The sequence below is a fragment of the Lichenostomus cassidix genome, chromosome 8 (genome assembly GCF_008360975.1).
Source record: "Lichenostomus cassidix isolate B80296 chromosome 8, HeHo_3.0, whole genome shotgun sequence".
NCBI lineage: Eukaryota > Metazoa > Chordata > Aves > Passeriformes > Meliphagidae > Lichenostomus > Lichenostomus cassidix.
This window is the reverse complement of record NC_139489.1, coordinates 2,185,228-2,473,585: the sequence shown is the minus strand read 5'-3', so window position 1 is coordinate 2,473,585 and position 288,358 is coordinate 2,185,228. Positions and strand designations below refer to the sequence as shown.

General features: G+C 43.4%; 4 protein-coding genes across 7 annotated transcripts in view; 2 read left to right on the top strand and 2 right to left on the bottom strand.

Annotated features, from left to right (window-relative positions):
* NFIA (nuclear factor I A) overlaps positions 1-107,729 on the top strand; it is a 149,469-nt gene extending 41,740 nt beyond the window's left edge. Inside the window, exons 4-13 of the mRNA XM_085067314.1 lie at positions 18,384-18,458; positions 26,985-27,102; positions 29,552-29,679; positions 45,415-45,501; positions 46,573-46,611; positions 54,956-55,084; positions 67,286-67,464; positions 70,043-70,208; positions 77,918-78,009; positions 100,553-107,729. Coding sequence (XP_084923440.1) covers positions 18,384-18,458; positions 26,985-27,102; positions 29,552-29,679; positions 45,415-45,501; positions 46,573-46,611; positions 54,956-55,084; positions 67,286-67,464; positions 70,043-70,208; positions 77,918-78,009; positions 100,553-100,570 — 1,031 coding nt within the window. The 3' untranslated portion in view covers positions 100,571-107,729. The remainder of the gene's footprint in view (positions 1-18,383; positions 18,459-26,984; positions 27,103-29,551; positions 29,680-45,414; positions 45,502-46,572; positions 46,612-54,955; positions 55,085-67,285; positions 67,465-70,042; positions 70,209-77,917; positions 78,010-100,552) is intronic.
* Positions 107,730-128,805: 21,076 nt separating this feature from the next.
* TM2D1 (TM2 domain containing 1) lies at positions 128,806-142,225 on the bottom strand. The gene is made up of 6 exons (XM_085067454.1): positions 141,895-142,225; positions 140,362-140,435; positions 138,647-138,755; positions 134,245-134,336; positions 131,727-131,800; positions 128,806-130,525 (listed from the first exon to the last, which is right to left on the bottom strand). Exons 1-6 carry the CDS (start codon positions 142,011-142,013, stop codon positions 130,415-130,417), a joined length of 579 nt encoding a protein of 192 aa, XP_084923580.1. The 5' UTR covers positions 142,014-142,225; the 3' UTR covers positions 128,806-130,414.
* Positions 142,226-143,080: 855 nt separating this feature from the next.
* LOC146433631 (uncharacterized) lies at positions 143,081-146,174 on the bottom strand. The gene is made up of 3 exons (XM_085067312.1): positions 146,084-146,174; positions 144,554-145,002; positions 143,081-144,425 (listed from the first exon to the last, which is right to left on the bottom strand). The coding sequence occupies exons 1-3, from the start codon at positions 146,172-146,174 to the stop codon at positions 144,402-144,404; spliced, it is 564 nt and encodes a 187-aa protein (XP_084923438.1). The 3' UTR covers positions 143,081-144,401.
* PATJ (PATJ crumbs cell polarity complex component) lies at positions 144,722-279,116 on the top strand. 4 transcript variants are annotated; one of them, XM_085067451.1, is made up of 45 exons: positions 144,722-144,850; positions 146,331-146,414; positions 150,697-150,756; positions 150,839-151,005; positions 152,570-152,749; positions 154,068-154,207; positions 155,996-156,188; positions 157,872-158,000; positions 159,629-159,841; positions 162,508-162,610; positions 163,493-163,581; positions 164,782-164,920; positions 168,996-169,072; positions 171,439-171,495; positions 172,872-173,006; positions 176,494-176,658; positions 177,427-177,555; positions 191,983-192,192; positions 193,062-193,181; positions 195,969-196,337; positions 197,444-197,564; positions 198,273-198,429; positions 199,316-199,387; positions 200,241-200,418; positions 201,262-201,372; positions 202,115-202,192; positions 205,269-205,386; positions 226,709-226,905; positions 233,126-233,217; positions 240,911-240,983; positions 242,989-243,081; positions 246,173-246,244; positions 246,637-246,754; positions 247,499-247,632; positions 259,036-259,119; positions 261,116-261,309; positions 262,999-263,146; positions 264,205-264,291; positions 266,959-267,076; positions 268,591-268,631; positions 268,900-269,022; positions 270,096-270,200; positions 273,158-273,261; positions 274,801-274,924; positions 276,483-279,116. In XM_085067451.1, the coding sequence occupies exons 3-45, from the start codon at positions 150,735-150,737 to the stop codon at positions 276,627-276,629; spliced, it is 5,526 nt and encodes a 1,841-aa protein (XP_084923577.1). In that variant the 5' UTR covers positions 144,722-144,850; positions 146,331-146,414; positions 150,697-150,734; the 3' UTR covers positions 276,630-279,116. The 4 variants fall into 4 exon arrangements, with proteins under 4 accessions (XP_084923577.1, XP_084923578.1, XP_084923576.1 ...); XM_085067452.1 differs by lacking the exon at positions 146,331-146,414 and having other exon boundaries at positions 268,594-268,631; XM_085067450.1 differs by lacking the exon at positions 146,331-146,414.
* Positions 279,117-288,358: the final 9,242 nt, after the last annotated feature.

The window sequence follows — 288,358 nt, the reverse complement described above, 5'->3', positions numbered from 1 at the left end:
AGCTTTAAAAAAAAAGCCCTTAGCATTTCCAATAAGGAATCTCATCGCTGGCGCTGAAGTCAGAGCTCCTGGTGATGTCAGCTTGTTTGCACCTTTGTAACTTGCCAGGACCAAATTCTGAACAGATTTGCACCCTTATGGATCACGTTGTCTGCTGACTGGGAACAGCAGTGGGGAAATTTGTCCAGGCTTGGAAGCTGTGGTCGAGCTGGGGACTACTGGTGGGGTTGGTCTCTCCTGGCTTCCCTGGGACTGGCAGGATGGGCTGTTGACTCTAACAGGACCCATCAGCCAAGAAAGGTCTGATGAGGTCCAACCTGTGTTTCATCACCCCCTGAGAGTGCCTGTAGGCAGCTCTGAGAGCCAGCGTTTCCCAAGGAAACAAAAGCAGATATGTCTGGTTGTAAATTTAGCTTATGTGTGATGTAGTCTTGCATTTCTCTCATCTTATTCCATTACATTACGTTCCCAAAAAGAACTAGAAATGCAGTATTTTGATCATAATAATCTGGAACTGAAACTTTGCAACATCCAGGTGTATTTCCCCTTCAGATTCATGACTGTCACAAAGAACCATCTGAATAATTAGGAAAAAACCCACCAATTTCCCCTACATTACCATATTCTCTTTTGTGGTGCAGTCTGTGAGGCACAGTTACACCATTTCCAGGATTTAGAGGGTCCTCTGGATTTAGCCTGCTTATCAGTGGCTGGCACTCTCTTGGGGGAATCCAGTGATGGGTAATGGCACTGACTGTCAGTCGAGCAAGAAACAGGAACGTCAGTGGGGTGTCAGAAACCCCAATGTCAGTGGGGTTAGCTGTGCAGCCTCTGCTGGGCATGGCTGGAGTCTCTTCTCATCAGTGACCTCCAGTGCTTGGGGCTTGGGATTGACAGAGGACTTCAGTTTTCACTGCTGCTAACCATTAACCTTCACGAGCAAAGCATTCCCACAAAAATCCATCCAAGGCGAGGATGACAGGAAATATTCAAAGCATGAAATGAATGCTTATAGCATGACAAAGCAGTGCTTGAAAGACATGAAACGTTCATTACGCTTGGAGTGGCTGAACACTGCAAAGGAGAGGAGAAATAGAAATGTGGCTCGAGTATATATTTTTATTTCTCCTTGTGTGTGTACAGAAAAAAGGCAATGAACCTTTCCAATGGATAAGGTGCACAAATACAGCTGCGCTTATTCTAAGTCATTTCAACAATATATATTTTATTCTGTTGCTCCATCCTGTTCCTTTCCGTGGATCTTTATCCACGAGATAACATCAAGGGCCATCTAGAGGGCAGCTTGGAAATGGGATTGCCAGGAACTGCCTCCTAGGAAACTCCTGATCTTCCCTCTGCAGGGCCAAGGATTTTCTTTGTCCTGAGGGGACCTCAGTGCCAGGTCACTGTCCCCACCTCTGTGGGATGAGCAGGCAGCCACGGCACCCCCTTCTACCCATGTCCTATTTTCCAGGATGCTGGACACAGCAGCTGGAGCTGTGAGCAGCCTCCAGCTTTCACTACAACTGTTTTTAATGTCTATCTCCTTGAGAGATTTGCTGTTTAATTAACAGCTGAGAGCTGGGTTGCCTCAGAGTAATTGCGGCCACCGGAGTGGACCACAGGCTGAAGGATGCTTTGGAACACCACCCTGCCCACCCCGAATCTGGGCACTTAGGGAAAGGAGTTTATTTGTGGTGTGGGCATCGTTTAATTTCTGTTGAGTGGAGAGGGGAGTTTATTAGTGGAAAGAGGATGTGATGCCAAGGCCTGACTTGCAAAACAAAACCCCAAACCTTTCTATTTGTCTTTCTATGTAAAAATTCCCTAATGCTCGGTAATGTAAGACAAAGGGAAAATTTTACTTGCCGGAGAATTGCCTTCCACAATAACCAAGAAAAAAAAACACAAAACGCCCACACCAGAGCAGCATGATCCAAAATGTGAACTTTTTACGCCTCCCCAACCTTCTAGGTTAGGCTTCCAACCAAGTGATCTTTTATTATCAACATGATATACCCTTGACATAATTTGGCGCAGTAAAGCTTCTTCTGCTGAACTCGTGATTTCATTTACTAGATCTGATGAAAGTTCTGTGAACCACGGTAAAATGTGATAATTAGTAGCTTAATTCTTTTAGGGTGTGCGTATTAATTGAAAAGGCTTGAACTATAAATACAGGGCCTGTGGATAAAAGCCCCCTCTGAAATCAGTCGCTTAGCCAAAGTATTCATTACTCCACATCCATTTAGGTGGTGTCTCTTTGTGGCAGAGAGTGGGAACCCTCCACTCAGAGATCACAGCAGCGAAACCCAGGCTGGCTCACCGCTGCTCTCCTGCCATCGGAAGAGCTCCCTGGCCAAAATTTTGCCCTCTGTGGTCAAACCACTGGAAGTTAAAAATGCTGAGAGCTGTGCTATGTGGATGAGCTGGGGAGCTGCTGGCTCTGTCCCTGCAGGATCAGAAGGGGATGAAGGCTTGAGCTGGAGGCAGTGGCAGTGGAGGGTGGGTGTGTGTTAGGCTGCCCAGCATCCACAGGGGAGCATCTTTCTGTTGCCCATCCAAGACCATCAGAGCTTCCTCGTGACTCCAGTCCCAGCTAGTCTGGCAGTTCTTAGCAAATAGTATTTTTCCTCCTACTTTCACACTTACCCTTCACTGCACCTAAACTTCTGTGGCTTCAGCCAGAGGTTGCTTCATCTGGACAGGAATGTCCAGCTGTAGATAAGGGACTGCATTTTTCCACTCACATCTTTTGCTCTGACTTCCTGACCAGCACAGGAGGTGTTCTGTTGACTCCAAACCTTTCCAAATCTATCTGCACACTATGAAAATGTGTGCCCTTTTTTCACACCTTCTTCTGGTTTCTGCCTGTGCTGTAGTGCCTGGATGAATCATGTGTGGTTTTACAGGTACAAGGTGGTTTTCATTCAAATGGATCTGAACCTTCATAGTCATACTTGGTTTGCACACTCAGAAAAATCCTGTATGTCTGCGCAAATTGCAGATTCATGGGTTAATCAGGTGCTTTCCAAGTGGCCTTAATTTTGTAATCCTGGAGTTGTGCACCCCAGCAAGGAGGTGCATGTGAAGGGCAATGCACAGCTCCTGAAAGCAGCGTGCTGGACTGCTGCTGTTGTCAGGGAGGGCACTTCAGTGAGAGCAGGCTCCCAGAAAAGGCCTCATCACCTCTGCAGATAATTACATACTATTTTTTAATTGCAGGTGCTGCTTTTTAATTGCAGAAGTTGCTAGCTAGGAACTTGAAAGAAAGTTTAGGGCAACTCTCACAGAGCTGTGAGAATAAAATCCCCGCTGAAGCCTGGCCCTGGTGCGACTGAAATGGAAAAGTACCAGATCCGTTTCTTGGAAAGTGAGAAGGAGACTTTTATTTGCAATGGTCCGCAAATATTTTCCCAGGAGCGAGGTAGTGAGCATGGCAAAAGGGGCAGGAGGAAGGTGAGGCAAGTGAGCCACACTTGTAAACACACTCCTGTAACTCTGCTGTTGTTATCTGGCACAAAAAAAGGGCGCTGCAAGTTGTTTACAGCAGTTTGTGGTGTTCGTTTCTGCTCCTTTTTCAGTGCCCTATCTTCACTTGTACAATTTTTTTTCTGGGTTGTGATAGTGTCCAGATAGATTTTGGCGGTGGGGTGGTAGGAAGGTGCCAGTTGATTAAATGTGCTGCTTACTATGTGCATTTCATGTCTGCTGTCTTAACATTTTTTTGTTAACCACTGTTGCAACTGAAGAAAACGCTGAATTTTGACAGTTGGGAGTTACTGCTGAGTATGTGCTGCAAACTATATCATCCCTCTGCCTTCTCCCTTTCTCCCCCTCCTGCTGGAACCAAATGATTTATAAAATGCCTTCACATTCTTGAGTGAGTTCACACTATCACCTCCAGGCACTGCATTGAGGAGTCTTAGTAGTGGATGGGAAACACAGGTCTGATAGCTGGTATTTTTCTCTGAAAGGGAGGGAAAAAAAGGGGCTGATTAAGTTTAAAGGAGAAGTTTCCTGCTGTGCCCCAGAGTAAATCTGTAGTCAGTGAAGCACTTCCTAGTAAACAAGACATGTGCGTGGTTACATTGGGGTTTTATTATTACCCACTGCCATTGTTTTCCATTTTCATAAGATTCAATTAATGCAATCATTTTAGAGTGTCTCTAATCATTACCTCCCTCCCTCACTTGCACTTGAAGCAAGCCATGCTCTGGGATGAGGAGCACCTCGCTCCAATCCCTGGCAAGGGGAGGCATGAGGAAATGACAGGGCTGTTCCAGGGGACCTGAATATTTGTCTCCTCTCTGCCTGGCCTTTGCAGGACACATGGCCATCACCCTGACCCTGGTGTGGTGTGCCTTCCCGTGGGGTCACCCAGCAGTGCCCTGCCCTAGCCAGGCACAGGGATGTCCCCACTCCTGTAGCTCTCATATCACAGTGGGCCAAACCTTTCACTGATATTTCTTCTCCCAGGATCAAAAGGGAGAAATACTGCTTATGTAGCTGTACCACTTGCTCACAGAGAATCCAGACCTCTGTCCCTGTTATTTTTCTACTTTAATTCCTTGCTCTTAAAATTTTATCTGTAACAGAAGGCTCTTTGACAGCTGCATCTCCATCTGAAAACCTGCTGGTGTTTGGGGGGTGTCCCCACCTGACCAGCTTTGAGCTGCAGACCTCCTGCAATTTTCCCACATGTTAGACCTCCAAGTCCCGATTTTCATAGTCAGGGAATTCGCTTTCAGGAAGTTTCCAGCAGCAGAATGCAGAGAGCTGGCCGTGTCCCCCATGCCAGCCAGAGGGGAGCCAATTTGATTGTACAGCCGAGCATGCCAGAGCTGGAGCTGCAGCAGGAAGGGAAGAGGTGAGGAGCAGGAGAGGATGGACAGCAGCGTGGCACACTGAGATGGCTGTGGTTTTGAGGCAGGAAGGGATCCCCACAGATTTTTGTCAGGGAAGGCTTAGGAAGTGGCCCACGGCTATTTTTAAATCAATACAAAGTGGGCTGGAAAGGATATGACAACCCGAGCAAACAGCTGAGGAATGAGGCAGCCCAGAATGAGTGAATCCAGATTTCTGTCTGCCATGGCCACGAAGGATGGATTTGCAGTAGGACTGGGAGCCGTCCACTGTTAGAAGGAGAGGGAAGTAAAGATCATCCCGTGTACAATATAAATGTAAGTTGTTATTACTACTATTGCCATGTCAGCCGTAAACTGTTCCCACGAGAACAGAGATGCAGCATCATTGAAAAAGAATGTCTTACTGTGAAATGGGCAGCAGAAACACTGTGGCATTATCTGCCGGGCAGTGAATTTACCTTGGTGACAGATCATTATTCCCTCCTGCAAACGAACCGGATGAAGGGCAGGAACACAAGGATAACTCGGCAGCACTTGTATTTTACAGGCTTCCGAATTGGAAAAAACAAACTAACAAAAAGTAGCCAGATAAAACTGTAAGGATGGAGAATGTCAAGAGAGATTGCCTGGGGCAAGAAGTGGGGAGGAAAGTAAATTTCTTCCAGTTCTATGTTGCTTTGATACGTGGACTAAAACTTGGGTTTCATCCCATCAAACATTAGGCATTAAAATGAGACACCAGCAATGAACCTAAAATCCTCACTGTCCCTCTGTAATCAGTGGAGACACCAGAGCTTTTGAGAGTTAATCTCTCTCTGTTGAACCTCAGGGAGATTTAAAACCAAGATGTTTCAGTCTAACACTGTAATTGCTCTGGACCTGAGATTCTGCTGCTGGAGGAAGTCACTCAGCTCTCTCCTGCTCATCCTGACAAGCCAGAGTAGACAGAGTTGAGACAGAGCAGCTCAAGAGCAAAGGTGGATCTAGCAGGGCACGTGGACTTGGCTGAAGGATTTCTTCATCATTAGATGTAGGGAGTAGAAGAGTGGACACTGTATCTACTGCCCACGTGGACTTTTTCCCTTTCTGTTTTTCTTTTGAATTCTACAGACTGGGAGTTTCTTAGATAAATTATCATTTTTGATAAGCTCTGTGGAAGATTTTGTCTAGAGATGGGCACAGTTGCAGTGAGAATTTCCTCCTCAGCTCTTCCAGTGAAGTTTTGTTCTAAACTGCCCAAATGAAGCCATTATTCAAAAGTAAAAATGTTCTGTTCCAGTGCTTGTTTTCATTCTTTCATGTGTCTAGGGACTAAACTTCTGTGAAAAAGAGCCCATTCTCACAGGATGTCTTGCCTAATTTTGCAGACAAGAGAGGTTCAGCTATTCCACTTACGATGAGATAAGAATCTGAAATGTTTGGGATCTCATCCATCCTGAGTTGAACTCTAACTTTTCCAAAATCCATCCATCATTATTTTCCCCTTTATTTCTGCATTTCAGCAATGCAAGCAAAGGAGAAACAGAGATTAAATGAATGTTTATGCATCATAAACTGTAATAGATGGGTTTTCTTTTTACCTGAGTTACTTTAGTTTATAATGTAGAGCTCTTTGCGAGTGGAATTCCTTTTCATTCTTTCTGCCAGCCTGAAAGTCAGTCCCAGTACAAACTGTCACAGGCCAGACTGCTAAGCATGGCCCAAAATACAAAGTCCTGGCCCATGTGGTATCTTCAGATTGTCTTAAATACATGAAGATAGAGCAGTCCACCCCAGTGCCATGTTTCTGCATCCCTGGGTGTTGCACTGTGCCACACACACTGACTTTTGGGATGGGTTAGAGGGTCTGGAGAGCCAAATCTTCTCCCACAGGAAGGGTAGGCTTAGCACAGGCTTAGCTCCCAGCCCAGCTTCAAGCAACTGATTCATCTCAGCAGTACCCCAGAGCATGTCTGAGTTGCTGCATCCCTCCTGGGATGAGACATCCCACCAACGTCATCCCAATTCCCTGAGCACCCATCCTGGAACCACCCAGTGTGCCACACGTGGGATGAGCACTTGGAATTTGTTAAGGATGAGCAAGGTCCCTCTCTGCCTCTTCTGTTTGCTGTGCTAATGTTGAATCCCTCACAGTGCACTCACAATGAGTGAACTCCGAGGCGCTCTTTGGGCTGCAGCTTGAGCAGATCACATGGAGAAAATAAACTTGGTCTGTGTTCTGGCCTGACCTTGGCCTGAACCTGAGAAAGTGAATGCTCCTATCACACCAACATGTGTCTGTAGAAGTACAGTAAACACAAACGGGGGTCACTGGCCCTCTCTGTCCTGCAGTCCCAGGCCAGGAGTCTGGAGTTTTGGGCTGTCCGCCCAAGTACTTGTTAATAAATGTCCATTCTTAGTCCGTAAAGGAATGTAGACAGGGCATCCTGCCCTACAAAACACAAACTTAGAACGAAACGGAAAGAGAGTCTCAGTCATCGTGCAGAGCTCTGCTGCTGGTTTCCACATCCAGCAGTCTCTTCCCACTGGATTTATGTTGCTAGTGTGGGACTTGGCCGGGGGAATTGCCCACTAATGCACTGGGTGTTCTCCACCGCTGTCTGAAAGCGTCACTGCCTGAGTGTGTCAGGGCTTGGGAAGTCAGTCAGGCAGTCTGTGGGGCTTCCTCCTCAGGGTTTGGGGGAGGCAGAGACCTGGCAGAGTCTGGGATATGAGCCTGGAGAGCCTGGGTCACCCGGGGACAGGGTTGTGCTGTTTCCAGGGGTGTGCAGGACTTTGCCTATGCACCTTCACTCTCCCAGAGGAGTCAGTGAGAGGCAGATCAGTGTATGGCCTGACATGGCCAGTGACAAATCTCTTCCCTCCCCAGCTACAAGGATAACTAACGTGTAAAGTTAGTTAAAATAACTGATGTATAACCAATGGAAGTCAGCCTGCTTGAGACTAAAAGCTATCAGAGTTAGTTCTGTGCAAAGAATAGAGGAGTAAGAGCCTCCTGGAGAGAAAACTGCAAGGATTCAATGGAAAGGACAGTAGGTAAATACACAAAATCCATGGAGTTCACTGTGAATTACAGTTTGTTCACCAGTGGTGGCAGCTGAGAAAGTGTAAGCAGTAGCTCTGAAGGGAGAGGAAAGCCTGGGGAAAGGTGGAGCTGGCTGATCCTTGGGACTTAGCTTTCATGCCCAGCTTTCTCTCCCTTTACATTTGTACAATCTAATCTCGAGCAGATATTTCTGTGGCTTCCATTATCATGGTGTCCTGCCACAGTTTTTTAGAAGGGCTGTGGTGTGAGGAGAGGGGAGTGTCAGGGAGGATGAGAGGAGCCAGCTGATGAAGTGGCCAGGGTTTGTGTCCATGTCACCCAGAAAAGGGAAGCTACCCTTACCTCACCCTGTCCCCACCATGGATGCTGGGCTTTCCTAACAAATCCTGCAATGTTATCTGCAGGTGTGGATTATTCCTATAACTATAAATTAACGTGCACATTAAAAAAAACCCTGATAACTCTTTTTATAGCCTCCTAATTCCATGTCCACAGGACTTCAGATCCCTCAGTCCAGCTCCGAGCATGTCTGAAGGGTAACCTTGGAGGTGCACTTGTCTACCACCAGCTGAGTAGTGTTTTATAGGGTTTTATAGATCCTAAAATAATTACAGCGTTGCTGAGTGCAGTTGTATAATTTCTTGGCAATATACTAATTAAAACGAGATATTTACACACAATGCTTGTTTAAACTTAAGACTTGTTTTAAAAGAACCTGCATACTTCCAGTTACTGTGCATCACAGCTTTATTGAGGGTCATGTTTTTCATGCAGATTGAGTTCTGGAGCTCTGTTATCAACGTAAATGAGCCCATGGTTTTATGTTCAGGCCTGAATACTTCCAGTGCATCTGAATCATCCTGATATTTCATTTCACCATCTAAAATCACTTTTGAAATGGTATATTTTTTTTGACTTGCTGTGTTGTGGCAATTAGAAATCTCTCAGTGTTTACTAGGAACAGAAAGTCCAGCAGAGCAGAGTGTTTAATGTGATGAATAGTGTTAGGAGCTCAAAGAAAAGTCAGATGCGTGTCGACACGTATCAAAGCTGTTCTGCTGCTCAGAATGACTGTTCGTGATACTTGTTTCATGATAAACTTCCTCAGAACATGATGTTACTGGAAAAAAAATGATCCACTCTGAGAAACACGCAGGTGACACAGTTGAGTCAGCAGCTTGCAGCAGCGACACAGGCTTACGTTTATAAAAATCCCCTCTGAACTTTTGTCTCCTGCATGAGCACATCAGAGCCTTAAAATCTGCCCTGCTTCTCGTGTTCGCTCGGTAGCTGTTAAAACTAGAGAAAATCTTCCCACCAGCCTGATGAAGAGGTAGATTCCCAGCCTTGAAAGTCTCAGTAGTCACAAAAGTTTCCTCTTTCGTAAGTAATTCGCCGTATAAATGTTAGTATCTCCAGAGACCACTGATATCACCGGGGAAATGGTAAACATGGAAAAATAACAGAGCGCTGTGGAAACCAGAAAATCCTACCTCCCGTCCGAGAGGGTTTAATTATTGGAGTTGCAAGCATTTCCCCCTGCACAAGCATCTCGGCATTCATAGGTGGAAAGTACCTCATGCTGTGTTTGAAATATCAACTGGATTTAAAAGAAGGCTTTGTGCTTCAGCATGGACCTTTCTTAGCCTCCTGCAGATGGTTCCTATTGCTGAAAAGAGACATGACTTGTGAGATGGGGAGACCTCCGTGCCGATTTTCCGTGCTGCTCTAATCCTGCTTTACACCCATAAAGGACTTCAGTCCTTAAGCCTTTACCCTCTTTCTCCTAAATATTAAAATTATTTTCCTGAGTGTCATACCGTATTAAAGCAGAATGAAAATGGTTTTAACAATTGCTGGCATGGGGCTTCTGTACAGCATGTGTGTCACAAATCATGTCACTTTTCAGCAATAGGGCTGCTGCCAGCGGGAGGCTCAGAAATGCTCATGTTAATCAAAAATTTTAATTTCAAATCAAATTGACAGTTTACACATGGTGAGAAATGCTTCTCACCATGTGATATTTCAGTATGCTACACTGGGCAAAATGGGTGCACTTTCCTGTTAAGAATTTTGACTACAGTATCTGCAAATTTATGGGTTTCAGTGTATTGGGTATGGTAGTGGTTGATCTGAGGGAGCCCCTTGGAGAATAGGAGACAGAAGGGTTTTCATGCAGCCTGGCACTGGTGAGCTGCTGTTGGCACATGCTGCTGGAGAAATGACAGGTATTCAATAAACATCACTATGGTTAAGAGGAAGATTTAAAGGAGGGAGGGGCTGCAGTGCTATAAACAGGATTTGAAACAAATGTGCTTATTTCAGCCCGTGATTAGTCTGAATACCTAAGTATTCCACACCAGTTTTTAAATATCCTTACATTTATTTCCACACTGATGTTCTTCACACAGCATGAACAATAATATTTATGGCATTAATACTGTAGCTAAATTCTGATTTGGAGCAGTGTAAACCCAAGTAGACTCTCCATGTTCCAAGGCATGCAGACCAGAACATGGCTACTTGTTTTGCCTGTGGCACATGGCTCTGCCACCAGCTCCTGCAACGTCCTGCCTCCTGCCAGCAGCTCCCTGGACACCAGGGGACAAAATTCAGGGAGCAAAATTTGATGAGGGGTGAGAGGAGCAAGGACAGGTGATGGAGAGAGGAGTAAGGGTAGAGTGGAGAGTGCACGATTGGCCACACAAACCCATGTTTTTGGGCTCTGCCAGAAATAAGGTGCTGACATCGAAAAATGTCCAGTGGATAGAAATTAACTTTACATTATTCTCTTCAGGAGGTTTCCCAGCTCTCTGGGGAGTCCTGAGGTTAGTGCAATGCCGAGTTCGTGACGTTGGGGTGTTAATTTTGCAGAGAGGTCTTGGAGGGGGAGATGGGCAGGGATGGCAGTGTTCCCTCCCTGGGTCAGGGATGGCAGTGTCCCCTCCCTGGGTCAGGGATGGCAGTGTCCCCTCCCTGGGTCAGGGATGGCAGTGTCCCCTCCCTGGGTCCTTCCCTCCAGGGCCCATATTTGCCTGTCTATGGGTGCCCAGGGAGCACCCTGCAGCAGCACATGCTGCCAGCTTTCCCTGGAAGCTCCATTTGGACACTGAGTCACTGGCAATATCACCACAGACCTTGGAGATCGCAGCTGTCATTGCTCTTGTAACCAGGGTTGATATGAAAATATGAAGATAAATAACTCCTTCATATTATTATTTTCAGGGAGGCAGGCTTTTCTTTTTATTACTCTTTTTATTGTTGGATGCTATAAATATTCCAGAATTATTATCCCAAGGTAGATTTCATCTCATTTACTTTGAAACGCTTTTGAGGAGGCACATTATTTTATAAGCTGCCAAATGAGTATGACCATTTATAATGATTTTTTTTTCTTCTTTTCTTTAATATTTGATTTTTGGATGGAGAACCTGAAACAGAAATATGCTAATTTAAGACATCTGTTGTTTTTCAAGCTATAGGCCCCTATCGGTATTAATGCAGTTTTTTTCATCAAATTGGGTTTATGGTAGACAGGAAGATTCTAAATTTTTATCGTTATATCAAAAAACTGTATTTAACTGATTTCTCACACACACGAGTACTGAAAATGATGCTGGGAGTCATCAGAAATGAAAAACCACACCAGACATCTTAGATCTTGGAATGGTTTCCGTTACACAAGGTCTTTAATGTGAATTGAAATGCTTTCAATGTTTCAAGAAGACCTTTGTCTTCAGCAGAAAGGAGCTATCCGTGTGCCACCACTTGGACAAAACCCGACATGATTGATTGCAATCTGCAATCGGTTCATTAACGGTAATAAGTTTCCATTAATTCCACTATCTCTGCACTTAAATATAAAATGAGTTGAATCTCCTAAGAGCCGAGGCTGCAGTGGATCCGTGCAGGATCAAGCTGTTGGTGACACACCTGATGCCACATTTATTAATTTGCAGCCCAGACTCTAAAGCTCAATATGACAAATATCGAAAGAATAACCAGGCGTTGTTCTCATGAGAGAGTCTAAAATTCCGTGAGAAGGAAAGGTAACACACAGGGAGATGTTACACATGTTTTTGTGTTCTGATTCACCTCTGGAGGACCCCTGGTCAGGTGGATTCCTTAGGCAAGGGTGAGACATTGAATCCCAATAGCCACAAACCATACAGAAAAGGAGCCGAACTGGAGCTCTGGGCACCCCCAAAAACGAGCAGTTTTAGACAGACAGTTTCACTGTCTGCTGGATACACACTTTTTAGCTAAAACCCAAAAAGGCAAATCATTTACCAGCGGTTTTGCATATTGTGAAGGGTTAACAAAACTTTCATTATCACAGTCTATTAAGCCAGGACCAGGAAACAATTTCTAATCAACACTCAGATCTGGGCAGGGATTGTGCAGTCTTTTGTAGGAGGCCTCAGATCTGTGTTCTCTATTCTCACATGCTCACTTCCAGCTGTTGTCATTGAAATCCCACATAATCTCCCCGGGTCAAAGGGCAGTCATCCATGACTGCCGCTGTTAGGAGGTTATGCTGATTTCTGTTGTCAAATATTGGCCCTTTTCTCTTTCAATCACTCCCATTCTACTTTTTTTAACAAGAAAGATCCAGCCTAGAATTGTATTACATGACTTTAAAGTCTTAAAAGTGTTCCTCTATTGTACTGACACGACATGCCCTGGACGGTCTAATCCATCCTGCTATGGGCCACAAAGAAAGTTCTGGTGCTTCTTAAAACCTCAGCCAAAGGCAGGTAGCAAGTCAGGGAAAATAACAGTGTTTGTGACAGTTATTTCATAAGAAAATGTGCAATTTGTCCAAGGTGAGCTATTGCTGTGGCATTAAAATTAAATTGGAAATAACAACCCGAAATAGGAGTGGGAGCATTTGTCAGGGAATGAGAGAGGTTTCTGTATCACCTTTAATGTATAATGTCTTGCTTAACTCTTCTATAAAATGGACATGAATTAAAAATGTGGTCTAATTTACCATTAAAGGTTTATCATTTACAAATTTGAGGGATGCATTTTGTACAAGGCAATTAAAACAAGGCCACAGTAGCAGCTCTGGTGATCAGTATTTGGGGGCTGCTGGTAAATGCTGCTGTATGCAGTGTCCCAGCCTGGTGCTGTCTGCCATCAGAATGGCACAGACATTCCCTTGGACACAGTATTGTGCCTGGCATAGATGGTCTCTTCCATCTCCATTTTTTTTTAGATACAGAGTTAGTTTTTTTAGATAGGCTCAGCCCCGTGGATCTTGCTTTGTATGTCCAGCGTGGGATAGAGCTGAGCTATTTCTCAGCAGTGGCAAGGCCGCCTTGGCTGGGTCAGCCCAGCCTTGATAAACTCACCTTCCAATTAAGCAGAGTGTAAATGTTATGAAGGTCTTGGCTGAAGCACGCATGTTCAGTCCTTCCCTTTTTGCTGGAGAATGCAGATTAGGAGTCACTCCCTCACCCCCATCCTGCTCAGCCGTGGAACAGCTAATCTTTTGGGAGTCCTGGGGGTGAGCCGGGTTCCCTCTGATAACATCCCCTCTCTCCAGGCCTGCGTGTGCTGTGTGATACAGACATTAATTTTCTCATCACCATTATTGCTCCGCATTGTTTGCGAAACATGGGATTATCTAGATAGAGGATAAAACCAAAAGGAATCAAGTTGCACTTCGAGCAGAGAGGGCTTTTCTTTTAATCAGGCATTTGGTGAAGATAATAGGCTTGAGACCCTAATTGATTATTACTATTTTAAGGTTTTAAGATGGCTATGTATAGTGAGATGCTGAACATGAAAAAAGCTTTAGAAATGGGTTCAGTGCTAGTTTGGGGGACTTTTGTAATTTCAAAACACTGAAAAGGAATCAAAGTCTCCCAAAAAGCTGTTCTCTGAAGCTTAATACATTGTCACTCAGATTGTAGTGGAAGAAAAATAACTGGATTTGGACTTCTTCATCTTCAAAGGAGTAACTCTCTCCCGGTTTTATTTAAGCTCGGTTTTCAGGAAACCAGCTGTATCTCTGTTTAGAAAATACCTTGTATATTTGTGGTGCAATCTAACTGTTTTCTAGCAAAAATAATGCTGTTGGATTACACAAGGAAGCCTGCTAATTAAATAACAATAATACCTTGAGCACCTTGAAAACATCTTCAGATATTCAATTAAGGAACAATAACCCGATGAACTTTAACCTATAGACTATATTCAGACTTTCTACATAAAAGTAATTGCATCAGTCATGATTTTCTCAAGCTACAACACAAGCTCTTGATTGGTAGCTCAACGTCTGAGACTCCTTTTTACAGCATTAATTGGGAAAGCAGACAATACTCTCCCTGTAAACTCAATTTTAGGACGAAGGTTAGTTGCCTTTGTACACGTTTACTCATTGAAATAGGAATGTTTGCTTAATAATTCAAAACAAATAGCACTAGACAACAAGTCCTAATCCTGATTTCTCCTCTGCCAGTGTAAATTAGGAGAAAATGAGGTGAAACTCTGTTTGATCAGTGGAGAAAGATTTATTTAAAACTTCTTTGAGAGAGATCAGAATTAGGCTCCAGCAGTTAAAGCCTTTTCTTCTGGCTTCTTTGCTGGGATCCAAAAGAAGAATATGTAAATGGCATTGTGAATTCTCTCCCATGTTAAAGCAGCCATCAAGTTATAGAAAGATGTTTTCCATGTGCTAGCTGGTACAATAGCATTGTACTGCTGTACACAATGATTTATTAGTTGCTATCCTGATCTGCTTTACTCAAATTGGTCTCATTAGCCTGGGGTTTTCCCCCCCTTAGGGGAAAGGTGCTCATCCTCATGGGCCAAAGTGAGATCTTGGGTAATGAGTGAAGCACTACCTACCCTAGATTTGCACTGAACCAACGATCCAACCATATATTTTAATTCCTCCTGGATGTTGTCAGCCCATCTTTGTTTGGCAGGGCAGTGAGCACGTGCTTTGGTCAGGCATGGGATGGAAATGGAGCTTTGCTGAGTCAGGTCTGCCTTGGCCAGCCACATGTCTTCATTTGTACCCAGAATTTCACTGGATGAACTCTGCAAGGTCCATTTGGAGCTCCTGTTTTACTACCAAACTGTGACTGCTGCACAGAGCTGCAGACAGAACCTGTCAGACACAGCAGTTTCCATGTCCTGTCTTTTGGATATCGAGCAAAACTATCGCAGCACAAGTATTTCAGTAAATCTTGGGAGATTTCAGGGTGTTTAGTCATCTTTTCAGTACAGGAGCTCATTGATGCTAACATCTGCATATGTAATTTCTTGATTTTTTCTATTTTTCTTCTCATTCCAAATTAAGTGGATCAGCCAAATTGATACATTTTTGCATTTTGACCCCAGTTAATGATGTTTGCTTCGCATATTTTGTCAATGCTGCTGTTTCCCAGTAACTCTAGTTTTACACATTTAGGTTCTTTGTACTATTTCCCTCATTTTCTTCTCTCACTCTTATCCTATCTCAGCAAAAGCAAGGGTCTTAGGCCTGGATTTTGCAGCCTGAGCCATCCAGGCACACCTTTAAAATTCCGTGGGAACTGCAAATTCACAGACCAACCATACCTCAAAATACATTCATGATACATCTCTAAGCCAAGGGCATGGCTTTTGTGGGTTATCAAGATATTATTAATGATTGGCAAGACAAGCCCCCCGATTTCCTAATGTTTACAAGTAAATATCAAATTGGAGAATTGTGAAATTCACCTTTCATTTGTGAAATGTTTATTTTCGGTTTTGGAGGATGAAAATCTAACCACGCTCGTTGCATGATGTTGTTTAATGATTACAATTACATGTCCCCCCATAAGGAATGTTCCTACAGGAGTAAGTGGACATTTCAAGTGTTCCCAAGATAGGAAAAATGAAGTCAGCATGTCTAAGATAACTTACTCTTCTTCTCTCATGCCCTGAGAGTTAGAATGTATTTAAATGGCACTTTCATCTCTGGTTTTACCTGCGTGTGACAGGTTAAAATAACGTGGTTTGCCACACGACAATCACATTTTCACTGGATAATTACAAAAGGCTCTAAACTTTCCCTTTAAAAAATCAGCCACATATCCTACCGTGGCTGTGATTTTTCTTTTTTTTTTCCCTTCCACATTTGAATTTCACCTTCACTCCTCGTGCAGCGGGAACCTGCCTGAGAAGCGCAGGTGGGAGTGGACACCAGAGCAGAGCCAGGGCGGAAAAAAACAACACGTGGCAGATGTTCGTGGCATTGCTGGATGCACTTCTGGAAGTTGCTCAGATAGTGCCGTGATGAGCACAGTGTGAGAAGTTACATAGCATAGACTGGCTTCCCTCGGAAGGGCTCTGCGGAGTAGTAAGCCTCCTGGCCCCGATCCAGCAAGGCACTTAAGCATATGCTTAATTTTAGGCACATGAGTGGTTTCAGTGAAGACCTAAGAGAATTATTTTTAATTCACAGATCATTTAATTCAATAGGCAGGTCTGCTGCAGCATATGAAAAGTAGATCTTCATATTAAAAAGACTTTGGAAATCGGCGATGAACAAACGTTGCGTGTGGCCAGCAACCATTTCTAAAAGGCAGAATGAGGTAGTCATCACCTTTATTATGGGAAAATACAAAGCAGATCAGGCAAAAGTCCTTACAGCTATCAGGGAGCTATTTCTAAAGTTGAAAATAAGGAAAAATAAAAGCTCGTAAGAACATTTTTTTCATTTGAAGTAGAGAAAAATTTATTCTCTTGATGTAAATAAAAACCTTGTTTGCAGATTGAGGAATTTGTTTGTGTTGAATTTCAGCATCAATTTCAATATTTTATAGTACATTTATCTACAGCTGGAGCATGACAGATTTGTGTATATTTATATGTTTGTGTACATAATACATATGTATACACACATACACAAGGATGCCCAAAGATATACATATACACAGTTTGAGAACTCATCATTATTGCTGGAGTATAAAAACATGCCTGATGCAGAAACTTGTCTCGAGTCTGTTAGCTTAGAGACTGCGTTCATCTGGCACCGTGGGCTCCTCACAGAAACAGGGAACTTCTTCTGTGTAGGAGCAGAATTCCATGAGATCTTGGCTGGAGAACAGCTCACCTCCCTCCAGATCTCTCCCAAACCTTTCCCAGACACATTTCACCCTCAGCTGTCCTGCACACGAGATGGATTCCTTTCACATCCCATTCCACAGGTAGAAATGGCAGTGGGATATGTTGGTTTGGCTTTTTTTTAACAACCCCAAAAGAAAGCCTGGAGTACAAATGTGCAGCTGGCATTAGTCCTATTGCTCTGGTCATCAGAGAAAGGTGCACAGGTATTCCCAGGATGAGCATGGGGTGCAGGAGAATATATGGAAGGCAGGGAACTCGTACTGAGCCTGACAAACAATTAACGCTGGAGCAGATGGTGCCCCTGCAAAACATTCAATAATAAATGTGTGCGTGCGCCGGAATCAGTGACTCTAAGTAGGACAACCTAAAAAGGTATGCCACTTATCCTGTGGGCAAGCAGGACTTTACAGTTCTTTTAATAATCCCTTTATCCTGCGATTTCTCCTGTGACCCTGATTTCCAAAGGGGGAGGTCAGCCTGGCCGGCTGAGCTCAGCCCTCCCTCTAATTGTCCGGCCGGAGCTCTCGGCCGCACGGGGCTGCAGCCTGGCCAGTCCTTTGTCACTGAGCATACCCGTGAAAATTAAATGAACGTTTGGTGGTGGGCATGTTTGCAGAGAAGAAGGAAAATACTGTTATGTAAAGTGCCGTCACATTTTGATAGCGAGTGTAGAGGCATTCCTTGCACGAGGGATGTGTCCACCCTGCTTCCTACAGATAGTCCAGAGCTCAAAGTTATTACTTTTTCTTATGCAGATTTATTTTTATTTTCCTAAAAAACCTAAAACCTAGTTACAAATGTTAGAAATTTTTTATTTTTGGTTGGAAAGGCCTTAATTTAATTTTTTTTAACCATCTGCTCTTTTAAGATCCCCCTAGTGTAACCTTAGAAAAATGAAGAATACGTCTTTAAATCTTGTTTTGTTTGAATGAATGGAGTAGATAATCCTGATCAGATGTTTCTTTAGAGAATAATGTTTAAAACGATTATGGAACTTAGCTGTCCTGTCTGTTTCCTAGGTACAGTATTTTCATTTCAGTTGTGAAGTCATTAGGGGTCATCCAAGGTAACCGTTTATTAAAATAGTCCTCTTTTGTTTCAGATTTCCTGTTGAGATGCTTTAACATGTAAAAATCTCCCTGCTGATGTGTCATGGTAGCTTTCCTAACCTCTAGATAGAAACCACAAAGCAGCCTACATAGCTGTATGACTGGTTACCCACCTACATAAACAATAATTACTGCTAAGTGGGAAATTAGATGTCACATTTTAAGTCTAAATGAAAGTAAAGTATTTGAGAATACTGTCATTAAATGCTTAAAGCTAATCGCAGTTCTCTCACTCTGTTTGTTTTGTAGGACATTTGGGCTTCCAGGACAGTTTTGTCACATCAGGTGTTTTCAGTGTGACTGAGCTAGTAAGAGTCTCACAAAGTAAGTATCATTTTGTGGCCGGTTTATGTGGTTTCTGCAATCCAAATTTTTTTCTTTGATGCTTATTGTTCCCTTTCCCAGTTCAGAAACAGCATCTTGAAAATTAGGACTCTCTTCTCCCCTCTTCTTGCCAGTGGATAGTGTTTATGTGCCACATCTTTAAATGGGCGAAAATAAAATACCAGAATTTTAAAGTAAGCTGATAAAAAATTCGATTCTGCAAACTTGCCTGTGCAAGTTGATAAGCTCGCCTGGCACCCAGCTGAAAATGGGCAGAGTGCAGATAAATGCATTCAGAAATGAACTTCCCATGGATTCCTTGGAGGATCCAAGGGTTGTATTTTAACCAGACCTCTAGAAATTACCTGATCTCTGCACATGAGCCTGGAAATTTTCTGATGCTGTTTTTTCACTGTGTTAATCCATGCCATGTGTACATGTCTGTGCATGTGATTCTTGGGGCTGTCCAGTGCAGGGCCAGCAGCTGGATTTTGATGATCCGTGTGTCTCCCTTCCAGCTCAGGATATCCTCTGATTCTATGGTTTTTACACCTGCAAGTTGCTGAAGTCATAAATAGGGCCAACAACTGTTCCAACTTCAGCCCTGATCATCTCACACATCCTGACGTGTCCAGGCCCATGTTTTCCATTAACTGTATGGAATTCTGTCTTCTAGAAGGATTTGGGTTTTGACCTTTAAACAATGCTAATGCCCCCAGCATGAGTGACACACTGCAGCATGATCATTGCAGGCTTGTCAATACTCACTAACAACAGTGAATTAAGAGTACCTGTCACCATCCTGTTCATTGATCAGAGGTGCATTGATTGTATTTTGCTATGGCATAATACAGATGGTCCAAGGAAGGAGTATGGACAGAGCCTTGCAGAGACACTACTGCTAAGCCAGGGCTGTAGGAACAAGTCCTTTAGAGATCTAAAAAGTTCTTCCCTGTGAGGGTGGGGGGGCTCTGGCACAGAGAAGCTGTGGCTGCCTCATTCCTGGAAGTGTCCAAGGCCAGGTTGGAGCAAGCTGGTATAGTTGAAGGTGTCCCTGGCCATGGCAGGGGTGGAACTAGATGATCTTTAAGGTGCCTTCCAACCCAAACCATTCTGTGATCTTCACTCCAGCTAGAGTGGAGCTCTGGGATAGCATCACATTGTCACCAATCACCACTGCTCCAGGTGAAACCCTCAGCTCGGTGCTCCTTTAAAACCTTAGGCTGTGCAGCCAACCTCTTGAAATGATAAAAATGGTTCTTCTCTTTGATAACAGAAATATTTATTTGTGTACTGGCTCTGAGCACATAATTTAAGTCATTCTGGGGCTGGAATCTAACTGGCACAAACCTAGCAGAGAATCTGTGGGTTTGAGTCAGAACACAGAGTTCCTCAGAGGATTTTCCTGGTTTATTTCCTCTTTTGGAAAGATGCTAGCTAGTAAATTGGCTTTACATTCAAAAATAGGGTCGTACAAGGAAAGCATGGCAAGTGGGAGAAACATTAATTATATGCCCTGGAAGAGAGACAGAGAAAAAAAGGTGGACAAAAGCATTTCTCCTGACTTTCCTCCCCTGACAGCCAGTGGGAATTTTGAGAGAAGAGCAAAGTTAAGAGGACTCACAAGTCAAGAGGTGCTGCTGAGTGTGCTCAGCACATTTACAAATCGGTTCACTTGCTGAAGTGCTTAAGCAGAGACTCAGGCATCCAACTGGCTGCACAGAGAGCACAGCCTGGCTGGTACCTGGGCACACCCAGGCTGTCACCAGGCTTTGAACATCTCCATGTTATGTCACTTTATTTCAGCGTGACAGCGCGAGGCTTTTGAAGCCCGAAGGATTCACCCTCCCCCTCTGCAAGGCATCCCACTTCCCCACAATCTTATCTGGGCTGTGGGAGCCCTGCACTGCAGAGCTGCTCTGGACTCTGTCAGCCGTGCTCCATGTGTGCACTTTTCCTAGGAAAGTGCCCCACTCCTGGCTGGAGCCTTCCCAGCCTCCCCCAGAGCTTGGCACTGACCTCGTGAGCGTCATGTTTCAAGCTTATTAATTTTCCCTGATATTTTATTGTAACTAAACTGAAACACTGGGTATCAGAAATCCTAGCACTCAGCATGTTTTGCAAATTATGAGCTGTGTCTGAGATGTTCCCTCTGCTTGCAGTTGAAGTTCACCACCTTCAAGGATGGGGCACCTGCAGGCAGGAAAAGAGTGGACTTCATTAGAAATAAGAAAGAAGGTGTTGGTGGGAAAAATATGAAGTTTCAGCTTTTATCTGTTCCAGACACGGGGGTTTGCACTGTTTTTCATGGGCTCTTTAATAATCCTGGGAGGTCAAGACCTCCGTTTTATATCCTGTCTACAAGCCAGCACCTCTACCAAAAATAGTGTCCCCAAAGCATATCGGGATATCACTTCAAAACTGACTCAGAGGGAAGAGTGCCAGCAACTGATTTAGCTACACTGCTTTTGATAGCACCCTGGATTTTCCTTGGAGATGCCCCAGACATGTACTGACCAGCCTTAACCTTGTTTACTTTATGAGGTCTGAGAAGCCCACAGCCTGACATGCCCTGGCTACCCAGTAGGATATGTTTAGTGTCAAGTCTAGCGGCAAATTCCCAGAAAACGCAGTATTAATTCACATGCTCATATTCAAAGAATTATTTAACATAACAGAGCAACAAGGTAATTGCTGCATATTTGCCTGATTTGGTAGGCAAGGTCTTGTAAAGTTAATATTACTCTCTCTGGGTTGTCTGCATGTCCTGATTTGAGACAAGTCCTCTTTCCAAAGAGGTCATCTTTGTGTATGCCCACTGTCATTTTTCTTTCCATGCTTGCTTTTGGTAAGATAATGATAGAAATAAATGATTTCCCCCAATTTTTACTGGCCAGTGGCAGCTGTTACCTAAAATTAATCTTACAAAATATTGTGGGTAGCAATAATGTGCCAGGTTTATTTAGTAAAGTTCCCAGCGGTCCACATGACAAGGAGTCTCAAGTAAGAGGCAGTTGTCTCCATCATGCAAATTTGGGGAATGAATTAATCAAGTGAAAGGTCAGCTGTTAGTGTTATCTATCTTGCCTATCAGTGCTGATCATCACACTTTCTGTGAGCTATTGAACAAGTCTAGACTGTGCTGGTAACAGAAACTTGCTTTCTTCAGTCCTATAGATGCAGATTTTCTTTCGAAATGCTGCCCAGCTGCTGAGTCTTGCAGAGCCTAGTAAAACAGAGAAAAGAGATCATAGATGTGCGTCTGAAAAACAAAGCCTCCTCTCCAGCCCATCTGATGTGGGTGTTGCAGCTCATGCTGTCAGTTCTCCTCCATTATTAGCAGGCAGAGGGTGTGAGCTCCTCTCTGAGTGTTGTCTGTCACCCCAGATACTGGGGAGACCCTTCCAGATAACAGAGGCTTCATTCTTCCCTCTCTGGAGAGCTCTGTGCTGACAACAAAAGGCTCAGAGGCAGAAGCGTCAGAGATGGGTTTGGGAACTGACAGCCAGCTGTTGGCCCAGTGAAACCTCCTCCTTTTCTCCCCTTGTTAGGAAAATATCCCCCTGGCTGTGGGCAGCTGGAGAAGACCCTCTGCAGAAGGTGCTGGCAGAGGGGTGGCCCTGGTGACAAGTGTCCCCTTCCCCTGGCAAGGGCTGCGAGGTCGTGGCAGGCTGGAGCAGGGAGAAAAGCATGGGGAATGCACTCCCCTCTTGGCTCTGAGTCTGCACCATGTGCTCCTGTGCAGAGAGAGCTGCTGGGAAGATCTCCTCCCGCGGAGGTCCTTCAAGCAGCCAGATGAACTGCACTGCCCAGGATGTGAAGAAAGATTTAGGATTTATGAACGTCGGCTAGAGCCAAATCAAACATATTTGTTTGGTGGTGTGGTATTTGTCAAAATGACATCATTCTTCGTGCTGATAAACAAGGGAATTCTGACTGCACCCTGGCCTGGAAATGCCACGCATTGGGGTTCAATGTGCTGGTTGAGTGCAGTGAGGAGCTGCCAGGGACAACGAGGGCTTTTAATCCTCCTGATGAGCCTGTGGCACCACAAACACACCGTGCTCACTCTGTGCACACAGAAATGGTCCAGATGATTTTCCCTGAAGCACTTAGACTAATTCCTCAGGTCGGCGGTGCTGCTGGGGGTGGGATGTTTTGGGAAGCTCAAGATCCTGGCACACCAGGCTTGGGGATGGAGCTTTGGGGATGGAGGCAGGGGCTGAAATGTCCTTGCCATGAGGCCAGGGGCTGGGATGGAGAGGGATTGCCAGCACTCCAGGCACAGACTGAGGAAACACAGCCTCCTCGTGCCTCTCATCCAGCCCAGAGACCCACGGAAAGTCCTGTGAATCTCAGCACATCCTGGATACCCATGGCAAGGTGTGGAATGGCTGGGCTGGGCAGTGGATGCCTTCCTGTAGCCCAGGAGAGGAGGAGAGGCTGCTCTCCTCCTCCCAGAGCACGTGTGTGAGAGCCAGGGTGTGATAAACCTGCTCTCTCCGAGCAGCAGCCTCTGTTTTCTGCTATACTAAGCACTACAGCAGTGAAGGCAGTTAAAGTCAGCAGCATGAAAATTAACATTTAAAAAGATACTCTATATTCCTTAGCAAAGCACTGCTATCCGAAACTCACTGTGTGGGCTTGGGTATGAGAGGGAGAAAAAAAGATTATAATAAAAAATAGACTGCAGGCATAGAGTGAACAGTTGCCGTGACCTTGCCTTTTGTATGCCATTACACAATTCAATGGCAGTCCACTCAAACCTTGCTCTCGATCAATATCCTATTAAAGCAGCACAAAAAGTCTCTATAAACTTAGTGGTTAGCTATGTTTATAAATGGAACTCAGCATAATTAGATGGTCAATAGCAGGCTGTACTTGTAATTTTAAAATGAACATCACACATTTCATATCTGTTGTATTCGGCGAAAGCTCTTTGAATCTAATGATACAGTGTGGAGGAAACAAAGGCCTTGCAAAAAAAAAAAATCCACCCAGCTCCCCTTTCCTCCCAGCAGCAGCAGCAGCACAGTGTGTTTCCCTTTGTTTATGGAGTCACAACACAGGAAAAAGTTTATTAGTCAAATGTCATGTTTCTCCCATTTAACCTTAAACACATTATCACTTCACTGCAGTGCTACACGTGTAATGATCTTAGTCACATCCCAGCCCCTCTGTAAAAACAAATACATAAAAATAGGGGAAAAAAAGAGAGGCTAAATATTCATGTGGCTTAAAGAAAGCACCATATTCCAAGAGAGATCAATGCCAGCCTGGCTGGTTTTATTTAGTGGGTTTCCTGTTCTGTAATTCAGTAATTTTTTTGAAAATAAATATTGCAATTGGGTTAGTTAGAGGGCTTTTTCTTAATTTCTCTATTATTTTTCTTGACATTTTGGATGAGGAGCTCATCTGGAGGGAGCAGGCTGGGATCAGGGTGATGCTGCCCTGCATCCCAGGAGTAGCACAGTGTGCAGGCAGAGGCAACCCACCTTCCTCCTCCTCTTTTTGGGCAAACCACCTCCTCCTGGCTCTCCCAGTGTGTCCCAGCTGCACAGGGAATTTTTGTGATGCCAGCAGCTGAAATGGGGGCTCCAGGCTGTGTGCTGGGGGTAGAGGTATCCTTCCCTCTCACCTCCTTCCAGCTCAGAGCCCTGGCTCAGGTAGCATCTTGACACCGGCACCAAGGTGGAGATTTTTGCTTTGACTCACAGTTTCTGACATCCTTCCCTGTCTGGGGGACATTCCTGAGCTGTCAGGAGGTCACTTTGCTGCAGAGCATTTCTTACAGGGGGAATGGGGTGTTTTAAATGTCTTTGCCTGGAGTTGGTGAGGCTGCAGCTCCCAGTATGCTGCTCCATGTGGGGCTGGAATGTGTTCTTGGGGTGTAGGAACACAGGTGGGGAAGTTGTGTGGTGGATTGTCATGTGCTGCAGTGAAGAGGTTTGGTTTAGACAGAGTTTTGCCACACTTTGCACCACTTTGATCCCTTTGCTTACTCTACAGAGCTGCTCCCTTTGGTGGGAATCATACAATCAAAGAATGGATTAGGCTGGAAGTGACCTTAAAGCTCATCTCATTCCAGAAGGGACACCTTCCAGTATCCCAGCTTGCTCCAATCCCTGTCCAACCTGGCCTTGGACACTTCCAGGGATGAGGCATCCACAACTCCTCTGGGCAACCTGCCCTACTCAGGCAGCAATCCCTGTGGGATCAGCCCTTTCTGCTTTGCACTGAGTTTACACAGCATTAGCAATACTTTTTTCTACCCTACACCTGCTCTGGACACACATTCCATTTTCCTATAGGGCTATCTCAAGAAACATCCAGGATATGGGGGAAGGGCAATAAACATGGCAGGGCAAAGAAAGAAGAGAAGCATTACCCACATTCAAGTTTTTCTTCCTTATCTCCTTGGAATAAATCTGTTTCGTACATCTGGCAATGTCCAGGAAATCCATCGTGCCTCAAAAAGAAACAGTGCTTTAATTTAGTGCTCGATATTTTATGTTCCTGTTTGGAAAACTGTGTGCTTAACCTGTAAGCTGGGCTTTGGGAGGCAGAGGGTGCAGAGGAATTGCTCAGGAAAGGGTTTGCAGAGCACAAATCTGTTTGGCAAGGAAGTTGCTGAAAACTGTGGAGTAGATGCTGCAGAGAGTACCTTTATGATTGATTTCCATTCAAGTCAGACTGACTGCAGTGTGGTCATTTTTCTAACCCATAACTGCACACACTGCAGCAGTCTGCTATCTGCAGGGTGTCTGAATTATAGCAGTCCATGTCCCTGTTACCTTTTACACAAATTACTTACACCGGTTTCTTTTTCCATGCAGATTCATCAGTTTTACAGCCTCTTGTAGCTGCTGTCAGGAAACTGTTGCAGAAAGCACAAATTGATAAAACGAGTTAATTTTACTGTGCTTAATTTTTCTTTCCCTCTGTTCACACACCCTCTCATATACCCAGTGTGCAGGAAGCGTATGATAGTTAAGAGAAGATAACAAAGGATTTGAGTGTTCTTGTCATAAATTACTTCCCAACTTAATTCCTTTTAATGATCGTTCCAGATTTTCTCAAGTTTTAATGGCGTTGTGTATTTTCCGTCCCCAGCTTTTAAAAGTCCGTGGCTATCCAGGCTGTTCCCTTTCTGTCTCAATGACGTTCTTAAAAGATCCTTGCCAAACAACTAATTGTCTTGTGGGGATGATGAGGCAGCTGCAAAGCTACATTATTCCTCTGTCAAATCTGACATTGTGAGCTCCTTAAGACTTGGGGTGAAATACTGGCCCCGTTACAGTCAGTGGCAGCACTCCCAGCCCAGACATGTTAGCTGGGTGATAGGAGCTATCCTGTCTTCATTTCCTCACTCCTTCCCCGTTGGACTGAAAGATTTTTTCATGTTTGAAAATGGGCCAGATTCTCAGACCAAAGATTAAACTTGGCTCAGCATCCCTGTGTGGCACTGAGACTGCTTCGCCTTTGTGGCTGTGAAATCAGGGCTCTCAGACAATACAGCCCAGGCCAAGCTGGTGCATTTTATTGTGCAGGACGTCCTTTTTCAGATGGCTCTGAAATGCGAGAGAAAATCATGATCTGTAATTGTCAGCTCCCAAAGTTGTATTGTCCTGTAAATTGCACTGGAACAGCCACAGTGGACATGGTACCGTTTGCTGTATTAGTGGCATTTCGGCACGAAATCCATTCTCTGCTGACTTCAACGTTAAGCTGCTCTGCTCCTTGTCCATTCCCAGAAGAATAGAACACATGGAGTTCATGGCTTGTGCCTGCAGATTTCAGGGTGTGTAGGAAATCGAGTTGTTTAATGCAAAACCAAAGCTCTAGGACAGGGAAATCACAGGGATTCACATCCTTTGCAATAAAAATTTCAGTGCTGGATAACATGGTGAAGCACAGAGTGGAGGCTCACTGCTGGATAAGAATTTTGGGGAGTCATATGTCTCTAGCTCTGATTTAGCTGGAGGAGAGGTTAGAGGAAAGCTCAGATGCTCTTAGGCAGAAGAGAACTCATGTTTCTCATCTGCTTTTTTAACCTCTGAGCTTGTGGCTGTACATCACGTGTACCCCAAAGGTCCTGAGGTGTGTATTTCCCTGCCTGTGCTGCTTATAGATCCTGCCAAGCACTCTACAGGGATGATGCAGCCTATCTGTAACCATGCCAAGGTCCTAAAAGCAACAAGTTTCATTAAATGTTAGAATGATATTAATAGAAAAGCAGCGCTTAGAGAAAGTCATGCCATAATTGTTTAATATTAAAAAATAATAATAGTAATATCTTTAGAGGAATGTAAAAAAGAGTGTATGTCATGGAACATTGTATTCTTGACAAAATTTCTATCTTCTTGATTGCAATGCCAGGTACCATTAGCATTTCCTAATTTCCACATCCCACCTGTTCCCATCGTGAAGCTAAACACACTCATGAGGAAGAAGAAAGTGATTTTGAAGTGCAATTCTTGCCATATTCACATGACTTACTGACTGCAATCTCTTTTGTTTCCCCAGCACCGATAGCTGCAGGAACAGGCCCTAATTTCTCCCTCTCAGATTTGGAAAGTTCTTCATACTACAGCATGAGCCCAGGAGCAATGAGGAGGTCTTTACCTAGCACATCCTCTACCAGGTAATTTAATCTCTGCCTATACCAGGTTCCTTGGAAACCCAGGCCAGCATCATTACTCATCTCGGAAAGTAACCATTAAATTCTCTGACAAGCTGTTTGGGGGCCTCACGATGTGGAGCTGTTTCAGGTTCACAGAGCTGAATGTTCAACTGGATTGCAGTAAAGTTCTTTTCTTGTGTACAACCCTCAGAGAAAAACTGCTGCGTGGACTTGTGTAACTCCTGGTTGTGCCTGGGTATATCAGAAGTTCCACTGGAGTTGCTAAGTTTCAGCTTGTGGCAGAGGAGAATTTGGAGCATAATAAGATGTGAGGAAAGACAGACTTACATGTATTCTTTATTGTAGATAGTGTTACCTGTGAGACTAACACTGTTTTAGGGCTTTGGTCTATAAAGCATTTCGTTTTCATAGAGCATTTAGAAGTTTGTGACTCAGCCTTTGGAAAACTGATTTGCTAATGCAGATGACTGCCCCGTCTGATTTTGATTTCGGCTTAGATGCCAACTATCAAACAAGGATATTTTTTATTTTTTACCTTTCACTTTAATCATCCATGAGATTAGATTTATAAACAAGCTCAGTCATTCGAGTAGTCTTGAACACTATTAAGGAACCAGATTGATTTTTTTTCCCCCACAGCGAAAATAGATCACTTATTTCAAAGACATGACAAGAAAGTCTAACTCCAGCACAGCTCTCTTTTTACATTTTTATCTCAGCCTGCAGTGCCACCAGCTTTGGAGCGAGCAAGTGCACATGTGAAAAATCTCTATAGTTTGAATATGGCTGTTGTTTTTATTTAAAATATAATAATCTTTAACAAGAGGCTCTTAGCAGTAACTTCTGACAGTTTGCAGTGATTGGAAGAACATTCTGTGTCTTGCTCTTAGTGTGCACATTATGGAGCTCGGTGGCTACAATTCCCATTACACATCAATTAAAAACTTTGTGCTGTTTCTTTCTTGCCTGTAAACTGTGTAGCCTACAGCACTCATCATTAGCACCGTTCTCAGGTAGAATTTACTGGTGAGTCCAAAAGCAAAAGTGAGGTTATTAATGTTACTTAAGAGCTCAGTTGTTGCTCTTCTATTCTTCTGCAAATAGCTACCACTGATAAGGAGCTAATTATAAACAGCATGGGTAGTTAATAACTTGGTAATATGTTTGTTTTCCTCTCATTAGGCTGTTCCCAGTCAGGAAAAAAAAAAAAATCTTTAAATACACAGACTCAGCAGAATTATCAGGCGGTAATTATATTGTATGCACACAATTTCCCCTATTGACACATAACAATTCTCTAAATTAAGGAATGGCCAAACCTGCATTCCACACATACCGTAAGACTTATTCTTCCTGTTTCTCACCAACTGGTTTTGCACACCCGCCAGCTCCTACCTGTGCAGAGCTTCGGGTGGGGAGGCTGCAAGCTCTAAACCAATAGCAGTTCCAGTGCAAGATTTTATGTCTGCTAAATGTGTTCCCCCTGCACAGAGGAGCCTGTTCTTGAATGCCTTAAGCCTTAATAGGATACAGATTTGGGGGGAAAAAAGTGAGCTGGCCCAGCCTTGGAAAAGTACTTAGAAGAGAAATTCTCAGTAAGGTCCCCACGCAGTCTGTGCAACTCATTATGGAAAACAGAGCCAAGCTGAGTGTCTTTGGCTCTGGGATCCTCTCCCTGCAGAACTGCTGGAGCCAGAGGCCACCAGAGACCTCTGAAAGGGCTCTTCTGTGCTCTGAGCCTCTGGTGAGGGAGGTGGGATCTATCACGGGGGGATTCTTTAATGCTGACACTGGCCAGAGATACCCATTGGGGGCTTTCAATGCTTGCTGGCACAGCTGCAGAGTCAAATGGTTCTTCTTGTGGGATAACGAGAACATTTGAACCAAGAATGGATTCTTCCATCATTCAGTTGTCTATGTTTCTTCTTATGGGACTGAAATCTGGGTTAATTGAAAGGATTGAAAATAAAAGTTCGAACCGATAAACAATTTGCTTTCAGAATTAGCCGTGAAAAAATCTGGCAGTGAAAATGAGTCTCATGTGTCATCATTGTATTCATTCAAACTGTAAGAATCACGCAATGCAAGTCAAATTCTTGCCTTTTTATTGACCTCTGCGTGTTCTGAAAAACGTCCTACTTTTGGATCTGTGAAAGCCTGAATGTTAGACTAACCTCTGGTCAAACCTAGTGTGTGTTTAGGGGTTTGGCCTAACCTGTGAAAGGTTGTTTTGTATCTCACCAAATCTTAGTCATTGGCAAAGAGGCAAATCAGAAACAAAAAGTGGATGCTGAGAGGTTGGGTGGGCAAGTTGGCTGGGCAAGATTCACACCTTCTCAGGGCTCTAAATCTGTTCCACCTCCCATAACCAAGTTAGACTCAATCATATCCCACCAGCAGTGCCTTGGTTCCTTTTCCATGCCTTCATTTTGCTCTTTGGCATTCCCAGCTCTACAAAACGTCTCAAGTCTGTGGAGGATGAGATGGACAGCCCTGGTGAGGAGCCGTTCTACACGAGCCAAGGGCGCTCTCCGGGCAGTGGCAGCCAGTCCAGTGGATGGCATGAAGTGGAGCCAGGTAAGCCCAGGCTCCCAGAGCCCCAAAACATCATCTCCACTTGCTGTTTTGTTATCAGAATTGCTGTGCTAGAGAGGTGACCCGTTCTAGACGTCTCGTCACTTCCGAGGAACGGGCTCATGAAAATATGGCAGTGGTTTTATTGCTCCTGCAGCTGTGAATGTTTCTCTAGTGTGTCACTTCTGTGTTTTGGCCAAATATCTGAAGTATTTAAATAATGCAGCAGGAGATAGGCCGTCTTTTTCTGTCAAACTGTCCGGATTCAGTTCTGGGATAGCTTTTTCTAGCAAAAAGCAGTACCTGTCTGGGCTGTGCTCCATCAGTTTTGCTGCTTAAATAAATATCCCTAAACTTATATAAGGTAGAAGGACTTTTCAAGCATTATACAACACTTGAGATCACTTAGTAATGACTTTTAAGAGACTTACAGAAGGAGTTGTTTTATTAATCTGTAATGCTGTGAAGTGTGATTGGAGGCTTCATATCAAAATAGATATCACTGGGTGTTACACTTCAGAATGTTGAGGAAGCAGCTCTTTGGCCTCTTCTCAGTTAATTTTTGTGTGTGATCTTTCCTGTTGATCATTTCTTTGGGTTATGTTATGTTACATACTTAACTGTCCATTGATCACTTATCCTGAGATCATCTGGGTACTTAATACTATTGGAAATATTTTTCTGGGTCAGTGCTATGTGCATAGGTGAAGTTAATGCCTCAGCGTTGCTTACAGCTAAATAATCAAGTATTTATTTATTGCCAATAAAAATAACAGAAGTCTTATTTGTTAGAGGAAGGCAAGCAGTGCCTCCCAGGGTTTGAGAAGTCCTCTAAAAGTGCAGAGGATCTTTTGCTATACGTACCTTTTTGTCTTTCTTGTTTGTCTGGATTTAAAATAGTATGGTTTTGGTTTGTTTGGAAAAAACACATGCTTGTCCAGGGCACTGTGTATAATGAACTATACAGCACAGAAAAGTAAATTCGACCTGAACAGCATTAAAATCAGTTCTGTGGGCACTTGGCCAGCCACCTATATCCTTCATCATGTAGGAAACATACCCACAGCTTTCTCTGGAGACCCTGTCAAACAGCTGTCCTTTACAGCATGCCCAGAAAGTCACCAAATTTGGGCTATTCCAGACTGGGAGGAGACTGATTCCTGTGCCTGGGAGCCCTTGGAGGATCCCCTGCCAGCTGCCCTCTCTCCTCTAATGAGGAGGAGCCAGCTTGTGGGCCCTTATTGACTGCAGATGTGGCACTTTGGCAGGAGGAGAGGGTGGACCTGCAGGCAGACAAGTGCCAGGCTCCCCGTGACTGCCGTGCCACCGCCGTCCCCAGGGCTCTGGTGTTTGCTCCACGGGCACCAGGGGCTGTTCTTTCCATCAGCTCCAGGCTGCAGATGATGTAAGGCAGAGCTTCACCTTGTGCTAAACCTCTGCTCGCGGAGCGGCAAAAACGCGGACAAAAGCTCAGCGCCCGCGGAAAGGGAGAGATCACAACCTGCTCTGCAGACACAGATGGCTGAAAGCTGATGGGGTCACTGCTTCTGCATCACTGTCAGGCTGGGGGACAGCTCCCCCCAAAGTTTGGGGTGCTCGTTGTTAATGACAAATGCTCTCCATTTGTGCAGCAGCCAGAGGTTGGCTGTTAATTCTGCTGTCGCTGCTGGTGGTTTTCCCCACGTGTGGTCATTACCTCTGGCTCATCCAAGTCCTGGCTTGATGGTGGCACTGAGCTGCTGGGCTGGGCAAGAGGAGAACCCAGAGCCTTACACCTGCAAAGCACCTCTGCTGCTCTTGGCACCACTGGGTGCCCATTGTGAGGAAGCACAGCTACAGCTGCCTTTGTCAAACTTCCTGAGGTGCTCAGAAAGGAACAAGTCAGACAAGAGGAGGTTCTTCCTTCCTAATGACCTTCCTCACTTATTACAGAAAAATCCCAGATTCTGCTTAGTCTTGCCTGCAAAATGGCAGAAAATCACCTTGCAGCATCAGGGACTGTAGCCAGGTACCAACTAGATATAGCTCAGATTCACCAAGCCATCTATCACTGTCACAGCTGTGAAGAAAAAGAGCTTTATCCTTCCCACGTGGGATGCACTTCCAAGCCATCCTTGTGCTGTATCCACGCAGCCCCACCCCAGTGCTTCTGCCGAGGCTTTCCAGCAGCCTGTCCTCTGAATTCATTGCCTCAGCTTCTCTGTGAAGCAGGGTCACTGCAAGAGCACAGCTGACAGAGGGATTACCTGAAGAGCCACAGCTCATCAGTGGCGAAGGACAAAACAGTCCTGAATGTCCTTCCCTGGCAGGGCAGCAGTGGTGTGTCACTGGCACAGGGTGCTCCCCAAGGGACACATCCTGCTGTGTTCTGTGCACAGACATCACACCTGGGGCTCACACTAACACAGGGCCCTTGCTGTTTGACACAGGGGTTTCAGCTCCAGAAGTGTGAAATGTTTTATGAGTCTTCAGTGGGGCATCTTCAGTTGGCCATCTGAAGATGTACAAGTGACGTTAACATCCCGTTTTAGCCAGGGGCTTTCCATGCTGTTCCTCTCAGAGAGGGAGCTTTGGGACCTGGGCCAGTTTCAGATCCATCCTTTCTCATGTCTTTATTCCCAGAAAAAGGCCTTGCCATTTATTTAATCTACAACCAAAACGATGGCACTGTTTTTAGCATACAATAATCTCCGAGCTTCAATGTTTTGTTTTCTTCTCGGTGAAATTCGCAGTAGAAGTTTAAAGACTAAACCCATCTTTTTGTTTGACTTGGCATTTCTTCCCTGCAGTTCATTTTGTGCTGTGTGGGATAACGCAGGTATCAGCAGTGCAGAATGATGCTGTTTCAGAAGACAGGCTGAAGTTTTATCCTGTGCTGGCAGGGTAGTGTAAGCCAGGTTTCCAAACTCCATAATTAAACCCTGTCCTATGGGTTACTGGCCAAACAACAGGAGGAGGAAATCAGACCAAGGAAAGGAAGCTTAGGCTTGTCTGTGGGATGGCTGCTCTGGCTGGGAAGGAAAGTTCAGAGAGGAGCCAGCAGCCAACCTCCCAGCCCAGTAGGATCCACACCAAAGATAATAATACATCCTTTGCCTTTATTGCCTTTGAGTAGATTGCTTCCTCACAGGAGATTTAGATTTATGCAGAGATAGCTTCTTGGCCTATGTGCCTTGACAGGTTTATGGGAGTGAGAGGATGAATATTCCGTCTCTGTGTGTTGCATCTGCTTAATTTTGAGGTGTGCACATGAGAAAGAGGAGAGACTCAAGCGCTGGAGCAGGTGTGAAGCACACGTGTGCTCGTGGCACAGGCACTGCTGGTGAAAGGTGTGGCCTGGGAGTGCAGGGAAATTAGGTCTGCCTGAGAGGGAGATGGGAGAAATGCACTTGAAAGAGAGCAAAACGTAGAGGAGAAAGCGAAAATGAGAAGACAGCTTTAGACCATACAGAAGGGAAAAAAGAACAAATGGCAGGGAAACAAAGATTTGACTTCCTAGAAAGGAAATATGAGATGGAATATGTGAACTCCTCTTAGAGAAAGAGAGCACTCCAGGCAGAGGGTTATTTACCGCCAGCCGTGACTAGTCGCTCTACATCTGTCTCCATTTTTTTCTCTTGAACAAATTCCCTTTTTGGATACTTTCTTCCTGCTTTGCTTCCCTGTGATTGCCCCTGTAAGTGGTCTTTGGAGGGCAGGCTGTATGCTCAGAACATATGTGCAAACTGGCAGGAGAACAGAAGAGGACAAAACCACTCTGTGTGCTATTTAGATTAGGCGGTGGATGCTTCCCCCGTGCCTACTCCTGGGGTCCCTGCTGTGTGCAGCATCCAGGCTGCACCTATTGTCCATCCACAGCCCTTCCTTGGAGCTTTTCCCTGCTCTGCTGAGCACCCTGTGGTGGAAAAGTGGAAACTTTGCTGGGTGTGGATCCTCTGTGCTTCACCCACCTGGGGGTAGATCCTCAGTGCTTCACCCACCGCTTCCCATTCGTGGCATCTCAGACTTTTAGAGATGAGCAAAGGGCTCAGCCTTGTGTTTTTCACACCAGATCCTTCCTGTGACCGAGGGTGCAGCATTCTCCTTGCACATCAGATGTGACAGCCAAAGCAGAGCCCAGCATTAATCCCATGTTCCTTGTGCTGTCCTCCTTCAGTCTCACATCCATTTACCTGCACTCGAAAGCTCCTGGGGAGCTCTCCGACCTAAAAAGGCTGGAGTCTGCCAGAAAAGATGAATTCCCTTTCACAACAGGAAGGCTTAGGAAGTAAAACAAAGCAGACATGTAGTAAATTACTTCTGCTTTTCAAATACCTTTTGCGGTATCCTCCTTACCATTACTTTATCTCAGCACTTTCAGTACATAACTCTTGTTAACTGAGAAGAAGGGCAAGAGAGGATAAAGATGATGTTAGTAAGAAAATAAGGCAACATCACACTGGCTTTGAACTCCTGCACAAAGCTGGCCCATGTTCAGTTCTGTGGCAGCTCTGCTTGTAATGGGGGTAAGCCATAATTACAGGTATTCGTTTTTTAATTCCATAATAAGCACAGATTGAGTTAATGTATATCTGTATTCCACTTATGCATTTTTTTAATGCGTTCTCTTGATCCAGTCCAGGAGTAATGTTCACATTGTGCTCCGTCAGTCATTTTGTGAAGCATATGGATGGTGTTTGCCAAGTCTGCTTCCATTGTGTTTCTACAGCGTGGCATGCAAAGAAACGTTTAAGATGCAAATTCAGAGTATCCTACTGGTTTCTTTACTTAGATCTTCTACTTGTATTCTTAGATCTTCTACTTGTATTTCCACAAGGCAGTTTAGTCTCCAGAGGACAGTAATCCCAGGAAAGGTTCATGTTTGTACTCCTTGCACTTCTTGAGGTATCTGAAGGCACAGACAGCTCTGCTTTGGTTGTGGTCTTGACCAACTTGGTTTGCAGAATGGTTGGAGCTCTGTGGTCCTGCTTCCACTGGAAGACTGGCAGGGCTGCTCACATCTTGGTCTTCCCCTTGCCCCAGCTCCACGCTGGATGTTCCAATCCCATCCCAGCTGTGCTTGGGCCTTTGTGTGTCTTCCTTGAAAACTCCGGGAACCAAATGAGATTTTCAGTGCAGAAACCTTCAGGAATTAGTAATACCACTTGCACTGTATGGCTGACAGACACATCCACAATCCCAGGGGCTTATGAGGTTGGTAATTTTATATGAACCTGCAGGAAGCTCGAGAGCTCCCTGTGAGGCTGCTGGACACATCTCTGGTGATAACAATGCTGTTAAAATCAGCCTCATGATTGCTCCTTAAACCACCCAGGCTACTGCTGCTTGTTCCCATGCCACCATCTATGGGACTGTCTGAAAACAGTTTCTGAGGAATTTCTGTGCAACGGAGGAGCTGAGATCTTATTTTGGAATATTTCCCTTGCAGTGGCAGTGACCTCTAACTTAATGGTGCCATGCCTCTCCCCATGGCTGGTTGTGGAACAACCACGTGCAGGCAGCCGGTTCAAACTCTTGTTTCAATAATGCTTTTCTTAAATCTGGCATGGGCTTTCTTCTCAGCACGCAAGAAAACTTCTCCATATTTACTGAGAAGCTTTTATTTATGCCGTATGCATCAGAAAAGCTCGTTCAGGCATAGTTCAGATGACCACAAGAGTTTGTTTTCAGAGTCTGTTTGGAATTATATCCTGGAAGTTCGAGAGAAAGTGGTGTGAGGGAGATCCTAGATCGTGTTCTTTATGCCCTAAGCACAGTTGTTGCCTGGCAGTGCCTGAAAGATGAAATAAGTGTGGTGTGTTTCAGCATCAGCCATGCAGAGTGTGTCTGATCTGTCCTCAGGCAAAAGGTCTGTGGGCTCATCAAAGAACTTGATGCTGTGCACTAACTCAGAGCCCAGAGAAGTTTTCAATGATTGTGCTGCATTACTGCCAATGATTCAAGGGACTGGCTGCAGAAAATACAATGAAAAATATGAGCACCATGTATTATACAAAATAAGGAATAGAAAAATAATTCCTTTTCACTGGGAAAACATTCAGCTTCAGACCTGGAGTACTCGATGTCAAATAATTCTCTGGCAGTACTTTTCAGTGACTTGCTGCAGTGGGCAGTTTTTCACTGGATCTGAACTAGACACAGGAATTTCATGATCTTTATTAATTTCCTTGAGCTGAAATATTTGGATTCTCATAGGCCTAGAAAGAAATACAAAGCCTAGGTAAGATACCTTTTCCTTAGACCAGAGGAGGTCTATATCCAGCATGCCTGCCAGTTGTATTTACTCAGTGTTTCCCAGCTGTGCCATTGAGTTGCCCTGCAGTTCTCAGTGTGTGAGGTCAGGCAGTCCCAGAGCTGTTCTGCCTCTACCTGCCTCATGCAGCAGCTTCATTACACACCTCAGCACATCTCCCAGCAGGCAACAGTGCCATTTTTTCCTCCATTGAACTTAATACCTTAAGACAGTGGGAACATTTCACACAGGATGGTTCAGGCTGGAAGGGACCACGGTGGGGTCATCTGGTCCAACCTCCCTGCTCAGGCAGAGCCATCCCAGAGCACATGGCACGGTTTTGAATATCTCCAGTGAGGGAGACACCACATCCTCTCTGGGCAACCTGTTCCACTGCTCAGGAAAGTTCTTCCTCATGTTCAGGAGGAACTTCTTTCCTTAACATGGAATTAAACAAGGCCCCACGTGCTTGCAGCCACCCAAAAAGCTGACTCCCAAGTGAACAGGTAGATGCTTGAAGTGAAATGTATTATGGGAACACACTTCAAGGAACTCCAGCAGCTGTAGGATACAGAGCTTTTCTTAAATGTCTTTTTTTTCATAGAGTCCATGTGTTGCCATATCCCTGCTCTCTGCATTACAGTATCCCATCAAAACACAAGCTGCCCAGTGGTTTTCAAGAACATAAGATTTTCCTTTTCTTCTAAGAGCAATAACACTTATCAACTTTTACTGAAATACCATATCAGCTCCTTGTCACTGGCAGTCTACAGTTCCTGCCGCTAAAAGTTTAATGCATTTACAGGAGCACTTAGGCATCAAGACTTTGATATCACAATCTGTTAGTCACAGGTGCTACATGATAGGTTTGTGTTAGCACATTATAGATCTTTTATCAGATACTGCACAAAATGTGTGTGTTTCTCTGCCAGGCAATCAGAATCAGGCTGCTGCATTGCTGATGAGTTACTCACCAATATAAGTTGTTGTTTATTTTAAACAGAACTTTCCCAGAACTGCACCTTAATGGGTAAGTTAAACTCTAATTGGTCAAGGCCAGTGAAGACCAGGAACTTAATGGAGCCAGGAAAAATGCAGCAGGTCCACAGTGGTGCTGTGAGCATTGTCAGTCTTTTGCAGTGGCATTCGTCAAGTCAAATGATTAACATTGCTCATTTGCCATCTCAGGCAGAGTCATTTTGACAGCAAATTACCACTGGATCAATAGCTCAGCTTGTCTTTGGCAATTCACGTAGTTGCATGAGACCTGTGACAACATGCCATGCTGCTGGCAGTGCTGCCTCAAAACCATGGAAGGGAGCTGGAGGTGGGGGAAGAACTGCTCGCTGAAAAGTCAGTTCAGATTGAAAAGTTCTAGATGTTTTTACATCCCTCCGAGGCTCCTTTTATTTTTCTTTCCAGACACTGGACAACACAACAGACTTGGCCTTGGGATTCAGCCTAAACTGTGCTTTCCATTTTTAATAAAATTAGTAATCCCATGCAAGTGTTGAAGCACATGCCTCAGCTTTGCTGTAATCCCCTGAGGAAAACATCCCTTCAGCTCAGTCCCAGAGAAGTCAGGCAGTCGGTCAGTGTTGTGGCTTTGTTTCTTGCATCTAGTTCCAGATGTCAGGAAATACATCAGTTAAAAATGGAGATGGAGCTGTAGGAGCTCTGAGTTGAAAATGCAGGGAGAATTTCCCTGTAGTTATCAAATTAGAGCTGTTTTTGACTGGCCTGGTGCTAACATCACCCCTCCATGCTGCTTTCACTGACCTCAGTGACCGAGTGAAAAGCAGATTTTCTGTGCTCTGTCACAAATGTAAGGTCACCTGAGGTGTTTCTGTCCCCACACACAATTCACATCACCTGCATAATTTTTCAGACATACAGGAAAGATTTCATAAATGGAAAACTATTCCCTGACAAAGGCTGGAGCGATGCTTCCCAATGAGAACAGGATTCCTGGGATGCAACAATTTGAACCCAGAGAACCACAGAATCACGTTTTGGCCTGGAAAGGATCCTAAAGCCCATCCAGTGCCACCCCCTGCCACAGACAGGGACACCTTCCCCTATCCCAGGTTCTCAGAGCCACATCCAGCCTGGCCTGGGACACTCCCAGGGATGGGAAGTCCTCACCCTCTGCCCACAGCAGCCCACAACAAGGAAATTAGAGCAAAGACAGTGATGTGCATTGGGCTTCACTTCTGACCCCAAGTGAAAACTGTCACCTTCCTTGGCACTAACACAAAAGCAGACACTTTCTCTCCAGAGGTGAGCTCTGAAAGACAGGAGCTCCTCTGGTTGACTACAGCTGTGCATTTCTTGCTGATCTGGGCTCTGTCAAACCTAAATCTCTGTGAGCTCCTTTGTGGTCTCCTCTGACCCAGATATCCTTGAAGATCATCTGATAGTGCAGCATGGGACTGTTCAGTTGCAAAATGGCATTAAACACATTAAAAGTACTGTACCTGCCTTCCAAAAATTGAACTAGTCTTCTTGTTTGCTTCTGGGACCAATTCAGGATGTTGCCTTGGATCTATACACTCTCCTATAGATTAGATCTTGGTTGGGAAATGGACTACATTCCTTTCATGTGCTGTCTTAGCAGTTGAGATCAGCAGACTTGCTTTTTCTAATGTGTTTGGGAAGCAGAAGCAATATTTTATCTCCCGTGGTATGCTGCTGGTATAGAAATGTTCAGGCTTATTAATTCTTCAGGACACAGGAAAGTCTTCATCACCTGTGCAGGCAGTCATGGGAAAGGACCCACTGCAAAGACTCCACTGAACTCTTTTTTTTTTTTTGGAGGCAGCTGGAAAATATTAGTAATCTTCAGAGCCCGTATACAGTACATATTGAGAGCCAGTAAATGATGCATATTATTGCAAATTCCTGTGCACTTCTGCATTTTATAAAACAGAGAACTAAAACACTCACCTAGCCAGATCAGTTCCCCCAGGGATGCACATCTCCAAGCAGAGGACAAACCAAAAACACAGAACAGAACACAAATTAGCCAAATAGAATGGCTAAGTGTTTGAAACAAATGGTTTTAAGATCACTGAGTAAGGAGCGTGACCTCCTTTTGCATCAAGTCAAGGCAACTGTGAAACTTTGTGAAAGAAGCTCACCACAAAACAGATGCTGGGCTATCTTAGGTAAATAAATTACCAAAAAATAATAATAAACCCCCCCTACACTTTTTACAAAGCACAGCTGTGTAAATATTGCATGAGACAGGGGAGAGGGGGAGAGATGTAACATACACCCTTTTTTTATGCAGAAGTTCTGCTCTGGGCACTGTTTATTAACATTCCCAGTACAACCATCACTCCAGTGCACAGCACACAGTGCAGCTACTGTACTCTCTGCACATGTTTGATCTTGGCTTTAGAGGAGAAAACAGGCTTTATTTTAAAGGAAACATTTTCACCCAGAGATAAAAGGTGCAAGGAAAGGTGTTAGGAGACAGGGAGGATTAGAGAATCAGGGAATGGTTTGGGTTGGAAGGGACCTTTGAGCTCATCCTGTTCCACCCCCTGCCATGTGCAGGGACACCTTCCACTCTCCCAAAAGCCCCATCCAGCCTAGCCTTGGGCACTTCCAGAAGATGGTGCAGGACCAGGGGCAGGAAGAAGACCATATCTTTTTTCCATTCTCTTTCCCACACCTCCTGCCACACTCATTTTAGATGTGCCCCTGCTTCTGCACCAGGTGAGGAGCAATTCTCCTTAATTTCATTGTGCTGGATGCCTACTGCAATTTCCCTGCTTCTCAACTGCCAGGTACAGCACATTCCAGCCTACAAAAACTGGCATCTCCCCATGGAGAGGAGCAAATGACTCTTCTCAGCTAGACCAAAGGCTCACCTGGACAAGCAGTTCACTGTCCCTGACAAGAGCTGATGGTGGACACTTAAGGAAAGATAACAACAGCAGGAGAGGCATCCGGTGATGCTTTTCAGAGTACAACCTCATGGATTTTGGCAGCAAACTGCTTGGTTTCACGAGCCAGAGGTTCTGCTCACGTCTTTGTGTCTGACTGCCTTCAATGAATTTTCCTTTCAGAGATGTGCTTTTAACCCATTCTTTATTTTGGCCTCCACAACACCCCATGGCAGAAAGTTCCAGTTTTACTCAGTGCTGCATAGGGAAGAACCACTTCTTTTGTCTGTTGCCTGATCATTTTTCTGGATGCTTCTTAGTGGTTTTCTTTTTCACTGCCAGAAGTAGTGAATAAATCATTCCCCAGTTACTCTCCTTACTTCCCTTCAAGTTAAGTGCTGCCCCAACTCTTTGACCGCATCAGTCAGCGAGCAGAGGGAAGCACAGAAATCCATCTAGCAGCCTGTTAGCTCAGGTAACAGTTTGGCTGAGTGGCTGCAGAGCCATCTTAGACCTGCAGGAATGTCTGTGTGCTCTCCACCCACACTGGGGATTCTGTGACTTCCACCCAGAGCTCACACTGTGAATGCAGGGACACCCCAGAGAGCCTAAAGAGGTGATTTTTGAGTTCTTTCAGCAGTGTCTTCATCTAGCATGGCTGCACAGTTCTGTTCTGGTTCCATCTTGCTCAGGGAAGAGCAGGAGATCCACAGCATCCTCCAGCTCTGTTTGTCCACACCACTCCAGCACAGCCCTACTGAGATCATCCTTTCTGCTCTTCCCTCACATCAATGCTCACTGCTATTTTTAGTGTGATACACACCAAAAAGCATAGCATAAGAGATCCTCTTGCTAAAATTAGCTGGAAGATTATAGGCTGTTTTACTGTTCTGTGCATGTCTTCATTTGCCTCAATAGGATTTGTGTGCAGATCTTTGAACCCCCAAAAGCCAGGCAAGTGAGGTGGTACCTGCACTCCTCAGCCCCAAGAGCAGCACTCTGGAAAAAATGGGATTGTATTGTATCAGCAAGGGCTGGAGGCAAAGTCTTAGGTTCCACCTATAGGACAGAAATACTTCTATTAAAAAAAAAAAAAAAAATTTACAATCAACAAGATTTGAAAAATATGAATTTATAGATTATCTTTCTTCGCATTTAGTGTTTTATTGCAGCAGCCCACGTTTGTCTCCAGGAGTATTATCCATGATGCAGCACACTAATGCACTACCTTGCTCTGAACAGGAGAAAGCACTTTGGATGGAGTCCAGATTTAACCCTGTCTTAGGGCTTGCCTTTACTTTTAACCAAAATAACAGCAAATGGGAGTAAAGCATCATCCTGACTCTTCCTCAGAGTGTGGCCAATCCTGTGTGAGGTGCAGCTTTGAGGCAAAGGGTGATGCTCATTCCCACTTGGCTCATGGCTCCTTTCAGTCCCAAAAACCCAGCTCTGTTCTCCACCCTGGAGTGAAAACCTCTCAGCCACAAGTCACCTCGATGTGCTCTGCAAGGAGCTGCTGCTGCCTGTCAAAAGGAAGGGTCAACATCCAACATGAAACATCCCTGAAAAGACCCATCATCCAGGCAGAATTGCAAATTCTGGCCTCTTGGAGGTTTTAAAATTTAAAAGATTCCCCCCAACAGCTGTATTTCTTATGCAAATCCCCCACCAAATGGTACCTTGTAAGTATCAAAGAGATTGTTTGTCCTCTGTTAAAAAATGAGCATCTAGAAACCCAATAATTTGGGGGGAAAAGGTTTTAAGAGGACAAAGCAGGCTTACTAACTACATTTCTCCCATGCCCTGTGAACTGTTGTGCTGTTGTGATTTTACAGTGCTATTTCTCCACTTTTGCTGGATTTTTCTCTTTAATGTTATGTGGAAAACCCTGAACAAAAACTGACACTTAATTCTGAGTAAACAGTGGCAGTGACTGAATAGAAACTTGATGTCAAATATACAGCCGCCCTGGGAAAGTCCAAATCCATTGCTTTCTCATCTCTTCCAGTTGTGTCCTCCTTAAGTGTATTATCCATAAAATTAGCGATTTCAAAAGGCATCGAAACATTATTTTTCATATTCATAGCGTCACTTTAAAAAAAAATGGTTAAAAATCGATTTGCTGGCCTCTTGGGGAAATGCTGTAATGTTTTTGGCTGTCTCCTACTTTCTGCTGCCAGCTAAAAGTACCATCTGGCTTGTTTAGGGCCCTTTTCCATATCAGGTGCTTCCAAAATTCTCCCCAACCAGAGGATTGTTTCGTTGGGTTGCTCTGCCTGCTGAGGCATGTGTCCTGGGCTGGGAATCCTACTGCTTCTGTTCCCTGCCATCTTGCTGACAGTGGTGTGTGTATGTTTGGGCACGGATCTTGCTGCCTCTCTCCCGAGGACATTTGCATCATTGTCAGCTGCACATATTAAATTGATATGCAGGGCTCAGAAACACGTATCCCATCTTTTGTCCCCTTTGTTTGTGCAATTGTTGTGGTTTTAATTCTTCTTTGACACCTGGAATATCACAAAGCTGCTGATAATCTGTTGGCTACTAAGGGAAATGACATTGATAGAAGGATAATGTGTGTCAGACTTATATCTCGATAATTGCAGACACACCCCGAACCCTCGCAGCTCAGGGAATGAATATCCTAAATCCATTATTAATCTGGAGAGTCGCATGTGGCAGTTGGCTGTGGTGTCATCCTCCCGCTGCAAGAGTCACTTGCAAGGGATTTTAAGGCAGTTTTGGTTAATTCTGCAGCGCTGTGTCGATCTCTGCCTGGCGCCAGTCGTTTTTGGTTCATCCTTGCTGCCATTTCGCGGCAGAGTGAGGAGCTGGAACAAAATGGGGTTGATGTCCTAACTCCTCACTGAAGGAAGGAAGGAAGGCAGCTCCCCATTGCCTCTCCTGCCCAGGAATTCGATCCCAAGGAGCTGAGAACTGATGCTCTGTGCGCAGCACCAGTTGACGGCGACACGTCCTCCTCAGGATCCTTTGTTTTCCAAATTTGCTGGTTATTTGGAAATAAAAACCCACCCCACAAAGGATTTATGAGCAGAATTGAAGCACTGCAGTTGCAAAGTATAGTTTTGATGCGATTGTGTGGGAACAGGAAGGGTGTTTTGGAGCAGCTACTGCCATAAGCTGTCTTGTCCTATTTCAGAAATGATCTGTGCCATACACTGCTGACTTTTCCTGTCCATCCATTAAAAAGTGAATTATGAAGAGTGCTGAGACAAACAGATAGGAGTTTAACCTTGTTAGTAAATATCAGGTAGCTGATATATACTGCTAGAATGTTACATCACAGCCTTGCTCTTCAATATAAGTCTATGAAATTATCCTGTTACTATATAAACTGCCTTGGCTGGGTACATTCTTCCAGAGGGTTATTGTTTGCTGGATGTTGGCACAGTAGCATGACTCCGAAGAGTCCGTTCACTATGTGGTGAATTTTAAAGACTTGGGAGATGGCCATATCTATTTTTCAGCAAAGGAATGAGAGCTTTTTTTTTTCCCCCCTAAGGTATTAAAAGTTTCAAAAGATGTGCTGAAATGAAAAGGAAATAATAACTAAAGCCTGGATGGGAAGTAGTGCCTTAGAGTACTGACTTTGTTTATTTGCTTGTTTCCCCAAAAATCTTAATATTTTAAATACAAGTTAATATATTAAATCAAACAAACCTGTTGTGTGAACTAGTAAGTTACTTGAACCATTATCACACGTTATTCATTTATTTCTGTGTGAGTGCAATAAAAATTTTACAAGCTGTAATCTTGTTCTTTTAATAGAGAGAAAACTATGCAGAATATGTTGCTTAGAGTATTAGATAAGCTGCAGTATGTTAATCAAATATTTTCATGATATGAGGGCAGTTGAGAAAACAGTACAATTTTTGCTAATGGCACTGGTAAGTAAACGGATCTATCATTACATTGTCATGAAAAGTGACATTGAGCAGAAACACCCTGCCAATCCCTAGAAGATAAGTATTTAATGTAATTAGACAGACACTGTCTCCTTTGTTGAACGTAGCATTAATCACCCAGAGAAGTCCAACTTTATATGAAATGGCTTTTTCTGATATGTCTTTGTATTAGAAGGCTTCTCACACGGTTTTGCCACGATGATATATTTGAAGAAATGACTGCAACAGCTACAAGGGTTTCCTCATGACATATTTCTTGCTGTTCTGTGTTCCATAATATTGAATTCTTTTTATTTAGCAGAGTTGCATTATACAGCTGTGACTCGTTCCTAAGTCTAGAAACCTATGTGCAATTGGAGCTCTTTGAAGCAGTTTAATGCATTCAACTTATGAAATATAAAAGCAACACAAATAGCTTCCATTATGCTCTTCAGCCCTTCCTCCGTGGTGTTAGCACAGGTTCATTGTTATGGCATAAGCAAAATGTTTCTTGCCTCAAATGCTGGTCCATAATATCACACACAAAAAAGGAGAAAAAGTAAAAAAAGAAAAACAACTTATTTTTATGAAAATCTCATTGTTAAATGGATGAAAAATGTTGCCCCCTTCCAGAATTCATTGGCACTACATTTTTTTTCCTTTTTTTTTTTTTTTTCCCTCCCTCTCCTCTGTTGCTTGTAATTTGTACTGTGAAACGCTGTCTGGTTATGAACTGGTATCAATTTGAGTCAGTGCACAGCTGTGTCTTCCCACCTTCTCAGTGGTGCCGAGGGCTTTGAAGGGAAAGAAAAGGGTTTAGTCAGAGATGACAGCAAACTTCACCGGGTAACAGGTGGAGGTCAAGTCGGTTTATTTGTTGGGCTGAACAGAGCGCAGAGATGAAAAATCTTTGCCATAATAAGGTTTAGGAAGAAAATGCTGACTAGTCTAAGCTTTGATTCCAGCTGACAGATCCTTTTCTAGTGTTCATTACTTGATTTCACAGTTCAGGCAATTTTAAGAGGCTTAAAATTATGTTTCTGCTCTCCTCTATAAAACTTTTCGATCACTTTCTAATTTTTGCTTTAAGTAAAGTTATAGGGACTCCCTGATATATCACTCCTGCCTGTAGACTCTTACAAAGTCAATATGCCATCAAAAATGTAAGGATAAGCTTTTTTAGACCCCTGCTTTTACTGATTCTTCTAATAAATGAAGTAAAAAATTCATATGTAGGCACCAATTCGATTAGAATATTAAAACTTTCTAAAAACTCCCCTGAAAAGCAGAGGATGCTTAAGAAGGCAGCGTTCCTGTCTGGGAATATGGGATTTCTGTGTCAGTGGTGGCAGCATTAGCGAAGCCCAGAGTGCAGAGTTTCAGTCCTGTGCTCCATCCTGAAAGGAGTCACAGCCAGAGCCCAGGAATCAGAGCAGAACGTGCTGGCACTGTGGCAGGGCTGGCACTGGGGTCACCTGTGGGCATCGCTGCACACACAAAGGGGTTCCACTCGGGGTCTGTCCCACTGCCCTTCCCCGTGCCACCCGCTGGGAGGGACACTGAGGTGTTTCTCCTCTCCCACCCTTTTTCTTCCACCACCACCACTTGCTTCCTACCTGCTGGAGTGGGCAGAATAGGATTATCTTTAGCCATTTGCTAAAATCCTCCCCCTCAGACTTTCTATTACTTCTGCATTCATTCTTTGCAGGAAGAGGAAACTCACTGGTCAAACCCTTGGACACCAGAATAGTTGCATGCAGTTTCCCAGGGAGCCAGATAGCTCTAAAGCTTCCCAGTGAGTGACAGTTTCTCTCTTCTATTCTTCTGAAACATGTGTTTTACACATATACTGAAAAATGTTAATATCAATTTACAGCCAGATTCTTGCCTTTTTTTTTTTAATTTTTAAACAAGGAAAAAAAAGATAAAAATCAAATCTCCCAAAGTATTTACACTTAGAGCACCTCAGCACACATGTCACTTTTTTTATGTAGGAAAAAGTGTTGGATGCTCTTATACACATAACATCATTGGGCTTGAAAGCTGTTAGCTCATTCTGAGTTAGTGGCAAGAAAGCTGGACTTGCCAGCACCAAACTGTGAAACCTTTTCTGTGTGACTGGTAGAAATCTCATGGGGGTAGAAATAAAAAAAAAAAAAAAAAGGGAGGAGGGGAGGGGGGTGTAAATCTGTGCATTTGGATTCGAGCACCTTCGATACCATGATATCAACTTTGTCCTAAAAGTCCTTGAATCACAAATGATTGGGAGAGTGTTTTGGAGAATTATCACTGTATGCTTTCCCTGGTCTTGTACTCTTTCCTAGGCGTCCATTAGTTCCCACTGTCAGGGAGAGGATTCTGGACTAGGTGGATCCCTGTAATCTGATTTGGCATGGCTATTTCTCTGTGTTCCTAAACTTATGAGATCGAGTTATGTAGGATTATTTCATAATGCCAGAGCAGCAGTTTCTGAGGTTGGACAAAGCTATCTAGCAAAAGTGTCTGATAAAAGAAAAATCCTGTCCCATACTGTAGCTTTCTTGGTCCAGTGAAGCAGCATCCTCACGCACACCAATCTTGTAAAGTTGCATCTGATAGCTCCCTGTGTCCCTGGGTTTTTGTAAGCTAAAGTGCCATTTTCCTTTTTACAGCTTAATTGAACCTAAATGCACCCATTTTCTGCAATGTGGTATTTTGGTAATTTTGCTATTTGCTCGTAAGTTTTCCCTTAAGCAAACTGAAAGCTTCCCCTTTATCACTTCACTGGGCCAAGATTTCACACAGTATCCTGCTTGCTACGAAATATGATAGTGTTCTCTCTCACCTTGTTTCTTTTTTCTTCTTTTACTTTCTTTTATAAAATCAGGATATCTAAGAAACCCCGAACACCGCGGAGCACTTCATGGTGGGTGTGCTTATTCAAACAATGCCAATGCTCTTGTTCTCGGTGCACAGATTTTTGTGTTGGTTGGGGGGGATGTCCCAGGTGTCCCTCTGGTGTGGATTCTCCGGTGTCTAGTGAGGACAGAGCTCGTGCCAAGCACTTTGCCAGAGTGCCAGCGCTGGAGGGAGCACTCCCATGTCACCTGTGCCCTTTGCCATGCCTGTTTTTGTGGAACTGGCAGGGGGATTTTCCCTGGGAGCCCTCTGCCTCTCTGTCAGGTGTGGCTTCACTCGCTCAGCGGGTGACAGAGGGGTTGGGCAGCTCCCAGGAGCAGACCTGCTGGCAGCAGGGCCATCCAGGCTGCCCTGGAAATGATTCCAAAGCCAAAGTGCCTGCTCTGCCTTCCCTCAGGGAATCCTAAAGCTGCTGGGAATGCAGAGGAGGGAGGCTGATCTCACCTGTCTGGTATCCCTGGTGGGGAAATGCTTCAAGGAACTGCAGGTCCCCAGTGCCATTGCAGAGTGCCACTGGAAATGGACATTGCCAGGAAAGAGCACAGCAGCTGTAGGTCAGCTGTGGATTATTTCTGGTGTTATGGAGTGTTCAGTCCTGGGACTGCCAAACCCAGGCAGTCAGAGGGTAAAAACACCAGGAACCACTGGATAGCAAAACATAACAGTTCCATGAGTACACTCCTCACCTGACAAACTATAAATCTGTTGGTACAATGCACACAAATTCGGTTTGCAACTCTTTCTTCCTTTGGAATAACCTATGAACTTTTCACCTCAAATTGTGCAGAAATCAGGTGGCTTTACAGTGGTAAATCACCTGGGCTGTTTTCAATCCTGACCACAGCTCTTTCATTAATTAAAACACCTGTTCAATGGCAGTGCACACCGATTAAATCTTCAAAACCAATATTAGCACCAAACTTAGTCTTGTCATCATAAATGTCATTTGAAAACATTACCATGCAGTAACTGAGGTCACAAGTCGAAAAAATCTGCATATTTACCCATCTCCATCTCATGCCTGGGGCATTCAGCAGCCATCATTGTTATATATAGCCTGGCTAGCCAATGATGGCTTGATGACATGCAAATAAAGAGCAAATGATTTTTGAGAAAATTAAATAAATAAATAAATAACTCCCAAAAAAATTTGATCCCATCCTCTTCAGTTACTAAAATTCCCTTTAGTATCACTTGCAATTTAGGATCCATATGCATCCCAGGAAGATATAGTTGAAACATAAATCTATTCTGGGTCTTTTACTTGCAAAAATATCATACCTCAGCTATAATCATATGCAAAGACTTTTTAGAGGGCTTTGTAAATGCCATCCAAATTTATGATGGCATTTTTTGCCTTGCAGCTATAGATGTTCCATCCCCAAAGCACCCACATAAAGGTATATTCTCCTATGGATGGCTGCAGTTTGTCCCTGCTGCTATATCTAATCTGCCAAGTGTGCTGAAAAACTCTCAAGTAGCATTTGAAATGAAACAAATGTAGTCATGAATTTTAGACGAGATGTCTAAAGACGTCATTAGAAATTTTTTTTTAATTCTTCTTGCAATATATATTTATACAATGGAAAATGATGCCGAAGCTGACATTAACTCAAAGGGAAAATCGAACTGTTATCTTGCTGGTTATTGCTCTTCTCATTAAAGTTTTTAAATACATAAGTCATGAAATTATGTTTTGAAGAAATTGGTAAGATGTTGAGTACTGTTTATTAGTTATTGAAAGAACTGCTTGGGTGGCAGAGCAGGAATGCAGCGTAACTTAAGCGATCTAAAACAATCCAGATGATGCTGTAAACACAGATACAAACAGACAAGGTAATACACTCTATGAGAACGTTGTACCAAACAATTCAGACAGACTTTCATGGGGTAGGATTTTAAAGTAATTGTGAATATTGTAATGCTCGGCTTTACAATTCTGTAGGCAAGGTTGTCCCTCACTATAAACTGATATTTCTCCTTCGTAAATGGATCAGTGCTCATTTGCAAAGGAGAAATTTCAAACTTCTTTTTCCCTAAGTGACATCAGAATTTAGATTCTAACTTGAATTATCATTTTTGGCTAAAAATTGCTGAGGAGTCCAAAAGCATTTAAAACCTAAAGCCATTGAATCCATTTAATGCGCCTTTGGCACCTCTCTCTCTCTCTCTCAGTCCTTTTTGAACATTCTGGTCCTCATTTTAATCAATCTCTTTTTATTAAGTTCTTTGGCTCATTTACTTGTACGTGCATTTGCTTTATTTTATTTGGAACATTTCTTTTGTAGTGTCTTGAAAAAGAGTTGTGACATTTCTTTTGGATGGCTTCTTAAGTATCTGGCAGTCACCTATGATACGATGTTGATGGGTATGGATAGATTAGCTCTGTTTTCCCGATGATCTGTCAGATGTCGAGTTCTGAGGAAACTGGATGTGTGTGTTGGTGATGCATATGCAGGAGTTTGATAAGTGGATAGAGGGGGAGCTTTCATTTTTCTTGTGTAAAACCACTGTTTATTAAGCTGGATTTAGCCTTGTGAAGCGAGGTGCTCCGCTGGCAGGTAGTTAATCAGCGATCATGGTAACTCCGGCTGCAGCCAGGGGAGCCACAGCACCCATTCAGAACGTAGAAACTAAAGAGCACTTCATTAGGATGAGTGAATTTCCATCTGTGTTGTATTTTGTGTATACTGGAGCAATTAATACAGTAAACTGATGGATGGCAGTCAGTGTGATCGTATCTCGGCTGATGACAAAGTTTGCTCAGCACTAAATAGAACAGACTTACTATGACTGGCAGGAGCGTAGCCGTCAACATTTCAAGAAGCTTGAAATTAAGAATTCCCCAGGAAGGGAGAAAAAAAAAAATAGCAGCTGATCAGCATTTCTGTTGGTACTGATTTCAGTGGAATTGCTGGAATAATTCACACAGAAGGATGAAAATTCCTTGAAAAATGCTTCCCATATATCAGTTTTTTCTTCAACAGCTGACTTGTTTTTTCTGCATCATCTATTTGTTCTGCATGTTGTTGAGTTCATGGTCCACCTGGTAATACCTGAGCTGCCGTGATTCCTTTTCCTAGTGTGCCTTGGGAAGGAGGATCCAGACCATGTTTCGCTCATAGCTTTTGTTATGAAATCTCCATCAAAAGTCTAGTGGCAGAGAGCTAATGGGAATATTGCGTTAATTACCCAAAGGTCGTCTTTGGAGATGAATATGAGCTGGTCTACCAACGTAGCTAACGAGAGATGGAGTTTGTGTGTGAGATGTGTGCAGGTAGAATAATGTCAGTAATTAATCAAGTGAAATTGGATTGATATACAGGTGTAGATTTGGAGAGAAGGAGGATTGCTCTCCTCTTGCTGTGACTCCGTTCACTCCACCAAAGTTAATCCTGGTTTTTTAGCAAGGCACGTTGTAGGTACATGGCAAAGTGGTTTGCAGATACTTGTTTGTTCTGGGAAGGATTTGTGCATCCAATTCTCACGCATCATTTTCTGGTCCATTTAAATATATATCAGCCTCACACATGAACATTTGAAGACCTTTAGCTGTACTCAAGGAAGACTCTTACGCGGTGCGTTTCTAGTACTGGCAAACATAAGGAGGTAGAGGAATTAAACCCATCACAGTGCTCCAGTGCCCCTTAGAAGATGAGGAACACGAAGTTTTCCTGTGCACTCACTGATTAAACTTGGGCTGGAGGTTTGCGAAGTGCAGAGTTTTGGAAAGTCTTTCTGCCGGGACTTCAACATCCAATGGCTCCAGTAACCAGAGTTTCCCAAGGACAAGGATCCCATTTGCGCTTGCATTATGCATTGAGCAGAAGGGTGTGATGCATGATGTGGAATGAACAAAATAACTCGTGTGTTTAGGGAAATGCCAAATTAATGAAAATTCAGAAAGCTCTAATGTTGAAAAGGCACACGGATTCCTTGATAGAAATATAATGCTGCTAACAGTTTCAAGATTATTGTTGTCTGAATTTTCTGCTTATTGTGTACTGCAATTAAAATTCTTCTCAACTGAAAAACCAATGTCAAATTAATATTTCCTTTCGGAAAAAAATACGAAAGTACACATTTTGTTCCATTTAGCACCATCATGGTCTTTGATCAGGTTCCCTCTGTCCAGTGAAAAAAGCAGATTTGTGTTAATGGGAGCAGGCTCAGACCATATATGTTTGGCACACTTATAGAATCACAGGAGCACAAGTACAGTAAGTTAAACACACGCACTCAGCCTTCCATCTGCGTTTTATGCCACAGATCCCTTTATTTTCCTTTTTTATTTAGTAATTAACTTCCCCATTTATTCTGTAGTTAAAAGCTGCCATAAGATGAAAATAGACAAAGTCTGATTTTCTTCTCTCGCACTCTAAATAACACTCAGAGGAGACTCAGACCTGGATTCTGAAAGCTGCGTTTCCTAAAAGTGCCAGGTGTGACTGTGATTTGGACAAGAGTCCTATCCACAGAATAGTAAGGAACACTTTTAACCCCCACCTGGGTTACCCAGCCGTTGTGTTCTGGCTGTTCTTGTTTATTCCTTGCTCGGAGCAGATGGATAGAAAGAGGCAGGGAACGGGGAGGATCCTTGGCTCCATTCCCCATCCACCGGCCAGCGCAGCTGAGACAGGCTGGGGGATATTGTAATTTGTTGCTGCCCTGCACCAGAGAGCAGAGAGAGGAGAGCAGGGACTCAGAGGTGTCCTCAGAGCTGGCACTGCCCCTTCCTTGGGGTCCTGTGAAGTGCTGAGATCTGGTTTTCAGTGCAGTGGTCCCCACTAATGGCTGAGGAACGCCGTGCAAGGCAGCAGCATCCTCCTGGGATGCATCCCCAGCTCTGCCCAAGCTACCTTCAGCCTTAACTTTTTAATTTCCTGCATCCCTGAGCAGCACAGGAGGGGCCCTGCGGACTAGGGGCTGCTAAATGTGTTAAAACTCATTAGGTACGGAGCAGAAGACCCTTAAAAGGAGCCAAGAGTCTCAAACGTGGGTGCCAAAAATTAAACACCTAATTCCACATTTAGTCACCTACCTTCAGTTCCTTCCTCGTGGTTAATACACACTGTGCCACCTCATAGGTGGCCTGATTTTCATAGGCACCAGGCACCTACAACTAACTCAAGTGTTGAGACTGCTCACCTAAGTGAGACTTGTAGAAAGAATTCAAAGTTTTTCTGGGTGGCTAAACCAGAGTTCCTTCACTCTCAGCTCCCGAAAGGAGCTTCAATACAATGACCAGCATTGTAACATATGGCTTAGCAAGGGGAAGAAAAAAAAAAAGGAGAAAATGAGTATTAGAAATGGATGGACTAAAGAATACGCAGGATATATCAGGCACATTAACCAAACATATGGTGCTAAATGAGATATTTTTTTTAAATTGCAAAAAAATTGACATTCCTGGCAGTCTCAAGGATAATGTGACATGGCTGTGATAAATTTAGAAGAATGGGACATATTTTGGCTTGTTCTTGGAAACCTTTTTCTTGCATGCCGACTGTATTTCTTCTTTTATTAACCCATTCAAAGAATGTTTGAATTTTGCTGCTAGAGCACCATGCTAGCGCAACATAAAATGTGAATGATGCTAATTGCTTTGCACTGCCTAACTTTCTGTCATACCCTCCCCTCTTAAAGGACAAAACATGCTTTGGAAATGAGCTGGCAAGCTCATCTTCTTCTTTCTCTTGGTCAATATTAAGTGATGTAATTAAGCTCCTGTTTGCATATTCTTCTGAACTAGGAAGCAGCCATTTTTTTCTTGAGATCTGATGGATGTGATCACTCAAAATAAAATGTGTCATTACAAACCCCAAACAAAACAAAAACATGGTATAGTTGGACTGTTCCAAACCAATACATTTCAAAATACCCTGGGAAAAAAAATAAATAAATGAACCAAACTTGTGATAATAATGGCAACCAGAACGATAACAAACAAATAGAGCAAAAGTAGCAACCAACTATCAGCGCTTCAGTTTGTTTTTCTATTCAACTTCCCTGCATAGGGTTCCATTAAAATCTCTATTTTCACATGAAAGCCACTGCCTCGACCTTATAAAACCCATCCCCATGTGAACATGACACTGCTCAGCACTGCCACACTCAAGGTCATCCATCAGCTCCTTTGTAGCTCCTCAAGTTCCAGTGTTTGGACACAATCACACCAACTTGCTGCAGCTTTAAACCACATTCCACTGCCTCTGCCCCTTCTCCCTGCCGAGGTTTAGAGATGAGTCCTGCAGGGGTTTTTATTAACACAGGGGCAGCAGAAAAGCTGTTTCATTTTTTCAGCTTTATTATGTTTCCCATAACCCTGAAAAGGGTTTGTAGCCAGGGAAAGCAGGGAGTTGCTGAACCACAGAGTTGAGATGTCCCTTCTTCCCTGGCCTCTGTCACCTGCCCAGGGCACAGGTGACTCATGTCCCACCTGGATCCTTGCTCTTGGAGCAGCTCCCATGCTGGCAAATTTCACTCTGACCTTCCCTGTGCATGGAATCCACTTGGACTGTCCATGATGTTTTGCTCTTCGGGCTGGGGTGACACTCCTTTGGTGTTTCCACCCCCAGTTCTTCCATCACAGGGAAATCTGGGTCAACAGCACTGTTAATTCCTTGGAGTGTCCTTGTCCTGCATGTGGACATTCCATAATTAAGTTACATCCCATTCTAGCAGAAATTCAGCAGGCTGCATTGGAATATTTCCTTGAAACACCCTGATTGAATCTCCTTTTTTCTCTTCTCCCCAAACTGAACCAATCTTTGCTTTTGTTCCTACTCCAAAGTCCATAAGAACAATATTAAAAAAAACCCAAAAAATCAACTCAATATTTTTCTTGCACCATAGTCAGTTCTAAACATTGATTTTTAAAAGGTTAAGTCTGTAACCTTTCCTGCTATGGGGAAAAAGCCACCACAACAGCAAACCCTGTAGCAAACAAGTTTCGAGGCAGAAAGCTGCAAGTACAACACTGGAACTCAAACCATTCCCTTACTTTATTTAACTTACAGAAATATAAACTGCAAAGCCTCACTGAAACCATTAAGACCCAGCAGTGCAGAGCATAAAGTACAAGAAGGCTTCTGCATATTGCAATCAACATCCCAGGGACTATAAAACTAGTCTTATTAAATATAAAGTTAATAATATAGCCCAGAGGTAATCTTGTCCAGGCCTCTCTCTCTACTTTTTAACAATTAAATACTATAAAATACAGAGTTGGAAATAAAATTGAATGACTTTGCTAGTGGAAGTTCAACTTGCACATTACCTGATACTTTGCTTTTCCACCTGAAATATCAACCTTTGTTTGCTATATCCCTATGGATATGCAGAATGCCTGACGGGCTGTATATATTGGAAATTTTGAGTTTTCAGGATGCCTTCTGATAATCAGGACATCCAGATGCATCTAGAACTGCAAAAATATAAGCTAGTACAAACATGCATACTTTTAATTTACATCCTATAAAATTCTTTCCTCCAAGCATCTACCATACAAAGAAAAGGCTCGGATTTTAAAAGCCTATTGCAATGTATTAATGCCATTAATTTTTTTGATGCCACAGCTTTGATATTGGCATCAGCAGGAATTATTCTGACCCTGTATACCAAACCAGTCAGATTAACACCCCATTTCTGCATGTCCACGGCAGAGGTTTCACCCAGTGAGAACTTAACTCTGATTTTCACTGGAAGCCTTTGATATGGTTCAAGGGCATTATAACTCTGAAATAATTCTGAAACTCTGAAATAATTCCAGTGCAGCTTCTAATATCAAGACACAAATACCATTCACCCTTTAAAAAAAAAATTGAGAGCAAAAAGGAACCACATAAACATATAACTTCCAAATACCTTTGAAGTCAAGAGAGTAAGGGGAGGCAGAGCTTGAACTCAGAGAACTCCCTTCTCTAGTTGTGCCTTGAGTCGTGCGGCACATTTAAAAGATCCATTTGCAATAATCTACTAAACCAAGGAGTGAAAGACAGAACTCATAAAAAACCTGTAAAAATCCAAATGCTCCAGCTATTACAGACTTCTAAAAATAAAGCAGAGTAGGTTTCAGTAGCAATAATAAGCTGCATCTTATCCACATTTCAGACTTATAAGAAAAATATGGCTGCCTTTTAGTACTCATGGCTCAGAGCAAACCATGGCTGCTTCTGCCTTGAAAAAAAACCAAACCCACAAATAAAAGTGAGCTTTCAGCTTGCTGTTGTGTTGCGTTTCATTTGTCCTTTAAGTGTGTCTAGCTGCTTCTGCACCCCCTTTCACAATGCATAGGCTGTCGTTCCATGACCTAGCATTATTAAATTGCACTTATCAATCATTCTTGCCAGGAATGCCATCGCCAACTACATTAAAGAAGTCAGAGAAGTCTGGTTTCAGCAGTCCCTCGCCTTCGCAGACCTCCTCCCTTGGAACGGCTTTCACACAGCACCATCGACCTGTCATTACAGGACCCAGAGGTGAGGCCTTTCCCAAGAGCCCCCAGGCATTGAGGGGTGGCCACGGCTCCCAGAGTCCGTGCCAGCGCCGCTCCTCGGAAAGCCATCGCCACCTGTGACCGCCCAGCGAGGGGCTGTGCTCAGAGCCTTCACACCACCCAGGCTTTAGGTGTCTAGAGGCTGGTTCTGTCAGGCTGGGCTGCTTGGGAAAGCTCCTGGTGACCACTCGAGGTGGAAACGCTGGTTTCTGGGGTTCTGTTGGAAGAGGGTGGGCAGAGGGACAGGATGTGTTGCGGAGAAGTGTCTTCTGCTTGTGGCCATTCATCACGTTGACTCAGTCCAACTGCTCGAGACAGGGACCCATCCATCACTTCTGACCCACGCCTGTCTTCCAGCTCTGTGGATTTCCTTCTGCCAGTCATTTATTCTCGTGCTGTTGGTGTCAGTGTGCCTTGTTAGGGGACTCCTTTGAAGTCGGTTCCTGCAATACTTTGGCTGGTTTTCTTCCCAGTACTCTTCTGACTGACTTTCCAAGTAAAAGAGATGTCCTCTGGGTCTGGATGTGCTTATACATTTTTGTTAGGAAGCTGCATTTGCATTTAGCCTAGAAAACTAAATGCAGTACTGAGTTCACATTTGAAAAGGAGCTCACTTGGGCATAGTAAGAGACACAAATGAATGAATCCTCTTACAAACCTCTTTGGAAGATATAAAAATAGGAATGAATGGTTGTGACATGTTTCTTTCTGCTATGAAATTTTGTCTCATTTAGGGAAGATTATTAAGGAATTGGTCGAATGGTGAAGCATAAAAAGGCATATTAGCGATTCATCCTAGAAATTATTCAGAAAAGTCTGTTTGGCATCAGTGTGGTTTTACTGAGGGCAGCATAAACCAGGAGGAGCCTCTTTGTCTGCACAGTCCAGGTGATGTGGTGAGGAATGGTGGAGTTGCACAAAGTTGAAGCAAGGTCAGACTTGCACTTTGTGGGGTTTTGTGCTTTGTTAAATCTACTTGTTGTAGTTTGATTTGTTGTGGTTAATCCATAAAAATTATTCATTACCCTTAGACATACACCTAGATCCTCAGAAGATATTTAGGCATCTAAGCTCTATAGAGAATTCCCTTGAAATTTGGATCTGAGCTGTCTGGCAAACATATCCTCTTTTAAAAGCCTTGATAATTGGTGATACAAGTATGAATAATATGAAGCTTCCATTAACATTCTATTCAGTGCACATCAGCTGACTCTGAATTCCTGTCTTTTAGAAGTTCAGCCTTTTAGATTTCAGTTGTTGATTGATTAGTTAATAGGCCTTTCTTTATTTAGCTGTGTTTTACCTCACACTAATTTTTTAAGATCATTGACTGCCTTTGTCTGCCCCTGTTTAGACCCTCTGTGCTTTGGATTCTTGTGTGGTTCAGAGAGGAAATGTCTCACTGGTGAGGCCTTGTTTAAATCTCATCTACAGTCTGTTTTCACAAGACTTTTTCTGTGCACTGAGGGATTTCCATTGGCTACGTGAGAAGAACATTCAGCGGGAGCCAGACGAGCAAATAAAATTCTTCCAGTCCCAAATTTTGTTTGTTTGGAAGGAGATGTTCTTTACTAACTCCACAAAGAAGCAACACAGTTTTTAATCATCATGGTTCCTAACAAGTTAACCAAAACTGCTCTTCTGCATCATTTAGAAGCATCTTCTGTTTTATGCTTGTTCACAAACAAAGTCTCACAGACTTTAAGGAAAAAAAATACCCCTGAATCCATCCATGTTTTTTTTAAGTGCCATCATCCTGAAAAAAATCTTGTCCCAGACTTCATTCTTTGTTCTTTTTGGACATTCCTCCTCAGTATTCTTCTTCCACAGCACACTGGCTGTGTTTATTTCCCTGCTACAACAATCATTCTGTTAGTAAAGGGTAATATACTGAGATGGATTATTTTCTGCAAATCCAGCTTTGTTCTTTATCCCATCGCCTCCAGCGTACTTTAGGGACAGTAAGCAGAAGAGAGAAGCTTTTCAGGTATCAGAAGTGGCAACATAAAGAGCATAATGCTGTCGTATAAGAGGATATAATTGAGAGATTCACATCCACCAGTAGTTACTGGAAGTTGTGCCTCTGCAGAAACGATGGTACAACAGACACAGGTTAAATAAATTCCCCCTGGACAAAGGTGCATTATGTAAATGGTCAGTGGCAGGTCATTCCGAGGGGTCTTTGGGAAACAGAGAGCAGGATTTAATCTCCAGCCTGCAGAGAGATTTCAGAGAGAGGGGAGTTGTGAGTAAGTAGGTCACCATCAGAGTAAGCTCCTCAGCCAACACAACGAGCACAAGGAGGTTCCATCTCCTTCTCATGCTCGTATGTGCAAGTTTATCACTTGGATGTGTGTATGAGATGCATTTGTAAAGCTTGATCAAAATAGACAGCAGAGAAGAAGCTGCAGACTATTCATGGCAGGTGTTGTCATTGACAACCAGCGATTTATAACTTCTCGGGAATATTCCCGAATCTTTCACACGCTTCCAAACATCCCTTGGAATACACTGCCTGTCTGATGCCAGGGGATCCCAGGATACTGAATGCCCTTCCCTGTGATCCCCACAATGAGCCATTTTGGAAACAAAACTTCCTTGGAGGAGGAGTAAGATCCTTGAGAGGATTCCTCAGCTCCAAGGCGCTCCACCCGATGAACCCCTTGGAAAACCTCATCTCTCACAGAATTGCCTGGATGTGCTGTGCTCTGGAAGGCTGAGCACTCTCTCCTCTCTGCACTGGTGCTGCTGGCAGTGCCCAGCTGGGCAGTAGCCAGGAGAGAGGATCCGAGCTGGCTGACCAGCAGACCAGATGTGCAGTGAGTGCTGGCGCAGGGATGCCAATGCTTCAGTGACTCCTCAGTACTTCCAACAGATGGTGGCAAGATCCAAGTTTCTTTGGTGATAAGCTAGCAAAGTGATTCATGGAGCCTCACTTGATGATGGCAGTTTTTTGGGCATGACTCTATGAATGCACCATATGTCTTCTCTGGACCAGCGTGGTTAGGATTCAGTGTCTGGCAGATGGTAAATTGATCACCTATAGGGTGGCTTTAGCATCACTATCAGTTTTAGAATTTATTTCAAAGCCTTGAAAATTCGAGCAGCCAGATCTCTCTCCTACTCAGCATACTTTTGTTACCTGCAAATGAGATTATTTGGTGGCCAGCATAGCTCACCACAGCACTCCAGCATTGCAAAGCCATCGTGGATTGCTGGCACCTCACAAAGCTTCCCAGACCGCTTGAACTCTTCACCAGACAGTGAAGGATTTAAATACTATGGGTGACAGCAGTATTTACATAAGTGGTTTTAGGCTTCCATGTATTGCTACTTACACTCTGGTGACTTTATAACTCGAGCTGGCTGAAACGTTAAATTGACCACGATCTTGTAAAGCCAGGATGTACAGCAGCCTGTGCTGCAGAGCATTCAAGCATTCCCACAGAATATGACAGTGTGGATCCCACGAGCCAAAAAAGCAAGGAAGAAAGGACAAGGAAAGAAAAAAATAAAATAACAATGAGATGGTATGTTAGGAAGATAAATGAAGGAGAAACACAATTACAAGAAGCGAGAAATGCAACATGAAGGCAAGAACCCAAGGAAGTGGGTGTGTGAGAAGAAGGGATGAAAGTCAACTAGTGGACTGGTTTCCATTATATTAATTTCCTCCATAATTACCATTGCCATTTAGACTTTTATCAGGACGAAGCCTGCCAGGGAAATGCTGCAGCACAGTACTTTCTGTTCATGCCAAAGTGGCAAAACCTCTGTGTCTCATATCTGGAAAGATATTGTGTCCTTCTCTATCAAAATCCCCCTCTGGGTCACCAAAGTCCTGGTGCCTGTTCACTGTCCTGTCAGCCAGGAATCAAAGTGATGCTTCCTGGTGTACATTGTGAAAAGACATTTTGTGATGTCCTGTTCTGCTCCATGGCTGCTCCTCGATGCTGTCAGCTGGCACAGTCGTGTAACCTTCTAGTTCCCTGTGAATTTTGACAAAAACAAAGTGGTGCAACTTGACACAAACACCTCTGAGCAAGGGGTGGTGATGTCAGAGAGCCAAAAGGAGACAGTCACCCCACAAGGGCGAGGGAGCTGAGCTGAGGCCAGAAGCAGCACAATGCTGACCATCAGATGGGTTTACATGATCCACTTTACAATGTCAGGACAGCTGACTGTGCAGGGGAAGATTTTGATTTTCTGCACTCACTTGGGAGAAGCTGGTGCCGAAGGAAAAGCAGTTTCCCAACAGATGGCCTCAAGGTCAGCCTTTAGCCATGACACCATCCCCAAACTGCCTCACCCCACGCAGGGAGGGCAGAGAGGGAGGCCTGCAAAGGGTTAAAGCTCCAGCTAAACAAAAGTCAGGAACCGTGTAATTAAAACTCTACCTTTGTTGTATTGTCAAGAGTTAGCCTGTGACATAGGAAATATTTAAAGGAGCAGGCTGTTCAGCTAATTTGTGTGTGAGTGAACTGCTTAGACAGTCCTATCCTAAATTAACTGTAAGACCACCCACCGAGCTCGCCTCATAAAGGGCCATGATTGCTCAGCTTCGTTTTGTATAACCGTTCAATAATTACTAGATAAATGCATAACTAAAAGCTCTATTACACTAATAATTTGTACTGAGATAGATGTGTGGGACACCATGCTGGGTTAATTTGTCATCCCTGCAGCAAACTTCTAAAGAGGGCTCTTTTGCAGTGGAGTTGTGTTAATATGTTGCTCCAGTGAGGACATGTTAGAGCAACAAGATGACTTGGTCGCTTAATCTCCTAAAGAGGCAAAATGCCTGGAGGGGAAGTGCCAGAAAGAAGAAAGGGGGGTGATTAACACAGTGGACCCAGATTTAAACTCATCCTGACAAAAGGAGCTGATCTAACTGAGCAAAAGAATGAAAAAAAAAAAAAAAGGGGAGTGTTAAAAATACTAATAGGATTTCATGCATCCCTAAAAAATAATATAAAAATAAAGTGCTGCAGGAACAAAGTATTTTGCCCATGCTTTTCCTGACGCTGCGTTTGGTTCCTCTGCTCTCTTTGATGTATCCGTGGAGTTGAACTATGTGCTTTAAACAGTGCAGTGAACTATAATATTTTTATCTCTGCTTTATGCTAAATTCTTCTAGCTTCAGACACACACAAAAAGCACATTATTGCTTTAAATATGGAACCCATGTTTAAGCATCAGAGCTCTGGATTTTCAACCTCCTCTATTGACAGAACCATAAATCATGTTAAAGTTAAGTGAATTACTGTAGCGTGGAACTATAGCTTTAACAATGTTTATGTAGTATCAGCTTACCATCTACAGAATGAAAGGGAGGAAAAACACTGATATTAGAAATGGGAATGTGGAGTCCTATTAACTTAACAGCAATATATCACTCCAAAGTCACAGATTCCATTACCATGCCCTTTTTAGTATCAAAGCAGAATTATATCATCACGCACATAAAGGTTGTAGTTTTAAAGAGAATTTACATTTCTATTGTAAACTTATCAACTGCATTTCATTATGAGAAAGACATGATATATTCTCCTAGCAGAAGTTTTTATCTTACGATGAGAATATATGAGAATGCATCATGTGTATTAAAAGTAATAATAATATGCAGAAGTTTACAGCATTTGATGTGATGCAGGAATTCTTCAAATATGTTAAATTAGGGTCTTTTTGACCTCTAGCTGTAGTCTTGGAAGGCAGGAATGCATTCTGTAGGTATGATTTTTATTTCTGTCCCGGTGTAATCAGTTCTATAGTATTCTGATCTCCCAAAGGCAGCAGAATTCTGACATGTTTTAAAACATTCTGCTCGAAATAGCTAACTTAACTGGCCCCCTGCCCATGCCAGAATCTGGAACCAGTGCTCAGTTCAGCTCCACAGGTTTTCCAAAGCAGCCTGTACTACTCAGCAGCCCAGAGTACACCAATAAACCCTGAGCTCAAACACAGCCTTAAGCATATTTTCCCTTTGCTAGGAACTCCGTGGGCCTTGGCAAAATGTCCTCCTGCCTCCCACTTGCTACTGCAGAATTCCTTACAGAAAGAGTGTTCCTGAACAAAGGGTCCAGGTGCCTTTTAGCACTCAGGGCAGCAGCAGAGGGCTGAGAGGCAGCCCTGATCTGCAGATACTGTGGCTCTGTTCTTCTCAGCAGTGTTCAGCTGACCAGCTGCACTTGACTTGTGGAGCTGAGAGATGGATAGTCTGCAGTTCAGCTCAGCTTTTTGATGTTCGTGGGCAGGAGCAGATCCTCCATCCATCCATCCTAGCTGGGGTGTTTCACTATCTCTTGCACTGCTCAGCTGTTTATATTGTATTTTGGATCTTTCATCAGTGTTTGTGTACATAATGTGAGAGACAGTGTCCGTGATACCTGAATTTTACCCATGCTAAGAGGGTAAAGCCTATTTGTACTTCTCCAGCTCCATGATTTCCCAGCCTTGCCAGTGCAAATGGGAATGGGAGATGGGATCAGTTTGAATTTAGCTCATCCTTGGACCTGACCTAAACAACCCCTTTGCACCATTATGGGATTTAACAAATACCTGAGTTTTCCAGGGATGTGAATTCCCTTCCAAGGGCTCATCCTAGGACTGGTCAGTCCTACCCTCAGCAGCTCAATATTTGAGGCAGGTTCTCACTAACCTGAGTAAGCAATTCCTCTACATTTATCACCCTAAAGTCTGTTCCTAATGGGCAGTAAGAAAAATGGGGACTTTCAGAAACCTTTCAGAAAGTGTTACAGGGAAGCAGCTCCCATTGAAATTCAAAAGCAGTTAATGAATTCTCTCAGGACCTCTGCAAATCCCAGCCCAAGTTTCTTAATTATTTTTTTTTTCTTGTTTGGGTAACTGCTTTCATCACCAAAATCTGTGGGCTTAAAGCTATTGTTTTAGGCTTCCATTCTTTACCTCTTGTATTGTATTATACACAGAAGTGTAAGTTCCTTTCAACAAATTTGGATTATCGCCAGATCTCCTTATTAAAAAGTCACTCTTCATATTTCCGATAAACACAGCTGTTTCATGGTGTTTGAAAGCATTTCACATCAGCCAGCATGGTGGCTTAGCCAATTAGTCCTCTAATATGGTCAATTTTCAGAATAAGTACCTTTGGGGTACAAAGGGTGGGATCCATCTCGCATAATTTGAACTGGCATCGCTGGAATGGCAGGAGAAAGCTTGCAGCACGCAGGGAGTTAAAGCAACTTAGAAGCCTGACGTGGAAGTCTCTAGCAGAACAAACTGTTCTCTAACATTTCCAGGGAAATGACTTTTCAAAAAATACTTTCTTAATTGTAATGAAGCCAATTATAATGGCCTCAAAAACAAGCGGATAAAAAAGCGATCCCGTTTTCATTACGATTCTAATGTTACTATTTCTAGGAAGGCTGATCAATGTTTAATGAAGTATTAGTAAACTTAATTATCACTTTGTGGAGGAGGCATCTGAGCACTGTGCCCTGATCCAGCTGATGGACCACAGCCCTTGTGCCTGGGCAGGAACAGTGATTTTGATTCCCAACACTACCCCTGGAACAGGCAGGGAGTACAGGGCAATAACCTTTTCCTGAGCAACACCAAATGACCCTTTCCAAGACTTCAAACGACTTCAGGAAGAAAGGAATCTCATCCAGTCATGTGGACTTGAAGGGGTTGGCAGGGCTTTTTTTTGGAAGAGGAGATGGAAGGTGGAAGGATCAATATGTGCCCCCATATGTTGGGCTGTGCTGGTGGAAATCCTGTCTGAGCACTGTAGGTGTCCCTTCACCACGTCAGTGAGTTCTCCCCGAGAGACAGGATCCCAGGCCTCTTTATTAGGAACTGCTCCTTTGTTCCAGGATCCTGAATATCTGAAGAAAACCATAACCTGCTTCAAATTAACTGATTCTTTATTATCTGTTCTTGCTTGCACAGAATTCTCAATTTTGGCTCTTCTTCAGAGCCTCGGCCATGTGCAGTGCTCACCTAATCAATGGGCTCAGCTGACTTTATTGCTTACTTACTTTGTTATTGGCTACCACAAATCAAGAAGAGAAAAGGCAACACAGACCTGCATAACCAGAGGTTTGAATTCAGCATTCTGAAAAATCCTCTGACTTCTGTGCTGCACAGCACCACGAGCTCATAAAACACTGAGGAATCCAGTGCAGCACACAACAGCTGTACTGCATAATTACTTGGCCCAACAGCAGTAGTTTTAAAATACTGGTATATCTGTTGCAGGCCACCATACATTATCATCTCATTTTCAATAAAAAGTCTGGGATGTTTCAGACGAGCTTCAATGGAATTAGAATCATGTGTGCTTTGAAATATTTATGCTTGCCTTGAGATGGAAGGATAACTCCTGCCTCCAACCCCCACACAAAATAGCAGATCTCATAACACCAGGGAGTCCAACTCCTCCATACCTACAGCAGGTAGAAATGAAGTTCTGATCTTGAGTACACATCTTTTCATAGGTTGGAGAAGTCATATTTTATGTCATTTACTGAGGTCAGTAATAAAATATAAATGTCACAGGCTGAAAGACGCCAGGAGAAATATGGTTTGGCAGGATGGAGCTGCTTAGGGATACATAAATAATAAGTCAATAAGTAAATAAATAATAGACAAAGACCTATTTTATCTCCCATTTGAAGATCTCAAAGAATTTACAATCACTGATTGAGACTTGTAATATCCCATCAGAAGTAATAAGAGCCTGTTCCCTTACATGGGGTAATTTCCATCACTGTAGGTGTGGGTTTGGGAGTTAAAGACTTCATCATTTTTATTAAGTCTGAAAATCATGACTGAAAGGGCCCTTGGCCTTTTTAGAGGCAAACAGGGAAAATAACAACCTGCTTCATTACCTCTCGTGCTTCAACTGATTAAAAATGCTTGTGAGGGTCCCTATATTTGGAAACACGGTTGTGTTCTGCTCTCAGAACTTGTTGGAGTGGCCAGTTTTGCACTCACCAGAGTTGCTGACCACAACACAGCTATCAGAGTAATGGTCTGTGTCTGGGCCAGCAGATTTTAGACTTTAACATTTAATTCCCTCTCTCTAGTATCAGGCAGGCACATTTGTAACGTTGATCAGTTTAATAGTAGGGGTTTTTTCCTCTTATCAAAGAGCCCTTTCTTTTGGCACTTGAGAAATTTGCTATTTCCTAGTCAGGGACTGCAAAAACAAACCCTTGGAGATCCTTATTGCACTCATTACTTCTTATGCTCAGAAGAAAATGACCTCTCCACATCAGTGTATGGCCCAGACTGAGGATGGATGCCAATTTGGTCCTGTTTGCCTCCCCCAGTCCTCCCCAGATCAGCAGGAAACCCTTGGAGATGAGCTGAGCAGTTGGCCAGGACTCCGAAGAGGAACCACTTTCTCCTTGCAGCACTTTGCCTTGCTGAATTATTGTTGATCATTTCTGCATTCATTTTCCTTCTCCCTCTCTTTGGGAAGATCACTGACACATGCTTTCCACTTTGTTTTCTACCCTGACATGCTGAGGAGGTCAAGGCAGCAGAGAAAGGCTCACTCCTTACATGCCAATGAATGTTTCTTTCATCTTTCATAGAGCAAATCAAATTATTAAACGAAGAGCCATACTTTGGAAAAGCTAAATACAGTGTTGTCTCAGGCCTAGCTTTGAATTCCCACATGTTCCCTGGATACAATTCTCTATTCCTTCTTGTTTGAAATGCATTTCAATCTCCTTTTCACCCAGCAGAAGAATAGAAATGAGTTTGTTCCCAGATGTGTACAAAGGACAGAGCAGTTCCATAACAATTTCAAATAGTATTAAAAGGATATTTTTTAGTATTTTGGAAACTCCAATTTATTTCTTACTTAATTAGATGTTTGCCACCTAAATGTCCATGTCTCACTTTTATCCTCATCCTTCATATTCCATCTGGCACACAAGGAAAGGGGGAACCACAAAAGGAGATCTGAAGAAAGGGAGGAAGACAGAAATATTGTCTGCTAGTAAAAAATACATTGTAGTCATCAAACTGCTGGCTAGGTGGGATTCACCTGACTGAAGGTGTGTCTGTAGAATGGAGGGGTCGACCTCAGAGCAGCACCAGTCAAAGGCAGGGGAATATTTTGGAATGGGGTGAGTGGCTCCTTGGACACTGCTTAGTCCATTCCAATAATTGGCTCCATGGTGATCACCTGCAGTTACAGAAGGGAATCCCCCATTATCTCCACCTTTGATACCTAACTTCAAAGTCAGAGCCTCTCCCAGGGGTGTGGGGACAGAAAAACAGCCTTCATTTTTTCCTTTGAAGATTTGGGTTCTTTATCTGAGGAGTTTTCAGATGCGCTGCGATTTAAGATGCAAACTCACAACAAAACTATTCATCTTAAAAGTGAATAAGAAATAATTTACAAGGTTTGTAAAACCTCCTTATCTCCATGCTTTCTTCCCATGGTGTTTTTCCCTTTAGTACCTCACATTTGTTTTTCTACTGGGAATATTTTCAAGAGTATTAAGGGGGAGCAGAATAGTGGGGTTAACATGGATAGAGGGGAGCTTTTCATGGCAAGGACAGGGATTTCACATCCATCCCATACCAGCACCCCAGGCACGACTGCAGCTCTTTTTGGTGTGGTGTCAGAGCAGTAATTCCTATATTGTGGTGGAAAAGGATGAGGATAGAAGAGCTGCCCAGCCAACCCTTAATGAATGTTTACAGGAAAATACAGTAGTTTCCTTGCTGCTGTTTCTGAGTTCACGTTTTATCCACATCTTCAGGCTCTTGAGTTTGCTAATGGTTTAATAATGCTTAAGAAAAAAAAATTATTAATAAAGTGTCATTATTAAACTGGCAATGAACAAGAGTAAGAGGCAGGTTTTAGCTTTTATTTAACTGAAGGTTTTTCGTAACATTCATCATGAAATGAATGTTTGCTCATTTGTGTTTGATTTTAGTCAACTTCCCTGCATCTCTCCAATTTTTCCAAAAGTGCCAAAGGCTTTCTTTTTTCCCTCTTGTATATTTAAGTTATTTCAAAGCCAACACCTGAGCTTCTGTAGGATATTCCCTCCCTTGTAAAGCCTTTATCTCACTGGTCATACGCAGTGCATGAGCACAATCCATGCACATGGACACCCCTGAAAGATTCCTAGGGTAACATTCCAAGGGAGCAACCATGTTTGGTGAGGAATAAACAAAGATTTACAGATGAGCTTGTGTGCAACCAGATTAATTGGTCATTCTGAAGGAAGAGTGAATCCTCGTTTTCGAGGGGAGAATTCATGGCACTGTAAGTGGCAGCAGTTGCTACCTCGTGGTGACAACTCACAACACAAAGAACTGTTGGGTAACAAGGGTCCAACCCAAAATATTTTGAAGGCCAAGGAATTGGGCAAAGGTGTCACATAATGTAGGAGAGCAAAAGGCTCTGGAGCTGCAGTTGTAGTTCTGCTGAAATCAGCTGAGGGTAAAATCGGTCATTGCCAATGGGCTTGTGTACATCACACCTCTGCACCTTCTCTGGAGGACATTTTCCAGCTGGCTTGTTGGCCCATAAATTCCCCAAATTAAACTTCATCCCTGAGCCCAAGCTGGGGACTTGCTGAAGATTGGAGCCCAGTGTTATTCAGGAGAAATGTAAATGTAATTTTCCAAACGATCTCGCCACTTTGTGCATGTTCATTAAACGAAAACACGTTACTTAAAATAAATGTTCCTAAAGTGAGATGGAAAAAAATCCCTGACAACAAGAAGTGTTAGACCATTTTAAAATTATCGACCGTTTATACTACAATATAAAATGGATTCGTATGTGCAAATCCAAGTTACATGAAATGTCAATTAAATCAACCCTAATCTCCCAAATACATTTTTTTATTGCCTGATTGATGAGGGCTGCTCTTAAGGTGATGAATAGTTTTCACTCTCACAAAGGACTGCTGATTCCTTTATACGTGTCCACTAAAAACACAGAAAATCCTTCAAAATGTCTGGCTCTGTTTGCTTCCAGGATCTAGATGAAGAGAGTGTAGGATACAATGTGGTCTAATATATTAATTGGTGTATAAACAATACTGTACATTTAAAAAAGAAAAAAACAACAACAACAAAAAAAAAAACTTAAAACGACAACAGATTTAAACTGTTTTATTTTCCAGAGGCAAAACTCTATATAACGTCTTTGTTTTCTTTCCTATAGCAAGTCCACATGCAACACCATCGACTCTTCATTTTCCAACATCACCCATTATTCAACAGCCTGGGCCATACTTCTCACACCCAGCAATCCGCTATCATCCTCAGGAGACTCTGAAAGAGTTTGTCCAACTTGTCTGCCCCGACGCTGGTCAGCAGGCTGGACAGGTGGGGTTCCTAAATGTAAGGAAGCCGTTTTTCTTTCTTCAGAAGTGTTTTTGTCCTATGTAAAAATTAACCACGGGGTTATGGATGGGGTTGTTTTAACAGCATGTCACCTGCAGGAGAACACCTTGAATAGTTGCTGGAAGGGAGAGGGAAAAAGAAATATATATATATATAATAATGCTGTGCTGAGAAAGTATTTTAAAAAACAACAAGAGACCTCCCCCAAAAAACCGCTCGACCACATTGTGGTGAAAGGAGCTTAAACTGTCAGAGGAGTTGGTGCTGCAGTGACCTGCTGGGTTTCTCCACAAACGACTTTGCTGCATGTGTTGTAACCCTTGTGGAACCAAGGTTAACAAAATACGAAGGCAGAATAATTTTTATTAATTATTTTTGAAGTTCAGGGGATAATGGGGGGGAAGGAGCAGGAAAAGGGAGGGTGAGAAACAGATGTTTCAGATCAGCTAAGTTCATTAAAAAAAAAAAAAATACTGCCTTATAGCACTTTAGATCAAGTTGACCAGTACTTGAACTCAAGATGTTAAAAGTACAGTTTATTATGGTTTGTTATTTCTGTAAGCAGTTATCTTTTCCCCTTATCTCTATGAAAAATTAAGCAGAGTTCCAAAGCTTCAAATAACCATTTTCATTTTTTTTTAATCAAATAAAGTGAATCATCTTGCTATTATTGAAATAGCATTTTGGTCAAAGAGAGAATTTATAAATTTTATGTAAATCAAATCTAAAATAATGCTCTGAATATTTCATGAAATGTAATGCATGTAACTTTTTCCAGCCAATGAAGTAATAACTGGCAAAATTACTGCTACTCTCCTGACATACACACGGCTGAAAGTGTTAATGAGAATTAGTTTAATTATTAGCATCTAATTTATTACACTTATTTAATAAGCTGTATTGTTCTCAGTGTTTTCCTTTCCCCAGCAGAAAAACTGACTCTACTTATTCCAGCCAGTCCTGGCTTTGAATAATGTCTGCAATATGTTAGCAGATACATTTATGTCTAGACAACAAATCAATACAGTGCTTTTCTTTTTCCTTGAGTATTCATTTGCTTAATTTATCCCAAACCATTCAGCATTATGAACTGTTAGCACACTCACAATGAACAGGCAGCAGGGGTCTGCTTGGCAGGAAAGGGACCTAATTGGGAGACAAGATAGTGTTTGAGAGATGTCACTAATATATTAGTTTATTAAAGGTGCTGGATGTTGGAAAAATAAATATCCCTGAAGGATTGCTTCTTGCTGCAAACACTGGTAACTGCAGTCTTTGAAGTCTGTGGGAGTGCTGTTAAGTTAAATGCAGATGAACTTGAGTCTTATTTATGCCCTGAACCGTTTTTGCTCTGGCACAAGTGTGATTTGCACCTCCACGACTTTAAGGCCTTTTGTCAGTGCCAGAGCAGGTGAAATGAAAATAAAGTCCCAAGTGTTTTGCCAGGATGAGGATTTTGTCCCCAGCAATCCAGGCTAATGGAAACCCTAACAGGAATTAAAATATTATTTTCTTTAGCAGTACTTAGAATATGGATCTGTGTTTAAAGCTGAGCTTTTATCATCAATGGAAAAGCCAATGTTCAGTGCCAGGAGAACTGCATTGAGATCAATTTGTAGAGTGCTGTCGAAAATGATCTCATCATTTTTGTCACTAAAATGGAACACCTGATTCACAGCCTGTCCTACTTTCTCTTTATAATGGTATTTGGCATCTATCTGTATGGTTTTCAAGTGTCCAGGCTGGGTTACATTTAAAATGTAAACTTAATAAGCTGGGGGGAGGCTTGGCATGTTTTTCTAAGCCTGATTCCTGGTTTTTTGTGATACTTGAAAACACTTTTGCTCATGGACACATTTTTCTGGTGATTAATTGAAAGACCACACTCGTATAGCTGATCCCCTTCAGCCTGGGACTGACCACATCCCAGACTGAAGGCAGGGTGGTTTTTTCTTCACCCAGTGTGTAAAATGAAGCTGTTCTAACTTCAGTCCTTTCTCCATACGATCCTAATGGCAGCTAAACCAAGAGCTACACCATTGCTAACTCGAAAGGGATGTGGGAGAGCAGTTATTTTAATACACCCTCATTCATTTTCCTGTAATAAGATATCAGCATGATTTTTAAGACCACCAGAAATGCTTGTTTTTTCTCTTAATGAGCAGTATCTTTAAGAAATTTACACTCAAGTCCTAGGCACTGATATCCTGAGGGTGTAGCAGAGGCACATAACTGGAGGCTTTTAGGGGTCAAAAATACTGCTTCACCTCTCACTGAGCATGGGTTAGTGCTGCAGGAAATGTAAAGAGGGGTAGAATTTAATCCAGGACAGTTCAGACAAGCTGCTAACAGGACAAGTGTTCAAAAGCCAGTATTTCCATAGTTTCACAAGGTTCACAGAGTTTGAGACAAAGCTCCTTGAAGTCCATGGAGAATTTGAGCCAGCACTTTCCTAGCCACCTCTCAAGTAATTGTAAATGTATTGCACATAGTTTTCAACTCGATTGTTATTGCTGGAGGTTCCTAATAGCTGATTTTTAGTATAATTTCTGTCTGTTTGCTTGTTTTTCGGCAGCCCAATGGTAGCAGCCAAGGCAAGGTGCACAATCCATTCCTTCCTACCCCAATGTTGCCACCACCACCTCCGCCACCAATGGCTAGGCCTGTGCCTCTGCCAGTGCCAGACACAAAACCTCCAACCACATCAACAGAAGGAGGGGCCACCTCTCCCACTTCTCCAAGTAAGTATAGACGCAGCGGGAGCCAAGGGCTGTGCAGGGATGAGGATTGGACTCATCCTGGGAAGAGGGAGAGCTCTCTGCTCTCCGCGATGGACAAAATTCTGAGCTGCTTCTGTGTTAGCAGGGAAAGCCTTAGCTTAAGGTTGCAGTTTTATTTTTGACTCGGTTGGCATTTCACAGAACCACGTGTGAGGGAAGCCGAGGCTGGTGGCTCAGCTGTGACACAGAGCTCGGAACTTTGGGGATCTTGTTTGCTGCCATGAGGACTGAAGTTGAAATCCCATCCCTGGAAGTGCTCAGGGCCAGGCTGGATGGGGCTCTGAGCAACCTGATCCAGTGGAAGGTGTCCCTGCCCATGGCAGGGGGATTGGAACTGGGTGATCTTTAAGGTCCCTTCCAACCCCAGCCATTCCATTGTTCTGGGATGAGTTGGTATCTCCAGTCAGGCTTTAGAGGATGGATCCCACATGGAAGTCAGGCAATCTCCTTGAAAACATCGCTGCTTATGCACACTAACAACCCTTTCCAGTTTCCTTCAGTTATCGTTCTTCTGGGAATAAATCTTCCTAGATTAACCCAGACATCTTTCCCTTATGCCTCGCATTTTAGGCAAGAAGTTCTGGTATTTCTTAGGGCAAGGGAGAAAGCTCTAATCCTCTCCCACCACCCTCACAGCTCCCATACGCATTTTGTGTAGCCACAAGTCAAATATACGAATTCCTGGATACACACTTGGGGATACCACTTTGGAGTCACTCTTCTGGGAAACAAATGCAATTCAGCTGTGTCTGATGCTTTAAAAAAAAAAAAGTCTGGATGTTCAGGGAGTTAATTGTGAAATGATTTAATGAAGCTATGCTCAAACTGACATTTAAAAACAAAAGGGAAGCTTTCAGTGCTTTAATGGCAACTGTAGGGGACTTGTTCCACAGTGAAGGGAGTCCAAATAACATCCACAAACAAAAATCAATCTAATCGAAAGAGCAAATCCCTTTGTGTGCTTTTCAAGCTTATTATTTAAATGCTATATGCAACCACTGCTTGATGCGCAAAGAGGTACTCACTCTTCAGACCAAGTGAAGCCTACATTTTTAAAGCTTTATATACTGTTCAGGAGACTTGCACAGGTTCCAGGGGGCATTTTTAAAATCTGGTAGTTCTCAGAGGTTTTCATTGCCTTCTGCTACACGATAGTGCTTCAAATGCAAACTCAGCAAGATGCTCTGGCTCGCTTGGAAATTGAAATGGGTTTTAGTATGAGACAGTCTGGTAAGATTGTGAACACGATCTTCTAGAATCAGGACTTCTCGAATTGATCAGCAGATTTTTGTTGAGCGAAGAAGTTGATTCATTCCCTCCCCTCTGCTCCTCTTCCTGACCTTAGACCAACACTTGGTGGTATCAGGAAGTTCTGACACTTTCTGAGGGGAGATACCGACTTTCGAGTCCTATCAATAAGATTCAGTGGTGGGATCTAAAAGGTTAATGTTTAGTCATAATTATCACTGAACACAGTCAGCAATGCCTTACTATTTCCTTGTCTTCAGAACCGGGAAAAACAAAACTAGGTCAGCGTGTTCTTGTCATTACGGTTGTGACTCAGTTTACTGGCAGTGTCTGGTGTTGAAAAAAAATCCCAACAACATTCTAGCAGTAATCTTAATACTTAATTTTTATGATATTGTGGTTGTGTGAACAAGCTCAGAGTGTGTTCAGCTGGATGCTCAGCTGGCAGAAAAATGGGCATTTCTCTTCTGAAGGGAGCAGGACACCCATCAGTGTCAGCTTGGTCACTGGGCACTGTGCTTAGCAGACAGCTGCCACACTAGTTGGGAATGGAGGTTTTCTCAAGAGCAGCCAGTTAATGGTATTTAAACAAAAGATTAGGAAAATAATTACTGTTTGTTAATTAGCCACGCTGATGTCTAAACATATAGTTCTGTACATATTCAGGCACGCATCTTCCTTGTGGTGAGGGGTTTGAATAGCAGTGACTCGAGTTGTAAAGAAGCATATAATTTAATTTAGGGACAAATTTTACAGAAAAGTAGATTATAGGAAATGTTTTCTAAGAAAAAATATGACATATAAACCAAAGCCAGTGGAAGCACTGGCCACATAGAGCAAAGCAAACTGAAGTTTCAGGCGTCGCAGCGAGGGTTTGCCAGGAGGACCCACTGGGCTCCATTCAGTGTGTCAATCAGGACCAACCCTCCATTTCCCTCCGTGTTTATTTTTTCCTTAACTAAATATTAGCCTTCAAACAGCAAGCGCAGATTCACCAGAGTTCCATAAAAGCCTCACAAAAAGGTGTTTTCCATGGTTACGAGCTGCTGGAGCGCACCGGTTCTGGGAGTGTCGCCGGGCTATGGCTGACTGCCCTGCAGAGCTTGAGGATATTGGAAAGTCACTTCTGCAACAAAGGCAGGAGAGATGTGAAATTTTGGCCAGACTCTCTCCTTAGCCGTGTGGAAGAGAATGAACCCCCCCTCTCCCAAGGAAATGGAGTGAAAGGGGTTGGCATTTGCTCCATTCTCCTTCCCTTTTTTGGTCTAGCAGAAAGCCCTCAGCAGAAACAAAATGCAGTCACGGCCCAACCAAAAATTGGAATATGGCCCTCCTGAGGGGTGCAGGAGCCAGGAGCAGCTGTTCAATACAGCATGGCCTCCTGGGAACCAGAGCTAAAAATCACAACAAGGTGGTTAATGATTCTCAGAGCAATAGTGAAACTCTCCAGCTGTGACATTAACCAAAACATGAACATTAGTGCTGTCCAAGGAAGGAAGAGCCCCTGGAGATGCACACTGGGGATCTGTCGCTACTGGGTGGCCAGGCATGCTCTGGGAGCTGACAATTTCAGCTGTGAATCCTATCCCTTTGGAAAACCAGCATTTTCCTCAGTCAGATGACACAATGGAGATGGGATTCATGAGGTTTGGGGAGGTTCATTTTTCCTCCACAAAAAGCTTTTTCAGTAGAACTCATCTTTGATATCAGAAGCAGTCCCAACATTATCTTATCTCAGATCTCTTCTCGATTTTCTTTGGTTGGTAACCCATAACAAGCACAGCACAATATTTTCTTGAACTTGGCACTTTTGGGGTTTAATATCCCACTGCCCAAAGCAAACACCACCTCCACTACATTTCAGTTGGGCTTTATCACTATCATAATTGAATCATTCCAAAGCAGAGTCTAAGATACTGTCATCCTGTCTACACTGACTTTTAAACATCTTTTATAAGTAAAATGTTATTTTATGGGATTCACAACTCTTGACTTTAATGAACTCGTTACTGGTTAATGTCCCTTTGAACAAAGGAGTTTTCTTTTTTAATGGCATTTGTGTCAGAATGAGAATGATCTCGTGGCTGTAGTAAGGATTCATAAAGTGAAGTGCCCAGTCCTGCCCTTAGGTCACAACAGCTCCCTGCAGTGCTCCAGGCTTGGGACAGAGTGGCTGGAAAGCTGGTAAAGGACTTGAGAGTGCTGGTTAGCAGCAGCTGGACGTGGTGTGCCCAGGTGGCCAAGAAGGCAAATGGCACCTGGCTTGGATCAGCACTAGGGTGGCCAAAGGACCAAGGCAGTGACTGTCCCCTGTCACCTCAAATCCAGTGGAAAGACACTGAAGTGCTGGGGAGTATCCAGGGAAGGGAACTGAGCTGGGAAGGGTCTGGAGCACGAGGAGAGGCTGAGGGAGCTGGGAAGGGAGCTCAGCCTGGAGAAAAGGAGGCTCAGGGGCACCTTGTGGCTCTGCACAGCTCCTGACAGGAGGGGACAGCTGAGGGGTCAGGCTGTGCTCCCAGGGAACAGGGACAGGAGGAAAAGGCCTCAAATTGCACAGGGGAGGTTTAGGTTGGATATTGGGAAAAATTTCTTCATAGAAAGAGTGGTCAAGCATTGAGACAGGTGTAGTGCTGGAGTCCCCATCTCTGGAGGGATTTCAAAGCCATGTGGATGTGGTGCTTGGGGATGTGAGTCAGTGGTGGCATTGGCAGTGCTGGGGTAGGGGCTGGACTCAATGATCTTAAAGGTCTTTTCCAACCTAAAACAATTCCATAATCCTGCAATCAGATTGGCTTTCTCTCCCTTCCTCTGCTATGCATTGACTGAGCACCTTCTGGGCGAGTTTGAGCTTTCTGTATGCTCCTTTCCCCATCCATAAAAAAAGAGGGTTGACTGTATCATTTAATTTGCAAAATTTTGCAGTTCCCTCTCAGATACACAGCTGCAGAATGCACTGCAGTAGGAATTGTTCTACTGCACCACATTCCTCCAGTTAATCCTTTTGCTACAGCTTGAGAAACAGGACAACTCTTCATATCAAACACATGTACCTGTCATGTTGGTCTGTAAAAGTGAGACCTAGTGGTACATTAGGTCATCACTCACCCAAATCATCTTTACCAATCAGAAGTTTATCCTTTTAATCCAGAACCATGATAAATTACACACTCCTGCTCTTAACAGAAATTATTTCAGGAAAGTATATTTAAAAGTAACATTTCCCTACTGCAGGCAACTTTAAAACACACAACATCCCCAAAACTGTTTGTTTGTCTTGTCTTTCATACAATTTCTTGCCATTTTGGCTAAATATCAAAGCTGTCTGTGTGAGCAAATGTTCTTTCTCTGCCAGCTCCTGTTTTGCTTGTTCCTGAAGTGAAGCATCATAGCAAATTTGTGGCATCACATTCATTTCCTTGGCTGTGGGCTATGATGTTGCAGACAATCCTTAGTGAATTCCAGTAGCAGAAAGAGCAGGCTGGGCAGGAAGCTGTTTCTATTCATGCCCAATGGGACAACTATCAGCTGATGTAAACTAGTGTAGGTCTGTGCAATTCCCATGGAGCTAAGCTGATAAGATCTGGAGAAGATCTGCCTAAGAGACCTGGCTTGTGTTGCTTGTCCCTTTCCATGCTTTGGCTTTTCCCAAACTGGAGTTTGAAGTCCCCAGAATGGGCTTAGCTTATAGTTGTGGTATAATATAATGTGACCCAACTTCAACCAGTAAGACGGTTTGCCCAATCGTAATTTTGGAGCAAAGTCTAAGCAACATTCAGTACTTTTCTCTTTCCTGAAACAAATTTCCCCCTAACAGGGGAATGTGTATTCCATGTCAGCTTAATATTCCGAGCCCAAATGGCCCCTTACAATCCACAAACATCCTGGGACATTTTACAGCAAAGAGGGAACAGCACCTTGGGAGAGTCCAGTGTAAATCCTCTGCATATTTGTAGTTTTGGTGCTCTTCCCCACTTGGCTCCAGCAGTGCAGTTATATGACTTGAAGGAAATACCGAGCTGACATCCAAGTATTTTGAGAAAGCAAGTTAAACATCGTTTGGAACGGAAGGAAGGTGTACATAGCAACTCACCCAGCGAGCTTTGAGGGGGCTTTTGTGCATATTGCACACTTTTCAAATGCTTTCGGATTTTTGTTTGAACAGAGAAGCCATTTAAGTCAGCATTCTGCTGGCTCCCCTTTGATTTTTTACCAAATATCACAGCAAAAGTATCTGCCAACGGGGAACTGTAAACAAGATCTTGAGTTCCTTCCCTTCTGGGTGGAACTTACCTGCTTCCAAGGGATTAAATGGCCTCTCCACTCAATCTGCTTCCTTAAAAGTAGACCAGGAGAACCAAACAACAGATGTTTGATTTTTGAGCTCTAAGTTAATTTTCCCCATTGCAGAAGGAATTCTTAGTCTTGCACAACATTAGTTCATTAGTTAGTTAAAAAAAAATACCTCCACAAAGAACAGCACAGAAGAAGATTAATACATGGTACTAGCAACAGGGAAATACCCTTTGCAAATGTGTGGCTTCTTTGAATTATTAACCAAATTAACATGGTAAAAAAGGAGAGGAAAACATCTCACCAGATCTACTCAGTTAATTTCTTCCCTGATTTGCAGGAAGGAAGAACACCCAGTGTACCTGTTCATAATATTCAAGCTGCACCACAATTTGCAAAACTATCTCAGGAAGATGAATTAGTGAATGTAAAAATTCGTTTAAGACTTTGTGAAGGAGAAGTGTTCCTTGCATGATTTTTGCAAGTGTTAGCTTCTTGGAGAGAAAAGCTCACCTCACCAGAAACAAGAGGGAAAAATTCCTTCTTAGAATCCAGGAGTGCCTTATATATTTTACACTTTCCTCATATAGTAGGAAATGAAGTTATGCAGTTCCTGGGTGATTTCAGGGAATCTTCAGAAAGGGAAGTTTTTCTGATGAAACTGGAAGAACTAAGAGGAATCACAAGACATCTGTGAGATTTGGGCAGAGAGGGAAGGGAAGGATGTGGTTCTGCATGCTCCTAGATGTGGGAACCTCTCACCCAAAGGCTTCATGGGATGCAGAACATCCACATGAGTCCAAGTGCAGATTGAGCATTCATCAGTGAGAAATCCCTCCTTAAATACAGGAAGTCCCTGAGCTGGAAATAATCAGGGGTGGGAAAGAATGGGAGAAAGTAAATGTGTGACCTGTTTTGGTTGCATCTTCTGGCTTCTAAGAGAGGTGATGTGGCTAAGGTGGAGCATTGGTCTGATTCAGCATGGTTTTAAACCAAAGGCTCCTCCATGTTCTTCACCAAACATTTGCCTTCAGAAAGACATCACAGGTTTTCCTCCTTGCAGCCAACTCAGTGTCTTCTCCGACTCATAACTTGCTTTATTTTTCTGTAACATTGAGGCCTCAACGTTATATTTAGCCTGACTGGAACTTGGCAACTAACTTTCCTTTTACCATTGTTTTTTGTCTCTTCATTGGATAGTTAGGTTGTCTGGGGATTTTATTCAGCAGAATGCATTCCCATAAATATATTCAAAATAGACAGGAGCCCTCTTTGTATTAAGGCATCTATTTAGGTTATTTGAATTTAGATGTAAACATGCAAAAAAGTGAGGAAGGGAGAAGATTGTGTGAGGATTTTCAAATGAGAGGAAGACTAAAAATGCATTGAAAGCTTTTGGATGTGGAAGTACGTGGCATTGTGGACAGTTGCAGTGGAGAATATAATGCAACAATAAAATCATTAAAGTACTTCAAGTTTGGAAGTAATCTGGGTTCTTGGCTTGCATTGCATTTAATAGCTTTACATTTATGGGAGCCACTCCAGTTTTTAAAGGCAGCTTCAGCCTTCAGACTGATTGCACTTACCACCCCAGTGAAACTGCAACCCATTAATTTTTTACCGAAAGGATCTTCCTAGTTTGTCAAACACATCAAGTGAACATTTTAGAGAGTGCAGACCACAGCAGTATGAAAACCAAAACTTTATATCCAGAGAGAATGCTGGATTAGCATGAAATAAAGGGTCTGATTCTGTTAATGAGCACTTTGGTAATTTCATTGCTATACAAAAACTGTTAAAAATAGAGATACCAGACATTCAAATGAAAACAGTCAGGACCTGCAGAAATCTCCTGCGCCAGCCCATCATGGAAAAGGTTCTCCTTGAGGCTGGAGAGCTGAGCCCACTTTGTGGCTGTCCCTTCTCCCAGCAGCCCAGTCCCCTATGTGTTGACACCCCCACCATTAAGCCCAAACCTTTCCAGCGTCTCAAACCAAACTCTCGCTCTCTAAAACGTTCGCGCATTTCTATGTTAAACATCTGCTTAGGTGGCTCTGAGACAGTGTGTTTTGGTGTTGTTCGTGTGCAATCTAGTGCCGCTTCCTCAACGCATGTGTCCCTTCCCTTCACAGCCTACTCGACACCCAGCACCTCCCCCGCAAACCGATTCGTCAGTGTTGGACCACGGGATCCAAGCTTTGTAAATATCCCTCAACAGACTCAGGTGGGCCGCTTTCGACTTCTCTGTTTGCCTGCACAGCCTCTTCTTCTCCTCCTCCAGTGTCCTCTAACGTGTTCCCCGCGGAGCAGCTGCACTGCCGCTGTCACTTCACCCACATGGTCTCAGTAACTACAGTGAAATGTCACTTGCAGTTTGTTTGTCTGTTGTGTTTTTTTCTTTTTTTCTTTTTTTTTTCTTTTTTTCTTTTTTTTTTGGGCTTGTGTGGTAATAACGCTGCTTTTGTGACTGGAAGGATCTCTCTCGCTTTCTAAGGTGATGGCTCTTGGCGTGCATTTGTTTGCTCTAGGATTGGGGTTTCAAAGGCTTTGGCTCCAACCTGCTCCCCAGGCACTGCATTTAATTGTGTGTAGTTTAGATGGTAGGGAGAAATCCTTCCATGTGAGGCTGGTGAGGCCCTGGCACAGGGTGCCCAGAGAAGCTGTGGCTGCTTCTGGATCCCTGGGAGTGTCCAAGGCCAGGCTGGATGGGGCTTGGAGCAACCTGGGGTAGTGCAAGGTATCCCTGCCCATGGAACAAGATGATATTTAAGGTCTCTTCCAACTCAAACCAGTCTGTGATATGCAAAAGGAGCTCAGAGAGACCCATCAGGTAACAGCACCCTGTAGTTCCCCACCAGACACAATGGGAGACTGACTGCTCCAGTGACTTCCACGTTAAAAAATGCTCAAATTCCTAGTTGGCCATTTGCATGGTGGGCTTTGAGCGAGCAGGAGATTTTGTAATTGCGAGCACATCTGTTTCCTTACACAAAGAGAAAAAAGTCCAGTTGAGGCAGGACTATAAAGCTGGGTTAGCTGAATTCATGGTCCTGCTATGGTCAAATCAGAAGCTCAAGTAAACATTTGTGTTTCTTTAGGAGAAGGACGAGATTTAAATGTGCTTTTTCCAAGCTGTATCGAATTCCCAGGGTCGATTAAGAAAATAGTTGTTGGCAGTTTTGTTAGCAGCTAATTTGAGCCAGATGTTGAAAAAATTAAGTCTGGGCTTAATATCACGTTATCATGGGGGGGAAGGTATAAAAAAGTGACTGGAGTTAGTGCTTTAGGACAACTGTAGTTTATGGTTGGAAGTGATTGCTTGACTACGTTGCAATTCTTTTAAAGGTCAACTGCACGAAATATTTGTGATTTTGTTTTGAGCTGGTTGCAATGGCTAAAAAGTAATAATTCAAATAACTAGCAAACTGGGCATTACTACCCTTAGCTCTTGTTAGTTCTTTCAAATGGTTTATAGGCTTCTGAATAATTAGTGTAACGATTAATGGCTGTCACATGCCACAGTAGGTGCATGAAGACAGACTCCTCGGGGTGATGGCTTCAGCACCTCCACTGTCACTGAAACACAGGTCACTCATTCCCAAAGATTTTCAGTTTACAGGGCTGCAGCCAGCTGACTGTGAGCACAGCGTGGTTTTTTGCTGTCTACTCTTTTTGTACAATTTGTTAGGGGCTTTAGTTTATAGCTCTGTGCACAGCACAGGTTAAACTATATCGAATCTCAAACCTTCTCTGCATTAAATAGGGTCACAGAAAGTACAGCAGCAATGCAGAGAGGGGTTTAACCCATTAGATTCTGGGGTTTTTTTCATGCCTTAACAAAACTCAGCCTGCACCCCACTTTTCCAGCCTTGTGCTTTATGGGGTTCATGTGTGTGACAAGTTTTCATGAACCTTCACATTTAAATCATCTTTCTCCAGTTGTTTAGGAAACAACTGGAATACACAGAAATGCGTTGAAATCGGCAAACAGGAATGTTAAGGTGTACTGCTAAAGTCCTTAAGCATTTAGTCTTTTCCTTCATAGCTCAGGAAACCTGAAACCCTTTGGAGAATGCCACTTACCTTTTCCAGAAGACTTGAAAAACTCCTAGTTGGTAAATTGATTATGTAGTAAGACACAACAGTATTAAGTCTCCAGAAATATTTAAAACTTACTTGCATCCTGCAGCCTAAGTTTCCCAGATAAGTTTGTTGACTGTAAACTTTTATCCTCCTTATTTATGACTTAAATCATTTTAAAGTGCTCTAGCGTTACTTTAAGTGCTCCTCTGTAATGCAGTGTAGTGAATAACAATGCTGTACAGTGAAAAACAATACTCAAGCACAGCTTTCAATTAAAGTCTAACATGCTGCAGTGGGCAAGGAGACTGACTTCCAGTCTCTGACTCCAGCTGCATCTCCCTGCTTCTATACATCATTACACCACCACAGCCCACTTGATACTAAATATATAATTTATCAGCAAACTCACTACTTATTCATGAAAGAACTCTGAAGTTGACTGTGCTTGGAGTCAGAGAAGTGAGGTAAAAGTGCTAACTGCAATGATTTGGGATTTACATAGCATTCCTCTAAACAAAGACAGGCTTTTGTGCTCGTTTTGCAGGGCATTAGTGTATAGAACGACCACTTAGGACATTTTCAAAATGAAAATGTAAGAACACATAGGACTGTGTTATTAAAAGCAGCTGGGGTGGCTCCTTTCCATCAGGATCTTTATAATACATTCAGAGATAAGATACAGGTCCTGAGGACCACTAACTGGCAGGAACACAAGAGACAAGAGGAAGCAGGGAACACTCTGAGCTTCTGGAAGTCAAGCTTAAATACAAGGTTAAGCAACTCTTTACTGCTGGAATAATAAAATAAAAATGAAGGCTATATCTGAACATCTGCTTTTTAAAAATTATGGTCCAGCTACAACCCATAGGAAAATATTTTGGTCAGCTTTTTGGTGGCTCTGATGTTCTCTTGCAACTGGTGGAACAGTGGACTACAGGCACTAGTTACACATCATCATCATCATCATTAGTCTCTAAATGCTGCAGAAGCGAGTTTGTGCACAGAGATGTGGCAGTTCCACAGCAGAAGTCACAGTTCCCATAGATGGTCATTCACAGAACACTGGAATAAAATATCAGGCAAACGTACAACATCATGGCTGGGATGGAGCAAGGATCATTCTGTCCTGAGCTGTTTCTAAACAACCAAACACAGTGCATGCCTTTCTTAATCAGTATTAGAAAAATTATCAGCAGACATTTCCATTAGCAGTGCATTCTGATTCATGTCACGTTGTGTCAAGTATAATCTCTTGAAGGACTTTTATAGCATTTATATAGTATTTATAAAAAAGCCATCTTCCTGTGTCAACAAAGGTTGTAACAGGACAACCACTCCATGACAGAAGAGATCAGGAAATACACTGCTTTAAGTCAGTAGTTCTGATTAGGTAACAAAAGCCCCCAAAGTGCTGTTGTCTTTGTCTGGTTTTAGCAGTTCCCAAACTTTTCTGTTGGTTTGGTTTTCCATCCGCTGCTTACACCATCCATCACTCTGCCACTCCACTCACTACACAATTGTCCTGTCTGGGGGGTTATTCGAATCTAAATTTCTGTTTGAGCTATTAGAAGCAACACTTGACTTGGCATCCCCTGTATATGTTGACAAAAAGGCACAGGTGTTGTAACCTTTGCTTGATAAATCATTTACTTTTGCTACTTGACTCGCAAGCAATATGGGGGCATCAGCTTTTTAACTGCCTTTTCCATATGCAAATCAGAAATACAGGATGCCTGGGGTACAGGGGCTCTGGTTTCAAAAGCAAGTTGGTCTGGATACCTCATGACTAAGTAATAGATACGTCTCTCATATTGCCAAGGACTTGTAATAAGGAGAGTGGTGGAAGGATGGGAAAGCACCTTAGCATTAATTAACCTCTCGGTAGCAACAAGGTGAATAAAGGGGTCTGAATTTGGGGGTGTTTTATTCCTGAAATTAATAGTGAAACACAGGCTGTGGGCTGGGAGTGCATAAGCTGGGAATGCTAAACCAGCAGCCCGTGACCAGGGCTTGCCACTCACCACCCCAAAGCTGTTTGCTGCTCTCCAGTGCCCTGGCTTTGGTCTAGGGTTTGAAATTCCTTTAGGGATCAGCGTGCTGTACCCAGCGTGCTGCAGCTCCACTTCACACTAAACATTGTTTACTAGGCTGAGTCCTGTTTGCCACCTACTTAGCCTGCATCTTCCTGGAAATTGTACTTGGGGTGCTAAAAACAGCTCCTGAGAAACACATGCCTGCTCCATCTAATCACTCCTACCTGCCAGTGGCCCATGTGCCCTGCACAGGGAGGTTATGAGGATGCAGAGAACAGGAATTGCCTCCCACTGCAGGCACCCAGGCAGAGGATCAACCACTTTAGCCTGTAAGAAAGTGAATTCTGTACCCCTGACCAGCTGTTTCAGGAAAAATCTCTCTCTAATGTAAACATGCCCTATATCAGATCCATCCCAGGTAGTTTTTAAAACTTAGTTAAGCACAAACCTAAATATTTATTCCCATGGTTTTCTGTAGGAAAAGATAAAAGCTTATTGTCAGAAGAGCAGTAGTAGAAACTTTTCGTGGTTCTGCCTTTCTATGATCTCAAATCACTGTGAGAAATGGTCTTGTGTTTTCACACTTTCCCTCGTGGGGCCCTAGAGCCACCCAGCTACAAGAGAGCTCATCCTTTATAAAACAAAACAACTGAAACAAAAGGCCAGTAACCTGCCTAGAACACTAAAGTAAAGTTTAAGGAAAACCCCAAAAGTCAAACAAGCTTATCTAGGCAGCAAAATGACAGGTATGAAAACCAGCAAGCTCAGCAGAACAGCTTTATAAAGACCAGGTACAGAAATGCACCCTGTGAAATACATCTTTAAAAGAGCAATAGTAACTTAGGGGGGAAATAACTGAAGTTTAGCAAAATGTTTATAGTACAAGGAAATTGCTAACTCCTTTAGATCTGCTCCTGCTCTCTGCCTTTCCCAAATTAGACAGTGGTATCTTTGTAGCTTTCTCCTTTGGGCTTTTATTTATCTCTAAAAAAACCACCGTATGCCTCAGGTGCATACACAAACCTAATTGTACAATTACTTTCTTTCCCAGAGACAAGGCAAAGCCTGTTTTGCTTCCCCACAAGGCTTTCAGAGAGCAAACTGCAACCTGCCGTTTTTCCCTGGCAGCACTTTAAAACAAAGGGCACAAGAAAAAAAATGAGCTGGATGCTGTGTCCTGTAGGATAGCAGATGGGAGCTCGGTCAGACCAGGGGGGGAGGCAAATTCCAGAGTAGAGTGTCCTTCTGTGAGAACAGCCAGGCACTGCTGCCCAGAGCCTGGAATCTGAGGAGTGTGGTGCAGGTGATGGCCCTCTCCAGGCTGGAGGCAGGGAGGCACGGTGGCAGACCCCAAAAGTGTATAGGATCCATAGATCATAGTCAGCACCTTGCCTGGGAAGCTGATGCAGCTCCTCCAGCGCGTCGCTCCCGCAGCTGAAACCGCCGAGCTGCTCTGTGCCCAGGTTCCATTGCCACCCTATGGAGGAAAGAAACCAGTGCACACATTTTCCTTTGGACAAATCAAACATGTGCCTGGCTTCACGGGGATTTTCCAGCCCTGCCTCTCACTGCCACCGTGCCGTGCCCTCTGCCCTCTCCGAAGGGGACACTGAGCTCGTGGCCATGTGCTTCATTAATGAGCACCACGGGCTGCCTGGCCTTTCTGCCTCCACACCCTGCTGCCTTCCTCCTGTTTCCCAGAGCCCAGGAATTATGCTGGTCAGACAGGCAGGACCTGCTGGCCCTGGGGAGCCAGGGGAAGGGCAGGGTTTTGTGGCACTGTGCTGACAGCTGAGCCACCACCTCGCTCCACACTCAGGGCAGGGCAGGGAAACTTCTGAGGGGTGTGTGGGGGACATGGCAGAAAACATGAGAGGCTGTAGGAAAGACACCAGGCCTTTTATTTTAGGGGTTCTGAGCTATTTATAAGCCAGGTCAGAGCCACTTGTTGCTCAGACGACTGTCCCTCCTCAGGATCAGAATACTCATCCTCGAGGCTGGATGCACTGCTTGTGTCTGAGTGTGAATGGAGATGAAGAACACTAATTTGGAAGCATTTGTTTGAATCAGCCCCCTAAGAATTCCATATTCCATACAGTGACCTCCCTAAGCCAGTACATGAGTCCAATTTCAGCTTTTAAGCACTTTTAAGCAGAGACTTGACTGCTGCTTTTCTTTCTCTTGGTCTGTCCAGCAAATGCAGTGGGAAGTTCAGAACACCATTTCCATGAAGGAACATCTCCAGTGTGTAAAGAAGAGAAATTTGCATAGAGCAGATATAAAACCACAGTTTTGGGGTGTGGGACTGCTACTTTCTAGAGCTGCTAAAGTTAGAGGGATCACTCTGCTCCCAAACCCAGCAGGGATCTGTGGATTTTCCCATATTGGCAAAGGGAAGCCAGGGCTGCTCTCCTCCAATACCTGGAGGCCTGACCCCTCCTATGATCACTCAGAAGTTTTGATCTCTGTCCAAAACGTGTTTTGCTGTTGAACCAAAGGCATCAGGCTACTGCCACATGATCTGAATGTTGGTGCTGTGTTTCCTCTTCCACCCAGGACATAGCAATACTGTCCTGAACTTCGGGGTGGCCTGGAGATGGCCTGGAAAATGTGGAGTCTAGAGAGACTGTGGATAGGAAATGCAGTGCCAGACTGTGTCAAGCAAAGGTCGCAAAGGTCACAAAGGTGACAAGAAATGAGGGTCACTCCCCTTCCCTTCCCCCCTGTTCATCTCGGGGCACAGAGCCCATTTAACTGAGCTCTTGCGCAGAACAGGACTATGGAATTCCACTCTCAGGTCAGTTCTTAAAGAGAGCTGAGAGCAGCACACCTCAGAAAGAAAGCACATATTGCACTAAAAAGGTAAAGATTCTCAGAAAATTTCCCAGTATCATCATATGGCTGCATCTTCAGAGTGGGCTGGAGCCAAATCAGTCCCAAAATGCCTGGGTTAGTCCTCAGCAGGGGAGATCCTTGTTCCTGGGTTTTTTCTTCCTCCTCCTCCTCCTCGTAGGCTCTGGTGAACAGTTCAGACTCTTTTTTGAAAAGTAGCACTCAGCATCCTATTTCCAGTAGATTTAGCGTAGAATTATTTACAATGGACATAGACGAATTTCCCAAACTAAGCAATTAAACTTACTGAGTCTTCCCCCTCCTCACAATAACCAGGAAGCCTGTGCTTTCTGTGGGTTTTATGGCCATTACTTACTCCACAGTGGGGGAGAAGAGAGGGAAGAAGTAAGTGTGGGCCTGGTGGGAAGAGTTGGCAAATCCAGAAATATGATGAATGAGCTGGAGAGATTTAATTTCTTACTAAATTCTCTACAAGCTGTGTAACCTTTCTTTAGCTAAACAATTACTCCAAAAGGCAATGATTTTCTGTGTTTTCATTGAAAAGTCTTCATAATAACAATGGCCTATGTTCTCCTTCTTGAAGAACTTCTGCCAAAAAACAGTTTTCTTTTTTCCATTCAGCAGGAAACTTTCTTTTATTTTTATTTTTTCAATCTCATATTCCCCACTAACATGGATTTACAAGGCCTACCACTTACTGCATGGGGCTGGGAAGAAGCTTCCCCTCAGGCCAAATCATTTTGGTCCATCTCCTTTTGTAGAGATTCTTGCAGCTTCCTCCCAGGAGGACTGCAACCACTGTCAGAGACATAATGCCAGACCCAAGTGGCCATTTAAGCTGACAAAATGTGACATTCCCTGTGTTCACAGGTCAGGGGACATGGGAGGGGACTCCCAGATTTGTTTTTCAGCAGACAGGCAGCAGTTCTTGCTGTGTTGTGCTGGGTGCAGTTGAGGGGAGAATGACTTTGGTGTGGTGGGGGAGAAAACCATCAGGTATTCATAAATTCATGTCCAGGAGAGTGGAGCTGATCCTCCCTGAGCCACAGGGTCAGTTTAAGGGTTGATCCCTGCTGAACCACAGGGTGCTGCAGCCAACTGGAGTCTTGGAAGGGCTTTGAGGGTGCAGCACAGGCAGAGCACAGCTCCCATCCCTACATTCACACACACAAATCAGACCAGTCCAGGGCAAGGTTATAGTTCTGTGCCTCTTGCTGCTGTTGGCTGGCTTGGCCGATTTCCTGGCCACTGCCCACCCCAGCCTCCATGGCAGATAATGCTGTATTGGATTAGTCTGCTCACTGCTGCATCAGGTCCACGATCAATTTATTGACTCTGTCAGAGTGGCTAGTACAGTAATTGTTACAAGAGCAGAATAGAAAGCAAGAATGTGTCCACATAAAATATAAAAATGACGTTTTGTTCGTTCTTTCCTCTTCGGCCCTATAGATCTTTATGTGTTTACACAGTGGAGAGCACTTTACTTAAGTTAATCAGCTCCTTCTACATTATTAATTGCGACAGTTAGGGCGCTACGTGGCGGCAAACGTATTATTGAGAGCATTGATCTCACGCTGACGGTGTGGACCTGGGTAGGTTTTGTATTCCTTCCCTTCTTCTGCAACTGCTTGAGGGCACTATCAAATCCCATTTCTCTGATTGACAATAGGCCATCGATGCCATCGATCCCAGAGAGGGGCAGGAGGCTGCACACCAGAAAGAAAGGAGTGTGCAGAGAGCCAGGCTTGGGAAGGGGCTGTTGGAAGTCAGTAATCACAATAATTACATGCCTGGCCTGATTTCTCTATTTCGTAAAGAGTAATAATTTAAGAGCTGAAGTTTCCCAAGTGCTGAAGATTTGCAGAGGTGGCACGATGAGACCTTTTAAAATGTGTGCAGAATGTATACCCTTAAGAAAAAAAAAAAAGCCATACTGACTTTTTACAAGGGTTTTGGAAGTGCCTTCGAAAGACATTTCATGAAAGTTCAGCCTTCGCAGCTGATACCTATATGAGCTCCATAAATTCCACCCAGCCTGACAAACTCCAGTAGGTGTCACATGTGACCTGGATGGAAAAGGTCAGCAGCTGGATTTATGGCTTTTGCATTTACTGGAACATTAAGATTTTTTGCCAACTCCCATATATACTTTTTAACAATTCTGCAATCAAAGGATTAGGACCACAATCTACAATGAAGGTCAAAAATTAAAGGCCACAAACCCTACATCCTTCCCAATGGATAGGCATTAAGCTACCTCAGTTCTAAGAATCACCTTCACTTAATGGCATTAACACAGAGGTCAAGGAATGAATACAGACTGTCCTGCTCTGAAATTAATACTGAATTCCACAAGAAGGGACCAAAAGAAGCCTTTTCCTAACAGAGAAGGACACTCCAGTTTGCAGCAGATTCCATGTTCCCAAGAGACTGAGCATCACCTCCCCAGTGCTGGACTGTCCTAGAGAAATGTAAATAACATAGAGGGGAAGGACTGGGGTTTCAAAAGGAATACAGCATAATTACCTCAATTTTGGTAAAACCTGTTTATATTTTAAATTTGACAAAAGTGTCTGTTGTCAGTAAGGATTACTAACAGCATGAGAAGCTGCAGCTTTCAAATTTTACCTGGTTTTAGTTTAGAACAGCAAAACACATTGTCTTGTTTTAGGCTTTTGTTTTGATAGCATTTTCTGCTTGAACAGAGGTAGAACTGGAAAAGTTTAATTTAAAACCAGGGTTTAAAAAAAATCTAATAAAAACCAAGAGGCTAAACTTAAAAATATCTTCTAGGTTTCCCTTTAGTTGCTTCAGTTATTAATATTCCATTTTGAAAACAGTACTGACACTATAATCATAATATTCTCAGGCATATTCACTTGTGTGACCCAACTGTTACATCATCTATGCAAACACTGGTTATTACACATGAAGAGATGCAGCTGAATACACTGCAGAAAGCAATGAAATGTAATTTTAATTATGAGATATGAGTAGCCAAAGTCACAACCAACACAATGCAGCCACCTCTGAGGCTGAACACAATAATTTAGGAAGAAATTGTTCCCTGTGAGGCTGGTGAGGCCCTGGCACAGGCTGCCCAGAGAAGCTGTGGCTGCCCCTGGATACCTGGAAGTGTCCAAGGCCAGGTTGGATGGGGCTTGGAGCAACCTGGGGTAGTAGAAGGTGTCCCTGCCCTTTAGGATATGAAAAAAATAAGCTTTAAGGTTCTTCCACCCAACTTGAGGTGTCCCTTTCGTGCTTTTGCTATAACTACATCTTTTTAAAATATGACAACAGAAAAGGTATCTCTTTTTAAAGGGAAGAAAGGGATAAACTGAGATATGATATTTGCATGTGGGATTGGGTTTTTTCATCTCTGCATGTGCTAAACAATGAGATTTGAGATTTTGGAAAAACACTTTGACACATTATATTCCTTGTTTGGCTGTTCTCTGGTTTGCTGGGGTCTTTTTAAGGACTTTCTTGTAGTCCTTTGGGTTAAAGATCATGTCTGAGAATCTGTGGTATGGGACCCAGCTATACATACATTGAAGTCGATGAGAGGAGGAGATGGAAGATTTGTTATTGGCAGGAGTTTGTTTTAGAAATACAATAACATTTTTGTTCAATTACGCTAGCCTGTTGCTTATAACTATGCACAGTAGAGTAAATCTAGTCTTTCTCAGATAAGATGAAGGTTAAAATTCACATTTTCTTTATGGGGAGGGTCTTGCAGTGCAGTCTTCACATATCTGTGGAGTTTTGATTTTGTGGCTACAGGTATTAACTCTCTTTAGAGTCTTTAGTGACTCTAAAGCCATCTTCCTTGACATAGAGATGGGTTTGGGTTTGGGGTTTTCTCAAATTACTGGTCTTGAAGGCTAGATCTGAAAGCTGAGGCCAGGTTGGATGGAGCTTGGAGCTACCTGGGATGGTGGAAGGTGTCCCTGCCCATGGCAAGGGGTATGGAAAATCATCTGATCTTTAGGGTCCTTTCCAACCCAGACCATTCTGTGATTCCATGATTTCCCAGCAAGGGAGGTTCCACAGGCACTTTAAAAAATCTCTTCCTACAAGCACACAGGGCAGAATTTGTCCCAGTAGTGGTAACTGCTTTATCAGTGCTGTTGATGTTGAGTGAGTCTGAACAGAGCTCAAATTCTTCTCCTGGAAGCTCTCTGGGAACACGAGGAGTAAAAGTAGTAACATTTAGGGGGAAAAAAAAGAGGGGAAAGAGAGCTGGAGGAGAGCTGTAGTTCTCCATACAATGAAGCAGCTTACTTAGGGAGTACAAAGAGCCACTTCTACACAGGCTATTTTCAGAAAAAAGCCTCACATTCAGTGACTCACAAAAGCGAAGAGGCACCTTTTGATTTTAAGTTCAAGGTTTACATTAGTAATTTTGTCTGTTTTCTCTGTTAGTATTAATTAAATTGAGATAGTTTAATTAGTATTACTAAATTTGATCATTAGTAGTAATTCATTCTGCCTGCCATACTGCACAAATATGATGAAGCAGAAATAACTAAATTGTTTAATTTCATCTCGTTTAATGACTTTACACTCCACCAGGACTTTCACTGGCATCTCACAGTATGTGTGAAAATTGCTCCAAGCTAGGCCAAGACCAACTCCCTTTAGCCAACCATGTCTAATACATCCCTCCTCATCCAAAGGCGGATCATGTGCAGCAAAGCCTTTTCCCATTTCTCCAACGAAGAGCTGGCAACCTCTGGAGCCTGGGGTGGTCTTTCCCTACCCCAGGCATGCAGCTCCTGTAGCATCCTGACCCCAATGGATCTTTGTAGGACTCATCCCTGGATGGGTTTCCCCAGAGTGTGACAGAAGTCCTGTAATGGATCCCCACAGCTGGGTCCCTGAGCACAAGCACCTTTCAGTTTTCTTAGAGCAGTTTAGCAAGGTACAAGCACCAGGGAAAATGCAGATGTCAAAAGTTCCCACGTTCAGGAGAGGTTTTTTTGTTCAGCTCAATGCCCTCTTGGCTTTATTTTTTTAAGAGTTTTGGGAAGGGGTGTTTCCTGATGAATCGAGTAATTTTTCCTGCAGCTCACTGTCTTCTCAATTTTAAGGTCAAAAGTGCCAGAGTTGCCTCCTTGCTCCTATTTCTGTCTGTGTTAATTTGGAGACCGGTTTTGATCTCCTTGCCCAGTAACACCTAGGCCTTGCCAAAACCCCAGTTCCTCTTCCTTCTTTGCAGTCTCCAAACCCAAACTTGCTCTGCCCACCTCTCAAAACATGCTGTTGTCTTGGATGCCTCATCCTGGGGTCCCAAGCTGTCCCTCTGCCTGGAGTGTGCCCTGCCAGCCCCACTGTTCCCCCTGCCCACACCCCAATTCCCCACCTGCACCTCCCAGTCCCCCACCAACCTATCCTCCCTGGTATTTGTCCACTTCACCCACAGACACAGTTAGGCAGGGACCTAACTTTTGAGGGGGATTTTGGAGGGAACACTTTCTCTCCTTGCCAGTCTGAGTTATTCTCTCCCCTCCATGGGCTTTGAAGTACTCTCAGGGCAGTCAAAAAATGCAGTTGAAGTACCTTTGGTAGTTGTAGATCAAATACCTTTTGATTCATGATGGGTCTTCTCCCATTACACCACGAGGCACCACTGGACAGGGATGTGGTGGCACAAGGGTCCCCTACAGCTCCACTGGGGCTGTCAGAGTCAGGATGATACAGGAGCTGGATGACCAGGGCAGGGAAAGGCCACCTCAGCCTTCAACCTCTGAAGGCTGTAGTGACCTTTCCCTCCTCCCTGCTCTCCAGTGAAGAAATGGGGGGGAAAAAGGGATGAAAACCACCTTTTGTCCCCCAAACTGCAGAGCAAAGAGCCAAAGCCTCTGCAGCAGCTTGCTGGCAGAGCCATCCATCCCACTGGGACCCCTGGGCCCCTCAGAGCTCCTGTGGCTCTGGGACAGGACGGGACAGGGCAGGAGAGTGCCGGGCAAACCCCTGGGTGTGTGTACGTGTGTGTCTGTGCTGTGTGCTCGGGCTGTCTCGCTGCGAGCCCAGCCTGGGAGGCCCAGGCTGGGGGTTGATTTTCTTTGGATGACTTTCCCCGATTGTCTAAAGCAATAAAAGTAAAGAAGCTTTGGGGGGAGAGAAATGGTGGTTGAGGGGAGATTATTTTTGCAGTCCCGGTGCAGGCAGAACTCCTGAGGCTTCGGGGGGGGGTTTGCTTGCCTGAGGACTGCAGGAACTGGCTTAAATTGAATAAAACTGTAAGTACAGTATCGGGGACGGCGTAACAAGGAGTTCTGCAAAAGCAACACCACCGGAAAGCACAATGAAGAATAGAGCGGGTTACGCCGCGGTGAAAGTATGTACTGGTTGTTATAACACCGTGCCTCCAGAATAAATTATGTCCCTTTAAAAAGTAATACTTTAACTGTGGAGCTATATAGAGACAATTAAGACGATATTGTTCTCCTCATTTCCCTCCCCCCCTCCCTCCCTCCCTCTCTCTGCAGTAGCTCTGTGGAAACTTTTAATGCTGCAGCTTGAAACTTGGGCCTCTGGGTCTGAAATGCCTGAGAAAGCACTGCGGGCTCTAACTGTAAAACATTCCTTCGGCGGGCCCTGGAAACAGGGCGCACTGGCGCAGGCGAAGTTCAGAGGGATCACATGGAAATGAGGGCTGGCTGCAGGCTCCCGAGGAGTGGTTTATTTCCCTTAAACCTGAACTTGAACTTGGGGAGGCGCAGCCGGGGCCTGGGACGGGCGGTGAGGGGCTGGGAGCTGGGCCGCCACAGGCCCCGGGCAGCCACCCTCATGGCCGGGGGGTCTCCAGGCACCCACCGCTTTTGTGCCTTGTCCAGGGGGGAACTGTGCTTTGGGGAGCCAAAGGGTTTTGCTTTCATCCCAGCAAAATGCTGGAAAGTCCCGTCGCAGCGGTGTGTCTGCCGTCCCAGTTTCCACGGGACTTCCCGGCATGAGGTTACCAGCGGCTCCAAGTCGCCGGTGCACGTGTTGTTTCATAAAAGGAAAGAAATGAGTGAGATCTGCTGTAAGAAATATGGGATTGTTGCACTCTCAAGCAAATTTAGCTGTGCTTCCAGCAGAGGAAAATACGGGGCTGTCTGAAAACGAGGCGTAAAGTGCAGAACTCAACCCCCCTCGCAGCACATTTGCTTTTACCTCGCAATAGTAGATGTAAACCGTGAGGCGGGTTTTAAAGTTGGTTTTGCCTCTTTGATTCCGTGCATCCCGCTGTTTCCTTCTTCTCTTGCAGAAGTGTGTACAGAGGGGGGGAAGCGAGGTGCCGATGCCGGCGGGTGTCACCAGGTGTGGTGGCAGAGGTGGCTGCTGTCCCAACCGCAGGAGTAGGGCAGCTTCCTCCCTCTCTCCCCACAGCTGGCCTTGGCTGGGGGGTCATATTTTGGTCATTTCTGATTACTCCCGAACAATTTTGGCTATGTTTATAGCAAAACTTTGAAAGGATGAATGGGCGAAAAAAATCCCGCTTGGCAGTAACTCAGGAAATATCTACAAAGATGTTCTTTCTGAAACGAGATCTTATTTCAGGGTTTGTGTTAGGATCATTTTTATTCTGTGACAGCACATAAAGAGAGCAGGACAGAGCAATGAGGTCTGGCATAGCTAAAATCCCTTCTGTGTGTGTGAGGTTATATAGTTTATCAATGCAGAAACCACCACGGGCTTGGAAAAGTAAACAGCTGGCTTGGGTCTGTGCACTGCACTTCGGAGTTGTCTGCAGGATTTAAATGGCTCGCCTGCGATTTTCAGAGCGGGGCAAATATATATAGTTTTCCTTTCAAACATGTCAAAGGGTTTTTTTGCAGCCATTTGTTTTCTCAGTTCCTTTTTTATTTGTTGCAATTTTCCCTTCTGATTCATTCTGGTTTATTTTGCTTTTACAAACGGCTTCGCTGCCACCAGCAATTCTACAAATAAATAATAAAAAAAAAGTTTCTAGCCCACTCAGAAAACCTTATGGCAGCGACAAATATCAGAGAAAGCCATCGTCTCTCTCAAAGATTTCATCTCACCCTCCACTTAATCCGCTTGCTGTACCTCAGATCTCAAGTAACTTTCATACTGTGGGCTCACTTTAATGGATAGAATCTATTTTTCATGAAAAAAGCAGGAAATAAGCTGTCTTTCGTACAAAGATTTACAAAATGTAATCATTGTTGAAATATTCTCTTTGAACTGCCTTGTCCGCAGGGGTGTCTGGCTCCCAATACCCCCGTTTCTTTAGAACACCCTTACAAGTTCTTCTGGTAGATCAGGTACACTGGTGGTTCTGGTCTTTGATGTCTTGAATGAATGAAAGAAAAGCATAATAAAAGAGAGCTGTTGATCAAGCATAAAATACTCTTTAAGCTGACAGAATGGCAGAGTTAACACATTCTAAGCTGCTTTTAGGTTTTTCCTTTTTTCCTCACATTTTCCTGTGCTTTGTGTACAGTGGGGGTTTTTATTTTTTGAAAAGTCTCTGATCTATGTAGTATGCCGTCCTCTAACAAAAACCAAAATGGGATTGTTTCTCTCTCTTTCTCCCTTTCTTTTTCCTCTCTCTCTTTCACTCCACTATCTTTTTTTTTTTTAAACAGCAAGGGTTGCAGTTTAGCGTAGCTGCAGTCAGCTTTCAGCCGACCACGCAAAAGTTTAGAAGTTATTTTGCAGATTTCAAAGTCAATTTACTAACAAATAAATGAACTTTGTTGCTTGGCTGTTTAGAAAACTGGAGGAAAACTGTAACTGGCAAAATGTTCCCCAAGTAAAGGAAGACCCTCTGCCTAAAAGCAATTTTGTAAACCAAAAGACGGGCAGGAAAATGACCTCATTGTGAGAGAACTTTTCTTTTAGAGGCAGAGAAAAGGGAAAGTTTTCTTCCTGTAGATCTAATTTAGATCTTAAGTTCCCATACATTATTTATACATCATACTCAGAGTGCCAGCCTACTCTGCTGGCTGGGTTACATTTCAAACATTTGCCATTGATAAGTCTTTGCTGTATTATATTCAGGCTAAATGCGAATATGTCATAGCGCAGTCAATCTTTAATCCGCAGAGCTCCAGGTCGGGGCAGCAGGGGGTCCAGCACTCAGAGCATTGCTTTATACTTCAGAAACATCTGGGGCCAGCTGGGACACTTTACTGGAACATTCAGATGTCTGGAACAACAGCAGGAGTTACTGTATGAGTGTGTTTTCATAGGTTTGGGAGGGTTTGGGGTGACTTATTTAAAAACACTAGCTGTTCCCAACTTGAGGTTTGAACCCAAGCAGAAATCTTGCCTGAAGTGAGTTTGTTGGTCCCAGGAGAGAAGTGGTTTGGACTACTATACATTTTTAATAGTCAGCAGGCAAAAGTGCATATTACAAAATTATTGCACGTAATTTAATGCAGTTTGCCACAACTTGCATTCCCGCAAAAACTATTGGATGCAGAGCTACTGTATGCATTGCCTGGAGACCAGTGTCCCTCCTGGGACAGGTTTTATCTGCCTCCAGACAATATAAATGTGCTCAGAGTGGGGCGTGTGACTCCCCTGGGTGCAGATGTTGGACAACCAGAAGATTCTCTCACTGTTTTATGTCCCTTTGGGGATGACCAACATGCTACTTACGTCCCCGTTGGTATTTCAGTCTGGAAAATATAATTACTAAATAATTAATCCCAGCTCTAACAAAATAACTTTCATAGGCACAAAGGTGACCTTGTCTTTTATATTCACCTTTCGGTCCTATGCAGTAGGATCAGATTTTGGGGCCTGGAGAAACTCTGAAGGAAGCACTAGAAGAGTGGGATGAATTCAGCTGTGGGCTAAACCAAAGGCAGCTCCTGCTGTATCTGCAGGAGCCCTCCAGCCAGTCACACCAGAAGCTGAGCTGCCACTGCCTCCCCTCACCCTGGCAACCCTTTTGAAATGGCATCAAAGCCCCAGTTTTGTCCCCTCGCTTTCACACGATGCACCGTGGGGAAGAGCCTTCCCGGCACCTCTCACAAGGTGATGCCAAAAGGCCCAGTTTGCTTCCTAACTGTTCACATTCTCACTTTATCTTTGCAACCAGAAGGACTCGTTACCCCAGTTCACCTCCCCAGGGTTAATGTTTGCGAGAGCCTCAAAGTTCTTGAGGTGACAGAAATGTCATCCCCAAACAAACAACGCTCCACCATGAGCCCTCACAGGTGCCAGCAGTCATGGCTCAGGTTGGGCTGGGCTGCCCAAACAGCCACTTTGCCGGCAAGCTCTAAAGCTGTAGGGTTTGGGGTTTTTTTTATTTAGGCTCTTATCACAGGTGGGTTTTCCCACCCAGGCCTGTGCAGCGATCGCTTCCTGCACGCGCCCGGGGCAGCAACGGCCGCAGAGCCTTGGTGGCCGCGTTTGAAGTCCGATGGCACCGACCCGTCCTGCCGCCAGGCACGCAAACTGGGCTGGAACCTAAAGAAAATGGCTATCACTGAGCAGGTCTGAGCCCTGAGTGGGTATGGGGAAGCCAAAGCTCCTGTGCATGGAGCTTGTCAGAGTTTCAAACGTGTGAATGTCCTTAAATAACCTACATCGCCCGGAGAAATAAGCCAACTGTCACACCCAGTTCTGGATTCCACATTAACAACCTCCTTCCGCAGCGTTAAACTTTGCCCTTGAGGACTTTTGTTTAACTTCTTAATTCAAAAAACAGATAGGGAGGGTGCACAGCCCCGGCTTTCTGCGCGAGCTGAAAGGTCCCATTGTTGGGGCAGGAGATGTGCAGGTAGAAGCAAATGGAACAAGTTTGGGTTTGATTGTCGTTCTGGTTGGAAACACGTGCGCGGTGCTCGCGGGGAGGCCGGGGGTGAGGAACGGCGTGCAGGAAGGCTGGTTGGTTTAAGAAGGTTTTCATAAACAATAGGCCTGTTCCTGGGCTCCTGGCTCGGGCAGAAACTGCTACAGGAATCCATGAGGCACTCTGAGCTTTTTGCCTGTTAAATATCCAGAATCACGGAATGTTTCCTTGCTGTTCTTCCCGTACAAAAGAGCCGATTGTCAGGAGTGGCTGGGGGATTTTTGTGTGTCTCTGCTATCTCCAGAACTGCATAAGAAACAAATAGACTTGCATTATCAGAGAACCATAATTGCCATCTCAGACTTCCTGTTTAGGATTCAGTCAAGTAGATATTGTTTATGGATCATAAAACCTTACTACTGTGAGGATTCTCAAATACGAGTTTCAACTTTCATGGTGTTGTAAATTAGGGGGGGAAAAAAAAGTGTGATAATACTCCTCAGAGAACAGTAAAATAGAGCTCTGCAATGGTTAAATGGAATTTTATAAGCACATTCAGTGTGGAACTGTTTTGCATTACATGAGTTGAATACCTTAGAGATGACACACATCTGCAGGCACTTTATTAAATCCTTAGTCAGCACTTTTCAACCTGATGAGATTACTTCTTCATTTGACTGGAGAAAGGGAAGCAAAGATCTCGTACCGGACTGCAGAATTCTTTCTGATGTTTCACCTTGAGCTCTGGAGAAGGACAGCAAGATGCTCGGCAGGACAATACAGATTCGTAGTGGCACCGACAACTGTGTAGCAGCAATTTTACTGAGCAGGACCTTTAGCTCCAGTGGATTCATTTAGCTCTAAACTCGCTGGGAGAACAGTACTGCAAAGTAAATAGAAGGGAAACAAAACACCGGCTCTTTTATGAAAACGCACAGAGATAATATCATCTTGACCGTACTGTGATAGGGCTCATTATTTAAATGGAGATTTTAAATTAAGAAAGGCAACACCGCCTTCTCCTAGTGGGTGCAGTCGGATAGGTTACAGAACTGAAGGGATGAAATGGGCGAGGTGCTTAGACATTGAGCAGCACTCTAAAGCAAGGCATAAAATACTTCAGCCATCTAAATGTAAGGATGCAGGCTTCTTTTTTCCATTTTAAGCTCCCTAATCATGCAAAAAAACCCTTGCCAGGTCCCAACTATCAGGTCTCCAAGTGCCTAATACGCTTCCTAGACGTTTTCATTTGAGGCTGGAGGTCTCCTCTCCCTCACAGAGAAGTTTCACAGGTGCTTCAGAGGAACAATGGTGCTCTTCAGCCCTAATCCTGGAAGACTTAGACGTGTATAGGAGGCTTGAGAGGGATATGAGATCTTAATATTAAAATGATTAGCAGAAAAAGGAGGATCATTCTGTGTGTGCGCTTCAGCTGTAAGATGCTCTAAATTAAACCGGTGTCCCGAGAGCAGTGCTGGTGGGATCTGCTGGGTAAATGCGCTCTCTGTCTCGCAGTTCTGCTGCCTCAGCCCATAAAACATCTCATCCAAGTGGGGCTGCAGGAGCAGGCGGAGCAGGACGCAGCTGTTGGCGAAGCGCTCGGAGTTTGGGTCCCGTAAAAGCAGCTTTTCAGCCAAGGCCGTGCAGAGCCCCGGCTAGGAAGTTTTGAAACGAGCGTGAGGTTTGGTTTGGGTCGCTCCTGTAAGGGTTAATTAAGTTTTTCATTGGTATTAAGGCCGAGCAGTGTCTGCAGGAGTCATATTGACACCCTAGTGCATGGTAACTCTACTCCTTTATTGACATGTTGCTAGTCAGGAGCACAATAGCGCTCTGTGTCTGCAAATCATTGCTAAAATCATCTCAAGAAAAAAAAAGTTTGAAAGCCCAACGCGAGACAAAGGCCCCAGAGCTGCACTGCGCCGCTCAAAACTCCCGAGTCAGCAACTTCTATTGATTAAAAACTAACCTTTAAAGTAACTCGCAGAGTGTGTGGTTAGCATTTAAATTTAAACATGTCATGAGTTGATTTGTGTTACTGAATACCAACTCCGAAGGAGTTACATTCACATCAGATTTTTTTTTTCTAATTCCCTTAAGCAGCTAAAGTATTTCATGAAATGTCAATAGGGCAGGGGGGAAAAAAAAGGTGTTTTGGAGGGAGGGGACTTGCGCCCAGCCTCGCCGTTTCTTTTCCCATGCAAATAGTCACCCCAAAAAGAAAAGTGTGGGGAGCGACACACAATAATTAGACCTTTGTCTAACTTTCCCAAGTGCCAGAGAAAGACAGATTAATTAAATATACAACAGTGTTGGTTTTTGGAGTGGGGGTCTCTCTTGCTGTGGAGGTCATAAATTAGGCAGAATAAATAGTTCAGTGTGTTGGGAGCGGGGCTCGACGTCAGCGCGGCTGGCGGCGGTGGGAGGGCGCAGCGCCGCGCTTGCGGATGGCGGTCACGTCTGGGGCTGTCTGGTTGCCCTTAGCAACGAGACATGATGTAACACCGGGATGAACTTGAACTTGGGGGACTTGAAAAGGGAACAATAGACCAGAGCAATCAATAAAGCCTATTTCAGTGAAGGATTACAGAGCCGCTCTGGGGTAACCTTGTCTGCGAGGCGCGGGGTGAATAGCGAGATGCGTGAAGGAGCGCGGGGCGGCGGGGGACGGACGGACGGAGCGGCCGGGGCGGCCGGACACACGGACCGAGGGGCGGGGGGGCGGCGGAGCCCGGGCGGGCCGGGGGACCCCAGCGCTGCCAGCCCCGGCCCCACCTCCGCAACCCCTGCGCTGCTTTTTTTCTTCTTCTTCTTTTTTTTTTTTTTTTTTTTTTTATTTCCTGCCTCTTTTTTTTTTTTCCTTAAATCGGTTTTTGAAACGAGGGAGGAGGAGTGTCGAGGGCAGCGGCTCCCGCCGCCGGCGGGCCATGTGCCGGGCCAGCGGCCATGGAGCAGCCGGACATCGGGCACTGGAGTTGGGAATCATCGCCTGGAACTGCTCAACCCCTCCACTCCACGGCCTCGCAGCCTTTAACCCTTCCACTCCATCGCCTCGCAGTTTTAACCCCTCCACTCCATCGCCTCTCAATCTTTAACCTCTCCACTCCATCACCTCGCAGTTTCAACCTCTCTACTCCATCGCCTCACAGTGTTCAGTCCTTCTACTCAGTCACTTCGCAGTGTTCAATCCCTCTGCTCCATCACCTCACAATCTTAACTCCCCTAACTCCATCACCTCTCAAACTGTAACCCCTCAACTCCATCACCTCAGTCTGTAACCCCTCTACTCCATCCCCTTGCAGTTCTAACCCCTCTACTCCATCCCCTCTCAGACTTTACCCCCTCTCATCCCTGCTGGGCACTACCACAGTTCCCAGTCCGGCCAAAAACTGTTACACTCAAACAACAAGTGTGAGGGACGACCCTGAAAAGTTTGGAGAAGTTGGCAGCTGGCAGTGGCCGGAGGTGCTGGCAGTGGTTGGAGATGCCTCCAGCACAGCACAGCCCACACTCCACGTCCCTGCACCCACCTAAAAATCAGTAGGGCCCCGCAGTCAGGGAGGGGAACGGGACTTGGCTCCGCTTCGCGAACCCTGCCAGAACTTTCCTCTGTTTATAAACTTTACATATGAGAACTATTTCGTTTAATTGCAGCCTGAGTACGTCTAAATATAAAATCTGTAGGCAATAGATGGAGCCGATATGGGACCGGTGTGTTTGTATTCAGAAGGGCGAGCGGAGGAAGAGTTAGTTAATGAGGTGTATTGGAAGCAGGACAACTTCTCCAACCCTGCTATTTATTTTACCGGTTCCTACCTCCATGGCAAGACCACATAATCTCTAAGTCCCACATGAAACTTGCCTCAGAGTCTTCTGTAAATGTTCATAAATCCTCCCCGAGCTGATTGTGCTATCAATCACGTCAGACGCCGAAAAGGAGCGGAGGAAAAACTTGGTAAAACTTGTCATCGGTCTGTGCGCGCGCACCGACGCACCTCATATATTACAGGAGCCCCAGCAAAAAACGGGGGGTATCAGCAACGGCTCTTTAATACCTGAGTCTTTCTTGTTGTATTACTTTACTCCAGGCTAAATAGTTGCCGCTTGTTGGTGTATTCCCACAGCAATATGTCATTGCCAAGGAGCATCCCCCCGCGCTCACAGTCCCAGGGCCTAACACTGCTCTCATTCATGCCGGGTTCAGGTTGGGCTGACCCTGCCGGGCTCTCCCCGGTGTGGTGGCACTGCCCCGACTCCAGCAGAGCCCACTCCAGCTTCCCAACTGTGTTTATTTTCCTATGGAGGAGCGAAATTGCTTTCTGTGCTCCGGGCATCTGCGCCGTTGGGTTAAGGACGGTATTGTTGCGGGGCTGAATTCCCAGGGAATTCCCTCCCTTTGGGAAAAAGAAGGGGGGAAAAAATATATTTTCCCAAAGAAAAGCTATTAGTTGAGGCCCACGTTTTGTTTTGAAACACAAGTATGGGCAGAGGTATGGGACATTTTCACTGATCCACTTTCCCCCAGATTTGCTTTATCCTGGCTTTTCTCTAGCGATCCACATTTCTCCTAAGAAAACAGCCCTGTTGTTGAATTTCTGTGCATCTGTTCCAGCGAGACAGTTGAAGCAGGGCAGTATAAAGCAACAGATGCTTATGCTGGCACATGCCTAAATACCCAAGAAAACCCCGACTGCAGGGTGATAAATGGCACAGAGAGGCGAATGTGTATCGCCTTTTCAGGGGATTAGACAAAAGTGAACTGGAGGGATCTTCAAGCCATCATCTATTAAAAAGATTGATAACTTGTAACGTGACATGACCCCCGCGTTCATCTGTAGCTATGTCCAGTGACTGTCGGCGAGGGAAAAAAAAATATTGATTTGTACAGTATTTTTAATTAAGCTTTGTAATTAGGTCAATTCGTCACGGTCTCAATTAGCCCCCCTCTTGGTGGAGGAGGCTGGCGGCGATGCCCGGAGCCCTTGGGGAAGCAGCGAGAGCGGGCAGCCGGGGCTGACGCTTGTCCTTTCTCTTTTTTGCAGTCCTGGTACCTGGGATAAAAGTCTCCGCTTCCCACCACGCACCGGACAGACCACCAGACCCCTTCCCACCTCTGTAACACGGAAGCAGCAGCAACGCAGCGCAGCGACTTCACATCGGCGGAAGGGGAGGCGAGCAGACACCGACAGCAAACTCGTACATGGAAATGGCAAACGTTATGGTTGAATGGCAAAGGCCGTAACTTTCTCTCGAGATTTGATTTTAATTTTTTTTTTAATTTTTTTTTTTTTTTTTTTTAGACAACTTTAGGACTGTTGTAATTTCTCATATGGTGCTGGAAATGGTTGGGCTTCATAACTTTTGAAGTGTTTCGTTGGTAGTGTAAGCGTTAGGTGACACTGAGTAGAACTAGCCTCTGCTGCTGCTTACCAACTCGCTGTTGTAACACACTTTCCATATGGAGCCTAACTGTTTTACAGTATCCTCATCGGATTTTCCCATACAGGTGTGAGACTTCTTGAGAAATCATGAAACACACTTAAACTATAACTTTTGTAGTAGCTGAATTCTGCAATATATAACTTACCGGACAGACATAGAGCATGTTTTTTTTCTGTAACATATCGGGGGGAAAAAAAAAATGCAGGTTTCTTTTTTTTTTGTTGTTGTTGTTGTTGTTGTTGGGGTTTTTTTTTCTTTTTTTTTTTTTTTTACAGTCGGCACTTAGAGACGTAACATGAACCATAAGAGCATTGTCAACAATTTTTTTCCACTCGATTGCAGAGCGATTTAAAACATCAAACTACTACTATTCACTAAAAAAAAAAAGAAAAAAAAGAAAAAAGTTTGAAATGCTGCACTTACATTTTAAAAAAAAACATTTTTCAACAATTTTCAACAATTACACAAAAATTCACGCAGAAATGGGGAAGTTGGTCTGTTTTGACAGAAACTGACAGGAATCAATCAAAACAATCGAATTTTGAATTGAGTAAAGTGCAATTTCATTGGATAGCTAAATATCTTTGTAAGATAGAGATTGTTGAAAATTCTATTTTTGTTTTCCAAGTCCTTCCACCCCAGGACTCTAAATTATTGGGGTAAAAAACAGCCTTGCAAGAAAAAGGGGAGCTATTTTTGCTTTTTATGTTTTTTATTGTTGAACTTGTATCCCTTTAAAACTGAAGGAAAATTAAAAAAAAAAAAAAACAAATCTAATGGTGCTTTTACCACAATATGTTAACTACATTAAATGCTAATTAATCATTTTCTGTTATCAAAGCACATAACTAAAATGAAATCATAATATCTGTTAATTTTATAAGCTAAAAGTCACTATAATGGATTATGCCAATTCTGACAAATTTTACGTGTTTCCGGCAATATAGGGTTTATCAGTTCTCAAACACCTTGGGAATAAGAGAGAACGGTCCAGAAAGTAAAACACCTTCGTGTCCCTGAACTGGTACATTTTCTGGACTGCAAAGAAATCATTACAGAAACGAACGATGCTGATCTTACAACTTATGCCAGTTCAAAGCAAGGGCACTTGCTGAAGAAGAAAAAAAAGAAAAAAAAGAGACAAATAAGTAGAAAATGAAAAAAAAAAAAAAAAAAAAAGAAGTTTGGACCCCAAACGTCCTGTATCTTATGTACAAAAAAAAGGAAAAAAAAAGAAAAAAAAAGAGTGCAAGTGATTTTTTCTATCAGACAGCGGAGCACCCCTTTGCTTCACATGCAACTTTAAGAAGGTTTCCTATACTATACATATATATACGTTCTGGTTGGCAAGTCCAGCTAATCAGAGAAAGTCTCTGCATGTTCTAGTGTTAGTAACTAATTTTTATATAGTTAATGTAGGGTAAAGTAGAGTGCATTAAGACACAATATTGTAATCCCTATTCCAGGCACTTGCCTTTAAACTATGTTTGTTCGACCCTTCAGAAGGGTTTCTACTACTGTCCTATACAATCAAGTAACTGAAATTCTTGGGAAGACACTTTGCTCCTCATCTTTTCCCTGAAACGATGTTTTGTTTTGTTTTCTTAATTTGCACGAAACAAAAAAAAAAAAAAATTCCATATCAATGTGCCTTGCCCTGGATAGCGATTATTTGTGGAATTGTTGCACATGTTCCTATATTGAAAGGGGTTTTTCCCTAGTCAAGCATTTGGAGACACTTTTTGTAAATGTGACTTTTATGTCAGCCATTGTCAGTTCCAACATCTAGAATTAAATAGGATGTTAGTTGTTCCGCAGATAGGAGTAGTGTTTATTGTCCTGTATGGTCAGTGGCAGTGCTATTCTGAGATCTGTAGATGCTAGATTATCAGTATTTTTGGATGTTGCTGCATTTTACCTTTTATTTGGAGTCTTCCTTTTTTTGTTTTGTTTTCTCCCAGATATATGAAAATATGCAATACCTGCTTATATCATGTAGAAAAGCTTAGCAATTATTAATTTTTCTTTTAATTTTTTTTTATTTGACCAAAGTTGGTGCTGCACTTGACGCAGTGTGTTTTAGGTGTTTGTCTTTGTACTTTTGTGATTTTTGAATGCACATGCAGGAAGGGCTCTTCTTAGAGAAGCAGTCAAACTGTGAAGCACTAAGCTGAACCCTGCTTCAAGCAATTTTTGTTTTACAACTGTTCCTTTCACAAGCAAGCCTTAAAAAAAAAAAACTTCCTTTTTCTTCAGATCCCACACCCATTTTTATTAGCAGACTGCAATCAATCCACATTCAATAAAAGTATATAATGCCCATTTTTATATGCACGTTTTTAAACTTCCAAGTTCTGAAAATTGTTTACTGGTTATTCTCTATTTAAGGAAAAAATAAAATGTTTTGGATTTTCATATGTGTCTGATAAGTGGTTGAGTAGTCATTTTGCTCTATTGTATTGTGTGATTGTTAGTATATGGTATCACATCCTCTAGCCAGCATCCTTTGCCTTCCCTATAGCACTTAGCTGGGCATTACTTTATTAAGACATATGTGCACTAAAAAAAAAAAAAATAGCAGCTTTCAGTGCTTCACAGTGAAGGGAAAAAAGCCTAGACAAACATTTTGTCAGAACCTTGCTATGAGACAAGGTATTACCAGTAAATTGGTTGTATATACAATAAAATTGCACCCTTTTTTAAACAAAACAAACTAAGCAATAGTTTGGGCAGTTAGTTGTTTTTAGTGAGCATGTTGTAGTCATGGCTGCAAAGAGAGAGAATTAAACTGCCCACTCAGAAGATATGTAATTTGTATGTTGTATAGTTTTATTGATTACACTGATTTATTCTACCCTATTTTATAATGCAGGACTTTTGTAATGTTGTTTAAATGAGGAAAAATTTCTGTCAAATTAGCTTAGTGGAATTTCTGATTGTTCGTTATAAAGGCAGCGTTCATAGAATTGCTTTTTTTTTTTTTTTCCTTTGGGAACTGGATTTAAGTTAAAAACTTTCCCGTTTCCTTTTTTTGTATGTATTTAAATACAGTTATTTTTCTTCTCTCAATGGTATAGCATATTCCTATGCTTGAGAAGTATAGGCTACTGAAGAACCATTGTAAATGGACATTACAGGTATGCTGTATTTTTGAAGGTATTTTTGTCATATTAAGTTTGATGACGCTAAAGTTAGGGAACTCTGAGCAGAATTGCGAGAAAAAAAATGTTTTAAAGGCTTTAAAACATTAGGTAGGAGGTCAAGGGTGTTAACCAACAGGGGTTGTAAAGTATTACACACTAAATTCAGTTTGCGTTCACCTTCCTCTCACGCAGGAAACGCGGCAGTTCCGTTGTGTGCAGGTGTAGAGAACAAACAGTGTTTTAGTCCTCGAGGAGCGGGGAGGCGAGCAGGGATGGGCAGGAGGGATGGAGCTTCCATCCATCCATCCATGCATCCATCCATGCACTGCTCAGCCATCCATCCATCCCTGGATGGTCCCGGTGAGCCCCAGCCCAGCTCCGGGAGCTCCTCTGGAGCCACCGAGCGATGATTTTTCCTCCCCGTCTCCTTCTCTCCAGAACCGTCAGACGCACAAATTCTCTGACCTGTACCCACCCCGCCCATCCAAATTTAAAGCCCTAGGGATGGCTTAGCGCAAATTGACTTTTTCCCAAGTTAATTCCTTTCTTTTTTCCCCTCTTTTTTCGGGTTTTTTTTTCAATTTTTTTTTTTTTTTTTTGAGCAAGGGCACTTGCTTTTCTCATGCCGCACACCCCAGCAATGCCATTATTATTTATTCTTCTTCCTTTATAATAAAAGAAAACTTTCGGGCCTCGAGTTTAGGCAGCCATGGTACACTTTGTCTCTGTTGCTTGTTCCCCCTCCCCTTAAGGTCGAAGGGGAAAAGAAACACCAAGATTTCTCAACTCCACAGTATTCAGTCAGCCCACAGGAATATGCAAAATCCCTCTAACATTTTTTTTTTCTTTCTCTAGTTCTCTTTGTTCCGTATATTTGCAGCTTTGTAGTAACAGTGTTATAAAATATTTACTGTACAAAAATACAAAAAAACCCAGATACATAGCCTAAAACAGTTTTTTTTTCCTTGTGGTGAATTTTTTTTTTTTAAGAATGTCAGTTAATATTGTACTTTGCATTGTGTCTCTGGAAATATCTTTTTTTTTTCTTTTTTTTTATTGGTAGAAGGCCTCCATCGAACAAAATTAAAACCATAACCGGCATGACAATGTAAGGAGAGCTTCAATGGCACCTAAACAATAAATAAATAACAAAATCAACCTCATGAGGTCTGTCGGAGGCAGGTCTTGTGAAGTTAACACTGCCTGCTAGGCAGGATTTTCATTAAATCAAGCTTACAATGCCAATTTTGTCTTGAAGTCAATGCATGTATTACTGTTTGACAGTAAACCCAGCTATGCCATCATCAAGTCCAAGGCTGCGCAATAGTCTAATTAGTATCGAGTACATTTTCCTTTTATTTTTTCCAATAAAAAAGCAGTGGGATGAAAATTGCTTTGATATATAGCAGGTAACATTGAAGCTATTCCATAGCACTTAACTGTAGTGAATACTGTGTCACCAATTCTGAAATCAATTTAATGTTTAATGCAAATCCATTACATGGTGCTATTACAGGCTGGCAAAATGATTTACAAAAATGTGACAACTTGGGCTCAATTCACTCTGCTTTCCAACAATGTAAATGCATAGCAGTGTTTATCTGCATGAAAACTATGCACTAATCTATCTGAAAAAAAAAAAGAAAAGAATATATCAACTTTGGTATCTACTTTCCGTTTACTTCGATCCTTGCCTTTTCGGTCATTGTTATAATGCCAGCTTTAGGACAGAAAGAATTATAAGAAAACCAGCATAATACCTGATATATTAAAATGTAGTGCCTGTGAAATCTGTATTATATTGCTCTTCTGAAGTAAGATTTTTCTACACCGGTAGCCTTCGCTGTCTGTCAGAACCTTCTGATATAGGTGATGTAAAATAACCGTACAATATTAATGCATGCTATTCCATAATGCTTAGTAGCTGTATGAATATTACTCAAAGTTATGTTAGTCTTTTTTTCTGACTTGGTTCTTGTCAGATAGGTTTAAAGATATTTCACTGAGAACGCAAATTCTGTCTTTATTGATTTGGGGTGTTTTCAGTATTTTGGAGGTATACATTTACTTAAATTCAGTATTACTTGTGTTTTGGGTTTTTTTTCTTTTTTTTCTTTTTTTTTCCTTTCCTTTTCTTTTTTTTGTTTTTTTTTTTTTTAATTTTAAATTTCCTAGAGGGCAGGACATGGTGTTTGAGACCAGAAATCCGTGCCTGGTAAGATTTTCGTCTCGAAAAGCTACCCTAAGAATTCAGAGAACTTGCTCTGAAGAAATGTTCAAATTGAAGGGACAGTCCTTTAAACCCACAAAACGAGACCGAGCTCACGTTGCGAGAGATTTCTTAATGGGCAGCGGTGAACCAGGTACCCATGCTTGACCCTTCTTCACACCAGACTTCCTCATATAGAAAGAAAAAACCCTTTAAAAAAAAAAAAAAGAAAAAAAGAAAAAAAAAACCTCATGTGGTTGTTTAGTTTCATGCACAGTTGCAATATTTTTCTTCAAACAAACTCTGTACAAACTTTGGGCCCGATTCATAAAAGCTCCTTTGCTATTAACACGGGAGGCTGGTGGGCATTTCTCCTCCAAATTGAGGGTGGGCTTCGCCCCGCTGGCCCTGCTCTCCCTCCCCTTCCCCTCTCTGCCTCCCCAGCCCCGCGCAGACCAGGAATGGGTGGGAAGGAGGAGGCGAGGCAGGACCATGCTCCGAACCCCAGAGGTGCAGCTTGGCAGGAGGAAAAGGGGGAGGACAGCCCGGGGGCTCGGGACACGGCGACTCGATCACAAACAGATCTTGTCCCCAGCAGAACAAAACGCGCTCGATCGCTACCTCTGAGCTCTAGAGAAACCTCAGTCGGGCCGAGCGCTCGCCCGCAATGTGAACTTTTGTACTTTGGATGCTTTTTTTTTTAGGGAAGACTATTTTCCACTTAGTTAATCTTCTATGCTCGAGCATGAACAAAAACAATTGTGTCGGGTGAAATCCCCCCCACCTTTTATCTGCATCCACAAATTAATATGAGGGGAAAAAACAAAAAGAAGATGAGTTTCTAGACGGAGCATGGTAGGGCGAGAGCGCCCGGCTCGGCATCCGCCACCGCCGCCGCTCGTCCTGCTGCCACCGCTGCCTTGGGGACAGGGCCACGAAATTCTTGGGAAATACAATCAAGGAGAAATCTCCATTTTGGCCGGCTGTGCGGGTTCTCTCGAACTCTGCCCTAGCCCAGCCCAGTCCCTCAGCGGCGGGTTGAGATTCGAGGCGCTAAAATTTCCACCGGCCGTGTGAAAGATCTGCTGCAAATTCACTTGACACCCGTGTTAATACCATGTCGTGTTCATTTTTTTTTTATGAGTCAGGCCCCTCGTGCCTCTAGTATACTTGTATTGACTCTCATAGTTACCATTTTAGTTTTACTGTGTTCTGTGAAAAAAATTGTAATTGGTTGAGAATCACTGTGGGCATCCATTCTTATTCAACTAAGTCTCCGCAGGTTTTTTGAGCTGGTGTGGATTAGTTTAACTCTTGTATTCAACCATTAGTGCTACCACCTTCTCACATTACAATACAATTACTGGAAGCAAGTACTGCATTTCCTATGCAACAAAAAAGGAAAATAAAAAATTGCTAATGCTACCAGGCCGTGTTGTTATTTACTCCCAGCCGGGCACGGGGTGGGGTTGCGGCTGTAGGACTGCGAGTATCGCGGGCATCAAGCTCTCCTGGCCCCAGCCCTGCAGCCTGGGCAGCCTCCCAGGCAGCAGCTTCATCCCAAATCACGGGGATATTTGGGTAAAACGAGTCACTCTTGTCACATCGGCCGCTCTTCCCCGTGGTTTTGGTGTCCAGTCACACAAAATCATTCCTCTCACAATATTGGATTAATCCTCAGCGAATCTCTGCGGGTTGATCATCCAAATTAAAGACACGAAGCACACCTAGGAAAGATCCAGGAGATTAATAAATGCTGCAAATGCAACAATGCATCTTTAAATGGAGGTTAACTATAAAAATATTACATTTCTGGGGATCCCCGGTACAGCCATTGCTGTTGGGATTGACCTTGCAGCTGCGGCAGAGCTGCCCCTCTCTGCAAGGCTCTGTAGGCAGAAATAGGCAAAAATAAAGCTTTTTCACAAATGTTAAAGTTCCCTTCAAAGTTTTTCACTCTGCAACACCTTTTGCTTAAAAGATACCTGCAGCATTTAGTATTTGCAGGAAGGGTTTTTTGCATTTAAGCAGTTCTGGTTGTTTTCTACGTAAAAGCAGACACTAAGGGTGAAGAAGGGTGAGAGCTGGTGCAGCTCTGCCACTGCCCTTGGGGACAGGGGACCACCGTCACTCCCAGCAACACCAGCTGCAACACCAGCTCTTCCATTTTATTTGGGGAAAACTGAGTATTTTCTAACAAAAAATAGCTGCCTGACACTCATAAACCACTGGTATTTCCTTCCTCACACCTCCACAGAGTTTTGTTTTGGGCTACAAGGCCAGGGCAGGAGGGTCAGGCTGGGCACAGCTCTAATGTCACCATCCCGGGGGGGACCCTGTCTGTGCCCCTTGCTGTGTCCTGGTCTCTGCCTCCGACGTGGGCAATGCTGGCAGCGATGCACAGCATGGCAGCTGAGGACAGGTTGGAGCCTGTTCAATTTGGCTTTTTTTTCTCATAAAGGAGACCAGACAGTAAGGAAAAGCCAAATCTGTCCTCAAAGAAAACACAGTACCCCAGGCTGGGGCTTGCCAACAGCATTGGTCCCTTTCACCCCCACAGGCTCTGGGAGGAGGGAGGGAGAAAGGGGAGGGTGAGGGTTCTGAGGCTGTGCTCACTGTCCCAGCCCAAAAAAACAGCAAATTTGGGCAAAAACCAGCCCAAATGGTGGTGGTGGTGCCCTGATGGCTTGGAAGAGAGCCCAAGTGTGGGCCACCCTGTCCCACGGGGCTGCCAGAGTTGGATGCTTCCTCCCAGCACTGGCTGTGAGCACAGGGGGTACTGGGATGGGAGGGAGGGACAGGGACCCACCTGTGCACAGTACTGCACCAATACACACAGAAAAATTAAAATCTGCTGGAGAAAAGGGAAAAGGGAGGTGCCACCCATCACCACATCTCTGCCTGCTCCTCACTACTGCCCATTCTCTCGTCCACCATCCCCCTTAAAAAACCATTCACTGTTATTTATTTATTTACACCCTTCATTATTGGCAGTGGTGGCTGAAGCTGCCCTGGGTCTGGTGGAGGAAGCAGAAGGGGTGCAGGAGGTGACCCTGTCCCAGCAGAGCAGTGAGCACCATCCAGAGCTCCAGCACCACCTTCTGCTTTCTCCCTCCTTTTCCTTGCACGTTTCCTTTCCCTCCAGCTTTCTGGCTTTCTCTTTCTTCCTGTGCAAGAAAAGGTCTCCCATCAGCATCTAAGGAAATAAATCCCATTTATTATTTATTGCTATCAAAATGTGTCAGCCTGGCTCGGGACGCAGGAGGAATACTCAATAGCCCCTCACAGAAATCGAAAACTTTGGGTGGAAAAAGCACAGGGTGGAATTTAGGCAGGGAAATGCAGGTGTTTCACCCTCTCAGAGGGAGATCTGGCTACTTAATCCCTTCCTTAAATGCAGAGGTTCCTGTTGATGCAACTGGAACAGGACTCACCAGGGCGATGGGTCCATCCGACATGTGCTGAAGAGCAGCCAAGACTGGGAATATTTATTGGTTCAGTGCTTCAGCAACGCTGTATTAATTGCAGCTGATGTTTTGATGGGCAGTTAGCACACAGGTATTGATGAAAATGGCACCACTTCATCTCAAAATTAACTGCTTGGCCATTCAGCAACAGGAGCTGATAAATTATGGCAATAAATTTGCCACAGAGATTTATGCTGCTGTAATTCGGCCCCACAGGCATATCTCAGTGGGGACAGGGACCACGGTCAACACCCTTCATCCCTTACCCATAGACAGCTCCATGGGGATTTTCAAATCCTCCCAGCAATTTGGGTGCAGGAGTTTTGTAACCTCTCAGGTCGGTTTTGGTGCTCCTTTAAAGTAAATGAAGCCCAGAGGGTCGAGGGACCCTCATGCCAGAGGCATGGCCAAGTCTCCAGCAGCATGTGGGATGCTCTAAGCCACCTCCTCTTCCTCTGGACCCATGGAAACAGAGCCAAGCTCCTTTCCCCATTGGTGTTATTTTTATGGAGGTCGTTGGCAAGGAGAGGAGCCACCTGATAAACCATGCAGTCATCCCACTTTCCCAACAACCTGTGAGATACAGAGTCAGGCTGCTGGTGCTGTAAGCTGGAAAGATGTTATTTGATTATTATTAATAATATTATTTATCAGCAGTGGTATTATCATTTATTGTTATCATCATCATCCTCCTCTTGCTTGCCACTGCTGCACTCAGCATGTGCTTATTTATTTTATTTATTTTTGTCCCACTCTTCCCTCCCAAGAGGCAAAGCAAAATGTCACTGTAGTTCAGGGCAGCCCCAAAACCACCTTTTTCCAGTTTTTTAAAAATTTTTTTGCATGATTTGCTCCAGGAGGGACACAGTGTGTGGGCAGGGGCTGCAGCCCACCCTGTGCCACAGAAATACTCATCTGCGGAGGATGAACAGCAGCTCCCTGCCTTGGGCGGTGAAGAAATTGGAAAATATTCCTATAAATGTGATTCATAGGACACAGCACCTGCCTGCACACTGCATTATCCAAAACCATTAGGGTGAGGGAGACAAAGCCAACTATCTTGGGATATGGGGTTTAATTCCCCCCCCACATTGTTCCTTATTTCCCCACAGAAATTTCATATCCCAATGCCTTTTTTTCCCTTCCAACGTTGTTCCAAAATTCTTTATGTTGTTATTGGGTGGAAGAGGCCCAACTTTTAGAGAAACTTCAGCTGGATGTTGCATGTATAAATAAATGTGACAAATTTAATAGGGTAGGATAGGTATTTGAATTATTGATTGTTAAATATTTAAGCTGCAAGTCCCCATCCATCAGCGTGTGTGAGAAGGCTTGGGGCAGATTTATGATGCTGGAGTTTTCCTGGTTAGCTGGCACTTGGCATTTCTATTAATTATAGCCCACACATTCGGGTTTTTTTCAGGATTTGTTAGAAGTATTTGTAAAAGATGTCCCTATTATACCATTTAAATATTGTTTGTGCAAGTGGAACGTGTTTTCTATTGTGGATTAATACCCTGTTTGATTTAGGGGAAAATTAAATTAGAAGGTGTAAGTCTCGGGAGACAAATGCTTTATTTGAGAAGGGTTTCCACCACTGGAAAGAACAAAGTTTTTCTTTTAGATATAAATATTTTGCTCCGGGTGTTTCCCGGGGTCTGCAGGTGGGTGGAAAGGCTTTAAAGTGCCCTTGGCGAGGGGGAGAGGGAGAGGAGGCACGTGGTGGGGAGGGGGCAGGATGGAATACGTCCTATTTATTAATTTTAAGGGATTTAAGGCCTCCCCCTCTAACTATTTCCCCGGGAAGGATGCGAGCCCTGGGGCAGGAAGGGTCTGTGTGAGGGAGGAAACCGCCCGGGGCCGTCAGGTCAATAAAAAAAATCCCTCCCGAAGTCTGGAGCTGCGTGATGGATTGTAATTGCTCAAGAAGAGCCATTACGGCCCGTTAGGTCAATACTCTGCATTTCCAAAGTGCTTTAATTAATACATGTTTACATCAGGTACAGCAGGGACTTCTCTGAGCCGTGGTATTAGGCCAAGAAAGGCTTCAAACTTTCATAACTGGGGAGGGGCATGAGTTTAGTCTTTTAGTGCTTTATTGCACCTTATAAAAACACATATTGATGTCATGAGCAGCAAGAAAACATTCATCCAGTGAGAGCAACACATGCCCTCTCACTGGGCAGTGGCCAGAGGGTCCCACAGGACAAGGTGTCCCCTGAGGTTTCACCAAAAAACCCTTTATCCTTCCACTCCTGGTTGTTCTTTTGGAGTCATGAAAAGTTACCAGCAAGATAAACTGCTGTTGCTCCAGGGAAATGAGGGATGCTGCCAGTGGGGAAGGCATCCAGGCACTCCAGATGATTTTGGAGAGGGTGAGCCACACCCTCCAAAGCGTTTTTAAGTCATAACTTCTGTTTTCAAGCCGCAAGTCACCTGTCCTGCTCAGGGGGCCTCAGGGCTCAGCCACCTCCCTGTGTTACCCACCTTCCTCCTGGGTGCTGCTGCGATCCTGAACATGCAATTAAATATATGAAGGATATTAATTAAATTAGAATATAATTAAATATAGGATAATTAAATATAAGGAGGACGTGGACCTGCTGGAGCGAATCCAAAGGAGGCCACAGAGATGCTCCAAGGGCTGGAGTTCGTCTGCTGTGGAGCCAGGCTGGGAGAACTGGGGGTGCTCACCTGGAGAGGAGAAGGCTCCAGGGAGAGCTCAGAGCTCCTGCCAGGGCCTAAAGGAGCTCCAGGAGAGCTGGAGAGGGACTGGGGACAAGGGATGGAGGGACAGGATGCAGGGAATGGCTTCCCACTGCCAGAGGGCAGGGATGGATGGGATCTTGGGAAGGAATTGTTCCCTGTGAAGGTTTGAGGCCCTGGCATAGGGTGCCCAGAGGAGCTGTGGTGCCCCTGGATCCCTGGCAGTGTCCAAGGCCAGGTTGGAACACCCTGGGACAGCGGAAGGTGTCTCTGCTCATGGCAGGGGTGGCACTGGATGAGCTTTAACCTCCCTTCCAACCCAAACCAGTCTGGGATTCTGCAGCCTCTCAGAGCTTGGTCTCATATTGGGGTCATCAGGACATCACTTTACCTGGTGGAGTAATTCCAGGTCTGTGCCTTGATGTGGGAACCAAAGGTGTTCCATCTCTCCCAACTGTGTGGGCTGGGAGCTGCCCGTCCCACTGACCAGCAGGTAACTCTAAAAACAAAAACTCCACAAGCTTATTGATTTTTTTCATTTTATTTTTTCCCCCCCCGCCCCGCAACCACAAATTAGAACCGGCACTGCTAAAAATCACCGGCCTATCCACAAATTTTAATTAAAACCTAAATAAATCATTGTGGGCACTGCACTTGCATCCAAACAATGCGGGAGATGGCACACGTACAGCGGGCTGTCAGCGGCCGCTGACTAATGAGTCGCTGTGAAAATACAACCCGAAGGGCCGGAATTGAAAGCAGATTCCTCGGCTAACGAAGGGCACATGCGACCCCGCCGTGGCCATCGTGGCACAAGGCACCAAAACCAGCTCTGGGGGCTGGGGGGGAAGGAAAAAATTTCGTTAAGGCTGCAGGCCGAGGTTTATTAAATAAAGCGCGGCGGGGAAACGCGATAGCGCAGCTGCAGCCTTTTCGCCCAGCGATGGAGTCATGTTTTCCCCTGTCCTTGCAGCAAACAATAACCATATGCCGGATTTGTTACCAAATGTTTATTTTATTCCTTCATTAGTACACAACGAGGGCTTGGAAAAAAGAGGTTTCGTTGCTCCAAGCACTTGGGAAGAGCTTTTAACCAGGCCCCAGCTGTGCCGCATGGAGCTCGTGGTGTTGCCCGACGCTGCTTTGCCATGTGTCACCGTGGTGTCCCTGTTGCACCCCTGGATCCAGGGGTCCTGTCCTTGGAGCAGAGGAGCCAGGATGGATCCATGAGTCATGTTGTTCTTCCTGCCCCCAGGGCACAGCTCTGTCGGGAGGGTGGCCAAGTGAGACCCAAAACCACTCTTCAATTCTTCTGTCTCTCAAACTCATTCTGCAAGCTTTCCCTGTCTGATATGGCAGGGAGCACTGGGGCCAGAGGTTGTGGCTCAGCAGAAGAGAATTCCTGGGTGTGCACTGGAGCCTTGGCACGTGCTGGTGAAGCCACGAGCTGGTGATGGCCAGCAGAGATGGGAATCCCAAGATTCCAGTCAGCTGCAGCTCACAAAAAGCCTCAGAAATGAAAGCAAATTTGATGATGTAGCTGTTCCCTTTTGAAGAGCAGTGGCCTTGGCCCAGCTCTGCTCAGGGCACTCAGAGTCACCTGCAGCCACTTCTGCAAGGAGGAGCCCATGGGACACCCCTGGTGCCTTCAGGGATCCTCTCTCCATGGACTCCATCCTCCCTGCATGGACCACCCCATTCATGCACAGACCACCATGGAAAGTGTCCTCCCAAGGACAGCATTCCCTTTCCAACCAGCAAATTCCCACAAATAAACCCCATTTCCTCAGGGAACATCCTCTCCACCAAGCAGTGAAGACAAACCTAAGTTTGGAAGTTTGTCAAAGAGTCTCCAGGCAAGAGCTGCATTTCCCACGAAGCTTGGAGCCACAATTCCTTGAAAACACCCAACAGGACAAGACTCACTGCAGCCCTGCAGCAAAGCATTTCCAGCAAAGACCAAGGAATTGTCCTGCTCCCAAAATACCCAAAATGATGCTTTTTCCACCAAGAATGATGCTGTTACCACCAAGAATGATGTTGTTACCACCAGGAATGATGCTGTCTCCACCAAGAACGATGCTATTTCCACAGGAATGATGCTATTTCCACCAAGAACAATGCTATTTCCACCAAGAACAATGCTATTTCCATCCAAGAAGGATGCTATTTCTTTTGGGAGGTGATGGTAACTCACCCCAGAGCATCCCAAGCAAGGAAATTCCTGGAAACGGGAGCTGGGCCACCTCATTCACATTTGCTTTTTGGGTTTTTTATCCCCCTTTAAAGCAGCCTTGTGAAAAGAAAGAAAAATATGGGGGAGGGGGGGGTTTGCTCCTGCAATTGAAAACCTGATCTTAACTAAGGAAAAAGTACAAAAACACAGAAGAAAAAAAAAAATCAAACCTCTCCCAACTGCAGAACACATTCATGGGAACAAGATGTGGTGCACATGAGGCTGTCCCGGGGAGAAAGTTTGCTAAAAATAACATATGCAGATTATGTACATAAAATGTCATGAAATATCAGCACAGAAACCCATGTGGGGGTTCAGGCTGTTGCAATTCCAGCTGAAATGGGCCAGATGAAGGACATGCAGCACTGGAAGTGTCTGCAGTGGGACCAGGAGTGGGGCCAGCTCCTCTCCCCAGCCAGGCTCAGGGAGCACAGCTGACAGAGCCAGAACAGAGTGGGATGGGGCTTGTTGTGGTGATTTTCTGGGAGGGTCAGGGATAGCATAGCCCCTGGGCTGCTCTGAAGCCCTGTACCTGCAAAGGGTCTGCTCTGTGATTTTCCTAAATCAGAGCCATCTCCATTTTACTTAAATATTTAAAAATATTTAATATTAAGTGAAGAAGAGGCAGAAGTGGTGACCTGGGGTCAGGCTGGGCTCGCCACAGGGGCAACAGCAGCAAGTCCTGATGGCTCGTACATGAGGAAAAATTGCAGAACAAGATCCATATTCCCAAATACATGGAAGTGTGCAGCCTGAGGGAACACTCCCACCTTTCCCATAGCTGGGGGCTCTGCTGTGTTTCTGCTAACAGGAGCCATTATCTTACAAAAAGAGAAGAGAACTGAGGGGACAAATTAAATAAAATGTGAACATTTCATTAAAATTGATGGCCAAGAAGAGTTCATCCATTTGGAATCACTGGAAATGGCCCAACACCATTTCTACCAGCACAGAGGGCTCTGGCAGGACAGCCAGGGGTGGGAATGCCATTGCCCCCACCATCCTCTCCCAAAATCCAGGGATGATGGATTAATTGCAGCTGAGCTGTGCATCCCCCCGACACCCCTGCAGCCCAGCCCTGCCGCCTCGGTACGTATTAAAATGAGTTATGTAGGTCACCGTGTGAAAACAAACAGTGTGTGGATGCATGCAAATAACAGAGCAGAACTCCCAGAAAATTTATATCGCAGCCAGAGGACTAAGGAGGGAGCGTGGAAAATGTCAGCCACGTTATAATGCCACCCCGAAGGGCTCCGGGGGGTCTGGCAGCTCTGGTTGGTGCCTCAGGGAGCCTTGGGATCCTCCCACCCTCCAGCAGGATGAGTTACCAGCATCGTTCCTCTGGCACAGTAATTGGTAGGGATCTGCTTCACCCGGGATGAGGGATGAGCTGGGTAAAAAAATCACCTTTTTTCTGAGGTTTGCTGTAGAAGCAGAGGTGTGGCTCACAGTCACAGCCCAAGGGAATTTCCACAGCTGGGAATCACAGAATCCCAGAATGGTTTGGGTTGAAAGGGACCTTAAATATCATCTCATTCCACCCCCTGCCATGGGTAGGGACACCTTCCACCATCCCAGGTTGCTCCAAGCCCTGTCCAGCCTGGCCTTGGGCACTCCAGGGATCCAGGGGCAGCCACAGCTTCTCTGGGCATCCTGTGCCAGGACCTCAAACCCTCACAGGGAACAATTTCCAACACAACAATCAATGTTCCTGGAGAGGACAAGCATTTTCGCAGTAAGGCTTGGAAGAGTCACCCTGGATGTGGGGCAGGAAAGCTGGTGAGGTCTCCCATTCCCTGTGGCATAGGGAGGAGAGGAAAAGGCTGGAATTATCCCAGGATGCAGCACTGGGATGTTCCAGCAGCAGAGCCTGTCCTGTGGGGTGAGAGCTGGGAGGATATTTGCACCTTCTGCCTTTGGAAATGCTCAGGCAGGGCAGTCAGAGGAGGGACAGGGGTGCCAAATCCTGCAGCCTGATGCTATTTGGGAAGTTGCAGCAAGCAGGAGTTCCCGTGGGAAAGGACATTTCTCATCATTTCAGCTGCAGAAGCAAGGCTTGAAAATGCACGCTCTGGAGCCAGGAGACAAGGAAAATCAGATAAAATGTACTTCTGAACAGGATTTTGAGGTGAGACTCATGACTTTTTAATGGACTGGACTGATTTAACTCCCGTGGTGTTGCTGCTGACTGGTGCAGCTCCAGCCTCTTGCTGTCCAGCCAAGCCAAGGATCTTTCCCTGCTGCCACAGGGTGCTCTCCCAGCCAGACTCCCATGTTTCAGAAACAAGGAAGGGTGCAGAATTCATCTGGGCAGCCAAAACCCTACATAGCTCAGCAAAGAACACATTTGAACTCCTGAGGTCAGCAGTTCAACATCATGCTGTTACACCCACCACCAATATTCCATTCCCTTCCTAAATGCTCATCAGGAGACAGACCAGGCACTGATTGATTTGGGGGATCTTTCCTTGTGTGAGAAAGGGCTTTACAGGCAGCCACAGCACCGCACTGGAAGAGGACTGTGGGGCATGAGCAACCTGGAAGATCATCCAGCTCCAAAACCAAGGCAGGAGTGAGGATGTGAACAGAGATCATGGGAGCAGCAGTCTAACTCACCCCTGTGCACTCTCCTTCAAAAACACCACTCTGGGAAAGCACTTGGGTGAGGAAACCAGAGGTTTTGGGTGCTGGAGGCACTTGGACTTTATCCCTTTTTAAAATGATGGTTATCTTCCCTCCACTGCACTCACCCAGCTTTGCTCGCTGCCGTCGGCACAACTGCTTTTAAGGAGAGCCTCGTCTTTGTTCACCTAGGAGTAAGTAATTGGTCAAATTTAAGTCAAAGAGAGATCAATTAGAACAGGTTGTGATAGACAGTTAGGTCACCGGCAGCTCCTATAAATCGCGGGTAGAATTTCCTCCTTCGCCATCTACCAGTTTGATGTAGGAAATGGCTCATTTGCAAGCTAAAGGTTTAATTAGGAGAAAAAAAAGAAGGTCAGCAGAGATCAGATGTGAATTGCAAAGTGCTAAAGAAGTTTACTGCAGCAACGTATTTATTGAGAGCTGTGCTATAGATCTGCTCCCTCTCTGTCCAGAATGCTAATGGCACCCCTTTGAATTCTTCCTATCAACAGAAAATTCATCGATAATATCTGAGATGTTTTAAAACCTTTTGGCACAGGCTTTCTTTTTATGATAATCAAGACTCCCTTACCCATCTCGTTAATTGTGGATCCTTCTCTCCAGGTCAGGTTTCCAGAATGTGACACCCTTTGGGTCACTGTTTCCTCTCCCATCCATGGCAATATGAGCCTGGAAGAAGGTATTTATTGCTCCTCACCATCAAGAACATAGTCACGATGTAAATTGGGCCAGAAATATCAATATGATGAAAATTCATGTTGTTTCTTCCTCACCTCACCATACTCTGTGTGGTTTTTATGGATGTGTAAACGGCAGAAATAAAAGAGTTCTGTACAGGCTCTCTTAAAAGCAATGGCAGCGACAGTAATGTGATTACACGAAGTTTTGGCTCAGTGGTGAGAGTGCTGAGCTGGCCCAAGGCAGCAGAGCCTAAAGTTAAGCCATGCCATTGATCTCAGCTCCTGCTCAGGGGAGAGGGGTCCAGGAGGGCTCTGCTGTGGTTTGGGTTCTGCAGGCTGGGGGAGAAACAGACTGTTCCTGTGTGTTTTTTGGGACACTGGGATGAGCAGAGCAGTGACAGGCTCTGCTGCTGCTGCAGAGGAGATGAGGAGCATCATCCCTTCCTCAGCAGCAACAGCCTCAAGCTGGGAGAGGGTAGATTTAGATTGGATTTTGGGAAGGAATTGTTCCCTGTGAGTGTTTGAGGCCCTGGCACAGGGTGCCCAGAGAAGCTGTGGCTGCCTGATCCCTGGAATGTCCAAGGCCAGGTTAGATGGGGTATGGAGCAGCCTGGGATGGTGGAAGGTGTCCGTGCCCATGGCAGGGGTGACACTGGGTGGACCTTATGGTCCCTTTCAGCCCAAACCATTCTGGGATTCTGTGATTCTGTGGTCTCCCAGGGATCCATGAGTGCTCCCTGATGCTGTCCCTGTCCCCTGTGTCTCTGGGGTCCCTCTGGAGTGCATTGGCATTGGAGCTCTGGGTGCAGCAGGGCTGTGACTGGCCCTGGCTGGAGCCTCATCACCAGGCACAGATGCAGCTTCCAGCCTGATCTGCTCTGCAGCTGAGGCTGGGAAGGACTCAAAGTCCAGAACCACCAGGGGTCCAGGCATCCCAAACTGTCATCATGAACGCTGTGATTTGGGGCCTCATTAGATGTCACACATGATTAATGGCTCTGCACAGAGTACGGCAGGACAAACCCTGCCGAGGTCCAGGGACAGCCACCAAGGTGGAGAGAAATCAAAATGGCAGCTGGGCCTGGCTGGGAGGACAAGAGCAATTTTTCCAGTCACTTCCATTTGTTCCAGTAACTTCCATTTGTTCCAGTATCACTCAGTCCCCCTCCCAGTTTGATGTGAGGCTGTAATTCTGTTTTAAGCAATGCTCTGTGAGAAAGGACAGCTATAGCAGCTCCAAATGCACACTGATGTAATTAAACAGGCAACGTTAATTCCCAGCACCTGAGACTCCAGTCCTGCGTGCAGGGATGATAACACTGATTTCAATCATTTCAGCAAAGCCAGCAGTAGGAACGACAGGCGGAGGACAGAGGAGGCTCCTGGTTTTTGTGGAGGATCAGAAACTCACCACAATTATCAGTCAACACTTCCAGCTGTCTGGCAAAGGCTAAAGCAAACACATCCCAGCTCTGAGGTGGGAGGCAGCCGAGCTGTAATTATTTCAAAGTTTAACTACTGCCCCCACTCCAGACACAGAAACGAGGAAAATCCCAATGAATCCCACTTCTGCAGAAGGCGTGTGATGCTCCTCGTGCAGCAGTTCAAGTGGCTTCTAGGATGCTTCAGACTCAGGTGTGAGGTGTAGAATTAACCATTTCTTACCTTCAGCAGGCAAAATCTGCTTTATCATTAAACTATCAGCTCCTATGAGCCTCGTGAGAGGAGCAAGAGATTCCCTGGGCTTTGCTGAGTGTGTGTGGGAAATCCAGAGCTGTTATGACACTCAGATCATGTTTGACATCACAGAGACATCAGACAGAGATGGCAGAGCTCACAGCTCACATCTCTGTCTGTCCTGGTTTAAAAGTGAGGTCTCCAAAATGGGATCTGGCCAAGGGAGCCCTGTGGGGCTTTATCCCTCAGCCTCCTCCGTGACAGGAACAGCACAGCTCCAAATGTGGGCCATGGATACGGCTGGATTTATGGAGTATTCATTATTTTAATAGCACTCATTGACTTAGGGTCAAATATCTTTTTCCAGTATTTTTTTTTTATTTAAGGAAAGAGCCCGTATGTCACAATCTCATGCCTCATCTAATTGGGTAAGTGTTTCCTTTGTCCTTGAAACCGAAAAGTAGATGGCGTATCCAGGAGCTACAGAATGAAAAAGCATCTGCCTTTGGTATTTGGCAGGCCTCAATTAAAAACCTGCTGCCCGGGCTATCACTTTTTCTTTAATTCTGACCAAAGTGCTTCTGCTCGGATTCAAGCGGGCGGTTCTGAAGGTCGAACTACGGGAATGCAAAAACCCCAAATATTTTGGAATAATAATTAATGTTTTACATAAACCAGAAAAGAGGCTCGGATCCAGAAGCCCAGAGCCGTGCTGGAAGCACAGGAAAGGCTCACGTGCTCGCTCCCCTCCGAGCGTTTCCGTAATCTCCTGCTGGAGCAGAGCTCAGGTCCCCCCCGCTCCCAGCTCCACAAATCCAGAGCTCGATATGCACACAACGCTTCCATCTTTAAAAAATAATTGAAAAGGTGCACTCTGAAGTTCACTGGATCGATCCCACTGAATTTATTTAGAAGACACTTCATTGTGTCAAAGATTTAATGGCGAGGTTACGATGCCCAGCCTTCGGAATGTCAATGCGCCGCGGCGGGAGCGTCGCAGGGAATGCTAAAACCCTCGGCAGCAAAACCGCCAGATTTGTGAAATATGAAAATTATTGCACAGAGTTTAGATAAGGCACAGGCAAAGCAGCACAGGGGCTGGAATTCTGCGTCTTGCAAGTAGTGGGATGAAATTTTGCAGCCTCCTCAGCCGGCCCCTTCCATCCCTTGGAGCCTTTGCTCCCAGGCTGCCCCTTTGGAAATGTGTGTGTCTGGACGTGAGCAGTATTTCCCGGCACACTTGATTAAATACCTCCCCTGGTTATTTATTGCACATTAAACAACATCTCTCTTCCGCACGTACCTTGCTTGGACAAAAGCTCTTTGCTCTCAAGTGCAGAGCTCAGCATGTCGGAGGCCAGAGCGCTGCAGAGCTCCGGCAGCACCCATCGGCATTCCCTGCTTATTAAACACCATTTCTGGACCCTCAGAGTCACCCTGCTTCCCTACAGTTTACATTTCTCGGTGCCTGTGATTGAGTTTTAATGCAGAAGATGTCCAAAGGGGTTTTTTCTCTCTCTCCTTGGGGAATCTCCCCGTTGGGGTGCTGCAGGAACAATCCCAACCCACCGAAGGACTCCCAGGCTGTAAAGTTTCAAGTGAAGCAGGAGGGCGGGGGAAGGAATGACAAGTCCTTTTGAGTGAAATTCTCTCCCCAAATGGATTTGGCAGAGCCGGGCTCTGCTGATCTTAAAGCAAGGTTTATCATTCGTGCAGGCTGCTGCCTGAAGGGGGAAAAGATCTTTGAAGTTGCTGAATGATGGAAGGGTCTCCCCCCTCCTCTCCCTCACACACATTTTTTAAGAGTGGTGACTGGGAGATGCTCAACTGCCCTGAGTCAGGAAATTACATGACAAATTAAACAATTATGTGTTTTAGTGCTGAGCATCTATTTAAACATTTAGCATCAAACATGCTTTTAGCATGGATTCCACGGGCATTTATGTTTTCCCCACTACCTGTAATTCCACACTGTGTTACTTCCCCTGCATCTTAAGAGCTCCCCTGGTCCAGTATCTGCACCTTGAAGAGGTTTCTTTATCATTTAACTTTATTACAGAAGGCACTACTGCCTGGACACTGCTGGAGTGACAAGGACTATTTCCTTAATTACTGTACATTGATAATAGCATTTACTCTGGCAGCTCCAGTGCTATTCAATCAAGCAAGATTCAATACAAAAAAGCTGATTTGCCAAAAAAGAGATTAGCATAAGTGCCTACAGTCACATTCTATTTTTGAAGGTAAAGCTACTGTGTCTGTGAGCTTTCTTGTGGGAACTTTATAAAGAGAGATTAATCTAGTTTATCTCCTTCAAAACATATTTGGGGAAATCGCAGAGAGTCACTGTTTAGGTCTTTTGGCGATAATTTTCTATAAACATGTAAAATAAAGACCTGCACAGAAAGTGCTAATCAGCAGCAGGAAGGTGTAATTTTTCCTCTTTCGTGGACGTAGACATTTGTGGTGAAAAACTCTGTGTTCCCCAGTTTGCTGTTGCTGTTCTTTGTCATTTAATCAAGCGGTGACTGTAGCTGTTGCACTTTAAAATTAAATGCTATTATTTATGGTAGAACTTGTGCTGGTTAAAAGTGCAGACCTCAGCACTGTGTACGTTTGTAAGCAGAAGGTTAAGCAGGACATTTTAAATGGTAAAGCAAAGGGCTTAATCAAGGCTGAAGAGCAAAATGCAGTGGGATAACAGATATAGTAAATAGGCATTAATCACCATACAGGCTTAATCCAGGTATTAGGCAGTCTTGGGGCTAATTCGAAGACTCACTTACATAAGAACTCATTCTACCAACCCTTAAGTCAGTGAATAACTTTATTCTTAGGAGAAAACTTACCAGTGCTAAAAGCCCTTGCAGTATCAGGCCTGAGTTATATATTTGTAAAATGATCATCACACGATTATTTTGCCTGAAGGGGATTTCTGAGTTAAGAGGCATGTGGAGGGGGGGTTCAAGAAAGGAAAAACTTGAATCACCAGAGCACAAGGAGCCACTTTTCCATGTGTTTTTTCCCCCCTTGACACTGTCTATTACTGTGACATCAAAATCCGAGCTAAGCACTTCTTGCCAAAGATGGACCAGATAAAATCACGAAGCCACTATCATCTCATGGGAGACAGCTCACTGTCTTAGTGCCAAATTTAGTGACTGCAAATCCAGGCTTAGAACATAGTCCTTCCCTAGCCATAATCCAGCACTTGCACACTGGATTTGTGTTTAACTACTGATGACCTGAACTTTTAAGTTTAAGAAGATCATTGCACATCCATAGCTATGGAACTCACCACACAGAAGTTCTTTTACTGGATGCTCAGAAATACAAAAGTGCTTCCACTTTTAACTTTCCATCAGAAATTCCAGGTCTTTGTACAAACAGACACTTCACATGTACTGACACAGCAGCACGCAAGCCCCAGGGTGGATTTTGGTGTCCTGGTCAAGCTTGCTTTAGAATCCTAGAGTGGTTTGGGTTGGAAAGGACCTCAAAGCTCATCCCTTTCCACCCTCTGCCACGGGCAGGGACACCTCCCACCAGACCAGGTTGCTCCAAGCCCCTTCCAGCCTGGCTTTGAACATTTCCAGTGTGTTGCAGCCCTGAGGAACAGCAGACTCAGGGTTAGCACCACACAGCCCAACCTGAGGAAAGGGGGAGGAGATGGAAGTGGGGAATGCAGTAGATGGCCACAGTTTATCTGCTCAAGGAACAGCGAGATGAAAAAAAATCCACAAACCTTTAATTGTGAATGTAGGAGAGGGACAGTGATGTAACTGTTCCCAGGGAACACTATTCTTATTTTGTAGAGGGAGGTGAGCCAAGATACTTAAGCTCTAGAGAACCTTTAACACAGGAAGCTATTTATCATAACAAGCTTGGTTGATACTGCTCCCATACTGAACCAATTAGATTAGCCTATTTCGTCATACTTCATAACTTGGGATGATAGGTTTCCAAGCATGGTACAGTGCAGTAATTGAATTTTGATCAAACACACATGGCCCATAACCCAGTATGTGAAACTTTCAGAACAGTTCACAGCTTTTAAATATCCAGTCAACATGTTGCCAAAAGTACAGGATGTACTTGATGCAAGTGGGAGAGGAGGGGGGAGCACGAGTCCACGCCGTAACTTGGTACAGCTGTAAAACAAACATTTTTTTGTTCCGATTCTGTTCCTACTTTAGCAAAGGAGCTGGGAGGAAGACAGTGAATGTCAAGTAAGTCGTTTTTCTCCCCAGCCCCCACGCCCCTCAGGCACACATTTCCCTTTTAACATTCTTAGATTACCACAACCTTTTAAATTCACTCTACTGTACTTACATACTGTGTTAGACACACCAGCAATTATGGTTGTTAGCATGACACATCCATTGCCTACACTTAGTTAACAAAATAACTTAAAAGTCACATGCATCAGCCTCCTAATAGGGTTATAATCAATGGGACCCTGGCATGAAAGCCCAAAAAATTACCCCCCACCTCTGCATTCCCCAGGTTTCTGCCTTTGCCAACACAATCCATATGGTGGGCAGTCTCGGCCGGCTCAGGGTGAACATTCAGTTTTTCAGTTCTCAGCCTTCTCTTGCATGTTCCTGGCATATTTTCCCCACAGTAAATCCAAGGAACTTTGAAGAAGACTCTGTAAAGGAAACAGAATGCATTAATAAATACTTTCCTATGGCTTTACTGACTCAGGGGCAAAGCACCCACTGCAGAACAGGGTTATGGAATGGGAAATGCTGGGCCAGAGTTTCTTTGGAGCAAGTCGTGGCTATCCTTATCAAAGCTGTTCCCTGGTCTGCAAGGGAGCCTGCAGTGAATCAGGACATCACCAGTCTCTGCCTATGGTGCTGATGACTTCTTCCTCAGTTTTGGAATAATAGAATTCCAGACTGGGTTGGGTTGGAAGGACCTCAAAGCTCATCCAGTGCTACCACTGCCATGGGCAGGGACACCTTCCACTGTCCCAGGGTGCTCCAACCTGGCCTTGGGCACTGCCAGGGATCCAGGGGCTGCCACAGCTTCTCTGGGCACCCTGTGCCAGGGCCTCAAACCCTCACAGGGAAGAATTTATTGAGTAATCTAACCTGAATTTCCCTTCTTTCACTTCGACCCCACTGCTCCCTGTCCTGTCACAAGTTTTGAATGTTTTGACCCAAAAGCAGCTCCAGGCACCTCAGTGCCCCAAGGGAGAAACACCCAGTTGTCATCGAGGTGGTGGCAAATGACATCAAAGATGGGAATTGCTGCTCCATCCCCCCAGGGAGGGCAGAATCTGAAGTTTACCCCTCGGAGCCACCTGCTCTGAGCCCAGCAGCACACAGAGGTTCCAAGGGGAGAAACGGTGCTTCTCCCAGGGAACAAAACGTGTGCACAGCTCATTTCATCCTGCAGTCGGCTGGGGACAAGTATTGCCTGATTGCAGCCACCCCCCTGGCAGGGAGGGCACAGAGGACAGGCTGGATCTCATCTCCCTCCCCGCCCTGCTGCCCACTAAGTTATGATACTGCAGAGAAAAGAAAGGAAATAAAAAAAAAAAAAAAAAAGAAAAGAAGAAAAGGAAAAAAAAATGGTGCTCAACTTAATCAGACTTGGACCAAGTCTCAGCTCAAACCAAGGTTAAATAGGCCTGTTCTAAGGTAGGATTTATATAGCAATTACAGTAATGGAAACTGAGCTTTATAATTCTTATACTGCCTAAAATTCTGCTGTGTCATATGCATCTGCAGAGCCCGAGGAATGTGCTGCTCGGAGAGCACTGCAGTCCTGAAAGCAGCCATTCAGATGGATCATGGAGAGTTATTGGAGCACGTGGATGGCCGAATTTTTATGAAGCACAAAGAGTTACAATCAGAAATCCTGGGAAAAGTGAGGACCTTGTATCTGAGACAAGCAGAATTTTTTTTTGAATACTTAATTTTGTTGGGAATGTGTGGAACTAAATCTCCATCACACACTGTGCAAGCAGCATCGAGAGTGTCCTTTTTATCCTTGGATTTCTTCCCCTTTGCTGCAGTCTCAGATCCACAGTGCAAAACGCATCTTGGCCAGACAGAATCCGCGCAGCCACTTTCCAGTTTGCTCTGCCGTGCAAGGGAAAATAGTGGTGTGCTGAGTGTGGGCTGAGATAAAGAACAACTTGGGAAGCTTTGGGGATCTGATAGGGGGTTTGGCTCCACCTTCAGGAAGCAGAAGGCAGAGAGACAACGCGGGGTTGAGTTTCAGACACTTCCCGCAGAAAGTGGAGCTTCTTCCCGGCAGCATTCCTGCCCCACAGAGGGTCCTAAAGATTCCCTGATTGATGCACTGACATTTCTCCACGGTTGATGCAGCTCTGGAAGTCCATCTCCTCCCAGAAGAGCTTGAAGAATTGGGACAGGATGTCCAAAGGGAGTTGGGACATGCACAAAAAGCAAAAAAAAAGCAACAAAAAGCAGCTTTGAGGTGACAAAAAGTTGGGATATGTGGGATGCCACAGGGTTGTATCAAGCACCTTTAGCCATTCACACTGTCAGTGCTGAGGTTTCCCTGCAGAATGTGATTTTCTCTTATAATTCCCAGAGATTAGAAAGGTTCTCTGGGTATCACAGATGGATTGAGAGGAAGAAAGTGGGAAGAGTCTTGATCATATTTCAGTCTAGCAAAACACTTAAGCATATGCCTAAAGTTAAGCTATTTTTTCTCCTCGGATTCAGGCAGAAGATGCAAACAGAACAATCTCTTATATTTCACTTTTTGGCAGACTGCTGCTGAACCCAGAACAAGGTAGCTGGTTAGAGAGCACAATTTAAATGAATTTAAATGGTGCATTTTTTAAAGAAGCCACATAGTAGCCACTTATAATAATGAAAATGGCAGAGTAGTTAGGGATGACACTGAGTTTGAAAGTCTGTATGATGCATTGGTGAAATAATCAGCAGTCACACAATTAGCAACAGTCCTGTGAGGCAATGGAAATGCATGGTTGCCTTTGGAATTTCCCCAGCTGGGTGCTTGAGCACCCAACTTTATTGTTTGTAACATCACTTTCAGGAGGAAGCAGGTTTGAAAAGTGCAGAGCAAGCAGCAATGCAGAGATGGCCTAAACACCTAATGAATCTAGAAATAAAAAAAACCCTCAAAAACACTGAGAGGAGATGGGAGCAGACTGAATAGACAGAGCTGTGCAAGCAAATATAACTGAATATACTCCTGAGGAACAAAGGAAACAATCCTTGATGGGGTGACAACAGATGTTCTCCAAAAAAAAAAATTCTAAGGGAGCATTTCAAACACAAAGACCTTCCTGTGGAGCTGAGAAGTTTTACTGGCAGACGTACAGGAATACATCTTTGGAAACAGAATAAAAGCTAACATTTAAGGTGTTATCAGGTTCTGAAAGCAGCAGTGATATCTTCATGTAATAAGTGGTGGGTGGTGGTGGAGAGGGAAATGGAGAGGATAACAAAATACTATCACAGGAAGTTGCTGTAGCAGAATTGTGATTTCAATCCCGGGAGGAATAACCAGTTTGTTGTAAAAAACCTCTACGAAAATGAGCTGTAAACACAAGTGGGAGGTGCACAGGTTAACCCAGCTGAAGGAATGCAACCCAGAGTCACTTATTAGTGCAGTCAGCACTGAAGTGCCAGCACTTTCCACTATGGAGTGACCAAAGCTGGATGTTTCTCCCGACTCCTTCAGATCATGGTGAAGCACACTGCAGAAAATCTTAAATTGGCCATTAAAAAAAAAAAAAAAAAAAAGGCGGGGGGGAATAGGACAGTTTTTAGAGCCATTTTTGAAACTAGTGAATTGCACTGGTAGTTTGGGAAGATCTGGATTTAATGCCTGGCCTGGATCTGCAGCATCTTCAGTGAACAGTTTTATCTGAGTTTTTAAAGGCTGAGCACCTCATACTCTTTTAAACTCTGGTCTTTACTTTACATGTTCTTTATTTTTACTGATACAGAATAATACTTCTCTGCCTTGTTGGAATGCTGAAATGATTCCTGACTATCTGCAAGGCCAGCACATATCATTTTATCTGGGAACGAGGCAGGAGGACGACATAGTACATTGTCTAATTATTTTCATTGCTTTGCAACTGTTTTGGGGAAAACAACCCCGAGAGAAGATTATCCCAACGCAATCAGAACTACAGAAAGACTGGGATGGACAACTTGATTGACAGGAGAAAGCTAAAGCAGGCAGCAACACAGAAAATCATCATTGGACAGACATTTTGATAAATATTACCGCAGCCAATTTATTATTAACACAGTGGGACAGCTTTACATCTTGCATCACACTTTTCGCAGCCCTTATGGTAAACATGCCATATCTGACAATTACAAGATGAAAACAAAGACCTCACTAACTGTCTCCTGGCCCTGCAGCATTATCTGCTTGCTCAGTTAACCCTCTCTGCACTTCAGCTCTGCAGCTCAACGAGCATATAGGATCAGCACGGTGTGTTCATATAGGGAACACAACTCCAGCAGCAGCCCAGGAATTCCCAAAGGTTAAGCCACCTGTGGCTTTCATCCCTAAAAGGCTTCCCAGGTATGGGAGAGGGTTGTGGCTGAGGTGGGAAGGTGTCAGGACAGGACAGAGGATCAGGGGAATGCCTCTGAAGAGAAGTCACCCCTGGCTGTGTCCTGACTGCAGTAACAGAGCAGGGCAGCCTTGGAGCACAGTCCAGGCTCCAGCAGGGAGGAATCCCAGAGCAGCTCTGATTCCTGGATTGGCTCACATCTCTTTCTACAGAAACACTGCACCTTGTCTCTCTGCTGGCTACTTGGCTTCAGGGACTAACAATCCCATGGACATCACAACTAAGCATGTTTTCATCTGATTCACACAAAACAGCTCCTGGAATTTTTTTTACAGATAACGAAGCCCAACATGGATTACTGAAATCACCACGTCAAGCCCTCTGCTACTTGTACACCTGGAGACACATTTTAGAATGAAATCCTGTGTGATAAGTCGCCCCAAGGCTATTTTTTTATTATAACATCCATGACATCTTCCTATTTTCACAGCTTCATTATCAGCTTCAGGGTGGAAAAACAAAAAGCAGACAAGTCACAGGATGATCTTAGGCAGGAGATTTTATTTGATTCAAACATCTATTTTCCATCCACTTCCTGTCTGTTTTTCAAAGTATTTCAGGGAACAAAACTGATGTGCACAAAGAGCATTCAGTGAGAGAGAGACCAAAGGGAGACAGAACAAATATCAGGCAAGGGAATGGAGCTGACAGAGTGTTCTTGTCTCTTTGAACCCACAAGGAAAATGCATGGTAGGAAGTATTCCAAAACCACATCTTTCTTGCGTGAAGGAAAGAATTAACGTTAAGCACAAAGTATTCCTTGTGGTTTATTCTCATTACGTGACATGTCAGGTTATGCTGATTTGGGGAAAAAACAGGATTTCTTTACAAAGCTTTCTGTGCACTGGGCTTAATGTGAGTTAAAAAGAGCCTAAACCCCACAAACTGTGCTTTCATAAATCAATCTAGGAATCGTATTTTTTGTGATTCCCTTAAAAATACAGTTTGTGGGTATATTAATGTCAGGTTGAAAGTTTCACCTGAAAACAAGACTAGCCCAAATTTTTGTAAAAAACCAGATTACACTAAAGTTTCTATGGCGTGGGTTTCTCCCTCAGTTAGTGCCAGTTTTCATTAGAAGGTGAAGAGAATGGTTAAAATTGGTCAAAGAGCATGAAGATTTTGTTGACATGTTTTCTGTCTCTGTGAGTACATACTTTTCCTGAAAGAAACATCCAGTGAAATCCTGGTTGTCCGAAAGACTTTGGTCAAACAGCTTTGAAAGACACTGAATTTATTTCACTGCAACAACTGATCCAAAATAAGAGCCTTTTAAGGGCTTTAGTCGTACGAAGAATTCACTCTTTTGACACTCCGTAGCTGTAAAACACACACCAATTTGCTTTCAGAAAAAAATAGTATTTATTTCACTATGGATGGTTGCAAGAGAGGAGAGAAAAAAAATCAAAGTGAGCAGGACAATTATTTCCTTTTCTAATCTCAGGGCACCCCAACATCCACCCTTCCTTTTTTTGTGATGTGTCATCTACAGTTCTATTTTTGATGCACCCGTATTTCTGCTGTTGCTCAGCACTGACCAAATTTTGCAACTTGACCAAAATTTACAGAAGTAAGTATTTCAATTAACAGAATTTCACAGCCTAAGATTTAGGGCTCTTTGGATTTTTAACAGGATAGGAAAAAAGGCAGTTTGTGTGGTTTGGGATATTTAAGTTAATTTCCAAACTGCCACATGGACAGACCCCAAGTGTAATCCTAGCCCATTCAATGCTAAAACTCATTTCAGTTTTAATGGAATAAATATCAGCATATTTATTAGGAACAACTCCTTCTGCAGCTCTCTGTAACACTTTAAATGACACAGACACAACATCAGTGCAAATTGCAAGATGATATAATTCAGCAACAAACCATGTGCTCCCAGAAACAGAACAGTCCCAAAGTTCCACCTTTGAGGTAAACTTGTTCACTTGAGGAACTTTCACATTGTTATAATCTTTGTTCACCATGCATTTAATATTCTGTTCTGACGAGGTGTAATCAGTGAGTCCTCAGCAATTCCAGTGGATGACTGGATCCAGCTGTAAAAATAAGCTGCACCTATGGATTTGTGACACTCTCAGCCAGAGTTAGGGATAGGTCTGCATTTTCCTGAAGGTTGCATTGGTGATGGTGAGCCGGGTCAGCCTGGCCCCATAATAATCTATGATGTAACTGGAGCCATCGGAAGGACCAACGATCTGCAACAGCAAAAAGAACCAAGACTTTTCAATATGAAGTGAAATATATACTTTGTGCTAATGTCTCAATTACTGCTAATTTTCCCATCATAAAATTAGTCATGCTTAATTAGTCAAACAGAAACTAGATTTATTTTGAAGTTATGCTGCAGTTTAACTGTTTTAGCGAGCGCTGTCTCAGAAGGAACATTTCCCCTGGGCTTCTAATCAACCAAATTACACAGCCAGGCACTGGGACTCGGTTAATCCGATGAGGATTTGAGTCTCAAAACCAGCCTAACAAATGAGTGGGCTCCAAACCACTTTTCCTGAACAAAGGAGGGTCGGCAGCAGAGAATTAGGCTGATGACAAGTGTCTTTGAAATACTGAACAGGTAAGGAATGAAGAGGAGGAGGAAAGATCGTGGAGCTTTTGTTGTGGAAGTGCTAAATTGATGTGGAGTCACCAGGGAGATCAACAAGGAGAGATGAAAGATACTCTCAACTGGATCTGTAAGTGCTCTGAGGCAAGATCACTGTGACTGCACAGAAAGGAATTTGAGAATGCATACAAAAGACATATACAAAGTGCACACTTTTAAAGTATTTCCCTAAAAACCCATAGAAACGACTCCCATATCCACAATGGGTTTTGAGCTCATCATGGCCAATTTGCAATTCACACTAAATGGCTGCGCTGTTGAATAAAACAATTTGGCAATTTCATGATGTGACAGGATGTCACTCCAGCTGGGGATTTAACCCTCGTGAATCCCTCAGTCACAGCTCTCAGGTGATGTGGGACTTGAATTTGCAGGAGAGGTGGAGAAGGGAAGTGGCAAAGTCTTCTTTCATCAGCATGAAGCACATGCAAACCCAGAACTTCAGGATTCTGGGAACAGCAGGACATCTCCTGCTGAGTCCAACACTGCCTCCCATAAAGAGGTTCTGACAATGTGAATTTATGGTGCTACAGCTTCCAAGCTATTCACTGTAAGTCTTTATAGACAGCTAATGTAACTTTTAATTCCAACAGCAAATAGATGGATTTTTTATATCTATATTCTACAACATCAATCTACAAACACAGCAAAAATAAATGCCTTGATTTTTCAAAACCCAATGGTTCTTAAGGCCAAAATGTATAAGTAACAAAGTATAAATAATAAAAAACCCCTTTAAAAACCACAGATTTGTATTTGTTGTGAAAGCCCTGACTTACCTGCATTGAAATAAGTATGAAATCAATTAAGCTCCCAATTCCACAAAACCCTACAGTGCAGAACTTTAACAAACCTAAAAAAGAAAAATAAAATGTAATGTAGCTTTAAGCAATCACTGGGATTTAATCACTGGTGGCAATTACATCCAAACTTTCTCTTCATCTCACAAAATGTGTGTGTGTTTATATATATACATCTATCTAGAAGTAAACCTAAACTTCTTTAATAATTAGAGAAAAACCAAATCCCATATTCACATCTCTACATCCTGAATGCACTTTAGAGATTTTAAATGTTAACAATTAATTTTTTAACATATAAATATTCTTAAACAAAAGTTGATAATCAGGTTACTGAAATATTCCTTTGACTGAGGCACAGCCAAAAAATCCCAACTTGAGCTGCAAAATTTACTTATGAATAGAGACTTTCTACCACCTCTTGAGTTGCAGCATGTACTGATTTGATTTTCAGAACATGCAACTTTGGAAAACAAACCTTTGTAAAATTTTCATATTTTTGCTGAAATATTAATTTGGTTTGAATATATATAAAAATACATAAAAACTTCTTTTTAACTGGTATTCAAAATTTTTTAATACAAATAAATGAAAGATTAATAGAAAATATATGGGAATAGCAACTGACAGATGAATGTTTTATTGGAAGTTGTCCTGCAAGGCAGACTTCATTTGGAAAGTGCTTTCAAAAAAAGAGGTTGCCTTATATATATATATTTTTTTTTTAAATATCAATAGTTTCTTGTACAATGAACGTAATCCAGTGAGAACTATATGTATTGTATTTCTTCAGGCAAACATCTTGGTTAATTTTCTCTCTCCAAAGCAGCAATGTGTCCCACAAACCACCTCCTGACCTAGTGAAGATGTCCCTGTTCATGGAACATGCCAGCTGGAATTTTAGGAACCCAACAGATCTCTTACCACTGCAGCAGCTCCACTTCACTTAAGGAATTGGATGGAGGAGAACTGTTTCTGAACCTGGCATTTATTTCTGGAGTGCAGGGTAAAGTTGGGTTTTTTCTTCCTCCTCACTTCCCTCCCCACAAGCAGATCACACTGAGAAAATAAACTGCTCCAAAGCATGGAGGGAAAAAATAGTGTTGTGCTGCAGTAATAACTCATGGTTTAGTTCACAATGTGTGGGAGAGGAAGAGGTTGCCTTCCTGATTTCTTCACTCTCAATAGCTTGTTTGTATTTGTGTGCTCTTTAAACAAAAGAGAAGGAGAAGAAATAAACTACAGAGCATTTACAGTCTTCATTACACTCGCAAAAAAGATTTCAATGCTATTTACCTTCTTAAATATCTTTAGCCAAGGCAAAGGTGACCTAAAAAATCCCTAATCATCCATTGTCAAGGAATCCAATGTGTTGATATTTATTCTTTTCTATTCTTACCTATTTGCTTTTGCCTTCTATACCTTTCAAAAGCTTGAAAACTTGGCTTTGGAAGAGTTTAATTTTAAATATTAACTTTGCCTACTGGCTACAGTATAATCCAGTAGGGTTAAAACGTCATCCATAAAGAACTTCTATAAAAGAATTAAGGATTTATGAACCTATATTACCATATATATTAAAAAATAATTACTGCAAATTATTATTCCAAATCCAGTGGTACAATAAAATAATGCACCTTATTGACTGCTTTCAAAAATGTATCTTTTTGTGAAACAGATGGACAAAGTAAATGCTAATTATAGAACCTCAGGGATAAAAGACATGGATGTTAATCAAGATTATAGAGAAGGACAGATAATGTCATTTAATGTCATTAAAAAGAGTTTGCATTTCATGAAACGCAAAATTTCTGGCTGAACTGACAGCAACACATCCAGCTTTTCAGATCATTGCTCCTTCCTACCTACACTTCAATTTACTCCTTTGTCCAGCTCAGAAACAAGGCCAGTGAAGGCACTTCTAACATATTCAGGTATTCCCATTATTCAAAAACCATTGGCACCATCATCCTATGAATCAGGTCCTAAAAACCAGAGAGAGGTACCTTTTTGAAAGTCCCAGCTTCTGCAGAATTGTTATTAACACCATGGGTTATGTTGGAGGTATGCATTTGCCAGAATAAATTCCATCTCCCAAAACACCAAGTTTACTGTAAAGTTTGTCCACTTTTTTCCTGGTAAAGTCAAGCCTCATTTAAAGCAGGCACGTGAGTCAAAGCCACTTCTGCTCCAGTGCTTCCCAAAGAATGCTGGGGTAAACATCAATGCAAAACAAAACTTTGAGCAGCAATAACCACATTTGCTTATTAGGATTTTATCTGCTGGACAACTATATCTCCATTTGTCACCACTCCAACAGAAGGGCAGGCTGAGGATAATGCAGTATTTTATTTCACTTGAAAATAAAGTAAGGATTCTAGTTGTAAATATTAAAACTGTGACTGTCAGCCTTCATTACTCAAAATATGAGGGTACATATACAACTCAGTCATAACACTAAGCTTTACCTCAAAGAAAAAGTAAGGAATAAACTTACCTAATGCAGGATAGCCTAGATAAAATCTATCTGCTCCCAGCCATCCAAGAAACAAGGACAGAGCCACTGCCACTTTGTAGGAGTATCCATTTCTGCCAAAAGAAACAAGCAATGTAGATAATGACTGCAAAATATATCCACTCATACTTTTGACTGTTAAAGTAGTGACTCATTTTCCTGCTGCTCCAGTTTAAAAAAAAAAAAAACCAAACCAACAGACTTGTTATTTATCTTCAATTAACGGCCACGGAATTGATAATGTTAAGCTTTCAAACTGGGAAGGCATCCTCCATAAAGGAACCTCAGCTGCTGCAACTCAAGTGTACTCTTGCAGAATACAGATGATTCTGAAACTAAATGATGATTTCTTGTCAAGACATAATTCAGTTGCTGATCCATCCCCAGCTTCACAGAGCACTTCCTAACAGTTCAGCCCCACTGAGACAAGCCCAGGAAGCCAGGAGGTGTGTGAATACTGTCTGCAGGCATTAGTCTCACACACAGCCAAATCGAGAGGAACAGGACAGACAGGTGAGATGTCAGCAGAGACAGTAATTGCCACGAGAGCTGAAGGAGAAATGAACCATGGCCACCGGCTGAAGAAGCTGCAGGAAGGATCCAACAAAAAGAGTAAGTCATGTATTCACTCATTACACCGTAAATGGCACAAACTCCCAATGAAAAGAACTGTTGACAGTTCAAAGATGCACAGGGGTAGAGAGGCACTCTCAAGTTAAGCTTCCCATGGTTAGTCATACAAAATAAACAGATAGAACAGACTTTTTCAGATTTATCCTAATTGGAACCATTCTTGCCAACAGCTGGAGCGATGCAGCCACCAAACCACCTGTTACTGCAGTCCCTGCTGGAGAACTTTGCACTAATAAGGGAGCTAAAAACGTATCGCTCTCAATGCTGGAATTGCTGCCTCGGCAAGCAGAGAGCTTCTGAACAGCAAACCCAAATGTAATTAGAACTGAAAAATATTCAATAATTCACTGTTTTGATACGTGCACTACTACGTGCCAGCAATTATTTAATAGGCCCAAATTAAACTCTTGGTTGACAGTTGAATAAAACAGTTTCAAAAAGACAGTAGCTGACAAAAGTCCAAGCACTTTTATTAAGCATTTTCAATGCCAAGTAGAGACCTACCTTTTTTGCTTATTATCTAAATTTACTGACTTTAAAACGTAATGGCAACATTAGGTGATTAAATCATGACTCTTACCTCAGTATTTGTTACTTGGTGTTTATTAGCAACACAGAACACACAGGGCATTCCTGGAACCTAATGTAACGTAAATTATCATCTTTAGAACTGTCTTGTTTCCACTGCAAAGAACACTAATGGGTTTATTTAAAACTTGAGGTAAACTGTTAGAAATTGTTTATCAACTACAAAGTGTCAACAGCCCTCCAAGGACACTAAAGCATAAAAAGAGCTGTTACATAAAAAATGGGAACATGGTTTAATTTTGCTCCTGATCACAACTAGTAATAGCTGAGCACTTGCCTATGCACTGAGATGCTTTTGAAAGCACAACATTTTCTGCAAGCTTGTCAACATCAAACTGATGGGCAGAAGAAATCCAGTATGAAGGGGAGGCATGAGAAAATCGTAACAAACAAAGCTGCATCCACTCTTGTGTTTCCTTTGCCTTACTCCTTTAGATAAAAACATGCACAAAGAGTAAACCAGTGAGAAGGAAAATGACACATCCAAGGCATCTGAAGGAATTTCTACAATTGGGTAAAAGATGCAATTTCTTGTCAGTTTCTCTTTTGATTTTCTCTTGCTTCTCAGCCTCATCCAACCTTTATTTTTTCTGCACAGATTTCTTCCAGCTGCCATGTTAAAATCTCTTCCTCCCAGCTCTTCCACAGCAGTTGACAAGAGCAGGTGCTGCTGCAGATTGCTCTTTCAGAGTCTCTTGGCTTTGCCCAAAGACCTGTTCACACTGAACCCCATGAATTTCAGAGAGAACAATTTCATGGCCTCCTTCCCTGGAACAGCAACACCTGAACAATGGACATTTCAAGGCTGCAGCATCAGGGCCTGCACATATTAACTACAATATAAGAGAGATGCCAATCTGAGGGATTCTAGATTTTGGCCAAAAAATAAGATCTACCTCCAAAACATCAGATTAAAGCCAAACCCAAGCAATCTTGACTCCCAGTACTTCCTTATTGGAATAACCTTACAAACTTTTCCTTGAATTATTACTAGGAAAAACTGAATTTGAACACATCCACTTACACAAAAATGTAACATCTCCTGGTCTTGCTCTAAAATAACTGGATCCCAGAATTTAGCCAAAACTAAATTGCAGTTTTGGCTAAGGACAACTTGCTGGTTTGTCCTTTCCAAAAGCTGGGTATAGAGATTCACCTGCTGTCCCCATGCTGGGACAATCCTGCTATGGGAAGATGCCTTCTCAAACTAATTTTCTGGTTAAATTGTGTGCAGTTATTTCTACAGTTACAGTTTCTACCAAAACTCAGGTAGGATGCTAAAAAATCTCCAAAAAGCGGTAGAAAAGGCAGGGCTATTGTTGTAATATTAAGCTGGAGATTCCTGCTTAAAATAATGTTTCTAACACTGAGGTAACATTCAAAGTGCCTCATAAAAGGTCTATCAGTGACTGGACCACTATTTAAATAAGTTTAAATAAGATGAAGGATGGTGATATTAATCTTGCTGCCATTTTTAACTGGTTTCAGGACATTATGAAGGACATGCTTGTGTAACTCTATCTACATTCACAGTTGTATTTTACTGGAATTTTCAGTCCAAAAAGGGTTCTCTTCTCTTTCTGCCATACCAACAGTCGTGGGAGTAGGAAAGCCACAGCAAGTTCTTTTGAAAGTGTAACCATTGATTATTCATCATAAATAACAGTCATGATCAAGTAATACACACTGTAAGAAGGATGACATTTCCCTGCCTACAGACCTGTTTTTTAATTAATAAACGTAAAGAATAGCTACCTTTAAAAATGTTTCTAGAAAATACACAAAACCAAAAATACACAAAAAACCTCCAAAAAACCTCCAAACATAAGAATTACCATCTAATCTAAAGAGAAAGCAATTTCATGAAACTAGTATAGCTCATCTTCTCGGTCCCCATCACAGATGGGACTGAAACACAATTGTTTCTGGACAAAAATGTGACTGACGTCTACTTTGCTGGCATTTAAATTTGATTAGATGTAATAATATGTTTTCTTCAGTTTGCTGAGCTTTGACTGCTGAGAAGACTAAATACAGAGAAAATATTTATAAAACTAAGAGGCAGAGCTGTACTTCTGAGTTAGGCAAATTACTGAACAGCAAGTAGCACATCAGAGTTATTTGCCCACTAGAGTGACAGGGAATACTCAGTGAATATTACTGTAGTTTTAACTTCCAAAGAGTCCAGCAAGACAAAGGAAAAAGGTTCCAGTGCGAATCCCAGAAAAAAAGGAAACAAATGGTAGTGACAGGTGCTGGCTGATCATTAGCACTGGCCAGTTGGAACATTTATTGGTATCCAGAGCTCCCCAGCACTGACAGTGTGCTTTAGAAAAACGAGGTCTATCATTCATGTACCAGAAACAGGCTCTTAAAAGACACAGAGGATTGTATCAAATACAAAAGTTGTTTCAAAATAGAGAACAGTTTGTCTCATAGAGATTTTGGGGGGAACTGGAGAGGTATTGAAGCTCCCCCAATATTCATGCATAATACAACTTCAGCTGCAGCTACAGGCACACTTTAAATTGGCATGAGCCACTGAGCAGCACAGCCCTGTCCAGCCCTCCTTTGTCCTCTCCTTTTTATCCTTGAGTCACCCTCAGCCCTGCACTGGCACAAGCACTTGAAGCCACTGTACTGTGACTCAAACTGGGGAACTGATCCAAGTCACTCAAACCCAACCAGTTCCCTGATGTCCTGGGGTCTGTCAGGGAAGGGGATGGAGGGTGTCCCCAGCAGCTCCTTCCAGCAACTGTGCTCATTTTAAGTACACATGCAATGTGGCCTCAGCATTTGGGGGAAAATTTTGCCAAGTATGAAGTAAAGCAAAGGTAAAATGATAAGGTAAACCAAAGACACAAACATAGCAACAACAAAAAAGTGAAGGCAGAGACAGATTTCCCTATGAAAATGCAAGTTTAGAGCAACCTGCTCTAGTGGGAGGTGTCCCTGGCCATGGCAGGGGGACAGAATGAGATGGGCTTTAAGTTCCCTCCCAACCCAAACAATTCCATCACCCTGTGCTGCATCCTTATATTGTTTATTAGAGGATTGACTACTGAGCAATGTGCATGGTTCTACTTTATTTCTATTTTCCTTCTGCCAACACATCACACGATTTTGGACAAACATCAGTTTTTCAAAACCAAAGAGTACTCACACATTGCGACACTCTATAGGCTTGTAAAATCCAACTTCCTGTCCCGTAAAGACTTTCTCTATGCCAAGATGATCTCTGCAAGTAATATTTGGTGCTGGCAGACACTGAACTGAGGACAAAACATGGTTTGAAATTAAGCAGTAACTGACACTCATAGCAGTTTTCTGACAACACACAAGTGAAACAAATTAAGTTCTACTGTGCAACAGTCTTGATACAAAGCACAGTTCACACACAATTACTTATTTTAAAATATTGTTTTAAGCCATTCCTACCAACAACTTGCAGTTTTTCCTTGCTACATCTTAAGCAAAATATACAAACCTAATTGCTGCCCAAAAGCTGTTGTAATTTCCACTCTGGCTTCAATATGACTCAATGAGAAATCTGAACCTGACACACAGAAAACATTTTCATCCTGAGAACAGTCAAATACTGGAACGAGTTGCCCACAGGAGTCATGCCATTCATCCCTGGAGATTTTCAAGGTCTGACTGCAAAAAGCTCTGAGCAACCTGGCTGGAATTCAGTGCCAACACTGCTTTGAGCAGGAGGTTGCACTATGCAACTTCCTTAGGGTTCTTCCTACCCAAATTATTCCATTATTCTTGACTCTTAGGGGAACCAAAGTGGAAGTCACAGCAGAAAGTGATCCCTGCTAAAAGTCTGCAAAGTATTACCAGAATATTACTCACTCTCCAATGCTGTAGTCTGTTGTTTTAAAGGGGGAAAAAAAAATCTCAGTCCTTTACCCACTTTCTATCAGCTTTCAGTACTTGTAACTCCTGTTGGTTAATTCCAACAAAACTGCAAGCCAGGTTTAACAATTCTTTCCAAATTTTCCAGAAATGCACACAGGCAAGAGACAGATTTTTTAATGCCTACCCATATTGCAAAGGGACCAAAAAAAAAAATTTAATTATGTCTGGACTTAACTGCTATAAAATCCTACTTGGATTTTTTACCCTGTCCTTGGAAGCGTCCAAGGCCAGGCTGGACAGGGCTTGGAGCAACCTGGGATTGTGGAAGGTGGTTCTGCCCACGGGTGGAACTGGATGAGCTTTAAGGTCCCTTCCAACCCCAACTACTCTGTAATTCCATGATTAAAACAAGAGTGCACAAAAAGCAAAACTGCTGTACTATCACAGATGATTTATTTCAATGCCTGAGAACATCAAAGAAGTTAAGCACAGGTAGGAAACCAAGTAATCAATTTAAGAATTTCTCTGTTGTGCTCCAAAGTATGTCAGAACTGAACATCAAATAAATGTGCTTTCAAAACAGAGCCTCATGCACCAGAACCTGGTGATGATGGCAGGCACTGTGTTGCCTTAAGAAAAAAAAAAACAACCTTAAAAACTAGAAGATTTTGAAGGCTGTTCTGTCACATGTCAATTCTTTTAATAATTACATGCAAAATCGGTATGACAGGAATGGTTTGTTTTAATCACAGGAGTGCAGGCCAGAGCCTAAAGGGTGCAACATACATTGAAGAGATTTAGCAGAAACCTCAGTTACAAAAGTACCAATCAGAGACAGTGTATTTATTAATTTCTAGTAAAGCACCCAATCCACACACATGTTTTGGGCTTTCAGACTAATGATATTACTAATCCTATCTTTTACAAAGCTCATCTAGTAGATACACAAATTCATAAATTGAACACTTCCTTGAAAAAATGTAGTTAATCAATATATAAGTAAGAAATCCTTACCATATGCTGTGTGATTTGTGCAATTCATTGGTTCTTGTGTGCTATTGTCTATTTTAGGCTCATCACACATATATGTTCAGGTAATTGAGGAAAACAGTTTTCATATCAAACACTACAACAGGTTTAACAGTAATTTATTCCACCCTCTTTAAACCCCGAGGATTTAAGATGCACCTTGATGTTGGTTCCTACCCATCCCCCAAAAGAGGAGCAGCACATTACCATGCAGCAAAGCTGCTAATCCAATTTAATACACCAATATATCGCATAAACCCCACGTTTAATTAGTGCTGCAGTCAGCACTACCTAAAGGAACTACAATATTTATCAGTCACAGCCTCTGTATTTGAAGGCAACAAGGCAGCACACGCCTCATCTACTCTTCTTCCCTTATTTAAATACCACAGTGCCTTGAAATTGAGGCATTTGGTTGAGAAAATTTCATCTACAGGAACATATAAAATTCTACAAATGCGTAAAAACGAGCATCTGAAACGCCAGGAATTTGGTGCAGGAACAAACTGAACAGGAACTGACTTCCAGAGGTCTCAACTCCTACAGCCAAGTAAAGCAGGCGATGAAGCGAGCTTTTCCAAGATTTGCTTTCCTGACACTTTTGATCATCAAAAACTGTCAGCTGCCATCAACCAACATGTTCTGGGGAGGGCAAGAGGTGCCTTGGAGAGCCAGGAGCCTCACACCTCCTGCTCCTCAGAGCTGTGCAAGGCATAGAAACGCAGAATATCTCGGATTGGAAGGATCCCCAAGGATCATTGATCCAGCTCCTGCCCTGCACAGACATCCCAACAATCCCACCCTGTATATCCCTGAGAGCTTTGTCCAAACATTCCTGGAGCTCTGGCAGCCTTGGGGCTGTGACCATTCCCTGGGGAATCTGGTCAGCCCCCCACTCTCTGGGGGAGGAACTTCTTCCTAATAAAAGGGCAAAGTCTCCACATCTCACTCCAGGGTCCTGCAAAAATCTGAAGGGAGAAGGGTGGTGGAATGGGCTCTCATCCCACAGGAATTTCTCTTTGAAAGACATCCCCAGGATGCACTGGGGCACACACAGCACCATCAGAAATCACAGAATTAATTAGGTTGGAAAAGCCCTCTGAGGCCATCGAGTCCAAGCTGTGCCCGATGCCCACCTTGTCACCCAGCCCAGAGCGCCGAGTGCCACATCCAGTCATTCCTCAGACACCTCCAGGGATGGGGACTGCATCCCATCCCTGAGCAGCCCCTTCCAATGTCTCATCACCCTTTTTCTGAAGAAATTCGTCCTGACGTCCATCCTGACCCTCCCCTGGTGCAGCTTGAGGCCATGTCCTCAATTCCCACACCCTGAGCAGCTCTGTCCCGCTCCCTCCAGCCCAGACCCCCTCGGGGCTCCCAACCTGAGGCTTCCCCTGACCGACACCTCACGGCCTCACCGCCCCTTCCCCTCCCCAGAGCGGTGCCTCCCCTCACACCGGGCCCATCGCCGCAACAACCGCCCCCGATCCGATCCCGGCCCAGCCCCGCTCAGGATATTGCCCCAGCCGCAGATCCTCGCACTTGAGCGGCGGCTCCGAGCCCGCTGCTCCCTCCAGGGCTGCGAACCAGAGGAGAAGCAGGGCCAGCGCCTCAGCCGCGCCGCTCCGGGCGGCCATGCCGGGACCGCCGCCGCCGTCAGCTGACCCGGGGAGGAGCGGAGCGGCCCCGCCGCGGGGGAAGTCCGCGCTGGCTACGGCAAGAAACGCAGGGAATCACCGAGATGTTCGTAGGGTGCTCAGGGGCTGGGTTAGGTTTTTTTGTGGGGCTTAAGGGGTTTCTTCTCGGTGGTGAGGGGGGTGACCTCATTAAAGATGGCTGCCGAGGCCGCGCTGAGGGCAGAGCGCGCCCGCACTCAAGATGGCGCCGGCAGTGCCCGGCGGTGGGACGGGCGGGGCGGCGCCCCGAGTAAAGATGGCCGCACTGCCCGCACTGGAGATGGCGGGCGTGAGGGGCCGCGAGGGGATGGCGGGGGAGCCACGGGCAGCCGGGAGGAGGCTCTCGGAGCGGGGCTGGGGCTGCTCCGGTGCTGTCAGGACGCGCCCTGACCGAGCGGCGGGGCCGGGGGAGGGAGGATCGTGAGGTGAACTCTCCCCGCCCTCCCAAACATCGACGCTACAGCCTTGGCCCACCCGATGAAATGGCACCTCTGGGTGTCCCTGGTGGTGCCTGGAGTTCGCTGGGTACTTGAAAAATAAATTGGATAAGCCCAGGAGAGGTTAAAAGGGTGATCTGCTGGTTAACCTGGACTGGCACATCCCCTGTCACCCAGGTGGGCCTGGTGTGCTGACACTGTCCAGCACACCCACAGCAGTCAGATTAAAGAAATAATTCTAAATTCATACTCTGTTTTCACATAAAATTGTGACTCCGTTGTTAAAAATGCTTTTTTATTTCGATTTTTAAATGAATACTTAACTCCTGGAGCAGGCAAGCTTTTCTCTTCATCAGCATTTGTTCTTTGCAAGTTATTTTATGGTCATTACAAACCTTTTCCTAGTCTCACTATCTTGATAGCTACTTACTGTTTTTCTATTGTGGTTATTTCAGGGTTTTCTAGTGTTTTCAGGCATCAGTTTTCCACTTATGAACTGCTAGGGATCCTGGAGTGCATTGGAGATGGAGAGGTAATTTGGAATAAACACACCCGGGAAAATCACCACCACTGTCCTAAGGTTACCTGTTCAAGAAGTGTCTCCTGGAATACAAGTACGGACCTGAAAACTGGAAAAACGAACCTAAAAAGCTGGAGGAGCAACTCTGAAATAATACTGAGGAGAACATCATCATTATCCATCCCTTCTGCAAGTCTTTTGGGTTTTCTTGGCATTGTTTTGGTGCATGGTGACTTGTCTGGAGCCTGTCAGTACCAAAGGAAGGTTTGTCCCAGTTATTCCAAGAATCCGTGGAAACGCGGATTTGAAACATGTGGATGGCTGACAAAAAGCTCAGCCAGCGAGATGAGATATTGCCATCTAACAGCTTTTTGGGAGATTCGTGTAAACTGAATTGGCAGCCCAGAGTTCAGCAGGCAAAGTATGCAAATGAAAATTGATACTTCTTTCAGCAACTGGAAGCGAAAGGGCAGGGCAGGAGCGCGCTCTGGGATGAACTCAGCCCTCGGAGATGGAGACAGAGGTGCACTGATGGGAAAAGTGCCCGGCTCTTGTGTCTGCGGCGCGTCCCTCGGATGGATAAATACACCACTCGCTGTTCATCACTGTCAAGAAAATTGTCACTTCTCACGAGCGCCACATTAATTAAAACTGAGAGTAAGGAGTGGGAAGTTGAGCGTTTGGAGTCGGAATCCTTTGAAATGGGAATGGAGTGGTGTGTTTTTTGCGTGTTGTGTGCTCTGGTGCAACTGCTGCTGCTCAGTGAAATGAACGAGGGGAAATCAATCTGAACTCATGAGAAATTGATTTCCAAACCTCTACCCCCCTACCCTGTGCAACCAACAGGGCCGTGTAAGGTCAGAAGATGGGCTTGTGAAACTGTGTAGCAAAATTAAAATTGTGTTTACTGACTTTAACTCGATGCTCCTATGTGTGTACGTATATAATTTTTAAAAATAAAAAAATCTTAACATATAGGTTTCAGAAGCAGAAAGCACCCACAGTTCCCGCAATTAATTTCAACTAAAATGGTGCCTGTTCAGTATTTTGTGATTAGCAGGAGGAAAATTTTGCTTTTTTTGCCATCCCGGGCAGCGTTCTGTGTCTTGGAAGCTTCAGTGACGTGGTGTGTTTTGGGGTGTTGTGGGGGATGTCTTGCAATCCTTTTACTCTATCCGAGTTTTCCTATGTTTTTTTGCCATTCCCTTCTGTGAAGCAGTGGGGGTTGCACTGCTGAGGCTGAACAGAGAATATTATTAATTATACCCGTATTATACACACTTCTCCCGAGCATCTACACCCCTGCGTCCAAAGGGGAGTTAACTCCTCCAGCAGAGCCCTCGCACCAAGCCGGCTCTATGTGCCCCTCTGTGGGAAGTTCAAAACATAGAATCAGAGAATCTGGACACCGATGCACTGCAAATAAAAGAAAAACAAGCTTTTCTACAATATTTGCACACGCGTTTTGCCTTCGCCGGGAAGGCTGGAGACCGTATGACAGGTTCAAACTACGACCTACAAACAGGCTGGCGGGTTAGGCTCACCTGAAAACGGATTAAAAAGTTAATTTCGGCTCCGCTATCCGAGCCTGCCCTCCCCGCGGTGGCCATGCCGGTGTCCAGCGGGCGCGGCGGAGCCGGGAGGGGCCGATCGCCGGCCGTCCCTCGGGAGGCGGCTCTCCCGCCGCGCCGCCCCGGCTTCCTGCGCCGCAGGTGAGCCGGGATCGCCCCTCGCTTCCCGCTTCCGCCCAGGTGAGCGCCGGCGGCCATCGCGCCGCTCCCGGCATCCCGCGGCTCCCGGCAGCCCGGCAGCCCGCCCCCGGCACCGCCGCCCGCCCGCAGGTACCGCGCCCGCCCCGGCGGTGGCACGGGTGGGTGGGATGGGGTGGGATGGGGGGCACGGACCGGCGGCGTGGTGCGAGGGCTCTGCTGCACGAGTGAGCTCCCCTTCGGACACGGCGGTGTGGATTCTGGGGTGAAATGTGTGTAAATATCTGAATGGAACAAAAATCTGTGTTTATCTGTAGCAAATATTCCAGCCTGCCAAGAGGGTGGAGCTGGGCTCTGCCTGGTGGTGCCAAGCAATAGGACAAGAGGCAATGGGTAGAAACTGATGCCCAGGAAGTTCCACCTGGATATGAAAATGAACTTCTTTCCTGTGCGGGTGACAGAGCGCTGGAACAGATTGTCCCGAGATGATGTGGAGTCTCTCTCACTGGGGGCATTCCAGAACCATCTGGACATACTCCTTTGCCTTTTGCTCTGGGATGGCCATGGATGAGCAGGGAGGTTGAACCAGATGACCCCACTGTGGTCCCTTCCACCCTGACCCATCCTGGGATTCTGCAAGCATTTCCAGCCATCTCCTGCTTCCCCAGTGCCAGACATGTGTCTTGCTGTGAACAGCAGCTTGACCAGTATAGCCATGGCCAGGACACCAGCCTGCACTCACCAGAGACCCCCACCTGAAAGCCCTTCAGGCACCAGGGACCTTGACAACTCCCTGACACCCCAAAAAAGACAGGGCAGGGCTGTGTGGCTCCTGATGGCAGCCAAAAGCTTTCCAGGGCACCGGAGTCATCCTGGTGTTGTGTTGTTGTGCAAACAGTTTCCACTGCTGGGAGAGGCTGGCTCTCAGGATGAGGAGAGGAGGGAAGTAACACACCTGTTGCAATACTTCCCATCAAGTGCCTGTCAGTCTAGAGATTCTTAGCAGAGCAGGTTTTTACTTTGTTTACGGGTGGTTAATAGGAGAACAGTTCTTCCGCATTCCTTGTTAATTTTTGACCCTTGGAAGTTCAGCGTGGTTCCAGGTCTAACAGCTCTGTGCCCTGTGAAGTCATCTGTTAGTTGTGTACACTGTCATCAAAGTAACTAGGATTTATTGGCAGTGACAATATGTAGATATTGGAAGCGAGTTTTCCATGAGAACCAAGTTTCTGAGACTGTGTTTTTGCTTCATGGAGAGCTGCTTTGGCATGAGCTCTCCCTTCTATTAGACAGCAGAGAACTACACTGGCACTTCCCTAGAGGCTGAAGTCTGCAGGAATTCAGGTTCTGCTTGCTAAAGGTTACCATGCCTGGAGAGTGAGTAAGGCTCCTCTTGATCTGCACTGAGACTGGAAATCACGGGTGCAGAGTGCTGGGTTTTCTTCACTTTCCTCATCCTGTGGCCACTAATCGTGTGTGAAACTCAGGTTGCCCATGGAGTGTTTTTTTATTTTTAACAATGTTTAGCCTTGACTCACTGTGCCCTGGAGATGTGTGGTGTATCTGTGCTCAGGTACTCACAGAAGTATTCAGGTTTTTTCCTTCTTTCAAGTGCCTGGAGCAGTCGGTGTGTGCTTGACAGCATCTTTATAAATCCTGCAGCATTGCACAGAGCAGAGGTGGTTTCACAGGAAAGGTGTGTATGTGCTATGCTTGATCTGATTGAATTTTTCTGTACAGTTTAAGTAAGACTGAGGGCAGCAAAAGACGTGTTAGAATAATGTTTTTTCACAGTACGGAGCCGCTTGATGGCATGTAAACTACAAAATTTTGAATATCTGAAGTTACAGCTGATGTCATGGTAGGACAATTTAGGATTAAGATCACACTAACAAATGCTGTTTTCCCTTGCTTTTATCACCTTTTCTCCAAGTCAGAGGTCTCTGTGATGAGGAGGACGATTAGTCACTCCTGATAACAGGGACAGGAAAAATTCCAACTGCATTAGTGCAGAAAGGTGACTTTGGATTGGGATGAGCCCTTTGGCTGTTCAGTGGCAGGCTGCTGAGGCTGGCCATGGTAGAAGCCTTGGAGAAATAGCAGCAGTTAGTTAGCACTTGTGAGTTTTAGTATCTCAGAAGATTTCAGCCAGGCTGAGTGGGAGAACATCCCAGACTTTTCCTAGGAGGATGCAGGTTGTTGGAGGCCCCACTGAAGTATGGGGGGCAGAAGCAGTTGTAGGTGGGTGGGGAAAAATGAGCAGAAGGATCTCTGCTGGCTGGGCTGTGTCCTCCTCCAGACCTCAGCAGCAAATCCCTTCATTTTCACCCTCCAGCAGCCCTTTGTGGAGGGCAGAAGGTTGTCAAGGCTGCTGGGATGTTGGGATGCTGTGTTCCCCTCTGGCTCTGGGATGTGCTGGGGTTGAGCACTCCCTGTCACCATGCGAGTGGCAGGCGTCTGGCAGGGGGGTGATGGCAATGGAAGACTTAAACCTTTCAGCTCTTCTGATGACCTCTGCTGGCACCAGCATGGGGGAATTCCTTTTTCCTTATGCTGCTTTTGAAGAAGGTCCAAGTCTGGGGATTTCATACAAAAACTTATGAAGTTTTCCCACTCCTTTGGATGCGTTGAGTTCAGCTCTCAGAAGTGAAGACAGTGGAACCCCAGATGGATGCAGTCCTGGGGTTAGAAAACACTCAACCTTCTGAAATTCATCATTTTCTCGATGATTTTATGGTTATATTGGGAGTTGTGACATAAACGTTGAACTGAGGTTTCCACTTTTGTCTACCAATAAGACAAATAAGCGTCTGTAGAAGCTGGAGACTGGAGCTAAGGATGTGGAATGTGGAGTGTGTGAACTGATTTTAATGGGACAAACCAAAGTGTTTTGGATCCTTCTTCGAAATTAACACCTAGGAATGGACTTTCTAATTTATCAACTGTTTGCTAACACCCTGCCCAGACTTAGAGTGTGTTCGGAAAATGTTTCATGATAAACTGTTTGGGCTCTTAAACATAGAGATCAATGATATATAGAGTTGTGAGTTTCTCTGGTGCCCAAAAGCCAGTCTTAGAGACCTGTCCTCAATTATCCATGTCTTAAAAACTCTAAATTAGTTTATATTTTCAGGGATGTCTTCACACCAGAAGGACCTGTTCGCTTTATGTTTTTTCCCCCCACTCTCTTATGGAAGAAAGGAGGATAAAGAAATACTCAGTGTGGTTTGAACACATTGTACAAAAAAAAAAAAAAAAAAGTTAAAAAAACATTACAAGCTGACTGGAGGGCAGCTCTGATCACGAGGAACCCCAAAGTGCTGTGTAAACTTGAACTGTTATTCAACCACCTGAGATCCACTTGAGCATCCACCAGCATGAGTGGCCTGCAGTGGCTCTTAGGGACACTTGGAGCTGCTTGAGCAAGAAGCTGAAACTTTCTTTGATCTTTTTTTTTTCCTCCTGTTTTGTACCTCCTTCTCCAGACAACTTCAGCCTCAATGGAGTCAAGATCTCTTACCTACCATTCTTCTTAAATTTAAATTTCCAATTTTCTCAAGTCTGTCCCCATTATCATAATTGCTGTTGTTACACCCTCTTTAATGGAAAAACAATTAATTTTGGGGATGATTAGTTTGGTCCTGCTGTGAGGTGTGGGCATGTCACCCTGTCCCCTCTCATCCCCCTCCTGCCAGTGCTGGCAGCTCAGAGCTGACTGGGCACAAAGCTCACCCCACCAAAACGTGAAGGATTCTTTCTGCATGTTTAGCTCCCTGTTCCAGCTCACTATGGGATCAGCTGAATGGGAAATGGAAAGGGAAGAATAAATGTATAAAAGAGAGTTGGGGAGCTGGGCCAGCCTCTTGGCTTTGGCTCTTAGGTAGGCATGGTGCTGTCAAGTTGTTATTTCTTGCCATGCTGGATTTCTTCTCTGGCTTTAATATTTTCCTCACCCCACTGCTGGTTTAAAGGTGTTTCAAGCCACTTTTCCTCATAGGAGTTATTTTCCATCACTTTCTGATTTTGGTTCGCTCACTTTAGAGTTTTTTTCCCTCTTTTAACTGCTGATGTGAGGTAGAAAAACGGAGGAGGGAAGCAAATGGAGGGAAGTTAAACCAGGAAGAAAGAACAAATTTCCATATTCTTTGTCCTGATTTGTTAAGGTTCATGCAGGATTTTTAGTCGAGGAGTTAAAGTTTTGTCTTCTTGGTTTAATGAATACTCAGGAGTGTGTAAGGAAACAGTGTTTTCATCTGTTCTTCAGAATCAGCTCTCAGCACAGAATCAAAGGCTGCTGTGCTCTTAGAAGTGTTTTATTTCAAATGGAAAAGAAAATAAAGCTGCAGCACTTCCCAAAGTTCAGATGCATTCCTGAAAATCTTTCAAGGGTTGTATGGCTTTGCTGCTTCTCTTGCTATAAGTTTGATTTAAAATGACCTCCTAAATCTGTTAATAGTCTTGCAAAGCAACTAATTTTGCCTGGCCCTGGGTGGGAACCACAAAAACCCACTGAGTTCTGCAGGAATTCCTGCAGGAGCCAAAGCTGCTGGGATATGCACAGCAAAGGGTGCATAAATCTGAAGTTGTGGTTTGTGACATGCCTCCATCCACTTCTTTTTCTTCTCAATCAACTTAACCTGACTCTGCAGGAGAAGGGAAGCTACTCACCTGCATAATTAATATTTTGGTAAATATAACAGTGTCCTCCCAGAACTCCAGATGTTTTCAGTGTGAGCACAGCCTCAGAGGCAGAGCTGAAAGGATCAGAGGTCCTGCTGGGAGAGAGCCCCTGGAATGTGCTTTACCCTGGAGTCACATTCACCATATGACCCTTGCTAAGCTTGAATTGCAAGATTAAAAAAGTAACTAAAGAGCTTTCAATATATACATATATGTGTGTGTGTGTATATATATATATATATAAGTATTTTTGCTCCAAAATAATTCCAGATATATTATTCTGACATTACACAGTTACACACTGGATAGAATTAAAATTATGTAAATTGTGCTGTTAAGTGGCTGACTTCTTTCAGAGGAGCTTGTACTGAGTGAAGGAATCTTGTTTGGTAGAGCTGCCTTGATAGATTTCAGAATGACAAGCTCCACATCAACTTAATAACATGCAAGCAAGGGTACAAATTTATCATCACTGCTAATTGCAAGTCTGTTGTTTTTATACTGCCATCTAGGCCTCGGCCCCAGTTGGAGACCTGCTCTGTTTGGCACTGTGGAGGAGCATGATGAAAGATATTCCACTCCTTAAAAGCTTGAGAAAAGACATTTTGCCGTTTGTGTGTTTAGAAAAGAAAAAGGGCAAACACCTGCAGGAGAAGAGAGTCGGCTACCTTCACCTGTTGTGAATTAGGCTGTGATTAGAACTGACCTTCCTTAGGAGCCTGTTGCAACAGGGATTAATATGCCCAATTTTGGGCTTTCATTCTGTGCTGTCCCATGAGTGAAGGGAACTTGATTGTATTATAGGGAAACACAAAGTTTCACCTATATTGCCATCCAGCAGGGCTGAACTGTCATGATAAAAATGCTGTCTACAAATTATTGGGTGGAAAGTATCTTCTAAGTAACAGGTAGATTTTAGCTCTGTGTATAATTCTGAAGATCACAACTTTAATGCCAATATTCAAAATAATTTGGTTGAACATATCTCTGTGTTGGTTTTCTTTATTTTCCTTTTCACTTTGTCTTCATAGCCTGCATTTTTATTCATATTTGAAAGTGTCGTTCATATTCCTTCCTGTGTGTGAAAGGCAAAGTATGTGGAACAACGAAAAGTTTTTGGATGTGCTGAGGCTGTGTTGACAGCTTTGAACATGTGGGGTAAACAACAGGGGGTAGTAGTATTTTTTTGTTAAATTTGTTGCAGTTATCTTAGCATTTAATTATTGCATTTATCAAATGTTAATACTTTGTTTGAATATATCATTTATTAATTTGCTTTATTTCTTTTTAAACCCCAGCTAGGCCATTCTGAGTAATTCCAAAAATACCCCTCACCATGCCTGAAAATCCTGCAGCAGGTACGTGGTGTGAAAACCATTCCTTTTGCTGAGCTCTGAGCAGAGAAGCTCCATTGCTAACCTGGGCTCCTTTGTGGTGCAGATAAGCAGCAGGTGCTGCAGATCCTGGATCGGCTGCAGGCAAAACTGCAGGAGAAAAGGGATTCCCAGCACCAGGAAAACCTGACTGTTCTCAGGAACACCCTCAGGAGCCCCTTGTTCAACCAGATACTGACTCTCCAGCAATCCATCAAGCAGCTGAAGGAACAAGTGAGTGCAAAATTCCTGTTGCTGGTGTGATGATAACTCTGGGCAAGTGGAACTTGAATCAGGATGTGTAGGCGTGTGTTAACGAGGGAGCTCTCATTAATAAGCTGTAACGTGGTGTGAGTGAGCGTTGGGCTTTTTTTCTCCTGTGAGCCTGGTGTCTGCCGAGGCACTGCCGAAATGAGAAGTGGTTTTGCAACAAACAGGTCATGGGGCAGCTGAAAGGGATGCAGGAGAAGCAGGGTTGGGTTGGAAAAAAACATCTGCAAAAGATATCAGCTCCAGTATTTTGAGTTCTGAGCTGCGTTGGAACTGGGATCCTTTGTTTTTCACAGAAGCTAAGTGCTGTTTATCAGCTTGCTGGCAGCATCTTTTCTCCTTAAAAGGCAGCATCACTTAGTTCCTGCAAATCTGTATGAGAATGGTTAACCTGCTTTGGGAAGTAAAGTGTAGAAAACCCGTCTTAAGGTTTGCCAAGCTCTGAAGCAGCTGTACCCAGGCGAGTTTTGAAATGATTTGGCTTCAGCAGAGGTTGGAACTCGTGTGGGTTGGTTTATGAAGCCAGCTGACACTTGATTTTGTGGACATGGGCATCCATGGCACAACTGCAGGAGCAGGTCTCACCTTGCAGTTAAAATCCAGAGGGGAATCCCAGCAGGGTGGGTGGCAGAGGGACAAGGCCACCTTGCTGTCATTGCCAGATGTGCTGCAGGTGTTCCTGCCTGGGTGGCCTGGTGGTGGCCATGCCATGCATTATCCTTCCTTCCCACAGTCTCATAGGTGCTGCATCCTTTCCTTCCAAAGCTTAGATGCATGGCTGCAGGCTATTAAAAAATGTATGAAAATGCAAATATATCTAAGAAGTGACTGTGACAAAGTGGGATTTCTATTCAAACTGGACAGAACTCTTATATCTAAAAAATTTAGGTTTTCTTGAAGTTCTGTTTAATCATGGGCAGCTTCACTGGGGATGGGATTTTACAGCTGACTGTGTCACACTAGGAATATTTTTGCATTTTTTCATTATCAGTGAGGACTACAAGTGCAAGTTCCAGCAGTGATAACATGTTCAGTGGTGGTTGGTTTGTATCCTAGGCTCTTTCTGGGGATGGGATAATACAGACCAGGGCTCCTGAGTGACTGAAAATATTTGGATTTTTGTGCCAAAATTTTATACAGGTTTGCCTGACAGTTGCAACAGTGCTTGAGAGCCTCTTTAGTGGTTGGTGCTTTTGCATGTGTTGTTTTTAGAATACCAGGGTGAAAAGAGGATAATGGGCAGGGGAGAAACGTGAAAGAAACAGAGAAAAAGGAGTGGAGTAGAAACACAGCTGAAACATTCAGGGAACTTGCATCCTGAAAAACAGTTCCAATTTGATATGGTAGTTTGGTTATAGGTTATATATTAACATTGCCTCATTTATACAGGTGAGTTTATTTGTGTGAATGGGCACATATGAATATATGTATTCTTGCTCCTTCAGCAGTCTGCACACAAAATGGTGTTTGTGGAAAACCCTGCTTTTGTTTTTAAGAGTTTTTCCACACCTTTGTTCATTTCCAACAGCTCAATTACATTCCTCCTGACCGCTCAGTGGATTTTGATTTTACTAAGAGGGGGTTGTTGGTATTTGCTGACAAATCAGTCACTGCTGGGACACCTTGTACTTCACCTGGACCCAAATCAGCCTTCCCTCCAAACCTGGGAGTTAATGAATTTAACATGATCATCCAGCAAATGGCAAAGGTAAGGCTCTCAGGGTTAGTGAACAAAACTTATTTTCATTTTGGAGCGTTTCACACTGCTTTTTTTGTTGTATATCTGGGAGCCTCCTAACCAGGAGAGAGCAGAAGTGTTGAGGATTTCTCCCTGTGGAAGATCATGTCAGCAATAGGAAGTGGTTTGGTGGCTTGTTTTGTTTTTTTAACTTTCTTTGCCAGTTTTCTGTTTTACTTTCTACCAAACACACCAACGTAGTAAGGAAATTTCAGTTGCCAGAAAACATTTTTGGTATTTGATGACATTTAACGGAAAATGGACATTTTCAGCAGAAACTTGTTTTGATGGATGCACTTGTTTATCAAGTACATTTTGAATTGGAAATGCACCAACGTTATGAACAGTGGAAAGGATTAAAAAAACTAGCATGTAATATTTAACTCTTAATTTAGTGTGTCTTAACTTTGCCAGACAGATGCAGATTTTAAAAACTTGTGGTGTAGCATTTACCAAATTCCCTACGAATTTGTACAGGTGCAGACATCCACCCACGTGGGATTGGCATTTATACCACAAATGTATTGTTCAGTGTTATTTTGAACCATTAATTTAATTGGTTAGTCATGCCTTTCTGTATTAAGTAACTGTTGCTAATTGACTACCTTAATGTAGCTGTAATATTGTGAGCATTACTCTTCTCATTAGTGTGTCATTAACTCATCAGAGATAAGATTTAGCAGTAAAGACTGCACCTTATTTGGAATGAAAGAGCTGTGATAGCAGTGCATTCTCCCAGTAATATTTCCCAGTAAACAAGCCCAACAATCTTGTATTAGAACTGAAAAACAGCCAGTTGCAAAAGCAAACTTTGTTTTTTTGACATTAAGTGTGAAGCTGCCGGGAGGGGAAGGAAATTAATTTCTTTATTTAAAAGCTGCAGTCTTTTGAAGGCACACCTAAAAATCAGCATTGAAAGCAAGGGGAGCCAAAAGACAAGTAATTTAGTTCAGCTATACAGCATTTCCAGAAATCCCAAATATATTGCTCTAGACAGCACTTCGTTCATAGTTTTCATCCAGTTTGGAATTCATCTCATAATGTGAATGAAGTGTGAAAGTAGCTCTTAAATTCCCTGAGGTTTCAGAACCTTAGAGTGCTTGCATATCCAATACGTTGCTATATTAAAAATAATAAATGGAGGAGCTTTTATAGAAATAACATATTCAGTATTTTGCCTTTGTTTAGTCTTAAGAGGAGAATAATTCTCCCAGTGTTCGTAAATTTTAAACTAGTTCATTGTATTGCATTGAAAATTAGTAAATCATTTTATCTTCTGTTTTATTAGGGAAGACAAATAGAATCAATAACGATTGATAAACCTTCTGTTGGAGGCCTTGGATTTAGTGTTGTTGCCCTTAAAAATCCCAGCCTGGGAGAAGTTGGTATCTTTGTCAAGGAAGTCCAGCCAGGAAGCATAGCTGACAGGTGAGATCTTCATAATTGTGTTGGAAAATTGTATTTTCCATGAAGGGAAAAGTCATGACCTTCACGTTGAAAACTCTATCAGAATAACATGTTTGTCTGGGTTATCTGGTGGGATATTTTCATGGTGCTATCTTGGATTCTGGCTTTTCAACTGAAGGGACTCATGTTTTGAGGATCAGATTTTCAGATGAGTTTTAAATATCCGAGCCATTCGTAAATGGAGTTTCCAGAAATCATGACTCACTTTAGAGAATCTTGAGTCCTGATTAAAAAAACAAAGGAAAACTCAGAAAAGAATACAAAGAAAATAAAAATTAGATTCCATTTTAATTTTTATGCATTGTGTCCCTGAAAGATTTTTTTTCCCCCTTGTTCCTTTATTTATGTGGCTCTGACAATGCCCTATTTATAGATGGTTTTACTGTTTGTTTCCTGTGTAAATTTAGATCCACTCCTCCCGACAGATCCCTGCACAGATGTCATCATAGAATCGAGGCTTCAGGCAGTTTCTTCCTGTATTGTCTGTGGGTTTTCACCCAACAACAAAAGACAGAGCAATCCTTTAAAAATAAAATGTGATTGTAAAACCACAAGAGTTGGCATGAGACAAATGCAGTGCTCGGAACTATGTTTCAAGAAAATGTGTCTAGATTTCAAGTCATTGGTGTCACTTTTTAAATAACACATGTCAGGAAGTGCCAACACAGGATGACAAAAAGAGTGGGGAGAGGTTGGAATGATAATGGCTATGGGCCCACAGAGAACACACCAGAGAACACTTAAAGAAAAGCATATTAAGGCTCTTTCAAAGTGGAGACAGATGGACTGATCCGGATGTCAAAGGAGGGTGAATATCTCACTTTAGGATTTGATGACCTGCTGCTCACTTTCTTTGATGAGAGAATCTGAAATATGGTTAGTGCTCGAAGAAAGTGATTTCTGGGAGACATCTTAAACATGGCATGATAAAAAGGAAGTTTAAAATGCCTTAGTTAAGATGTGCAGTTATATTGTTTCGGAGTTTATAAATTTCCCCAGCATGCTTCCCATTTTGCTTCTGAGACAAGATCTCCTGGAGACTTTTTTGGATTCCTACAGAGCTTTGAAGGCAGTGTCTGTCTATGTAACAGTTTGGTCTCGTGCTCGGAATGAATATTTAACAAAGGAGATGAGTGATGGTTTCTCTCTTGTCACAAATCTAAATTCATCACTGGGGTGAATTAACTGTGAAATTTATATTATCTCAAGGTAGCAACTGAACTGCGTGTTGCTCCAAGAAAGTTTCATGTCTGAAGCGTGATACTATAAATTCTAAGTAAAATATAAATATGCAGCACATCAATCCTTAGATTAAATAATGATACAAAACAGCATCAAAGCCTGAGTTGTGGGTACTTAGAGAGGGTATCATGTAGTGCTAAACATAATGAAGAATAGTTCCTAGTTTTTTGTGTAGCTACAAAAATACTTTTTTCAGCTTTGCAGTTCAATATCATCAGGAAAGGATGAGGGAATTGCAATTAAATTATGAATAGAAGCAAAGTAAAGAACTGAGTAAATTTCTGTACCGTGATAAAGCTGGAACAAAGTGTGGCTTAGCAGCTCAGAACAGTGTGGTCTGACTGTAGTTTGTAAGCTGGTGAAGGCACCCTAATAATCAGATTTTTAAAATACATAAACATTTAACCTCGCACAACTGCTTATTTTCCGTGTTCATATTTCAATTACACAAGCCTGATGCGAAGTCACTGTGCTGCATTAAAAAATTGCTTTCACTGTTTTGTTAAGGGATCAAAGACTGAGGGAAAATGACCACATACTGGCCATTAATTGCACGCCATTGGATCAGAACATTTCCCATCAGCACGCCATTGCCCTCCTCCAGCAATCCACAGGATCCCTGCATCTGGTGGTGGCTCGGGAGCCACTTCAAGGGAACAGCAGAACTGCCTTATTAAGTGATGTAAATCCACCTGAGACTGTGAGTTGTTGTAATACTGTCAAAATCAGATTTTGAGCTGGGAATTTTTTTTTCTTCCCATGGCTCAAAGTGTTTGTGTTAGCAAGTTTTACGTAGAGGGATTTTTTTCTTTAATCAGATTTTCTATGCAGTGACATTTCATTTAGACTCACCGTTCAGTAAGTACAGAGCTTTATAACAACATGAAGTTGTTATAAAACAGATCCTGGGTTTTTATGGGATAGCAGAAGCTTTAGTAGATCACCATATTCTTATCAGCAGGGTCTGTTCAGCACAGGCTGGATGAAGCATTTTATGAGTATACCCAGCTGAAACCTACTTGTGCTCAGCAATTAAAGATGCTCTGATTACCTCTTAAAAGAGAGCAAACATAACCTGCCATGAGCACTGCTTGAAATAGCCCAACCGATTTAAACTGGCACTGCTCACACCAAAAATCCTTGTCTTCGTTTGAAAAAACAAACACAATTTATCTGTTAAAGAACCTCTCAATCCCTGTTTATTTATCAGCTTGGTTTTGGTTGGGTTTTTTTTTCCATCTGCAAATTTCAGTGACTGGGAAGCCTTTTGTTTTTGTGACAAAAGGAGAGCTTGTCACTGGGACATACAATAAAGCAGGGCTGAACTTCCATCTGTGTTCCACCCATATGGTCCAGGTGGCTTCCCTGAATTCGGTCAAACTGCACACCTAAATCCAGGGATTGCAATATTGGAATCTAAATTTATTATGCTAGTAGATTTTGATGAAAATCTGGGTAAAAGCAGTGCTTTTCCTTATCCTTAGTAATTATTTTCCTCGTGATTATTACAGAGGTAGTGAAATCTGAAGGTTTTAGTGGATAATCAATATTGTTTATTGCACTGAAAATTTTAAAGAATTAAAATTTAACTGCTTTTTCATTGAAAGATCTGCGCTGAACAGACTAACAAAATAAAATACAAATATATATCTCTGCAGGGGGTCTTTAAACTTCTTTTATGATATTTAACTGGCTTTGGCAAAGATTTTCAGTGTGCTAATAAATCCTTTATTCGCAGAAGACTTAAATCTGCCTACTTTGCTCCATTTGGGTCTGTATGAGATATTAATCTGACAGAAACATTGGCTGGGTTTGGGTTGCTTAACAGCTTTGTTATTTTCAGATTGTCTTGTAGAACATAAGGTCATGGTACAGTGTAGCTCAGAAATTTGCTTCCAATCCAGTATGGCAGAATATTGTGCTGTGCTATTAATTCAGTGCTGAATGGTGGTGTTCAGAGTGTGGAAGTGAAATAACAGGAATGAGAATTTGGGCAACGCTGAGTGAAAACTGGGCCAGTGCAAGCTCCTTGCCTCTGTTTTTCCCTCTTGTTTGCAGTGCTCTGGATTTATGAAAAACTGAAAGGATACTTTTCATTTTGGCAGGAAAATCTTAAAATTGCTTTTTCTTAGTCAAGCTTTTTCCTAGTATCCTGTTATCCTGCAAGTGAAGGACAAAAATGTGTGTTTAAAAACAGATGAGAAATCCCACTGCGTATTTGTGAGGAAATGGAGCTGAGTGAACAAAATCCCACAGATCTCCAGTCTGTTGGGGTGGAGACAGCAAATTGCTCTGATTAATTCTCCTCATTCCTGTGACACGTGAAAGTGAGAAACGCTAATGATCGTCCGAAATTAAAATCTCCTGTTTTTATTAATTGCAGATTCACTGGGGCCACATTGAAGACGTTGAGCTGATTAACGATGGTTCAGGATTAGGCTTTGGAATTGTAGGAGGAAAGTCGAGTGGAGTAGTTGTAAGAACAATTGTTCCTGGGGGATTAGCAGATCGGGTAATTTGTTATATTATGTCACTTCTTGTTTGATTGCAAAGTATAATTAACCGCTTTTGACAGTCTTAAAATAAACTAATATACTTAAACAAAAGGAAGCTGATAGCATCAAAGTCTGAATGCCAACACATGCTTTATAAATAAATATGTTGAAGGTATGATTGAGGAAAAAGTCAGCACCTGATATAAATTAAGTTGTTTCTCAGACACGCTTTGGCTTTTGTAACATCGTTGAACATGCAGAAATTCTGAAAAGTTGCCTGATATTTTTAATACTTTTGGTTATTTTCAGCCTTTGGTCAGTCTGGGGCAGGACAAATGCTCTGTAGAATTTGGGACATTTGGCAGCATCTCTGGGGACAAACTCTCCAAGTGGATTGTCAGGCAAGAGAATCTGTCCTACCAAAGCCACTGCATTGCAAGATGCATGTTAGAGATTGAAAATGTCCTATTTTCAGTGGGTTTCACTGAAGAGGGGTTTGATCCCTGCCTTGCAGCCTGACCAGTTCAAGGAGACACTTGGGTTTGATGCAGAACCTTTTGAAGTTGCACAGGCAGTTTGCAACCTTTGATTGCTTATCTTTAAAGACTTGATGATAAGTGTTGCTACATTTAAGCAGTAGAACACTTGAAATAACAAAACAGGTTCAGATTTTTCAAGTGAATTTGGTCATGGTGAATTACACTATTTGAGGACTGGAACCCATGCAGACAAAAGAGAGAGGCAAAAGTACTTGCTCTAGTACAGAATGGAAAGAAAAGCTGGAAATTTGGAGAACTTTACTGGAAAATGTTGGCTTTTTCCTGACTGTCTCCCTCTGAACCTGTTCTGTATAAATGAGTATTTTTTAATTTTTGTCTAACACCTGTTTTGCTGTAAGGAATAAAGTGTTTTGGCTACCAGTGAAGCATGTAAGCTAAGAACTCACCACATCATTCTCAGCTGAATGAGACATCATTAAGAACATGTGAAATAATGAGGCATGTGCATGTTAAAATTGGATGAGTTTGTAAATGAGTTTGAGTTGGTTCTGGGAATAACTCCATGATTGGTGTATAAATCAAGGCACCAAAGGTGGTGGAGCTGTGCTGATCAATACCAGCTGAGGATTTGGTGCTAGAAATTCTTACTTATAATGGAAATGATGATGTAGGTCATGAATCATAATCATCAGGTAAAAAATGGGTTGTGTGGAGTCTTGTTACCTTCAGTGGATTTACTCACTCGAGCTGGAGCTCGTCACATGAGAAAAAAATTGCCAGGCTAATACAGAAGTGTGAGGGAAAAACTCTAAAATATCCTAAATCAAAATGCTGTGCTTTTATTCCAACCCCTATCTGATGAGGAGTGTTGTATGAAACAACACACAACTTAATCAGGGAGATTATAACACATTGTTGCCTGTTTTCTCCTAAATGAGCAAAACAGTTGAAAAAACAGTGCATGACTGTGCAGACAAATCCTTGAATTATTTAAAATGTTGCCACAGTGCTCATTTTTCTGGCCTTTTCACACGTTGCTTCTCACGGCCATGAAGATACCCCTACAAAGTTTCAGTGTTGTGATGGAACAGATACTTTATGCATGGACTGGAAACATTTTTTTGCCATTTGCCTTGTGTTCGCAGGATGGGAGGCTGCGGACAGGAGATCACATCCTGCAGATTGGAGGGACCAACGTGCAGGGGATGAGCAGTGAGCAGGTTGCCCAAGTGCTGAGGAACTGTGGGAATTCCGTCAGGATGATCGTTGCGAGGGATCCCAAGTGGGAAGTCATGGAGGCTCCACCAGCTCCCCTGAGCTGGCCAGTCAACACCTTACCTTCCCTCCACGATGGAAATGTGAGTATCTGCTGCTTGCTTAGGACATTTTTAAGTGTGTTTGTGGCTTGTGATCAGAAAGGAAGGAGAGAACTGAGTGTTCTTGGGCACTGAAGTGCTTCTCCTCTCTTGAGTTTGCAGATATCATACCCTTGTGTTTAAGTGGTCATTATTATAGCCCTGCCTTCCATAATTTTTCCCTTTCCCCTGTATCTTATTAATACCTATAATCTTGGGATTGGAATGACCAGCTTTACAGAATTTATTTCAGAGTGGCTAATTTAATTACCAAGACCATAAACATTATCGATAAGTGGTACTTCTAGTTCTTCTTCTTAGCTCATTACATTTTTTCTAATCCATCATTTGTAAGTGGATTTAAAACTGGACTGTGAATTTCCCTAGTCTGAAATCCAGAGAGCCACGGCCACACCAGAATTATTCAGCACAATCATCTTTTTATGAAACATAAGTGTAATGTTTTCATAGTCTACGCTACTGCCTGTGATAGGAAATATATCTAAAAATTTTGAAACTTGTTTTAGCAAATCTTATCATGGTCATATCAAAGTCTCTTGTTTTTGAAGTCATTCTTTTCAGTTTTGAGTAATTAAAATCAACAAATGCTACACTAAGTGTACAGTAGGTCTCGAAACATAAACAAAGCTGTGCTTGTGTACCATCTGCTACTACTGTGCTGCTTAGATTTAGGTGTAGAATCTGAGTAGCCTTTTCTTTCTTGTTTAGTTTCTTGAATGTGAGCGAAGAGAGCTGGGTTTTTTTGACGCACTGTTTTTAAAGGTCAGAGTAAAGTCACTTCGTTACAAACTCACCTCCTTGCTCACTGGGCAGAGTCGCTGCAAAAGCAGCTCGTAGTTTTGTGTTTTATATCTCTGGAAAAATGCTGTGGCTGTGTCAGTCGAGTATTTTGGGTCCTTCTCCAGCTCCTCTTCTCCCCAGGAGGATCAGTGTAGCAGGAAATGCGGTGTCAGGGAGATGGGAGGGGGGTGATCTACATCCCTAAGGCTGGAGTCTGAAAATTGGGCTTGGCCAATACTCTGACAAAAGGCTTTCCAAGGGACTCAGCATCCTTATGAGGCCCTTCTTTCCTCGCTGGATCATATTTTCCAAGGCTTATATTAGGGGAAAAATAATGTGGTCTTAGTTTTGTTTCCTCCACGAAGTACTGTTTTTCTCCCTTCCTGTTGTCACTAATCAACCCTGAGCACTGTAAAGGCTGCAGACTTTCTAAAATGTGATTCCTCCTGGATGTCTTTTCAGTGTCCTCCGTGTTCCTGCTATGCAATTTAGAGGGGGAAAAAATAATTTTCTGAACTAAATAGTGCCTTCATGTGTAGATTTGAAGAAACTCCTCTGCCTGGTGTCATGGGAGATTTGCTGAAGACAAGATTAGTGGTTAATCTGAATGTATTTATTAATTTAGTGATGATTTCAATGATCCACCATTCCGTTTGTGTCATATTTATAATGGAATTTATCCCTATAATCTAGTTTTTCTCTGGTTTCTAAGTACTTTCACTAGCTGTGAGCTTTGGAATAGAAAATATTTTCCTTTTCTGTTTTTTTGCAAACCATCAGAAAGGCATTTTTAATAGGCGGTTAGTTATTTTCACTTTCATATTAATATTTGATTTTCTTTGAATTTCCTGTAGTAGAGAATAACTGAAACTACTTCAGTCTGTGTGTGGGCACAAGAAAACAATCTTCTTATCTGTCCTGTCCAAGACAGTGACAGCAGTGTGAGCAGCCTACTTGTGCTGACTGTATTTAGGACTTTGCACTTTGATTTTTCTGGACTCCATTTCAATGATTTTGCTTTCCACCAGCAGCTTTACTTAGAGAAAAATGTTTGTAGGCAGAGCACTGACTCTGAGGAGCTTTTGATTGTCAAAACAGCCTGGCTCTCAAGGCCACAGCTCCATTTCAGGTGTTGCTGTGGGCTTGTTTACTGCAGATAAGTGACAGCATCCCAACTTATCTTCATCTCCATCAGCCTCTCATGGAGCAAGGGAGTTGGAAGGCATTTAATGAGCTTAATGACTTTGCTGGTGGAGGGAGGTGTGTGTGATAATGAGATAGCTGCCCATCGATTTCTCTTCCATTGAGAAGTGAAATAGGTATGGCTGCAGCTCTGGGCTGCTTTTAATATGGGTCCTTCCAAAGCTGATACTTGGCAAGCATCTGATTGAACTTCTCTTTTTTCACTCCCTTAAGAAATGTTTTCCATTTTCCCAGTGCATTTTTTGCTGTTGGCAGTGACAGTATCCCTCTTGATTTCATCACTTTAACAGACCTTACTCTCATCATCTTCCTTTTGATCTCATTGGGCTGTATCTGATTACAGAAAGCAAACAACTCTATGTATTTTAATTTATCCCTTGCAATCCCAGATTTATGTGCTTGATTGTTTTTCTCTTTGGTCTCACCAGTGTCTTTACTGTTCCCTGTTTGAACTCTTGCCTTGCAGTTCTGATTTTTACTGGTCAGAGGAGACTTGCACAGACATCCCAGAGCCAGCTTTGTAGGGACTTTATAAATGAATTACATTGCATTTAAAAAGGAAAAACAAAATTGCTGCTCAGTTCTGAAGGCTTTAATTAACCTGCAATATTGTAATGGCTCTGGGAAATTATGAGAGTTTTTATTGTCTTGTGCTTTATTTATAGGTTAATGACAATGTTTTTGATACCTATGATGTTGAACTTATAAAAAAGAATGGGCAAAGCCTGGGAATAACAATTGTTGGATATGCTGGCACATGTGATATAGGTGAGTTCTACACTGAGGATTTAGGAAAGTGTTGGACAGAGGCTTTTCAAATATCCTTTATTGACTACAGGGAAAATTAGTAGCTCCTACTTGTCTTGGGATATGGGGACATGGAATCAGGGTGGGTTTATTCCCTCAATTTTCTTTAAATTGGAGCTGTTATTGGTGACACAAATGATAATATCTGAGGAAGCTCAGTGCCCAAAAAAGGATGGATGAAATATCAAGCTTCACTAGAATTACAGATCAGCATCTCATATTTAGTGGGAGTTTGTGAAAGGGAAGTGTTAGTGTTTCTGGGGTTTTTAGTTTTGGTTTTTTCCTTTGTTTTTATTTCCTTGTTCTAATTGGGAGTTAGAATTAATAATCAAACACCAAACATGACAAAGGACAGCTTTTCTGATTTCCATGTTTCTCTTTTTTTTTTTTTAAGAAAAATCCTTTTTCATTAAGATTTAAAGTACTAAATTCTTTAGCTGTAAGATGATTGAAGTCCTGATCAAAGTCCTTAAGCGCATACTTTACTTTTAGCTTAGTTAGTCCTATTGAAATCAAACGCAGCATGGATTTAAGTGATTGTGGTTTAAAGCCTGGGTAAGCACAAGGATGAATCCATGGAGGAGGTGGCCTTTTGTGAGCCATTTTAGGGAAAAAAATGTGAGGTCAGTGTACAGGTGGTTGTGCCAGTGCTGCTTTTCCCACCAGAGATCCTCAGTTTTGCGTCAGGCTGTGGCAGTGGTAACGTGCAGATGGTGGTGGTTTACACAATCATCACTTTGTGGACAGAAGGAAGTGTGTGGAAAAGGCTGGAATTAAAAATCTTAATAAGAAATAAAACAAATGAAGTTAATGCAGTGACTTGTTTCTCTTCCCCCCCAGCAGAACCTTCAGGAATTTTTGTGAAAAATATAATACCTGGTAGTGCTGCTGACCACAATGGCCAAATTCATGTTCATGACAGAATTGTTGCTGTAAGTAAAATACTGTGCTTCTATATTGCTGTAGAACTAATGCATTCCACATCTCTGTTAAAGGAGCAACACAGTAAAGACTTTCTAAAATTAATTAAACCTCCTCTGCTTTGCAGAAGAAATAATTTGGTGGTTTGTATTTGTTTAGGTAGGCTTGTGACAGAAATGAGCTTTGGCTTGCTGTGGTTAAATATTATTTTATATTCAAAGAAGTAGTAAATAGTAGTTAACTGTGAAAGAGGCAAGCATTTGGATTAAAGTGTTTCAGAGTGGGGAATCTTGGCTTTTGGCCTGCAGTAAAGATGAGCAACATTAACTTCTACTTGAATTGAATATGATTTGAGGATTGTTAAGATTCTGCAAGATGTGGCACATTGTTTGTGTTCCTTAATGGCTGTGCAGTGTGGATACAATCAAAATGTTAATGGTCACAATTTAGGTTTAAAAGCCCCAGCTTTATGTGTAGAAAAATGGAAAAACCATTGAATAACAGTGAATTGAATAATCGCCAATTTTGCATTCGCAGCACAAGCAGGAATGAATTCCACAGTCTTTTTGTTTTAAGAGATAATATTTATAGAGATACGATTTTAAATTACTTCTAAAATGTGTGCCATGCCAGACCTTCCAAAGTCAGCTTCTCCTCTGTGAGAGCAAAAATTAATATAACCTTTTATCTGCAGGAAAGTCCCTATTGATGCATGGTCTGACACTGAGGTGAACAGAATATTTTGAGTGTAAATTAAAATATCTGAAAATGTAGGAATTGGGCAGTTCAGGGTGGGTTATACAAACAGTTGTGTGGGGCATGTTAGAAATCCTTGAGAAAACCAACAGTGAAAATGAACTGAACAGAGTTCTAGGTTCTAGTCCTTGTCAAGCTGGTTTTTGTAAGCAAAAAAAAAAAATTCTGCATACTTGTATCAGATTAGTAAATTCTATTTTGTGGTTATCCCCTGAAAACAGAAAGAAGAAATTACTGCTGTGTTTCCTTTTAAAATGCATTTTGAAAATAAATTCTCACTGGTGAAATGTATCTGATTTAATGAGATTGTTCTGCAAATACTGCTGTCTTGGGAGGGTAACCCTGTAATTCCTGCACTTAATAATGTGGCTGTTGCTTACAGCCCATGGCACTTCACAATACAGCCTAAGAAAGCAGCCCAATTACTAATATTTGATACAATTTTCTTGTTTTAGGTGGATGGAGTCAACATCCAGGGTTTTACCAACCAAGAAGTGGTAGAGGCACTGCGAAACACAGGACAGATTGTACGTCTCACCTTGCTTAGAAGGAAACCTTCCTTTACTGTTCCTTCAGAAACACCTTCAGATAGAGGTAATTTTTTTTTCCTAGCAACTGATTTTATTTTTCACTCAGTTTACAGTTACCTCATTTAACAGTTAGGACTGGATACCACATGATCCTAGATTTTTCTAAGGGCACACTGCAGAAAATTAAGATACTTAAAGGAGGAATGGAAGGAAAGAAAAATGAGAGATTCAGGAAAATTCAGTGTGAAACTCCTGTGTAGCCACCTTACCTGCACTGGGATCAGGAGATGGAACTCCTGGCAATCCATATTTATTTCCTGATCTAGTGTTACCTCAGTCATACCATCTTAATGGTGGCACTCAGTGACCTTAGAGGTCTTTTCCTGCCTTAATGATTCTGTGATCTTCTTGCCCTCACACATCTTAGACTCCTGCAGAGTATTTTCACAACATTCTTCTGGTTTCCTGTATCTCTGATCCCCATTTGCTGCAGTTTCCTCTTTTGGCACTGCAGTGGCTTCATCAGAGCTCACATTTTGGTCATGAAGACCTGAGAGCAGGAGTTCAGAAAATGCACATTTTTAACAAAAGCCACTCAGACACACGGCAGCTCACAAAGCCATGGGCTGCTCTGGGATTGAGCTGACTTTGGAACCAAGGCCTGAGGTCTTTCCAGAAGGCAGACTTCAATTCCCCTACAGATTTCTGGGCTCCTCTACAGGAACTTCTGGGTGAATTTATACAGCTTGTGTTAAAGTCAGCATAAATTATCCTTATGCCTTGTAGTTTCTAAGATATGTAGATGTAATAGAGGATTCTAAATTACGGCTGTCAATGAATAGCAATTTTGCTGTGATTGTTGAAGATCTGTCAGTATTAAAGACAACCTGGAAACGAGAGAGATGTAGCAGTTCCTATATTCCATTCTGTTTTACTTTTCTGTCCAAGCCTTGTAACCAGACATAATTTGTTGTGACTTTTGCATGTTCCCAGAAATAGGAAGGCAGAACAGAGGTGGTTGAGTAGCTGAGAGTTGAGGTTCTCAAAGCATTGTTTTGCTATGACAGGAGCTAGAAAAGAGCAATACTTTGTCTGTCCTGTGTCACTTACCCAGTTTCTTTTTACTGTGGGACTTCTGTGCATATTTTACTCCTGCAGAAATACGATGTATGAGATTTCACCTTGGAAGAGAATTTAATGGCTGAGTTTAAATTCCAAAGATAGGTGCTTATTTTGGATGTGGTGATGGGCACTTCGTTATAATGGTGCTAAAGTAAACACTGCTAATTTAAGGCTCTGACTAAACTCTGGAAATGCTTTTAGAAGTTTAATGTAAAAGGTATGTTTTATAAAACACGTATTATTTCCCTTTAAGCCCAGTTGTGTGAAATTCTTATTAAACTGTGTTTCCTGGGGAGATATTAAATACTAATTCTGGCCAGGCAAAGCTGTGCTTAAGCAGTTTGGGTAAAAAGGCAGCAGGGTTTGGGCTGCAATGAGCACGAGGCCTGAAACTCTGTGCTAGCAGAGTGCAGGCAATGAACTTAACAGCTGCAGAGTGGGCAGAACTGCTCCATCCTGCCTGGCAGGAGTGCTCAGAGCCCAGAGGGACAATGGTGGGAGTCAGGAGCTTAAGAGATGTCTGGGGAAAAGGTCCAGCAGTGGGGCAGGTAAAGGACCTTTACATTTAACAAAGGACACCAGAGCACAGTGCACACCCTTGGGTAGTGTTTGTGAGACCAGGAGGAAGCTGCAAGAAGAAAAGATCCCACTTTGGAATAAACTGACAATTTTGACCATGATTTTTACATTTGTGGTTTCTTCTTTACGCTTGCTAATTAGAAATGAAAAACTGCCTGGAAGCGCAGGCAGAAGGACAGACTAAATATGCTGAAAAGTTGTTGCTGATGAAAGCTGTCCCTGGGAAGTGTTTTCATTTCTGAGGCCTTGCACATTATAGGAGACATGGTACATATGTCAGGTCGTAAGGAATTCAGCTGGATGAGAGACTAGAAAGAAATCTACTATTAGCTTGCCATGTGGAAAAAGCTGTTTGGGGAAAAAGGAACATTGTAAGTGAATTGAGTGATGCCACTGGAATTGACTATATTCAATCCAAATCCCTTCAGCCAACATTTCCACAGTTCTGAGGAAGTTACAAGCAGAGACTTCAAAAGTGTATTTGAAAGAAAGAAAGGGGAAAACTTCAAATGGAGACGTGCATCAGCACCTGCTCTGAACAACTCGTAGATTTTGGTAATGTGTTTTGGAAGTGACAAAAAAATTTGTATTCAGCCAGCTGAACACAGCTTACAGTTGCTGAACTGAACTTCGAGCTTGACCCTGAGATTCATTACTCCTGGTGAACCTTAAAATCTATATTTGGCTGCACGGGGGATTGCAGGTGCTTAGGTTCTGTGTGCTCACACTGCTGTAACTCTATAATAGCAGAAAAAGGGACTCAGGAATTTCTGTCCCTGTGTTTTTCTGCAAATGGAAGGAGCAGAAGAATGCACTGCTGTTCTGATTTTGCTACAGTTGGGAAGTAAATACAGTGGTCAGTCTGTCCTTGATAATAAGTCTCACATTAGAAACTTTAATTTCCAATAAAGTTAAAAAAACCTTACTGGCAGTTGAGAATTTTAGGACAATTTGTCTTCCTTTTTTTTTTTAAGGAGATAATTTATTTCAGAGAGAACTGTGGGCTGTGTTTACAAACCCAAGTTTTTAATCTTGGTGGGGTGTGGTTTTGGTTGCAGAAAATAGCTATCAGGATAGCTGGAATTCTCAGATATCTGTGTGTGCTTGAGCAGCATGTAGGGTGAAGACCCTCTGGACATTTCCAAGTGACATCTCAGTTTTTAGGCTCTAAGTATGGTTTCTCAGTGGAGATCAGCCAGAATTTGCCTGTCTGGCATGGCTGAAAGTGATCTGGAGAGATACAGGGGTTGTGTTGTTGTAGAAGAAAACTTCAATCTCTGTTTTTATCGAGGGGAAAACTTTGAAGTTATAAAAGTGTGTAATGAGGATTGTATTGCAGAGCTTTATCTTAGCAGTCTGCAAAGGTGCTGAAAGCAGAGGTCTGACATGCCATTTATGCAGCCTTTTGCTCCTAGGTGGGCTCTAAGCTCCTCATGATGTCTTCACAGTTCCCCCCGAGGTATTTTACTCACAGTTTGTGTGCAAAACGTGAGCTTGTGCTTTCTGAATTTCAGGGCGACACAGCAGCAGCACCGAGTGGTCTGTGCCTTGTCTAGACATCTGACAAACTATTGCAGTCGTTCAGGGGGAAAAAAAAAACCCAGGTTTTGGTAATTCAGCCCCCAGATGCTGCTGCTGTAGCTGCTCGATGGAATTTGCTGTAGAGCTTGATTCTTCCCAGTTACACATTGCTCCAGCTTGGAACTTTATATGTGAGCTGAGCTTCTGGCTGAGGTCAAATGCAGGGCAGCCAGTCATTTTCTGCTGTCTAGCTCTGTCAAATTGTCTTACAGGCCTGTAATACTGCCTTGGTTGCATAAGTAAGAAAGCTGAAAAGATATAAATGTCAAGATAGCCAAGTTCCCACGGAAGACTGGTTTAGAACTGGAGCTTATATTAAAGCTCATGTTACTTAGTGGCCTAATTAACGTAGACAAGCCTTTATACCTGCCAAATGTATAAATAAAGTCTGTGCCTGCATTGTGCTGACACAGCCCCTCGATAACAGCAATATCTTGTCAGGTGTTTTCCTTCTTCAGGGGGCTCATTTGGGTGGGAGATGATGTTTCCCCGGAGTGGGAAGCGTTTTTATGGCAACAAATGATGAAGTCGTGTGAAATTTGTTTTGCAGCCTGAAAGAATGATTTATTTACGGTGCTGCATGGTGCAGAACTCACATCTCATCATCAAGCATCACCTCTTCTGCCTCTCAGCTGAATAAATCACACTTCTACAGGAGCTGACATTTTGCATTATTTTCTTAAGAAAGACATTTTTGATTTGCACTGTTTGATAGACTCAGCTTAATGCACTTCCCTTTTGGGGATTATTCCCTCTAATCTTTTATTTACACTGAATTTTTATTGGAGTATGTTGAAGTAAATGTACTTCTGAATGTACAATATGTTTGTAAATTTAATATTCACTTTCACATTTAGGAAGAGCCCCACTCCCTCCAGCACATGCGCTGAAATCCAAGTGGGAAAACCTGCTGGGACCAGAATACGAAGTTATGGTATGTTTTATTTCAATAAACTACATTCATGAATGTTATTTCTTTAAATTACAGATCTGTGAGCTTAGCATTACAGGCTGTTTATAGAACAGTTCAGTGTTTGGAACAGATCAGTAACATCAGATTTTCTTTCCTGTAACATCAGGGCTGAAATATATGTTATAATGAGTTGGGGGATTTGTTGCCCTTTTACTTTATTCTGTTTATCTAGATACTGTTGTTATATAAATACAAGACAGGAGCAGTGATTTAAGGAAATCAACTGTCCTGTTAAACCTGCATCACAGCAGCCACTTAAAATATATGGCATTTTCATTATTTCATTCATGATCTATTTGTTTTATTGGGCACTGAAAAAAAAAGGCTCAGGATAGAGCTTCTGTTTTCACAATTTTATCTGAAGAATGAGAGAATGATTTGCAAACGTGCTGGGAAAATACGAAGCAATTCTCAGTAGTATAACTTTGTGGTGCCAGTGCCTAGTAGATATTTCTTCACTTCATATTAAATAATTGCCTAGCAAAAGATTGTTTTGATGAATTGTCACGAGGAGTTGATGGAAATTGTAATTCACTTTGCTTTTCAGTGCTGGGTGAGCCAGTGAGTACAGATAAAAGACTCCAGACAGTGTGCTTCCCGAAGCCTTAAAAAATTCTCACCACCACCAAGAAAATGCCCTGTTTGTCTTTGCAATGCTTGTCCAGTTGATTTAGAGACACTTATTTTTACTACTTGGAGTAGCCATCGTTCCAGTCACTCACTGGAAGATTTAAAGTAGCTTTAAGAATTGCCTTGAGAAACTCTCTTCCCTCCTTTCCATTAGCACTCCTTTAAGATCTGAAGTTCGTGTAAGATTATGTACATGATGCAATAAATCTGCTCGGCTGCCCACTTCAGTTGCTTGGTATTCCCATCCTTACATTTCCAAGGGCTGATATTACCTCCCTGAGCACTTCACACTTCCCACAGAGGACGAAAACCTGCTTAGTTGGTGAATCCAGCCCTTCCCAATCCTCCTTCGGGTGCCGCCAGTGAAATGTCAGCAGTGGAAATGTTAATGATGGGGGTTTTTGAATAATAGAAGGAAACTCGTGTGGCATCCAGTCTTGAAAGTAATTTTTTGGTTCTGGTTGCCTGTGCCTCCCTCCTGTGTTCAGTGGGAGTGTTCAGTTGGAGTCCAGCCTGTGCCACCCCAGTCCCTGTGCCACCCCATCCTCACTCAGCTCCCAGAAGGTCACCCCAAAGGTGCCTGCAGGATTCTCTCAGGAGGATTTCTCTTCAGAGGAAACAGCTTTTTGAAGAGAGGGTTTGGTGGCCCTGGTGGCTTCTGTGCTGCTGGTCCTTGGTGGTGACAGTGGAAGGAGCTGAGATCCCAAAGAGGGACTGTGTGGTGTCAGTCAGGCTGGGGAGGCGCCAATCACAGATCCATGTATGGACATGAAATGGGCTCTCTCTGTCAGGAAAAATACCCTAAACTCTGGAAAACAACATGCTGGAAGCCCTATTTAAAATTAATCCAAAAGAAAAGTCTAATCTTTATTAAACTGGAAGTTTTCAAAGAAAAGTTACCTGATTTTTTGCAAGGCTCTTTGTTTTCACATCTACCAAGTGCAGCTTTCCTTCAAACATACTCAACTTCAGTGTTCCAAACTCCAACCTGGGCCATGGACTGGAACTAAATGATCTTAAAGGTCTCTTCCAACCCAAACCATTCTATGCTTCTATTTTGTCTTATTACATTTAAAATTGGAGTAAATAACCTTCTAAGGTTACAGATGAATCTGTTAACGTTAAGGAGGGACAATACAAGAAAACTGGTGGCAAACACAATTTTTTTATTAATCTTAAAAAAAAGATACTGAAAGGATTTAAACTGTTTTAAACAACCCACTCTCCATTCCCCTTTGGTAATTAAAGTTATGTATTTCAAGCCATGTTAGAAAAGTGCTGCAGAAGTTGGTGGGTTAGTGTGGATGTGAGATGGCTGCTCTATAGCCTGAGGTAACAACTTAAGCTGTCATACTTTCAAATTCTGATTGGCAAGTCCGTGTGGGTATTTGTGTCAAACATAATGGCATTTTGTGCTTACACAGGATTACTGAACTTGACTAAAATTGGCATTTGGGCTCCGGGAATAGGATAATATTGGAGTCTGCTAATAGTGCATAATCACCACATTCCTACTTGTAAATGTTCTGTGCCTGAAAGATTTTGCTAACATTTGTTTAAAATTATTTTGCATCAATGTGACTTTGTTTAAGTAGGGTTTATTTTGCTCATGAGCTTTTTTTTTGCCAGAATTTCATCGTTCTGGTGAAGTCTTCATTGTGCTGCTATTGAAAAATGTTCTGCTGTCCAATTTTTAGGTTGTGAATGTGGATATGCCCATTACAGATGATTCAGAGCTCCAGAAGTACTCAAAGGTAAGACTTACGTGGTGGTTTCCTTCGTGGTGTATGTTGGCAGAGTAATCCTGGGAGGGCATGACACAATTCCAGATGTGCTTCAGGAATTTTGTGGGTTTCTTGCACTTTCCAAAAAAAAGGGCTGCCAGTACTCCACTTATCTCCTGGACTGATCCAATACCTTTTCATAGCACAGGCAAATGAACCTTTTAATAGTTCATTACCAAACCCCCAAAGAACAAAAAATCACCCTCAAACCATGCAAATAAGCCCTAAATTTTGGGGTATTTAATTGCATAGAATGGGGCAGAGGTTGAAACTGCTAAACAATGTCATTGCCCCACAGAGGTGTTTGCCACAGTAATCCTGGAGGTGTAATTAATTTAAATTATCAGAGCTTACATTAATTTCAGTTCCAAGAGGTTTTCAAGTTACCTATGTTAATATTGTGGAAAGGAGGTTTGTAGAGGTGGATGCATTTGTATATTTGTGGGGACATCTCAATGGGGAAGGGCCATAAAGTCATTATCAGACATGGGTGTGAAGGAATACTGTGGATCAGTGGATTGCTCCTTTTACTTTAATATCCAGAAAAATAGCTATAAAATGTGCAAACTGAAGGAGCAGCTCCTGCTGATTCTCTCTTCTCCCCAGGTTGCCATGATTTCTGCTGCCTTGTCTGGATTGTGTATAATTTTTATTCTAGCTGTCCTTATATTAAGCAGACTTAAGGCACTGAGGTTTGGAGGCTCTTTAGGGAAAAATTCCAAATTAAGGAGTCTTCCCACTGGGAAAAGGCTAACACAAAATGAGTGATTTCCCCTTGCAGAAGAAAGATGTCAGTCTTAGTAGCTACTTACAGAGAACACTTCATGGATGTTTTTTCTGCCTCAAAGTAGTGTAGCTCCCAAAGGAGTAAGACAGCTGATCTTGTGAGATTTTACAGTAATTATGGAATTTCCTTTATTCTTTTTTTTTTTTGTTTGTTTCTTTTATTTTTGTTTTGCTTCAACCCCATGAAAGAGAGGTTGGTACTGGATCATCTTTAAGATCCCTTCCAACCCAAACCATTCTGTGATGAGTTGACAACTCACCTTTTGGGTGGGATGAACTTCAGGTACTTCTCTCTGCATTTTTCCCAATATGTTTAATTAGTTCAGAATACAATTCAAATTGTCTTTTCCCCCCAAAGAGCAGACTGGTTGTTTTATTTGTGCAAACAGCTTGTAAAAGGAAGTTATGGACAGTTGTTCTATAACACAGGTGAGGTTACTGTGAACATTAATAATTTTCCTGTTTGTTCAATTGCATGAGCTCCTGAATCCTAAATGTGTTTATATCGTGGTAGATAAAGATTTATACTGAAATACATACTTACATTTATCTTTTGGCAGCTATTACCCATCCACACTCTGAGATTAGGAGTTGAGCTGGACACGTTTGATGGACATCATTATATATCATCAATTGCTTCAGATGGCCCAGCTGCAGCACTTGGGCTTCTGCAAGTGGAGGATGAACTTCTGGAGGTAAAAAAATAAAACAGAATCCCCACAAAAATAAAAGTTATGTCTTTCCTGTTTGTTTGGCCTTCTTAAAATGCTTCTCTTAAGTTCTCCTTTGGCTGCTGTGTGTGCAATAGTAATATTCCAGATTAGTTGTGGAAGCAGAATTGTGCTTTGGAATTCACATTCATTTTCTTCACTGTTCCTTTCCACATTTATGGACAAAATGTCAAATTCTTGTGACCTCTCAGTGACTTCATGAGGTTTTTTTTCTGAAATGTTTTAACATGAGTACCAAGAGTTACAAGGGCAGAGATAATATTTGTGTTGAGTTATTTGTAGTCCTGTGGCTCAGTCTTTTGCACAATTTGGCAATAGCTTTTGTGGTGGATAATCTTTCTGAATATTTGTCACTCCTAAAAAATTTACAACAGTCTTAGGAATAGTGGTTCCAGTTACATAATAAAATTTCTTCGTTGAGTGTTGAAAGATATTTGTGTGTATGAACAAATACATCAGTTTGTTTAAATTAGTATAAAGAGGTATTGGGGCAGCTTTGAAGTTACCAGAGTTACACCAGACCTATTTGCTAAAGAAAAATAATTATGTGATAATGTTGAAATAGTACCTGGGTTTTTTGTGTGTTTACATGTATCTATCAGTATCTCAGCCTTCAAGTAAAAAGACATTAATTTCCTATTGAATACCTGCTCCTTGTGGAATATTTTGATATCTGAACCTTTTTTAGTGAATGCAAAGAACATTTAATGGAAACAGAATTAGGCCTGCGGAAGGATTGATTTGTTAGGTGTGCAGCTATTTTGCTTTTACTTCTTCACCCTCTAACATCAAAAATTCATACTGGTATCACTAAGACCTAAAACATTTTCTTATTACTTAATGGAGGAAATCTTGATTCCTGAAGGAAGGGATTAATGGAATGCTGGAAGTGTCGTTTAAATTGCTTGGCCACTAAACAAAAAAAATTTATACAAAAAGCAATAATGCAGTTCTGTAGAGTAACTTAGGAAACTTTATTTGTATATATTTAACAGTTTTATGTATTAGTGTGTACTTAGAATTAAATTCACAGGTATGTCCAGACCTAGTGAGTATAAATTTTTTGCTACTCTGTAGTTGGGAGAAAAAACCCAACAAAATAAAAATGTGCTCTGGGGCTAAAACTGTGTGTGCCAGGTTTAGCCCAGACTATGTTTTTGCAGCCAAGTTATAAATCCCCTTAAATAGGGGTTAGCAGTGGAAAAAGTGACAGCCCCATTCCCCAAACAAGCAGCCTTACCTGGGCCTGATATATTTGGAATTGAAAAATGATCAGCAAGGATTCTTTTTTTAATATACAACGAGGCTAAATGTTGATTATTTTTAATGATGTGCTTGAATTATGCCAGAAAGCACGACATCCCTCTCCTGCCCTTCCTTTTAGCTAATCCCATTGTGTTCTTTTTTAGGAGTAAATTGCTTCTCTGTGCCCTTTTGTTGTGCAGTTTCCCTGCTCTTTGGGGGCTGATGTGGTGAATGAGTGGGTGTAGGGCACCTTGCCTGCTCCAAGGCTGATTTCTGGCAGCTGCAGAAGGAGAAATGGGAGTCCCCAGGTCTGCTGGGGGTGCACAGAAGCTCTTCCCCATCCATCACAGGATGCTGAGAAGTGCTGGTAGCTTTCCACCACACTGCCACTCTCCAAGCATTAAAAAATCCTTACGCGTAGATCCTTCTGCTTAAATAATTAACTAATGGATGAGCCTGATAGCTCAGCACTTGCTGTAATTCTTGCAGAAAAAGCCCAGAGCAGTTTCTCTTACTGTGGTGGAGGCCAGTTCCACCACTCTCAATTCTTCTGCTTGGCTGGGATGTAGAGTGTGAGAGGAACTCTGTGCTTCCCAGCAGTACAAACTATATATACACTGCAAAAAGCACAAAGGAAAAAGTGGGGGGAAAAAAATAGAAGTGATCAGGAAGCAAATGTTGGCTAAAGTGGGATTGCTGTGTAGCCTTGCATAAGATTGAGTCCCTCTAATTAGAAAGATCTGGGAGGTGTATGGAGAGGCTCTGCCACAAGTGCTCACCTACAAAGGTGTGTCCATGTCTGGGGAATGTTTCCAAGCTGTTTTCTAGGGTCAGGTGTGAGTTCCTTGGCAGTATGGGGATAGAGGGAAGTATTGAAATCTTCAGTTATCCCCACTTGCTGTGGCTCAGTTCCTGGTGTGGAGTGACTTGTATGGAGTGCTGAATTCCTAAACATTGCTGCATTCCAGCAATGTGGACTTTTGGTCATGAGAAAAGCTTGAGGTAGTGAAAGGAATCCCTGGAGCACACGAGGTGTTTGGGATTGAGTCCACAGCACGAATTGGGTTAAAGCTCTGCTCTTTTGGGGCTGCAGTGCAGATACGTGGCACCTGCTGACATCCTGCTTCCCTTGCATTTAGGGAAACCCCTGTGGTGCAGACAGAGGTACCCCTCAGGATATGAAGGTTATAAAATAGGTAAAAGAGGATGAAGTACTTCTTTTCTTGCAGGAGTAGAATCACAGGGTGACAGAATGGTTTGGGTTGGAAGGGACATTGGCAGGGACACCTTCCACCGTCCCAGGTTGCTCCAAGCCCCTTCCAACCTGGCTTTGGACACTTCCAGGGATCCAGGGGCAGCTGCAAAAAAAGGGAAACTGCACTATCCCATTTTTAAAGCACCATTATCTACCTATTTATCTATCTACCTATCTATATATTTTTTTTTCTGTTGCAAAGTCTGTGGTTTAGACCATCCATTAACAATGATCTTCTCTTATCACTCACAGTCTTGAATTTATGGTATGGTGGTAAGCTTTGACCCTTGTCAGGGCTTTCTGGTTAATTGCTTACTGTAATTGGTTTCTGTCTTACTGTACAAACACTTTTGCCTGTTTTCTGTAGGATCTACTTTAGTTTCAGCCACTTTGTTACATTTTAAACTGGCAAAGTTAGAAGCACAGAATCATTAAGGTTGGAAAACACCTCTGAGGTCATTGAGCCCAACTCTTAAACTAATTGTGGTAGTTTTGACTTCTGGGTTTTTGATTGGAGCTCTGAACCAGTGTTTGCTTAAAATACTAAAATATTAAATAAATAATAAATATTAAAATATGAGAAAACGAATTTTTTTATCATTTTTAATTCAAACACATGAGCCTAGTGCTGAAAAAAAATCCCCAACAAAGAGACAGGCGAGAAAGAAATAAGAATTCTAGGACAGGTTTTTTGCTTGGAAAAGTGGTGAGCAGAGAAGTCAGAGGAAGCTGGAGAGACATGATGTGGCAGTCAGTAGTCACGAGATCTTGGAGATGAAGTTTTGCATATGTTAATAAAACTGTGCAAGCTGTGCCAGAATCCCCAGGTAAAATTAGACTTTCACTCTCAGGTGGGGAAAAACACACGCCAAAAAAAAAAAAAATTAAATTAAAAGGTATCAACCAGCTGATTTAATTCTCCTCACATGGCTGTGTTTTGCCATTCTGCAGGTGAATGGGGTGCAGCTGTTTGGGAAATCCAGGCGTGAGGCCATCACCTTCCTGAAGGAAGTGCCACCCCCCTTCACCCTGGTGTGCTGCCGGCGGCTCTTCGATGACGGCACCGAGTCCCTGGTGGATGAGCCCCCCGTGGCAATCCCCCCTCCAGAGCAAAAGGTAGACTCCTCCTGTCATCCACTTGTGCAAAAGGACAGGAACTTTGTGAAAAAAGCATCTCTTGCTGGGTTTATATGGGTTGGTCTTGAGTTGTAGTGGGAGGACAAGGTAGGTAAATCACGGAGCTGCTTTGCTGACTGCACATCCCATTCATCATCCCTGCACTTAATAGGTGAGTGAGAGCTCTGAATTACACTAAATCACATCCTTGCCACCATTAGCTGATTGCTTCCATGTTCTGAGTAGGTTTTTTTTTTTTTCCATTTCAAAAAAAATGAAACTTAAATGTTTCTTTCCGTCGCAGGAGCTTTAAAGTCTCAAAATAAAGCCTGACACTTGTGGTTGCTCCTGTTTGCAAAAGTATTTACAGCTTGCCTTCTCATCTTTTCTGATTGTCTGGCCTTTCTATTAGCTGCCTGTGGTTAAATCTTTTATGCTATTTATTTTTCCTTTATGCATCTAATGGGACAGCTGAAGTTCATCAACATGTAACAGGTTAGTAATATTCTAACAATTAATTAGGCTAATACATGGGTGTTTGTGTGCCAGGCTGGGCTCTGATGCTCCAAACATGTAGGCCTGGGCTCAGGGGAGTGCTCAAGGCAGCAAGCTGCAGAAAACTGTATTCATAATGCTCAGTGAAGTTTTAATTCCATAAAAGGTCGCATTTTAGGGCATGTATGCACCATTAATAATCAAAATATTGAAGGGATTGTGTTTGTAAAGAGCTGAGAGAATAGGATTTGAACCAGAGCTTTTATTTTCCAGGTGAAACCCAAGGAAGACTTTAATCCTGAGGAGGAAGAAGGGGAATTGGCGTTGTGGTCTCCTGATGTGAAGGTTATTGAGCTGGAGAAGGACAAAAATGGTTTAGGATTCAGCATTTTAGACTATCAGGTATGCTTTTCTGTATAACTAAAAGCTAAAAATCCATTTGATCCTTTGTCTTGCATGGTGCCTTAAAATGTGTGATGTTGATTACTGGGTGATGGACTTGGCACTTGAGCCTAGAAACTGTAGGGAAAAGTCATGTATTTTGAGGTCAACTCTGTAAAGTATGGAGTGTTCTAAACCTCTGATTATTGGACATGATAAAGTGCAAAACCTTTAATCAAACTCCACCCCATAACTCTGAGATTTATGACTAAATGGTGGAGAAGGTTGTTTCTTGTATTTTGTTCTAACTTTGAATGACTTTTCAGCTGTGAGAGTGGTAAGTGAATGTTGAGTTTTAGTTGGAGTCAATTATATTCTTAATTGTTAAACTCCTTAGAAATTACCAGACAAATCTTTAATTGGAGGGAAATCCTACTAAAATTAATGAATCCTTCTTTCAAAAATACTGGCTTCAATTAAATACGTAGAAACTCTCAAAATCTGTAGTCAGAATGAAATGTTCTTCATGTTTCTAGTCAACATGATAAATTTTTTTAAACCTCCAGTCATCATATTTGTAAGGAAATAAAATAGCTGGATCACTCTTTATAATAATACACACATCACATCTGAGTGCTGCTTAAACATTGTAGTTTAATGAAATGCGTTCAACTGTTGTACATAAATGTCAAGTGATATAAAATTCACTTTTTGATACAATGAGGCAGGAATTGGGAATGAATTAGAAGGGAAAAAAAAAATATTTGAAGTATTATGCAAACCCATTAATTCTATATTTTACCAGTGCGATTTAAGATTACTGAAAATAGATCCTGTTAGTCATTTTAGCTGACACATGTTGTGTTGCAGTGCCAGCTCTACTGTAGAGTTGCTGGGAGTCTTTACAGAGCAGTAATACACAGATTTGCTTTTAAGTTCTCATATAATCAGAATTAATGAAGGCTTTAATAACAGGCTTTTTATTTACTTATTCGCAGATGCAAATACACGAGCAATGTTGTGGTACTTTCAGCTAAATTTAAATGCATTCTAATCAATTCTAAATGAGTGGTAAACCACTTAATCTCAGATCTTTATAATTTCAAGATATTTATGTATAAAGTGTGTAAAGTATGTTCTTTTGTTTGGGATTTGCCTCTTAGATCTTTTACACTTTTCATCATCTGCAGATTAATTTTTATAGAGAGATATCTGTGACTCTGGGTGTTTATGTAAATACATCCATCACATCCTTGAGTGCAAGGCAAAGAAAATAAATAATTGTCCATGCTACAGTGGAGGCAAGGAAAAAAAAAAATCTGTGTGTGGTTCCTGGGAGAGTGTTTGGAATTCTTAACGCAGATTTGCTGGGAAGCACAGAATTACAGCAGTGTTTAATTGTGCCTTAAAGGACCTGGAGACCCTTCTTTAAAACATGAAAGGTGTTTTTTTAGGCTCATGCTCTCTGTTTTGCAGGAGAAAATTCAAGGCTTTTAATGGTAAATGATACTACTTGCACTGTGTATTCACTGCTGGTTTTGCTCCTTTTGAGGAATATGATTTTTAATTTTTTTTTAGATTTTTTTTAATGCTGATGGGTCTTCCCATGGCCCATCTTCATCATCATTAAGAGATCAGCCTTTCTAGGCTCCCATAGTGCTGCTGGAGGTGGGATTGGGAGGAAAATGCTTTTGAAGGGGAGATTTTGAGCAGGAGGCCTGTTTGTGATGCTGATAATTAACACCCAAGGACTGACTCTCTGCCCATTACAGAAATTTAAGGAAAGTTTGGTGTTACATACCCAGCTTGGAGGAGGTGATGTGACTATCCAGAGTTTTTACAATCCCATTATTTCTGTAGCTGTAGGTTGAAATGACCCTTCAGAAATACTGGCAGGACTTCAGGAAGCTCAGTGGGAACAGGGAAGTGGCATCAGAGTTAAAAAGTGGTGATGCTCCATTATCCCTCCTCACAAGGTGTGACAACACCTTGGAAATACCAGTGGATTTCTGCCCTAGGGAGGGTCTGGTGTCCATATTAATTTTGGTTACTGAATTAGATGTGGTGCTGAACACTCCTATTGTATATAATTTAAAATATTTGGCATTTTGTTTCTCAAAACTGGCTGCTGTGCCTCAGTTGTCCAAAATGCTGTGCTTCCCAAGTCATGCTCTGGAAAACAGGATTAATAAAAACTCTTTGTGAGGCAGAATAAGAGTCTGAGTACGTGGAAAACTGAATGCTGAGATCGAGAAAATTATTACTCTGGCATATTAATTTTTAATGGGCTGTCTTTCTAATAATGTTTCATCTATCAAATAAATGATAAGCATATCCCAAGTGACTTGCAGGATATTCCCAGAAATGTACAAGCATAATTCCAATGCCTATATATTTTAATGAACTAATTACAAATTAATTATACCAATTATGCATAATCAATAGTATTTCTACTTTGTCCTGTGTTTTCTTTTGCCTGTCTTTAGGGATTTAAAGGCTTAAAACAGAGCCACCTTCTATTTTTTAGTAAGGTTTGTGCACATGTTCTTAAAACTTTGGGGTAGAGTTATCCCCTTTGCCATGACAGGACAATACATATATAGGATATTCTTCATCTTCCTGTGGTCACTATGCACAAAAAGTCCCTTTTTTCCCCTTTGAATGTTGTAATTTGTAATTATGTAGTAGGAAATCTAAAATACTTGCTGGTCTGCTGGCAGCAAGGTCAGTACTTGGTGAGAGGGGAGGTGGATGAGAAGCTGTTCCTGTGTATTCTTGAAATTATGGATTTCAGTGGGGGTTGGGGTTTTTTTGGTTTAAATAAGAAACACTGAAGACATCTTAAAATGAAATATTCTGTGTTTTTTTCTATTGTCATGAGTGTGTTGGGACTTTGTCAAAGCTCCTGGGCCAGGCACTGCTGTTCCTTGCTGGTGCTCAGGTGGGAAGGCTGCAGAGGTCTCTTGGCCACGAGAAAGGTGTGCTGCTCAGTCTCCTGGCCAGCTCCTCCATGAAGTCATACACTCTGCCTCCTTTCATTTCCTTCTAGTTTCACTTGGAGAAGTTGCTCTCCCTTTCACCTCTTCAGTAACCTTTATGTGGTGCTGCTGGCACAGGGAGTGCCAAGTGTGTTCTGATGGTGATGAGGCACCCAGGACACTGCTTGTGGGGTGATTTGGGATCACCTGGGATGCTAGAGGCTACAGCCAGTGTATTTTAATGTTCTTTTGTCTACAGACCTGGAAGTATCCAGCTTAACAGTAATTTTGTCTAGCCTGGAACTAATAATGGAATCCCAGAATGGTTTGGGTTGGAAAGGATCTTAACTCTCATCCAGTTCCAAACCCTGCACCTTCCACTAGACCAGGCTGCTCCAAGGCCCAGCAAGTCAAGAGCTAAGCCATTGTTTTTCAGACCAGTCCCTTTTTCTTAGAAAGAAATTAATATATATATATATATAAATCAGGTTAAAGTAGAGGAGAAATGCTTTCTAAAAAAAACCCTGTGATCCTGGGGCATTAGAGCAGGAGGAAAGAAAAATCCCACAAGACTTCTAGAGAAAAAGAAGAGATCACAGTAGGATAGAAGGTGCTTTGAGCCCTGAAACTGTGTTTACCAAAGACCTGATGCATTGCAGGCCAACAGATTCTGTCAGTAATGTTTTACAGAAATATTGGAAAAACCACAGGTAGCTGAATTGCAGATTTCTTGAGGCAGTATTGACCAGAAGGGAACTTGAATGGTCTGATGAGCTTTTATCAAATTAAACAAAAAGCTGAATGGACTTTATGTGGAGCTTAATTTACTGTGCTTTGAAGTCAGAGTCTTTTTAAAGCAGCTGCTTCAGAGTGCATGAAACTGGAGAGGGTGAGGGGTGGAACAGGGAGGTTTACCATTTTACATCACTCTTGGGAAGGGCTGTGAGATGCTGTTTCTCCCTGTCTGTGCTGAGAGATAAATCCCCAGTGCCTGGTTGCTTTTTCCACACTCCAGCTGCCCTGGAGACCTGTCAGGCTACAGGAGCTCCTGGCCTCACCTGTTCCCAGTGATCCATGGAGGCAGAAAGAGGCATTTCAGCACTGCAGGAGCTTCAAGTTACCCTGAGCTGCAGGAGCAGCGTGAGTTGTGCCTGCTTGGGCTGCCTGGGTCAGTGCTCCAGGGATTTTCCTGTGCTCTAGCCATAGGGACCCCACAGCTGCCTTATTTCTGGCTTCCCTTTATTATTAGTAGCAGTTTTTCGTGCTGTTGAGCTGAAGTCTCTTTGGCTGCACATTCAGCAGGTTATGTTTTGTCCTTCTCCCAGGGAGCATGGGAAACAATTGTTTTCTCTTTTCTAACAAAATCACTGCATAGTCATTCACGGCAGGAAGTGAAGCAATTTAAGTGTCTCCAAATATCTTTCCTCTTTTCTTTATGCCCCAAACAGGCTCCAGATGTAGAGTTACAAAAAAAGCAAACTGACTTCTTATTTGTAGAAGGTGGTATTCAAGTAGATTATATTATTTTTTCTATTTTTTTTTCTTACTTTCTTGGTCTGTTCAGCAGTGAGATGCAGGCTGGAATGCTTTGACAAGTTGCTGGCTAAACGTTTGCCCTCTTGTGATAATTTGAGCTTTGTCTGTTCTTGTGATAAGTTTGTTATGAACAAAGAAGCATATTCACGTCTTTGTTAAGCACATTTTCACCTGATCATGTGATGGAAACCTGTGGCTTACTGGCAAAAGCTGCACAGCTGTATTATAAAGCAGTTTGACAATGGCTATCAGCTTGGTACTGGGAAAACTGATAAAGGCAGCTTTTCTCCCATCTCTACAACCCATCCACATTCATTAACATCAAAGTTCTGTAAGCCTCAGTACCAACTGTGTTGGTACTCATCTCACGGAGGATTTGCTTCTCTCCCCCTATGGGAAAGTTCTACATCCTTTAAATCATATTAAGCTGCTTCATGTGTAAAATAATTCTTAATAGTGTGTCATGAATTGAATTCACTGTAGCTTTTTGAAAAATTCTCTTGGAGTTCAGCTTAAAAACCACTTTTCAGGACCGGAGAGCCAGTGAATGCAATTGAACACATTCCTGGAGAAGTTTCTGAGGTGTTCATGATTAGTGGATTCCAAAACCTCAGTGCTGAAGTACTAATGCACTGGGAGAGCAGAGAGCACTTCAGTAAGAAATCAAAGAGAGCGTGGATCTCACATGAAGATACAGACAGACCCACAGGAGCAGCTTGGGGAGGGAGAGATCTGGAGAGCCTGGAGGCAGGAAGCCACATTAGGGGTTGGGTGTTCCCTGACACCCAGCTGGGGTCATCAGTCTGACTCTAAATGAGAAGTTAGGGAGGAATCTCATAGAATCAGAGAATTATTTAGGTTGGGAAAGTCCTCTGAGAGCTTTGAGTCCAACTGTTCCACTCAGCACTGCCAGGGCCACCACTGCCCCATGTCCCCAAGTGCCACATCCACAGGGCTTTGAAATCCCTGCAGGGATGGGGACTCAGCACTGCCCTGGGCAGCTGTGCCAAGGTGGACAACTCATCCTGGGAAGAAATTTTTCTTTGTATCCAACCTGACCCTCTCCTGTTATGAGTTGAGGCTCTTTCTTCTTGTCCTGTCCCTGTTCCCTGGAGCACAGCCTGACCCCCTGGCTGTCCCCTCCTGTCAGCAGCTGTGCAGAGCCACAAGGTTCCCCTGAGCCTCCTTTGCTCCAGGCTGAGCTCCTTTCCCAGCTCCCTCAGCCTCTCCTGGTGCTCCAGACCCTTCCCATCCCTGTTCCCTTCCCTGGACACCTCCAACCCCTCCATGTCCTTCTTGTCCTGAGGGGCCCAAAACTGTCCCCAGGATTTCAGTGCCTCAGTAGTGCCCAGCACAGGGGTCAGGCACTGCCCTGCTCCTGCTGCCACAATCCAGGTGCCATTATCCTTCTTGGCCATCCCAACCATGCACAGCTCTTCCAGGAGAATGCTGTGAAAAACAGCATCAAAAGCTTCCCAAAAGTCCAGGTAGACACATCCACAGCCTTTCCCTCATCCACTAAGCAGGTGGTGTGGTTTTGGCTGGGATAGAGTTAATTTCCCTCCTAGTAGCTGGTGCAGTGCTGTGTTTTGGATTTAGCATGAGAACAATGTTGATAACACAGTGATGTTTTAGTTGTTGCTAAGTAGCAATTGCTCTGAGTCAAGGACTTCTCAGTTTCCCATGCTCTGCCAGTGAGGAGGTGCACCAGAAGGCAGGAGAGTTGATCTGAACTAGCCAGAGGGATATTCCATCCTGTAGGGTATCATATATAAATGATATAGAGTATATATATAAATGGGGGGAATTGGCCAGGAGGGGTGAATCACTGCTCAGGAACAAGCTGGCATCAGCACTTGTTTTTTTGAGGTTTTATTCCTCTCTCTCTTTTTCCAATGTCCCTTTTCATTGTGTTTATTGGTACTAGTGTTGTTATTATCTTTTACTTTATTCAGTTGATAAACTGTTCTTATCTCAGCCATGGGTTATCCCAGCCAGACCAGGGCAGCAGATTTTGGTCTTTCACAAAGCCATGCTGATCCCCAGGTTGTCCTTCATTCAGTAAAGGATAGAGATTTTCCTTATCCCTCTTTGCTGTCTTGTAGAGCAAATTCAAGGAGCATCCCTCCTGTCCCTGTGAGCTGCAGCAGCTTTGGACAATACCTGAGTTTGCAGAGAAATTGGAGCATTACTGAGAACATCTGTTTTTCTTTGCTTTGTCGCATATCCTTGAAATAAATGCTGAGCAGTATTATTACTATTAACCTTTAGAAATGTTTTCCCTTATTCCCCCAAATTCTCCAATCTGGTTGTTCTTTTTCATTTCCTGCTAGAAAGAATAGCTTTTAATAAAAACAAAAAACCCCAAACCAAAGAAATTCATTATTATTCCACAGATGTCTTCTGCCTGCAAGAGAAGGCGAGAATTTAAAGGGACAAAACTGTAGCTGGATTTTCTGTTAACCACTTGGTAAATCTCAGCAAGGCTGAGATGATGGAGATGAGGCTGGAGGAAGCTGTGCTGCTCTGGCAGTGGGCATGTGGAGATGATCGAGCAGTGGGTGTGGAAAAGCTCAGCCCAGACAGCTCCAAATCTGTTCTGAAACGATGAGGTTTGAGGTGTGTGTTGGTGCTGATGGATAAGCATGAAGTATCCTGAAAACTCATGGAAGTTATGAGGTGTTGTGTTTTCTTAGCACCTCACCCTGCTGGAAGTTGCTGCTCCCCAAATCCGAGGAGTTCTGTCGCACCTGGAATTCTCTGTCTGTTCTCAGTGTGATTCACTGTAACCTTAAAATTCTCTGCAACCTTTCTGCTAACCCTTCTGTCTGCTCCCCTGTCCATACTGTTCCTCACCCCTGGAAGTGTCCAAGGCCAGGTTGGACAGGGCTTGGAGCACCCTGGGATAGTGGAAGGTAACCCTGCAGGGTGTGATGAGATGACCTTTAAGTTCCATTTCAACCCAACCCAATCTGGGTTTCTGTGATTCTTTGGGCCAAATCACTGTTTGCAGATCCCTGTTGCATAAAACCCACCCTGCCCTATGTCCCCACTTTTATTTTGCAGCTTTTTCTGCAGCAAATCTCCCATAATTAATGTATGTGCTGTTTGTGCATCAAGGTTTCCTTGCAGAGGAGAGCTCTGGTTTGTGTGAAAACACATCCTGCACTTCCACAGGCTTTAACCAGAGTTGAGACCAGCTCACCTCGCTGGTGGAAGTGCTGCTGGGCTCTCTGGCTGGATTTTTAGTTCAGGACTTCTTTGAATCTGAAAGCTAATCAAACCCACAACCTGTGTTAAGGCCCACTGAGCACAGGCTGTGTAGGTGATACCATTTATACTTTTTCCCTTAGCTTGTTGATGTTTTTTTCTTCTTTCCCACACATCTCTATCCCTTCTTTATCTCATCACACAGTGGCTTTCCTCCACTTCCTTATGAGTTCAGGGATTTTTTTTTTTTTTTTCTTATCTCCATGGCTTTTCCCTGTAGTCAGCACTCAGTGTGTTTTTTCTGGAGCTGGAAAGTCTGAAAGTCTAAGATATTAAGAGAGCCTAATGAATGTAATCCCTGTGACTTTAGCTCTGGCGGGAGCAAATATGAAAGGCGGCTAAGACCTCAGATTGATTGAGAAGTTTGATAAATTAAAAGATAGCGGCAGGCACCTGAGTCCACTGCACGGTGACACTTTGGAAACACCCCGAGCCGGTGCCTATCTTGGATCTTTTTGTTTGGGAAGAGCAGTGGTGTGTGAGGTCTTTTCCCTGGGGTCCCTGGTGTGCAGCAGAGGGTGGGGAGCGAGCTGTGCTCTCCAGCCCTGCCAGCCCCACGCGGCTCTGAGTCAGCGCTGGCCACCGTGTTGGTTCTTGCTGGAGAAGGCTGATACCATTTCAGATCCCACATGATGAAAGCCTGGTGTGGGAAACCCATTGTGCCACCTCCTCCTCTTATTTTGCTGTTCCTCTCCTCCTTTGGGTGGGGCACTGTGTGGTTTGTTTCTGGGTTTTTTTTCCCCCCCCCCCCTCCCTGCGAATTCCTGTTTCTTTGCTGGCATTTCCCACAACAGAAGTTTTGATTAATGCCGGCTGCACACCAGAGCTTCTGAAATTCATTGCTTTATTCCCTCACTGCAGATCAATAAATAGTTATGTTTTATTTCCAGCGCTTTGCCTTACATCACGGCAAAGTTCAGCGTTCCTCCTTGAATACCGCTCTGTATTTAAGTTTGTGTTGCTTCAGCACATCAGCCTGCAGTTTATTTCTTTGGTACAGCCAGAGGCTGTGCGTTGTGTAATCTCCTTCCTGAGCAGCCCTGCTGACTGCAATCCGAGTGGAAGAGGCAGAAACAGGTCTGAAATGCTTCGAATTTCACTCCGGTGCAGTGGATCTAACGAAAACCAGTTGAGCACTTTCTCAGGGATGTTTTTCCAGGCTTGAGAGTGCCTTTGGCAGTTCCTTCAGCCAACTGCTGTAAACATGCTGGAGTGAATGAACAGAAGATTTGGACCTCGAGTCTCAGCCCTAAGTGAGGCCACCTTAAGGAGGGAATCAGACCTCACTCACAGCTGGCTCTCCCTCTCTTCCCTGAAAGCTGGGAGGCACTTTGTGCTTTGGAAAGGCTGCAGGGTGCTTGCCTGTCTTTACTTTTGCATCCCATTGGCATTGTTGGTGTCACTGTGGAGGGTGGCTCTGCACAGGGAACGACAGGCACTTCACAAAATGAGACCATGGATGAGTATTTTGGGTAATTTCACAACACTGAGCATACATGTACATTACTCATGTGCACTTCTACCTTTGTTCTACATAATAGTGAGACAAACATAAAAAGCCTCTGGTTCTTTTCATTGTTGCTGGGTGTATTTCCCTCGTACAGCACCAACAGTGTTGTGTCTAAGAGCCTTCCAGCCTGGTATCTTATTCACTGAAGAGTTTTAAATATGGATATGTGTGTTAGACCTGGAAGTGATCCCATGCAAAATGTAATGAAGCTGGGCTGCTCTGACCTCTGAGCTCCAACGCGTTTGTTTTGGCTCCCTCACAGAAACCTGCAGTATACAAATTGGCACTTGTAAAAATGTTCAGATAAATCAAAAATGGTACCGGTGGGGGAAAAAAAGTTTCAAACTGTTTCTTTTGGGATCCTTTGCCATGCTATTTTGGATGTGTGTTTTTGTGGCAGCAGGCAGTTTGTTGCTTGAAGAAAGCTGAAATATTCTAGGAAGTCAGGCTAGCTGGATTTAGATCTCAAGCGATGCCAAAACTAATATAGCCTGTAACTAAGTGAGAGTGACTTTGCACAGGGAATGTCAGTCACCCGCAGCTTTGTCTTCCATTTTCATATGAGCCTTTAAAAAAGCAAAACACAAACAAAAGCCCAGCAAACGTGGGAGCTGCTCCCATCCAGTGGAGCTGTAGCTTCAGGCTGCTCCTCATCCTCATCCTCGTCCCAGGGAGGCTCTGCTGGGGCTGGATGGATGGGGATGGGGATGGATTGTCAGAGCAGGGAATGCCTGCAGTGCTGGGAGCTGGGCTGGCCTGGAGTGCCCTCTCTTGGCTGCTGCACACCTCATCTTGTGGGAAGGACAGTCAGCCTGCTTGGGCACTTTTAGTTTCCCAGCAGGATGGGCAGAGGTAATCTGCACTGCTTCTGTCCCCAGATTTGCCTCCTAAGGCCCTCTGAGTGTGGGTGTTTGGTGGCAATCGAAGCCACAATAAAGCTGCAGCCCCAGCATTGCATGTAGGACTCTCTCAACTCCCTGCTTCTGGGACTCTCAACATTTTAGCAATCCAAGTTTTTAGGAGATTTCATACTGCCCCAAACCCAGGGATCCCAGAGGCAGCAACTGCACTGGCCCCTGCCTGACTCTCCACTGCTAAATGAAGCCAGAACAAATGAGGCTCTGAAAATAAGGAGAAAAATTTGACACCTGGACTCCAGGAAACATTTGTGGATTTTGATGGGGGGCAGGGGAAGGGAAAAACCTATGGTTCAACACAGTTAAATATATGGTGTGCTAAGCATGAATAAATTGTGGCTGTTTTAAACAAGTTCCTAGACTCCATGGCTGGCTCAGGCACAAAGGGAAGGACACCAGCTCCAGCACAAGAATTCCTCAAAGGGTTACCTGGAGGTAACCACTGTCCTGGGCTGCTGCTGCTGCCTGGCAGGGGGCAGATCTCAGCATTTACACAAGTGGAAAATATTCTCACGTGTGATTCTTGTCTTAAAAAGGAGCTTCTGTCAGTGCTGGTGAGCTGAGGGGGTTTGTCTCCTCACTGCCTTACTGTGCAGGGTGATTCCTTTCCTCGTTCATAAATGATTCATTTGTGTAAAGAATCCTTCAGGAGCGGTGAAAGTTCCTTTTTAAATGTGCCAAGGCCTGTTCATCATCTTGCAGGTCTTTAAGAATCTTAATATTTGTATGATCCATGCTCATTTTAAGATGGCCAGTTTGCCTGGGATTGTCCAGTGCACTCTCCCTCTGCTCTGATACAAAGCTGTGTAACAGTATTTCTTGAAATACTGAATTTGTGTCACTTCTGTATCCCAGCCCAGCACCATTCCAGCAGCACTCAGCTCTGCCTTTGGGGAGGGAGTTTCTCCCCAGCTTGTAAACTCCATCCCAGTAAATGAGCCTTCGCTTTAGAGGCTGAAATCTGGTCCTGCTGGTGACTCAAAATCACTATTATCTGGCTTAACATGAGCCAAGTAAAACGAGTCTAGAGCCTCAGGGTAGGTGTGCAGTCACACTGGTGCTCTTTAGTAACCTGGAATGGTTCTAGCTGGCCTGTTAATGTGGAGGCAGCCCCAAAAATTGCCTTTAAACTACACTAACTATATACAAGCTGCACCTTTTGCACTTAGTTAAGAAGGAAAGGATCTGTTTTTCATCCTGCTGCAAGCACTGCTTTCTTTCAAAAACAAGACAACAGTTCTTGCAGTCCAGTTGCACTCACCCTTTAGAAAATATGGATGTGAGTTTGGTGTTTGCTGTCTTGTTTTAGCAGGTGGTTCTTTGGGGTGTGCTTGGGGTCGAGGGTAAATCTTAAGGTTTCAAAAAATCACATTGTTCCTTCAGTTTAGATAAGGAAAGCACAGTGCAGTCCGGAGTTGAGGTAGAATATTAAATTATAGGGAATATGGATACATGATTACACCTTGAAATTCAGTTGTTTTATGTCTCCTTGTGCAGCTTTTGTTGCATTCCTTGTGGCAATCTGATCGTAGTTCAGCCCCTGGTGAGCTCTGGGGCTCTGAGCACTGCTGGTGCTGCTGGCTGAGCAGCTCATCCTGCTCCTCTCTCCCTGTGCAATAGCTCCCTCTGCTTGAAATCAGCAGTGGAAATGTTTCCTACTCTCCTGGACAGCAGTTTTTAACGTGGGCCCCTTTCTTTAACATTTCTGCTGCTCTTCATGAGGCAATTCTAGTGCATGGCTTATGCTTGGGTGTGTTGTGAAGCAGGAAAAATAATCACATTATCCTCAAAACTTCACTGCATAGGAGCTGTTTCTTTGCAGGAGCTCTCTTCCTTTTTACCATGAGGATTAAAGCTGCTTGGAACACTTCTTTCAGCTAAATTATCTCTTACCAAAACATGATTTATTGAGCAAAACTGTTTTTATTTCAGTGGTAAGTTGAAACAGGACTGTTTCTCATCAGAAATGTGGTAGTTAGGTCACTGACCCTGCACAGAATCAGCTAATGGTGAGATTCCCATGGCCTGCCTAAGTAGTTCTGATCCAGAACCCAAAAAAGAGCAGCTTTGGATCAGGCAGAGCAGCGATTTGAACCAGGCATGGGGGATTTTCTCCCCCATCCTCAGCCAGCACCATAATTACTGGGCCAGTCATTCCCTCCCCAAATTTTGTCAGCCTATCTGCATGGGTTGGGGGTGAGCGCTGGGTTTGTTTTGTTCATTTCTTATCAATACAGCTAAGCCAGCAAAAGTCACATTATAAAAGCTGTTGTGTCAGCAAAGGTGTAGTTTTGCTGAGAGAGCATTCACCCATTCAGGGAAGCAGCACAAGCCTCCCTTGCCACGGCGAGATGAGCCCACGATAGGAAAACTTGCTGGTTTAGTTCTCCAGCAAAGCCTCCCTGGTGTGAACAGCACTTTGCTTGCTGGGAAGTGGCTCTCTGGGCTGAATCCTGGCTCTGCAGAGATGCCCAGAAGGGCATTTCTGATTTTGCAGTGGAGCAAAACCCCAAATTTAAACCATCTCAGATGTCTGTGTTGGCTCCAGGGTCGTTGGGCACAGGGGTTTGCTGGCAAGAGCAAAGGGCAGCAGTAACTTCAATTTTTGATGTTCAGCACTTAAAGCAAAGCTGGTTTCTTGGTCACATTTTGGAATGAATCCCTTTGGGTTCTTCTTCCAAACTTCCTGCTATTCAGTTCGTTCCTGAAAATCTCTGGATTTGGGATGTTGGGAGCACAGGGAATGCTCCCCTGGGCACCAGGAGCAGCAGGTTTGGGCAGCAGCAGCACCTTGGCACAGCCCAGGGAGCCTGCTGGGCTTGGCTGCCAAGACATGGCATTCACAAGGAAACCTCTTGTGTGCACTGCAGATAAATTATAAAATTTAAAAATTATAAAAGAGCAGGATCAAGCAGTATCAAGCAAGATCAATTCTGTCCAGGAGAGAATTGTTGCTAATCTTTATTTACTTGAATCCAGTGTGGCTCTTCCTGCTGAACTCTGATTTCACTTCTCTAATTTCAGCTTTTTACAGATATTACAGGCATTGCCTCATATGTTTGCACATACCTTAAAAAACATGTGCCCTTGGAAAGCAGTGCATAGTCATATAAAAATAAAGGGTTTAAAAAGCATTCCTGTTTTCAAATTAACACTGAGGTGCTGAATTCGTGGTGGTCTTTGTGATTTGAATTTTGCCCTTGTTTTATCCCTCCCATGCCCTGAATAAGATGTAAGTCCTGAGGGGAAAATAGTTCCTGATTGTGCATTTGGAGACCCAATGCATGCAAGAATTTCTGAACTTTATGAGCCCTTAGCAAGGGGGAAAAAGGCTAATTGCAATCTTAAAAAAACAAATGAGGAAACAAAGCTTTTTAAAAAAAAAATTTTAAACATACATTTGTTTTTTTTATCTTTCTGCCACTATATAATAATTTATCATTTCATTGTATTGAGGATAATTTTTTTAAATGAATGAAGGCATGATAGAAATTGTACAGGACACAAAGCAAAGGCTTTGAGGATAAAAGATTAGGAGAAGTGGATATCTTTTCATCAGTTTGTAATGTGTGTCATATTTTGTGTTTCACACTCTCTATATCCACCACTACAGCGTTCCTTGTTTTCAATGATAATCTTAGTTACTCGTCTCTTACTGTCTCCTGTTCCCTGTTAAGGTGGAGAAAATGTCTTTTATAAGTTGTCACGTGGAGTTGACAAAGCAGAAACACTGCACTGACCCAGCAGCCATAAACTGCTATTTCTCAAATATTTGGTGGTTCCATTTGAACTTAATATTTTGAATTAAATTTCTAACATTGCAGCGATTCCTTTTCCCATCATTTTTGCTGCCCTGGAGTCCTGGGGTGACATGCAGAGTGGTTATTTTCTGTGACATTAGCACGTCCCAGGCTGGATGGAGGCTGGTGGAAAGCTGCCAGCGTTGTTGTTCTGTTCGCAGGTTGGCCTGGCTGTGCCTGTGTGTGTAGGGAGAGGACAGGCAGGGTATCAGTCACCCTTCAGATCTCCACATTTCCTAATGGATTAGGCCAGTGCTGGAATATCTTCCTTTTTGCAAACTGGAACTCTCAGCCAGCACTGTTTTCTGACCATCTCAGCAGGCTGCAGTTCTGTAGCATTACAGGATGAACGTGCTTGAGTGCTCTTTACACACTCCAAACAAACACCATCTTTCCAGGCCTTCACCTGTGGGGTTTTTTATTATTTTTCCCCCCAGGATCCCTTGGATCCAGCAGGAACAGCCATTGTGATCAGCTCCCTGGTGCCAGGTGGAGTGGCCGAGCGCGGCGGGCAGATCTTGCCGGGAGATCGCCTGGTGTTCGTCAATGAGAAATACCTGGATGGTGCCACTCTGGCAGAGGCAGTGGAAGTGCTGAAATCTGTGCCCCCAGGTACAGTTTCCCTTGGAATCTGCAAGCCTTTGGTGGTAAGAACTGATTTGAACTTTTTATTTTTTCCTATTTGATCCTGTGAGGTGTGCAGGTGGGGTCGTTGTGGGGAGAATTCAGGTGTGGATTTGGGGAACAGCTGGCTTGCTGTGCCTTGAGAGGACCAGAAATTCTGGCAGGTGGGCAGCTCAGTGTCCAGAAGGTCTGCCTGGAAAATCAATGTCCTCAAATTCTTCCTTAAAGCACATCCACGTGGAGCTGGGAGCTGTGCCTGGGCAGAGCCATGTGCACTGTGCACAGGTGGGATGTGGTTCCAGCAATTCTGCAAAGCAGGTAAATGTGTGCTGGAGCCCATTTCTCTCTGAGACACTGCTAAGTGCTTCCTTGAGCTCTGCTGACATGAAAGAAACTTACTCTGTTTGAAGTCAAGGCTGTAAATTCAAGGAGAATTTCCCTTTTCTGGAATCAGGGCTGTGGAACAGGCAGTAGTTTACTGGGGAATGCTGCACTATTGTTCATCAAGGGCACCCAGGCAAAATTAATTAAAGCCCCAGTTAATAGAAAGTGCTTGTAATTCAAAGTGGTAGAGGAGTTGTGAAATAGGAATGTAAGAAAGCTGTTAAATATATTCTTTCCTTTTCTAAAAATTGGTATTTCCTTGTTCATATCCTTGGATTTGTCTTTCTTTTCTACACATCACTTTAGGTTTTAGTGCATCTGAACCAAAATCTTCAAAGAACAAAAGCTGTTGACTTCATCTTCTCCAGTTACGACTTTCTATTTTTATAATTTCATAACTTTACCCTCTTTTCTAATGGCTGGTTCTCCTTCTCCCTTTTAATTTATTGAAATATGTGGGAATTTTTTTGTCATTTTCCTTACTCACAGTTTGGATTACATTTTTTAGGGAGAAAGCAGAGAGGAGGAGAACATGCACGGTGTGGATCCCAGCAGCATTAAAAGCAGCCCTGGCTCTCCAGAACCAATAGATAACACCAATTTCTCAGTAATACTTGAAGCACCACAGGTATTTGGTTACTTTTTTTGGTTCAACTCGAGTTTATGCAGACAGGAAATGATGTTTTAAAGTAAAAAAAAAAAAAATAGTATGTTTTTCAGATAAGACTGAAGTATTGGATTCCCTCTGAAAAAGCCTCTAACAGCAAACTGCACGCCAAGTGCATTGGGAGCACTTACCAGTGCAGTTCCCAGACTGCCTTATCAAATTTATTATGTCATTAAAATACCTTGGGTTACCTTGGCTATGATATAGGAATGCTGTGTTGTTATTATTAGTCAGAACTAGTGGGCTCAGCTTTGCAGAGCAAGTAAGGTATGGAAGCAGAATGCTTTTAATTAGCATGAAGCAAAATAAAAAAAGTGGAGTATAAGGCACTCTTGAAATACTTTCTTCTTCATAGCCTTCTGATGTTTTCTGGAATGAGTTCTTTGCTCTTTCCTCAATTCTCCTCTTTCTTACTGTCTGAGAAACAATTTTGTTTATTGGGGGAGGATGTGGCATTAAAGATAGTGAGAAGCTCAGATACCAGGGTAATGGGCAATAATATTGCAGTTCTCACCAGTGCAGAGCTAGAGAGATTTGAATATCTTTTAATTTTCGTCTCTTCTCGAGTGCTTTGCAAAATTCATGCTTGTAAATGTATTCTTTTTAGACCAGAAAAGACAATACATAAAGGATCATCCAAAACTGCAACACAGGAAGAAAAATAAATTCCAGATTTTCTTGTACCTGTCTCTGGATGCAAACCTGTATTTCATGCTGAAATGGTAGATTAGAAGCACCAAAAGGAGCAGTGTTATGGGGCAGATGTGGGTACACAGTGAAGAAATTAGCCTGGATGATGATAAATGATATTTACTGATTTTCAGGATGTAAAATGGCGTTTGTTGTTTTCCAGGGACATGGGAAGAGTTCCTGGCAGAGAATTAGTCCTCTGCCAGCTCAGATTGGTTTTCTACTTCCTAAATAAAACCAATGCCATTAAGTATTTGTAAAGAAAGTATTTTATCTTAAAAGTCCTGAAACTGGGATGATCAATTTGGACAAAACACCCTCAGAGGAATTGACTTGCATTTTGTTCTACCTCACGGCTTTGGTAGCAGCTAAAATCCCATTCATTTATTATCTTACCTGCTCACCCAGGAGCCAGGAGAGATGGCACTGCTGCACTGGCAACCAAAATTTCAGCCCAAAAATGACGGATTTTGGGTTTTGAGGATTTTATTTGCTGCCACAGTGGACTTCCCTGTCATGTTTGCAGCATTCCCTGTGCCTTTGGTGGCGCCTGGTGCTGCAGTGCAGCAGTCAGGGATGAGGCAGAGCAAAGTGCTGGATCAGGGCACAAAAACCCTGCGTGGTTCTGAGCAGAGCCAACTGATCAGTGCGCCGTGGATTTGGGGAGGTGGTGGGAGAAGGATGCTGCAGGAGCGAAGGGAAATGGAGTGAAAATGGAGAGAATCAGGATCACTGCAGACTGGGTGTTTTGTGAGATCGAGGTACATGGATCAAATGGGTTAAAGCAACATTTAATGCTAGTTAAATTAATAAAATGTGCTGATTTCTCGGTTGCTGGTGTTCTGCTCTCGTGCCAGCTATTGACTGCATTGTTTCCTTCTGCTCCTGCCTCTCTCTTGTTTTCTCTCCTGCCTCTCACTTGAATTATACAAACATCTCGGCAGTGTCTGGGGGTTTTCCTTCTGTATTTGTACAAATGTAGCAAAACAGGATCCTGACACCGAAGGTCAGCAATGGTGCAGTGCCGTGGGGAGTCTGGCAAGGGGCAGGAAGCAGAAACAAAAACATTTTGAGGAAGGAGCCCTGAATGTGCCCATTGGTTTCGGAGTTTTGGGGGTTTGGGGTGTTGAAGTTGGGTTTGGGGGTTCTTCAGGCTGTAGAGACTTGGTGGCCTGAAGAAAAGAGGGGAAAAGCTCTCAGTGTGTGGCAAAATTCTGGAATAAATGCAGGGCATAAAATCTGATCAGCCTCCCTGTGAGGCAGGGAACAGAACCCATTCCATTCGGGAGGAACAGGAGGTGTTGGGAGCTGGGGAAACATGTGACAAATCCCAGAAAAAGGACTGTTGAGTGAGATCTTTCAGAGTGGGTTTTGATACCTTTCCCCTCGGTTTTGTTGTTTGTTTTTTGGGCTTGAGTTCAGCAGAAGGGTGAGCACTGTTCTCTTTAAAACAGGGAGGTAATGAACAGTCATTTATATCCTTTATTTTGGTGTTTGGGTCATGCATTTCCCCTCTCCCCCAGGTTAAATGTTGTGTGGAATATCCAAGGTAGGGACAAGCAAGTATGGCTTTTATTTGGGGTTTTTTTAGGGGTTTTAAGTTGCTGACACTGTTGCATAAGCAAAGTCTTAGGTTGTTTATTTAGATGAATGTATTGTGAGAAATGTTCATGCATTCATAAAGCAACAGCAGATATGTCTGAAAAACAGAGATACTTTAACTAGATTTATATGTGCTTTTTCCTGTGGTTTTTTTTTAGTGTTAATTAATAATTTCATTCCCTAACTTCAGTCCAGATTGGTTTTTCCAAATGGCTGCAGAAATATCTAAGCTGTGCAGCTTTTAAATTTCTTTATACTAAAAAAAACATTTGTGCTGTCTGCTTCTGGTGTTAAAATCATAAGTCACAGAGTCTGTTTTATTTCAGAAAATGCAAAAGGTAGAAGATTTTCACTTTAAAAATCAGAATGCTTTAAACATGGGCAAAACCTAAAGCATAGTTTTGAAAGAGTTGGGAGACAACATGATCTAAAATATTCCTTTAATGATTTCTGCAGGGTTTCAGAGATGAGACACCTTATAAAGAAGAACTCGTTGATGAACCCCATTTGGGCTTGGGAAGGTCATTTCAGCTTTCCCAGAAGGATGATGACTTTGGGAAGGAGTCCTGGGAGATGTGTGAATTTCTGAAACCTGGAGCAGAGGAGGAGGAGGAGGAAAGGGAGATGCTGGTGGATGAGGAGTATGAGGATTCAGATTTTCTGAAATGTGATGCATCAGGAGGAGAGAAGGCAACTTCAGACAGGAACCTGGACACAGAGCCATGGGCAAAGCAGCTGGAGAGCACTGAAATACAGGATTTGAGATCCAGTGCTAGCCTGAGTCCCACAGAGTCCCTGGAATATCCACTCAGGGAAGATGAAAAGGTGAGGAATGCTGTGTTGGTCTCCATGCTGAGCATGGATCCCTCAGGGCAAACTCCAAAACTAAACCCTGAGGACTCATTCTGGTGTTTTAATTACTGGAATTTAACTGATTTATTCACTTGGGTACCTCTAACAGACACCAGTCTGTCCTTCTGTACATCTTGGAAAGTTCTTTTAGTTATTTATTGTCTGTATATTCACCTGCTGGGGTGAGATACGTGGTTGGTGTATTCACAGGCATCCTGAATTTATCTTTTTTCCCATCTCTGACTTGTGGGGTTGGTTTTTTTTTTGGAAGCTGTGCTAATATGGGGTCTGTCAGTAACAGCAGAATGTCATTGCATGGGTTTAATACTCCAGGGGCTTCAGTGAGAGAAACTCCCTCTTTCCCTCATTTTTTAAACCCAAATCAGTTCCTTGTACAGTTGAGGAAGGAATTATGGCAAGGATACTGGTGGATATAGGAGTAGGATGAGACAGCTTCAGGGAAATTGCAAAACTCTTTATACATCTTTCTCAAGTATTCTGAGAATTATTTTCTCTTTCTGATTGTTTGTTCATCTCCTTCCCAAAGAAAAAAGTGACATTGTTAGCCTCCCATGTACCACCTTCCAAGGTATGTGGTTTTATATGAAAAAAAAAAAAAAGGAGTGGAAAAGGATTTAATGTCACAGCCACAGAGAATTTCAGGTTTTGCTTGGCATGTCCCCTTAAGCACTATGTATATAAACAGACTAAAATGCACTTTCTACTGACAATTTTATCCCAGAGTGCGCAATATTAACTTTATCCATTTGTTCCTTACACAAAACAAATGAGCAAGAGTAAAGAAATTTTTGTCCAAATTGCAGGTGAGGAGAAAGATACAGTTGCTTTATATTTCAATTGCATATCACATTTTTCATGCCTCTTCTTAATGCAGTGCGTAAATGAGCAGTTAGTATTTAAATGAGCAGTTAGTATTTCATAGTTACCTGAATAAATATGAATGTAGCTGAGGAAATGTGTATGTTTGCTGTAAAAAATTAATGTTCCTGTCAAATACCCCAGTGTAAGTTAATACCATTGCTTCCAAACTTTAATTACTTCTTTTCTCTTCTGTGAAGTGTGAAGAGAATGCTACTGTAAGGTCACACTTTCCTGGAGCCACAGCACACAGCAGCTACCAAAAAGACACATTTGATGCTGAAACAACCCAGTCAGGAGTGAAAACCGAGATGGATTTAGGTTTGTGAGAAGGTTTTTCTTTGTCTCATCATTTCGTATTTACAAATCTAAATTCTTTAGCAAAACACAAATACTTCCGAATGATAAAATATTCAAATGAAGATTTCTGCAGGCTCAAGGCAGTCTGGTTTTAAATAGGTTTCAGCTTTATAACCTTGCTTCCTCCTCCAGATCTGGTCAGGTTTAGATTAGAAGGTAGGAAGAAATAATTTAATCAGAGGCCAGCTTGGACAGGGCTGGATGCAACCTGGGATAGTGGAAGGTGTCCCTGCCACAGCTCTGTCACTTTTTATTGCTAACTTTATAGATTTTTACACTTAAAAAATAAAAATAAAGTGACAAGTTCTCCAGGTGACTTTAGCACAACCAAATATTTGCAAGTGAGCTCTGTGGTAGATAATTGCCCCATATCTTGGTTTTGTGATCTGTGCTGAGGAGCAAAGTTTCTCCTTGTCAGATGGCCAGAGATGAATGGTTAGAATTTGGTAGATCCATCAGGGAAATAAATTTATCCCCCTGCCTGAAGCAGCACTCCCTGTTTGGGAGGAAGCAGCTCCAAGCCTGTCCAGCCTGGCTTTAAACACATCTGGAAGCTGGTGGGATTAGGGGTTTCATTCCAAGGGTGAAATAATTGGTGGGTGCCTGGACAGAGAGTTCAGAGAGTTCAGTTCAAAGCAAAAGCTCACATCTACTCCTTTTTTTCCTTAGGGACAAAGCTTCAGGGTGACTCCAAAGGACCTGGGCTTGCTGCTGATTTGGAAGATGTTGGAAAAGAAGTGCAGAAAGAGGAGAATTATGTTTTTTCCAAGAACCAGGAATCTCGGAGAGTAACCACCTTAGCTCAGCCTAGAACAGCATTGTGCAGGTATGGAGAGAGATTTCAGGTTTTGAAAGACTTTCAGTTAATGATCTTCACTGTCCTCTTGCTTTACTCAGCTGAGTTATCATTAAAGGCTGTGTGAAATGCTGAGGCAGACACAGAGGGACAGTTCTGTGACTTTTCCCCCAGGAGATGGAGTTTGCCTTAAAACTTTAAGGAGCTCTCCTTGATTTTCCCATTCTTTTGTTCTTCCTTTTGGGAAGAGCAGTTCAGCTACAGCTCTCAGGCCTCTGCAGGAAACTCCAGTCCTGCCAGTGGTGCTGAGAAACCTTGGGCTGGCACTGGCTGTGGATATTTCCCTCTTCTATCAAGTGTGCCAGTCTTTCCCCACCAGTTTGGGCTCAGTGGGTAGTGGAGCCTGTTGATTCCAATCCTCAGGACTTCCCCAATTTCCTGTGCAATCTCCTCTCAGAAGGAAAGCAGCTCAACAATAAGGTGAGAGGATTATTCTGGAGGGTTTAATGGAACACACAGGATCTGTTCTCCCACTTGGATCATCATCTGCTTACTGGTTTTGGCATGTTTATATCCCTCTCTAAGCATCGCAGCATATTTATCAGAAAGCAAATGTTAATTGCTTAAATAGTCATTCTGATTGAGTAAATGCAGTGCAGATTTGTGTATCACAGAGCAGCTTATAAATTTGGTCTGCCCATCATGTTTATTTCTGGAGCATTCCTTAAGTACATTTAAACCTAAATACAAAAATTCCTGTCTGGTCTGTTGACTCTGTACGTTTGCTTTAAACTGGGCAGTGTGAGAAGGTGTTGCTGTCTCGCTGCCAGATACAAAATATGTGAGGAATTGTGACCTGGCATGGCTGATGCCTCTTTTATTTTTTATTCCTCCCCTCCCCTCTGCCCCAAATTAGTGAATTACCCGAGAGAGAAGAAGGAGAAGGAGAAGAAACTCCAAACTTCAGCCACTGGGGACCACCACGGACGTACGTTCACATTATTACATTTTTCCTTCCCATTTGCCTTCTGTCTTTTTTTTTTTCTGTGAGCCAGATTAGTTCTTGTTGGGTAGTTTTTTTCTCTCCTCCTCTGCCAATAACTTTAGGGTACCTGTGTACCTTGGGTTTTCCTGAAGAGAGGGAATTTTTAACAGATGTTCAGCAGAATTACACCTTCTATTTGTACAGCTGACTTGGGAAAGCTTGGCTGGTTTGGGTTGTGGATGACCTACAAGTTCTTGCTCATTTAATAACTATTAGGTGTGAACAATGCACACAGAGCTGTGCTGTCTCCCTTTCCATGGGTTGCCTGCTCAAGTCCATGGCAGGATTCCAAACTGCCAAGCCAACTTTTAGCCACATCCTTGTTGTATTGTTAACATTTTTAGGTGAATTGTTTTTATGGTCCCGAGTAAAATATGATCAGAAAGTTCCTGCTTGGGCTGATGAATATGCACTGAAGTCAGCATTCAGAAAGTTGGATGAAATACTTCATTATTTGTCTAGCATGCCACTTGCAGGGCTTCCCATTCCCAGACAATTTGCTCAGGCTGAAAGAGGATGAGTGTTTACATGAAGATCTGACTTTCTCTGAAATCAAAGCCTCTGCCCAGTGGGCATGGATTGGCAGCAGAATTTTGTTCTTTTTGTGGGGTGAGATCTGCTCAGGGTGAGAACTCAACTCTTTGGAGAGCATCCTCAGGCTTCTGACTTTATCTCTTTACTCTCTTAAATCTTCTTGAAAGACCAGGAGCTTACATTTATTTAAGGCTTTGCATTTATAGTTAAAAAAAAAAAAAACCCGTTTGAAGCTGTTAAAACCACCACATATTTTTTTCAGTGTTGAGATCTTCAGAGACCCTCACGTGTCCCTAGGAATCAGTATTGTTGGTGGCCAAACTGTCATAAAGCGCCTGAAGAATGGAGAAGAACTTAAAGGGATCTTTATCAAACAAGTTTTGGAAGACAGCCCAGCAGGAAGAACAAGGGCTTTAAAAACTGGAGATAAAATACTCGAGGTAAATGGAGATAAACCTTCCTTTTTTTAGTCTAAGAAATAAAAATTGACTCGAACGGCGTTGGGTGGAGAGAGGAACAAAATCCTGCCACCATTTCATGAAGTATTGACAACACTGTGTTTTGAAAACCAAAAGAAACCTCTGGTGGTGTTTCTTTTTTGAAGGTCTGACTGTGGAGCTCTTTTAACATTCTCCTCTTAACATTTCTTAACATTTAAGAAAAAATGGTTCCTGGTGTCTGAGGGGGAAGTGAAAAAAATGGGAGTGTCCTCCTCCCAAATATATGAGGAATAAGTTGTAGCGTATCTATAAGCATAAATTTAATATATACAAGAGCACAGACTGTTTGTACTGAATTATGGGCTGTTATTTTGTGTGTGTGGATTTAGAGTAGTTAACTGAGAACCACTGTTTGGGATAAATCCCTGATTCTGGCAGGTGCTGCGGGGGAAAATGTCATTCCTGCCTCTCACCCCTGCTTGATTTTGTACTCATTTTTCTCCAAATTAATAGTTCAGAATGTGGGGTGCCAAGCTGATAGTGCTGACAGGTTTAGTTTATGAACAGGTAAAATCTGGAAGAGTTAGATTATATCTAACATTATGTTAGATATCTTCTTCCTTATGTTTTTATCTAGAAGAATTGTTCTAGGCAACATATGGCCATCTTTTAATTGTGAATACTAAGTAATAGACTTTTCTGTAAACCATCATCGAAACATCCTTTACAAATAATTACTCTTGACTGGTTTTGATGCCTTCCTCAGATACACTAATCTTCTGCAAGTGTTTGTGATGCCTTGTAGTGACTCTGTACCTCATAAAAATAAACTTTGTTTGTCAGGTTTCTGGGGTAGACCTACAAAATGCCACCCATGAGGAAGCAGTAGAAGCCATCAAGAATGCAGGAAATCCTGTGGTGTTTGTAGTCCAGGGCTTGGCTAATGTACCAAAAGTAAGTTTATTTCCATTTCTATTCCAAAATTTAATAAATGCGTAACAAGCATCTTATTTTAAATTTTTGTTAAATCCCTTCCAGCAAGTTCCATTGATTTTTGTGTCCAAGGATGGATCCTTTCAGTCAATTACAGACTAATTGATTAATTGATTACTTCTCTGGCCTGATTGGAAACCTCATTTCCCTGATACACATGGAGTAGATGTAAATCTGTTGACTAGGAGTTAATTAAATTCTCCTACCTCTGCAATAAGAGTCTGGCCCTGTGTATTTTAATTTGTCCAAATTTCATAATGTAAAAACAAACTCTGTTATCCAGAGGAACGGAGGTGTAACTAAAATCAGTCAGATTCACACCAGCAGCTCCCTGTAAAATGTGTCACCAGAGGGACCTGAAATAGTGATCTGGGAGTAAATTAGTCCAAGAGATTTGATGCATCTCCTCATCCTCAAGGCCAAAGCAAGAAAGTTTTTAAAGCCTTAGTAAGAACAGGCATTCAATTCTACCTACCTAAAGTACACCCAGAAATCCCAGAATTCTGTGTGCTTTTGCTGTAAGAATGTCATTCAGTAAATTCAATGAAATAATGTAATTTAAAGACTTCACTGCAATGCCCTTCTACATGGGACAAAATGCAGAGTGCCCTGGGGAGCTTTGTCGTTGTCAGGAGCTGATCTGGAAGTTTGTTTTGCAGGTATAATTCTCTGTCTAATGTGTGTAATGTACATTATTTTTCAGGTAGTTTCTCCTGCCCAGCCTAAGGGAATCAAAGTCAGCAAAGATCAGGATGCAGACAAAGAAAATAAGAGCGATAAGGTATTTATTCCATTCAGTGCTCTACCCAGGTTTTACTAAATCAAATGGTATAATAGCATGTATTCTAACTCCATGATAAGTTCCCTCTGAAGTCTGAAATTAAATTTGAAGTGTTTTGTTGAAATATCTTTGATTCTATGATTTTTTGCCAAATTTCTGCCAAACATTCTGACACGTATTCTGTGGGTGTCTGCTGGGTGCTGAAACCCTGTACTTAGCACAGCTCCTCACTGTCATGTCTCAAGTACCTGTTTTGCTCCGTGTGGAGGCAAATTGATTCCCTTTGTTCAGCAGAAACAGAGAAATGGCAACATGTACACAAATAATGTCCTTAATGGGAGGCTGCCTGAAATACAGTAAAATCACGTTATGGGATAATTAAATCCACAGAGTCTCCTGCATTTCCCAGAGCTGTGTAAAACAAGGAAATGACCAAGGCATCTGGGGCTGCTCAGCTGATGGTGAAGCAGTTGCTGCACAGTGACTTCCAAATAACTTCACAGCAGTTTTAAAAGAGGAAAAGTCTGTTTGGTAGAAAACGGGGAATTTGTTTTAGTGGCTGCTGTAAGGGGAAAAAATTAATTTTTCATTTTCAGCTGTCTCACTCTCGTGGCCTTGGTGTTTTCCTGTGGGATTTGATTTGTTTGAGGAGTGTAGTTCAGGTACTTTGAGGGTGTGAGAGCAGGAGGAGCAGAGACAGAATTAATGCAGACAATAAGCTTTGCCTGGTGCAATTGAACTACAAATAGGACGAAGTTTTCATTTGATCCTACTCAGTACTCTGCTGTTTGTTGGGTACCTGAGAGGACCCTCTTGCCTCCAAAAGTTTTTGTGAGCCTCCTTTCAGATCCTGTCGGGGACAGGAGCAGCGAGGCTCACTTATCAGAAAAACGTGTTGAAGATGTGCTTTCATGCCAGAGGATAATACTTCCAATGAAGCACTTACAATCCCCTTTTCTTGCCTTTTTTTTTATCTATATTTCTAATCTCAAAAGCTCTCATCCTCTGGCAACGTGCTGCCTTTAATCTCCAGCACTCCGGCGTGTCGCGTTCTGCAGCGTTCCGAGGTTAAAGAGGGAGCCTAATCTTTTTCAGGCCTTTTTCATCTATTGGTGCCATAAACTGGTGGGTGGAATATAGAAGAGCTTCAGTGCATAAATGTGTAGCTCCTTTTTGGCTTTGAACATGTGCTCACAAAGCAGTCGTGCTGCACTTCTGTGGGGTCGTCTCGGAGTTGGAAAGAGTTGCTATTAGTGGATTATTAGTCCACATCCCTATGGGGAATCAGTGATATTTCTAGTCCAGTGTTCAGAGAGTCTTCACAAAAGAGTTTGGTTTGAAAGCAGCCACATCCAGCTGGAAAATCTGCTTTTTCCTGTATCTTTTCAAATACTGAAGGTTTCCCTCTGATTTGTGAGCGTTTATCCTCCTCTGCTGATCTGTTTGTTTCAAAATGATCACTTTAATTTCTATAAAGCCACTTAAAACAATAGTGGACGAACCAGATGTCAACATCATTTTGCTGACTGGCGGTGTAAACTGTGCTTTTGCCTCTGTGTTAATACAAAAACATGGTGTAATGGAGCAGCCAGGCACAATTTTCTCCTCTGGGTTTCCAGTGGGACAGGAGGGACAAGAGATATTTGTCCCTCTGAGCCATGGAAAACTGCTGGATAAGCCTGGGTGTCTCATGTAATTTCACACAGCTTCTCTAACAAATGTTTAAGGTCTTAAAAAGCCAAAGGGTCAACATTTAGACTGTAAGTTATTACTAAATTACAGCCATAATAAAGTGACTCATTTGTCACAGGCAGCTGAAAGTGAGGCTGCAGGTTTTCCAGCTTTACCTGCTCAGTAAAGTAGAACCTGAGTCCTCCCATGCTTCCTGGATCATCTGGGTTTTGCACAGTTCTGTCTGTGTTGGCTGCAAGAAAAAAGTGGGAGGCACATGTTGTGTGTTGTATCCTTTTGGAAAAACAGCTGCTGTGCTTCCAAGTGCTCTCGCTACACTTTTGCTTTTGCTACTGTTGGATTTAATTAATTTCGTGTATTGCTGTCATTCTGTGATCACTGCAGCACTTCCTTGTTACGTTTTTTTAAATGGATGAGATGACACATACCTCACAAAATTTCCCACATCTTGCAGCTCACTACTTCCACCATTCTATACAAATTCAACTTCAAGAATTTAAAAATCAATACGCAGGTTCAGCTTTCATTGCGCATGGTAAAAAAGGAAAAAAAAACCAAACAAAACCAACATTATCCCAGGCTCGATGTTTGGGTGTTGTGTCATATTTCCCAGCCACAGAAAGAATTAACTCCAGGCATTCTGGGTGCTCTAATGGCATCTCCTCCCTGGTGTTCCCTCTCTAAAGTGCATCCAGCTATTAGCAGAGGGCTTGCAGGGGATGCAGCTGAGCATCATTTAGTGGAGTCGTGGTGCAAACCAAGGCAGGACTCAGTTCCTTGGAGCTATAAAACCAATTGCTTAGCTGAGCCAGTACCTCCATCAGAGCCAGAGGCTGCTCTGCATTCCTGCCATGCGCCGCTACATGCATCATTATAGGAGCTGCCTGTATTTATGTGAGGTAATAGAATTTTACTGGGAGATGTGAGTCAAAATCTTTATTAAATTTACGCCAAAATACGGACGGGCTGTGGTGTTTAAATATTCATGGATGGACTGAGAGGATTGAGTTGTTATTTTATGTTTTAAAGAAATTGACGTTTATCAGCACCAGACAATTTTGTTATGGAGACTGTAATAAGAAGCAGAGTGTAATTTAATGTTTGCTTTTAACCCTTGATTAATGTTCACACTTTCATGGTTATGACAATACACGAGTATTTTGTCAACAAGTAAATGTGCATGCACAATTGTGTTTTAGTTTCTTTTTCTTGATGTTCAGTGTCACTTCTTGCTCTGCTTTCTTGCACAAAAAGCCTTTGCTGCAGAATTTAGCATTGTAATTAAGTGCTGTGTCTGTGCACATTCAGTGCAACAGACAATGGGATTTTTTTTTTGTGCTCAGAGGTTACAAAACACCTAACAGTTTGTGTTTGAATCCATCAGAGAAAATATGGGGCTCCACCTCCCATGAAGCTGCCACCTCCTTACAGAGCACTTGAAAGGCATCATGCAGAGGAAGCTGCCCTGGATGAAGAGGAGGATGAGGATGCTTGTGCAGAGGGTGAGTAGTGCTCCAGTCGTTGCCTCAGGTCACATTTGTGGGACACAGTCAGGCTGTGAGAAGCCTTTGTGCCATTTATTGCTTGTGCTGTGGGCTGTGGTGCTCAGTGTGGCCACAGCATCAATCCTCAGCCTGGTTTGTAACTTAGGTAGTCCTGAAGAGTGGGCTGCAGTGCAAGTGAAGAGCTTCTGACAGCATAATTTAGATACCAGCTGCTTTTGAAATACAACTTGGGTTAATTACAGCTTCGGTTAAATGGAATATTATTGTCCAAAGCTCATCTTGCAATATTTAGGAATACTGAACTCGCAATTAGGAGCCTTAAATGACTTTCTCAAGTCAGTTACCTTTTTTTTTTTTTTTTTTTTTTTTTTTTTTTTTTTTTTTTTTTTTTTTTGTCTGTATGCTCTTTTGTACCAAATCAGCATAAGGTGGAATGAGGCCTTGACCAGCCTGGTCTGGTGGAAAGTGTGGAATTCCACCCCTGGCAGGGGTGAAATGAGATGATCTTTAATGTCCCATCCAACCCTGTAACATTCTGTGATCCTGTGTGGGCTTTTGTTGGGTTTTAGTTTATATTTTATTTGCTACAGTGGTTTTTCTCATCATCCTGAGCTCTCAAACCCACTCGGTAAACCTCCAATTGTAACAAACTCATTCCAGCTCGTTATTAAAGTTCTAATTCCCAGTCAAAGGATATGTGTGATAAGTAGGCTGACACCTGAGTTATCTAATTAGGTAGTGCCTCAATCCAAGTGCTTGCTAGGCCTAAGTTAATACTTTGCACAGAAGTAATTCCTTATTCATGGGCTTGGTCATTTTTTAGCTCTGCTGCCATCCCTAACGATATTGCTGGCTGAGTCTGGAAGCTGAAAAGGTAAAGCTCCTGCTGATATTAAATTCATCAATCCTACCAGGCTTGGCAGCAGCACACAGATCTGTCCAGGGGAATCTCCTTCTCTCTCCCCTTTTACTGTCTGAAGTTGAGTGTTTTGCTGTAGCCATCTTGTCCATGAATCTTGGAAAACAGAGATATATTCTTCCTCACTTCATTCTGTTCCTTTAAAAATTAGAACAGGCTAAGGAGCATAAACTGAGTTTGTGCCTCAGCCCTTGCAGTAAAAAGCATGTTAGAAATGATCCAAGTGTGCTTAATGACATTAAGCATCTTGGCAGCTGTGGAATGGGCCTTTTACAGAGTCCCTGCTCTGTGATCACTTAAAAAACAAAGTTTTCTCTGCAAATCCCAGTAGAGGATTGTTTCTGCGAACTGCTTGGTGTTCATAACTTCTGCCCTGATTTTTGAGCACCTTTCCCAGAAATCCCAACCCAGGCAAGAGCTTGTTTTTCTTAACTCCCCATTTCTATGTCCATATTGATCTGTTCCTTACCCACTTACCCAACTCATTCTACTGAGTTTGAAACCTTAACTAATTATAAGTGAACAGGTGGATTTATTGTCTTCCTGATTTAGAAGATAAGCAATCTTAGAAGGAAGATGTGGTGTCAGCCCAGGTAAATTCACATCATAACCTCTCCTTCCATTTGCTTCCTGCAGCTCTCAATCTCTGTCATAGCACAGAAAGCCCTGGAGGGCATTTTGAGGTGGGACAGCTGTTAAATCTGTCCTCTTGATGTGCTCCTGATGGATTTTATTTTATTTTTTAGCATTCTTATTAACGCAGCTGCAGTGGCAGGAACCTGCTCATCAATTTCTTTCAAACTCCAGAAATACTTTACTTGCTCTGCTTGACATTTGCTCTCCTTGCTTATCACTTATTTCAACCCTTCCTCTCATCCTTTGTCTCCACATCCTCCATCATGCCCCAGACTGAAAAGGAAAGCAGAGCACTGTTAGTCTTCCTGCCATACTTAGAGAATTTTTCTTTCCTTTCTGTTCCATCCATATTGCCTCAAGAGTCTCCATGTTTTGCCTGTTTTCCCGTTAAAGTGGCTGAATAACCTTTTGGTACTGATTTAATTTCCCCTGTGGGATCTAAACCCACTTTCTTTTGGCAATTCTCCCTTTTATTTCTGCTTTCCCACTACTGAAGCTGTGGCTCTCCTTGCTGGCTTGCTGGAACAAACAATCATTTCTTGTAGATGTTCTCCCTTTTCTTTTCAAGGGTTGTTTTTGATCCAAAGAGGGCAAATCCTTGTTGGGAATAGAACTGTGAGGTCATTTTTGGTTTAGAGAAACTCCAGATGTGTCCTCCATGTTCTGTGGTTCAAAGTTTAAAGTTCCAGGTGTTTTGTTGTTTGGTTGTTTTTTTTTTCAAATGTGACTTCTTAGTTTCAGATCTGCTTCTCCTTTCTGTTTGCTGCCACCAATGCTTCCAACCTCATTTCCTAAGTTCTTAGATAGCTTTTCCTAGACTTTGAGGGCAACTGGTATTTCCTCTTGTTTTATTTCTGCTTCTAGTGACACTGTCAAATCTTTATCAGTACCCAGCTCTAACCCTGGGTGTGGGTTTTGTTTTCTCTGTGCTTTGAGGTTGCTGCTTTAGGGCTTTCAGTTCATGCATGGAAACAGTTTTGCACAATGTCCAGCATGTCCATCCTGCTGCAAAAGGAGCTTCCAAAAAACTTCATCCCCCCAGAAACCTTACAACACAGGTTTGGAGTTCTGACACTTGACCATGGCAGAGGCTGTTTTGGAGAAAGAGGTGGTTTTTTTTTTCAGACTTCCCAAATCTGAAAAACACTGGGTTGTGAATGGGATTTTTTTTTCTTTCTTTTTTTTTTTTTTTTAAAATCAAAACAAGTCAAAGGAGGGGAGAGCACACAAAGGAGCTGTTTGTGCTGGTGAGCAGCTGTGCTGCAGACGGCAGAGGTGTGCTCTAAGAACCTGCTAATGGACTTATGTGCACCCCGTTGTGGCTTATTGCCATAATGAGGGGTTGGTAGTAAAAAAGAAGCAGAGGAAATGGATGGGCAGAGCAGTTTGTAATGGAATGTTTTGGGAGGTTTTCCTTGGGGGAATTCAGAGCTGCACAGTTTGGGTACAACTTGGTCACACTATTTGCTGCAATCATAAATTAGGCAGGAGAGAGCTAAAAAAACATTATAGGAAAACTAAAAAGACAACTGTTGAAAGAGCTTGAAATCCTTAATTTCAATTGCTGTTATATTTTTAGTGAAATCTTTTGTCAGTTGGTTGACTGAGATCGATCTGGTTGGTTTCAAATAAGTCTAAAATAATAAAAATAGATAGTAATAAAAAATTTGTGGAAGGTGGCTTAGATAATGGACTAAGTTAGTGCTGTGCTCAGACTTCCTGTCTGCAAGGATATTTAACTGTATCTAATAAGGGGATAATAATACCCCCTTCCTTTTATTTTGTCTCTAGATAATGTAGAAATCAATGAAGCTGTAAAAAAGCATAATGATTTATCTTCCTGAGATGCTTTTTGAGGAGCAGTGGTTTCTCCACCAAAGCAAGAGATTTTAAAACTTCTTTGGTATTTTGACTTTGCATTCTTGACTCAGAGCATGGGGAGGCTCTGGGATGGAGAAGTTTGGGATTTCTCATCCCTGGAAGCGTCCAAGGTGAGGTTGGACAGGACTGGATGGGCTTTTCCCACCCAAACCATTGCATGATTCTGTGATTCCCCACTGTGATAAATCTGTGGGTACAGGAGGGTTGGGTTGGGATTGGGAAGCTCTCAACACACCTGAGGTTTTTAGCAGATTCAGTGATGTCTGTGATCAGCGAGAGCACAGTGGCTTTCCTAAATAAAATATGGAAAAAAAGGAATCAAGTTCAGTTCAGACTTTGAGGAAGGTGTGGTGAAGTGCATGGGGTGGGCAGAAACAGGATCTGTGGAAGTGTCTGTGCACTGCTGTGGGTGAGGATGGGAACGTGCTGATCAGCATTTTGGGAAAATGCCAGGATTATTAACAAATGACTCAACTAAAGCCAACCCACTCACAATTCCTGGGAATCTCACTGTTTGGAGTCTGGTTTATGCAAAGCTGTGCTAAAACTAGGGAAAAGCAATCCCAACTTTGACTTTTCATTTTGGGGAGGATCATTTTCAACCTGAAAATGTTGATCTTTGGTGAAAGCAGCTCCTGTGGCCAAGCACTGCCTCTCCAATAGATGTCACTGCAATCAACAGCAAACAGGGATGATGCTCAGAGGGGAAGATGTAGCTTGGAAAAGGCTTCAAGCTTTATGAAAATAAAATATAGTGAAAGCAGTTATTGCAAGATTTAATGTTGTTAGGTATAGTACCAAGTGTATTTAATACAGTGGATTTCCTTAGATCAGGCGAGAGCCAGGATTAGACAAATAGAGCAGAGACTTTCATTTTTCAGCTCTGTGTTAATCTCTACTTAATGTGACTCTGCACTGCTAATCTTCTTTTCCCATTCTTGCTCTGACCCATAATTAGCTCAAATTCGTGGGGTTTGTAACCAGCCCTGGTATCAGATCCAGAACCTGCTGGGCAGAGCCACAAAGCTGCTGTGCCACACCAGGATGGATGAGGGACTTTGGTGTCACTGCAGTTTGAGGTTTTGGGTTCGTTTGGGGTTTTGCTGTTGGGCTGCTTTCTTTACTCTCTTTGTGAATCACACGCTCAGTTATCATCTGATGAAGTATTGCGAGAGGAAATTACATTTTTGATGAAGTAATAGTAAAATTGCAGCTGGGACTTCTTGTGGTTTTTACTGTGTGCTTGACATAATGCACTGAACAGATGGCTGTGTGTGTGCTGTGAGACATATTCTAAAGGAAGGACAATGAACTTTAAAAATGAACAAATTAATGATATTAACGAAATAACTGAGTATTTTGAGTTGGTTTTAATGTAGCTTTTGGAAGAGAGAATTAGTAGGACTTCCCAAAATAACTAAGTATGTTTATAAATTCAGAGAGAGATTTTATCTTTGCCTTTTCTTTTAATTACTAAATGAAGGATTTTGAGTCTTTTCAGTGTTTCAGTTCAGCATTCATTGCAGCGAAACTCACATTGCTTGTTTGGGGTTTCAGCAAAACACAAGTTACTATGAAGTTTGAGCCTCTTTATGCTTATAATGACAGATTGGTTTTGTTTTCTGACATCAAAAAAAAAAACAAAACAAAACAAGCAAACCCTATGCCACGAGCACATATCAGTGTTGGGAAACTGCAAGATCTGCAGCGTCGGGGAACAAGGGATTTAATGAAGCCGTTTGTGCGAGAGAAATTAATTTTTAACCCCCGTAGCTCGCAGGAAGAAGGATGCTCAGATAAATAAGATTATTAACTGCTCCTCTGCCATGCAGTGGGTCATTAGGCAGGAAGGTACCTGCAGCTGGCAGCCTCACAGCCACGCCGGGGGTGACACGTTTGGGGATAGAGATGTCACTCGGATGCTGGCAGAGCACAAACAGCAGCTGGGAGCATCCGTGGGTCAGATGTGGGAATCCAGGGAGCTGCTGCTCCCTGCTTGCTTCCATAGGCAGCTCTGCTCTGCTCTGCTGGCAGATGTAACTGGGAGCTCGTGGGCAGCCCGAAATTAATGTAATTGATGGCATCTCGCAGTAGAAACAGACAGACGGTTTGCCCTTAAGGAGAGAAAAATCTCAGGAAAATAGGCCCAAGGTCGTCAGAAGAAAGACAAGCCCTGAGCCTGTGTGTGATGAGGATTTGAGCTGCTTACAGCCCTGAATGTTTGTCAGGAATGCAGATTTCCTGAGTACATGCTGGTACAGCAATGGTACAAGGGGGTTTCCCAGGTAAGGATTCACATCTATCTCTGTGTCGTGTTTGTTTCCAGCAAGTCATTTTTAAGCATTTTTAGTGATAATTTAGAACTAGTGAAGTGCTGGAGAAGGAAAATAATAGCAGAAATCTTTTTTTTTTTTTCCTTCAGTTTGAAGCATGGACATATAGCATGATTGGAATATTGAATGCATTTAATATCTTCAAAATATTTTTGTCTTGTGTTTGCTTATAAATCATTGCTTCTGTGTATGGCAGTGCTCAACATTCCTATATACAAAACTGACTGGAGCACACAGTGCTTAAAGTATAAGAATTCATAGCATTAAATTTCTTGCTGTATAGAATAATCTACTCTTCCATAACTGTTATTGTAATGCAGAGACAGATGGCTGAATTTTCTTCACTTTGCTTGTTAAGAATGTGTTAGGTAAATGTTTTTAGACTAAAATAAAAAGCTGCTGGGAATCTAAACTGAATATTCAGCATTTTCGTGGTAGAAGGAGGCAAAGCAAGAATAAAGCAACGTGATAGTAAACAAATGAGCTATTTGCAATGAAGGATAATCTAATCTAATCTTTAAATATTGCCTGAGATTGCATTTGTTCTTAGGTAAGATCTTTTCTTCCAACACAAGGCAGGTATCCAGAGAATAGCTCTGAAACGCTCGGCATGAAATACTCTGATTTGATGTTATAAGGTTATTACATTGTCTGAGGCTTGGTGCAGGTGGCTGATGTTGTTTGGGATCTTTGATCTCACTCCGCTGCTGCAGATAAGTAATTTCAGATAGAAGATAATGTCTGTGCTATAAATCTGTAAACCACAGGTACAAACTTGCTAAGAGAGGGTGATACCAGTAGGTCTTTATATTGCTCTCACCAAAGTACTCCTAATATCACTGCAATGACTTGCAACTAAAAATATGTTAAAAGGATGTAAATATTTCAATAGATAAATGAAAGGCAAACACTGGCTCGTAAAAGGTGGTTATGTGTTTATGTTCTTGACTAATAACCTGATTTTTAGATGGGAAGATATCTTTCGTCATTACCACCGTAAATGATGTTGCTCCAATGCACAGGGAAAAAAAATTAAAAAGAAAACTCCACAGTGCCTCATGTCTTGCCCAGACTAGCACAGCATTGCTTCTAGTTAGAATACAGAGCAGATTATTTGCATAATAGCTCTGTTCCAAAATGGTCTGCATGGTTTAAGCAGTAGCTCTCCCAACATGTAGTGCAAGTAAGGCTCTAACAGAAGGGAAATATAAAAAAATGTTAAATGACAATGATTTTGTTCTTTACAGACATTACCTAGTTTTCCACAGTATTGCAGCAATTCAGGCAGCTGTCCAGAATCACTTCTTGAACTGTCGGGAGAAAGTTGAAGTCATTTTTTGTTTCTCAGTCTGAAGAGTTGATTCTCCCTTATTCACTGTCATGGCTTAGGGGTTGCTGATCACTTTGAGCAGGTGTGTAATTGCTCTTTATCAGGGTAGGTGGCATTTAAAGAGCAATGCAGAGTGTTTATCTCTGGGTGTGCTGCCTACAGGAGTGACAGACCAGTGACAATTTGCTTTATGCCTTGCAGTGGCCACATGTGTATTGAGAGCTAATTGCAAGCTAATGACATTAGGAAGGAAATCTATATGGAGATATATTTGTGTGTGTGTGTGCTGTCTGCATGAGAGGAACATCTCTGTTTTATCCCCAAATTCAGACCACTTTTGCCATATTGACATTGAAGGAGATGTGGCAGCTGGCTAAAGGGCAGATGGTTCTTTCTGCTACCCCAGAGGTAATAATGAACCTTTTTTAATCAGTGGGATGATGTGCATGTCTGTTTTCTTCAGCATGCTTGGGGCTCGTGGCTTGAGCTTCTCTGGCTCTGCATCCCCAAAAAGTTGTTAGAGGAAATGTTACAATCTGAGCTTGCCCAGGGAAGCTGTGGCTGCCCCTGGATCCCTGGAAGTGTACATGGACAGGACTTGGAGCAGCCTGGGATGGGGGAAGTTGTCCCTACCCATGGCAGGAATGAGATGAGCTCTAAGGTCTCTTCCAACCCAAACCATTCCACAATTGTGTCATTAAGGAAACAGCAAATTCCTGCTGGTGTGGCTGTAAAAAGTGGGCAGGGATGGAGCTCTGCTCCCCAGAGGCATGGGGGGAGCACCTCCACGGAGACACCCCTGAATCCTCAGGGAATGGGGAAGGATTTCCAGCATCTGGATGGCACCTCAGGTACCACTGAGCAGTGGCTGCTGCTGCTGTGACCTCCCAGCCCTGTCCCTCCCCCTGCTGCCAGGATCCACAGCTGGAATTCCAGATCCAAGGGCAGAGTTAGTGCTGCCATCATATCCTGGGGTTGTTTTGGGAATGGAAGGGAGGAGGAAGCAATGGGGTTAGTGAGTCAGGAGGTACAGCAGGAGCCCAGGACAGGTGAGGGGACTGATTGTGGTACTGGTCTGGGGGAAGGACAGGAGTCGGGGAGGACTCTGCTCCTCTGTCTGTGTGCAGCCAGGCCAGCACTGAGCCAGGAGCCATCCCAGCAGCTGAGCCACCCTGCTCAGGTGATGAGTGTTCTGCTACCAGGGGACAGAGCTGCAGGTGAATCACAAATGTTGTCTGGTAAACCTTGACTTTGTCACCCCACTGATGATTGTTTTGTAGGTACTAAGTGCTTTTAACAGTGGGGTTTTGTTATGTTTCAATGCATTGGCTAGTATGAGATGAGTTTGTATCCTTTTAAATGAAAAACAAGCACATTAGTTATCAGAGATTTCTGAATTCTGGTGTGTTTTTTCTGCAGTTTCAGAACTAAACCTGAGTAGATTTTTTAACCTGTAAATGTTATGCTTGTATAATATCCTGATCTCTATCTCTAGTGAAGTACAGACTTCCCACTCCTCAAGGTGAGCTGGGAAATAATCATTTCCATGCTGTGATGGTCCTGGGAATATTACAAGATCCTGGAGATAAGTTCACATACTTGTGCTGTGCTGTTACTTAGAGATGAGCCATGCACCTGAGCTGGGAGGAATTTGGATGGAAAAGCCAGAGGGTGTGAAGGCACAAGGCATTTTCTTCTGTGTGCACTTGGATGTGGAGCTATGTTCTGGTTCTCTGGGAGAGCAGAGAGGGATTGCACCTCCCAAATGGCTTTTAGGGCCATTGTGCTGCTGAGCCTCCATTCCTCCCTGTGCTCTGGGAGCAAACAGTGAGCAGCAGCTCTCCCTGGGTGTTAAAACAGCACCAGAGTGTGTATCCTGTGTTACTACAGCGTGTAATGGTGTGAGATCTGTGTGGCAGAGCTGTGACTGTGCCATAGTGCAGCACAGCAATGAGAAAGGATGAGATTCCCCTGGTGCTGCACCTCCTGCTCCCTGTGCCAGCTTCACCTGCAGCCTGGACCTTCAGATCCTGACATTTTCCTGTGCTGAATTGTAAACCTTAATGCAAGGTTCTCAACCAGAAACTTTTTTTTTTTCCCAGGTGTTTGGCAAAAAAAATCAGTTTTAAACCCATAAGGTTTGCCTGTAATTTCCTCCATTCATTTTGTCACCTGTTATTCTTCTAGGGATAGAACAGATGATTTAAGGATTAATACAGAATCACTTTGTTGTGCATCATTCATGGATTTAAACAGACAATGCTGTCATTTTACAGCAAGGGTTCATTTCAGGATTGAGTTGTTAGAAGTATGGATGATGTGATTTTTAAAATACTGTTTATATAGAAGTTACGGTTTTTTAAACACTGGTTTTCAAAGGCAGAAAGGCACTGAGGGACCCGCCTGCTAGTGAGGTGTCTCTGAAGGGCTGGGAGAAGAGTGGAAAGGGAAAAAATGGGATAAGACAGGAATGTGATGGATGAGGGATAAGGAGAGCTCTGTGCAAGGATGAGGAAAGAGGTGGGAAGAGATTTTGTGAGGAATGGGGAGCTCAGTGAAGCCTTTGGGGGTCAGAAGGATAGGGATGGGGATGGGATGGGGATGGGCAGGTCTTGCCCAGGGACACAGGGATGGATGGGGACAGCAGGTAGGCAGGATGGCTCCTGGCATTGGAACATCCTCAGGATCACCTCAGGCATCCCTGGATGGGGTTGTTAGAGCTGCCCCAGCCCCTCCTGCCTGGCAGGGCAGCCTGGGGTTGGCAGAGCTGTCCCTGTGCCTTCTCAGCTGATTCCACAATTTGGGAAAGGTGTTGTGAGGCAGGGCAGAGGCAGCAGCTGGGAGCCTCCAGCCAGAGCTCCAGGGCAGAGCTGTGAGGGTTTTAATGAGTGCTGCAGCTAATGAACTTGGATTCCTACAGGTTTGTGTCCCCAGCTCGCCTGCCTTGGTGTCGAGGAAGGTGTGAGCTCCGCTGTAAGCTTTTCCTGTGGCTGGAGCCTTCCTGAGGCTTTCCCTCCAGAGAATTCTCTGCCTTTAATAAAGTGTGATCTCACACCAAGCCTTTCCCCCAGTCAGGGTATTTATCAGGTTTCTCTCCTGCCTATTTTCATTCTTTTACAGCTCCTTTGAGACTTTTGGTCCACCTTGAGATTTGCTGGCAGCAAAGAGGTTTGGGAGTTTGGATTGCACAGGGCATGGTTGTGTGTGCTGTGTTTCTGTAGAAAAACAGAATAAAATTAGCTACCTGATTAGAACTAAGCCTAATTTCTATTAAGAGACTGAAATATAATTAATAAACAGTGGAGCATAACCCCTGGACTGCAGTTGGGAGGAGCTGGCATCTCTTTGGGTTGTTGCCATCTGTTGGGTGTCCTGCTTGGCCATCTGTCACAGGAGACACGAAACATCCTGAGACTTGTGGAGCTCCATGCCACAGGTCCCAGGGATCAGGTGGCCATGGAAATTTAAAGTAAAAAAATAAAAAGGAGAATCCGTGGAGCTCCACCTTAAGACGGTGTTGAGTAAGTCATGGATGCATCTGAATCATCTTATTTGAAGGCTAAATTCTGTAAGAAGGTGAAAAAAAAATCAATTGAGTATCAAGCCAAAAGAATTACAGTAAAAATTACCATACCCCACTCTTATTTTTCCCTCAGGCGTTTATTTTTTAACTTTCTCTTAGTTGATTTCCTCCTCCAGTCAGGGTGGAAAAAGTGAGTCTATTTAATATAGTAAAGTTTATCCGTTTAGCTCTTCCTCCTGGATTAATCCTTGGAGATGGATTTCTTTTGCCAGAAGGAAAAAGAGAGAGTGCTTGACATATTGCAAGTCTCTGCTCACATACATCATCAATTTCCTGATTATAATTGTGTTCATTTCAAAAATGCCCAAAGCTTAATGCATTAATATCTTTATTTCATTAAATACATTAGAAGAGAAGCTATTTGTTGTCTAATAACATATTTTGGTACTAAAGAAAAAAAAAATTTCTTCAAATACTCTGTTCACTTCTTTGTGGTATAATTTTTCTTCTGCAGAAGAATGAATGCCTTGCTTGGCACCTCTTATTTGAAGGAAATGTGTCTGACCCTGGCACTTTTATTTTACTCTTTTGTGGAAGAGAAAACAGGTCTGCCAAGCTCCAAAATCCTTTGGAGAGCTTAAAAATAATCAGAACAGAATTTCTAATACAAAACATTGTTTTATTTAATCAAATCTGTCAAGTGTTATGATGTCATAAGTGCAGCAAAAACCTGATTAACTTCTCCAACAGACTCTCAAGACAGCTGATTAAATGAGATGTATGGCTTATTTAGGGAGAGTGTGCAACTGCTTTCTGATTTCACAGGATCATCCAGAGGGGGATTGGTGTGGAGAGGAATTGTTATCCATTCCTCTGTCCACCTTCCCCTGCCTCACCTGATGGGAGAGGAATTTGGCAGCTGGAAATGCAGGAATTGCTGCCTGACTGACACTTGCAGTGCTAGAAAAATATCTATATTCTCCTTAGCACTGGGCGCCCACTTACTTTCAATTTACATCACGTAGGACAGTTGAGAATTCTTCCTCAATCCAACAGTGCATTTTCAGCCTGGAAGTTTGTATTTCAGTTGTTTAGCTGTGTGAGAAGTGTTCACTCTGTCATCCCCTCTAATGTTCTGCTGAAAATCTCCTCCTCGGGGAGGAGGAATGGATTTGCAGGAGTCTGGCAGGAGAGCTGCCTTGGACAGAGGAGGGAGGAAGGACTTTCTCCTTCATCTCCACTTCTCCTGGGCTGAGATGATGGAAAATCAGAGTTCTGAGCTGTGATTAACACATTAGACACCAGAAATGGGACATCAGAGCTGAATATACGGAAATACTTAGTAAAAGAATGATTATTGTGTGTTTATGAGCCGAAGAGGCTTTCAGGTGGAATTGGAGGAATGTATTGTTTTGTTCCAGGGCACAGAAGTCTGCAGCAGTGCCAGGTGTCGCAGTCATTTTTCACTCTTTTCTCATTTTAGCTCAGCCATCAAAGGCAACCTGTGACATTGGGGAGCTCAGGTTTGTCCCTAAACAAAGCCTCATGACTCAAGCACAGTTTGATAGCTCAGAAGTCATCAGGCAGTTTGTAAGTGTTTGAGGAATTGGGTGGAAGACAAAGCAGGCATGAAGCTAACAAAATACTGATAGCTGCCTAAATTTTTTTTAAATATGAGGAGATAAACCATCTAAACAGCATCGTTGGGCTGGTCAGATCTTTTCCATAAGTGAACTCCCTGTCACCTCATATCCCCTAAAAGCTAGATATGCAGTTTTTTAAATATTTAGCTGCTTTTTAATTTAAATTGGCTTTGCAGTTCGTTTAAATCAAACATTTTCTGCTTTTAACGTGCATTGGAAGTTGTAAAAGGCAATCTGCATAGAGATCTGAGCATACTGCAACCCATTAGCATAATTTTCCTGAATAGCTTTTTTCATTTAAACTATGTGTGCACCCAGAGAATTGAGAGGAATCTGGACCCAGCACTGACCGTAGTAAAAATCCAGCTTTTGCCTTTTTCCACAGCAGCCTGAAACAAAGACCTTTTCTCTGCACAACCCCTTCAGAGGGACTGAAAATAGCTTATCAAACCTGAGCAACTTGTTAGGGGCTGAGAAAGGATATTTTTCTTTGCTGGCCTGCGAATAAAAGCCGTGAGTGTGAAGCTGAGAGTTGTCAGGTGGAGAATTGGGGAAGTGTTTGTGGCCGTGGGGTGATGGCAGAGCCTCCTCTGGGGTCATTAACGAGCTGTGTGTGAAACCCAGACACAGACAAAAGTGGAAATTAGAACGTTTAAAAGCAGGTTTGATCACCACAGAACCTCCATTATCTTCCCTGAGAATAATAACAATGCTTCTGTTAAATATCCTCTGTTTTAAAGGGAAACATGGCAGTGAGAAAATTTTTTTTCTTTTATTAATCATAATTGGCATGTTTGCGTGCAGAGTTTTTATTAGAAAGCTGTTGTTTGTATTTGAATTGCATTCTCATTTCTGTCCAAATGCAAACAGTATATGTTGTTAGGAAAAATGTGAAGTAAAGAAGGAAAGTTGTTCACAATATCTGACCTGATAAATCTTGAGCATTTTGACAGATGTATCGGAAATTTTATATTTCCTTAAATGTTTATATACCTTATTTATATACTTACAATACTTTGATCCCCACAGTTGGCCTAAAAGAGGAACATGCAATACTAATACAATATTTTGGTGCAAAGAAATCTGGTTTTGTAGTAACTAGTTTGATAGTTACAATCGATCTTTAGCAAAACAGCTAGAACCTAAAAATAGTAAAGAGGATTAAAATTTATCATTAAGATTGCCACTGAATTAATTCACAACTGAAGTAGCTGATCATGATCAATCTTCTTGCTGTTAAGACTCTCACTGTAATTCCCAGCTCAGCTCTGTGGGCATTTTCCTGGGCTTTACAGTCCCAGGGATTCATCCAACTTTAATCTTTTTAATCACTGTCACAGCATATTTAAAAACTGCTGTGCAAGCGAACCTAAGACTTCTGTGGGGTTTTTAATCCAAAAGTTTTAGTCATTGTCAAGTCCCTGTGACGTGGCTTTGTTGTGTCACAAGGCAAAGACAGGGTTGGGACTCTCCAGCATCTCTTTTCCCAGTGCCCAGTGGCATTTCCTCCCCTTCACCTGCCCCAAGTCCCTAAGCTTTTTTTATTTTTATGGCTTGTTAGTGCAAAAGTTCTGATTTGATGTGAAGTTTTCCATTGTTTGAGTTTTTTCCTACACTTCACAACAGGCAGCAGCTCCCCTGGAGTCCTTCCTTGAAGAATGTTTGTAGATCTTTGGACTCATCAATACAGGCTGTTTGCTGCTCAAGAAGTCTCCATTGTTCAATCCAAAAAGTCCTCCCATTTTCTCTAGTCCCACTCTAGATGGAGGAGTTTCAGGCTCTCACTGCAGCTTCTTAAATTAATCAAATTAAATGAATCACTAAGTGAAAAATGGCTCAAGAAAAATGACTTCTGAGAGGTGTTGCTGTGTTTGCTCTTACAGTTACTTAGCACTGAGCCCCTAAAAGTCTTCATTAGGTAACAAACTCTCAGTTTGTGACAAGAGTCTGACACAGTTCTCTTTAATTAGACTCTGTGCAGAAAGATTCTGAGATAATGGCTGTGCCAGTCGCTTGGTGGGAACATCGTTATTAAAGATGAAACACTGTCAGGATCAACTGCACTGTTCCTGTCAGGGGAGGAAGAATTTCAATGTTCACAATATTCATTTGTTTGCATTGAGACCAAGTGGGAAAGCAGTGGATTAGAATTCCCAATGTTCAGGCATACTGAATGAATGAGCAGCTTTCAAATCCAAATGTAGGGAATGGATCACAGATCCTACCAGGGCAAAGTGAGAAAATCTGCTCCTGCCAGGAGCTGGGCTTGGATGATCCTTGTGGGTTCCTTCCAGCTCTGGGGATTCTGTGAGAATAGATCAGAAAAGGAATTTCTGTCCCAGTTGGGACAGAAACTCAGTTTAAAGCATCATCTGTTGAGGCACCTGGGAATCTGCTGCTGCTGCTGCATCCTTATGGATCCCTGATGCTCCAAGCCAGGTGACAGCTGGAATTCCCTTGGGGATTTGCAGTGTTTGCTGATGTTCCTGCCCTGCTCACACCCCAGGCTTCCCAGAGAGCTGCAGGAGGCAGCAGCAAGCAGAGCATAGCTGTTCTCTGTTCTCCTCGGGGAGCTGCAGCAGAGATGACTGAGCCTTATCTCCAGGATTCTCCCAGGCCGGGGAGCTCTGGAGAGCACAGGGTGTTGGCCTTGGGTGCCTTCAGCTGTGTGGTGCCACTGACTACACTGGGATATTGACAGCAAAGTGTTTTTATGGGATTTTTCTATTAAAAACGGTGTCTACGGCAGCAGTTGTCAGAGCCTACCTCACATTTTAAGGATTTAATTACTCCAAAATGCCTTCACTGTGGCATTTTGTGGCCCAGACATAGCCATGATGTGATATATTTTTACACATTAGTTTATATCCTCATAGAGGATTTTATCAAAAGAAAAAAAAAGCCTTTGTTGCTATTTGATTGTGCTTAATCAAGTAGTAGCAGTGTGATCCTCCAGCAGTGTGTCTCCTATCTGGAGGAAACACCCCAATTTGGTTTTTTTCTGCCAGTGTTTTCCTCCCAGGACTGCAGGAGGATCAGCTGGAGCAGAGGCACTCCCAGCTCAGCTCCAGTGAGCCACTGATTGCCACATCACAGCACCCAGAGGAGGTCACTGCTGAGGAAACCCAAGTGCTTTCATGGGGGTTAATGCATCATTTGAAAGGCAAATGAGTGGAAGCATTGCATGCAGGGGAAGGCAGATTCCCTCATAAAATCACCAGTTATTAACATCAGGATGCTCTGCTTGCCACACTTTCACTAAATCTCCTTTTAAGAGATCCCAGATAAACACAGGCTCATCATGGCCTTCTCATCTAATTAAAAAAGAAAAACATACAATATCTCTTCCTCAGAGGGTTTAACTCTTGTGTAATGAAAGTGCAGCCTCAGAGTGAAGCTTTGGGCCTGAATAAGGAAAAAATCATTGGCAAAACCTCCATTTGTGCAAAATATTGGTGTGAAATGGTGCAAACATTGGTATGGACCACAGTTACCCTGATTTTCAGCCACTTTCCTCTCTGCTGTTGCCTTTGGGGGTGTGATAGTTCCTTGATTATAGAACTAATTAATGATAACAGTTTCTAAATGCCACCTGCTCCGGGAACAAACTGAGATGATACTCGAGTTGGATTGTGGAGACTCTCATCATCCCCTTCCTCCTGGAGGAGTTAACAAGCACCAGCAGAAATTGTGATGTGAGGGACAAGTGGGATTGAAGGAGAGCACTGGGAGGGAAGGAAAGTTTTCTTTCGTGAGCTGAGAATGAGGAGCGAAACAGAGTGGGATCTGCGAGCTGGAGGGAGCAGTGAGAAGAAACTGGGAGATCCCAAATAACAGCCTGAATCCTACAAAACAAGAAAAAAAAGGGAACTTTTCTGGTTAGGGTAAGAATATTGTCTCAGGAGAGTTTAATGTTTTTCACTCGAGGTGGGATGACTGGATTTGTGAGGGTTTGTACACACCTGAGCTGTTTGTGGCTCTCTCCCTCAAGGAATTAAAAGTAATTTTGGAGTTTTTTGGCTGACAGTATTTTGGGGGGGAAGAAGCTATGGAGCTGTTTGTTTTTTTTTTTTCAAATGGGAGCATCAATGGAAATCTGCCAAAGGAAAATAGGAAGGCTGAGGTTTGTTTTTCTCTGCAAATCATCACTTCAGGTTTGGTAAATGATTTCCAAATGGTGCACGTGAGGCTAAGGGGATGTCAAAGGGATGTCAGAGGGAGATTGTTGAGGATCTCTGGATCAGGTGGGGAACTCTCTCTGTCCCCAGGTTTGGGGATAACAGCACTTAGAATGATGTGTCCTCTCTCATCACCTGAGATGCTCACAACAGCATCTCTGGCTCTTCCATTTAGAGTTTTGAATTTTTGAATACAATTGCCCTATTTTTCTCATGCTCGCTGATCAGCGAGAGAAGACTTGCAATGATTTAATGGAATTTAGGAAAGCATTACAGAAATTCTCTTTATTTTTCAGTTTAAAGCTTATGAAAACAGAGGAGTGCATCGCTTTTGAGATAAGGTTTGAAGAACTGTCTGTCTCCTTGGAGCTGAATAGAGGGCTAGTGGGAAGATTAAAACAATAAGCGTATTATATTATTAGTAGTGGGAGAATTCTAAACCCCATTTGTTCAATTATGGTCCCTTGAATATGCTTATTTAGTTTCTTGTAAATTGTAATCAGTAAATTAGACGTGCTGCCCTCACAGCTCTAGGGTTAGCTTTCAGGGGACTTCCTGCATTAATTTTTTTTAATGTTTGTAGTGAAATCAAGGAGGGGATGGGTTGCTTGATATGCAAGGTTGGCTGTGTGCAGGGGATGCTGCTTGCATCCTGATGTCTGTCATTACCAGGGAGGAGCAGTGGCTGCAGTGCTTCTGCCTGAGCCAGGGAATTTTGGGAAGGACCAGGAGTGGGACCAGGGTTTGTGCTGTGGGGTAAAAAATGGGAGCTGAATGCATTAGAACGGGCACAGGCTGACAAATGAGATCATTGCAAAGGCTCCAAAAGCCAGCCTGTGCTGCTAATAGAGATCTGAGGTGACCCCAGAGGGATGTGAAATCCTCAGCATCACCTCTGTATACAAATCTCCATGTACAATACCTCATCTGTATACAAATATCAGCTGCTGTCTCTCTTTGTGGTCCTTTCCCCCTTCCTTTTCTTTATATTTTGCCTTGATGTTTTTAATATGGAGCATTTAGTACTAAATATTTTTAATATGGAGCATTTGGTACCAAACCAAATCACCTCGCTGAGTCATCCAGAGCTTTTTCTTTCCTTCTTTTCACCTTTTCTGGATGGACTCTCATTTGCATCACGCAGAGACACCATTTTCCAAAGCAGCACTTCTTCCCTTTCAGCTCATTTAACAGGAGATTTCAGCAGGTTTGGGAAACAGGCTCCTCAGCCCTGTGCAAGTGCTTTATATATCTGTCATTTAAAGAGCCTTTTGCCTTCCTGAGAAGTGGTGTCTGCTTTTGCTGCTGCAGATAAATAGTGTATTTGTTGCAATACTAGATCATGCAAACTCCAATATCCTGACCATATTGTCCCCATTTATTTCTTTTATCTCTCTGTTTAATATAATAGGAATAGTGGCCGAGGCAGGGAAACATATGCAGCAGCATAATAGTATATTGTTCGAGAGCAGTTGTCTTCCATTTCCAGGGTTTCTCTTTGAAATGTAATTGTCTGCTAATATAACTGGGAAATATTATTGCAGGAGCGATCACTAAAGCATTTACTCATGCCTTTGGTTCGTGTTACATCTGCGTGGTGTTTTTAAGAGGAGCTGGCTGCAGTATTAGCTGGTTAAATATCCTTGGTGAGATGTGTTTGCAGAAGTTGTGATAGGCATATTGTCACCGAGTGGGGAAACAGCCCTGCGCAGTGCCAAAACAAGAAAAAAAAAAACCCAAAGTCCCATGTGGAATGCAGCAACAACAGAATTACAATTGCCTCGTGTAAAGTATCTGGTAATGAAGGCAGATAATGGAATTCTTTGCAAAAGCAGATGCTAACTGGCTCCCCAACCCTAGGCAGAGAGCTGAAAACTGATACCAGCTGGAGGGGAGAAAAAACCAGCTGAAAAAGGCATTAAAAAGAAGATGCCTTAGACGCACGTTTGTTTAAGCAGTAAATACTTGTTTAAAATAATCTTGTGAGGTTCTTATTAAGAGGCAAACTGAGCCTGCCATGACAGCGTTGTAGGAAGTCAGCTGGATGCCCAGAGGATATTTGCATGCAGATTGGATGAGCAAGGCAGCACCGCTGGGAGTTTGTTGTCATTTGTTGCCTGGCCAGGACAGCTCTTCCCAGGGCTGAATGGCAGGAGGTGAGACTGGGGAGAGGCAGAACCTTCTGCTGGCCAGGGAGGAGGCAGCCTGTGCTGAGGGAGGATTGATTTTAGATTTTTTTCCCCTCCCTGCTCTCCCACTATTTTATCACTCAGTCACCTCAGCCATTTCAAACCACAGAGTAGTTGCTTTGGAAGTGAATGTGATAATTTAGAAGCAAGGGCTTAGTCCACACAGAGGCTTCCTTGTGGTGTAAGTAAAGATTTTTTCCAGCAAATTATGTAACAGGGAAGATGCTTTAAAAAACCCAAAAGAAAACAGCCCAACCTCTTAACAAACAAAATGACCAACCCTGCAGTTGGTCACTGATTTTTGCCCAGATCATTTTTTTCTCTACCCAAAGATTTGTTCCCACAGAGGGGGATTTTGGCACAGCTGGAGCACAGAGCTGGGATTCGACTCACCAGCTTTCCAGTCCTGACCCAACACAGGCAGACCAGGAACTTTAGTGGGGCAATTGCCCAAACTACCAATTTTTGAAGGACTAAACCTCACTTTTAGTTTCAGCCCAGCTCAGAAAGGAATATACCTGTACTCCTGAGCTGCCAGCATTTCTCCCACGTGAGCAAACTCATTTTGGGGAGGAAGCACTGCAGAATTACAGACTTGCTGCTGGTCTCAGAGGCTGGAGCAGTGTGTGTGTTTGCAGTGTCACAGGGCTGCTCGTGCTGGGGAATTCCAATTGGCTTTCCTTACAAGCCAGAAATGGGTTTTGAGGCAATCTCTGAAGATGTGCAGCTTCATCTGCGCTGCATTTAAACGTGTGTGTTCCTTGCTCCTTCGGCTGCTGTCAGTGCAGCCGGCTGTGAGTTGTTAAAATGATGCTCTGGACATGTTCCTTGCTCCTGGCAAACAGGAGTGAGTTTTGTTCCCCGTGTACAACAAGCAGTGCAGGGAGCTGTGGCACAGAGTGATGGACAGCATCCCTCCAGCACTGCTTCTCAGCTTTAGCCACAGAAATGCAATCAGGAAGAAAACCCTTTTCTGTTCTGGGGTGTGCTGCAGCTCCGTGCTGTGCCTTAATGAGTTATTTGTCTAATTGTGGTGGGCAGCAAATGGCTTAGTGCTCTTTGGGTCTGGACTTGGCTTCATGGGCAAAGAAGTTGAACCTCAATGGTGTGAATAAACCGAAGAAATTGAACCTTGGTGGTGTTTGTTGCCTTTATCACCTGTGCTTTCAGAAACACCATTTCTTAGGCCTTTCCCATCTTGCTGTTTTGTTACTAACTAGAAAGAAACAGTTTCCAAATCCATGTAGCAAACCACACATCCGATTACATTTTGACCCCATTGGTTAAGAAATATATTAAAGAACCATGCAGCTAGATGGATTGCCATTTAATGCACTTATGTGAATTTTTTCGGCATATAATTGATAGTAACAAATGAGTTATCTAATTGGTTTTTGGGGTGGTATTTTGATTTTGTGCAGACCTCTGCAGGGCTTTAGCAGCTTTCCAGGGATAACTCCTTACCCTCACTATAGCCACTGGGAATGTCCCATGCTCAGCTAAATCACCCTGACAGCACTGGGGCTGCGGAAGGAACATCTCTACTTCACCTTCTTTCTTCTCAGCAGTTTTTATTCACTTTTCTTTGCCTCCCTCTCACCTTCCCCAGCTCTTTCCCCTCTTTCTGGTTGTCATGGGAACATTCACTACAGCAGTTAAATCATACTATTAAAATATGCTTCCCCAGGAGAGTGGTAGTAGCTAATATTGATCTAGCTCCTGCTGCTGACTCAGGGATATGCTTGAACATATAATATCCCTTATTTCTCCTTTTTATGCATAATGCAGCAGTTTCTTTCACCTTGGGCTTGGTGCTAAAGGTCATACCCAGCCACAGGGATATACTTGGACTTGCTTTTTCAAATGTGTGGCCCAGCTGAAGCATTGGGTGCAGGTGGTGGTTTAAACTGGCTTTAAAATCCGTAAAGGAAAAGCAGGCAGGGAAGAATTGCCCTCCCCAGCAATGGTGATAAATATTTGTATGCCAGTGGTGAAAAGACACTCAGATTAACCTGTCAGCATCCACAGCCACGCTGTGTGCTCCAAATAACTTCATAAATACATCCAGCTCCATCACAGGAATGCTTGAAGTGCAGATGAAAGACAAATAAGTGCCTTAATATCAGGTGAGGCTGCATTTAAAAATGCAATCACTCATCTCCATTGTCACTGACATCTGCTCTGCGTAATCAGCCCGTCGTGCTAAGCAGAGCGTGCTGAGAAGATTCCTGAGTCACCAGCGAGGAGCAGAAGGTTTTACCTTGAGCTGTGAGCTTGCAGTAATGTTTGAGCCATTAAGTGCTTCAGTTTCCCGCAGTGGTTAATTAACCAGCTCGAACTTTACGAGAGTTTCCTGGATTTGATAGGTTTTTGTGAGGTAAAGGTGCCTCTGGAATTTCCTTGTTTACCCTCCTTTCAGAAAAGTTTTGGTTTGGAACCAGGCTGTTGTGCAAATAATGAAAATAGTGTGGGTTTAATGTGAATAGTATTTACAGCTGATGCTGCGTTTTGCTGTGTGACTGAAACACACAGAGCAAATGGTGTTTTAGAGTCTGTGCTGAAAAAACCTCTGTTAAAAACACTATTTGCTGAGAAGCCATAAATTTCTGGCATATTTGTGTGCGTTGCTGAACATCTGCATGCAACTCACTTTATATCCTAACTCCCTTTATGTTTGACCTTCCCAGAAAAAATCAGGCAGAGATATGCAGATCTCCCGGGAGAGCTGCACATTATTGAGCTGGAGAAAGACAAGAATGGGCTGGGGCTCAGCCTGGCTGGCAACAAGGATCGCTCCAGGATGAGCATCTTCGTGGTTGGGATCAACCCTGACGGCCCTGCAGGACGGGATGGACGGATGCACATCGGGGATGAACTCCTGGAGGTAATTGTTCCCCTCAGCTCCTGAGCAGGCAGGCAGGGAGAGTCATCCCTCCAGCCTTAAATAAAGCCTGCGAGTGGAATGAGGTGGCTGAGCGAGGAGCTGTGTTGATTTATGCCAACTGAGAACGTGGCCTTTGGCAGGTAAATGTGTTTGCAGTGAAACAAGAATCATTGGCCTGTGAAAAGTAATGTCTTGTCAGCGAAGTCTGTGCTCTCAGCATGTTCACAAGCCCTGCGTGGGGAGGGACTGCTGAAAGGCAGGAAGGGGACAGTAAATCAATCCTTGGAGTGCATATGTGGTTTTACAGGGAAATTCACACCTTACGTGAAAAAAAAGCCCAAACCCCCTCAACGTTGCCATATGTGTTTTTACAGATGACAGGGATATTCCCTATCCTGGAAATAAATTTCATGCTATAATCTGTTTTGATCTGTTGCGACTTGAAATACTTCTTTTCTTTAGTTGTGTCTGGCACGAGTTCACCCACGAGGCAAGAGAGCTCGTTAGCAAGTGGAGTATTTTGTCTTCACTCTTCCTCCAGTCTCCTTGCTTCACCTTCAGCCTGAAAACTCAGCTTTTCCTTCACTTCATCTGCTTTTTGGGCTGTTGCAAAGTGACATTTCGCCGCTGTACCTGCGGTGATTCCCCACGCCGTGATTGCTTCAGCGGTTTAGAAAAACCATCCATCCCTGGGGATCTTCCCCTTGGAGAGAGTCTCAGGGAAGAGCAGGGATTTGCTGACCTGCTGCTCTCCGTGGGTGGTGATGCTTTGATCTCTCAGCAGCTCTCTGTGCAATCAGAAAACCACCTATTTTTTTCACATTTCTTGATTGGAGAAAGAGCGGTTTGACTGCCTGGGGATACCCTGGGAATAGTCAGAATTGTCCAAGCATTTGTCATTGTCTGACAGTTCTGTAATTAGGGGGTTTCAGTACACACAGTGCAAGAAAGACTTTTTTTTTTTTTGCTATAAAAACACCATCATCAGAAATTGATTTCAGTCTAAGTGTGAGAAAAGGTATGAAGTTCTATCCCGTAATGGAGTAGGGTGGGAAAATTTCTTTCTCCTTCAGAATTATGTTTTTTCTATCCCTGACACTGAATTCCAGTGGTAAAAAAAAGAAAGATTGTTGAATTTTGGGTGTGTTGAAAGAACTCACAGTACTGTTTTCCTCTGCATATCATAGGTAGTTCCTGGTAGAGCAGAGGATCTAATGTTAAGGTCTTGGAAGATGCTCCATCTGGGATTAATCACATGCACCTCAAGGCTTGGGATTTGCACTGATGAGCCATGTTACAAGGAGCATTTCCCAAACTGGTGGTGCTGCCCTCGTTCCTCTCCCTGTCAAGTTGGAGATAAAATGATTTTTTTTTCCCTCAGTAGAAGGAAAGTGAGATTCTCCATCTCAAAAATGCCAAGCTTCAAATAAAAAATTCAGGGAGGCTTTAATAACTAGCTTGTTCATCTTTGCAATCCAATTTAAGTTGTGCCACCAGTGGGCAAAAGTACAATAGGAAAGGATAAATTCACACATCCTGCATTACAGAGGAGTGGGTTGGGCATTAGGAGTGCAGTGAGGAGATGACAAAACTCATCTGGTTCTCACCTAACTCCATGATTCAAGCTCATTTGCATCTGCATCTTTAATTACCCCTCAGTTTTCAGTACTGAAATGCATCAGCAAGGGAAGGGATTCACATTTTGGGTATATTTCACATCTCTGGCATTTCTGGGCAGTCCTGTGATGCCCCAGTGGATCCTGCTGGATGGCTTTACTCCATTAAAACAGTGGATGCCACTGCAGGGTGTGCAGATGATTCCCTGTGGCTTTGGATGGAGTTAAGGTTAATGGGATGGCCATTTAGACAGGTGGATATTACCTGTTCATTTTCCTTTTGAACTGGAGTTTGATTGGATTCAATTGAGGGATGTGGGATTCTGCCAGACTGCTCAGCTCCTTATTCGTGAAATCTTTTTGTTGCTGAGCTGGTGAAATAACAGCTCACTTTTAGCTTCTGCAAACAACAGTAGTGTTTTGGGGGCATGATTAGGGCTTGTTTTCACAGCCTGAGCACTGAGGGAAATGCAAGTCACATAAAAAACCTGCATGGGATCATTATTTTTTAATATCTGTTCAGTGATGTATTTTGGATGGGTAGGTGGCTGGAGAAAACAGCTTTTTGAGGAAAGAAGGTCCTTTCATCCTACTTTTATACCCCTGGGAAAACTGCTTGGATCACAATTTGGTCCCTGTGCTGAAGAATATATTTTTTACAGGACACAAGTTCTGCTTTTCCATTCATTTTCCAAGCAAAGGAACCATCTGTGGTGCTCCTGCCTCTCTGTCTTGCTGGTTTGCTGCAGGTGTCTGCTCTGCTTGGTGTCTCAGCAGTGTGGGCTCAGCCCTGTGGCTGCTGGTGGCCAGCATGGCCCTCAGCAGGGCCACCTGGAGCTGTACCTGTGCCTCGAGCCCTGCTGCTCCTCAGCCCAGCGTGGGAGCTTTTATTCACAGGGAATAATCCACCCTGCTATCATCATTATTATTATTATTATTATTATTATTATCATCTCTCCATGGGAGAATCAGCTGAGATGTGCTAATAAAGCCCAGAGCCCTGTGGTGCCCAATGACTGATGTTGGGATGTTTTGCCATCTCCCCTTCTCCTGCTGGAGATGGGGCAGGAGGGGGAAAGGAATTGCTCGTTTGGATGTGGAATTTTCCCTGCCCATGGCAGGGGCTGGAGTGAGATGAGCTTTAAGGTCCTTTCCCACCCAACCTTTCTGTGTTTTGTTCTGTGAGGCCACAGCACCTCTTGAAAGAGTAAAAACCATTCTTTAGAGTCAAAAATTGCTGTAAAAGTTTGCCTGTTGTCCATTCTGGACTGTTGCCTGAGAGACAATTATTACATTTTATTTCTTTATGCCATTTTTGTCATAGCTCAAAGCCAGAGAGCTTTTGTGCTAAATGCGTTTTTATTGCTATTTTATTTTAAGATGCTTAGATAAATAGAAGTTATGCTGTGATAATATAATAGATACAGCAGTATTTTGCCCAAGTAAATGAGCTACCCAGCCAAATTCACAATGCCATTTCTGTTCTAAGATGTGGGGGGATTGGCATTTAATTCTCAGTTTATTTGTTGTGGAATCACAGAACAGAATCCCGGAGTGGTTTGGGTTGGGAGGGAACCTTAAAGTTCATCTCATTCCATGGCAGGGACACTTTCCACCATCCCAGGCTGCTCCAACCTGGCCTGGGACACTTCAGACATCCAGGGACAGCCACAGCTTCTCCCCACAAACTGCTCCAGTGTCCTTTTGGTCTTTTCAAAAGACGACACAAACCCTTTTTTTTCCTGTGTTTTGTGTTACCATTTCAGGGCAGGTTTGGGTGGTGATTTGGAAGCTGCCAGCAGGTAAAGCTGCTGCTGAGCAGGAGGGAAGCACAAACAATCTGTGGTTTTCCAGTGTCCTTTCTCCACACTCCCCAGGTGGGGAACCACAGGGATCAGCTGCCAGCACAGAGCAGGATATTTTCTGTCCGTACAGATTTTATGGTCTGTTGATCACTTTAGATGATGCACATGTTTGAACATGTGCCCAGCAAGAAATTCGGTGAGGAAAGGGAAATTCACATTCTAATTAGGTTTTTTTTTTTTCCTCTCCAATGTTTTCCTCATGCTTTATTATTTGGGAGCTTGGTGTGCTTTATGGGGTTTCAGGATATAAAATTTGACTGATAAAAAAGGGGTTTGAAACTTTTCCCATTGTTTCAGAGAGTCTGGTTGTATCTTGAAATGCTACAATTCCTGTGGTAAGAAGGAACCCAGTGCATTGTACAAAGAAATAATTATTACAGAAAGCTAAGCCAGTATTTTTACTAGCTTTGGGGTATCATTTAACTTGATTTTCATAAAAATCAGATGATACTAATTTTATGGATTTCCATTACTGCCACGTAGTAAAAACAGTGTGGGTTGGGTTTTTTTTTTAATATCCATATCTAATGTTTCTCTTCTGCAAATTAAAGTTTGAGAAGCAAACAATCCTGGAGATTTTTTCCTCTGAACCAGGGAGCTCAGATTTCAGTGAGTTTGTACTTTCTGGTACTTCAGTGCATGAAACTGTAAACCCAAACTTTTGTAGGTGAAGGCAACAGTACATTTGGGATCTGTGATTAAATCTGCCATAAAGCAATGTGTGATTACATTAAAAGCTGAACTTGTGTGCTGACCTGACCTCATACCTGCAGCAAGTTTTTATCTTTCTCTGAGCTCTGCTGACTTTCCAGGGAGTTATGGAAAGAGACATTGAAAGAAGAGTTGTGGTTGATTTAGATCAGTTTATTTCTTTTGCTTAGTCGAGGTTTTGTTTTTCTTTTCTGATCTCTGATGCAAAAAGTAAAGCACAGATTTATAGGTTTTGACTCCCAGAGTATTATTTGGTTATTCTGACGTATTACTTTATTTAATTTGAAAGATTTAAAATGGTGTTTCTTCCGAAATCCCAGATGTTCTCCTTTTTTTTTGTTTTATTTAAGTAGGCTTTGGTGCTTTGCTCATCCCTGTGGTATCTGCAGCTAACAGAACATTAATTTATTTTGTAAAAGAAAATGTACTTCTTTAAAAAAAAATTAATACTGGGTGTTACAATTCTGTAGGACAGTCCAAAACCTTGTGGAGATATATTACTTTGATTATGCTTTCATTTTGGAGTAATTAAATAATTATAACTTAGAGACCCAGCTCACAGCTAATTAAATTTTGGACTATTTGATACATGTAGTGAATAGGATTAATTTAGTCAGAGTAAAGACTATAAATTTTAATCCAAGAAGTCTGCTGTTTAGGAAAACTGATGGTAATTTAACTAAATCCAAACAATTTGTTCAGCATACAGCATTCCCTGTGAACAATTTATTCTTCAACTTAGAGAAATTAAGTCAACAAACTCACTGAAAATCTCAAGTTGAGCTTGAAGCCAGAATGCAGCTGAGCATTCATTCATTTTTGCCACTGGATTTTTAAATTGATCTTTGATTAGTGAGTCATGACCCAGGATGTTGCTCCTCTCCCTGCCTTTGCCATTGCAGACAGAACCTTTATTCACCCTTGGCAATGTTGATGTTATTTCCTTGTAGACCTTTCTTGGGTCCCTCTCTGTAGGTAAAAGCTTTGCACTTCAATCCCAATCACTAACCACAGGCTGAGAGCTTTATCCTTGTCCTTGCATTATCCTTATTTAACTGATGAACTTGCATCTTGTTTAAAGTTGGAAAATAAGATGGGAATAATGTAAATATTCCCAGTGCGACTGACTAGCCCATATCACACCAGGCTGGGAGACTTGGCTTGTTACCTCTTGTCTGAATGAAAAAAGTCCTTCTAAGATCACAAACCCAGAATCCAATACAAACATCTGCAGTAAAAAAAATTCCTTCTATAATCACGAATAAATTGTTCCTGGGCTCCGTCGTCATTATTGTTTTAAGCAGCATTGGTAGATCAAATGTGAATGTAAATATTATGTTGTAAATTTAGAGTGGGAGGACAAAACTGCAGTATTGAGGCATAGAATTGTTTAGGTTGGAAAAAACCTCTCAGTCACTGAGTCCAACTGTTTCCCCAGCACTGCCATGGTCACCCCTGCCCCATGTCCCCAAGTGCCACATGCACAGGGATTTTAAATCCTTCCAGGGATGGGGATTCACCCAAAGTGAAGTGTCCAAAGTGATTCTTGGTGTCTGTGGCTGTGCTCAGGTGTGGATCCATCACAGCAGAAGTGAGGTGGCATCATGTCCTTAAATTGTCCTTCCTCTCCTGCCTCCCAGTCCTGTTTCCTTCAGCAGAACTGAGCACTCAGCACAGTCTGAACAGTTCTCCTAAATGGCCAGAGCCTGCAGGCAGAGTGCAGGACTGTCTGTCTGAACATCTGTGCTGTTTTCTTCTTCTCAGATCAAGTTGTTTTCCAAAAATCTGGGAATAATCCTTAAAATCCATTCAAGGGATCTGTGAGAGAAAAAAAAATTCACTCATTTGTGGTTTACTAATAACAGTAAATTAGCTCTGCATTGGTTCCTGTTTTATAACTAGCTTTTGCTGACCACATTTTCTTTGAGTCTTATCTCCCTATCCCACAGTAAACTTGGAAGTCTTGGTGGTATAAATTAAAACAAGGTGTGCTCCTCCACTTACATGAAAATGGTTTTCTTTTAACAGATCAACAATCAGATATTGTATGGAAGAAGCCACCAGAATGCTTCTGCAATCATTAAAACTGCCCCATCAAAGGTCAAGCTGGTTTTCATACGGTAAGAACAGTTTCTCATCAAAACATTTGTTGCACTTTAGCCTATTCCATGCCATATTTACATATTTAGCCTGTTTTGCACATGCTGAACTTTCTCCAGTTCTCTTTGAAGCTGAATAAGCCTTTTCCCTGACTATTCTGCTTGGAACAGTTGAAAAGTTCTCCATAATCATGTAAAAAAAAATAATCTAATGGAATTGAATGCTTATTTTAGGGTTGTCTGCTAAGGACTTGAGCTGTTCCTGTTGGGCATGGGGAGCTATTTCTCCCACAGCTTCCTGAAATGCTTCAGGATGGTTCAGCACAGGGGTGGAGAGGGCAGCTTGCTCACCCAGGCTGCCAGGAGGGAGTGGGAATGGTGCAGAGGCTTGGGATTGCTGGGAGAGGAGCAGGGATGCAGCAGGAGCTGGGGGGAAGTCTGAAGGATACCTTTATGTGGGCATCAAAAGAGGATTTTGAAAGTGAGCACGGGCTTGTTTGTACAGAGGGGAAGCCTGACTTTGCCAAGGAGCACTGGGATGGATTGTGTGGGAGGCAATATGCTAAAACATCCTTTCATCTGCATAAAAATTACATGTGGGCATTTTTCTTTTGCTCCAAGCATGAAAATTTTTCCTCTTTGCATGTGAATTAAAGACACCTGCATACCTTCCCTCAGTAGTTCAGGAAGTGTTGCTCTTGTGACCCTGGGCAGGAGGGCTGGGAAGAAGCTGCCTCTTTCCCAAGGACTCCTCCACGCTTTAATAGGCTGGAATTCCATAGATGTGTATTTATGAATAAATCCCAGCTGTGACTTCTGCTGGGCACTTTCCCCCGTGCCATTTCATAAGGTGGTCTTCCCACCACCGTATCCATCACCCTGGATATTGTTTTATATTCCTGCCTCATCCACAGCCTCCCTGTGAACAATGTAATAATCTGTGGGTGAATGCATATAAATGTGTACATTTACTGCCACAGCTCTGCCTGGTGCAGCGTGCCCAGAAATGATGGAAGAGCAGCGTTAGCACCGTGAGGAATGAGTTGCTATCCTTGGCAGCCCAGAGGATCTGGAGGAGATTAATGCTCTTGCCTGCAGCTCCTGTGTTACTTTTTTCCCCCAGCCATTGAAAATTAAACGTCACGTCCCACAGCTCACTCACCATTATTTAATTGCGTGTGGAGAATGGGGCTGGTTGGGAGTTCCAGAGGCAAAAACCACAACTTGGGGAAGCCAAAGCCAAGAGCAGGGGCTCCTTGTGGAATTCCAGGCAATGGGCTCTGTCAGCTCCACTTCCCATGCACTGGAGGTCCTTGGTGTGTATTTTGTATCACGTTTAATGCATAAAACCCATGTGGGTTCTTAGCTAAAATTCTCCTTTTCACGTTGTGAGTTTCAAGGCAAAAATTTCTCTCAAATATTCAATAGAAATAGCTATTGGAAACACCATTGGGTGATTCTTGTTGCCATCTCTAGAGTTGTTTTTTTTTTTTTAACTCCCCAATTTCTCCTTTTAACTGCTGCTGCTGAGGTTGTAAAGTTCTGCCTTCCCAAGAGCACAACATCTTGGCCTTGCACTGACAGCTGATGGGTCTGTTTGCTCAACCCAGGCAGCTGCTGGAACAGCAATAAAAAGGAATTCTCCCACTGAGAGGATGTCCTCAGTAACTGGATCACTGCCCCAGACGTGGGGAGAAAACTCATGTCCCTTGGTTTTTGATGTGTGGTCAAGTTTGAGCAAAGTCAAGCTAGGCTGTCTCTCTTAAATGTGGGTTTTAAGGAGAAATGAGGATTATTTTCTCTTCCCGTGCAAACTACATTCCATGAGCCCAGTCTATCTTGTGCTTCCCTTTCCTCCACCTCAGACCACAAACCCAGTGATGCTGGTGAGTGAAAACATGAGCTGTGGCCTCTGTGTGCCCCTGGGTGTGTTTTGGCTGCATTATGCCATAGCTAAATGACATGGACTGCAGGAGCTGTGAGAGAAATTAATTCAGTCTTCATGTTCATAAAAACGTGAATATTCCCATTTCACCAGCGAAAAACCTGGGTAGATAATAATTTCCCAGAAAAACATCAATACACAGCCTAAAAAGGTCCTGACTGAGCTGACCTAAGGCACAAAAGCCAAACTGGTGGAATTCTTGGGCTATTTCAGGTGCTCTCTCTGATACCCTGAGGCCTTTTTTCCCTGAGATGGAGGATGCTGAGTGATAACTGTGCTGCTTTCCACTTGGAAGCAGGAAAAAGCATCAAGGTTTTCCTATTCCTGGTGTTGTGGTTCATGTGCAGGGCAGGGGGATGTTTCCATAAACTCCTTAATCAGTTGTGAAAGAAGCCCAGAAATTCCTGGGCACAGAAAAGCTTTTCTGTGAGAGCTGTAATAACTATCATTAAATAACTTCATAAAATGGTTTGGAAAGGACCTTAAAGATCATCCACTTCCAACCCCAAATTTTTTTTTTTTTAATAGACAAAGATAAAGGATAAAAGGTATCCTCAGCCTTTTGGACTTTTTGCTAAAATCCTGACTTACCATTTGTGCTGGAAAAATCTCTTCACACTTTTTTTATACCCAGGTAATGTTACAATTGCATTCCCACCATTTCCTGCAATTTTTGCTGATGAGACACAGTGCAGTAGCTGTTGTGAGAATCACAGACATCCCCTTGTGTTTGAAGGCTTCTCACTCTGCTTTCTGAGCATCTTTTCCTCAATTAAGTTGACGATGATTATTTAAAACAGTTGATTTTGGCCAGATTCCAAAATATAGGTCTTAACACAACCCTTTCTCCCAGTGGTCTCATTAATTACTTGAGCTTCTAAGAGCATCTAAAAGGTTTGCAGTTCTAGTGTCACTTTTCTTTTTTCAGGGAGCAATAAGGGATGTAATATCTTAGTTAGTTTTTTAAATTCTTGGTCTGATTCTCCAAGAGGAATTAGCCAGGTAATAATATGAGAAAGCACCTTGCTTCTTGTAGGGGTGTCTGTGCCCCAGTCCCCAAAATTGGATGTTTCTACCCACTGTGGGTTTTGTTCACGTGTTGTAAGTCCATCCTTGTAACATGCATAATGAAACAATACAATTAGATTTTACATCTGGAGTAGGAAATCCAGTTTATCTCAGAATGCTCTTTTGCAGTGAGAATTTTATGATTCAGCAAATTCAGTGGTTTTTTTCCCTGCTCAATTAACTGCCTTTAATCTGGTTTGGTGCTTCAGTGTTGGTATAATAAGCACATCAAATAGAGCTGAATGCTTGAATCAAAGTGAATTCCACTGATTTCCAACCATCCTCCCATTGTGTTTGGTCCTGAGAGTCACTCCTTGGTCTACCTTTATCCCTTAAAAGAAAATTGTCTTGTGCTGTGATAGACCATGAGAAATGCTTTAATAGTGAGGGGTTTTTTCTGATTTAAATACCATCTGTTATCTGTCCAGATCCCTCCCACACTGCTGCCACTGCTCTGATATTGCTGATTCCTGCTGATGGGATTTTAGCTCTTTGGAGAACCCACAGATCTCTGCCACCCAACCCCTCCTTCCATTTCCAGCTGTGATATTTTTGGGGATGTGCAAAGGAGAGAGATCCATTCTACCCCAAGGACTGGGAAAGCCAGGACATTTCTGGGCTCTTCAACACTCCCCATTGCTGTGACTTTGACTCTTCTTTCAGAGCCTCTGGAAGTGACATTTTATATTTAATGCCACTCTCAAATACCGTCATGCTTTAGAAATTATTTTTACATTTGTTCAAACCGACATAATTGGCCATATTTTAAGAGCATGAACTCCTGTTTTTACTTGCTTTGATTGCTCAGGTTCTTTCATGTGGGAAAGCTTTAAAAATAAGCCCTTGCCAGGCCCTGTGTGTGTGCAAGTTTGAACTTTTCCTGTTTTCTCCAGAGCTGTTTCCTCCTCTCTGTCATACACATGTGGGAACAAGAGCACAGTTCAGGAAGTTCAGTAATTTGGGCTCCTTCAAAACCTTTGATGACCTAAGCTGCAGTTTATATGAACATTAGTTGCTCATTTAAAATACCTGTGTGCCTGTGGCTCCCATGTAATTGGGAGTGGATGGAGAGGAAGTGGAGAACAAGACTGTTCTTGCTGCTGGAGGAGAGATTTTTTGGGGAGATGCACAGCACAGAGCTCCTGCCTTGAACCAGCTGAAGGAGAAACCCAACGTGTGCTCAGTGTGCAGCTTTCCTGCAGCTCCTCTTTTCCAAAGGAACTTCTAGAGGGAAAACAAAGATGAGAAAATACGAGATCCTACCCTGATTTTTTTTTTTTTTTTAATTAATTTAACAAGCAGTATGTGGACAATATAAATTTTCTATAATCTGCAGGACTTTATGTCCTGGAGTCACCTTACAGAGCAAACATTTATTTGCTTTTTCCACAGCTCTGTTCCATCTAAGATGTGTCACTTCATGCAAGCTGTTGGGTTTTTCTTCTGATTCCTGGTGTGCTTTGCACCCCCAAAAAAGCACCTCCAGCCCCTTGCAGAGCTGTTGATGAGCTGTGGAGCTGCAGATGGTTTGGCAGGAGGTTCATCTCCCTCAGTTCACCCATCCAGAGGACATCTGGATATCTGTGGTGTGTTCAACAGTTGTCAGGAGCTCCCTGAGAGCAATTTGGTGTGTCCTGGGATAAATTAGGTCATTTAGGTCATTTGGGTCTGGGTTGGGATTTCTCTTGGTTTTGCTTTGCAGCACGAACTACAACTCCCTTTACTTTCTGCAGCATGGAATGGGAATTCCCTTTGGATTTCTATTTGCTCTTTAGGCTCCTTTTGTACTGAGTATTTGTGGCAGTGAATTCAGTAATAAATGTATTTATTTTGCTTCAGCTGCAAAGGTGCAGACAGAGCAAAACATCAGGAATTTTTCTCTCTGTCTGTAAGACAGTATGGGGAATATCCAGGGGTCCTATTCAGACAAGAAAGATGTCAAATGTAGTAAGGAACGAAGCCTGAATCTTGAGTGTGAAGGTTTAGACACCTTAACCCCAAGCACTGAGCAGCAGCAGCTGAGAACAGCTTTTTTGGAGGTGGTTCTGGAGCAACTATTGGCAAATATGTTGAATGCTCGTTTGCAGTCGCTGTAATTTAAATATGATGTTCAGACTTCTAAGCTGTCTGCCTCTGCATCAAAAGAAAATGATTGCTCCTTTTAGCTGTAAATAAATTCATGTTTTAGTCGAGGACACTTGTGGAAGTGGAGAGCAGAAACAGCAATTTATTATTAGATCTGTCACTTTAAAATATATTCCCACTTTGATTCTGCTTTGAAGCATTCTCCTTTGAAGCAGCATTAAAGTATTTAAATATGTACGAGTCCTAGCAGGGGGAGATTACAAGTTGTGACACTGTGTAACCTTGGGGTTTTTTTATATTTTTGCATTTTTTTCCCCCCGGGAATTACCATAAGTGTTTTTTAATTGCTTGGAACAAAAATGGCTATCCATTTAAAGCTGCATAAAGATATTTTCCCACTGATGGAAAAAAAAAACCAAACCAAAGGTGTGTGTCGATGAAGTGAAATCTAGTTTGGATAATTAATTACACCCGAGTTTGTCATGAAGATTGTGTCTAGAAATTTTTAGGGTATTTCTTACAAAGGCATATATATATATATATATATATGTATCTGTGTGTGTATATATATATATATGTGTATATATATATGTGTGTGTATATATATGTATATCTGTATATATATATGTATGTGTGTGTGTGTGTATATATATATATGTGTGTATATATGTATATATATATATTTCTTTTTATTCCCATGTTTGCTCCTAATTGCACAGCAAGCAGCGTGCATTGTGAGCTCCAGGGAGGGCTCAGTTCTCATGCTGATTGTGCTCCACATAAACTATTGTCAGGAAAACCTCTGCAGTCAAGGAAAAATCAGTGTGCTGATTTATTCCTGTAGGTTAGAAAAGCACTGTAATGAGATCGATGTCTCAGGGAGATAAGGGCAGGGAAACTGGCCTTGCCCAACATGCCTCCTGGGGTGGAATGCACTTGGAAATGGTGCAATGCTGATGAAATTCGTGGGTTTGGTGCCATGCCTGTGCTGGCCCTGCACCTCTGCACCCCAAAGCCTCTCCCAGGCTGGGTTCTCGGTGCTGCAGGGCTCTGAGCAGGGCCAGGAGGAGAGGCTGGGAGCCAGGAGAGCACTGAGCAGCACCCAGCCAGCTCCTTTGCATGGTGTGGCTGTGTGGTTGGAGATAAGTAAATGAATTCACCAACCTTTGCCTGCAGGATTTATCATTTCCAATGCCTGTGACTCCCCTGTGCTGCTGTGCTGAGAGCTGTTGATTCACAGTGTTATTTCTCAGTGATCAGGATAGGCTAGCTCTGTGGGTTTTAACCCTTCAGGAGGAAAATGAGACTTTTTTTCTTTCAGGCACTTCCATAGAATGTGCTTAAACATGTGCTAGTCTAATAGTTTATTCCAGAAATTAAAGAGGAAATAATTTTGCTCGTGTCACAGTAACAAGGAATGTGGTAAAAAAATCAAACCCAGAAGAGCCATGAGGAGTCACTTCCTTTCATCTAAGATCTGTGAAGCAGCAACATTACTGATTTCCCTGCAAAAAAAGGATGGAGGGGGACTTAGTGGAAAGGCAGGAAGTTCTAGGACAAGGGGGAATGGCTTTAAACTGGCTGAGGGGAGGTTTGGGTTGGATATTGGGGAGGAATTGTTCCCTGTGAGGGTGGGGAGACTTTGGAATGGATTTCCCAAAGAAGCTGTGGTGCCCCTGGATCCCTGGAAGTGTCCAAGGCCAGGCTGGATGAGGTTTGGAGCAGCCTGGGATAGTGGAAGGTGTCCCTGCCATGGCAGGGGTGGAACTGGATGAGCTTTAAGGTCCTTTCCAACCCAAACCATTCCATAATTCTCTGATGATTTTCCTTAAACTATATCACTGAATCAATCTGTTACCTGGTTTCGTTTTACAGAGGCCAAAAAAAAAAAATGCAGAGCTGATTCCAGAAAACAAATCAGTTTAAATGGCAGTCGAGGAAAAACATTAGCAAGGCAGAATGCTGTTTAATAAAACAAAGAAAATGTAGCAAAGTAATCAGATGTCAACTTCAGAGGCATTTTAAAGAGAGAGAAAAAGATGCCATACATCATGAGCATTTTGGAAAAATAATTCACTTTATGTGTAGGGAGAATCAGTGTTCATCTGCTCTTCTCCCTGCATTTTTTCCAAGTTTTTACGTTGAATCTTTTAGAAAAATGGGCAAAAAAAGGAGAAAAAGCAATCTATTGTATTAAAGCAGGCATATTTGAGCAATGGGAATGTGAGACTATAAATGAGCAGTTTACAGATGTAGAGACTATTGAAAGAGGCTAAGTGTTGTGTAAGGATGGATGTGTAAGGACCGTGAGCTCCAACTGCATCCTCAGATAATCCCCACAGAATTAGATTTCCCAAGGACATGAAGTCAGTGTGTCCCAGATGAACATGAAGTCAGTGTGTCCCAGATGAACCTACTCTGGTCCCATGCAGATATGTGATCTGTTGGGGACCAAAGAACCAGAGCAAAAATGAAATGATTTGCAAAGCTCCAGCTCTGGCAAGAAACAGTTTTTGTGCTGGTGAGGGGATTTTCTCAGTGGGCAGAACCAACTGGAAGGAAAAGTTTGTCCATCCTGGTTTGGTGTGTAATGTTTTGGGATTTTTGGTTCTACAGGAGTGAAGATGCAGTCAACCAGATGGCTGTCACTCCCTTCCCACTGCCTTCAGGCTCCCACTCTTCCATTGAGGTAAGCTTTGTGGGCTGTTGTTTTTAATTAGGGACTGCTAAATTGGAGAGATTAATCATAATTAGCAGCTCGTGATAAGTTTGAGCACCTTGTCTAATTAAACCAGAGATCATCAAATGCATTGGGTAGAGACTTGGCCTAATAGGCTTATTTTCCCCTGTCTGTTTTTTATCGATCTGCTTGTTGCTGACAGACCTGCATGGCATTACCAGCAGGTATTAAACAGGTTATTGCTGCACAGGAGGAAAGGAAAGGCTCCAAATTAAATCCTTGCCACCTCCTGTTCTGCTCCTTCTTCACCTGGTTGGAGTGGTCCTGGTGAGGCACTTTTGCCTGGAACAATTTTCCAGTGCAAAACCAATCCCAGTTGGTCATGTTGCCAATGTTTTCCATGATTTTTGTTGCTTCACCAGCCCCAGAGCAGACTGATTGCTCCCCTGTGCACCAGGAATCCCTGCAGCCACCACACTTGTTATCATTTTGACATCTCAATATGGCATAACTAAATTTTCTGGATAAACTACATGGTTAGCCTTGCTGCTGCATTTTAATTCTATTTCTATCTGAGCTAATAAAGCAAAAGATGTTTTGTAATTCGATTGGGGTTTGGTTTTGCCTCAATAAATTCATGAGCATTGAACTGCTGGTATTTTCCATGAGCATGGCTGGGATCCCTCAGCAGGGGCCACAGGAGGTAACTCTGAATTCATCTCCTGTTTGCACACTTGCTGTTGTTTTCCAGATTTTATTCCCTCTGATGGCTGCTCCTTGCAGGCCTGTTGTTGTACAGTGCAAGAACTGCTTGGATTTTATGTGGATCTGAGTCATTTTTGGACAGTGCTTTGGTTTTTTCCTTCTCCCCTCCCCACCAGCAGCACATCCCAGGTGCAGCTGCTGCATTGCAAATTTCTCTACAATTTACACAGTTCCTTTTAGTTTTGTTGTCTCTTTAAAATCTGCATTTATTCCCAGCTTTGTTTAATATTTGTGTCTTCAGGATGAAGCACAAAGCTTTGTTTAGGCACAGTCTGTGCTGGGGTTGAGTGGCTGGAATTAGACTCTACCAAAGTGTGTCTTTGTTTGCCTCTAGAGGTAGATGCTTGTAGGTCGAGTTTCATGCATTAATGGCAAGTTCTTACTATTTACATTATGTTTGTTTTATAAGTAAATGCAGGTTTTTCCTTCTAGCTGGTATCTTTTTATTATAGAAAATAAACATAACTAAATATAGTGATGTTACACAGAAGTTTACATTGCTTTCTTTGGCAGCTCTTCCTGTCTTTAAATAAAGAAAAAAATAGCCTTATATCTTGAAATTATATCTTCAAATATCCTAGAAATACCACATAAATATTTAACATTGTGTGTTACATGCACCCTGCATGTAACTTGTCAGATCACATTAAACAGCCTGGCTGGTGTAATGGAATATCAGAATGCCATAGTTACCATGGATTATTGTGTTTGTTTTCTTCAGCTTATCTCTTTATCTTACCTCTTCATCTTCATCTTATCTCTTTATCTTTATAAATGTATTTTAATATGAAAAGTGATAAACAGTAAATACACCTTAAATCTGGCTTCATTGCACAGTTTCAGGTCAGGATAAAGCTGTGCTGTGGTGTGATTCTGTGGGCAATAAATAAAAAAATAAATAAAGCATACTGAGAAAAGAAATAAAGAAATAAAGCATACTAAATATTAATTTCTGTAAACCAGAAAGCCACAGAATGAGATATTTTGTTGCAAAATGAACAGAGGTACTTTGTCCGCTCAAGGGGTGGTCGAGACATTTGAGTTATTCACTTAAATGTAAAATATCTCATTAAGTTATTTGCTTAAATGTAAAATCTCAGCCACAGAGCTGCTCCTAGGGCTGGAGCAACTCTGCTCCAGAGATTGTTGTATTAAAAAAACAACAGAAAAGGGTAAAAGTGATTTTTCTCTTTAGCTGTTCTGGGGGAGCAGAAAAATGTGTAAAATCTGTTGTTAATCCTTTCTCCAGGACCACAGTGGCACTGAACCTGCAAGTGGTGAGGAAGACCCAAGTTTGGAAGTTGTCATGAAAAGCTTGGCTGATGAGGAACCCAACAAAGCTGTGAGTGACCTAAAGCAATATTTAATGATGATTAGAGGTTAGAAAGTGGAGGCTCACTGGCTTGGTTGGTTTTCTTGGCTTGGTTGGTTTTCTCTGCCTTTTTATCAGAGTGTTGCAGCACTTTTGTCAAGTAATTTCCATGTAAAAGCAGAATCAAACTCAGCTTTACATGCACAGCCTGCTTTCATGGACTAAGCACTCAGTAAAACTTGTTAAAATACCAAGATAAGAGTTTTCATGGAGCATTTTGGCCCTCTTTGGGTTCTTGGTGAGGGAGGGGATTGCATTTCCACTCCTGCCATCCATGTGTGACAAACGTTTGAAAAAGCCTGGTCTGTAAATCATATTCTTATTTCTATTCATAGCTTCATAAATTCTAAGGCCAGAATGTCTATTATCATAATCTAGCCTGGCCTCCTGAATAACACAGCTATAGAGTTGCTATCAGTAATTTCTACATTAAGGCCATAACTTGTGGTTTAATGTGGTTCTGTCAGTGTGCACTGTAATAAATACTGAACTTCTCATTGATACAGATGGAGCTTTTTGTTGTTTAATAGGTCAGGATCATGCGTTATCAGGAATCTGAAAGTCCTTCAGGGTGCAGCTCTAATCTCTTTTTTTTGGCCTCTGTGTAGAAAGTTTGAAATGGAAAATACTAAACGTGGCTAAGCTGGAGGTACCTCAGATTTGCTGAGAGAGTCTTTTTGCTGCCTGCTCCAGTTTCAAGGAGTGCAGCCCTTGCTGTGTGTGCACAGTCTGTGTCCTCAGCTAAGCAAACCTGACATTTCTGGATTTTTTTTTTTCCCCCTTAGATGTCTTCTTCCAGCTCCATCATGTCTTTTATACAAGGAGCGTCTTGGGGTTTGCAAATGTAAATTGAATATACATAATGCTCTGTAGCTAGTGAGTGTTTAATTAATGAGTCTGCAAATTCTGAGAGTTAGGAAGTGTTATGTGCTATTCAAGCATCGGAATTAATCACCCATGGATTGATTTATGTCCCCAATGGATTACAAAAAGGTTGAATCATTGCTATTTGGTAGCCTTGTGCAGATTCCTGTGATGGGCTGGAATAGAAATGAATCAGAGTTTCAGTGGATGTATTTGCAGGTGTCATTCACCTTGTTCCATTGGAGCTCTTGCTCAACTTGGCAAGAAATTTTAGAGGGATTGCAAGGTAATGCAAGAAATTGCTTAAAGACTGAAGAGGATAAAAATATATTAAATACGTTATACAAAAAATGAACATTTGGTGTAGCCTGTAGTGCTGTGCAGGTTTTTGAGTGGTGTTAGAGGAAGGGTGGATTTAATGGGGAAAACAAATTGCAGCAATCCAAGAGAGGAGTGGAGGGAAGATGCCTCTGTTGGGGCAGTCCTTGGTTTAGTAGGGCTAAAAATGGATGGAAAACAGTGGCAAAATCCAGCTTCACAATTTCAGAGTTTTCTTACCATCAGGATTTTAAAGATACATGGGAAATATTTCTGGGGGGATCCCAGTTTTGGTTCTGGCCAGAAGGAAGTGGCTTTGTAGGCACAACTGGCATTAATACTTTGCAGTGCAGCGCAAGAGAAATTGGTATTTTGGGGAAAGGAGATTTCTCTTGCAGTCTTCCAGTGACTGTGGGTGCAAAAGAAAACAGTGCCTTGTTTTTCATAGCAGGATGGTTGCTACCTCAGTGCTGCTTCACCATTGTTACTGAATTTCTCACTCCTATGTCAGGAGAAGTCAGGAATGTAAAAGTCAACAAGTAAGATCAAGTTGACTGAGTAAATAAAAAGTATGTGCTTATCAGCAGAGATCTTCCACAAGTATGTACAGCTCAAAGCAGGGGCAGGATGTCTCACCAAGTGACAGCTGTAATGAAAGGAAAATGTAAAAATTCACATCATTCTCCATTCATCTGTTGCTGATAAATTTGTCAGTCTCTCACAACATACCCTTTGTTGTCACTTCATCACTTTAAAAGCTATAAAGTCGTATAATGGACATCATTGTAGGCTTGGATGATAAGAAGGGGGAAGGAAAACAACTTTGTTTCTGAACTGGAGCCAGTGGAAGTGTTAGGCAAAGTCTGCATGTTTATTAGCTGAGGTTTGAGGTGGCCTGAGAGAAGGTTCTGGGTTTCTGAGGGCTGCAGCAATCTGCCTTTCCAAGGTGTCCTTGGAACAGAATTGATAAATTGAAAAAAAAATCGATTTGCTTTGGGATATTTTAGAAGTTCTAATTTGACCAAGCTGAAAATGGTGTGTGAGAATGGATTTGTTTGCCTTTAAAGGTTTGAGCTCTGAACAATAATCTGCCTTTACCTCAAACAGAAAACACATCCTTGAAGCACTGGCAAAGAGGAGGAGCTGTGTAAAAGTGCTTTTGGATGGAGCTGAGGGGGTTGAATTTGAATTAAACTATTTGGGCTGAGTGCTTTTGGTGCTTATTTTATTCAAGTACCTCCAGCACAGCCTCAGCTATAAGATCAGAGAGATGTAAAGGTGGTGCCTGGTGCTTGCTTGCTGTGCAAGATGAGACTTTATATTTCAGTCACATATCACAACGAAAATGGGAAGTATGAAGTAATTTTTCACTGCTCATTAAAACAATCTCTCAGAAAATGACAAAGCAGTCTTCCCATTTCTCCCCTGACACCTCTGATAATACAATGAGATCACCACTTTATCTTTTTTCCTGTTATCCTTTTGGATAATGGTTGTAGTTGTAGAGTTACAGCGAGTTTGGAGAAAAATTCAAGGGGGAAAAAAAAAGTTGGCATGATTTAACATAATAAAGCTGCAGCAAACAAGGCCAGTATCTCCAAGCGTGAGTTACCTACAATTCTTTTTTCTTTTTAGTGCATAAATTGTCAGCTTAATTAGAAATTCTTTCTGACATGCACAATATCTTTGGAATATTTGAAAAATATTTGAAATAATCTTTGGAAGTTGGTACTCATCTTTTCTGCAAAACAGGCTGTTTATCAAGGGGTTTTCACTGTGTTTGCCTAGAATCACCATTGTGAGTTTTGGAGGATATTTTATTGAAGCTGATGGGACATTTTCAATCCACTTCACTTTCAATTTTTTTTTGTCTTTTTAGGATGTGAAATGTAAAGCTGACAAACCAGTGGTGGCAGATGTGCAGGAGACAAAGGAGCAGCTCCCGGAAAATGTAGGAAAATATTTGTGTGTTTTGGAAAACGTTTGTACATTTAGGAAAATGTTTGTGTATTTATTTGGAAAATGTTTGTACATTTAAGAAAATGTTTGTGTGTTTATATTAACCAGCAAGGGAGGTTCCTAGGGCTTGAGCTAGTTGAAGATTGAGTGATTTACGTGGGGAAAGGGGAGACATTAAAATCATTTTCAATTTAATAATTTCATTGACGGAAACTTAAAAAATTACTGGCTCCCCTTCAACTGTGCGGAAATTGCTTGTTTTCCTTCTATTGATTTTGAGGATTTAGTGAAACACGATAATGAGCAGCTGATGATAATGATTTCATCATACCAAGCCTTTCTGTGGCTGATAATTGATCTCTCCTCCCTCTGCTTTGCTTTTAGGTCCTCAACCAGATCAAACAGTCGAAATCTTCAACGAAAGCACCAGGGAGCTCCCAGGAGATACCCCTGGAGCCAACGCCTGCCTACCTTTCTCCAGAGACAGAAGTCACCAGCCGTAGTAGGAATCATGGATTTTTCCACAATATATTGGATTTTTACATATTCCGTAGTATTTTTGAATTTTACGTATTCCATAGCAGGAATCAGGGATTTTTCCACAATATATTGTATTTTTACATATTCCATAGTATTTTTGAATTTTCATATTCCATAGCAGGAATCAGGGATTTTTCCACAATATATTGTATTTTTAGTAGCCTAACCCAAGATGGATGTTTTCCTTTTTTTTTTCCAGATGACTTTTGCTGAAGTTTTGTTTCTTTGAACATCCAGTGATCTATTCCAAGTTATTTTATGAAGTGTTTGTATTTTTCTCTCCTTTCACAGTCTTTGAGAGCTTGAAGGAGTCTTGTTTTTCCCACTTTTACATGCAAAGATGTTCTTCTTTTTGTCTGAAGTAGAAGAAAGGACAAATTGGGACAGCCTGTTCATTCCACGGTGCTGGAATGTGGCTTTATCTGTCCTGAATGGAATATCCCTTTCCATCATGGTCTGAATTGTAGAGGTTAAAACTGACTTAGATGTCCTCACAGGCATTTCCTGTGAGCACTTATTCCCAGAACTCCAGTCACTCTGATTTAGACACTTCAGCAGTGACTCAGAATTCTCCTCTAGTTCAATTTTGTTAAAATAAAGAGCAAAAAAAAAAAATCTTAATTAGTCGTTGTCCTACAATTCCTTTGGTATTCTCATTTTCTTATTGCATTTTGTGACTTATTTCTTTCCCTTTTCATGTTCCTAGGTGTCTTCCCAGCTCCACAGCCTGTGGATCCAGCAACTTGTCCCATAGTTCCAGGGCAGGAGATGACCATCGAGATCTCCAAGGGTCGCTCAGGCCTTGGGCTCAGCATTGTTGGTGGCAAAGACACTCCTCTGGTGAGTTTGTGTTCAACTCAGATGTGCTGCAGTCAAACACAGAGAAAACACGGAAAGTAATAATGCCCTGAATGTGTAATTGATCTAAGAAATTGTTCGGGACGGGGAGGACAAACCAACAGCTATAATCACCATTTAAAAATTGATAATTTTGCCTTGTATCAGATCAGCAATTCCTGTGTAAATTGTGTTTCAGCAGTGCTTTCTGCTGAGGTCAGAGGTTGCAAATGTGTTTTCTTTTATTGAAGCATTGTGAATTAGGAGCTGCAAGCAGGTAAGTTACCAGAATGGCTGGGCTAGAAATTAATGTTGCAGAGGTTGAGCTGCCTCAGCAAGGATAGCACCTCTGGTCCTGAGAGCAGAAATGCTCAGTAGCTGTTTAAACAAACTGTGATTTATCTGCCTGCCAGAACAGAGCCCTTGCAGAACAGAGGTAAACCAAAGGTAATCTTTTATTGTTTTCTGTGTCTTTGGGCTTAATCTGCCTCTTGGATATGCCATGTTTTTTTTTTTTTTAAATCTTCAGATGAATTAAAATGTATCAGTTCAAGTGTGAGCTCAGCAAATTAGTGATGCTAAACCCTTCTCTGCCTCTGCTCTTGCTGTCTCCTCTCCACTTTCCATTTGAGAGATGCTTTGCAGCAATGTAAGAGAAGCCAGATTGAGTTTTTTAAATGTCAAATCCAGCTCTTTCAGTAAACAAGTCTGTTGCAGAGGTGTCTTTGCTGGGTTCTCCTGAATTCCCTGACACAGAAACACTTCAGGCAGTGGGGCTGCATTGGTAACTTGCAGTTACTCCCCAAAATATTATAGTGGTGCATCATTAAGTATCAAAGTGCAGGAAGTGTCAGCAGGTACTGCCAGTTGCAATGTAGTCTTCTTACAGCCAAAAAAAAAAAAAAATTTTGAAAGTAAAGAAGAAAGGAAGTCCAAAGGAAAAGGAAAGTTCTGTTTTGCAGAGTGGGCTGGACCTTTTACAGCATGAGAGCTGAAATTGGAAAAAAATCATGTTTTGGTCCCATTTATCCCAGTCTCCAGTTATGGAAAATTGGGATGAATGGCTCTGTTTCCCATGGAGATGGATCTGGGTTAGTTTTCACTCTCTCCAGCCATACAGTTTTGTCCCCAGTCTCCTTTTGTGAAGCTCCTCAGTGTTGAGTAAATTCAAATAAGTTGCTCAGTGTTAGTCATCTCCCTGCCTTTTCATTTAACTGGAATTTGGAAATAATGCATGGCAGTCTGTCAGATGCAATATGGTGTGTGTCTTTCATGAGATTTTAATATAAATAAATGAAAATTGTAAATAACTTCTTTACAGAGCAGATGAGAAAAATGCAAAGGGTTTTATTCTTTAAATTGAGTAAATGGTTTTGGTTAAGTATTGTACTTTCATTAGTTTATTCATTAAAGTGCCCTCCTAGGAGCTGATTTTAAAAGTCTATGCACTGGAGTGCAGTAACTGAAACCATGAAGGGAGGGAGGTCCAACTCCCCACTTTTCAGATCCTCAACTTACAGTTCTTACCAAAACGAGTCCCTGTTTCTTTTCATAATTCTGACTCTGCTCATTGAAAGGCAAGAAATGGTGTTTCATAGGAAACAAGCTGCTTTTGGGAAACCACAGTCTCACCTGATCATTTGCCATGTGCAGAGAACCTCTCTGGGATTCTCCATGACTTCCTTCTCCAAAACAATCCCTGCAAACCCTTCTTCTCCAAGGCAGGAGTTGCTGGGATCACATAATCCTGGACTAGTTTGGGTTGGAAAGTACCTTAAAGATCCTTCTGCCATCCTCCCATTTTTCTGTCTGCTTTCTGATCTTTTCCAAATTATTTTGATGCCTTCCCTTTTCTTCTTGCCCTGGAGTCAGAAAACCTTTTGTAAAGAGTTGAAACGAAGTTCACATAATGAGGAGTAAAAGCAAATACTGCTCAGGGCTGTAGGAAAGTTTCTGTCTTTCTGAGTTTCATGGCTTGGAGAGAAAAACAACAAAGCAAGTCCATGGAGCTGAGTGATGTATCTGCCTTGCTCTCTGTCATTTGGTTTTAACTCAGTTATCCAGATGGACATTTTTTGTGTTTTAAAAGTCAAGATAAAATAAGTTGATCAGTCCTGAAGGTCTCGTGGTGTGGCAGAAATTTTGTGTCCAAGACCCACCGTTTGCTGCAGTGCAGAGATATTAGAATGAATTGTAATTGGCTTCAGCAGGAGTGCCTGCAAAGCCCTGAAGGATTTGAACCTCAGCTCCTGGGATCTCAGAAGCAATTTATCAGCATGGGGGAAGCCAGGAATGCTGCTCTTTTAAACGTGTCAAGCCTAAAATGGACATGGCAAGCCTACAAGGGCCTCACCCATGTGGTACTAAAATGCTCTTGATCTAAAAATGCTGAGCTGAGGGTACTCAGCAGCTCACACGGGATGGGAAAGCTCTCAGAATATTTTATATCTTCCTTGAGCACAAGATGTACAAAGCCCAGCTTTTGGAATAATAAATCTGGCAGCCAGGGACAGGCTGCTTCAAAATGAAATATTGAGTGCAACTTTTAAGTCATAACCTCAGGAATCTCATCAGGAATCACCAAGTAGAGACTTGAAAAATACAGCCTGTGAGCAGGGAGGTTAATTTGTTCAGGAGGTTGGAAAGTGATGTCTTAACCCCTGTGAAATGTTTTTTGGTGAGGAGATGTCCATCCCATTAAAGCCCAAAGCCTTTCCAGTGATGTATTATGAGCCAGGACTGGGGCTCTGTGCTGGGGGAGCACCAGCTGGGAAGATGTGCTTGCAGGAAAGGCTTGGGGAAGGAGGGATTGTCCTTGGGAGTTGTCTTCATGTTGTTGATCTTCAGACTGCTCTAGCCCTGGAGCAGTTCTATTTCATTTCACTCGAAGTGTTGATTTTTTTTTGTAAGTATTTTTTTTTCCTTCACTCACTTTCATTTCACCTTCCCACGTACCCCTGAGAGAACACAACACATGGCCTCTGCTTTAAAGCAATTAAAGTGCAGAGTGGAGCTGGCTGAAGCACAGGGCTTTCAGTTTGGGATTTTTTTTTCATAATTTTTTTTTTGGTTGTAGTCCAATCAAACTTGTAAAAGTAACCTCAGAGTGGGAATTTAAAACAGGGGGGAAAAAAAAGAAGTGTTTTCAGAAACATCTCCAGAATGAGGTTTGAGGCTGTAATGCTGCTCCCCAGGATTTTCATCTGTGAGATTTCAATCTGTGAGGTTTTCATCTTAAATCCTCAGAGGGCAGGGCATCAAGGAATTGTTTTCATTTGTACTCATCCAGGTGGCACGTGGGGTTTGTCCAGAGAGGCTGTGGGTGTTGAGCAGGGCTTGGATCAACCTGACCTAGTGGAAGGTGTTGTGTGGCAGGAGATGGAGTGAGATGAGCTTTAAGGTCCCTCCCACCCCATCCTATCCCATCCCATCCCATCATACTCTGAAATCCCAACCCCATCATCACCCCACACTGGTAAATGCTGCCACATCTTGTCCAGTTACCAACTTGCAATGATTTCCTATGACCCAGGACAGTCGATTTTCAGGGATTCCACTCCTGGCAGCACATGGGAAAGGCACCACTGTAAGACACAAACATTTTCTGAGCAGGGTGGGAGCACTGCTTCACTGCCAGCTGAATAATTTAGCAATGGTCGAGTTGATTACTGCTGGTTATTGACTCTGTCCTTGCTGCCTGGGTGATTGAGACTCTCAGCCATGCCAGAGGGGATTCAGCAGTTGCAAGGCTGGTGTGGGAATGTTCCTCCAGGCAGGTTGGAGAAGCTGGGAGGGAGGAGAGCTCAGAGGCTCAGAGGCTTCAGCTAATTGCTGAAGAGGCACCTCTGATATAAAAGGAGATTGCAGGGGTGTAACTTAGGGCTCTCTGGAGGTGGAGGCGGTGGGGAATGGTCATTAGCTCAACCTTCCACAGAAAGGAAGAAAAACATACTTTATCCTGTGTCTTTTTTGTAGTAAACAACAGCAGACCTCTTATGGAGGATTTTTTATACTGAGTTGTCTACTCTGAATGTGGTAAATTTTCTTTTTGTACTTCGACTTTCAGCTGACTTTAATAAAAAGCATTTTTAAGGCAATTAACAAACTGTAAGATACTCGATCTGTAAAATAAAATGATCCATAAAGGCAGGGAGCTGGAACACAAAAAATAGCAGAACATGCCTGTGCTCAGCTAACAGGAGTTGGTGTGAGAGCTGAACACTGGAGCTGGGGAGGAAAAAACTTCCCTGATCACCTGGAGAGCCCAGAAGGTTTTCTGGGGAGCTTCCTGGGGGTGGGATGCAGTTTGACAGAAGAATATTTAGATTCATTCTGTCAGTCCAGGTGAGTCATCCCTTGAACAAACCCCATCTGTTAAGGAAGAGCGAGGGAATAATCAGGAAAACTGTGACTTGAAACTGCAGCTGTTCAAGGCCCACTGTTTGCCCCTGGAGCTGCTAGGGATAATTACCCTGTGAGGGCTCCAGGCTGCCAAAATCAGGCTGTTGCTGCTGCAAAGCCAAGCCTGAGAGCTGTGCTTTGTGCCCTGCTGCAGTCAGTCAGCAGTGGGGACCAACCTAAGCAAGAAGGCTTTGTGACTCCTGTGTTACTGAACAGCTTCTCCCTTGGCTGAGCTCTCATCCCACCCTCCCCACCTCAGTTATGTTTAAATCCAGGGAAAAATGTCTTTATCAGGTACAGACAGCTGAAGTCTGAGTGATTCCACAGACAGACATCCAGCCCAGCAGCGAAGACTGAGAGTGTTCTAGTGAAATGTGCTTAAATTGGAGCTACAAATGAAAAGGGAGATATTGGCCTCGGGAGGATTCCAGCAATATGTGGGCTCTAGATGCTGCTGCTGCTGCTGTTAAATCTGCCACACAAGGAATGGAACAATGGAATGAAAAATGGGAACAGGAGTCCTGAGTTTGTAATCGCGGCTCGGGTATCGCGGAGGGAAAGTCTGCGGTTGGGAGAGGGAAAAAAATGCAATCCCTCCTAAACCCTCACCCACATTCATAAACCAGAAGGCAATTTAATGACAGGGTGGTAAATGCAGTTAGCTTGAAATTGTGAGGAATGGCTTTGGCTCCTGCTTGGGTGATACTGAAATGGAGTTGGTGGATTCATCATCATTGCAGGAGGACGTTGGCTTGCAGGAGCATGACAAACCCAAACTGCTTCGTACATGAGTTGTCACAAAAGGGAATTAGGGCAGTAAGTTTTGCAAATCATGTCTTTGATGGCTCTTTGGCAAGGGTTGAGCTGCTGGTAGGGCTTGCTTGCGTAGCAGGGCCTTGCTTGAAGGAGCTGGTGTCTTCCAGGAATGTAAATCAACCCCAAAATTGAAGCTGACAATATACAGAAGCAGCAGGACCTGTCAGGATGGACTTGAGGAGGATCCTGGCTGCTGCTGCTGCTTGAAACCCTTGGCTTTTGGCTTCCTGTGTCACACACATCCTCATGCATTCTTTATAACCTGTGCTATGCTCTGTACACTGCAAACTTGCTTTCTTTCTTTCTTTCTTTTTTTAACTTAATAAAATAATGAGAGTGAGGGAGTTAAGGTTTTAATATGTCATTCTGTGTTTTATTATTCCCTCTAAAATGAGCATGTATACTTTTTGAAAAACTTTGGTTTGCTTTGGCATGTGATTCACAGGAACATTGCTCTTTCTATCATTCTGACTTAAGTCATATATTTTTACACTAAACATCTTATTACCTTAGTTTTATTATTTCAGAATCAAAGGAGAGCTTGCAAATGTCTATGACTGCAGAGCGAAGGAATGTTAATGAATAGTGCCATTGAATTTTCAGGTTTTAGCTTTTCTGATCTTAGAGAATATAACTGTAAGCAAAAATATTATGCAAGCTGAATAAAATTTAAATAAATAAGGACCAGATGTAACTATAGGGGCCTATAAAATGTAACACAAATACTATCCACTTCCTTAAAATAAATCTGTATTTTAGTATGAAAAATTATATTCATATTGATATTGCGGATTAATCTTTTTTATGCAAGTTGGCAAGTGAACACCACCTCTTGCAAGGGCTTGTTCTTAAATGGGAAACAGAGCTTTTGTTTTGACCTTGAGCAGGGCAGTTTCTGGGTCTCGTGCAATGTGAAGCATTTTTACATTAACACAGTAATACATTTTTACATTCTGCAGCCTGTTTTACTGCAGTAGTGTTTGGCTGAGGATTTGGGGTGCCTGTTAATGGTTTGTGAACTCCAGCAATGGCAAAACCCCAGAGTGCCAGGAGGAGGCATTTGCAGCAGGATGCATGAGATAAACCCATTTAAGGTTTGCTTGGGCTTGACCTCCACCCTCCCTTGCTTGCTGCAAAGTTATCTTTGAGATTCCATTTGGATCTGCAAATGGGAGATCATAGATCATAACAGAACTGCTGTCATTTCCTCTGCCTACAAGTAACCAGCAGCTGGGTTTGTTTTAACTACTGAGAGATTCCTGCGTGGGGCTAATTCTCCAGTGAAACTCACTGTGCAACCAGTTGATTTCTGCTTTTATCTGTGAACCAGACTGTAAAAGGGAAATTTTTACAATTTTACTGCTCCAGACGAAGTATTGCAGAAGGTGAAAATGAAGTAACTAACGGTGTTGCCCTGGGAAAGAGATAAATCCCTGATCTTGCAGTCAGCAAAACCCCTTGCAGTGTTATTATCCTTAATAATGCTAATTCAGTGTACCATTTGTAGCTATGTAGGAAATTAGCTGGAAATGTGTGATGTTAGCTTAGGAAAACACAACTTGCCAACTCAATCAGAAAACATCTTTTCCAGAGAGTGGTTTTATTTGGAGTTTACTCTTTGTCTTCCTCAGGAAAAGTGCTGTAATCCATGCAGAAAGCTTCGTTCCCTACACAGAATATGTGGTTCTGGTTGGTGGTAGGATTGGTTCTCAGTCATTCTGAGATTGATTATTGATTATTATCCACTGATTATTGCAGCCCTCAGTGGGAAATGGTTCATCTTCTTTCTGTGAGCTTCTGATCCTATCCAACCCATGGCTGGAGCTCATGGGCTGAAACAGCTCAGCAAAGACAAACTCAAAGCAGAGTTTAGCTCAGAGCAATAGGAGTTGTGGTAGTGCAGGATGGTTCAGTACTGTGCAGGAAGCCTCTCCACCACAATCTGGACCTTTTTACTTATTAAATCCAACCAACACCAGGAATATGGTGATTTCTCTGCTTCACTACTTTTGAAATCACCCCTTTTGCATCCTGATCCACCTTTATCACTGGATACAACTTCATCAAAATACCCTTGGTACTTCATACTTGTGCCTCCTCCATGTCTTGTGTCCTTTTCCTCCCTCACTCTCTATTACCAGCATTCCCAATAACAGCCTGGGGGTTGTTTTCCAGTGGCTTTTCAGTGGAAAGCTGCTGCTTCTCCTGCTGAAGAACAGCTGCAGAGCAGAAAAGAAACGCTGGAGAGACTGGCTCAGAAGCTGTAAATTTGCAGGAAACACGTGAAGCAGTCAAAGCCAGCAGCTTGAGAGACTTTCTCCCCGTGGTTTATGCTCCTGCAGGCTTTTAAGGATTACTTGGTCAGTGGTTCTCCTGAATAGGATGCTGACTTTGCCACCTCTCTCCCAAAGGCTCAGTCAGGGCAGGGCTATGTGGTCCTAGCCTGGGGTCTCTGCCATACCAGTTCCTGACATTTCAGATACAAAGATTAAGCTGTCAGTCTGACAGAATTTAATTCTCAGCATTAACATGTCTGTTTGTGCCCTTTGCTGAGGGGTGAGTGTGATGTTCTTCCCCTCCCGGGTCTGTGGATTGTTACAAATCAAGCAGAAAAACATCCACAGCCTGGGGAGGGAGTTGAGATCTCACTCCTCAGGAGTTCAGGGCTCTTGCCCTGCTCAGGTGAAGGGCAGGGCAGTGCAGATCATGCTGGGCACGTTGCACAAGCTGTATTTTCCAGAGGTGGATGCTCATTTCTGCCAGGCACCCTGCCCTCCCTGTTGAGTTTTGTTCGCTCTCCACTGAGTTTGTTCTTTGAGGTGTTGACCAAGAAGCTCCACGAGCTCTCCAGCTTCTCTGCCTTTTCCTCCACAGCCAAACCCTCATTTTCTCACTGCTTTTCCTTCCCTTTGCTCGACAGCTGTGCAGTGACAGTGATGTTCTCAGTCAGAGCAATGCTCTGCTGCTGAGGGGTGGAGCTGTCCCACAGCTCAGATCTGAACCCCACTGAATACCTTCTCTTTGCGGCCAGGTTTGCTTCATTTCTGCTTCTTAACAGGTTTAGGGTACATCAGATCCCAACCAGACATGCTTTTGCTGTGTTTGGGAACTATTCTGGCCTGCAGGTGATTTTTGTGGCTGTGCAATGCTCTGTCAATGCATTCAGCTTCATTTCCTTGGACTGCAGACCCTTCAATACAAACATTTTTCAGCCCAGGATGGCAATCTCAGCAGTAGCAGAGAAATTCCCTTCAAGTCTGCCTTTCTTTCAGTGTTTTCATGGTCTCAGTTTACACCTGCCAGATTTTGGACTGTGGACTTTGTTTGGCGTGGAGGAACTCTGTTTACATGGGTCAACTTGTATTCCTCATCCTTCCATCCCCTGCAAGAACTGCCCAGCTCTGCATTAATTCCCCATTTGTGCAATGGGCCCAGACTGTTCTTTGTCAAAATATACAAAGATTAAAGGCCCCGTTTGTTGAATGGATTTGTAAACTTTATGAAGTATGTGCTTTCAGCAGCTGGGTATCTTTTTTTAAACAAGTGTGTTCTTGATAGGAGTGTTTTTATTTCTCCTTCTGCACGAACAGCTTTTGTGACTCTGCCAAGCTTGACCATGGAGAGTCATAATCTGTATGGAACTGGTGGTGAAAGGAGGTGGGGAGGGATGGGAAAATCTGTCCAGAGCCACCATGAATTCACAACCTCTAGCTGAACATTGACACCTCTTTTTCTACATCCCTCTTGATTGATTGATTTGGAACTATTTAGGCTTTGGTATCAAGCACACATTGAACTTGAAGTGGACAGAAGCTGCAGATGTCCAGAAACCAAAACCTATCTGTTAAATAAATGTATTGTTTTAGTCATAATAGATCCCATTTTTCCTGAGGCACTGAGAGGGGAGTTCTAGCCTCAATCCATGCCTGTTGATAGAGTCATTACAGCTTAAGGCTTGGTTAGATGACTGGAAAATGACAGCTCCTCACTGGATAAATTTCTTTAAAATGTTAGTGTGATTGAAAATGTTCACTAACATCTGTAGTTTGGTTTTAGTGATTTGTCATGGATGATCAAAACTAACAGAGTCTTACCCAGATCCCACCAGATCCAGTGGAAAAAATTACTCCTGGGGAAAAAAATTACTCAGTAAGGAAAAAAATTACTTTGAGCTGATCCCAGAAGTATCAGGGGAAAGAGATCTGTTTGCCATGGTTCATAAGCTAAGGAAAACTAAAACTGATATTTATGTTAATGGACTAGAAATCTCTACAGTGCATCACAGACATGTTGCTCCATTCTGTTTTTAATCGATTTGATAAGCCTGGTTCAGCTACACTATTTAAAAAAAAAAAAGTTTAAGAAAAACAGTGTTTTGGCAGGTCAGGGAGATGTTTCCTTCTGCAGGGTAAGCACAGAATGAGCAGGAATGTACCTTTTCATGCCATATGTATTTTTAGTCCTAGCCCTGCCTTCCCACACATGCAGGACCTGCAGTGTAACACTGAAGTGTTGCCTTTTCAAATAGATGATGCAGATTATCCAAACTGATAGCATTCGGTGGTTCCTGAGGCTGAGCCCTTGGAATGTGCAGTTTTACATTTAATAAGGCAGTGCTGGGAGAAGCTGGGAGCTCCAGGTTGGTGGATGTTTTTAAAGCAACCGCAGATGGAAAACGAACTGAAAGAAATGTGATTGAAAGGTCTTTGCTCAGAGGTTAGGAAATCTGAGATAAAAACCAGCCTGAAAATGTTTAATTTGACCATCCTGTGTTTTGCCCAGTGTGCAGTTCTATGGTCACACAGCCAATTTTCTGCCAAACCTCATGGTCATCCCCTGCCCTGGTGTGTCCTTGGTGAGTGATGCTGCCCTGACAAGCTGCTCAATATTTTGTGTTCTCCCATTGGCCACTTCTCTGGAGTAACACCATCATTTGTAAAACAAAGGTGAAAAATACCCCAAACCAACCAACCAAAACCCCACAACAGGGAGAAAATCTAAAACATGTCACAGAGGCTGCTGAGATGGACATGCATGTGTTGCTCCATTCTGTTAGTATTGGTTGCTTCAGTTATTGCCAAAAAAACGTGCAGTTGCCAGTGGTGTGTATACATATATATATCTTTTATTTTATTTTTTAATCAAAGCACTCTTTTGATTCTCTTAATTACTCGGTGCACTGCTCATAGCATTTCCCCTTCATTTATGCAGATTGAAATCTCTTTTCCCCCATCTGGGGCTCTCATATCAACTGTAATCCATTTGTGATTACAATCCTCCAGGCTTTTTTCAGGGACTGATGTCCATGGATCAGAGGGAACCTGTGGCAGAGGGATCAGTGGTGCTGTGCTCCAGCAAGTCCACATCATTAAATAAGTTGGAGAGGGAATGAAAGGTGGCTCAGCTCTGAGGCTGAAGGTTTGGTGGTGATGCTGAGGAGAGGAGCAGGTTTTGCACACTGGACAATCTCATCCTGAAGGCTGTAGCAGGATGTTCACCTATATTTTCCTTTAAGGAAAAAGAAAAAAGAGAAACAAACCAGAACAATGCAAAGGGAAAGCACCAGCAAGAGAACAGTATGTTCTTTGTAATGCTTTTTCTTTGGGGACATCTATTGCTGGCAATAAGATTAAATCACTGAAACCTTCCCTGAAGCTACATCTGCCACTGCCTACATTTTCCAACCTCAGTAATAAACTAACATTTGCCATTGTTCCTTTCTTCTGGATTTCATTTCTTACAGATTTAACCAGCACTATTTACCACAAGGCATTCAGCTCTTGCTTAGAGCAGAGGTCTTTGCCAAGTCCCTAAAAATATTCATAGCTCCAAAGAATCTGGTTTTAAATAATATCATTAAAAGTAGACGATATTAATACAACAGTTCACACTGAGTTCACGTGCTGCTGATGCCAATGTATAAAAATGATGGAAGAAGCTCTACACAAGACTACCCTGAAGTGGGGAAAAAAAACTCTTTGTACCTTTTTACTGGCTTTTGATTACAGGAGTCATTTTCTTATCCTGAAATACTGAAAATTTTAAAAAATCTGTGTTGCAATCTTGCTTGTCCTGGCTTGGACTGCTGCACTTTTTTACTGTGGAGCTGGTGGGAAGTGTGGGGTGGGTCGTGGTGGCCAGTTTGGGATATTTGGGAACAGGATTCATGCCACCCCCTTCTTCCCACAGGATGCCATAGTGATCCATGAAGTTTATGAAGAAGGAGCAGCAGCCCGAGATGGCAGACTTTGGGCTGGTGATCAGATTCTGGAGGTAAATGACTTTCTCTGTGTCTGTGCTTGGTTGGGGATTCTTGTTTTCAGTTCAGCAGAGGTCCCTTGTAGGTTGAATGAGATCCACACTCAAGGCGTCCCTTCTGTCACTAAGAACGTCCTGAAAAATTCATATTTCCTTATATATTCATACAAACTGAAGGTACAAATTGAGAATACATTAAATTTAATTGAGCAAGGCAGTTCTTGAATTACATAGTTCAGCTGTCATGTCCAATAGCTTAGTATTATTCATCTCTTTAATCTTTCATTCGGAGGCCTGCACTCCCTGTCTCTGCTCTGCCTGAAATCCAAATATTGAGCTGGGATAACGTGGGGAGAGGGTGGCTGGAGCATCCCTGTGAGCATCCCTGTGGGCAGCTCTGCCAGCATCCCTGTGAGCATCCCTGTGAGCATCCTTCCCAGCATCCCTGACAGTATCCCTGTGAGCATCTCTCTCAGCATCCCTCCCAGCATCCCTGCAGAAGCTACCAGCTCCCCCAGGCCACACTTCCTCCAGCTGGCTGCTGTGAATAAATGTGGTGTTTTTCCCTCAGAAAAGCACGGAAAAAAGTGGAGGGAAAGGGTTAAGAGAGAAGTGTTGGTCTGCAAATGAAACTTGCGTCAGGCAGGGGTTCAGTGCAGCTGCTTTGCAGCTCTGCTGTCAGCTCAGGACAAATTCCCAGCATGGCCATTAAGGCCTCGGTGTGTAGGGTTAGGAAAATAGCAAGGGGTACTTGGGGAGTTGTCTTTACAGCTCTTGCACTGCAAATATTTTTGTTAGCGTCGAGGCTGAGTGTTGTTTTGGTTTTATAAATAACAGTGGATTAACAGAGCAGGATAATTAGGGGGTAAAAATGGGGCAGGTTAATTAATTCTTCTCTGGCCAAACAGGAAAGTGCTAATGTCTGCAGGGCATGGTATTGTTATTATTTCAGCTTTTAAAGGCTGTATTAATCAAAAAGATGGCTCTGAATTAGTTTCAGGTCAGTGTGATAAAGCACACAGAGATGCCTGTGTCAAGGAAAGAATATCAATGCACTTATAAATAAATGTGTGCAGAATTGGTACAAAGGAATACAGAGAATAAGGATTGGTCTGAATTATCCTGATGTAAAATTAGGTATGATTGCAGCTTTGCCTATCTAGAAATTCTAAGTGTTGTCATTGCCTTAAAACTTGTGGAAGTGGATTAACATTTGTGGTTATTCTGTTACAGTTCATGCTACTTCCTAGAGAGACTTCAAAAATGTCTAAGTATTTATAAGTTTTGGTATTAAGAAATAGAAGATGATTTTGTTGACAGAATATTGGCAAACACCTTAAAGGACACGTGAGGATCAGCCCTGGCAAAATTAGGAGTTTTAAGTTTCAAGTTGCAATAGGTTTTTTTAATGGAACATTGAAGCAGAACTTCTTGTTCTGCCTGACATGACTAAAATGCTGAAACCTTCTCAGGTTATGGTAAGAGAAGCATAGCTGGGTGCTCCAGGAGTGGTCTGGTGTGCCATCTATTGGAAAAAAAGGAAAATCACCATTTAATACATCCTGCCTTGGATTCTCTGTGGCCAGTTATTTCCTGGTGTTTCTGATTCTTGCTGGTTTCAGCTTGATGATGCTACAGAGCTGGGGGAGAAGGAATCTGAGCAGTGAGAGATACAGGGAGCTCAGAGGAGCAGGGCCCACTTTGTGTAGCTGGAGAAAAAAAAGCACTGCTTGATGTTCCAATGGCTTGAGGTTAAAAAGAAGGGAAGAACACCCAAAACTCCCAAGCCCCAAATGTTCTGATTGCTGGGATCGACTCCAGGCAGTGGCACAAAGCTCCCAGCCCACACTCCATAGGAAACCCAGGATCTCAGCCCTCTGCAAATGGGAGCACTCAATTAAAACCACCAAGGGGTGTCAAAGTGACAAATCTGTGCTGTCAGCCACGGGCAGAGTGTGATGGAAAGATCATTTCTCCATGCCATTTGGAAAGCAAACACTGATCCTTGCAGGTGAACGGGATCGATCTGCGCAGCGCCAGCCACGAGGAAGCCATCACTGCCCTCAGACAGACACCCCAGAAGGTGCAGCTGGTGGTTTACAGGAATGAAGCACATTACAAAGATGAGGAGAACCTGGAGATTTTCTCTGTGGATATCCAAAAGAAAACAGGTCGAGGACTGGGGCTCAGCATAGCTGGGAAACGGTAAGAGAGGCTGTGATCCAACAGCACTTCCACAAAAGTGGAAGTATTTGGGGTTTTGATGTATGGACAAACAACTGTAGCCATTAAATGGAAGATGAAATAAAGGGAAAACTCCATAAAGAGCAGAATTTGTCCCACCTGCAGAACTGGGGGCTCACCCTTGTGTGGCATCAGTGTGGCCTTGGCTAAGGGCTTGGAGACCCTAACCATGGCTTTTGTGGTTTCAGAACTGAGGGATAAACATTCCTCTTTCCAAATCCCAGGATGTGCCTTTGCAGGTGGATTTGTGAGTTAGGTTGAGCTCGTGCTTGGTTCAAAGGGACCAAGGGCAGCAAGAAGTGAGAGGCTGAGTTAGATGCAAGCCCTGAGCAGGTCAGAGTGACTGTGCCACCCTGCATGGAGCAGGTCTGGGGGAGAATTTCAGTTCTTCAGAGCAGAACCTGAGATACACAATCACTGAGGTTGGAAAGCCTTCCAAGGTCACTGAGTCCAATCTTGGACTGATGTCACCCAGCCCAGAGTGCCACATCCAGACCTTCCCTGGACAACTCCAGGGATGGGGATTCCAAACCTCCTTGGGCAGCCCCTGCTAATGTCTAATCACCACTTCCATGGAGAAATTCCTGCTGATATCCAACCCAAACCTCCCCTGGCACAACCTGAGGCCATTTCCTCCTGTCCTGGTTCAACCTCCCTGTCAGGGAGTTGTAGAGAGCAATACATTGAGAGCTAACAGCAGCCTAATAAAATGTGACTTTTCCCTGATACATCTCTAAACCATTGGTATTAGATCACTCAAACCAGAGCACTGATAGCTTTAATCTTCCTTTGCTAAAAGAGATTTATGGCGTGACACTTGCTCCGCGTCGGAGATGCTCTCCTGTATTGCCAAAAATAATTTACTTTTGCAATTACAAAGCACCATGTCATTATCCTGACTGCCTGTGGTCAGTAGAGTTTCCACAGCAGTTTTTTTGGGTAGCAATGTTGAACCCAGGTGTTGTGAGCAGATTGTGGGGTGGGTAATTAATTTAGATTATGTAAATTACCCTGCAGATGGTAATCACAGTCTCCAGCCCTCCAGCCTTTGCTTCTGTGCTGAACTTCCTCTGCTGTCCCTGAATCCTTCAGTGGGAATTCCCTCCTTGGAGGGAGCCCAGTTTCTGAACTCTGTTAAATGATACTTGGGGGTATAATTCAGGGTGGGAAGTGTTGTGTCCTTCAGGGGAAGGATAAAAAAAGCCAAATCTTGGCCTTGCAGCTGGCAGCAGCTCACATCATGGAATCACAGAATAATTTCTGTTGGAAAATTCTTCCAAGATCGTTGAGTCCAACCTTTACCCCAACACTGCCAGGTCCACCATGTCCCACCAGGAGATAGTTTAACTCCATCTTAGACCAAACCCTGGATTTTTATTCATAGAAATGGTGGTTTCCATAAATCTTTATGTTTCATACAGTCAAGAGCTAGCAGCTCAAGGGGAAAGACAGCATTAAATATTAGCAAAACATGCTGTGGTTTTAAAACTCATCAATTTTTTTTTTTTTACACAGCTGAATGGGGTGTAAAACTGATTCTTCCTCTGCTCACAGGTTTCTTTTTAATGTCTCTTAAATGCAAGTAATCTAAATTGGTCTCCCAAAGAATATTGGATTGTGTAATTAGCCATATGCTTCTTGCATTGTTAGAAATGGAAGTGGAGTGTTTATCTCTGACATTGTTAAAGGAGGAGCTGCAGACCTAGATGGAAGATTAATTCAAGGAGATCAGATTTTGTCTGTAAATGGGGAGGATATGAGAAATGCCTCACAAGAGACTGTTGCCACTATACTTAAGGTGAGTACAGAATACATTTTGAGATATTGAATTGCAGTTACTGACACTGTGCAAGGTAATTATCCTGAAGTGCTATTTACCACACACAGGACAGCTCCAGCTGATTACTGAAACAAGAATTTCATTTGAAATAACTGGGAGGTTCATTTAAAGTCACTTCTCCGTGTATTTCTAGGAATTGGATGACATGAAGCAGGAGCACCAAGACACATTTGGTATTTAGGCATTTATTTGAAAATGCAACTGTGTATCTCATGTGTTAGTTAGAAAAATACTTGGAAACGGGAGAGGCAACAAAGCAGAACTGAAATAAATCTTTGGCTTTGCTGCACTGACCTGCAGCTATGAAATGACAGCTTAAATCTGTTCCTGCACAGCTTCCCATCTCCCAGGAGGGATTTCACACTGAATTTCTGGGAGAAGTTGCCTTTTTCTGTGGCTGATTGGGTCGGGGGAGAGGGCAGGGCTGGGATTGCCATGAGTGGATGCTGAAGATCCATTTCTGCTCCAAACTTCATCTGGTTTGAGGGTTTTCCCCCTGCCATCCCCACCAGTGTTTCTGCACATGATTTCTTCCATTCTTGCAGGGAAAGGCTAATTATTTCCTTGCTTTTTCCATTCGGGGTTGGTGCTTTGCCAAGAGTTCACCTATTTAAGGGTTGGAAATTGGTGGTACGAGTGTATATTGTTAAGTTGGATCCATATGGGTTAAATTCACCCTATTCTGCAGCATTTTTTCCTCTGAAGGGCTTTTCAAATGTCTGCTAAAGAGTTTGGAGCTTTTTGTTTATTTTTCCTGAGTAAATTGGCCATCAGTTTGCAAGGGGGAGATTCATACTAAATTCAGCAACCAGGAGAAACCTTCAGGATAAGCCTAAATCCACTTTTTGTGTTGTCTAAATACAAATGTTCATGTTTTGAGCATTCCTTGTGGTTTTCTTCACGGACTTGTGGTGCTGAATATAAACATAATTCTCTCCAGGAGAGCATGAAATACTATATGTCTACTTAAATTGTACATTCTGGGTTTGTTTTGTTTTGGTTTTTTTTTTTCCAAGTGTGCCCAAGGCCTGGTGCATCTCGAGCTTGGGAGACTGAGAGCTGGATCATGGCTGTCATCACGGAAAACGTCCCAAAACAGTCAGGTTAGTGACAAATTCCTGTGTTTAAAGTGGAGCTCTGAAGGGCAGAGCACAGGGATGGTGCACAGATGTGCACACGAAGCTCATCCTTCCACTGCTGAGGGTGGGGAGCAAAATGTTTCATCCCCATAATTTTCTGTGCTGAGCTGCAGCTGAAATGTTGATGAAGTACAAGAGCTGGTTAATTTATTTGTTGTTGAAGGAGTGTCTTCCCCAGACACACCAAAAATCTGTAACATCTTTCTCAAGTGACGATGCCCAGAAATTTTTGGGTTTAAGACCTGCAAAAACTGCTCGAATGTATTTTCTGCAGCTGTTTTGTGTATCAAAATGAGCTAATGAAACCAAACTGTATCTCTGCCTGTCTTACAGCAGAACCACAGGAGAGCTGCTTTCCTCTCCAAGAAAACACAGAGCAATTTCCTGCTTCACTTGCTCTTTACCTGAAGCGAGGACAGCAATTCCTTTTTCAGTCAGAGCAGGACCTTTCCCCTCTCCCTGTGCCCCCAGCCTGGTCAGACACAAATTCTTGGTGTTCAACCTGGAAGATTGCAGTGAGAGAAACGAGGCACAGTGACTTAGAAAACTTCTTCTTAAGGGGTTTTCCTCCTGAAAATCAACTGCTTTGCCATCATGTTTGAGTTTCCAGTGTTTCTCTGGGTGGATCACAGCAGGGTGGTGCTGTGGAGGGTTTGGACCCTCTTGAAGCTGCACACAAAGGGATCCAGCACTGCTAAAAGAAGGGCTTGAGTTTTGGAAAGGGAGAGGAGGAGCTGTAGGAAGCTTAGGGGAGATGTGAGTTAAAACAGGAATGTTTTTAAGGTCTGTAAGAGGCCTGTCCATGAACCACCCAAAAAGGTGCCAAAATTATCCTTGCATGGCATGATTCCTTCACTTTCTGAAGGCCAGCAGTGATCCAGGCTGGCTGGAAGTGGTGAGGTACCAGGAAGGGCTAAAGCCATGTGGGAACAGCTGGGCTGAGCCCAGCTTTAAAAATAATGGCTAAAGAGCATTGGAGAAACATGCAGCAGGCAAGGAGAGATGAAGGAGCAGAGGGAAATTGCACTGATTGCATTAAGGCAGCAGTCAAGTTTTACATTTTGTTTTGGCCATTGGATCAATGTGAAGCTAAGCAAGAGCAAGGTAATCAGAAAGTGACAGCTAAAAGTTATCCAGCTGGCTTTGCCATGTAAAGCTCAAGCTGAAAGGGAAGCAAAATGTCAAAATATCTAACGTGGGTCTAGGTAAAAATTCAGATCAAATGACATCATCCCCCTTTTTATTAGCCTAAGAGGCTTTTGCAGGAACCTGGTAATTCCTGCATTTCTTTTAATACAAGAAATCCTAATCTCCTCGATGCAGAGCTGTTTGAGAGCCTTCATCTCACTGCTCCAAACTGACTTGGTGATTTTGAAAACTGAACAAATGTTTCTCGCCAAAACCCGTCCAAGAGTTACAAGAATCTTGGCAGATGATGCAGCAAATCAGCCTGAAGGATTTGCACAACTGCAAGCTCTGCTTTGGGAGGTGCTGGCCAAGAACTTTTGTCCTCACTTGGCTTTTTCCTTGGTCCACTGCATCCCCTGAGCAGTGGGAATAGAATCCCTGTGGTGCAGGACAGGGGATTTCTTTCACATGCATGGCAAATGTTGTTAACTGGGCCATGAATTGGCACCCAGGGGTGGAAACTGTGCTGTGCCTGGTGTTTGTCACCAACAGCTGCATGCTGGTCAGTGGGATAAACCTGCCAGAGCTTTTGAGTCACCAGCTGATGGTTTTGTGGGGAGAAATCTCTGCTGTACATGGCATGGACTGGATCTTAGTTTTGGATGAGGCAGCTCAATTGGGAAGGTCTGGCCCTTGGTGGAACCTGTTGTTCAGATCCACTTCATAAATTGATAATTTGGTTTTCTCAGGAGGTAGAATTTGAAGATAAAAGCCAGATGAGGAGAGAGGGAAAAGGAGGGCTGGAAATGGGAAGGGTAGCAGGATGAGCAGCTCCCTGTGGAGCCTCTCCCTGTGTCAGGGAATGTTCTTCTGGGAATGAGAGGAGCTCTTGGGCAAATAGAAGGAGCAGGGAGATTGCAGAATATTCAGCTGAAACAGCAAAGATTCCTGCATGTGACAGGATGGGTGGCAGTTATCCCCTCCTCGTGTGACAGAGCAGCTCTTTGGTGTCCTCCTGGGTGCTTTGTGCCTGCAGAGCCATCCCAGGAAAGCTGTCCATCATTTCCTCTTCTCCTGAGCTGTGGAGACACCCTGGGAGCAGCTGAGAAAGAGGAACAACACTCCAGAGCTGACCTGAGCAGCTCATGAGTGCACAGAAGGGTCTGGAGTACTGTGAGCAGCACTGTGGGATCACTGAGGCTGCAAAATCCCTCTGAAACCATCAAATCCAACCATCCCCCAGCACAGCCAGGCCCACCACAAGCCCCTGTCCCCGAGTGCCACATCCACACATCTGCTAAATCCCTTCAGGGATGCTGACTTCACCTCCACAGGGAGATTTGGGTAGTTTTCCCCTCCCAAAGGGTTTTGCACTTGCGTGGCCAATGTGGCATTTCCAGTGTGGCTGGCACAGAGCACAGCTGCACCCATCTGTTGCAGGCTCTGGTTGAAAGTTCACTTTTGGGTTTGACTCACGGATTTTTATTTATTTTTTACCTTCAGGCGAGCCAACAGAATGTCCACAGCCACTTCCACCCCGCGCTTGCTCCCGTCCTCTCCACCTTGCAGAACTTTGTCAGCACAAAGAGATCCTCAGCAGACACATCTCAGAGAAACTCAGGTACAAACCAGGCAGCTGTCAGAGCAGCTGAGTGTGATTTGCTTTACATTTGTGCTGCTTTAAAAGCCAAACTGAGCACTTGAATCTGCTTTTCCTGCCCAGCCTCCCCGAAGACGCCCCACGGATGTTTTAAGACCCCAACACTTTCCAGCAGATGACATTATTTTCATGTCTCCTGGAGGAGTAATGTCTCCTGGATCTGAAGTGCAGAATTCCTGTGCCCTGCTATTCCCCAGTGCCCTTGTCAGAGGCTTAGCACAGGCCTGGTTCTCGCATTAGAAACAGTTTTGTCAGGGAATAAAGCTGCCACCACTTCATTTATATCTTTGTTGCTCCGGAGTGCGTGAAGGGGTGTTTTGTAGTGAGAAAGTCACAATGCCCAGTTTGCAGTTTGCAGGTTTAGAGAGTGTTAAATCCACGAGCTGCAGTAGCCTGGGGAGAGTTGCTCCAGAAGCTGGGAATCTCTGCTCACATCTGACCTTGGGCAGGAGGAGAAGACATTTCCTCTGCCACTTTGCGGGCCCTGGAGGAGCCTGGTGGCTTTTGGGCAGCCTTGCCTGTGCTGGCTGGATGTGCTGCAGCTCTGGGAGGGCATGGCCTGACCCTAGTTTGGGGTCCCCAGGGCTGGGCTGCACAGGCACACCTGCCTGGATGTGGGGAGTGCTGGGGTGGGGTAGGAATTGGGGAATTTTGGAAGAGACTAATTCTGCCAGCCTTCAGAAGGGCTCTTAAAATGGTTTCATTAAAGCTGATACAATTAGGGTGTAGCAGAGCTCAGGACCTGACTGCACCATCAGCTTGTTGGGCTGAAGAAGTTGCAGTTTGAGCAGAGCCTCTGAAGTCTTTCTTTTCCTTTTTCCCTTTTCCTTTTCCTTTTTACCTTTTCCTTCTCCTTCTCCTCTCCTCTTCTCCCCTTTCCACTTTTCCCCATCTCTTATCCCTCCCTGTTCCTTTTTCCTCTTTCTTCTTTCCCCCCACTCTTACTCCCATCCCCTTTCCTTCCCCTTTTCCTTCCCTTTTCCTTCCCTTTTCCAGTATTCTGAGTACTTTTCCACACCCTCTGACTGGCTACACACCAGCCAAACTTCCTGCCTGTGCATTATTTACCAACACAGCACAAACGGGAAGAGGAAATCACTGAACCCACAGCATTCCCAGAGCCCTTTGTGCAGGGAGGCTGTGATTTAGGGATAATGAGCCCATCTTTAATTGAGTGAAGGCACAATAGGGCTGTTCTCCAGGCTGGCAGAGTGCTGCTGCTCCATAGATTGTGGCTGGGCTGCAGTGGGAGTCACAGTGACATGGTGAGCCAGAGGGATTACATCCTATTCATCCTTCCTCCTCCTCCTCCTGCTCCTCACGTGAGCAGCACTGCCTGTTTGGCACAGCAAAGCTCCACTCCTGCTTGGTGATAACTCTGCCTAGGCAGCAAGGGACTGTTGTCACCTGACAGTGTTATCTCTTAATTATATTATCTCTTAATTACAGAAGCTAATTGTTTGTTTCTTTATTAGTAGGAGCCGATATGGGCCCGAGGACTGTGGAGATAACAAGGGTCAGTGAGTTATTTTCTCTCCATTCATAAAGCTGACTCCTTTTGCTGAAGTTGTTCATTTTTGCAGCATTTCTCACGAGTCAAACTGCATTATTTGTGTTTGCAGTCAGGTGTTGGATGTGTGTCTGTGCTTTGGGTGAGGAAATGCGTGAAGAAATTTTAATTTTCCCCCTGTTCCACCACCCAAACGAGCCAATATTGCCATACCCTGAACACACAGCTCTGCAAGTGTCCCCAGCTGCAGAGTTTTGGTTTTGCTTTGTTCCAGGGCCCGAATGATGCCCTGGGTGTCAGCATAGCAGGAGGGAAGGGGAGTCCCTTGGGAGACATTCCCATCTTCATTGCCATGATCCAGGCCAGCGGAGTGGCTGCTCGGACACAGAGGCTCAGAGTGAGTACAGAGCTCCTCAGTATTTCCTTTTTCTTCTCCCACGTGTCCCTTGAAGCCTCAAGCACTTCAGGATCTGCTGTCACTGATAATCTCTCATAGGCTGCTCTGCCTCTTTTTATATAAATTCAAAACACCAATAAAAAACCACCCCAAAACCCAAATCTGCCCTTCTCTTCCCATCTTGGGAATAATGGAAATTGTTGCCCCTATTGGAAAAGTGATGTTAAGAGAAAGAATTTGAATGCATTTGCAGTGGTCATGGGATGTCTGTGTTCATCCAGACCCAGGCAGGGCAGCAAGAGGCTCTGTGGAAACCAGAGGTGTTCTGGGAGCTCCAGGCTGGGCATCATTTAGAGCTCCAACCAGATCAGAAATCAGTTCTTTGATCTCAAAGCCCTTACAAAGAAACAGCAAAATAAGGCACTTGTGTCAGACCCACAGCACATGTGGGTTTCCAGGGATGGCTGTGGTGAACAATTCCAGTTTTGGAGAGAGTTTCAAGGAATCATGAGCTTTGAAAAGAATTTATTATGCAGATCCACATGCCTTGGCCCATGAGATTCATTAGGACATGCTGCTACACTCATGCCCTGTCTCTAATGGAATTAAACAATGGCAGAGTCAAGATCATTTTTGTGTGTAGGAAGAAGAAATCATCCAGGTTAATTGGATTAATATCAGAAGTTCCTAATTTCCTATACAACATTCAGCATGTGCTTACATGGTCTGGAAGAATATGAACTTGTCTGCACATTGAGACACAAATGAATCCTTTCTGGATGGGAGGACAGCAGTGAAAATCTCCCTCTCTCTCTGTCTCTGCTTGCAAATAGAAAGAGTAAAACACAACCCATCATCTTTGTTTCTCTGATCGTATTGTTAGCGTCAAAAAAATCCGCATTGTCCTTGCTCTGAAGAATGGGAAATGATCACTGGCAGTGCAGAATCCTCACAAAAGGGATCCTGCAAAAAGAACCATGACTGTGCAGTGCCAAGTTCACGAGGAATTTTAAGCATTCTTCATTTTAATTTTCCCTAATGCTGGTAATTTTCCATTCCTGTTGTCCTTTCAGGTTGGAGATCGGATTGTCAGCATTAATGGGCAACCTTTGGATGGGCTGTCTCATGCAGATGCAGTTAATCTACTAAAGAATGCTTATGGGAGCATTATCCTGCAGGTATGGTGATAAATTGAACATGCAGCTGCATCAGGGTAGATAAATGGCATTCAGGAATTAAAAAAAAAAAAAATCCCCTGAGCATCCCTGGCACGAGGCATCACAGAATTGCAGGGTGCTTTGCTGGTGGGAATTACACAGAACGAGAGCAAGAAATCATTGCCATTCAAAAATCCTTTATTGCCATTCATACAGGCTGTGAGCATGGCTCTATAAAAGCGTAACAAAGACAACAAAATAACTTGTTGCCACACGTGATAAATCAACAAGCTTCCCAGTTGTGGGTTTTTTTTTTTTTCTAATTGGAAGTTAACTAGGAACAAGAAATTCCCTGTGTGTACTTGTGATGAAATGAGACAGAGACCCAAGGTGGTTTCCTTGTCATTGAGGGAAATTCTAGCAGAATTGAGGGAAAATGATGGCATCATCACTAAGGCAGTGCTGCCTGGAATTGATTCTTTTTCAGGTAAAGAATAAAAACACTCAAGAGAGGGAACACTGCTGTCGCTGCTGTGTTTCTGTGGTAGCTAAAAGGGACATTTCTGCCACATTGGTTCTAATTGCTGCCTGCCACTGTGTTGATCCATAGTTTATTTTTATGTTTACACAAAGAAATGGGGAAAATACTTGCCAGTTAGGATTCAAAATTCTGCTCGTTTGCAGAATGATTGCAACAATTGGAAAACGAGCTAAAGACACCACTAAAATCTGTTCTAACTCTGTATCATCACAGCATTTTGGATTGGAACACATCCTGAGGGATTTTTGCAAGCTTCTTGCTGGTATTATGACACAAATGTGACTATAAAAAATGGAGGGAAAAAAGAAAAAAGGGAGAAAAAGAGGCAATGAAATGATAATAAACTTAGTTTTAGACTTGCTTATTCTTTGTTTTGTCTGTCCATGAACTGCTGACCCGCTAAGTGATGAGCCAGTTCCAGAGCAGATGGTGTTTTGTGCAGTTCCATTGAAGTCAAAGGAAACACACAGATTTCCCCCAGCTGAGGATTCTCTGTTAAATTATAGTTATCATATTGTTACTAACGTCGAGTAATTTCACTTTTCATCTCAACAGTATTCCCTGAATAGAAAATGAAAGCTTGCTGCAGAACCCAAAATTGCTCATCTTGAAAGCTGTAATACAGCTCAATATTGCACCTCATCATGGATTTAAAAATATTCCTGATGGAGCACTCTGTCACTGGGTTGCTCCCACAAACAAAGAGGTTCTTCTGGAAATGCCACTGGGTTAAAGAGCTTCTTCTGGAAGTGTCTTTGGGTTTGTCAGTTGGCTGCTTTTCTTCCACATTTTGGCTCTCTGAGCATTCTTGCTCATTAAAATGAGCTTTATATTCTTTGGAGATGACACAGGATTATTGTGGTAGAATAAAGTCTGTTTTCCTCCATTGAAAATCTGTTATAGGAAGGTGGGAATGTTGTGTTTTAATACCTGGAGTAGTGTCCAAGTGTGGTGATAGCTACCTGACCCACCAACCACAGGTCCTTCTCCACCACCAGATTGCTCTTTTTTTATTAAAACAATCCGAATGGAATCATCCTATCACTGTGATAATCATGACTGATGTGCCATTAAGTAATTCCATTTATTATCAGGTTAGACCACTTCATGGCAAACTGCTCTGAAAGGTCAGATAATTGTGTTCAGTGGGGTGGAAAGACTTATTATGGGAACATCCTGGGAAGGAGTTTGCAAATGCTGTTTGCAAATGGGAGATTAAGGTCTCAGGGGAACAATCATCCCTCTCGGCTGTTTTGATGCTTTGCTTTAATTTAATTTCTTTTCTGCAGGTGTAGTAATGAGATAAGGGGGAGCTTTTTTTTACAAGGTTGTTGAACTCTGATAGTTCTTGCTGCCAGCCGAAGATTTTTGAATATAGATTCAATTTTGCGCTTGTTTTATTGAACAACAAAAAAACATGACAAATCCTGGCTGGAATTCCTCACCCTGATGCCACAGGAAGGGAACCTTGGTGGTGTCTTTGCTGGCTGAGCCAGGTGCAGCTCCAACCTCCTGGACCCCTTAATTTGGGGCATCCTGGAATTCCTGGGATGCAAAATTTGCATGGAAACCTCCTGGCTCCACCACCCTCTTGGCTCCAACTGATTGGGAAGAGGGAAATATTGCTGTGGAAGAATTGTGAGCACTCATTTAAAACAGAAGATTTGTGGAACGGATTTTTTACTTTGAAAAGGGATGTTTTCCTTAAAGCCAAGTTCACAGCAAAGAGTGGGAAAAGTACCTGCTCACTTGGATAAAATAAGGCCATAGCTAGAGGAAATATTGGAATTGTGGTTCCTGGCTGTTTTTCACTGTCTCTGAGCTGAACTCCCATGCTGCAGTAAACGTCAGGCAGAGAAGAATATCTCCTCAGAGGGAGATGGAGTTAGGGGATAACCACAGCATGTACTTGTTGGGAAATTGATGTCCTTTCAGCTGTAAATACTTCCAATCCAAACCACTTCGTGGTGGTTTCTTTGACGTTTTTCGAGGAGAAAAAAAGCCAATAAAAAATTTGCATCAATGAAAAAAATAAAAAAGTCAGTGCTGAGGTCCTCACCACTCTGACAGGAAGAATTCCTTCCCAATATCCCATCTAACTCCTTCCCAATATCCCATCTAACCCTGTGGCACTGGGAAGCTGTTCCCCCTTGTCCTGTCCTTCCTTATCCAAAATCCCTCTCCAGCTCACCCAGCCTGGCTCCACAGAAAGATGCTCCAGCCCTCAGAGCATCATTCATGAAAACATTCTGAAAAATTCTGAAACATTCATGATGCTTTCAGAATAACAGAGGACCCAGAACTGGGAAGTTTAACAATCCAGTTTGTTTTCATGCTAAAGATTCAGAACAGTTGAAACCAAGGATTAATTTGCTCACCAAACAAACCAGTCTGAGCTGTTTCAACAACAGTATTTCCTTGCATCCCTGTTGCCCAGGTGGTGGCTGACACCAACATCAGTGCCATTGCCAGCCAGCTGGAGAGCATGTCCACAGGCTGCAGCCTCAACTCGCCCTCTGAGCATCCCTCCGAGGATCCTGAGTAAGTTCTGCTCTCCTGCACAGCTGGGCTGCATTTCTGGGCAAGGGAAATGGTGCAAAGAGGTCTCTCCCATTGCTTCTCTTCTCTAATTTTCCATCACCTCTGAAATGAAAACCCTGTGACCTGACCTGATGATGGACTTGTGTCTGTCTTTGCTCACTGACAGAAATTGCTTGAGTAAATAAGCCCAAAATGTGTTTCCAAGCACTATTTCTGGGTGTTTTTCAAGAAAAAAGTATTCCTTTTCTTCCCTAAGTTGTGCTGACATGGTGGTTCTGCCCTTGTCTGTTGGCTTCCTTTTCTGGGAGTTCTGATCATAGCAATTTGAAATGATTTGGTGTTGGCAGACTGATGCAAGAGGTGTTAAAAACACCTTTCAAAACGTGTCCCAGGACTTTCTTTGTCTTTTGAATCTTTTTAGCTTTACAATTACAAAAAAATCCAATTGAAATAACTCCTGCTAGCAGCACTTGTGTGTGGTGATGGAATTTGGAGATGCAAACCTGCCATACATCATTCTCCACTGTGTGCTTTTCAGGGCAGCCTGTAGCATCCCAGTTCCCATTCTGGAATTCATTTGGTCTCCATTTCAGCTCATCATCTTCATTATGTTCTTCATTTTCATTCTTTGGTTCATTCTGTTTATTTTGAGAAGTTGCTGCCCTGCCTCAGGGGGGTTGAGTGTAAAAGTTGAGCTGTTTGTGGTGCATTCTCTGGCCTTACAATGTGAAATTCTGCTTTTATTGCTGCTCTCAAAGGAGAACTGCTTGCTTTACAAAAGGATTTGTATTCTTTTTTCATACCAAAGCAGTAGGGAAATTTGGAAGTGAAAACGTGAAGCAGAATTAGGTAGGTCCTAAAAAAATGTCCAGGTTTTATTCAGCTTGGGCTGCACTTTAGACAGGTGGGAGATGCCAAATGGTTTCCACAGAACCATGGAATGGTTTGGGTTGGAAAAGCCTCTCAAATCATTGAGTCACACTGCCAAGGCCACCACTGCCCCATGTCCCCAAGTGCCACAGCCACACAGCTTTGAAATCCCTCCAGGGATGGGGATTCACCACTGCCCTGGGCAGCTCTGCCAATGCCTGACCACCTTTTGTCCACATTCTACATTTTGTCCAATTTCTACATGTGTAGAAATCACTCATTTCAGATTTGAGATGGATATATTCATATGAATGGTCTAAATTCCACCAAAAAAAAAAAATCTTCCTTTGCTCAGCATCAGCAGAGAAAAGCCTGAAGAGTTCAGGCTCAAAGTGATGAGCTCTGGGGTTATGAGCACAAGGATGTGGGCATGATATAATGTAATATAAAATAATATTATTAAAAATAAGTTTTACCCAAAGGAGGAGCTGAAGCACACAGAGCAGCCTTTGAACTCTGGGCTTTGCAGGAATGTTGCACTGCAAGGGTCGTGGTTTGTGACTGTGTGAAAAAACTCATGCTGGATAAATGTCTCTCTAAGTGTTCCTTCTGCATAAAGTCCCCAGAGACAGACATTGCTTATCTAAGTGATATTTATTGTGTTTTCAGAGCACCTCAACCTAAGCTTATTACTTTGGAGAAAGGCTCTGATGGACTGGGATTTAGTATTGTAGGGGGGTATGGAAGTCCCCATGGAGACCTGCCCATTTATGTCAAGACTATATTTGCCAAGGTATCTTTTATTTTTTGTTTTCTCCCTTTTTTTCTGTATTAACTTTAAACCTAAGATTTGGCTTGGATAATATATTATGTAGCAGAAAGCAAAGTGTACTGTCTGAGTACGTTGCTGTGAGTTAGTGGACCCAGAACTCATAGCTGGCTTCTCAGTTTATATTTCATATTACTGATGGCTGAAACAAGACACTTTGTCTCAGCAAAATGGCTTTGTGTACTTGGGAAACTCGGGTTTGCACATTAAAATATTTATAAAGCAGTTTTCTATTCTGTAAATCTCCAAGAGATTTCCAGGAGGTATTGAAGGCACCGTCCTTTTCTCCACTGTGCAGGAGGGAGGCAGTTGCAGAGGTATCCTGATAAAAAAAGAGGAATTAGACCAGTCCTGAGTGTCTGGGGGGATTGGGGTCCCTGAGTGGAGGAGGGAGAAATGCCCTTTTCCCACCCATCCCCTGCTAGAAATGAGCTCAGAAAGGGCCAGTAAGACATGTCAGGCTTGGCCACGTGAGGGGAGTTATGGAAATGGGAGGGGAGGGAAGAAAAACAGTGGGAATTAGGGATATTTCCATAAAATAATATTGAGGTCTGTCCCATGCAGTTGCTTGCCCTGTGTCTACTTGGTGGCAGCACTTGTGGAGGATGGATGATGTAGTTGAGAAAACTTTGTCTGAAGGTGGAGTAAGAGCCATTTTCTCCTGCTCTTTCTGTTCCAGGGCTCAAACCACAAATATCTGGTCTTTTTACAGTTTTCAGCTATTAAAATATTGTGCCTTTAGACTGGTGCTTAAGGTTACAAGTTTCTGGATGTGAGCATGGCTGAGAAACCCTAAATGGAACCTAAAGTTCCTGCAGCCACTGGTGGGGCAGAAAGAGACACTGTGAGCCAACCTCTGGGCAGCAGGGCTTGGGTTCTAGGTAAAAGAACTTCACTGAGGCCTCTGGAGGAGAAGAGCCATTTCTAAAGCTCTGTAGAAGCTTTTCAGGACCGGCATGGGATTTTTTAGGTTGTAAAAACCCCCTGAGATCACCAAATCCAGCCATTCCCCAATGTCCTCAGGTGCCACATCCACGTGGCTTTTAAATCCCTTCAGGGATGGGAACTCCACTGGGCAGTCTTGGCAGGAACTAGCCAATGCTTCCAATGCTTGGCACCTTTTGGTGAACAGAATTAATCTGATGTTCACTATGAACAACTCGAGGCCATTCCTTTATCTGTGTTGGGTTGTGGGCAGTGCCCAGGTTGTTCCCTCTCCCTCCCCACTCTAAGCTGTTTCTCAGCCCTGGGTGTGGCTGAGAATTTAAATGCAGCTTTAACAAGCCTCTCCATGATCATAAAACCCAGAACCAGTCTGCAAAAGCCTGCCTTTTTCCAGGGAACTTTCTGTCCTCCCGGGGGTGGGGAGTGATGGGCGACAGTCAAGGCGCTGGGGGGAAACTCAGCACTGCCATTTCTCCCGGCCACAGTGGGATTGCCAGTGCTCCATCCCTCATTCCAGGCAGCATCCCAGGCTCTGGGAGGCTCTGGAGCCACAGCTGATCCCTGGTTTGCCTTGCAGGGCGCAGCGGCCGACGACGGACAGCTGAAGCGCGGTGACCAAATCGTGGCGGTCAATGGGGAGGCCCTGGACGGCGTCACCCACGAGCAGGCCGTGGCCATCCTGAAGCGCCAGAGGGGGACAGTGACACTGACAGTGCTGTCCTGAGCCCCCACAGGGACAAACTCAGTCCTTTTAGACCGTTTTAGAGCTGTCAAACACTGCCCAGCCCGAGCAGAGCCTGGATCAGCATTCCCGCCGCTGCCGGGCAGGGCAGTGTGCGTCTCCAGCTTCATCTAGCCTTCCTCACACATTTTTCAGCCTTTCCACCGCTTCTGGTGGCTTTGGAGGTTTCTCTGGGCAAGTTTAATTAAGGAACTTCAAAGGACGAGATCCGTTCTGCTTTATTTACCGCGTCGGTTTGCCCCGCTGGTCGCGACTGCCGAACCTGGAATCGATTCGCGCACAAAAGAGAATTTAGATCGTCATTTGATCCCATCTGATGAGCAGAAATAAACGCCGAGTGACTTGTCATCTCACTCATGATTTACTTATGCTAATTGTTCTTTCAAGTATGCCAGAAAACATTAGCAATGTAATTAAATTACCACTGTTCCAAATGATGAAATATCAAATTCTCCTCTGGGAAATTATTTGTGCTCGGCACAGTAAGTCTGATAGTCAAATGTGAACTTCTCATGTTTATCTCTTTGGGTAGGTCTGTGGAAGTTAGTCAGAGGTAATTACTGTGATGTGTCAATTTGCAGCTTTTAGCATGAAAAATAAACGAGGGGAGAGGGAAATTTATTTTTTTAGGCTTTTAAAATGTTTGAGCCTTTTCAGATATTTAGGCAGCATGAACAACAACGGCGTAGCTCATTCTATTCTAATTATATTTTTTAAGAAGAAATGTGCTGATATGTGCCAGGCATGTCGCATACAAAGGCAGTTGTTGTCGTGCCAAGCTGCAGCGTAATTGTTCATCCTGAAACTTTAATGAAGACAAAAAGTTTGCTTCAGGAATGTGATCCTGTAATTCTGGGAATGACGGTGAGCAGTCCCTCCGGCTCGACGGAGTTCATCCTAACCAGCAAACTGATTTACATTCCCAAGACTCTTCCCCAGGATCAGGTAGTGCAGGAAGAGGTTTTTTGGATCAAGGAGGATCCTCCCTTCTTGGGGCTGCCAGAGTCAATTTTGGGTAACACCAGGCAGTGCTGGGATGATTTCCCACAGCCACATGCAGATGTTTGGGATGATGTTCCTCAACCCCCTCCAGCGAGTTGGGCAGCTCAGTTGAAACCCCCAACCAAATTTTTGGGGTTTTAAACCCACAAGGAGTCTTCCCAAGGCTGGTCCCACTGTGGAGGTGTGGTGCAGGAATGTTCAGCCAAAAGTTCCCAACTTCATTCCATTCCCAGCCATCCTGCAGTGATTATTTGACCGTGGCTGTGGTGATTTAGCAGATGAATTTGGCAGGCAGATTCCTGGCAGTGCAGGGCATTGTGGGTTAATCTTCCTATGCAGAGGAGCAGGAGGGGTTTGGAGGAAGCAGCCCAGCCTAATTTGGACTATTTGGCATAATTTATAATGGTGATGTAGCTGGGAGAAATGAAAGGGGGGGTGGGTCAGAATTGGCTGCTCATTTTGTGTGAAAAATTCCAGGAATTAAATGGAAAGAAGATTCAAATTCTGCAATGTAATAACTGAGCAGTGCAGGGGGCTGTTAAAGGTACATTTGTTCTGGGTAATTTAGTGGAATTTTCCCCATTTTATGTACAGGAACAGTCCTGAAGCAAGGTGAACTACCCTGAGACAGGAATGCTGCTATTAGTTCTCATGGAAAAGGGGTTTCCTTATTTCCTTGGAAAGTTTTCCATAACTTTAGGTAATCACAAAGTGCATTTAGCCTGCTGGAACCATTGGTGGGTATTCCCTTAACAGTGCCTGGAAGAGACTTCTCATTTTCAGTGGATTCCCAGTGTCCTGTCTGATTTGCCAAGTGAGGTGTGAGTGGAATCTCAATTTCAGACACACAGGAGTATCTCCAGATGTGGCAAATCGGAGAATTCCTAACGAACTGCTTTGGTTGCTCAAGGATCTGAGGCATGCAGGAGTTCAAGGTGAGATGTGAGGGGACACCCTCAGCAGCAGTGTGTGGAGTTTATCAACCAAAGGGAATCATTCCTCTGTCCTGTGTTTTTATAGCCGTTGCATTCCGACTCAGAGGCGTTGCCACATTTAATCAATGAAGTTTTACACGGCTATTTATTAGCCTGTGATGCACATGCAGTTCATAGACGTAAATAATAGAATTTATGGGCTGAGATATTTTGCACTTCTCGTCGCTCAGAAGGAGAGAGAACATTTTCTGCTTCTTGTAATTTGCACTTTGTGTGTTTGAATATATTACTGCCAAAAAAAATTATATTGCAACTAATTGATAAACCAGTGACCACGCTCCTCGTGCAGGACCGAGGCAGAGAATTCAGTTTGCATCATGCTTGTCAGGGTGGAGGTGTTCTGGTTTGTTTAAAACTTTATTTCTGCGCAAGGGAAAAAGGCAATTAAACCTCCTGGTTGTATGTTTACGTATATCAGTAAAATGAGACGTTTTATGACTTCAAAGGTTCTAAATAAAGCTCGGTTGCGTAAGTAGTTGTGCATTTGTTTTATTTAATTTTTTTAATTTAACTCGGTGTGAAAAGCTATTGCGTGAGATGTTCCCCTGGTATCCAGTCTCAACCTCCTCTGGCACAACTTTTCCTCTGTTTCCTCTTGTCCTAAGGGTTCTCCTGCCTTGGTTTGAGGACTCAGCTGTCAGAGCCTTCACTTTAGAAGGACCACGTGCTGTTCACAGTCCCTCCATCAGCTTCCTCACCTGGAGAGATGTGGAATAACCTGCAGCTGGCAGTGACAGCATCAAGGGCATCTTTGGCATCACCACCTTAAGGCTGTTGGCATTTCTGGGCTGACTCCACCCAGGTGCAGGTGTTGGGTGTGCTGGTGGGGACAGCAGGTCAGCCTGGAGGGATCAGGGATTCCACATTATCCTGCTCATGAGGAATCTCTGTAATGCCCCTAAATTCCCTGTAATTAATCCCATGGTGATTACCACCCGGGGAGTGTGACATCCATAGAGCCTGTGGAGGTAATGTGATTATGCCAGGATGGAGCAGTTAATGTCCCTCCGCCTGAAAGAGGTGGACTTAATTAATTTAACATCACACATGGATAAAACATCAGTTTTTACAGTTGCGCTGAGCGCTGATGCAGAATTCCATTATCATCTTTCTCCACAGTTTCACACGTCTGGGTCAGGATTTGGGTGGATTGATGTCCTGGTTAAACACTGCCATGGTCATTGTTACTCCTCTTAGTGGGGTTTGTTCCCTGACAGGTACATTCCTGGGAGAGCTGCACCTTCCAGGATGGCAGCAAATCAGAGAGATCCATGTTCTGCAGCATCCCAGATGGAAAAGGAACAAGGATCACCCTGACTTTGCTTTTAGCCTTTTCCAGGTGGCTCTGAGAGCTCTGCTGCTATCCCAAGGGTGGGGTTGGAGCAGAATTTGCTCCTAATTCTGCACAAAAAGGGAAAATATTCAGTGGTAACATAAACTCTTTACTCCCTCTTTATTTAGAACCCCAGAATGGTTTGGGCTGGGACAGACCTTAAATCCCATCTCATTCCACCCTCTGCCATGGGCAGGGACACTTTCCACTATCCCAGGTTGTTCCAAGCCTGATCCAACCTAAGGGATTCCTTAATAGCTGAAAACGCTTATAAGGAATGTTATGTTTTCCAGGGCAAATGTTTCCATGCAAGGGTTTGTAGTCCCATTTTGAGAAAGATGAGGAAAATAAGATAAAGATTTCTGGATCTGCAAGGTAAGTGCTGGGCCAGGGCTGGGTCCTGGCACATCCTCATGGAATCACTCCAGGCAGGGAAAGCTGCCCAGGCCCAGCACAGCTCCGAGTGCTGTGCTCTGGATGCTTTTGCTGCTGAAATGGCACTAGATGGAGCAGTTGACAAAATATTGCATTTCTGCAGCCTTCAGCCCAGGCTGGAGGAGCCCCCTGGGATGCTCTGAGGATGCTCCATCATCTCAGTCCAGCCTGGGAAAGACAAACTCCCAAACTCCGAGCTGCATTTTTCCCTGTGAATAGGGGGTGCTGCAAAAAGGGGACACCTGAGTGCAGTGACAGGAGGTTTCTAGGAAAGGAAATCACGGCCCATCTCATTCCTGCCCATAACTGCCTTCCATCCTGGCAAAAATAGGGCAAATTGGCCCTTCCACACTGAGCTGTGGGGACAGGCCAAGGGCCAGCTTGGCCCCTCGGGCCCCAAAGCAGAGGAGCTGTGCCCAACACTGCCCCTGCAGCAAATAAATCTGCCTTGGCTGCTGAGACATTGGTTTCCTCTAGGAATATTAAATTCTGCTGAGAGTTGCTGCACTGACACTGTCCGAGCTGCTGATGGGGCAAGTTCTGCTGGTAGTCATGTCAAGAGGAGTTTTCCTTTGGATGGATCCTGGAATGGTTTGGGTTGGAAGGAACCTTAAAAACTCATTCTGTCCCACCCTTGCCATGACAGGGACATTTTCCACTATCCCAGGCTGCTCCAGCCTGGCCTGGGACACTGCCAGGGATCCAGGGGCAGCACAGCTTCTCTGGACACCCTGTGCCTCACCACCCTCAGAGAGAAGAATTTATCCCAAATCTCTAACCTCTCCCTGCCCTCTGGCAGTGGGAAGCCATTCCCTGTGTCCTGTCCCTCCATGCCTTGTCCCCAGTCCCTCTCCAGCTCTCCTGGAGCCCCTTTAGGCCCTGGCAGGAGCTCTGAGCTCTCCCTGGATCCTTCTCTTGTCCAGACAGGACATCCCCAGCTCTCCCAGCCTGTTGATGCTGATGGAGTGACCTGGCTCTCCCTGAGCCCCTCAGAGTCCCCTCTCCTCTCCTTGCAAGGAACACGCTGAAATGCCCATAAGGGGAGTGGAAAAATCACACTCAGCCGAGTTTCTCGTCATTCTTTCCCTTCCTAGCTGATCAGCTGCTGGATGCTGAGCCTGTAAAGATCATTAGATTAATTCCTTTCCTAGCTGTGACTTAATTGTCTCCATTTGTCCTGCGCAGTGTGTTTCTCCTTGCCTATATTTAGTTTGATCTCTACAGTGATATTGGAATATATGAATTTAAAGCTGGCTCTGGCTCTTTGTGATCCCACAGAGGAATTTTTGTGCAGGATTCTGGGCACTGGGAAATGCCAAGGGTGGCATCAACCCATCCAGGATCCCTCAGGGGCCACATGAGCTGCTCCAGAGGATCACCCAGTGGGAGCTGCTCCTCCCTGGGGAGATGGTTTGAGGGGAAAAGAGAAAATATGAGGCAAAGGAACGAAAATAAACATGCTGGGGATGCAGTTGAGCATCCCTGGGCTGCAGGGATGGGAACAGGAGGGAAAGGGGAAGGCAGCAAAGTCTGTGGTGCCTCTGCAGAGCTGCAGCACACCCCAAAAACATCTTCCCTGTCCCCAAATCGAGGAGGAAGCAGGCACTTCCCAAAGCCACCCTGATCCTCAGCAGAAAATCTCCCACATTTATTCTGCTGAAGCCAAAACTTCCACCTTCCTCGGGGAAGCAGCAGGAGACAGAGTGAAAATTCCTCTCTGCAAGTGTGGATCCAGAGCTGCCAGGAAAAAAAACTCATTGAAAACTGTCACAAAAAGGTGTCATGGCTCTTTTTGTTTGCAGCTGGAGCCTGGCAGAGATGCCCATGCTGGCTTTTTACACAAACTGGGGGAATTCCTGCAAAAAAAAATCCCATTCTGCCATGCCTGTGCAGGGATTTATCCCTGGGGATGGGGGAAGGTCATGGATCTGAAGGAACACCTCAACAAGGGCTGGTTTGGTGCTGAAGTCACCCCAGAAAAGCCACAGCCATGGGGACAGCAGCACACCCAGGGAAAGGTTTAACTCAGTTTATTTATACATCAAGGAGGCAACTGCATTTTGGGATATAGATAAAAAAAGGCAGATAAAAGTTTGAGATGGTGAATGCTTTGGACTGGAAATGTGAAGGAAGGAAAGAAAACTGAGCAGATGGCAGATTTCCATGGAAAACAGAGGTCAGGGCTGTTCTCCCCTCCCTGCAAGGATGGGGGCTCGAGGCAGCTGAAGAGATATTTTGTCAGGATGTGAACTGACTTAACAACAACCAAAGTGGTCTGGAATTTACTTCTGCTTAGTTAAGAAAAAAAAAGCTAATCAGAGAGGTCTGAGTTTGCCACACTCCAGCTCCACCAAAGCCAAGGGAGAGCATCCAGTGGATCCTGATGCAGCAAAATAAGGATGCTTGGGAAAGTGGGGCCTGAGCTCTGCCTCCCTCTCTGTGCAGCAGAGGGATTTGGGAGAAACCCCTGATCTGAGGTGATGTTGAACCCTGTGGCTGCTCCATGGTGGGGGAGATGCAATTCCAGCAGCTAAATCACGGCTTGGCTTGACAGGAGGAGTTTGGGAATATTAAAATCGAGCAGAGGGAAAACAGCATTGTCCAAATGGCATCTGCCAGCAAAGCCACTCCACGGAGCTCTTGGACAACACACCACACCCTGGGATGGGAATCTGCTGGGATCTCCAGTGCCTGGAATGCCCTGCTCCGCCCTGCCGTGATGCTGAGCTGTCAGTGGGCTGTGCTTCCCCATCAGCTCCAACTTAATTAGGGAAAAATAACAGCCATATGGTAATTCCAAATCCAGGCAAAACAATGTCTGTGTGTTTGGGTCTGGCGTGCTCAAATATTTTCCTAGAGCATTAATTTTTAATTCTTGCATCAGACCCGCCTAAGCAAACATAAATAGGATTTTATGCTTTCCGTAATCCGTCCAGCTTGTGTTTGTTGTTACATACACTGAGTAATCGCTGCCTGCCACTACTTACAGAAGAGCTGATAATAAATATTAGGACACAAACTTACAAGTTAAATGAGATACAGTTAAGTAGTCGATTAAAAGGACACCCATAACCTCAGGTTACAGAAGACTAAGTATTGCTGTTCTAATGGGCTTTTCTCCCTCGTTTTGGTTGCTCACCTGCCAAATCTACACCGGGAGGAGCAGACAGGAGAGTTTGGAGTTGTTTGAGGCACTGAGCATGGATTGGAAGGTGTGAGTGGGATGGATGAGGAGAATTAGACACAGGGAATGTTATTGGGATAACTCAGGGAGGTTCCTCCCCTCTGACCCCACTGTATTTCCCTGCCACAGCAGGGCTGTTCCAGAGGAGCTGTTTGCTCCCAGCTGCCCATCCTGGCTGCTCCTCACAGTGACAGGGATGGGCTGAGCTCCATGTGGGCTTGCAGGAGCCTGGCGATGTCCCCTTGGGCCAGTGACAGTGCTGAGTTACCATCCTGCGGGACAGAGGAGAGCAGCATCACTGCCTGAACCTCCCCAGCCCACACCACCATCCCTCAAACCTCCCTTTGGGCCTCAGCCACACCAAACACAGCCCAGCTGTGCCTCTGCCTGGCCCCAGTGCCCTCCTGCATGCCTCAGATAAAATTATGGTTGAATTGGAAAACAGTTCCATGGTTGAATTGGAAAACAGTTCCATAGTTCCTGTGGTCCAGCAGGAGGAATTTCTACCAGCCCTGCCACTCCCAGCCCAGCCCCATCCCACACATTCCCATGGAGAGGCTCCCTTCTCAGGGAGGAGTTAATTGCTGCTAATTTCTTGGAGCTGAAGCTCTGCTGATTCCACATGTCCAGCATTTCATCGGGGTTTTTTTTAGGATTACACCAACGCTCCTGCCCAGGCTATGGCTGGGCTGCAGGATGCTGTCACAGCCACCCCACCCATGGCACAGCAGCACCAAAACCAGGGCAACCCTCCTAAAAGCCATGCCTGATTAGAAAATGGACTGAAATTGCACTTCTTCACCCAAAAGCCACCCCTTGGCAGCACACAATGCCAGGTGAGTTTCCCCTGTGCAGCCTCACCTTGTCGGTCAGGGTGACCTGGCAGCCAGGCTGGGCCAGCAGCAGCCTGACAATGTCAGCATTGCCCTGGCGACAGGCCACCATCAGGGCTGTGGTCCCCTCCTCGTCCTGCAGGTTGACATCGGCCTGGCAGGCCAGCAGGGCTCTCACCATGTCATCCCTCTCGTGGCTGACCCCCAGCATCAGGGCAGTCTGGCCTCCCTGCAGGGACACAGGGACAGCTGAGCACCTCCTGGCCACCTCCTCCCACTGCCCTGCTTGCTCAGGCTCCCAGAGATTAATAATAATAATAATAATAATAATAATAATAATAATTTTTATTATTATTATTACATCATTGCATTTATGGAATCATTTCGATTGGCAAAGCCCTCTGAGATCACCAAGTCCAACCATTCACTGCCAAGCCCACCACAAACCCACATCCCATAACCACATATCACAGCATTGCCTATTATTATTGCATGGCACATATATGAGAATAATTCCTATTAACATTGCATCTTACTGCATGTTATTATTGAATCCCACTGGGGCTCCTCAGCAGATATTGTGAGACACACTGCTTCACTTGAGGAAGGTCCTTGCAGCAGCATGGCCAAACTGCCCAGCTGCCCTCCAGTGTGGGTCCCCCAAACCCTGCTGGGCAGTTTAAATCAGATCTAGACTTCCACAGCAGTTTGGGAGTAGGGATGGATGAGGGCACTCTCATCCCTAAACCAAAATGTGTGACCCTCATGAAGCTCACCAGCAAATCTGGGGCTCTCCTGCCCTGGGCTTCACCCCTCACTGCTCCTCCCTGGTGTCACTCCTGATTTTTAACTCAGAAAAACTTCCTTGCAAAACTTTCAGCCTTTTATAGTCCCTTCATTCCCCCAGCTGTCACAGGGAGCTGCTGGGTGGCCACACTGCACCTTGGCCAAGTTTGTTTTTGGAAAACTTGGGAAGCAGCAGCTCCAACCCCACACCTGCTGCTGAGCCTCAGAGGGTAAAGAACCCAAATTATTCCCCCAGCCACGCACCTGGGCAGCTCTCAGGTTGACATCTCCCTCCCTCAGCAGCCTCATCACCACCTCCATGTCCTGGCGGGTCTCAGGGGTCGCCAGTGGGGTCAGCATCACAGCAGTGTAGCCAGCACGGTTCTGCAGGTCCAGGCAGCACACACCTGCAGGGCATGGATCCAGCCCAGCCAGGGATCACCAGAGGGAACAGAAAGCAAAGAGAAAGTCACACAACATGTGGCATCTTCTATTCCCACAAACAGGAGTTATTCCATAACGATGCAGGAGATTTACCCGTGGTGAATATCCAGCATTAAACGGCCCCTGGTGCTGCAGTTAATTACAACTGTTGAGGTCAGCTCAATTAACTCTGAAGACCACAACAAATAAAAATTAAAGGGGGATAATTAATGCCTGGAGCACATGCTGGTTGGAGCTGTGGGCTGTTTGCTTTGGCTGCCGTGGCAAGGGAGCAGCAGAAAGATCCCTGTCACCCAACGGGCGTGGAAAACATCCTGGCCCCGTTTCACTCATTTTGCACTTCAAAGAGTCCATTCCCAGCTCCACCAGGAGGAATGAGCCGATCTGAGGGTGAGGGTTTGGCTCCAGCCTCGCCCTGGGGAAGCAGCTGCCTCGAATCCTTCCCTCCCTGCGCCTCTGCGGCAACAATCGGGTTATAGATGGGTATGATAATCTGCCATTTCCCAAACATTTCATGGATTGTCCTGCCCATGAGAAAAGGCCAAAGTGCCTCTGTTCCCTCGGAGCACGAGCACATTTTTGCCCTGTACAAGCTCAGCTGAGATTTTTGTTCTTTCATTGCAACACAAGCTGGAAGTTCAATAGTTTAACACGGAGTTTTTCTGTGCTGCTGGAAGGTTCCTTGTGCTCTTAGAGGTTTGATCCTCCTGCCCCAAGCCGTGATGTGGCTTTGGCTGCTGCAAGAAGCTGGGGGAGCCATCCCATCCCACCTGGACTGGGGCCATGAGGGACATCCCTTTGGGTACAGGGACCCTGAGCCATGCCCAAAGTCAGGCTGTAAACTAATGAGCCTTTTCATGTCCCTGGGGAGCCTCAGCTGGGACCCCTGACTCTATCCATGGCCCAGGGCTGAGCTATGGGGGAGGATACTTGTCTTGAGGTCAGCCATGTCTCCTGGATGGACCTTGGGGCCATCTTTGTATTTTGGATGGACCTTGGGGCCCTATTTGTATTTTGGATGGACCTTGGGGCCCTATTTGCCTCCAGAATGGATTTTGACTCCATGGTTGTCTACCAGGTCTCTTGCAGGTGGCTCTCTCACTTGCTGATCCTCAGCCACACCTCTGTCCTACCTCCTTTTGCTCCTGACAGCTCCCTGGTTGAACCCCAGACCCCATTCCATATTTTCCATGTCTGGGGCTGTCCACATCCCTGTTCCCTGTGTTCCCCCATCCCTCATGGCACCACGACCCCTTGGCAAGAGCCATTCCCACCCCTGCCCTCCAGCAGCCCTGGCTGAGCAGAGAGGCTCTTCCTACCTGTGTCCAGCAGCAGCTTTGCAACAGGGAAGTTGGAGTGGGAGACGCTGTAGTGCAGAGCTGTGTTGCCATTCCTGTCAGGCAGGTTCACCAGGGTCTCCAGCAGCTGGGGCTGGCTGTCCCCCAGAGCCTGCAGGTAGGCTGCCACCACCTCTGGGCTGGAAGACTTGTGGCTGGACACCTGGAACCACTCCTGGGAGATGGAGCTGAGGACGTGCCGCTGTGAACACCAAGGTGTCACCGTGAGTGTCCCTGGAAGCAGTGGCAGACCCAGCTCCTGGCCCCACATGCTCTGGCACCACCCAGCCAGCACACAGCTGGTGGTTTTGGGATTGCTGCTATAACTTGAGGGGGAAAGGAATTTCCTGTGGTAAACTTGCATGAGTAACCAGACAAAGCCTTCATCTCCCTCTTTTTCCCCCCGCCTTTTCCTTTCTTTTTGGCTATTCCAAAACTGACTCAGATGTCACCTCACCCCCCTCTCCTCACAAAACTGTCCAGGGCACAGCCTGCAATGTGCCACTGGGATAATCCTGTCCATGAAAGGGAACTGAGAGTGGGAACTGCGTGTGAAATGGGATTGGGAAAGAGCTGTACCAGATGCTTGTCGCTCGTGCTCCTGATTTCTGGGAGGTGTTCACTGAGGAGCTGGCAGGCGGCAAGGAACTCTTCAGAGGGCTTGCATCTAAAGGGAAAAGCCTTTTGTAAATCCACCATGGCACAGGACTTGCAGGAGGTATTGAAGCAGGTAGGAGAACACAGGCAGATTAGGTTGGAATGTGTTCAACATGTTTAAGTGCCTAAGTTATTGGACACAAGTTGTCCCATTGACTTGACACAGATTTTAGGTACAAAGTTAAGCACCTAAGTAAGGGTTTAAGCCCAGAGTCACAGATTTGTGTGGTCAACTTCACCTATTACAAGAATCCTTAAGGTGGGGGGGAAAAACAATCTTATTCCCAGATCGACAAAACACTTTACCAAAAAGTTTTCTGGGAGGGAAAAGAGAGCAGAAATGAGCTAACTCTCACCAGACATGACTCAGTGCCGAGCCCAGGGCCTGAATCAATCCCCACTAGATTCTGTAGTAACTCAGAAAATATTTAGCTCTTTAAAGCCTTTCCCCTTGTCTGCAGAGGTCAACCCTGCTGCTTCATCACCACACAGATGATCCCCAACCCAGCCCTGCAGCATTGCGTCCTGCAGCCACGATGGACAGCACTGCCACCACTCCGGTTACCTGAGAGCCTGCTGGGAGCAGGGAGCTGCTCCTGCTGATGCCTCCTGCCCATCATCATCATCATCATCATCACCATCATCATCATCCTCACACTTGTCCCCCGAGGAAGCCCCTTGGCTGTCACTGCCAGCCTGCCCAGG

Excerpts from the sequence above, each read along its gene's own strand:
- LOC146433631 (XM_085067312.1), bottom strand. The coding sequence starts at position 146,174 with ATGAGGAAAGTGAAGAAAACCCAGCACTCTGCACCCGTGATTTCCAGT. Across the intron at positions 145,003-146,083 it reads TTACTCACTCTCCAGGCATG|ATATTTACACACATTTCACC; the intron begins GTAACCTTTAGC and ends TGTTCCATTCAG. Across the intron at positions 144,426-144,553 it reads ACTTTTTAATCCGTTTTCAG|TGCATCGGTGTCCAGATTCT; the intron begins GTGAGCCTAACC and ends TTTTATTTGCAG.
- TM2D1 (XM_085067454.1), bottom strand. The coding sequence starts at position 142,013 with ATGGCCGCCCGGAGCGGCGCGGCTGAGGCGCTGGCCCTGCTTCTCCTC. Across the intron at positions 134,337-138,646 it reads CCTATAGAGTGTCGCAATGT|AAATGGATACTCCTACAAAG; the intron begins GTGAGTACTCTT and ends TTCTTTTGGCAG. Across the intron at positions 131,801-134,244 it reads TCTAGGCTATCCTGCATTAG|GTTTGTTAAAGTTCTGCACT; the intron begins GTAAGTTTATTC and ends TTTCTTTTTTAG.
- PATJ (XM_085067450.1), top strand. The coding sequence starts at position 150,735 with ATGCCTGAAAATCCTGCAGCAG. Across the intron at positions 263,147-264,204 it reads CTGTTGCCACTATACTTAAG|TGTGCCCAAGGCCTGGTGCA; the intron begins GTGAGTACAGAA and ends TTTTTTTCCAAG. Across the intron at positions 269,023-270,095 it reads CTCGGACACAGAGGCTCAGA|GTTGGAGATCGGATTGTCAG; the intron begins GTGAGTACAGAG and ends TTGTCCTTTCAG.